This window comes from Bos javanicus, chromosome 15, assembly GCF_032452875.1.
Source record: "Bos javanicus breed banteng chromosome 15, ARS-OSU_banteng_1.0, whole genome shotgun sequence".
Taxonomy (NCBI): domain Eukaryota; kingdom Metazoa; phylum Chordata; class Mammalia; order Artiodactyla; family Bovidae; genus Bos; species Bos javanicus.
In genome coordinates, this window is record NC_083882.1 from 20,627,405 (window position 1) to 20,915,762 (window position 288,358).

General features: G+C 38.6%; 1 protein-coding gene across 6 annotated transcripts; it reads right to left on the bottom strand.

Annotated features, from left to right (window-relative positions):
- Positions 1–9,752: 9,752 nt before the first annotated feature.
- Positions 9,753–226,077, bottom strand: ARHGAP20 (Rho GTPase activating protein 20). Of its 6 annotated transcripts, none has more exons than XM_061440245.1 (15): positions 225,957–226,077; positions 202,409–202,491; positions 108,680–108,844; positions 83,140–83,289; positions 69,435–69,476; positions 68,415–68,499; positions 65,828–65,905; positions 60,593–60,659; positions 58,048–58,236; positions 29,605–29,783; positions 27,671–27,832; positions 22,104–22,213; positions 19,327–19,516; positions 16,352–16,466; positions 9,753–15,273 (listed from the first exon to the last, which is right to left on the bottom strand). In XM_061440245.1, exons 2-15 carry the CDS (start codon positions 202,486–202,488, stop codon positions 13,436–13,438), a joined length of 3,450 nt encoding a protein of 1,149 aa, XP_061296229.1. In that variant the 5' UTR covers positions 202,489–202,491; positions 225,957–226,077; the 3' UTR covers positions 9,753–13,435. The 6 variants fall into 6 exon arrangements, with proteins under 6 accessions (XP_061296229.1, XP_061296225.1, XP_061296228.1 ...); XM_061440241.1 differs by lacking the exon at positions 225,957–226,077 and adding an exon at positions 225,491–225,791; XM_061440244.1 differs by lacking the exon at positions 225,957–226,077 and adding an exon at positions 225,074–225,446.
- Positions 226,078–288,358: the final 62,281 nt, after the last annotated feature.

The window sequence follows — 288,358 nt, forward strand, 5'->3', positions numbered from 1 at the left end:
CCCTGCTGATTCACTGTTGTAGGCGGCTAGGACAGCGCCTGGTGCACAGTGAGTGATCAATTCATGTCTGTTGAATGAGTGAGTAACTGCTTTCTGTCCTTTAAGTAGAGCAGATATCTCCATTTTACAATTGAAGACATGGAGGCAGAGTGCCTCCATTCTCCTGATCCCCAGTGTTGTGAAAAAGAAACATTTCTTAGAAATGCTCCCCTCCTCCCCCCGCCCCATTCCCTGATGCTGAAACTGGGCATGTCTGTTCTATTTGGAAGGCTGGGGTTGGCTGGGGTTGACTATTACCTTTCCTCTCTGTTGGTTCAGTTCAGTTCAGTCACTCAGTCATGTCTGACTCTTTGCGACCCCATGAATTGCAGCATGCCAGGCCTCCCTGTCCATAACCAACTCCTAGAGTTCACCCAAGCTCATGTGCATCGAGTCAGTGATGCCATCCAGCCATCTCATCCTCTGTTGTCCCCTTCTCCTTCTGCCCCCAATCCCTCCCAGCATCAGGGTCTTTTCCAATGAGTCAAGTCTTCGCATGAGGTGGCCAAAGTATTGGAGTTTCAGCTTTAGCATCAGTCCTTCCAAAGAACACCCAGGCTCTGATAAAACCTTGGTAGATTGGGCCTTGGTAAAGTAGTTTTCCTTGAGGGTGTGTGTAACTTACTGTGTCATTTCAGTCATGTCCAACTCTTTGCAACCCTATGGACTGTAGCCCACCAGGCTCCTCTGTCCATGGGAGTCTCCAGGAAAGAATACTGGAGTGGGTTGCCATGCCCTCCTCCAGGGGATTTTCCTGATCCAGGGATGGAACCTGCATCTCATCTCCTGCATTGGCAGGTGGGTTCTTTACCACTAGCGCCACCTGGGAAGCCCTCCCTGAGGGCAGCCTGGTTAAAAAAAAACCAAAAAACAAACAATGCTCTGGGCATATGTCAGAATGGCTACCTTCCTCCTCTCCTTCCTTCCTCTACCTTCCTCTCTCCTCTCCTTGCTGAAAGCTTGAGGAGCTCTCTTCTGATCTTCACCTGGTAGGGCTCCTAGAAGTAAAACTGGCAAAAGTGTGATGTCTCCCAAGTCTGGGCACCCTGGAACTTTTAACTCTCATTTTGCCTGCTCTGAGCTCTCAGCAGTCCATCAACTATAGTTTAAACTTTCCTGTTTCAGATCGACTGCAGCAGAGGCTTCTGCTTTGGTAAGCTGTGATTCTCTGTATCCACCTGTCTGTCCCTCTGATTTTGGGGACAGCTGTTTGCCCTGTAACCATTCTGTTTCACAGAATTTGCCTGTGAAGCATCAGTTCCTAGACTTTTGTTTGTTGGGAGTATTTTTTTTAATTAATTTATTTTTTATTGAAGGATAATTGCTTTATAGAATTTTGCTGTTTTCTGTTAAACCTCAACATGAATCAGCCATAGGTATACATTAACCACAGTTTCAGTTTTAGTGCTTTTGACTGGTGTGTTCATACTTTCTATTTCCTTATGGTTCAGTCTTGAGAGACTGTACCTTTCTAAGAATTTGTCCATTTCTTCCAGGTTGTCCATCTTATTGGCATATAGCTGCTCATAGTAGTCCCTTACGATCCTTGGTATTTATGTGGAGTCAGTTGTAACTTTTCCTTTCTCATTTCTAATTTTACTGATTTGAGTCCTCTTTTTTTTTTCTTGATGAGTCTGGCTAAAGGTTTATCAATTTTGTTTATCTTTTCAAAGAACCTAGCTTTCAGTTTCATATATTTTTCTCTGTTTTATTCATTTCTGCTCTGACTTTATGATTACTTTCCTTCCACTAACTTTAGGTTTTGTTTGTTCTTCTGTAGTTGTTTTAGGTGTATGGTTAGGTTGTTTATTTGACTTTTTTTTTTTTCTTGCGGTGAGATTATATTGCTATAAACTTACCTCTTTGAATGGGTTTTGCTGCATCCCATAGACTTTCTATGGACTTCCCTATAGTTCAAATGGTAAAGAGTCTGCCTGCAATGCAGGAGACTCAGGTTTAATCCCTGGGTCGGGAAGATCCTCTGGAGAAGGAAATGGCAATCCACTCTAGTAGTCTTGCCTGGAGAATCCCATGGACAGAGAAGCCTGGTGGGGTCGCAAACAGTTGAATACGACTCAGTGTTATGTGACAGATGCCATAGGTTTTCTAATATTGTGCTTTCATTTTTATTTGTCTCTAGGTATTTTCTGATTTCTTCAGTGACCCATTGGTTATTTAGTAACATGCTGTTTAACTGTCATGTATTTGTGTTTTTAAGTTTTTGTTTTCCTTGTACTTTATTTCTAACCTTATAGCATTGTGATCAGAAAGATGCTTGAAATGATTTCAACTTTTTAAAATTTACTGAGGTTTGCCTTATGGTCAAGTCTGAAGAATCTTCCATATGCTCTTGAGAAGAATGTGATGTCTTCTGCTTTTTTATATATATATATATTTTAAATTTTATTTTATTTTTTAACTTTACAATATTGTATTGGTTTTGCCATATTATCGAAATGAATCCGCCACAGGTATACATGTGTTCCCCATCCTGAACCCTCCTCCCTTCTCCCTCCCCATACCATCCCTCTGGGTCATCCCAGTGCACCAGCCCCAAGCATCCAGTATCGTGCATTGAACCTGGACTGGCGACTTGTTTCATATATGATATTATACATATTTCAATGCCATTCTTCCAAATCATCCCACCCTCTCCCTCTCCCCCAGAGTCCAAAAGACTGTTCTATACATCAGTGTCTCTTTTGCTGTCTCGTACACAGGGTTATTGTTACCATCTTTCTAAATTCTATATATATGCGTTAGTGTACTGTATTGGTGTTTTTCTTTCTGGCTTACTTCACTCTGTATAATAGGCTCCAGTTTCATCCACCTCATTAGAACTGATTCAAATGTATTCTTTTTAATGGCTGAGTAATACTCCATTGTGTATATGTACCACTGCTTTCTTATCCATTAATCTGCTGATGGACATCTAGATTGTTTTCATGTCCTGGCTATTATAAACAGTGCTGTGATGAACATTGGGGTACATGTGTCTCTTTCAATTCTGGTTTCCTCAGTGTGTATGCCCAGCAGTGGGATTGCTGGATCATAAGGAAGTTCTATTTCCAGTTTTTTAAGGAATCAGTTTGCATTCCCACCAACAGTGTAAGAGGGTTCCCTTTTCTCCACACCCTCTCCAGCATTTATTGCTTGTAGACTTTTGGATAGCAGCCATTCTGACTGGCATGAAATGGTACCTCATTGTGGTTTTGATTTGCATTTCTCTGATAACGAGTGATGTTGAGCATCTTTTCATGTGTTTGTTAGCCACCTGTATATCTTCTTTGGAGAAATGTCTATTTAGTTCTTTGGCCCATTTTTTGATTGGGTCATTTTGTCTGCTGCTTTTGGATGAAATATTCTATAATATCAATTAAGTCCATCTTGCCTAATGTGTCATTGAAGGCCTGTGTTTCCTTATTCTTCTGAATGATCTGACCACTGATGAAGGTGGGGTGTTAAGAGTCCTCCCACTATTTTGTGTTACTGTCTATTTCTTACTTTATGGTTGTTAGTATCTGTCTTGCATATTGAGTTGCTCCTATGTTGGGTGCATATATATATTTATAATTATTATACGTTCCTTTGGATTGATTCTTTGATCATTATGTAGTGTCCTTTGTCCTTGTTTCTCAGTTTTTGTTTTAAAGTCTATTTTGTCTGATAGGAATATTGCTACTCTGGTTTTCTTTTGAATTTCAGTTTGCATGGAATACCTTCTCCCATTCCCTTACTTTCTGTCTGTAAGTGTCCCTAGGTCTGAGGTGGGTCTCTTGTAGCACATATATAGATTGTTTTTGTATCTACCCAGCCAGTTTATGTCTTTTGGTTGGTGCATTTAATTGATTTACATTTAAGGTAATTATTGACATATAGGATACTATCACCATTTTCTGAATTGAGTTTTTTATTTTTGTAAGTCTACTCCTTCTCTTGTGTTTCCTGCCTAGAGAAGTTCCTTTAGCATTTGTTGTTAGACTGGTTTGGTGATGCTGAATTCTCTTAACTTTTGCTTGTCTGTAAAATTTGATTTTTCCATCAAATCTGAATGAAAGCCTTGTTGGGAAGAGTATTCTTGGTTGTAGATTCTTCCCTTTAATCACTTCAGATATATTGTACCACTCCCTTCTGGCTTGTAGAGTTTCTGTTGAGAAATGAACTGATAACCTTACAGAAGTTCCCTCCCCTTTTTGATTTTAATAGTTTATCTTTGTCTTTAACTTTTGTCAGTTTGATTACTATGTGTCTTCCTCCTTGGGTTTATCCTGCCTGGAGCTCTCTGTGCTTCCTGGACTTGGTCGATTATTTCCTTTCCCACGTTATGGAAAATTTCAGCCATTTTCTCTTCAAACATTTCCTCAGGTCCTCTCTCTCTTCTCCTTCTGGGACCCCCGTATTGTGAATGTTGGTGCATTTAATGTTGTCCCAGAGGTCTCTTAGGCTGTTTCCATTTCTTTTCATTCTTTTTTCTATTTTCTGTTTTGCAGCAGTGATTTCCACTATCCTGTCTTCCAGGTCACTTATCCATTCTTCTGCCTCAATTCTTCTGTGACTGATTGCTTCTAGCATACTGTTCATCTGTATTTGTTCTTTAGTTCCTCTAGGCCTTTGTTAAACATTTCTTGCATCTTCTCATTTTTTTCTGAGATTCTGGATTATCTTCATTATCATTGTTTTTAATTCTTTTTCTGGAAGCTGGCCTATCTCCACTTCACTTAGTTGTTTTTCTGGGGTTTTAGCTTTTTCCTTCATCTGGGGCATAATCCTCAGCCTTTTCAATTTGTTCAAGTTTTAGTGACTGTGGTTTTCATTCTGGAGGCTGGTATTGTAGTTCTTCTAGCTTTTCCTCTGTCTGCCCTCTGGTGGATGAGGCTAAGAGGCTCATGCAAACTTCCTGATGGGAGGGACTGGTGGTGGGAAAAACTGGGTCGTGCCCAGGTGGGCAGGGCCATGCTCAGTACAACTTTAATCCAATTGTCTGCAGATGACTAGGGCTATACTCCTTCGCTGTCAGTTTTTTGGCCAGATGTGACCTAGCCCTGGAATCTACAGTCTCTAAGGTAGGGCTAATGGTGCCCTCTAGGAGGGTTCATGCCATTGGGCACTTCCCACAACTGCTACTGTCAACACTCCCATCCCAAAGGTGAGCCACTTCTCACCCACGCCTTCGCAGAAGACCCTCCCGCATGAGTAGGTAGGTCTGGTTCAGTCTTCTCTGTGGTCACTGTCCTTTCCTCTGGGTCCTAGTGAGCACAAGATTTTGTATGTGCCCTCCAAGACTGGAGTCACTGTTTCCCCCAGTCCTGTAGAAGTCCTGCAATCAAATCCCATTGGCCGTCAAAGTCAACTTCCTTGGGGATTCCTAGTCCCTTTACTGGATCCCCAGGCTGAGAAGCCTGAGAAGGGCCTCATAACCTTTAAAATAGTGGGAGAACTACTTTGGTATTATGTTCTCCAGTTTGTGGGTCCCTCATCTGGCAAGTATAAGACTTGATTTTACCATGATTGTGCCCCTCCTACCATCTGATTGTGGCTTCTTCTTTGTCTTTGGACCTGGATATCCTTTTCTGGTGGGTTCCAGCATCTTCCTGTTGATGGTTGTTCAACAGTTAGTTGCAATTTCAGTGCTCTCGCAGGAGGAGATTAGAGCACATCCTTCTACTCAGCCATCTTGAACCAATCGGAAGTGAGTTTCTTATACATAAGATATAGTTAGGTAGTTTTTGTTTTGTTTTTTAATCCACAATGTCAATCTTTGTCTTTTCATTGATATATACAGATCACTTATATTTAAGGTAATACATATTGGAGCTTAAGCATGCCATTTTATTTGTTTTCTGTTTTTTCCTCTACTTTTTGTTCCTCTGTCTACTTTGGCTTCCTGTGTCTTAAACATTTTTTTTTTTTTTTTAAGGATTCCATCCAGCTTTACTTACAGTGTTTTGGAAAGAAATGTTCTCCAAAGATATAGTTTCTGTAGTTGGTTAATTATTACAACATATGGTAAAGAACCTGCCTGCCAGTTCAGGTGACATAAGCAACATGGGTTCAATCCCTGGGTTAGGAAGAGCCCATTGAAGAGGAAATGGCAACCCTCTTCAGGTATTGTTGCCTGGAGAATCCCATGGACAAAGGAGCCTGGTGGGCTATGGTCCATAGGGTTGCAGAGTCAGACATGACTGAAAGGACTTAGCATGTAAATATATTTGTAGCATATTACATTCTGCTGGTATCAACATTTTACCCCTTTGAGTGAAATATGGAAAACTCATTTCTATTCAGTTCAGTTCAGTTCAGTCACTCAGTCACGTCCGACTCTTTGTGACCCCATGGACTGCAGCACAACAGGCCTCCCTGTCCATCACCAACTCCTGGAGTTTACTCAAACTCATGTCCATTGAGTCGGTGATGCCATCCAACCATCTTGTCCTCTGTCATCCCCTTCTCCTCCTGCCCCAAATCCCTCCCAGCATCAGGGTCTGTTCAAATGTCAGTTCTTCACATCAGGTGGCCAAAATATTGGAGTTTCAACTTCAGCATCAGTCCTTCCAATGAATATTTAGGACTGATTTCCTTTATGATGGACTAGCTGGATTTCCTTGAAGTCCAAGGGACTCTCAAGAGTCTTCTCCAACACCACAGTCCAAAAGCATCAATTCTTCGGCATTTAGCTTTCTTTATATCCCAACTCTCATATCCATACGTGACTACTGGAAAAACCATAGCTTTGACTAGATGAACCTTTGTTGGCAAAGTATTGTCTCTGCTTTCTTATATGCCGTCAAGATCAGTCGTAACTTTTATTCCAAGGAGCAAGCGTCTTTAAATTTCATGGCTGCAGCCACCACCTACAGTGATTCTGGAGCCCCCAAAAATAAACTCTGTCACTGTTTCCATTGTTTCCCCATCTATTTGCCATGAAGTGATGGGACCGGATGCCATTATCTTAGTTTTCTGAATGTTGAGTTTTAAGTCAACTTTTTCACTATCCTCTTTCACGTTCATCAAGAGGCTCTTTCATTCTTCTTTGCTTTCTGCCATTTCTATTAGGTCTCTTTTATTTTTCCCACTTTTAAATATCATTTTCTTGAGTATCACACAGTGTTATAATTTTAGTTTCAAGTGCCACATAAAACTTAAAACTCATGAAGACAGTCAATCATTATATACTATTATTTCTGCTTTCTATTGTCCTACCTTCCTGATGTTCCAAATTTCCTTCTTCTACCATTTACTTTCTGTTTTAAAAAATTCCTTTGGCCAGTCTTTAAGAATGTATCTGTTAGTGACAAATTCTTTACCTTTTCCTCCATCTGAGAAGGTCCTTATTTCTCCTTCATTCACAAAGGACAGTTTCACTGGATATGGGATTCTGGGTTGACAGTTTTCTTTTGGCACTTTCAAAATGTGCCATTTTCTTCTGGCCTCTATGGTTTCAGATGATAATTCCTGTCATTTAAATTGGTGTTCCCCTAAAGGTAAGTGTTACTACTTTCAACACTTTTTCCATAGTCAGTCTTCATTTAATTGTGATATGTCTTCCTTCGCATTTATCCAGTTTGGGTGTCACTTAGTTTCCTGAACGTGTATATTTGTATATTTTATCAAATTTGGGGAGTTTTTAGGTATCATTTCTCTGAATACTGTCTCAGCCCTACCCTGCTTCTGAAACTCTGATGGTACAAATGTTGGATCTTTTGTTACTGTTCCACAGATCTCTAAGCCTCTGATTACTTTTCTCCCCTTAAGTCTATTTTCTTTGTTTGGATTGTGTAATTCTGTCCTCATGTTAACTGATTCTATCCTGTCATCTTCACTCTGTTACTAGGTTTACACTGTGAATTTTTAAATGTTATTGTATTTTTTAGATCTACAATTTTCATTTGGCTGTTTTGTACTTCTGTTTCTTTGGTAAGATTTTCTATTTGTTTCCCTTTGTTTCAAGATAATTTGTACTTAGTTGTCCAGACATTTTTAAGATGCTAGCTTGCTTTTAAATTTTCATGTTGGCGTCAACGTCTTCTCACTGAACTTGTGATTTTCCCGGTTCTTGGTATGACAGATGATTTCCATTTGTATGCTGGACACTTCGTCTGTTGTGTTAGGAGACTCTGGGCCCTATTTACTTTCATAGCAGTCACCTTGTTTAGCCTTAACACATAGGCCCTTGGCCTACTGGACATTGTAGGTTCAGTGAGTTTTTCAGTCTTTTTGGTGCTCTTTTGACCTGTTCTCAGTCAGAGAAGCCTATTTGTTCTTTGGCCCTGAGACTCCCCAGGCTGAGTGCTTTCTGGGGTAGAATCCCTCCTGTCCATGGCATCTGATCATAGTGTCTTTGGATGGGTGGGGGAGTCAGGCCTGCTGGAACAGAGATACTTCCCAGGATGAACTGCTTATTGTGACTCTAGTATCTCCAGTGGGGGTGGGAAGTGTCAGGCAGGCCTGGCCGCTCAGTGTGGCTCAACTATCCTTCTTGCTGGTGGTGCTTGGTGTACCCTGGTGTCAGAAGGATGCCATCTGATTCTGGGGAGCAATGCACGGATCTGTGCTGCCTTCTGTTGCTAGGTTGGAAAAGACCAGATCTGGTTCTTCTTCTGTTGGCCGAGGGGATGTAAGATGTCCCGCTACTGTGTTTCCTTTCAGTCCCAGCACTCTGAACCAGTCCACCCGTCTTTGATTGGTCTCTGTGTTGTTTCCGGGATTTATAGATGTACTTAGAAGCAGCAGGGAGGCAGGTCTACACTGTTTGGACCAACTTTCAGCCCAGTTATTTCTACATTTTTCATAGGTTTCTGAATTATTTCTGACACTGAGTGATTTTCTTAGAGATATCTAGCTTATAACTTAGCAAAGTTTGGATGGTCCTCAAGTACCTAACTTTGTGTCTGCTTTACTGTGGAAGAGGTATTATCATCACATCATTTTAAGATGAAAGGATGAAAAAAAGAGCCTGGGGTCAGAATGAGGTTCTAGCTGAATGTACCTACCACAAAGGGCTACAGTGAGCACTAAATGAAATAAAACCAACAATGCACTGGTCACCAGTGCACATAGGCAACAGTGAGCGCCCAATGTTATTGTTCCCCTTCTTCTACACAACCCAATTTCCCTTAGTTGTTTGAAGTCCCTGAGGACACAATATTTTTTCACCTTTATCCTAGGGTCTAGAACAGTACCTACAATAAAACTTAGATAGCCTGACTAGCATTTACATCATTTGTTAACCTCTCTCTCTCCTTAGACAAACTGTTTTTCCCTTTTCTTAACTAAGCTCTTGAGCTCTTTGTGATTCAGTGTCTTGAATTACTTTCCTCCTCTCTAATCATTCACTATATCTTCAAGCAGTGTTTCTCTGTGTTCACGTATTTTGATGATTCTCTGCTTCTCAGTCATCTCATTCTTGGGCAAAGATATAAAATGATTCTTTCTTCTGAAAATTTTAGACAGTAACAATTAATTCCTGTGATCTGGCAGAGACTGGGTATTTCTTTAAGCATCCATTTTACTTGCTCAGAGTAATAGGCCTATGCCACAAGTACATGTTTTTAGCTAGTTTATTCACTCCTCGTGGCAGATCAAGAGGCTGTAAGAAGTTCTAAATTTAATTTCAAGTTACTGTAATCTAAAAATTAAACCTAGAGAAAAATACTAGCATTTAAATCTTAAATGTCTCCCAAATCAGCATCTTCTATTGTTACATAAAATCAAACTCCAGAGAACATATTTACTTTGCCTTAACAAATTAAATAGGTAGAAAAACACTTTGATCTACAAATGCATGTGCACTCTGACAATGCACAATGAGAAAGCATTCCACAAATTAGGAAACAACATGCATCTTCTACCACCCTGTGCATATTTCTTTGGGACTTGGAAACAAAATTTTCCAAATTACACCCCAGAGCCTTCTGCCAATTCTATCACACACCCAGTACTATGTAGAACTGAAGTTTATGAAATTCCACCCCTCCCTTTTAAAAACAAACAAACAATACAAATGAAGGATTTATATTTACAAGTGGCTTAGGAACAGAGTAGATGGCTTAGGAACAAGTAGATTTCTACCCTAATCACACTTAGGGTAGAAAGCACAGAATTCAAGAGTACTCTTCCTTTCAGCAGGAAACTTAGCTTATGCGATATCCTTGTAACCAGAATAGATATTAAAGAAATTAACATTTTACCCAGCTTTATTGTTAAATTTTTTTCTTTGTATTGAAATAAACAGTTTGCAGATACTTCCTCTCAAGTCATTAAAACATGACCAGGTAAAAAAGATTAAAAACTACCATAATTTGGATTAAGATACATAATATTTTTAGTTTCAACAGACAAAATATGCCACTGGTTCGAGGATACATTAGATCCTTTCGATTCAATGCCATTCCATGAAAAGCCGAAAAGCCACAAAACTAAGATAATTTATTGAACTCAATGTTTTTAGTAGATTAAGCTGCTTCTTTAGAAGCAAAAATCATCTTTGCATTTCTTTAACATTTAGGTCTTTACTGCTCAGAATGAATCATTTTTTTTCTGGATTAAGGTCAGGTGTATATTTTTAACCTTTTTGAAATGGTGCATAAACTTACATACAGCGAACCTCCATGAACTTTGAGGAGGCAAAGATACTCATGGGAAATGAGAGAAATGAGAATATTTACTGACTTTATATGACTTTATAACTACTGATGTTTTGTAGTATCTGGATCTAGACATCCTGGGATGTTTGGACATGTCTGGAATCAATTAGATACTCTGGTCAGAAGGGCTCAAATTTAGACAAGAAGATCTCATACATCAATTGAACTGAGTTGATGGTTCTTTGCCATGAGAACACAGATAATATGTATCTGATTCTAGGAGCACAGTGTACATGTAATATCTAAGAAAAACAAAGACTTTATGTCTAAAATGTATCATTTGGTAAACAGTAAGATCAGAAAAATATAAAAGAAATAAAGCCCTCCTTTTCTAGAGAGACTGACCACAGGGCCTATGACTAAAAGCTCAAAGTTCCAATCAACATTAATTACATTTTATGCAATTTCCAATATTAAGCAGAAATTGGGCTCGTTAGCTAAAACAAGTCTACAAAGGGCAATATTGCCCTGGTGGGACTGTTAACTCTGAAGGATGATGTTTTATTTAACAGACAGCATGGACTTCATACATATCCATAATCAGTGCCTTTAAAACCACACAACTTTAAAAGTTAGCAGCAGTTTCTGCAAGTACAAAAATACACATTTATTACATAACATATGGTAGTAAAATTTGTCAAGATATATTATACAAACTCAAAGCATTTTAGATAAAGCATTGGTCTAATATATTATAGATTGATGGAGTATAATAAAATGACATGTAGTCTGTCTTCAAATCATACAATATAATACTTTACAGCAATATTAATTATTCACATTAAATGTTGCAGGAGTATCTAAGGGAACACAGAGAACAGGAATGGTTATGGAAGAACCTCAGCATCTTCTATGCTTCAAACTGAGTAGATGGTTTCCTAACCACCAATGTGAAAGAAAAAAGGATTTTATTTTGTTAAGCAGAGAAGCAATTTCTTCTGGAAAGACACTCCAAGCCATAAGAGCTTCATTCACATCTTGCGGTTCTGCAGTAGTATGCCCTAAGGGTGAGGGGAATCCCTGTTGCCTTTATATATCATACCACAAAAGATGCATATGGACACTGAGGAGTCTAAATATACGAGTGGTTAGTTAAAAGGTAAAATCTACTTCACATCTGTGACTGAGATGGCCAGTGTCATAAAGGAGCTCTTTTGAGAGAGTTCTAAAAGTTAATTACAATGCTTAGGACAAACAGGGCCATGTCCCCTAGAGGTAGGTAGCACCTATAGCTAATACTGAAAGGACTTCTCTCTTACAGAACACATTATTTTTTTATATAAGTGAAAAATGCAACCTTTAGAACAACATTGAGAAAATATTTGACATCAAAGTTTCTGGGTGGCTGAGGAAAATAATTTGAAATAAGTATTGTGGGGGGGAGGTCCATCTGATATTGAACTCAATGGGCTCTAAGCAACTTCTTTTAAGTATTTAAAATGAAGGAAGATGCACATCCATTTCTGATTCTTTTGCATCACTCTGGCTGGCAAGGCCTAATAACCCAAGGAAATAATCCAGGAGATGTACTGGTGTAATCTTTAAGGCAAGAGGAGAAATGTCCATCAATATGGAATAAATCAATGGGGGTATAAACTGAACTATTGGAACAAAAAAGATGTAAAAACTTCTGGAGGTAAGATAATCCCAAGCCAATGACTGTCAAAAAGAAGGCCTGAGAGCCACTCTGACGGCTCCTCCACTCTGTGACTATTTATAACCTGCCAACCTCAAAACTGTTCTCTCAACTGACAAATGACCATCAGTAAAGAGATGACTTATCAGGAATTTTTTCTGGCTGACTAAGAGGTAAGGAACAGAAAAACATTTCAGCAAAGAGGAGTCATGCTTGATCACATGTTTGCAACAGCAACTGGTTAAGAGGGCTGCTCTGGCAGTCTTTCCCTCCACACTAAGACAGTGGATACAATGGGAAGGTCGTCTTATAACAGGACAAGGTTCTGAGCTCAGGCACCTTGAAAGGACACAGAGATGAGCAGTCGTCTCCTTCTTCCTCCTCACTGCAGTGTGCAGTGGAGCCTCTGTGGAGCACGAAACACAGATGGAAAAACTCAACCAATACAAAAAAACAAAACAAACAAAACCACCTACAATATCATGGTACTCATGGCTTTCAAATCACTTCAGTTTTTTTCCTCTCTGGCTGCCACCAATGGGCTGATACCTGAAATGATGCTGTGAGGGTATGTGACTGAATATAAAATGTCACAGAAATGGCCACTGGTTTGGATTTGGGGAAAAATTTCACATAATTTTCTTTATTATCAGATGTGTTACCTCTTTAGCTTTGACTAGTGGCATTATTTTGGCCTACTTATTAAAAACATTCCATGGAATAATGGTTTCTCTGCAGCCCTCCCTCTCTCTCCACACTTCCTGTTTTTCGCTTCTTATCTCCTGGCTTCCTCAGGAACTAATCTCATCATAAACAGCATGTTTCCTCTACAGAAGATGCTTTCTCTAGCTGTCTGCTCATAGCTCTTAAAATGCACGACAGGATCCATCCATGCTTTAATACGGAAAAGCCTCCCAAACACTGAGGTCACAGAATTTTTCAGTCTAAACTTTTGGCCAAATAGTCTCAAGAAAGAGAATTCGTTTGTTGTCCTAAGTATTAGCAATGATTATCTTTATGCTACCCATCCCAGGTATTTTATACAAAGGGGTCATAGTAATTGTTGTCTCATTATCAGCCTGTTTCTGTTCTTGTAGATGTCAGGTTCTCATGGTGGTTACATGTCTTTGGCCAAATGTCTATCCTCAGCATCACACACCACGGGCGGCCCTGAGTCTGGGCTGGACGCATCATCCACAGTCAAAGAGCCGGGGGAGGATCTTCTCTGGGGCAGCATACCAGGAGAGCACTGCCCGCTATCCTTTCCTTCCTCGGGCGACTTCATATGAAGCCCAAGTCTGTCTTCCACGAGGCTGAACAGAGAGCTACAGTATTTCTCTGAGTCCTGGCTGGGGTAGGAACTATACCAGCGGGCCGTCTGAACAGCTCCCAGTCCTTCAGCTGCCCTTTGGGGCACGTCTTTCTGCCTTTCTTGTAGTGTGATGGCTTCCGGAACACCAGAAGCATGTGCAGGAGGATCCGTGGGTCCTTTTAGAGAACCCACTTTATTTTCCTCTGGTCTGGGTGCCCTTGCCTTCTTTTTGAGAGACCAGTTTTTCAAACTGGCTACACCACTCTTCAACCATGTGCTGGGGTGAAGAGTTACAGAATGCATGTGTGAATGCCACTCTACGCTGTCCTTTTTTGTATAGGCCAGGCGGCCGCTGGCCTGCCCTGATGAGGGACCAGGAATTCCAGAAATGAGGCCAGAACTGCTAAAGTCAGAAGAAAGCTCTGCCTGTTTTCTTTGAAAAGTACAATCTATTGGAGAGGATGTTTCAGTGGGTGTAAACACAGAGTGTTCAGAAATCTGAGAAAAAGCACTATCCTGGGAGCTCACTGATGAACCAGATGGGGAAGTGCCTGGGGAGGACAAGCTGGAATAGCTAGTCCTTGAGCAAAGGTTTAAACTTGGGGGTAAAACCTTCTCCACGTTTTGGTTTGTGGCACTACTCTTGCCCACCTCAATCCCCATGACCAAACTCTGATTAATAAGCTTTTGGCCCTCCATTTGTAAAGACTTGTGCCGCTTGAGATAATCTTCCTCTCCATGCAAGAGACTGGCTTCGTAGCTGGCTTTCTGCTGCTTCTTTGGATAAATCCCCCTGAGATAGGTCAGTCTGCAGTGCTGGTCATCAATGCTGGGCTCTGAGCAGCGCCGTTGCCTCCTTGAACTCTTGAGGGTGTCTGCAGTGTGTGGCGGGGAGTATTCGGATGCATCCATGTCAAAGGGCTGGCTCCTGGGATGATCACAGGAGGACATATGACTGTACGATGCCACGGAAATGGCTACTGGCTTGGATTTAGGAAAAAGTTTTACATGACTTCCTTCATTATCAGACAAACTTTTCTTCTTAACATTTTTACTAGCGGCATTTTTCTTGCTATCAATGCCTGTGACTAAACTCTTTTTAAAACATGTCTTACCCCCTTCCTGAAGGGGTTGATTCTGATTCAGATGGCTCTCATCTTTTTTTGAGAGAATGGCATCACAGCTGGACTTGCGTAGCTTTTTCTGATAAAACTCCCTGAGATAGGAAAGCTTTGAATCGAGATAGTCGATGCTGGGCTCCGAGCAGCGGCGGTGTCGCCTCAGGCCTTTTGGAGCATCTGCGGCAGCTGTGGACAGGCGGCTGGGTGTGCTCACGCCAGAGGGGGCCTGGGCGCGTGGGACCTTGGTGTACACTGCAGTGTCCACTGGCTTGGACTCCAGGGGCTGTCCCATTGGAATGTCTTCATCTTTAGAATGGCCTAAGTCAAAGTCACTCAGGGTTAAAAGGCCTTCCACCTCAGGCTGGTCAAGGTCATAGTCACTGAGGGTTAACACGGAGTCCATGCTTCTGCTACCCTGACCAAGTTTCTTTACCAAGTCACGACATGGGGCATCAACATCGTCATTCAGTTCATTTTCCAAGCTGTCATAGGAGGAGTCATTCAGCTGGAAGCAAGAGATATCTGTAGAAAAAGGGAACCATGATTAACATTTTTAATGAACACAAATGCATGCTGCCTTAAAAATAAGAAAAAAAACCTAACTATGATGATATTTGGTGTAATTCTGTTTTTAAATATAGATTGTTCAAATTTTCACTCTAAGGAAAGAAAGAATCTTTCATAATCTCCCCAGATGTAAGTGCAAAATTAAAAATAAACTATTGAGGTATACGAGATTTACCTCAGTTCCTGAAGAAATAGGCTTTCTTTAAGATTTCCTCGATGAGAAGATGGTCATAATACCAAGAAACAGTTAAAAATATAAAGAAATTAATGCCAGATATATCCAGGTTTGGATTAAGACTCTGTCTTTTAAATGGATCTGCTGGTGTATACACATAATTAACTCTAATCTCAAGAGAAACCATTTACCAGCCCTATCAATTTCTCTTTGACAAAGTTCTTTACTATATATTACTTTATCTTTACTACAATCACAACAGTTAGATATGATGGTTATCCATATTTGTAGATGAAAATATTGATGTTCAGTGGCATCGAAGAATTGGCCAAAGACAACATAACTAGTAATTGGTGTTACAAGAATTCATAATTTGGAATATTGAGCGTCTTTACTCGCCATGCACCCCAGCCTGCCCCGTGATGTTACTTGTTTTTAATGTGTTTAGCAGTTCACGAGAATTCTGAGAAGCCTCAGGGACCTCTAAGAGGGAGGCGAGGAGAAAAAACAGGGCTGTCTCTATTGCCTCTGGGCCTTCTCCTCCAGTTTCAACCAGAGCAGTTGTGTTATACATATTGGGGCTCCCTGTATAGTTTATTTTTAAAAAGGTTAAAAACATCATACTATATAATGCTGCCACTAACAATCTGGGACCTTGTCTTATACACTTCTTAACCCTACCACAGTGTTAACATACCCTGACCTTCTAAGGAAGGAGCAGAATCCTAGACCTATTGACCGAGGTGAGAGGCCCTCTTCACCTGAGCTGCTGTGGGCTCCAGGATAACCACTGTCCCAGCTGATTTTCACAGACGTGTGTCTGTTTCCCACAAAAAACAATCCAGTTATTCACAATACCTGAGGCATTCTCTCTGGTATCACATCTCACTGAAACCTCTCCCAAGAGGGAAGTGATTTCTTCTCCAAATATCCGACAGCAGTTTTCAATAAGAAACTGTATAAGCAGAGAAACCTGTACAAAAAACGGACAAAAATGAGCTGCAAACTTCTCATACAGCCTGTCTGTAAATCACATTTCATATATGAATCCTAATTCTAACAAAAAATGCCAAAGAATCCCGAGAAAAATTCAGGTTTGCTTTACAATACAGTTTCCCCTACAAAACTATGATACTTTCAAGAGTAGTTTGAGTATAGACATTAATTTTAATCAGTAGACTAGTTATTACTTGTGGCCTTGGCTTAATACTAACATTTTTATACCAACTGTCTTGTCTTTAAAATTGGAGTAATTTTAAGTATTCTCTATAGGGCACTTGGGGTGAGGAAACACACTTTCTCATTAAAATTCATGAAGTGTCATTAAATGAAGACTTATAAAATGTATTTCTTATGCAAAAGGCAGGTGTCATGAGCTGGGAAGTTGGTAGGTATCTACCTCTGTGGTTCTCTGTGAGGAGGAGAGACAGCTGGAGAAAAAACTTGCACTTTGCTGACTAGTCTCTTCCTATGCATTTCTTTCTCTTAGCCCTGCTAACTGGAGGTGCTTCTGGAAGAGGTAAGATTTTACTAGGGAGCTTTGTGCCTCCATGAGATATACAGAAACCTTTACATAGCTTTTTTTGCCCCAATAGCTGAAGCAAAGCCCCAACTCCTGTACTTATAATCAGGCAATACAGGAGTGTGTGATTTCAAGTAACTATTAGGTTGGGCCAAAAGTAATTGTGGTTTTGCACTGTTGAACTCTGCTGTTTGATGTTGGAATACATTCTTAAATAAATGTGGTTGTGGTATACATCATTTTAATGTGAAATTTTTGCTTTATGTTTTTGGCAAATGACACTACTTTCTGTGTATTTTATATCTATTTTAGACTATGGAAATGAAGTTAGACAAAAAGCAACTTTGAGCAATTTTCTTATTTGAGTTCAAAATGGGTCATAAAGCAGGAGAGACAACTTACAACATCAACAGTGTATTTGGCCCAGAAACTGCTAATAAATAGTGCAGTGCTATTTGTTTTTGCAAAGGAGACAAGAGCCTTGCAGATGAGGGGCTTACTGGCCAGCCACCAGAAGTTGACAGTGACCAACTGAGAGTAAGCAGCGAAGCTGATCCCCTTACAACTAAATGAGGAGTTGCCGAAGAACTTATCTGAAGCAAACTGGAAAGGTGAAAAAACTCGCTAAGTGGGTGCCTCATGAACTGACTGAAAATTAAAAAAAACTGTCATTTAGAAGTGTCGTCTTCTCTTATTCTATGCGACAACAATGAACTATTTCTTGATTGGATTGTGACGTGTGACCAAAAGTGGATTTTACACGACAACTGGTTATGACCAGCTCAGTAGCTGGACCAAGAAGAAGCTCCAAAGCACTTCCCAAAGCCAAACTTGCAGCAAAAAAAGGTCATGGTCACCGTTTGGTGGTCTGCTGCCTGTCTGAATCCCGGTGAAACCATTACATCTGAGACAAACGCTCAGCAAATTGATGAGATGCACCGAAAAGTGCAACGTCTGCAGCTGGCACCGGTCAAAAGAAAGGGCCCATTCTTCTCCACAACAGCACCTGACCACACGTTGCACAAGCAAGGCTTCAGAAGTTGACTGAACTGGGCTGCGAAGTTTTGCCTCATCTGCCATATTCACCTGACTTCTTGAAAACCAACTACCTCTTCTTCAAGCATCTTGACAACTTTCTGCAGGAAAAATGCTTCCACAACCAGGAGGAGGCAGAAAATGCTTCCCAAGAGTTTGTCGAATCCCAAAGCATAGATTTTTATGCTACAGGAATCAACAAACTTATTTCTCATTGGAAAAAATGTGTTGATTGTAATGGTTCCTATTTTGATTAATAAAGATTGTGTTTGAGCCTAGTTATAATGATTTAACATTCGCAGTCCAAAACTGCATTTGCACCAACTTAAATAATGTATGAACTGGGTATTAGCAACATCTCCATTCATTAGATGAGGAAACTGTGGATTAATGTAATTTTGCCCAAGATTGTAAATCTAGCAAGTGTTAGGGCTGAAAATTGAACCTTGACCTGTCTAATTCCAAAGCCCTTATTTATTTATTTTTTAATTAGAGGATAAAAACTTTACAATACAGTGATGGTTTTTGCCATACGTCAACATGAATTGGCCATAGGTATACATATGGCCCCTCCCTTTTGAACCCCACTCCCACCTCCCTCCCCATCCCACTCCTCTAGGTTGTCAGAGGGCACTGGCTCTGGCTTCCCTGCGTCATAGAGCAAACCCCCTAAATAGATAGATGGCTATCTATTTTATACACGGTACTGTATATGTTCCAGTGCTACTCTCTCCAACCATCCTACCCTCTCCTTCCCTGGCTGTGTCCAAAAGTCTGTTCTTTACATGCGTCTCCTTTGCTGTCCTGCAAGTAAGATCAGCAGTACTATCTTTCTAGATTCCATATATATGCATTAATATACGACATTTGTCTTTCTCTTTCTGACTTACTTCACTCTGTATAATAGGCTCGAGGTTCATACACCTCATTAGAACTGAAAGTCCTTATTTATTTTTAAAATCACATCCACTGTTTTTGTATCACTCTAAGGTTTAAGTCAGTCATAGTTGTTTATCCTCCTTAAAGAGAAAAGGGAAGCAATCCAACGTCTATCACTCTTTTGCTCAAGAAATTACCTTTTTTGTCATCTACTAGGATAGGATAAAACACTCAATGAATTCAGATTTACAATGATATGTACTTAGTACATATAGTACTTATTTTCTTAAGTATTTTCACTTAAGAAAATATGTATCTTTCAGAATTCATACCCCAAATTTTAGGTTCAAAATGGGGAATTGGTTCCCCAGAGCAGAAAAAGGAAAAACTTCATTACCTTTTTTGTAAATTCGTTTTCTAGTTCTGGGCTAGAGGAAGTAGGAGGCCAAAGAATGCTTGGGGCGATGCACACTGCTAAATTAAATGCGGTCATCTGATTGGATGAAGAATGTTGCTCAATGTTGTGTAATAACCCAAAAAGATACCTTAGGAGAAGAACATTGGCTCTCGGAAGCTGGTCTAACAGCCTAAAGACAGAAAAATGCACTCTGTAAGCAAACATTTCACAGAAAACCTGCACTGACAGGCAGTCCTCACTTTCACAGTTCAGACGTGCAGGACTGTCTGTTAACACGGCACATGCGAAGGGAGGACTGCCTGTGAAGAGGAGAGAGGGAGCACTGGAGATTTATTATTTATTTTGCAATCCAACGAAAATGTAAAAGAATGCAAAAAAGTAATTCATAAAAAGATGCTGTCTGAAATATTTACCTGAAACTGTTACAAAGTATCTTAAGCAAACCCTATAACATTCCAGAATATTCTCAACCAAAACCCCCAAAAAGCTTTCTAATGAAATTAAACAGTTGCATTTAATATGTAACTCCTTTACTTACTAATAGGTAGCTCCTTTACTTCCAAGAAGCAACACAGGATTCTGTCTCTTGGTAAAAACCTAAACTTCAGCCATGAGACTCCCAGGTCCATTCTGCTCCGGCAGCTCTCAAGGTCAATTTTGCCCTGCATCTTTCTATCTCACTGACATTACTCGCACATATAATACAAGCTTATAATATTTTTTTCTAATGTTCCTATTTTGTAATTGATAAAGGATTTTAAATGATCATTCACTTGAAATGATTTTTATTGTCAGACAGAAAACAGATACAAATGTTGATAGTCATGGTGGTTGCTTTTTTCCAACAAGAATCTGTAACCTGGGGGAGAAAACTGGGTACTTGGACTCCTGTTGTATAACAAGAGAAAGGCGTTTCTTCAGCACTATGGACTGACAATGAGAACAGTTTTGAAGGGACAAATTATGAAAGATATGGAAATGAATCAAAGGATTCCTGGATGTATTCAATGGAAAGTAAGGTACTGTTATCACACTCTGGGGTATCTGGGTCATAGGGGTTGAGTTATTTGACTCTGTAAACTGTAGATTACTGATAGCAGTGCACTTAACACTTGCCTGTAGACTCAAAAATCTTATCTGGTAGAGAGATAAATGGTTTATTTGCACATACAGTGCCCCACTCACCGCGCCCCATGCCCTAGCAGTAAAAGCCAGTTTTGCATCTATTTATAAATTCATTTCAGCATTTCTGATTTAATTATGTAAGTTGTGATAGTTTGAAATCTCTTTTGACTTTGCAGTAATATCTTACTAGTTCTCTAATGTTTTAAATAAAACCTCTCACATGTGTTTATTTTGTATTTGTATGAGAGATATAAGTCTAACCCTCTGTAAAATATCTTTTTTTTTTTTTTTTTACTTTACAATATTGTATTGGTTTTGCCATACATTGACATGAATCTGCCACAGGTGTACATATGTTCCCCATCCTGAACCCCCTCCCACCGCCCTCCCCATCCCATCCCTCTGGGTCATTCCAGTGCACCAGCCCGGAGCACCCTATATCATGCATAGAACCTGGACTGGTGATTCATTTCACATATAATATACAAAAACATCATCTTTTTAACCATTTGTAGAATATAAAGTTTTAGACAATGAGCAACAAAAAACAGGATCTGACATTCACTGCCCCTGAATGATTTCTGCCAAAACAGACACAATTCTGTTACGTGGCTTTGATTCTGGTGTCTTCAACAGTTATATTATGTTTTTCTATTGATAACAGGTGTCTATCAATAGTAGTGTGTAGATAATGACTTGTATTTTAGAGCTGCTCAAGAAAAACTGCACTAAACAAGCATATGCAAATAAATGATTTTAGGATTCATGGGTTTTCACAGGACTGGAAGTATGCTTTTTGTTAACGGACTCTTCTTTCCTATAAGGGATTAGGGTGGCGAGACCTGCCAGCCACTTCTCTTTGCATTGAATACAAACGATGCATTCTTTGTGATTAGACTGAGATTTTGCAACTCCCTTCTTCCTCGACACTTTTCAACAAGTTGACTGTCCCTCTGAAGCATTCCCACATATTCTGCAGGTATCTCACTAGCATCGATTATACTACTTTGTAATTCTTGGTTTTATCTATCTGTTTTACTAGACTGTGAGACCCTTGAGGGGGAAGGAAGTTTCTCTTTATGGATTCAGTTGTTAAATGAAGTACATAAGGAATAGTCTGGTTAAACTAAGATGTAAATTATAGATTGAGTCTACTGTGTTAACTCTTGGTCTAATGGGTTTCAGCTCCTATCAGATTCAGATGTACAGAATGTGTAAAATGGTCAAGTATTCCATGTTAATAGGATTAGGGAAAAGCAATAAGAAAAGTGACAGTAGCTAGCATAAATCTATATTTAAACTGGTCCCCACAGATATGATTTTGATAGTGATTATGGCTCAGTGGGTGAAGAATCCACCTTCAGTGAAAGAGACACAGAAGACGTGGGTTCAATCTCTGGGTTGGGAATATCCCCTGGAGGAGGAAAGGGCAACCCACTCCAGTATTCTTGCTTGAGAAACCCCATGGACAGAGGTTCCTGGCAGGCTACAGCCCAAAGGGTTGCAAAGAATCAGACACAGTTGAGTGACTAAACACAGCAAGCACAAGCATACTACCTTCCTAGACAAGCTTACAAAATATAAGCTTTTTGAAAATCATTTTTGAAAAATGACCAAGTCAGAATAATTACCTTTGAACTGCATTTATTTTCTCTTCATCATTTCCTTGATCCATTACACAGACCCAGTGATCATAGAGATCTGATGAAAAAATACTTCCTGGAATATTTCGTAGAAAATCCTTATATAGAGGGGAAAAATAAATATTTTAAATTGTTATTCTCAGGTTAAATATTTTTAGAGACATTAGAAAGAAGACACTTTATTGAAAAGTACAGTTACGTTCTCTCTTCTTTGGACTACATGGAGCTCAGTGCCAACCCCTCAATGATGTGCACCCATAGAAACATTTGCTTTGATATTTTTCTAACAAAAACCAGAGGGAAACTGGAGTCTGGACTATAGTGGTAAAGATAAAGGACAACCTGCTTAGGCTGAAATCTCCTGTTTGTGCACATTTTAGCAAACTAGTATAACATGGCGGGGTCTGGCAAACCTAAATCCTTTTTATTTCATTAGTTAAAAGAAATGTATGAAGACATTTGTGAGATTCATAATATAGTAATCAGTCATCCAACCACTCAACAAATATTTATGCATATGTGCCAGGTACTGTTTGAGGTGGTAGGGATAGAGTAGCAAATTAAACCAAGTCCCTGTTATATTAGAACTTTATATTCCAGTGGCTTTGGTGAATAATTTCATGCAGAGATGCTTAGAGCTTCTCCTAGTGTTCCCCCTAGAAGGGCTCTCATATATTAGGAGAAGGAAGCATTCCAGACTATGGCTGGGCTCTGGAAGCATGGGGCAGCACCCCACACGTAATGTACATTAAATAACATGTCTCTGGTACATTATCCTTTCTGGTCTTTGAGACTCTTATACTGAGACACTGGCGGGGCTGGGTGTGATGAAACCAGACTACGACACAAGCAGGATACATCCAACAGTTTCCGGTTTGACATATGTTAATAAAAAGTTTAAAAATAAAGAATTCTGGTCCTGGTCCTGTGTTTCCTATTTTGTTCTAGGCCAAAATGGCAACCCACTCCAGTGTTCTTGCCTGGAGAGTCCCAGGGACGGGGGACCCTGGTGGGCTGCCGCCTATGGGGTCGCACAGATTTAGACACGACTGAAGCGACTTAGCAGCAGCAATCTCTTTGTTGCTTTTGGCACTGGTTGACTATCTGCTTATAAGTTCCTGCCTACAATGTGGAGACAGGTGAAAATCTGCAACTGAATAATTTTAATTCTTGTTGGAAAATCAAATCAGCAACTTTACCTTTGTGCCTTAAAAAGGGAATGTACAACTTGTTACTTATATGTCATGTTTATACTGCTAATATGGAAGCTATGACTCCTAAGTGTTGCAGTTAACTAATTAGGTGAGCATGTTTCCTACTAGCTAATCAGCTTCTTCATGGCAGAATCAGACCCTCACCTTCTACTTCATACACCTTAATGCCAAGCACATTCCCAGACAGGCGTGTGTGCGTGCTCATGCTCAGTCGCTCAGTGATGTCTGACTCTCTGCGACTCCATGGACTACAGCCTGTCAGGCTCCTCTGTCCTTGGGATTTCCCAGGCAAGAATACTGGAGTGGGTTGTCATTTCCTTCTCCAAGGGATCTTTCCAACCCAGAGATTGAACCTGCATCTCCTGCGTTGGCAGACCACTGAGCCACCTGGGAAGCCCCAGTCCCAAACACAGTAGAGGTCATTACTGAACTGTGGCTATTTGTCATCTGGTCAAATATTAGTGAAGGACAAGGAAAGGTCAATTAACTATATCTACAGTAATTTTGAAAACCTCTTAGTAGTCATGTCACCTATTATCATACTTTTTTTTTAGAGTAGTTAACAAGTAGGACGATGATTGATACAAAGTCTTTTTCTGTTCTATTTTCCAGTAGTAATATCCATGGATATATGTGAGTCAGATGTGTCATCATAAAAATTACCTCTTTTCTGGGTCAATCTATCAAATTTTCATAATTTCAGACTAATTTTAGTGGCTGCACCTACATTAAAAGTCAGATTCAGAAGAGCAAAAATCTGGTATTTCAAAATGGGGCAGTGACAATACCTCTCTTTTAAAATCTCAGTGGAAAACACAGTTATGATCTGTCTTGAAGAAAAACATCATTAAATCTTAAAACCTACACTTGAAAGATAATAACTTGTAACATCTCAATGAACTCTCCACAGCTGGAATAACAAGTTACGAAATAACAACCACCATTGGATCTGAGAAGGGACAAGAAAGCTGGTTCTGAATTACAATCACCAGCTCTTAGCACTCAACCAAAAGTCTTCTCCCTTCCAAAAACAGAAACCAGGCCATCAGCAGAACTCCCAAATTAATTTGAGATGAGATTCCTACAGGATTAAAAAAGTGCTTTTCCTCAGAGGTCTGATGAATCAAAAATACAGTATCACAGGTAATTTTCTTCCAATTAGAGTTACATTTAAACAAAACCAGTGTAAGTAAAAAATTAAAGGAAAATTTAAGTACTGCTTCCAAATAGTCTTAAAAATAACAAACAAACAAAAGCTCAAAAACTTTTGGCAAAAAGTATCCCTTTCTTTCAACTGCTTGGAAGAAATGAGAGTAAAACACAGCTACATGATTATCACACTTTAGTTAGAACTCATATAACCAGATTTTTCATTTGGATTAATTTTCGTCTTTTGCCTATTCCTCTATAAGTACTATTTCTTCACTGTGAAATATGTTAAACTGTTCTAGAACCATACTTCTTTGTAGCAGCCTCAACAATTTAGAACAAAATTTTAAGAAGTGTAGTGCTGTGACGAATAGCATACTAAGGAAAAATTTCTAAAACATAGGCTTTAACTTATTAAAAAATGGGAGAAAGCCTAATTTTATGACAAAAATCAAAGAAAAATTTATCATGCATATACTTGCATGCCTGCTATGTATCTGGCTAAGCACACTATACATACCTTTTTTGTACTCCAGGACTGAAAGGTAATCACAAACCCTGTGTAAAATAAATTAGATGACCCTAGCTCCAATTTTCCAGTTCTTTTTTAAAAAAATTATTGATTTGTTTAGGCTGTGCTGGGTCTCCCTTGCTGCACAGGCTCTTCTCTAGTTGTGACAAGTAGGGGCTTCTCATTGCAGTGGCTTCTCTTGCTGTGGAACACAGGCTCTTAGGTACACAGGCTTCAGTGGTCGCAGCTCCCACGCTTTAGAGCACGGGCTCAATAGTTTTGCATGGGCTTAGTTGCTCCTTGGCATATGGGATCCTCCTGGAGCAGGGATCAAACCTGTGTCTCCGGCACTGGCAGGCGGATTCTTTACCACTAAGCGACCAGGGAAGCCCCTCTCCAGTTCTTTAGAGTGACACTTTATTGTGAAACTCTATGGTGGGATTGTTTAAGAGCAGACGAGGCTCTTTTATCAAGAGGCATCTGATTATTCACTAAGTCATAAAATATGATTGTGTAAGGAACTGACCAGGAGGAGGCACATGCAGGAGTCTTCTTCATCATGCTTTCCTTAATTTGGTTTTTACGCTCCAGGCCTGGGGATGCGGGCTGGGGCACTGTCTCTACCCCTGGCTCTGGGACATTCCAACCCTGCCCAGAGAGGGAGCCTCCAGCTCCCCCAGAATCCCTTCCAACCCTGATTCTGATCTGCAGAAGCTATTGCTCAGGTCAAAAGCTCTGCAAAAAGCTAGTTTTGACTCTAGATTTTCAAACAATGTGAGTTTTTTTCATGAATGTGAGGAGGAAAACATTTCATAAGATCAACTCAACTATGGATGTGAGTTAAGTAACCATAGGTGGGGGGGTGGTGTCATGATGGGGGGAAGGGGGAGGATCTGGCTTTTTTGCCATAAGTAAGCTTATTTGCCATAGACATTTTTGCCACAAGCATTTCTCCAGCAAATACTTTAATCAAATAATGAACTGGCTATAAGGCAGTTCTGCCATAAAAGATAAAGTAACAAAAAATAAATGAGGGATACTAAGAAGGACATAATAAAACAATTAGAATAACAGAATTAAAGACTTTATTGTGAAATACAAAACACTTGAACACATTTAAAATGTGTGTAACTGCTGTATTTAAAATGGATAACCAACAAGGACCAACTGTATAACACAGGGAACTCTGCTCAATGTTATGTGGCAGCCTGGATGGGAGGGGAGTTTGGGGGAGAATGGACACATGTGTATGAATGGCTGAGTCCCCTTGCTGTTCACCTGAAACTATCACAACATTGCTAGTCTCCCATATTCCAATACAAAATAAAAAGTTAAAAAATAAAATGTGTATAGATTCATGGCAATACTGCACAATTCATATTATTAATTTGATATTTTTTCATGGGTTATACTAAAGCATTTGTCTTCCAAGTCTTTCATTCACAATACACACACACACACGTATATGCGTATATATACAGATTGTTGATTTGTCTCTTGTTCAGCATTGCACTTTTTGATTTTTTGCTCAGATTTCTTAGGAGAGGCATCAAGCTTCAAATACTAGGTACTAGGATACATATTTGTGCCTGAGTTTCTGTGAAAGCCTTGCACATTATTTTTTGTTCTTGGCATATTGCCATTTGTTCTTGATAAACATTTCAGAGTTCTAAGGGAAATGTGGGTTCATGCTATGTCTTCAAGGCCCTTGGTCTCTTTCAACTCCAATGTAGTATATTTCAAAATGTGAAACCAATTCTTGGGACAAATCACTGTCATCTGTCATGCTTTTTATATTGTATAGGTCAAAACAAACTGTCAACCACTTATTTTATTTTTTTAGCAAAATTACCATAAGGTTAATTATATGGTTATATGTCCAAAATGTCTGTAGCAAAAATGCTTGCAGCAAAGAAGCTTATTGTGAAATATCAGATATACATGGGATCAAGGATACCAAATGTGGTAAGAGGTTCATAAAAGAAGGACTAGATGTTGCAATCATTCTTGCTCCACCTTTACTTTTTAAAAAGCATTGAGGGGGGATACTGTATAACTGAAGAGAATTTTCACTACTCTCAGTGAGCAATATTTTAATTATTAGGCAAATGTTTGTTTATTATGGTAAAACTCTGCTTTGAAGTTTAATAAAAGTTTATTTTTGAAAATTTTGTCTTAGGAAGATAGACTGTGAGAAAGTCATCTAATTGGGATGTTTATTTTGGTAAATATACTGTGTGTTATAATTGTTTTTAATTTTCATTTCATCTTTTTTTCTTTTTTGCATGGGGTAGCAGAAGTGAAGATGGGGACAGTGACGTGGGATGAAAAATTTTAAAATGACTATCTGACATGCCACATCATTAGAAGTGGCTTTTAAATGCCAGTGTGATTCTGTGACCACTGGAGGAGGAAATGGCAACCCACTTCAGTATTCTTGCCTGGAGAATCCTGTGGACAAAGAGGAGTCTAGTGGGCTACAGTTCATCAGGTAACAAAGAGTCAGACACAACTGAGCACACACATGGCTGTATGAAGTTTTTTTTTTTTTTTTTTAACACTTTTCAGATTCTATTTTTATCATGGTCTTCTTCAGATGGGAGTAATGTTACAATGAGATAAATCAGTTGTCTTTCTCCAGAGCTATGCTGTGGGGTGGATGAAGGGAGAAACCTTCCTACCTTTAAGACAGATGCTATTACGAAAATAGATTCACAGTCTAGTTGTACTTCAGCTCCAGAATTCAGTTTTTCTTTCAGCTCTCTGCAGGATTTCACATTGGCCGACTGTCTGAAGATGCCTTTTGTGAGAGGTCCTTTCTGATTAAGAAATAAAAGCATATCCTATGGGGAAGCAAAAGAAAAAGAAAATCAAGATGGCACTTCATGCAGAACAAGCAAGGGAACATATATTTGCCCTTTCCAGCTGCTAGAGGCTGGGGTGTACCAGGGGAAAGTCCTGAAGGCCTGGGGCTAGAAGGCCTGCTAGAGGATTAAACTCTACTTGCTTTTTGGCATCTCTAAATTTCTTTCTCCTATTTACGCTTGCTATATTTAACATCTAAAACATTTTAAACACTTGCTTTAATGAGACTTTTTTCAGTGAACCAGCAGTCACTTCAAGGTACCTGTTAACTTGTCTCTCTCCTCCCTAAGTATTCTCCCATTACTCTCCAATATGGATTCTTTTCCCCAAGTATGAAAATGCTCTTCCCAAATTCATTCTCCACTTGCTTATCTTGTTCTTTCTTTTTGGGGGTATTTGTTTCTGGCTGTGTTAGGTCTTAGTTGCTGCATGCAGGCTCTTCATTGAGGTACACGGGCTTAGCTGCCCCATAGCATGTGGGATCTTCGGTCGGTTCCCTGCCCAGGGATAGAACCCATGGTACTGAAAGGCAGATTCTTAACTACTGGTCCACCTGGGAAGTCCCCTTGCTTGTGTTTCTTTTCATGTGGCTTTACACTTTACTTCCTTCTTCTTCTTCTTCTTTTTTTTTTTTTTTTAACAAATATTATGTTTTTGTTGTTTTTTGGTTGTGCTGAGTCTTCATTGTGGTACGCAGGCTTAGCTGCCCTGTGGCATGTGGGATCTTAGTTCCTGACCAGGGATTGAATCCTTGTCCCCTGCATTGAAAGGTGGATTCTTAACCGCTGAACTATCAGGGAAATCACTATTTCCTTCTTTTAAAATCAGCCTCCAAAATCATCTCCTTTAGGAAGCTTTCTCCATTCCATCCATTCAATTCAGTCTTTTATTTCACTTTCTTTATAGTTGTGTGCCCTCTGCTTGCCGTACAGGAAGAGAATGGGTGTTGGAGACAAGCAACCCATGGGATCTGGAACCTAGCTATGACACATATTTATGGCGTGACCTTTGGTAAACTTGGGCGGGGGTTTCCCTTTAATTTGTAGAGTAGGGATGATGGTAATGATGATGATAACTACCTTCTAAATCTGTTGTGAAGGATAAGCAATAAAGTGGCTAGATTAGTACCTGGAGCTTATAGATAGATGCACAACATAGAATAAAGGGCCAGGCACCTAGCATATTGCTTGGGGATACTGGACACTCAATAAATATTCTTTAACACGACCCATTTACTATATTAACTGGAAAAAATATATACTCAGTGGCTTTCATTTGATCTCTTATACATACAAAAGATAACTAAATACCAGAAGATATATCTTTATACTTAAAAGACTTGGAATACAAATAAAATACAAATTAAAAAATGTTAAGATTTAGTCTGTGTTGCTAAAGTGATTAAATGAGACTTTCCGAACAATGCAGGGTTCAAGAAAGGCTGTGAGAAAAATGTCAGGGCTAATGTGGATTCTCTGTCTGCAGTGCAGGTTCTAATTTATCTGAGCAGGTTAATGGGGCTCTTGCCTGAAATCAGTAGGCTAGATTATCCCTCCCTATTATGTCTGCCTTATGACTCTGCAGTAGCTTAATCAGATTTTTTTTTTCTTTGGAGGAATAATAAAGATTCTCAGCCAAAGCAATGGGTATCTATAAATTTCCCATTTTTTTAGGGAAAGATTTACCTCCCAGAGCATTCCTTTCCCAAACTTCCTTTTCTATTAGTGCTATAGGCCAAAATGAGACTTACCAAGACAGCTTTGGGCAGATTGTCATTCTCACAAATATCTGGCAGAGAAACCCCGAAGAGCTGTCCTGGGATAGGAGACGTTGGTGACACAGGCAAGTTATCCAGGTGAATGCTAGAACCCCGCCAAAAGGCCCAGTTTATGATAGATCTTCTCCTTTTAAATGTCTTCTGACCTGAATCTAAGGAAGAAGTGAGATTATTAGGAAAAATAATTCAATTCACTTCATCTTATTTCTACAGTTTTCCTTTTACAGTATGTCCATTATGGCTCAATATTCTATAAGTTAAGGAAGAATCAAACATTTGGATTATTTTCCTACCTATTCTTGGGAACATCACTGGTCTACTTAGTTGAGTTCTGGCACTAAGTCTTCAAAGGTGAAAGAAGGGATCCCTTACTGAACTGTAACAAATTAAAGTAAAACATTTTCATACCAGCACATATCCCATTTTAAAGCTGAGACAAAGCATACAAAAAGTTGAAGATTAAACTAGGCCACAATTAAATAATGAACGTAAGAAAGGAAGAAGGAAAAAAGGTGAAAGGAGAGGAGAAGGGGAAGGAGGAGGAGGAAAAGGGAAGCAAAGGGGAAGAAGAACTAGGGGAAGAAGAGTTATCTCTATTAAAATGTGCTCTAGAAACAATAGAGCATCATTACCTGATGCTCTACTCTACTGAGAACAGAGACAGGAAGGTAATGTTCCACATTTCCCCACATTTTTCCAGCTGCAAAGACTTTCCTGTATCTTTTTAGTCCCGACTTTCAAAAGCATGTTTAAGGCAGCATGGGTGGATATAAACATGAGTGAAACTTGCCCTTGCCACAGTAAAATTTACAACCTAATGGGTAGAACAAGACTGGCGACAGGTGGGTGTAGGGAAAGCAAGTATATTAATAAATAAAATGTCATAAGGGGAGAAGGAAGCACAAAAAACATTCAGAAAACCAATAAATCACATCTATCTACCCAGGTGGTGCTAGTGAAAAAGAACCTGCCTGCTAATGCAGGAGACAAAAGAGATGCAGGTTCAATCCCCAGGTCAGGAAGATCCCCTGGAGCAGGAAATGGCAACCCACTGCAGTATTCTTGCCTGGAAAAGTCTATGGACAGAGGAGCCTGGCAGGCTACAGTCTTTAGGGTTGCACAGAGTCAGACATGGACTGAAGCAACTTAGCACGCACACATCTACACATTACGAGCGCAAGACTGATCTTGGAGGCTTCCGCATTTGATGTGAATTTTGAGTGAACATGATCTCAGTAGGTAGAGGATCTAATTTCATGACTTGTATCTGGTAAGTACTCAATAAGTCATTCTTGGACAGTAACTGAACTGAGGAGACATTCGGGCGATAAAAGACAATGTGAACAAAACAGGCAAAAGTAAGAAAGGTCAACACTGAAACACGATTTTGTGAGATCATAGTTCTAAAGCATTGCTGATGTCATCTGTATCTAACTTTAACATGAAAATTGATGGATTTACACAGAATTTGATACTTAAATGGCTCTTTGAGGTTCCTTTAGGATCTTTCTGCTGCATGCACCTCTGGCCCTCAAAACAAACACACAAGTAACAACTATAAAGGAGAAGAGAGACAGAAAGGACCTGAGAAAATATCTGAAGAGATAATAGCTGAAAAAAATTAAAGACAAAGATAAAATATTAAAAGCAACAAGCAAAAAATGGCAAGTAACATAAAGGGAACTCCCATAAGAAGGAAATCCCAGAAAGGAAAAAACTGAATAGTGGGAGCTCTAAACATCTTGTATTTTCTGCCTAGAGAATTTCCTTTAGCATTTGTTGTAAAACTGGTTTGGTGGTGCTGAGTTCTCTTAACTTTTGATTGCTGGAAAGCTTTTGATTTCTCCATCAAATCTGAAGGACAGTTTCGCTGGGCAGAGTATTCTTGGTTATAGGTTCTTCCTTTCACCACTTTAGACATATCCTGCCATTCCCTCCTGGCTTGTAGACTTTCTGTTGAGAAATCAGCTGACAGCCTGATGGGAGCTCCCTTGTATGTTATTTGTCATTTTTCCCTTGTTGCTTTTAATATTTTATCTTTGTCTTTAATTTTTGTTTGTTTGATTACTATGTGTCTTGGTGTGCTCCTCCTTGGGTTTATCCTGTCTGGGATTTTCTGTGCTTCCTGGACTTGGTTGACTATTTCCTTTCCCATGCTAGGGAAGTTTTTCTGGGGTTCTATCTTGTCCTTTCATCTGGGACATAACTTTCTGCTTTCTCATTGTGATGAACTCTCTGTAATATGGTTTTGTTTTAGCCACTGTGAGACTATGGTTCTTCTTGAAGAACTGTCTGCCCTCTGATGGATGAGGCTAAGAGGCTTGTCTTCCTGGTGGGAAGAACTGGCAATGGGAAAAACTGGATCTTGCTCTGGTGGGCAGGGACTTGCTCAGTATAGCTTTAATCCAATTATCTGCTGATGGGTGGGGCTGCACTCCCTCATAGGTAGTTGGTAGCTGTTTGACCTGAGGTGACTCAGCCCTGGGGTCTCCTGGCTCTATGGCCGGGTTAATGGTGAACTCCAAGAGGGTTTATGCCAAGAGGGACCTTCCTGGCTTGCTTCTGCCAGAGCCCCCGTGCCTGTGGTGAGTTTCTGCGGACCCACGTCTCCACAGGAGGCCCTCCACCACTAGTAGGTACTTTTGGTTTACTTCCCTGTGGGCTCACGGCTCCTTTCCTCTGGGTCTCGGTGCACACAAGATTTTGTTTGTACCCTCCAAGACTGGAGTCTGTTTTCCTCAGTCCCGTGGAAGTCCTATAATCAAATCCTGCCGGCCTTCAAGGTCAGATTCCCTGGTGATTCCCAGTCCCTTTGTCAGATACCTAGGTTGGGAAGCCTGACGTGGGGTTCAGAACCTTCACAACAGTGGGAGAACTTCTTTGGTATTACTGTTCTCTGGTTTGTGAGTCACCCACCCAGTGGGAACGGGATTTGATTTTATCATGATTGTGCTCCTCCTACCATCTCACTGTGGCTTCTTCTTTGGCTTGGGACATGGGGTATCTTTCTTGGAGTGGGTTTCAGTGTCCTCCTGTTGATGGTTGTCCAATAGCTAGTTGCAATTTTGGTCATCTTGCAGGAGGAGATGAGCACATGTCCTTTTACTCCATCATCTTGAACTGGAAGCCCTTTATTTGTTTATTTTTAATTTCTATTGCCATATAGTTACTTTACAATGTTGTGTTAGTTTCTGGGTTTCCCTGGTGGCTCAGATGGTAAAGAATCTGCCTGAAATGCAGGAGACCTGGGTTTGATCCCAGGGTTAGGAAGATCCCCTGAAGAAGGGAATGGCTACTCACTCCAGTATTCTTGCCTGTCAGATTCTGAGGCTGCTGCTAAGTCGCTTCAGTCGTGTCCGACTCTGTGCGACCCCACAGATGGCATCTCACCAGGCTCCCCCATCCCTGGATTCTCCAGGCAAGAACACTGGAGTGGGTTGCCATTTCCTTCTCCAATGCATGCAAGTAAAAAGTGAAAGTGAAGTTGCTCAGTCATGTCCGACTCTTAGCGACCCCATGGACTGCAGCCTACCAGGCTCCTCTGTCCATGGGATTTTCCAGGCAAGATTACTGGAGTGGGGTGCCATTGCCTTCTCCGTGTCAGTTTCTACCATACAGCAAAAAGAATCAGTCATGCATATACATCCTCTCTCTTCTGGACTTCCTTCCATTTGGGTCACCACAGTGCATTAAGTAGAGTTCCCTGTGAGATACAGTATGTTCTCATTAGTTATCTATTTTATACATAATACCAGTAGTTTCCTCCGTGTTTTCTAAATCCTGCTTGAACATCTGGAATTTCATGGTTCACGTACAGTTGAAGCCTGGCTTGGAGAATTTTGAACATTACTTTTCTAGCGTGTGAGATGAGTGCAATTGTGTACTAGTTTGAACATTCTTTGGCACTGCCCTTCTTTGGGATTGGAATGAAAAGGCAGAAGAACCAGAGATCAAATTGCCAATATCCGTTGGACCATAGAAAAAGCAAGAGTACTCCAGAAAAACAACTACTTCTGCTTTACTGACTAGGCCAAAGCCTTTGACTGTGTGGATCATAACAAACTGTGGAAAATTCTTCAAGGGATGGGAATACTAGACAACCTGACCTGCCTCCTGAGAAATCTGTATGCAGGTCAAGAAGCAAAAGTTAGAACTGGATATGGAACAGTGGACTGGTTCCAAATTGGGAAAGGAGTACGTTAAAGCTGTATATTGTCACTCTGCTTATTCAACTTATATGCAGAGTACATCATGCAAAATGCCAGGCGGGATGAAGTACAAGCTGGAATTAAGATTGCCAGGAGAAATATCAATAACCTCAGATATGCAGATAACACCACCCTTATGGCAGAAAATGAAGAGGAACTAAAGAGCCTCTTGATGAAAGTGAAAGAGGAGAGTGAAAAAGCTGGCTTAAAACTCAGCATTCAAAAAACTAAGATTATGGAATCTGGTCCCATCACTTCATGGCAAACAGATGGGGAAACAATGGAAACAGTGACATACTTTATTTTCTTTGGCTCCAAAATCACTGCAGATGATGAAGGCAGCCATGAAATTAAAAGACGTTTGCTCCTTGGAAGAAAAGCTATGACCAACCTAGACAGCATATTCAAAAGCAGAGACATTAATTTGCTGACAAAGGTCCATCTAGTCAAAGCTATGGTTTTTCCTGTCGTCATGTATGGTCGTGAGTGTTGGCCTATAAAGAAAGTTGAGTGTCAAAGAATTGATGCTTTTGAACTATGGTGTTGGAGAAACTCTTGAGAGTCCCTTGGACTGCAAGGAGATCAAACCAGTCAATCGGAAAGGAAATCGGTCCTGAATATTCATTGGAAGGACTCATGCTGCAACTGAAGCTCCAATACTTTGGCTACCTGATGCAAAGAGCCAACTCACTGGAAAAGACCCTGATGCTGGGGAAGACTGAAGGCAGGAGGAGAAGGATGACAGAGAATGAGATGGTTGGAGGCATCACCGACTCGATGGACATGAGTTTGAGCAAACTCTGGGAATTGGTGATGGATAGGGAAGCCTGGTGTGCTGCAGTCCAGGGGGTTGCAAAGAGTCGGACATGACTGAGTGACTGAACTGACTGATCAGTAGTTTAGGAAACTGAACCCGTTCTTAAATTCAGAAAGGGGTTCCTTTGTGGCAGCAATGTCAATCTGTGCAAATGTTTGTTTAATATGTATGTTTATATATGTTGAGTGGAGAAGGCAATGGCACCCCACTCCAGTACTCTTGCCTGGAAAATTCCATGGACGGAGGAGCTTGGTAGGCTTCAGTCCATGGGGTGCTAAGAGTTGGACACAACTAAGCGACTTAACTTTCACTTTTCACTTTCATGCATTGGAGGAGGAAATGGCAACCCCCTCCAGTGTTCTTGCCTGGAGAATCCCAGGGACAGAGGAGCCTGGTGGGCTGCCGTCTATGGGGTCGCACAAAGTCGGACACGACTGAAGTGACTTAGCAGTAGCAGCAGTTATACTCAGTCTAGTTTCCTCACATTTAATATGGTTTCACTATTTTGAAAACTATTAGATTTATTTTATCTTTTCGGTTTCACACACTTCTTAGGAAGAATGTTCTATCATAAAGTTATAAACTCAGCTATCCAATGAGTATAGACAGAGGACAAAGTAGAAATTGAGTCTTGTACTTTATTATAAATGCTTTCAGCTGCACTCTTGCCTTTTATTATATACCACAGTCAATTTTAGAGTTCATGTTCCCTTTGGGACTGAGCGGAAAAAAATTTCATTAAAGTTTACTTTCTTGCAGAGGTTTTAATGCATAGCTCTTACTTTCTAAATGTCAAAGGCTGATGGAAAAACATGCAATTGTTATAAAAAATATTACGATGATGTAAATATAGAGCAAATAAAATTCATGAACATACAACTTTCCTCAACAATCCCAGCAAGAGTCAAGTTAAGAGTCTTTTCATGCTTAAATGAACAAACTGAATATTAAAAATTGTAATTCTTAAAAGTTTGTGCTTATTGATTATTAAATAATGACCACAACAAAAAACTTTTAATAAGAAATTTTAGCAAGATGGATATGTAGGAAGCTCTTGCACTCACCCTCTCCCATGGATACAGTTTATCTAAAACTATACATGGAACAACTTCTTCTGAAAATAATCTGCATATTGGTAAAGAGACCCTGTTACATTGGGCAAATGAGAGGGAAACCACATCCTAGTGGGTCGAAAAGGCTGAAACACAATCTCATTACAAACTCCACCCCCAATACAACAACCTCCAGTCTGGAGGGAACTCAAAACCCAGAGCTTCTCCAGAAGGAGTGAAGGGTTCATACCTCACCCTAACTTTTAAGATCCAGTGTCTGAGAAATAAACCCCCAAAGCATCTCACTTTGAAGACCAACAAGGCTCATGTCCATGAGACATACGGGGCTTTGTGGAACCAAGGAAGGGTTCTTAAAGGGTTTATGCCTAGGCTCACCAAACCCAGAGCTCAGTGCAGAAGCAGCCATTTGCAAAGCATCCAGATGTCATATGAAAGAGATTCATTTACTAATTAAAGCACTGGTACCTGCTTGGTTACTCCCTTGGACAGAGGCTGGTGGACAATATCTTCCTATTCTCTCTCTGTCTTGCTAAAGTCAGCAGCACCATCTTCCTTCCCCAACCCCCTGCACTTCTGTTGGGTATCATCTTTTTATTTTTCCTCTCCCCCTATTTTCTCTTTTTCTTTCCCTTCTTTTCCTTTTCTTTTTCAGTGAATGCCATCTTTTGTACTCCCCATCTGTCCCATGTCAGCCAGTAGCTACCATTTTTGAGCTCTGCTGTACTCCAGAGTGCTTTTATCTTCTGGAGAGGAGGTTCTACACACAACTCTGGTGCTCTGGTTTTTACATTTGGTGACATGGTTCTCACAGCTGCCACCTGGGAAAGACCTGGTCACGGGGGCTTGCATTCCTGGGTCCCACAGGACTGTAACAATTATAGAGACAGTTCTTGGAAGACTACCATTTCCAGGGCGTCACACAGTGTGTGAAACACACGCCCACTTTTTTTGTAAAAGAGGCTATCTGCTTGTCTAGGAACTTCAGCCCTGGGGATAAGCAACAGGTCTGGCACACACCTAGATGGTAAGCAGGTGCTCTCAAAGATGCAGCCAGGGGACACCATCTTTGCACTTCCTCCTGTGTGACTACAGTTCACTAGTGACTCCCAAGAAGGAGCTTATAAACCCACCTGGAGATGCAATTTCTGTGACTGCTGCCAGGGGCCACCTCCAGATAGCCTGGCTCTGGGGGCCAGCAGGGCTTATCCTTGCAGTCCTATAGAACTGCATAATTTGCATTCTTGAAAAGCTGCTGCCTGAGGACTTGGTTTCCAATCAGCCTGAATCAAGGTGCTGACTGAGCTCTCCCCTTTGGGACACTGACTGATCTTGGCACTTCCTTAAGTACCGAGAGCTATTAAATGTAAGATAGGCTTCTTGGATAATTACAAACAGTTGAGAGAAAACCAAGAGCCAGGACAGGGTTGAATGAAAAAGGTTCGTCTCTTACACAAAGCCAGCAGTTCAAGCGGAAGAGGTGGCTCTGTCACCCAGTGCATAGAAACCAGGACGGAATCAAGCAAAACAAAGAAACAGAAATATGTTCCAAAAGAAAGGACAAGATAAAACATCAGAAAAAAAGTTAATGAACTGGAGATAAATAATGTACCTGGTAAAAGGTTCAATAAATGATCATAAAGATGCTCACTAAACTTCGGAGAAGAATGGATAAACACAGTGAGAACTTAAAGATAGAAAATACAAGAAAGTTCCAAACAGAAGTCACAGAGCTGAAGAATACAATAACTGAACTGAAAAATAACCAGTGGGTGTCAAAAGCAGATTTGATGAAGTAGAAGAAAGGATCAGAGAACTTGAGACATGGCAGAGAAACTCACCCAATCAGAACAGCAAAAAGAAAAAAAGAATGCAAAATGGTGAAGACAGATTAAAGGACTTATGGGACAACATCAAGTGCATTAACCATCACATTATAGAGGTCTCAGAAAAAAATAAAAAGGGAAAGAAAACTTATTTGAAAAAATAATGGCTGAAAACTGTCCTAAGCTGGGGAAAGAAACAGACATTCAAATCTAGGAAGCCCAGACAGTTCCAAATAAGATGAACCCAGAGATCTATACCAAGACACATTATATTAAAATGTCAAAAGGTAAAGACAAGGAGAGATCTTAAAACTGCAAGAGAAAAACAACTTTTTATGTACAAAGAAATCCTGTAAGACTATCAGTAGATTTTTTAGCAGAAATTTTAAAGATCAGAAGGAAATAGCACAATATATTCCAAGTGCTAAAAGATAAAAATTTCCAACCAAGAATACTTCACCTACCAAAGTTATCATTCAGAATTGAAGGAGATAGAGGTTTCTAGCAAGCAAAAGATAAAAGAGTTCCTCACCACTAAACCTAAACCATTCTCAGAAGAGATGTCGAAGGTATCTTTTTAAGCTGAACAGAAAGGGTGCTACTGCTGCTGCTGCTAAGTCGCTTCAGTCGTGTCCGACTTTGTGCGACCCCAAAGATGGCAGCCCACCAGGCTCCGCCATCCCTGGGATTCTCCAGGCAAGAACACTGGAGTGGGTTGCCATTTCTTTCTCCAATGCATGAAAATGAAAGGTGAAAGTGAAGTCGCTCAGTCGTGTCCGACTCTTAGCGACCCCATGGACTGCAGCCTATCAGGCTCCAGTAACAAAATATATAAAAGCATAAATCTCACTGGTAAAGGCAAATATATGGTAATGGTGAAAGTGAAAGTGAAGTTGCTCAGTCGTGTCCGACTCTTTGTGACCCCATGGACTGCAGCCTACCAGGCTCCTCCCTCCATGGGATTCTCCAGGCAAGAATACTGGAGTGGGTTGCCATTTCCTTCTCCAGGGGATCTTCCCGACTCAGGGATTGAACCCTGATCTCCTGCATTCCAGGCAGATGCTTTAACCTCTGAGCCACCAGGGAAGCCTGATGGTAATGGTAGTGAATGAATTATTAATGAAAAGGTCAAAAGACAAAAATAGTAAAAATAACTTTAACTACAATATTTAAGCAAGGGATTCACAAGATAAAAAAAGACACAAAATATGATATCAAAAAACAAAATGTTGGGTGAGTAGAGAATAAATAAGTAGAGCTTTCCTAAGTGTTCAAACACTGGTATCAACATAAACACTGTTATAAATACAAGTTGTTATGTGTAAGCCTTGTGGTAACCAACAAGCAAAAACCTAAAGTAGATACACAAAAGATAATGACAGAGAAAGGAACCTGAAAGTCATCAAACCACAAAGGAAGACAGCAGGAGAAGAAATGAACAGAGGAACCACAAAGCAGCCAGAAACAATAGAAATGGCAATAACATACCTATTAACAATTACTTTAAAGACAAGTGGACTAAATTCTTCCATCAAAAGACAGAGAGGGATTGATGGAATAAAAAACAAGACCCACCTACATGCCGCCTACAAGAGACTCACTTCAGGGCTAAGAGGAGCAGTAAATGAAATGGAGACTAAAAGACACTAGAAGAGATCAAGGAAAATAAGAGCTGGTTCTTTGAAAAAATAAACAAAGTTGATAAACCTTTAGCCAGACTCAACAAGAGAGAGAGAACTAAAGTAAAAAAAAAAAAAAATCAGAAATGAAAGAGATGCAACTGACATCACAGAAATATACAGGATCATTAAGAGACTATTATGAACAATTACATGCCAACAAATTGGAAAACCTAGGACAAATGGATAAATTCTTAGAAACATGCAAACTTCCAAGGCTGAATATGAACAGAAAATCTGAATACGCTGATTATTGGTAGGGATACTGAATAAGTAATTTAATAACTCCCTATAAATAAAAGTCCAGGACCTGACAGCTTCATTGGTGAATTCTATCAAAACTTTAAATAAGAATTAATACCAATACTCTCAAACTCTTCCAAAAGGTAGGAAATAAGGGAACACTTCTAAACTCATTTGCCAAAGCCATAATTACTCTGATACCGAAACCAGTCAAGGAAACCACAAGCAAAGAAAATTACAGGCCAACATCTCTGATGAACATATAGGTAAAAATTCTCAAAGAAATCATCAAATTCAATTCAACAATATATTAAAAAAATCAATGCCATAATCAAGTTGGACTTATTAAAGGTATACAAGGATGATTCATATTCCACTAATCAATCAATGTGATACACCGTATTAACAAAACAGAAGAAAAAATTATATGATTTTTCTTTGATCATATCAATAGATTAAAAAAAGCACTTGAAAAAATCCATCCATTTATTAATATGATTAAAATCCTCAACAGAGTGGGAATAGAGGAAATGTACCCCAACATAACAAAGGTCATTTATTAATATGACAGATATCATACTCAATGGTCAAAAGCCAAAAAGATTTTCCTCTAAGATTAGAAACAAGACAAGGATGCCCACTCTCATCATTATTCTTCAACATGATATTGGAAGGCCTAGCCAAACCAAGTAGGCAGGAAAAAAATGAAAGATGTCCAAACTGGAAAAGAAAAAGTAAAAATGCCACTATTTGTAGATTACATAATAATAATATATACAGAAAACTTTAAAGACTCCATCAAAAAACCTTTAGAAATAACAAATGAATTCAGTCAATTTGCAGGATATAAAACCAATATACATCTGCTGTGTTTCTATACACTAATAACAAGCTATCAGAAAGTTAAATTAAGAAAATAATCCCATTTATAACTGCACCAAGAAGAATAAAATACCTAAAAACAAATTTCATCAAGAAAGTGAAAGACCAGTACACTGAAAACTAAGAAAGCACTGATGAAAAAAAAATTGAAGACACAAATAAATGGAAAGATAGCCCATGCTCATGGATTGGCAGAGTTACTATTGCTAAAATCTCCATACTATTCAAAACAGTCTATAGACTCAATGCAGTCCCTATCAAAATTCCAATTGTGGTTTTCACAGTAATAGATCAATTCTAAAATTTATATAGAATGACAAAAGACCCTAAAATAGACAAATCAATCTTGAGAAGGAACAACAAAGCAGGAGGCTTCATGCTTCCTAATTTCAAACTACATTATCAGTTCAGTTCAGTTCATTCGCTCAGTCATGTCCGACTCTTTGCGACGCCATCAACTGCCACACTCCAGGCCTCCCTGTCTATCACCAACTCCCAGAGTCCACCCAAACCCATGTCCATTGAGTCGGTGATGCCATCCAGCCATCTCATTCTCTGTCGTCCCCTTCTCCTCCTGCCCTCAATCTTTCCCAGCATTAGGGGCTTTTCAAATGAGTCAGCTCTTTGCATCAGGTGGCCTAAGTACTGGAGTTTCAGCTTCAACATCAGCCCTTCCAATGAACACCCAGGACTGATTTCCTTTAGGATGGACTGGTTGGATCTCCTTGCAGTCCAAGGGACTCTCAAGAGTCTTCTCCAACACCACAGTTCAAAAGCATCAATTATTCGGTGCTCAGCTTTCTTCACAGTCCAACTCTCACATCCATACATGACCACTGGAAAAATCATAGTCTTGACTAGATGGACCTTTGCTGACAAAGTAATGTCTGTGCTTTTTAATATGCTGTCTAGGTTGGTCATAACTTTCCTTCCAAGGAGTAAGTGTCTTTTAATTCCATGGCTGCAATCACCATCTGCAGTGATTTTGGAGCCCCCAAAATAAAGTCAGCCACTGTTTCCACTGTTTCTCCATCTATTTGCCATGAAGTGATGGGACCGAATGCCATGATCTTAGTTTTCTGAATGTTGAGCTTTAAGTAAACTTTTTCACTCTCCTCTTTCACTTTTATCAAGAGACTCTTTCGTTCTTCTTCACTTTCTGCCATAAGGGTGGTGTCATCTGTGTATCTGAGGTTATTGATATTTCTCCCAGAAATCTTGATTCCAGCTTGTGCTTCCTCCAGCCCAGCGTTTCTCATGATGTACTCTGCATATAAGTTAAATAAGCAGGGTGACAATATATAGCCTCGACGTACTCCTTTTCCTATTTGGAACTGGTCTGTTGTTCCATGTCCAGTTCTAACTGTTGCTTCCTGACCTGCATGTAGGTTTCTCAAGAGGCAGGTCAGGTTGTCTGGTATTCCCTTCTCTTTCAGAATTTTCCACAGTTTATTGTGATCCACACTACATTTTAGAGCTATAGTAATCAAAATAAAATGATACTGGCATAAAAACAGATATACAGATCAATGGAACAGAATAGACAGTCCAGAAATAGACGTGTATACTTATGCTCAATTAATTTAGGACAAAGGAGCCAAGAACATACAATGAGGAAAGGACAGTTTCTTTAGTAAGTCATGTTGGGAAAACTGGACAGCAACATGCAAAAATGTAACTGGACCATACCATATACAGAAATTAACTCAAAATAGATTAAGACAGCATTTGCTCCAGGAGCTGGCAACTGGCTGGGTCAGTGTTGCATCCTGGGAATGTAGCTTACCTGATACCATCCATCAGCAACGTGGTGTCTTGGAAAGAATATGGTTTCTATAGTCAGAGCTGATTTCAGATTCTGGCGCTGCTACTTAGCTGAATAACCTTGGATAAACTATCTTTCTTGATACCATGACCTAGCTCCACCCAACTGCATACATGCTCCAGTGCTGGACACTTAGTACCAAACAAGCAGCAAGAAAGGAACACAGCCCCACCCATCAGCAGACAGGCTGCCTAAAGTTGTACTAAGCTCACAGAAATCCCCAAACACACCACCTGATGTGACTCTGCCCATCAGAGGGAAAAGACTCAGCACTACCCACCAGAGCACAGGCACCAGTCCCTCCCAGCAGGAAGCCTACACAAACCCTTGGAACAACCAACCTCTCCCACTAGGGAAGACATCAGAAGCAAGAGGAACTATGACCCTGTAGCCTGTAAAAAGGAAATCTCAAACACTGTAAGTTAAACAACGAGAAGACAGAGAAATATGTTACAGAGGAAGGAGCACGGTAAAAACCCACAAGTGAAAAGGAAATAGGCAATCTACCTGAAAAATAATTCAGAGTAATGATAGTAAAGATGATTCAAAATCTGGGAAATAGAATGGAGAAAATACAAGAAATGGACCTAGAAACACTAAAGAACAAACAAGCAATGATGAACATCACAATAACTGAAATTAAAAATACACTAGGGGGAATCAATAGCAGAATAACTGAGAGAAGAATGGATAAGTGAGCTAGAAATAAAATGGTGGAAATAACTGCTGTGAAGTAGAATAAAGAAAAAAGAATGAAAAGAATTGAGCACAATCTCAGAGACCTCTGGGACAACATTAAACACACCAACATTTGAATTATATGGGTCCCAGAAGAAGAGAAAGAGAAAGGGTCTGAGAAAATATTTGAAGAGATTATAGTAAAAAACTTCCCTAACATGAGAAAGGAAATAGTCAAGTCCAAGAAGCAGAGAGTTCCATATAAGATAAACACAGGGAGAAATAAGCTGAAACACATATTAATCAAACTGAAAAATTTAAATACAAAAAATTATTAAAAGCAGCAAGGCGAGGGTGGAATAATTTGAGAGAATAGCATTGAAACATGTATATGATCACATGTGAAACAGATCGCCAGTCCAGATTCAATGTATGAGACAGGGTGCTCAGGGCCAGTGCACTTGGATGACCCTGAGAGATGAGATGGGAGGGAGGTGGGAGGGGGGTTCAGGATGGGGGACACATGTACACCCACGGCTGATTCATGTCAATGTATGGCAAAAACCACTATAATATTGTAAAGTAATTAGCTTCCAATTAAAATAAATTAATTAAAAAAGCATATAGGGGAATGTCCATAAGATTATCAGCTGATTTTCTAACAGGAACTCTGCCGGCCAGATAGGATATATTTAAAGTGATAGAAGGGAAAACCTATAAGATTACTCTACCCAGGAAGGCTCAGATTTGATGGAGAAATCAAAAGATTTACAGACAAGTAAAAGCTAAGAGAATTCATTGTCACCAGACCAGCTTTGTTATAAATGTTAAAAGAACTTCTCTAGGCAGGAAGCACAGAGAAGGAAAAAACCTACAAAAACAAATTCAAAACAACTAAGAAAGTGGTAATAGGAATATACATATAAATACTTTAAATGTAAATGGATTAAATGCTCTGATGAAAAGATAAAGACAGGCTGAATGGATACAAAACAAGATCCATATATATGCTGCCCACAAGAGACACACTTCAGATATAGGGAGAAATACAGCCTGAAAAGTTAGGGGATGGAAAAAGATATTCCGTGCAAATGGAAATCAAAACAAAGGTGAAGTAGCAATACTCATGTCACATAAAATAGACTAAAATAAAGACTGTCACAAGAGACAAGGAAGGGACACTACATAATGATAGGGATTAATCCAAGAAGAAAATATAATAATTATAAATATTTAATGCACCTACCATAGGAGCCCTTCAATACATAAGGCAAATGCTAACATCCATAAAAGAGGGAAATCAACAGTAACACACTAATAGTGGGGGACTTAACACTCCCCAGACACCAATGGATAGATCATTCAGACAGGAAATTATTAAGGAAACACAAGCCTTAAAGTACACATTAGACTAGATAGACTTAAATGATGGTTACAGGACATTCTGGCTAAAAGCAGCAGAATATATTTTGTTCTCAAGTGAACATGAAATATTCTCCAGGACAGATCAATCTTGGGTCACAAATCAAGCCTCAATAAATTAAAAAAAACCAAAGCATATCTGAAATTGTAATTGAAACTTCATAGCATATCCAAGCATGATGCTATAACATTAGAAATCATACACACACAAAAAAACTTCAAAAAACACAAACATGTGGAGGCTAGACAATATGCAACTGAAGAGATCACTGAAGAAATCAAAGAGGAAGTTAAAAAATCAGTTCAGTTCAGTCACTCAGTCGTGTCCAACTCTTTGCGACTCCATGGACTGCATGCAGCATGCCAGGTTTCCCTCTCCTTCTCCATTTCCCAGAGCTTGCTCAAACTCATGTCCATTGAGTTGGTGATACCATCCAACCATCTCGTCTTCTGTCGTCCCCTACTTCTCCTGCCTTCAGTTTTGCCCAAGATCAGGGTCTTTTCCAATGAGTCAGTTCTTCACATCAGGCAGCCAAATACTGGAGTTTCAGCTTCAGCAACAGTCCTTCCAATGAATACTCAGGGTTGATTTCCTTTAGGATTGACTGGCTTGATCTCCTTGCTATCCAAGGGACTCTCAAAGTCTTCTCCAGCACCACAGTTCAGAAGCATCAGTTCTTTGGTGCTCAGCTTTCTTTATAGTCCATCTCTCATATCCATACACGACTACTGGAAAAACCATAGCTTTGACTAGACAGACCTTTATTGGCAAAGTAATGTCTTTGCTTTTTAATATGCTGTCTAGGTCTGTCATAGCTTTTCATCCAAGGAGCAAGCATCTTTTAATTTCATGGCTGCAGTCACCATCTGCAGTGATTTTGGAGCCCCCCAAAATAAAGTCTGACACTGTTTCCATTATTTCCCCATCTATTTGCCATGAAATGATGGATGCCACAAACTGGAGAACATTTATACCAAAAAAGTTCTTGTACTATTGCATAAGTTCTAGGGCCCACAACAGACTTCCAAACCTGGGGATCTGGTAAAGGGACTGAGAACCCCAGGGAATTTGACTTTGAAGGCCAGTGGGATTTGATTACAGAACTTCCACAGGACTGGGGAAATAGACCCTTGGAGGGCACAAACAAAACCTTGTACACACCAGGATCCAAGTTGAAAGGAGGAGTGACCCCACAAGAGACTGAGCCAGACATGCTTGTGAGTGTCCAGGAGTCTCTGGCAGAGGTGTGGTTTGACAATGGCCTGCCATGGGTCAGCGGCACTGAATACAACAGTTATGGGAGCGGTGTGCTGGCATAAGCCCTTTTGAAGGAGGTTACCATTACCAACATTACCCCTACCAAACACAGGCCAACAGGGAGGGAACACAGCTCCACCCATCAGCAGGAAATTGGATTAAAGATTTACTGAGCATGGCCTTGCCCATCCAAGTCAGACCCAGATTCCCCCACAGCCAGTCCCTCCCATCAGGAAGCTTCCACAAGTCTCTTATTCTTACCCTTCAGAGGGAAGACAGAATGAAAACCACAATCACAGAAAACTAACCAAACTGACCACATGGATCACAGCCTTGTCTAACCCAATGAAACTATAGCCATGCCATTTAGGGCCACACAAGATGGACGGGTCATGGTGGAGAGTTCTGACAAAACGTGGTCCATTAGAGAAGGGAATGGTAAACCACTCCAGTATTCTTGCCTTGAGAACCTCATGAACAGTATGAAAAGGCAAAAAGATATGACACTGAAAGATGAACTCCTCAGGTGAGTAAGTGCCGAATATGCTACTAGAGAAGAGTGGAGAAATAGTTCAGGAAAGAATAAAGAGGCTGAGCCAAAGCGAAAACAACGCCCAGTTGTGGATGTGACTGGTGACGGAAGTGAAGTCCAATGATGAAAGAACAATATTGCATAGGAACCTGGAATGTTAGGTCCACGAATCAAGGTAAATTGGGAATGGTCAAACAGGAGATGGGGAGAGTGAACTTCGGCATTTTTGGAATCAATGAACTAGACTGGACCGGAATAGGCAAATTTAATTCAGATGTCCATTATATCTACTACTGTTGGCAAGAATCCCTTAGCAGAAATACAGCAGCCCTCATAGTCACAAAAGAGTCTGAAATGCAGTGAAAGTGAAACTTGCTCAGTCGTGTCTGACTCTTTGTGATCCTATGGACTATACTGTCGATGGAATTCTCCACCAAAATACAGGAGTGGGTAGCCATTCCATTCTCCAGGGGATCTCCCAACTCAGGGATTGAACCCAGGTTTTCCTCATTGCAGGCAGATTCTTTACCAGCTGAGCCACAAGGGAAACCCAAAAATACTGAAGTGGGTAGCCCATCCCTTCTCCAGGGAATCTTCCCAACCTAGGAATTGAACCAGGGTCTCCTGCATTGTAGTGAATTCTTTACCACCTGAGCTATCAGGGAAGCCCTAGGAAATGCAGTACTTGGGTGCAGTCTCAATAACAACAGAATGATCTTTGTTCATTTCCAAGGCAAACAATTCAGTATCACAGTAATCCAAGTCTATGCTCCAACCACTAACACTGAAGAAGCTGAAGCATTTGAATGGTTCTATGATGACCTACAAGACCTTCTAGAATGAACACCAAAAAATGATGTACTTTTCATCATAGGTGACTGGAATGCAAAAGTAGGAAGTCAAGAGAGACTTATATACTAACAGGCAGGTTTGGCCTTGGAGTACAAAATGAAGCAGGGCAAACGCTAACAGAGTTTTGCCAAGAGAATGAACAGGTCATAGCTAACACTCTCTTCCACCAACACAAGAGACAACTCTACACATGGACATCAATGTCAAATGACATTGATGGTCAATGTTAAAATCAGACTTATATTCTTTGCAGTTGAAGACAGAGAAGCTCTATACAGTCAGCAAAAATGAGACCAGGAGCTGACTATGCTTCAAATCATGAACTTATTGCCAAATTCTGATTTAAGTTGAAGAAAGTAGGGAAAACCACTAACCATTCAGGTATGCCCTAAATCAAATACTTTACAATTATACAGTGGAAGTGACAAATAGATTTAAAGGATTAGATCTGATAGACAGAGTGCCTGAAGAATTATGGACAGAGGTTCATAACATTGTACAGGAGGTGGTGTGATCAATACCATCCCCAAGAATAAAAAATTACCTAGTAACAAATGACAACAAAAACATGATGACCCAACACCTATGGGATTCAGCAAAAGCAGTTCTAAGAGGGAACTTATATATATATATATATATATATATATATTTAAATTGGAGGGAAATTGCTTTCAAAGTTGTGTTGGTTTCTACTGTACAACAACAGAATTAGCTATAATTATACATTTTCCCCCCTCCCTGTTGAGCCTTCCTCTTCTCCCCCCATCCCACCCCTTTGGCTCATCACAGAGTGCCAGGCTGGGTTCCCTGTTCTATATAGTAACTTACTTTCTAAGAAGGAATTTTATAGCAATACAATCCTACTGCAAGAAACTAGAAAAATCTCAAATAAACAACCTAACCTTACACCTAAAGCAACTAGAAAAAGAACAAACAAAACCCAAAGTTAGTAGAAGGAAAGAAATCATAAAGATCAGAGTAGAAATAAATGACATAAAGAAAACAATAGCACAGATCAATGAAACTAAAAGTTGTTTATTTGAGAAGATACAATACAAAAACCTTTAACCAGACTCATCAAGGAAAAAAGGAAGAGTTCTCAAAAGGCTAATAGAGTTTTGCCAAGAGAATGCACTGGTCATAGCAAACACGCTCTTCCAACAACACAAGAGAAGACTCTACACATGGACAACACCAGATGGTCAACACCAAAATCAGATTGATTATATCCTTTGCAGTCAAAGATGGAGAAGCTCTATACAGTCAGCAAAAACAACACCGGGAGCTGACTGTGGCTCAGATCATGAACTCCTTATTGCCAAATTCAGACTTAAATTGAAGAAAGTAGGGAAAACCACTAGACCATTCAGGTACGACCTAAATCAAACCCCTTATGATTATACAGTGGAAGTGAGAAATAGATTTAAGGGCCTAGATCTGATAGAGTGCCTGATGAACTATGGACGGAGGTTCGTAACACTGTACAGGAGACAGGGATTAAGACCACCCCCATGGAAAAGAAATGAGAAAAAACAAAACAGCTGTCTGGGGAGGCCTTACAAATAGCTGTGAAAAGAAGAGAAGCGAAAAGCAAAAGAGAAAAGGAAAGATATAAGCATCTGAATGCAGAGTTACAAAGAATAGCAAGAAGAGATAAGAAAGCCTACCTCATTGATCAATGCAAAGAAATAGAGGAAAACAACAGAATGGGAAAGACTAGAGATCTCTTCAAGGAAATCAGAGATACCAAAGGAACATTTCATGCAAAGATGGGCTCGATAAAGGACAGAAATGGTATGGACCTAACAGAAGCAGAAGATATTAAGAAGAGGTGGCAAGAATACACAGAAGAACTGTATAAAAAAGATCTTCAAGACCAAGATAATCACAATGGTGTGATCACTCACCTAGAGCCAGACATCCTGGAATGTGAAGTCAAGTGGGCCTTAGAAAGCATCCTATGAACAAAGCTAGTGGAGGTGATGGAATTCCAGTTGAGCTATTCCAAATCCTGAAAGATGATGCTGTGAAAGTGCTACACTCAATATGCCAGCAAATTTGGAAAACTCAGCAGTGGCCACAGGACTGGAAAAGATCAGTTTTCATTCCAATCCCAAAGAAAGGCAATGCCAAAGAATGCTCAAACTACCGCACAATTGCACTCATCTCACACGCTGGTAAAGTAATGCTCAAAATTCTCCAAGCCAGGCTTCAACAATACGTGAACCGTGAACTTCCAGATGTTCAAGCTGGTTTTAGAAAAAGCAGAGGAACCAGAGATCAAATTGCCAACATCCACTGGATCATGGAAAAAGCAAGAGAGTTCCAGAAAAACATCTATTTCTGCTTTATTGACTCTGCCAAAGCCTTTGACTGTGTGGATCACAAGAAACTGTGGAAAATTCTGAAAGAGAAGGGAATACCAGACCACCTGACCTGCCTCTTGAGAAACCTGTATGCAGGTCAGGAAGCAACAGTTAGAACTGGACATGGAACAACAGACTGGTTCCAAATAGGAAATTCATGGGGCCACAAAGAGTCAGACACGACTGAGCAACTGAACTGAACTGAGACATGAATAAGGAGATGGTACAACTGACAATGCAAAAATGCAAAGGATCCTGAGGCTTCTTCAAGCAACTATATGTCAATGAAAAGCACGAACTGGAAGAAATGGACAAATTCTTAGAAAGGTACAGTCTCCGAAGACTGAACCAGGAAGAAACAGAATATATGAACAGACAAGTCCAAGTAAAGAAATTGAATCTGTGATTAAAAATCTTCAAACAAATGAAAGTTTAGGATGAGATAGCTTCATAGGCGAATATTCTACCATTTAGAGAAGAGCTGACACCTATTTTTCTCAAATTCTTCTAAAACATTGCAGAGGGTGGATTATTCCCAAACTCATTGGACAAGGCCACCATTACCATAATACTAAAATCATACAAAGCTATCACAGAAAAAGGAAATTATAGCACAGTATTACTGATGAACACAGATGTAAAATCTTCAACAAAATACTAGTAAATCGTATCCAACAACACATTAAGAGGATCATCAATCATGATCAAGGGTATGATTTATTCCAGGGATATAAGGATTCTTCAATGTATACAAATCAATGTGATACATCACCATCAACAAATTGAAGAATAAAAACCATATGATCATCTCAACAGATGCAAAAAAAGCTTTTGAGAAAATTCAACACCCATTTATGATAAAAACTCTCCAGAAAGTGAAAAGGAACCTATCTCAACATAATAAAGGCCATATATGACAAACCTACAGCAAACATTATTCTCAATGGTGAAAAATTGAAAGCATTTTCTCTAAGATTTGGAACAAGACAAGGATCTCCACTCACCACTATAATTCAACACATTCTTGGAAGACATAGCCATGGCAATCACAGAAGAAAAAGAAAGAGAAGGAATCAAAATTGGAAAAGAAGTAAAACTACCACTGTTTGTAGATGACATGATACTATAAATAGAAAATCCTAAAGATAACACCAGAGAACTACGAGAGTGATTAAAGTTACAGGATACAAAACTAATACACAGAAATCTCTTGCATTTCTATACACTAAAAGATCAGAAAGACAAATTAAGGAACAATCCCACTTATCACTGCAACCAATGAATTAAATACCTAGGAATAAACCTACCTAAGGAAGCAAAACACCTGTATGCATAAAACTATAAGATACTGATGAAAGACATCAAAGATGACACTAACAGATGTAGAGATATACCATGCTCTTGGTTTTGAAGAATCAGTGTTGTGAAAATGACTATATTATCCAAAGGAATATACAAATTCAATGCAATCCCTATCAAATTACCAATGGCATCTTCCACAGAACTAGAACAGAACATTTTACAGTTTGTATGAAAATGTGACCCTCAAAAGCCAAAGCATTCTTGAGAAAGAAAAATGGAGCTGGAGAAATCAGGCGTGCTGACTACAGACTATACTACATGGCTGCAGTCATCAAGACAGTACAGTACTGGCAGAAAACAGAAATATAGACCAGCGGAACAAGACAGAAAGCCCAGAGATAAACCCACACAGCTACGGTCCCCTAATCTATGACAAAGGAGGACAGAACATACAAGGGATAAAAGACAGCTTCTTCGATAAGTGGTGCTGGGGAAACGGGAGAGTTACATGTACAAGAATGAAATTAGAACACTCCTTAAAACCATACACAAAAATAAAATGGATTAAAGACCTGATGTAAGGCCAGACACTATAAAACTCTTAGAGGAAAACAGGCAGAACACCCTTTGACATAAATTACAGCAAAACCTTTTTTGACCCACCTCCTACAGTAATGAAAATAAAAGCAAAAATAAACAAATGTGACCTAGGTATACTGAAAAGAGTTTGCACAGCAAAAGGAACCATAAACAAGACAAAAAGACAACCCTTAGAATGGGAGAAAACATTTGCAAATGGAGAAACTGACAAGGGACTAATCTCCAAAATATACAAGCAGCTCATTCAGCTCAATATAAAAAAACAAACAACCTAGTCAAAACATGGGTACAAGGTCTAAATAGACATTTCTCCAAAGAAGACATACAGATAGCTAACAAACACATGAAAAGATGCTCAACATCACTAATTATTAGAGAAATGCAAATCAAAACTACAAAGAGTCGTCACCTCACACTGGTTAGAATGGCTATCATCACAAAATCTATAAACAATACATGCTGGAGAGGGTATGGAGAAAAGGGAAGCCTCCTGCAATGTTGGTGGAAATGTAAATTGACACAGCCACTATGGAGACTAGTATGGAAGTTCCATAAAACACCAAAAACAGAACTACCATGTGACCTAGCAATTCCACTACTGTGCATATATTTGGAGAAAACCGTAATTCAAAAAGACACATGCACCCCAATGTTCACTGCAGCACTATTTACAATAGCCAGGACATGGAAGAAACCTAAATGTCCACCAAGAGAGGAATGGATAAAGAAGATATGGCACATATGTACACAGGGATATTGCTTAGTGCTTAGTCACTCGGTGTCCGACTCTTTGTGACCCCCAAGACTGCAGCCCACCAGGCTCTTCGGTCCATGGAGATTCTCCAGGCAAGAATATTGGAGTGGGTTGCCATGCCCTTCTCCAGGGGACCTTCCCAACCCAGGGATCAAGCCCAGGTCTCCCACAGTACAGCCGGATTCTTTACTGTCTTGAGTCACCAGGGAAGCCCATGAATACTGGAATGGGTAGCCTATTCCTTTTCCAGGGGATCTTTCCAATCCAGAGATCGAACGGAGGGTCTCCTGCACTGCAGGTGGATTCTTTACCAGCTGAGGTACCAGGGAATGTACTAGCTGAGCTACCAATGGACTCTTTCCAGCTGAGCTACCATTGGAATATTCAGTTCAGTTCAGTTCAGTTCTCAGTCGTGTCTGACTCTTTGTGATCCTATGAATTGCAGCATGCCAGGCCTCCCTGTCCATCACCAACTCCCGGAGTCCACCCAAACCCATGTCCATTGAGTCAGTGATGCCATCCAACCATCTCATCCTCTGTTGTCCCCTTTTCCTCCTGCCCTCAATCCTTCCCAGCATCACGGTCTTTTCAAATGAGTCAGCTCTTTGCATCATGTGGCCAAAGTATTGGAGTTTCAGCTTTAACATCAGTCCTTTCAATGAACACCCAGGACTGATTTCCTTTAGGATGGACTGGTTGGATCTCCTTGCAGTCCAAGGGACTCTCAAGAGTCTTCCTCAACACCACAGTTCAAAAGCATCAATTCTCTGGCACTCAGCTTTCTTTATAGTCCAACTATCACATCCATACATTAATACTGGAAAAACCATAGCCTTGATTAGATGGACCTTTGTTGACAAAGTAATGTCTCTGCTTTTTAATATGCTGTCTAGGTTGGTCATAACTTTCCTTCCAAGGAGTAAGCATCTTTTAATTTCATGGCTGCAATTACCATCTGCAGTGATTTTGGAGCCCAGAAAACTGTTACTCAGGCATAAAATAGGAACACAACTGGGTCATTTGTAGAGATGTGGATAAATCAGAGACTGTCATACAAGATGAGGTATGTCAGAAAGTGTAAAACAAATATTGTATATTAATACATGTAAGTGAGATCTGAAGAAATTGGTATAGATGATCTTATTTAAGCAGAAATAAAAACATAGATGTAGGGCATAAACATATGGATATCAAAGGGGAAGGTTGGTGTGATGAACTGGGAGATTGAGATTGACATATATAAACTATTGATACTGTGTGTAATATAGGTAACTAATGAGAATCTATAACTCTACTCAATGCTCTGTGGTGATGTAAATGGGAAAGAAAAAAGAGAGGGGATATATGTATATGTATATTCATATATATACTTTGTTGTACAGTAATATACAATGGATTAAAGACAATCTCTTTAACAAGTGGTGCTGGGAAAACTGGTCAACCACTTGTAAAAGAATGAAACTAGAACACTTCCTAACACCATACACAAAAATAAACTCAAAATGGATTAAGGATCTCAACGTAAGACCAGAAACTATAAAACTCCTAGAGGAGAACATAGGCAAAACACTCTCTGACATACATCACAGCAGGATCCTCTATGACCCACCTCCCAGAATATTGGAAATAAAAGCAAAAATAAACAAATGGGACCTAATTAAACTTAAAAGCTTCTGCACAACAAAGGAAACTATTATCAAGGTGAAAAGACAGCCTTCAGAATGGGAGAAAATAATAGCAAATGAAGCAACTGACAAAAAACTAATCTCAAAAATATACAAGCAACTCCTACAGTTCAACTCCAGAAAAATAAATGATGCAATCAAAAAATGGGCCAAAGAACTAAATAGACATTTCTCCAAAGAAGACATACAGATGGCTAACAAACACATGAAAAGATGCTCAACATCACTCATTATCAGAGAAATGCAAATCAAAACCACTGTGAGGTACCATTTCACACCAGTCAGAATGGCTGAAATCCAAAAGTCTACAAGCAATAAATGCTGGAGAGGGTGTGGAGAAAAGGGAACCCTCTTACACTGTTGGTGGGAATGCAAACTAGTACAGCCACTATGGAGAACAGTGTGGAGATTCCTTAAAAAACTGGAAATAGAACTGCCTTATGATCCAGCAATCCCACTGCTGGGCATACACACTGAGGAAACCAGAAGGGAAAGAGACACGTGTACCCCAATGTTCATCGCAGCACTGTTTATAATAGCCAGGACATGGAAGCAACCTAGATGTCCATCAGCAGATGAATGGATAAGCAAGCTGTGGTACATATACACAATGGAGTATTACTCAGCCATTAAAAAGAATACATTTGAATCAGTTCTAATGAGGTGGATGAAACTGGAGCCTATTATACAGAGTGAAGTAAGCCAGAAGGAAAAACACCAATACAGTATACTAATGCATATATATGGAATTCAGAAAGATGGTAACAATAACCCTGTGTACGAGACAGCAAAAGAGACACTGATGTATAGATCAGTCTTATGGACTCTGTGGGAGAGGGAAGGGTGGGGAGATTTGGGAGAATGGCATTGAAACATGTATAATATCATGTATGAAACGAGTCGCCAGTCCAGGTTCGATGCACGATACTGGATGCTTGGGGCTAGTGCACTGGGACGACCCAGAGGGAGGGTATGGGGAGGGAGGAGGGTTCAGGATGGGGAGCATGGGTATACCTGTGGCGGATTCATTTCGATGTTTGGCAAAACTAATACAATATTGTAAAGTTTAAAAATAAAATAAAATTAAAAAAAAACAATGCAAAGCAACTATCCTCCAATAAAAATTTAAAAAATTATATATGAAATGAGTTGCCAGTCCAGGTTCGATGCACGATACTGGATGCTTGGGGCTGGTGCACTGGGATGACCCAGAGGGATGGTACAGGGAGGGAAGAGGGAGGAGGGTTCAGGATGGGGAACACATGTATACCTGTGGCGGATTCATGTTGATATGTGGCAAAACCAATACAATATTGTACAGTTAAAATATAAAATAAAAAATAAAAAAATTAAAAAAAATTAAAAAAATAAATTAACAGTGTAATTAAAAAAAAAAATTATATGCTTGTAGAATGATACGTTAGTATTTGGCAATGCAAAGAGCTGACTCATTGGAAAAGACCCTGATGCTGGGAGGGATTGGGGGCAGGAGGAGAAGGGGACGACAGAGGATGAGATGGCTGGATGGCATCACTGACTCGATGGACGTGAGTCTCAGTGAACTCTAGGAGTTGGTGATGGACAGGGAGGCCTGGCGTGCTGCAATTCATGGGGTCGCAAAGAGTCGGACACGACTGAGCAACTGATCTGATCTGATGTGTGTGAAAAGCTATTTTCAAAGATCATTAAATGTATAAAATATCATTACAGATCAGAATATTTTACATTTAATTATGATGTGTGCTGTGCTGTGCTTAGTCACTCAGTCTTGTCTGACTCTTTGTGACCACATGGACTGTAGCCTGCCATGTAAGAATACTGTTTAGACAAGAATACTGGAGTGGGTTGCCATGCCCTTCTCCAGGGGATCTTCCCAACCTGGAATACTAATTTTGAACCCCAATTAAGTGAAATGTTATTTACCCAAAAGAATTATTTTCATTAGTATATCTGTATATTATAAAATTGTACTCAATTATGGGCTTCCTAGGTGGGACAGTGGTAAAGAATGCAGAAAACATGGGTTCAGTTCCTGGGTCAGGAAGATTCCCCTGGAGAAGGAAAATGGCAACCTGCTCCAGTATTCTTGCCTGGAAAATCTCTGGACAGAGGAGAATGGCAGGCTATAGTACATGGGGTTGCAAAGATTGGATATAACTGAGGGAGTGAGCATGCACGTACTCAATTATTACTACATATTGAATATCATCCATAACAATTTTGTGGAAATTTGTTTTCTCTCTTGTTATGTAAGTATCTACATGATATTCTCAGTTTTGTCTGCTGACTTGCAAATCTTAATACCTGGTCCTTTACAGAGAAAGTCTGTTGATCCCTGATCTAAGTTAGTGGTTTCCAAAGTAGTTGTTCTCAAAATCCTCTGTATTAAGAAAACATACAAACTGTTTCACATATTAATTGTTTAACTACACAGGTAGTTGCCACCATTGGTCTACAGTTACTCCATTTATTATGAATCATTTTATAGCTGCAACCATTATTATCTTAACCTTTAACAGGGAGAAACAGAGGATTAATAAGTAAAGGCTGCTTACAATTAATTAATCAAATAGTTGGCAAAAATGAGTAAAACCTTGAGGGTTCTTGACTCCTGATTATTTTGGTCCAATTAGTTAAAATACACTTACTTTATTTTATTAACAAGGTACCCACAGAAACAGTTTTGAAAAACATGGGTAGATAGAAGAGTAAAATAATATTCTCATCTTCGATATAAAGGCAACATTCCTTTTGTAACTTTAATAAGCACTGTTGAAGCTGAAACTACAGTACTTTGGCCACCTCATGCAAAGAGTTGACTCATTGGAAAAGACTCTGATGCTGGGAGAGATTGGGGGCAGGAGGAAAAGGGGATGACAGAGGATGAGATGGCTGGATGGCATCACTGACTCGATGGACGTGAGTCTCAGTGAACTCCGGGAGTTGGTGATGGACAGGGAGTCCTGGCGTGCTGTGATTCATGGGGTCGCGAAGAGTCGGACACGACTGAGAGACTGAACTGAACAACAGACTTATTAATAAATTCATTCAACAAATATTTATTGGACATTTTTTTATGTATGTAGAAACTGTTCCAGGTGCTGGGAATATAGCAATAAACAAAACAGACCAAACTCTCCACCTTCAAGGAGCTCATATTTTAGAGGTTAGGAAACTGTAATATGTCTATAATACCCCTTCAAAATGGCCCAAAGATGTGAGTAAATAGCCTTAGAGTTCAAAACCTCAATTTACCACTGCTGGAGGGAGGAGGACTGGGGCAAATGCAAGATCAGTTTTTATAGCTGCTATCAGCAAGATCAGGGCTTCCCAGGTGGCGCGGTGGTAAACAATCTGCTGCCAGTGCAGGAGACACAAGAGACGCAGGCTGGATCGTTGGGTTGGGAAGATCCCCTGGAGTAGGAAATGGCAACCCACCTCCAATATTCTTACCTAGAAAATTCTATGGACAAAGTAGCCTGGTGGGCTACAGTCCATGGGGTCACAAACCGATGGACACGACTGAGCCTGCCTGCATGCAATGTCAGCAATATTAAGGAGTTCTGGACCAATGACTTCAATGAAGTATAAAATCTAAGGCTAGGTCATCAACTGAAAGGGACAGGGTTGGACATGCATGTGTTGGGGGATGAGTATAAAACAATGGCCACTGTTCACTGGTTTCTCCAGTTTTTTCAAACTGACAAAAGCAGGTACAAAAGTCAGCACCAATTTTCCACTACCCCACTCAACACTTTTTGGCATGATATGTTTTCTTCTTTTTTTTTCCACAATCTTACTTTCAGATTGAGGTGGAAAGCTCAAACTTGAGTTAGAGTAAACTAATGATGGTCCTCCTATGTGGAATATCATTTTTACCATTCTGGAGTCTTTATTATGGGGTGGATAAGGGATGGCTATGTTCAGAGGGATTAGAAGAATACCAAGAGATTTCTGTGGAAATCATTGTAATCTTTACATACCTATCAGTAGCAGGATCCAGGTCCAGCATTAGAGTCTCCTGACACGCATCACTGACAGCCTCCTTTTTACAATGTGACCATTTGGGGAACACACTGTGCAATGTATTACAGTACAAAGAAAGCATTGAAGCACCTGCAGCATTGCCCGGTGCCTTTTGCCTTTGACTCTGCAGTGGACATAAGGTTAAAGGAGAAAGAATAGCGAAGAAAGAAGGAACAGCCTCTACTGCAGTTATTAGCTGCTGATTACAAGTCAGTCAGTCCTACCTCTAATTTCTAAAACTATCTTCTAAAACTCCATCTTTCCTTCAAAACACTTTGCAAATTTAAAAGAAAAAAATATTTCATCTGGCTGAAAGGCAAAGAACTTTTTTTTGCTTTCAGGAATGAAACGTTTTGCTAAAAAAGGCTCTATGAGGGAGGAGAAAACTCACCACTCAGCTGCTGGGTCACAGCCAGGCGGCTGGGCTTCAGGATGAACTGACACTGCATCTCTCGGGGCAGCTGCTCCATGAGGAAGGGCTCTTGGAAGTTGGAAGGTGTGGGGGAGTCCTTTGATCCCTGTGTCAGGAGTGCAGTGTCTCGAAGATGGCTCATTTTAATTCCATAGGGATATTCATGCCCTACACAGAGAAAAAAAAATCTAAATGTAGACTTTAGGCAGACTAACACTGTGACTGTGTGTGCTACATACTGGAATGTACTGCAATTTGCTCCTGGGACTTTTGGTATAAAGAATCCTTTTGTTGACTTAATGATCACCATGCACACTCTTACAGCTGGAGACCAGCGCATAATGCAGGTGGCCCAACCAGAGTAGTTTATTTTTGGAGTGCAGAGGGAAAAAAGCAAAGAGAAAAAAATGTCTTTAAAGAGTATCTTGTTTGGGAATGCACAGATTAGTCTGTGAGTTGCATAATGTTGACTTCTCCTATGCTCACATCTGTGTACATATTTAAAGGCACTCTAGTTTCTCCTTTGACATTAAGTATATTCTGTAAATCTTCAGTCAGTCCTTGACCTCTCTCAGCCTTAAATCCATGACTTAAAATATTTACCCTATCTATCACATAGCATTATAAGGATCAAATAAGTAAACCTTAGAATTAATATTTTTTAAAATAATAAGGGCAAAAACTACATATTTCAGGCATCACTATTATTACTATTATTCAACACAAGACATCTTTCTGAAAAAGACATTTTATACTTTTTATTAGTTATATAATTAGTCACCCAGTAGCGAAAGGACTGGTTTGTTTGATTTATGTTTCCCTCCCCCTACTGCGCTCTGAGGTTGTTATTCAAAGGCAAGAATTTGAAGAAGACTGCAGGGTATTAGAAACACAGAGACAAGATTCAAAAAGTAATTTTCAAACTAGAAAAACTAAACTCCACATCGACTCTGCATCTGACTGCAACATGATTTTTTTGTTCTTTAGTACTTTTAAGCAGCTGCATTTTCTTAATTATTCCTCAAGTACCATTGTGCTGTAGATCTTGTTTACTTTTTAAAAAGAGTAAATTCTCTTGCATCCCTTATTTTTCACTGAATGTAATTCAGTGAACTCCTTCTTTTCCATCTGGCATAGGCAATGTCAGTGCTCCATTAACATCAAGTACCACAGCAACTTTCAGGGATTAAGGCAAAAAAAAAAAGGACTTCTATGATAGCAATAAAGCCAAGTCAATTTATCAAAATAGCCAATGGCTAATATACAATTGAAGTTTGCAAGGCATGTTAAAATATGAAGTGGAGAACTGTTGCTAAGTAACAATCATGTTTCATGTCCCATGGATTTTTTAGTGAGAGTTAGAAATGAAGCTTAAAGCTGTTTTAAGCCTGAGAGTTAGCATCTATACAGTCTTAATTAAATTAATATATTTTATTAAAACAATTATTTAAAGTACTCATTTGGTTTTTAATCCCAGCTTTAATTGTCGCTTACTGACTTTTATAAAAGGTCAACATTAAGAAACTGGAAATGCAAAGAATGTTTTGTCCCCAGCTATGTGCATAACAACTTGTTTTAAGTCTGAGAACATACATTTCATAGAAAAGTTTGATTTTAGATTACTCAGATTGTTTGAAACCTGAATTACACAGTAGTGATCTCCACAGGTAAATGAAAGGAAAACATGAGATAACTCATATGACATGCTTTGCACAATGTCTGGTAGATAGTAAGCATTTAAAAATGATTAACAGAACTCTCATCAACAATGGTTATCATCTCAAGATCTGCTACAGATGCTGTCCCTTAATGTAATTGGTCTTTTTCTGTTAACCACACTGAATGGACTCACTTATCCAGAATATTTTTTTAGTGAAATCAATTTAAATAAGGTGAGGTGATAAATCATTTATCAATGACTCTTCAAAACAAATGCTGGAAAATTTGACTACAGAAACAGCAAAGTAGTTAGTAAACTAGACTGCTAAGTTAGTCAATGAGGATATTTAGGAATCAAAATGGTTTAATTTCATTGTCTTTATGATGCCTAGGAAAATTCCTGGTGCAGGGCAGATGTTAAATACTCACTGACAGATTGAGGCATGATTGGATCATAGATAGTCTTCCACAGAGGCAAGTAGTAGGTAGGAAAGGGAACAGGAAATTAAAAATCTAATCATGAAAAATAAATATATAGGGAAAAGGAGTAACAACAAAAACATGCTTTTTTTCAGAAAAAAGTTTTAAAAAGTTGACAAGATAGTTCTGTTTGTAAAGAAAAAAAAAAAGGAAAATTCACATTTCTCTTTCCAACTATATCATTAGCTGCTCGAATAAGGAGATATCATTTGTCTGGCACATAGGAAATACTTGATAGGCATCTATTAAATTAACACATGAATATTATAGAAGATTTAATATTTAATAGTATTTAATTTTAGGACTATATAGTCAATTTGCTGAGACATTTAGAATTATAATTAATTCATAATCAATTCTATCTTAGATCTTCATAGAAACTTACCAATAAGTGGGTATGGTGCCTCTTCTTTGCCAGAATTGACCCATAACTGGTACTCTTTCTCAGAGCCCTTGGAGATAAAAGAATTAACAATAATTCTTCACATTTGGTAAATGAATGAGAATACATTTTCTGGGCATTTTTATGTTTTGCAAAAAAAAAGGGGGGGCAATATAAATGCTTTTAAGCTTCATAGCGGGTGGATATGGCTTTTGAAGATGGTAGTTCTGATTCTATAACCTCTCTAAACCCTAATAGAGGACTCATTTTTACCTAGGGATGACTAGATCCACCAACTGTAACAGAATCAGGCCCTCACTATTATGGATAGCCCACAGAATATGAAATTATATATATGCTCTTTCACAAAGTAAGAAGAAACTTCTTGTTTTTCTGAAAGGTTAATCGATCTTTTTCAGGGTTCTAACTTCTGCTTCTCTGAACTTCTCAAAGAATATTGGATTTAATCTACAACATGCCCCTGCAAAGACAACTTTGTTATCCAGAAAGCTACAACCCTGCTATGTCTGTGATGAAAAAGTAAAATCTCAAAGGCTGACTTCTGAGTGGAAGTCAGTTTAGCTGCTTCTGAGTAGAAGGAGAAGAATGACCACGGGGCTTTGAGGAGAGAGACAGGTAGCTGGCACGGTCTACACTGGCTTTACTTTGAGCAAGTCCAGGCCTGGGGACAGAAAGGACAAGAATTCTGTCTAGAGAATAGGCCCAGTTATAGGGAACAATGAAACTGTTCACTAGCAGAATCACAACCCAGCAATATTTAAAATCCCACTTGAAAGAAACAATATTAAATTATACAGACTTTGCTGTATCCTTTAAAAGAGGATAAAGCAAAAATGTTTTAAATGAAACTGCAACAGATGGGCAATATTTAATATTCTTACCTTTATCTTCTAATTAAAAATTATGATTCTGACCTTATAATGGAGGGTCCTGGCTAAGAGATTACATCTCCCACTGCCCTCCCCTACTCCATCATGTCCTTCATTGTTTCCTAGTCAAAAAACTTTATTGCAAACAGGAAGAGCAATTTAGTAAAAATCCTATCTTTTTTTATAGTGTTTGAAAACACTTTAATAATCCCTTACAACCTAAAAACCAAACTGCCTCAATTCCTAATTATACTGAACAGAAATATTTTTGGTATGATGAGACTGATCACTTTATCCAGAAGAACACAAATGTCATTAATTAATTAATCTCTCTCCTTCCCCTTTAAACTGTTCATTCTCTTCTAATGTATAAGCTTATATAAGAAATCAATGCAGAGGTGTCTGCTTTATCCAGTGCATATATATTTCATTATATCTTAAATATATTATTAAATTTAACTAAAATAAATCTGATTTATTATCCTCAATTTTGGTTGCCCTGAGTTTTTAAGGACTTACAATTGGAATGTGTAAAAGCAAATTGAAACAGTTAAGACTATGGGATGTCTTTAATACATGTTACATCTTAGTAACACTACATTTTCATACTTATGGAGAATCTCACTCAAGAAATGATGTTGTTCAAGTGTTTCCTTTAGTCCATCCTTCTGAAAGCCATTCCCTTTAACACAAAAACCCATTATGTGATTTTTGTATACTGGTAGGGAGAATACGAGAACTTTCCAACTCTCTTTCCCTACCTCATCTTCAAACATTCCAATCTTCTCTATCAATAAAATTTCAAAAACTCACCATTGCCCCATGAAACAGAAAGAAGCAGAAGCTAAAAGCAAAGCAAGAGAAAATGTGGTGTGCATACTAAAATGCTTTAAAATCCATGATCTAATTCAAAGCTTATTTTTAAATTTACCAGTTCATTTGGAGGTAGAACAACCCCATCTTCTGGACCTGCAGCCACTGAATATGGTTACTAACTATTATGTTCTTTATGTAAAAATTCTATTGTAGGGTAAATCCTTCAGAATCCATCATTCTAAGACTGACTGAGTCTTCGGATAATTGAATAATCAGGTAAGGAAGAAGAACCAGGAGAGGAGATAGGAAAATAAGAGTTACATAGTAACAAGTGAAAAGAGGGGAAAGAGGTTGAAACTTTCTATTAAGAATTTTATATCAAAAAATCCTAACTGTATATGTATAGCATATAATATTAAAATGCATGTTAACATTCTACCATTGTAGTCTAAACTTATTATGCTTTTCAGTTAACACAAGTTATAAATTGGGAATGGAAGAAGAGTACTCAATATTAAGCTAATATTAAAACTTTACTGTTCCAAGTGAAAGACCTATACACTGAAAACTATGTAATATCAATAGAAGAAACTGAAGATGATATAAATAAATGACAAAATAAATATAATCCCTATCAAAATATGGGCTTCCCAGGTGACACTAGTGGTAAGGAAATCCCCTGCCAATGCAGGAGACATGAGAGATGCAGGTTCGGTCCCTGGGTTGGGGAAGATCCCCTGGAGGAGGGCGTGGCAACCCACCCCAGTACCGTTCTGGAGAATCTCATGGACAGAGGAGCCTGGAAGGTTATGGTCCTACACGACTAAAGCGACTTAGCATGCATGCACACGCTATCAAAATATACACATTTTTTCACAGAACTAGAATAAATAATCTTAAAATTTGTATGGAACCACCACAAAAGACCTCGAATAGCCAAAGAAATCTTGGAAAAAAAAATGCTCCTTGGCTTCAAATAATACTAAAAAGCTATAGTTAATCAAGACAGTTATGATACTGGCACAAAAATACACACAAAGATTAATGCAATAGGATAGTGGACCCAGAAATAAACTCATGTGTACATGGTCAATTAATCTACAACAAAGTATGAAAGAATACACAATGGGGAAAATAAAGTCTCTTCAATAAGTGGTATTGGGAAAATAAGACAGCTACATGTGAAAAATAAAATAAGAATATTTTCCCTAACACATACAAAAATAAATTCAAAATGGATTGAAGGCCTAAAGGTTAAGAACTGAAAAACAAACTCCTAGAAGAGAACATAAGCAGAACACTTTTAAAATCATAACAATGTTTTTTTTGGATCTATCTCTTAAGGCAAAATGAATAAGAACAAAAATAAAGAAATATGACCTCATTAAATTAGTAAAAGCTTTTGCATAGCAAAGGAAACCAGTGATAAAACAAAAAGATAACCTACAGGATGGGGGAAGATATTTGGAAATGATATGACCAATAAAGGATTTAAATCCATATTTACACAGCTCATACAAATCAATATCAAAAAACTGATCCAATCCCAAAATGGGCAGAAGACCTGAACAGATATTTTTCCAAAGATGGCTTGCAGGTGGTTAGCTAACAGGCACATGAAAAGATGATCAACATCACTAAGTATCAGAGAAATGCAAATCAAAACAATGAGATATTACCTCACACCTTTAAGAAAGGTTATCATCAGGACTTCCCTGGTGGCCACTGATTAAGAATCCGACTTGCAAATACAGGAGATGTGGGTTTGATCCCTGGTCAGGAAACTAAGATTCCACCTGCCACAAAGAAAGCAGCCTATGCACAGCAACTACTGAAGCCCGCACGCTCTGGAGCCTGTGTAACTCTAGAGAGCCCCTACGCCACAACGAAGACCCAATGCAGCTAAAGAAGTAAATATCAAAAACTGTTATTGGAGTACCTGGACACTCAAATGCAAAAACAAAACAAAAAAAGGCTATCATCAAAACAACCACAAATAACAAAAGTGTTCAAAGATGCAGAGAAAAAAGAATCTTTGTACATGGCCGGTGAAAATGTAAACTGGTGCGGCCCTGGTGGAAAATAGTATGGAGGCTCCTCAAAAAACTACAACTACCATGAGATTCAGTCATCCCACTCCTGTGTATATATCCAAAGAAAACAAAAACACTAATTTGAAAAGATATATGTACCCCAATGTTCACAGTGGCATTGCTTATAATAGCCAAGATATTGAAGCAATCCAAATGTCAAGCAATAGACAAATGGATGAAGAATATGTGGTATTTGTGTGTATAAAAAATGCAGTGCTACTCAGCCATAAGTAAGAATGAAAATTTTGTCATTTGCAACACAACGTGAATAGACCTGGAAGGTATTGTGCTTACTGAAATAAGTTAAGACAGAGGACAAATACTGCATGCACTCATTCATATGTAAAATCCAAAAAACCCCCCCAAGTGAACAGATACAGCAAAAGAGGAACATACATAGAAAGAACAAACTACCATTACCAATGAGGAGTAGGTTAGGAGGAAGGGCAAGGTAGGTGAAGGGGATTATGAGGTATAAAACTACTAGGTATAAAATAAATTAAGATACACAGATGCAATGTATAGCATAGGGAATATAGATAATATTTTACAATAATTATATGCTGAAGAATTGATGCTTTTGAACTGTGGTGTTGGAAAAGACTCTTAAGAGTCCCTTGGACTCCAAGGAGATCCAACCAGTCCATCCTAAAGGAGATCAGTCCTGAGTGTTCATTGGAGGGACTGATGTTGAAGCTGAAACTCCAATACTTTGGTCACCTGATGCAAAGAGCTGACTCATTTGAAAAGACCCTGATGCTGGGAAAGATTGAAGGCAGCAGGAGAAGGGGATGACAGAGGATGAGATGGTTCGACAGCATCACTTACTCAATGGACCTGAGTTTGAGTAAACTCTGGGAGCTGGTGAGGGACAGGGAGGCCTGGCGTGCTGCAGTCCATGGGGTCGCAAAGAGTCAGATGTGACTGAGCGACTGAACTGAACTGATATGGAGTATAATCCATAAAAACATCAAATCACTATGTTGTACACTTGAAACCAATACAATATTATAATTCAACTATAGTTCAATTCAAAAGAAAACAAAACTCTCAAAAAGAATAAAAAACTGTTGTCATTATTTTCCATATTTTTGAGAACAAAATATGACTTTGGTACCTCTAAGAATCAGCTGTCTTATGATGGAAGGGATAGTATTTATAATAATCTAAAGTATCAAATAAAGGGCTTCCCTGGTGGCTCAGATGGTAAAGAATCATCTTCAATGCACGAGACGTGGGTTCAATCCCTGGGTTGGGAAGATCCCTTGGAGGAGGGCATGGCAACCCACTCCAGTATTCTTGCCTGGAGAATCCCCATGGACAGAGGAGCCTGGCGGGCTACAGTCCACGGGGTCACAAAGAGTCGGACATAACTGAGTGGCTAAGCACAAAGCATCAAAGTTTGTTTTTAATTAAGAATATCTAGCAGAGTAACTTACAGTTATCCCTAGCATTGGTAGTGACATGTTGATAACTTCATTTGCTGTATCTGAATTCGTTACTGTTATAGTTTTAGACTGTGGAGAAAAAAAGAAATACAGATATAAATAAAGGATTTTAAACCAGGGGAACAAATAATTACTGTCAAATGATTATCCACAGGCAAATCTTGATTTCAAGTGTTGACAAAGTACCACTTAGGTAGAACACAAACCCTTGATTATAATTTATTTTCATTCAATTTTTATAGTATTCCTTTTAATAAAACATCTCTTCCTCTTAAAATATGACTCAAAATATGAGATCTTCAGCCAGAAAGAAAAAGAATAAATATAGTTCAGAGAGATTACATGGACTACTCTCGAAACCAAACAAAAAGTCAGAAAGGCTGGTCCTCTGCATCATGTCTATGACTATTTCCATAAAGCAACATGTGATAAAAAAGGGAGAACATTAAACTATTTTCCATTTTTTTCTGAGCACTGTTTTCACAGTGTGGGTTTTTATTTCTTTGTATGGTAAAAAATCAGTTTAGACAAAATCAGAATAAGAACTGGTTACAAAATTTAAAGTTTGGAATTAAAAGCACTATTTATTGAGCACTTTCTGTATGTCAGGCACTGTGGCTGCTGAGACTCACTGCTGAAATCTGAAGAGGCCTTAAAACCAAAGAATCTGGCAAATAAACTGAACAGTTTAGAAAACTCAATTCTGTTACCAACTCTGCTACTGAATAGAGTATCTATAATATCCCTGTGTTAAATGCTCAACTACACTGAGAGATTACTGCTTAAAAATCAATAGTTCTCAACAAGAGAAATGGAATTGATGAGATTACCTATAGAGTTCACTGAATTATAAGACATTATTTAAAAATAAGACAATGCTATGCTATCAAAAAAGAAATAAATATTGGGAATTTGGGATTGACACACACACACTGTTATATTTAAAACAGATAACCAACAAGGACCTACTTACTATATAGCACAAGGGACTCTGCTCAATACTCTTTAATAAACCAAGAGGGAGAAGAACTTGAAAAAGTATAGATACATGTGTATGTAAACTGAATCACTTTGCTATACACTTGAAACTAGCACAACATTGTTAAATCAATCAACTATACTCCATTATAAAATAAACATTAAAAAGGAAGTATTTACTATGCACATAGGTAGATTTTACATATTCTAATTATCATATAAATAAGCAATTAGTGCTGTGTCCCTGATAAGGCTTAAATGGCACAAATAAGTAAAATAAATGGAAACAGAATGATCTAAAAATAAAGCTAAGTGAAATCCACTGATAACTCATCACTTATCTATCCTTGTGTTTATTCTCTATAAATACAATAACAAATTGCTTCTGAAATTCATTCACTGATTTCAAACTGCATTCCTTATAGTTTCAAGGATTAAGCAAAAGTATCAGAAATGAATAGGGAAAGCTCAGTGTTTGTCTTCCACCAGAAAGATCTATCCTATAACACTAATAACCACTCCCAAAGTATCTGGTTTCTAAAATAATGATTTTTCTTAATATTAGGTATATATGTTCAAAATAGTAATTATAGGATTTTTTTTTTTTTTTTCTTGCGTGCATCTCTGGTAGAAAAAACAAATGAATTCTTAGCAGATGCATGTTCTTTGGCTAGTAAACAAAAAAAATAGCAATTTAACTAGAGCATGTGGCTATTTTTTCCCACATTAGCAGAATTCACTAACAAGTTGTGCATAACTAAAGGCCAAGGAGAATGAATGCCTCTCATACATGCACTCCTATGTGGGGGGAATCACTCTGGAAGCAGGGCTCCCTGTAAGGAGACTCTTGCCATGGAGCAACTTCAGAGAGCAAAAGACCGTGTGTCACATCATCATGAACTGAAGCAGGATATGAGTGATAAAACAGAGCTGCTGAGAAGTGTGACAATCTATAGTATCATAAAAATGCTCATTTCTATTTTGTGCATTATCGACAACATTTTGGACTATATTTCAGTCATAAGATTGCATATAACACCTAGGGCTAAACAAACTTAATTTTTATTTTGACCAAAATGATAAAATCTGTGCTGATTCATTAAAAATGTTATCTCTCTCGGCTCATCCATTTGTTAAACTGAGGAATTCAATACCTAAAAACTCAAAGAATGAAGAACTTTCCAAAACTTACTCTCAACTTAAGAAGTGACAGGTTGGAAAACTTGCTTAATACTAATAGGAAATATCTCCTTGTGGAAATGTCTTTACTACGAGCCTCTGTGGCTGCTACTGAAAAGATCCAGAGAAGCATTAATGCCAGAGGAAGGACAGAGACATCTGACAGGCAATAATCTTACCAAGTGTAAATGTTAAATACTGAGTTAATATGAATTTCTCTCACTTCATTTTCTCTAGGGTTACTTTTCATATGTACAACACAGATACCCAGGAAAATATACCTTCTCACAATGTATTTTTCTAAATGCCTACCTTCCACAGCACATACCCAGCCTGTCTGCCTGCCTGTCTCTCTCTCTATCCGGGTGTTCTGCCTTAGGCAGGGACTTAGAATTTAATGTTCTGACTTAGAAACACTTACATAGGCACAATTCCCAATGTCCTTGGCGAAGATTTTGAGGGGAATGCTCTTCGGGTAGTCCTTTTCTTTCTCTAGATTGATGTATCTAATCAAACGCAACAACAACCCAAAACAACACTGAGTCAGATGGATTTTGCTAATGGCTTATTTTTAAAGCATTCTATTTTGCTAATATTTTCAATATATTTATGTGCTATTTTTAAAAAGACAGATGGAAAGACTCAGCAAAGTCAGATTACATTATGGGTTGGAAGAGAATTAAAAAAAAAATTTCTCAGGACATTAGGCATAGGCACAAAGAAGAACAGAGGAGATCCATTTTAAAAGAGGTTTGGGAAGCACAGTCCGGTTAAGACATCTTTTGGTGATGCTTTATCCTCAACATTTCCCTACATTTTCTGGACTGTCCACTTAGCACTTATCTTAGCGATAAGTACAGGAGCATATATACTACTTTACTAGACCAAACCAAAACAATGGGCTTTTACTTCTCATTGAGCTATACACCTTGGTTTTCTCCAAGCTTGGGAAGGGAGAGCAGAGAGGAAGGACAGAAGGACTATGGGAATAAGAGATGAGCCTCAATTGATCATTTTAGTCCATATGCTCAAAGGTTGGGATAATAATTGAATTTTGAGGGGCTCAGCAGAAAACCTCCATGAATGGAAACGGAAATAATACATGCTTTGAGGCAACTGTTAGCTCCAAATGGTAGGCTGGGAACACAGAAAGAGATGGGAAAGATTATTGATAAATTTCTGTCTAGAAAGATCTAACCAGACCTCAACATTCTCCTTCCTAGTAAGAAAGAAATACATGTAATCAGAGAACATTACTTACAGTAAGCAGTAGCTAATGTACAGTTTAAACAGCTTATTTTGAGGACAAATGAACAGTTTCTATTAAGGTGAAGGGGGATAGCTTGGGGCACATTCTTGCAGAAAAAACTTTAATTCATTTACTTCATTAAGGTGTAATTATACCTTACAGAATTAGAAAATATATACTAAAAAAAAATACCTTTGAAGGAGAGAGAGCCATTTGTCCTTCTGTTCTGGAGAACTGCAATAAGAAAATGGGAGACAAAATTAAACTACGCAAAATACTTATTTTAACTTTTTAAATTCAGATGGAATAACAACAGCCTGTTACTGATATGGGCCCACATGGCTGCAACCTTGGCATAACTGTGTCCTAAAGAACCCTGAAGTGAAATGGCTATTAGGAAGAACTACACAGTCAAGCATAGTGTTATTAAAACCTCCTGGATGGATCCAAGACAGACCCACTTCTCTACTTCATGGCTCTTTTACAAGTGGTATACTGATAGTGGAAAAGGTAAATGACTGGGAATTCAAAAATTGCATGTATTCAAAAATACATGCAATATGTATCATTATGGACATATCACATAACATCGCTAAGCTTCAACACCCACATCTGTAATTATCTCAGTGTTTTTGTAGTTTTCAGTGGCATGCAAATAAAAACTATGTTTCTTTTGAGATTAAAGAGATTAAGGAGAAATCTGGCATATTGATGGAAATACCTTGGCTCAGAAACCAGTTTATTGTCAGCAAAAGAAACATTTATTTCTCTATACATATGGTAGGACTAAAATTTAGCCAATGAATTAATACAAAATTTATTTTTAATTACTATAATCATCTAAGATCAATTCATTTAAACAAATAACTATTAATTTTCCTGCTGAAGTCACTGCTGCATTTAATTCTTAAAGTTAAAAATAAAGTTTATTTCTATATGGTCTTGTTACTCATTAGCTCTTAAAATCATATTTCTAACCTTCTCAAAGAAGTTGGAAACACTAGTTATTTTCTTCTTCCAGAAAAATACACTTAACAAACATTTGTAATTTGTTTCTTTGTTGCTTAGCAATTTTCCCCATAAGTAATCTCCCAGAATTGGTCATTCCAAAGTGCACTGTATCTCTTTTTGCCACTGACCAATTTTCATCTTTCATAATGCTTATAATCTTTTACGCCTTCTTTCATAAACAGAAGATTTTCTAGGTTCATTAATGTCAAATATTGCATTTATTTAGCAAAAATTTATGTTGAAAAAAAGGGTGTGTTTTCTTTAGACTTTTAAACTTTTTTCAAAGCAATTAAGAAGATCACCCCTTTAAACACATAGTATTTTTTAAAACTTTTTTTGGCATTTTTTAAAACTTCTAATTGACATGTAAGATACACAAACTGTAGAATGCTTAAAAGTACAGTTTGAAAATTTTTCACAAATTGAACATACCCATGTGACTCACACCCATATTCCACAGAAAACCACCTTTTCAGGTGTCCCTGTGTTCATTTTCAGGCACTAGTTCCCACTACCTTGACTTCTAACAAAACAGAACAGTTTTGTTTGTTTGAGCACTTCTTATAAATGTAACCATATAGTATGTGCTATTTTTGTACACGGCTTCTTTCATTTAGCATTATATTTGTGAGACAGCCATATTACTGTATGTGGTTTTAGCTTGTTCATTCTCATTGCTGTACAGCGTTCCATTGTTTGAATATACAGTAATTGTGAGTAATGAGTTAATCAAAAGGAACAAATTTTTAAGTGCATCAGGTCAACTCATTGAAATTGATTTGGTAATCTTGTAGTTCCGCTATCTCTTGCTCTAGGCAAGAATCCAGGACTTCTCTTTCCTTGCTACTGCTGCTGCTAAGTCGCTTCAGTGGTGTCCGACTCTGTGCGACGCCAGAGACGACAGCCCACCAGGCTCCCTCGTCCCTGGGATTCTCCAGGCAAGAACACTGGAGTGGGTTGCCATTTCCTTCTCCAATGTATGAAAGTGAAAAGTGAAAGTGAAGTCGCTCTGTCGTGTCTGACTCCTAGCGACCGTCCATGGGATTTGCCAGGCAAGAGTACTGGAGTGGGTTGCCATTGCCTTCTCCGAGGCACTTTTATAGAACTAAAAACAGAAGTACTCCAAAATCAAGGCTAGCTCTGAGTTTAATAAGCACCTATGATAAGAGCCAGGAGAGAAGAAAGTGGTATATCTTAGTGAAAGAAAAAGGGTGAGACAGACAGGAAAGACTCCCTTAAACCTGGGAGGAGACAGAATCTGTTACCCTTAAGAGTTGGCTGGGAACCATGCACCACGCAGTTGAGGTGCCTAACGAGACAGAAAGCTCCCTGAGGAAATGGTTATAAGGAGTAAGTGGGGAGGCTTGCTCCTAGGAACTAAGGTTTTTATTTTACATCAATAGAGACTTGCAGCCCACAAGTGGCAAGGAATCAGAGCATCTATGGATGCCAAAAACCAACTCTGGGCATAAAAGAGAGAACGTCAGCAGAGATCACAAGAGACTGAAGGTCAGAAGCATTTCATCCGTTTCGAGGACATCACAGAAGTCTCCTGTATTCTGGTTCTACCCTAAGAAAACAGGGGTTCCATTAAAGAAGAAAATTTGATTTCCTAAAAGCCTGGCTAAATAGGGGCTCAAGGTAGATTTTAATTTGATCGATACATAAACAGGCTCTTGTGGCATACCTGAATTTGTAGAATAAGATTCATATTAGGTACCTAAATTAAAATGTTATTCTGATTCCTCTTATAGATAGATCATTGTCAGATTTAAATACTTTCATTATCTTCTGAATAATGTTCCCATTTTATTGCACTGTTCCCACTTTATTATTGTATTTGTCTTAAACCCAAGGAGAAGTTCCTATTTTTCTGACAGAGATAGACCCTAGCGTGAATAGCATCCAAATAGTGAATAAGCATCCACATAGTGATAGAGGTAAGAAATTTCTTTTAGTCTGTTTCAAGATGTGGCATCTACACCACTTCCCAAGGTAAATCATGGAAAATTCACATTTATTGACCACTCTTCCCCCAATTTGACTTAATTGGGAATTTCTTAGAGATTCTGACAGTTGATATCAGCCTTTGATTTCAAAACTATTAGTCTACATTTTTGTTTTCTTATAAATATTAGAGTGACTGGCTATGAAAGACTGCTTCTTGAGCTGCTAGCCCAATAGCATTTTAAAGCGATCATGAACTAGATTTTCTTAATATTTATTTATATAAATGATTTCTGATGTTCTTTACTCTTTGGTAAAGATCCAAGCCACTTTCTTGGATCATTTCACTTCAGGCTAAAAAATTTCTGTCAGCATTTTTGTTTTTGTAGTACAGTTCTGCTGGCAGTAAATTCTTAGAGTTTAAAAAAATTTTATTTCACTTTCATTTTTGAAGGATATTTTTGCTAGATATAATATTCTAGGTTGAAAGGTTTTTCTTTAATTATTTTTTAAATTGAAGTATAGTTGAATTTAAATTGAATTCCATTTAACATGTTATAGAAAAATCCAAATGAACTTTGTGGCCAACCCAGTATTATATCTGCTTTAGGTGTACAACACAATGATTGAATATTTTTCTACATTATATCCCATTAAAAGCTACTATATTAATTATAATCCCCTGTGCTGTACAATATATCCTTGTTTCTTATCTGTTTTATCCATAGCAGTTTGTATCTCTTAATCCCATAGCTGTAATGTGTGCCTCCCCACCTCTCTGTCCCCATGGTAACCACTACTTTATTTTCTGTTATCTTTGAGTCTATTTCTGCTTTTGTATTTCCATTCATTTTAATTTCTTGATTCCATGTATAAGTGATATTATACAACATTTATCTTTTGCTGACATATATCACTAAGCACAATATTCTGAAGGTTCATTCATGTTGCTGCAGATGGCAGAAGTTCATTCTTTTTTACGTCTGAATAATACTCCATCCTGTGTGTGAGTATATAAGCACTGTATCTTTATCCCTCCATTCGTCTGTTCATGGACGCTTGGGTTGCTTCCATATCTTGACTCTTATAATGACACTATGAACATTGGGTACATGAATGTTTTTGAATTAGTGTTTTTGCTTTTTTTCTGAATGTATATCCAGGAGTAGAACCGCTGGATCCTATAGCAATTCTAGTTTTAGTTTTCTTTGAAGAGCCTCCATACTGTTTTCCACAATGGCTGTACCAATTTACATTCCCAACAGAGTACAGGGGTTTCCTTTTATCTACATCCTCAAAAACATTTGTTCTTGTCGATGACAGCCATTCTGAAAAGTGTGAGGTGATATCCCATTATTGTTTTGATTTACATTTCTCTGATAATTAGCAAGGTTGAACATCTTTTCATATGCTGTTAGCTAGCCATCTGTAAGTCATCTTTAGAAAAGTGTCTATTCAGGTCTTCTGCCAATTTTGGACTGTTTGTTTTTTGATACTGAGTTGTATGAACTGTTTAAATAGTTTAGATATCAATCTTTTGTTGAACTCATTATTTGCAAATATCTTCTTGCATTCTGTAGGTTGTCTTTTTGTTTTGTCAATGGTCTCCTTTGCTATGTAAGAGCTTTTTAGTTTAAGGGCATTTCTTTATTTTTGCTTTTCTTTATTTTGCCTTAGGAGACAGATCCAAAAAAATAGTTACTGTTTATGTCAAAGACTGTTCTGCCTATGTTTTCGTCTATGAATTTCATGGTTTCTGGTCTTACATTTAGGCCTTTAATACATTTTGTCTTTATTTTCATTTACAGTATGAAGGGATGTTCTGACCTCACTGTTTCACACATAGATGTACAGTTTTCCTAGTACCATTTGTTGAAGAGACTTTAATCTCTCCATTGTATATTCTTGCCTCCTTTGTAGTAGATTAATTGACCGAAAGTGTGTGGGTTTATTTCTGGGATCACTATTCTATTTCATTGATCTATGTATCTGTTTTTGGGCTAGGCTCATGCTGTTTTGATTACTGTAGCTTTGTAGTATAATTTGCAGTCTGGGAGGGTAACACCTCTAGCTTTGTTCTTTTTTCTCAAGATTTCTTTGGCAATTCAGGGTCTTTTGTACTTCCATATGAATATCAGGATTATTTGTTCAGTTCTGTGAGGCCACTTTAACAATATTAATTCATCTAATCTAAGAGCATGGGAGATCTTTCCATTTCCTTGTATCAGCTTCAGTTTCCTTGAATGTTTTAGTTTTCAGTGTATAGGTCTACGTTAAGTTTATTCCTAGGCATTATATTCTTTTTGCTATGATTTTAGATGGGATTTTTTTTCTTGCTTTCTCTTTCTGTTAGTTTAGTACTTGTATATGGAAAAGCAACAGATTTATGTATATTAATCTCATATCCTGCAACTTCTGAATTCATCTATTAGTTCTAATAATTTTGGGTGGAGACATTAGGGTTTTCTATACATAGTATCTTGTCATCTGCAAATAGTGACAGTTTTACTTCTGCTCTTCCACTTTGGATGCCTTTCTTTTTCTTGTCTGATTGCTGTGAGTTAGACTTCCAATAGCATGTTAAATAGAAATGGTAAGAGTGGGCATCCCTGTCTTTCTTTTTAATTTAGAGGAAAGGCTTTCAGCTTTTCACCATTGAGCATGATATTAGGTCTGGGTTTATCAAAATGTTCTTTATTATGCTGAGATATATTCTCTATAATCCAACTTTGATGAGAGTTTTTATCATGAATGGATGTTGAATTCTGCCAAATACACTTTCTGTGTCTCGACACAGATTTGCAAATACTGAACTGTCCTTGTGCCCCTGGAATAAATCCTACTTCATCATGGTGTATGGTTCTTTCTATATACTGTTGGTTCCATTTGCTAATATGTTGCTAAGGGTTTTTGCATGTCTATCCATCAAAGATATTGACCTCTAATTTTTTTGGAGCATCTTTGTCTGGTTTTGGTATCAGGGTAATGGTGCTCTCAGAGAATGAGTTTGGGAGTGTCTCCTTCAATTTTTTTGGAGAGTTTGAGAGGATTGATATTAGCTTTCCTTTATATGTTTGGTAGAATTTTCCTGCGAAGCCAGAATTTCCCTGTGAATTCCTAGACTTTTGTTTGCTAGCAGTTTTTTAAAAAATAACAAATTCAATGACAGTACTAGTGATCAGTCTGTTCAAATTGTTTGTTTACTCCTAATACAATGTTAGCAGGTTTTGTTGGAAATTTGTCTATTTCTTCTATGTTGTCCAATTTGTTGGCAAACAATTGTTCACAGGATTCACTGATGATTTTTGTATCTCTGTGGCATTGGTTGTTAATTTCTCCTCTTTCATTTATTTTATTTCCTTGGGTCCTCTCCCTTTTCTTCTTGGGGAACCTCATTAAAGGTTTATCAATTCTGTTTATCTTTTCAAAAAACAAGCTCATGGTTTCATTGATCTTTTCTATTTTTTTGGGGGGGGTGGAGGGACTGTATTTTATTTGTTTCTTTTCTGATCCTTACTATTTCTTTCCTTCTGCTGACTTTGGGGCTTTGTTTGTTCTTCTCTTTCTATTCCTTTAGATGGCAGGTTAGGTTGTATTAGAGATTTTTCTTGTTTCTTGAGGAAGGCCTGTATTGCTATAAGCTTTCCTCTTAAGAGCTGCTTTTGCAACATCCTGCTGTGTTTCCACTGTTATTTTTCTCAAGGTATTTTCTCATTTCTTCTTTCATTTTATCATTGACCCACTGGATTTTCAGTAGCATGTTGTTTAGTCGCCAAGTATTTGTGCTTGTCATGCTTTCCCTGCTGTAATTTGCTGTAATTATTTTCCAGTCACTACTGGAAAAGATGCTTGCTATAATTTCTATCCTGTTAAATTTATTTACACTTGTTTTCTGGCCTAGTATGTAATATATCCTGGAGAATGTTCCATGTACACTTGAAAAGAATGTGTATTCTGCTGGTTTTGGTTGGAGTGTGCTGCAGTTATCTAATAAGTCTACCTGGTTTAGTATGCCATTTAAGGTCATTGTTCCTTTAATAATTTTCTGTCTGGATGATCTGTCTGTTGATGTAAGTGGGGTATTAACATCCCTTACTATTATTGTATTAATAATATTATTGTCAGTTTCTCCACTTATGTCTTTTAATATTTGCTTTACATGTTTAGGTGCTCCTGTACTGAGGGCATATATGTTAATGAGTATAGTATGCTCTACTTGTATTGGTTCTTGTTTTATAAAATAATGCTCTTTTTTGGTCTATTGCTATAGCTTTTTAAAAAATCAATTTTGTCTGTTAAAAATATTGCTACTCCAGCTTTCTTGTCTTTTCCATTCATATGAAATACAAAACATCTTTTCCATGTCGTCACTTTCAGTCTGTGTGTCTTTAGTTCTGAAGTGAGTCTCTTACAGGCAGCATATTGGTGTTTTGTTTTTTTTTTTAAATCCAGTCAGCCATCCCATGTCTGTTGATTGGCACATTTAGTCCAGTGACATTTAAGATTATTATTGAAAGGTATGTACTCATTGCCATTTTATTATTCTTTTCTGGTTGTTTTTGTAGTTCTTCTCTTGTCATTTCTTCTTTTTCTGTTTCTTCCCTTGTGGTTTTATGATTATCTTTAGTAGCATGCTTGTGTTCCTTTGTTTTTACTTTTTCAGTTCAGTTCAGTTCGGTCGCTCAGTCGTGTCCGACTCTTCGTGACCCCATGAATCGCAGCACGCCAGGCCTCCCTGTCCATCACCAACTCCCGGAGTTCACTCAAACTCATGTCCATCGAGTCGGTGATGCCATCCAGCCATCTCATCCTCTGTCATCCCCTTTTCCTCCTGTCCCCAATCCCTCCCAGCATCAGAGTCTTTTCCAATGAGTCAACTCTTCGCACGAGGTGGCCAAAATACTGGAGTTTCAGCTTTAGCATCATTCCTTCCAAAGAAATCCCAGGGCTGATCTCCTTCAGAATGGACTGGTTGGATCTCCTTGCAGTCCAAGGGACTCTCAAGAGTCTTCTCCAACACCACAGTTCAAAAGCATCAATTCTTCGGCGCTCAGCTTTCTTCACAGTCCAACTCTAACAGCCATACATGATCACTGGAAAAACCATAGCCTTGACTAGACAGACCTTTGTTGGCAAAGTAATGTCTCTTTTTAAGTACCAATTATAGGTTTTTGATTTGTGGTTATCATGGGGTTCATATACGTTAACCTACAACTACATCTACTTGTTTTAAGCTGTAGTCATTTAAGTGAAACACATTCTAAAAGATTTATATTTTTTATCCCCCTCTCTGACATTTTCTGCTTTTGATGTTATATTTTACATTTTCATGTTATCCCTTAACTATTTATTTGTAGTTATAATAGCTACTTTTATATTTTTTATTCCCCTCTCTGACATTTTCTGCTTTTGATGTCATATTTTACATTTTCATATTATCCCTTAACTATTTATTTGTAGTTATAACAGCTACTTTTAGATATAACTTTTAATATATAACTTTTTAATATACTTTTAATATAGCTTTTTAGTTATAATATCTAGTTTTAGCCCTTTTAGTAATAAAAAGACAATTGTTTGTCTTTTTATTTTCATACTAGCTCACTTAAGTGGTTGATTCTCAGTCCCTACTATTTACTTTCCTAGTGGGATTTTCCCTTTCCTACAGATTCTTATTTTCCACTTAGAGGAAATTCTTTAATTATTTTAGGGCAGGTTTAATATGGATGAACTCTTTCAGTTTTTGCCTTCTGAGAAGTCCTTTACCTCTTCTTTGACTCCAAATGATAATCTTGCTAAGTATCACAGGTTCCCTTTACGCTTTGAATCCATCATGTCATGCTTCCTGTCCTATTTAGGATCCTCCTTGCTTCCTGTACCTGCGTATCTGTTACTCTCTACAAGTTTGGCAAGTTTTCCACCATAATTTCATGAAATATTGAGTTTCAATTTCTCCCTCTCTTTGCCTTTTGGGTTACCTATAATGTGAATGTTGGTAAGCTTAATTAATGTTATTCCAGAGCTGTCTTAAACTCTTTTCATTTAAACACTTTTTCTGTTCTGATCAGGAGTTTATTATTCTGTTTTCCAGATCACACAGTGTACTATCCTTTCTAGTGTATGTTTTATTTTAGTTATTGAATTCTTCATTTCTAACTGGGTCCTCTTTTATTTTCTAGTTTCTTGTTAGAATTTTTCACTGTGTTCATCTATTTTTCCCTAATCAGGTTAATATTTTTACTATAAATGCTTTGAATTCTTTTTCTGATAAACAGTTTATTACATATTTCTCTCGGGTTTTCTCTTACTTCTTCAACTGAAACCAGTTCCTCTGCCTTTTTCATGATGCTTAACATTTTCGGCCTCTGTGTATTTTGGTGAAACACTCACCTATTCCATTCTTGAAATGGTGTACTTAGGTGGGAGCATCCCTATACAGACTGTGTGTGCCCAGTGCCACTGGTGGCAGAGCTGGATCTGATGTAGATGAAAGTCAGACGTTTCCTCAGTGTATGCCAGCAGCAATAGCCTTGGGGGTGGATGTGGCTGGAAATGGATAGGTTAGAGCTGAAGCTACTTGTGAGGCAGGACTTCCTCTCTCTTCAATGGCTCTCAAATTGCTGCAGCAGAAGCCCTGAGATTCAGGCCTCAGCTGGCTCTGTTCCTGTAAGCGTGTGCTTTCATTTCTCTAAGTACTGGAACCTTTGTTGCAGAGTGGGGCCGTGCTGATGCAAGGTGGGGCTCGTGTGGGTTCTTGGTTCATGTCAGCCTCAGACAGACATCTGAGCTGTCTCTAATCTGCTGACTGTGCAAGAATCTGCAATTGTTTCCCTTACTCTGCTCATAGGCAGCTGTGGGTCTGCATCCCCTTTGTCCTTCTCCCTCCTCTGCTGCCTCCACCGTCATGTCCTGTACTGCAGGACAGGCAGGGTTTGTGTGAACTCTCCATATATTGTGGCATGAGCTGTAATGAATCAGGCGTCATCAGAGTTCTGGTCTGCCTCTGATGTACTCCTTAAGTAAGCACCAACGATGGCCACTGCTACCCACCCAAACATCACCTCAGGACCAAGTCACCTTTGGTGGCCCAAGTTCTGTTCCTAGTCACGGCAGCTCTTGGTCCAGTGGGGAGTTGCAACTGGAGGAAGCAGGGCTTGAGCATTTCTCCACCAGGCCCAAATCATGCACCACTGAGGTGCTTAGGGAAAACGCGCAGCCCCTAGAGCAATCCTCTATCAGACTTCTCCACTCTGCCTCAAGGGCAAGCCAGCTTATGAGTGTGTATGTGCGTTTCTGTGTATGAAGGAGTGTGTACATGCATGCAAGCAGAGTCCAGGTTTCCCACAGCCTTCTTGTTAGTTCCAGCAGTTCTCCAATGAGCCAAGAGGGCTGGTCTTCCCTGTGTAGGATGCCAGGAGTGGGATGCCCAATCTGTGGTTTGAACTGCTCACTCCCCAGGGCAGGTCTCTGCCCGTGTAATCTCCCTTTTCCTCTGAGGATACTCCTGGTGGCAAGCTCCCAGCCTGATCACTTTTCTTTTCTTCCTGATTACGTGTGGATCTTTCTTACAGCCTTGGTTGTACAGGAGTCTTTCTGCCAGTTTTCAGTGAGAATCATTCCACATGTAGATGTGGAATAATCTACATGGGGGAAGGCAAGTTCTACATCCTCCTACTCTGCCACTTTGATCAATCTTGAGTCTTTAAACACTCTAAAGATGCTATTTCGGTGATCTCTGAAACAGCCATAATTTCTGATGGGAAAACCACAGTGATGCAAACTGTTGTTCCACTGTTTGCAATGTGTTGTTTTTTTCTGGCTGCTTTCATGATTTTCTCTTATATTTAGTTTATAGCAGTTTGTCTATAAATAAATAGGTGAAGTTTTATTCATACTACTCTCATTTAGGGTTCACAGAGCTCACTGAATCTGTACATATATGTCTTTCACCAAATTTGGGAGATTTTTAAATCACTATTTCTAAAATATTTGTTCTGCCACATTCCTTCTCTCTCTTCTTTCCGGAATTCCCATTACATGTATATTATACATTTTGGTTTTCCTCCAAGTCTGTGATGCATTTTTGATTAAAAAATCTTTTTTCCTCTCTTTCTCAGATTGGATAATCTCTGTTGATATACTTTCAAATTCACTGACTTATTTTTCTTTCATTTCCATTTTGCAACTAAAGCCACAGAGAGAATTTTTTAAAATTTAAGATATTATAATTTTTAGTTCTAGAATTTTCATTTGGCTTTTGAAAAATATTTTCTATGTCTCTGCTAAGATTTCCTATCTTTTCACTCATTTCAATTGGCTTCTTCTTTTTACCTACTGAGCATAGTTTTAAGAGTTGCTTGTAAGTTCTTTTATAGAAATTCTAACTAATAGATCATCTCATGATTGGCTTCTATTTATTATCTTTTTCCTTTCTAGATACTTCATAGATTAAAAAACTTCAGATAACACTCTAGACATTATAAATATCTTATTCTGGAGACTCTGAGTTTTGTTATATTTGCAAAATAATGTTGATGTTTTAACAGACAACTCATTTTATTAGATTCAAGCTGAAAATCCCACCTCTCCTGTGTTCAGCAGAAACTCAGTGCAAGTCTTTCAGCCTTAGCTTGAAGCTGCTTTAAGTCTGTTCCATGCATGTGTGGTTCAGCATTCAGCTGGGCAGAGTCTAAACAGAAAATCTGGAGCTTCCTTTCTCTGATACTCTTCTTTCTGAGATTTCCTTCCTCAAGTTCCTGCAGCTGTGGCTGACCCAAACTCTATACTTCGGTGTTTCAGCCCAGAATGCCTGAGGTTTTGTCAGTTTAGATGCCCTGTACCACGATTTGACTGCAGCCTGCCCTCAGGCTGATGCCTTAAAAGCAGGAAACTCATGCAGTGCTGATGCCTTGTTCCATTTCAATTCTTCTCCCAAATCTGCCAACATTTTGTTCACTTTCCAGAACCTTCAGGAGGTTGTTGTTTGTGTTTTGTTCAGTTTATAGTTGTTATCTGTAGAGTTGTCCGTGTGTTAAGACCTCACTCTGCCATACCAGAGTCTGAACTCTTCCACACTACTTTTTTTTTTTTTTAAAGAGTAATCTTTTAATTTCAAGATAGGTTTAGATTTTCAGGAAAGTTGCAAAGATAGTACAGAGAATCCCTGTATACCTCACACCCAGTTTTTGTTTCTTCTAATGTTATCCTCTCACATTATCAAGGCACATCCATCAAACTAGGAAACCAATATTGGTACATTACCATTAACTACACTACTGACTTCAGATTTCACCAGTGTTTCCATTAATGTCCTTTTCCTATTTTCTATTGTAGGATACCACGTAGTAGATTTAGATATCATGTCTCCTTAGTGACCTTTTCTGGGCCTTTTCATGTTTTTTTTTTTTTTTTTTTGATTGTGACAATTTTGAGGCTTACTGGTCAGGTAACTCTATAGAACATTCCTCAATTTGGGCTTATCTGATATTTTTCTTATGATTAGACTGGGTCTATGGGTATTGGAGACAAATACCACAGTAGCTTCTCATCACACTATCAAAGCATAGATGATGTCCACATGACATCACCAGGGATGTTAACTTAGTCATTCAGTTAAAGTACTATACTTTTTGAGGAATTATTTTATAAATTATTCTATATTTTCCCTTCTACTTAAAAAAGTTTTATGGAAACTCCTTATTTAAAGACATAATGTAGTCTCACCCTTCACTTGAAATCCCTTCCTTTCAGCTGTAAACACCAGGGAGATTAAACAATATGAAATGACAATATTTAGAGAAGCTTGTCATGAAAAAGAAGACACATGGAGAATGATACAAATGTATATTTCTTCTAAATAAATTCTTAAAATCCTGTGGTAGGTCAATAGTGCATAATAGAATTTAATGGCATGCCTTTCCTTTATTAGAAGATTAACAGCTCCAAAAAAGTACTTATTTGGTTTTAAAATGATGCCTGAGGAGTTGGATGGTAATGAGGAAGTAGAAAGAAAATTGTGTGCTTGAAATAAAAACCAGCTCTTTTAAGTGTAAAACAAATACTGAACATGCAATTGTTCAAAATCATAAGTCTGAGTTTTCATATGCTCATTCTGAATAGAAAAGTGTCAGTTTAGTCTGTTCAGATAAGAGCACAAAGATTCTCTCTTCATACATTCTCCAACTCCATCCCAGCCAAGGAATAAGTCTTAGGAAACTGACTTTCCTTCCTTGAATTCATAAATCTGGTTTTTATTGTCACACCTCTGTAGATACCAAGTTAGAACATGATGTGCAGTTAGGAACCACATTATTTCATGACATTAAATTTATTTCTATAATCATAAACTATTTTTAAAGAAAATCTGGGAGTATAAACCAGTTATTCAAGCTTAATCGGAGTCTTTTATGGAATTTGTTTCAGTAAAACATCTGTTTCAGTGGTTTAAAAAGCTAACTTGAAAACTCAATATATAAAACAGTGCCTAAACATGAGGGAAGGGAATACTGGAGAGGGAGGTCCTAGAACTCTGATTACTCTATTCCTCGTCCATGGTGTTCGAGGTGTTTAAGTAGCCCCTTTAAAAAGTCACAGCTCAAACCAAGGTAAATGCTTTCAAGAGTTCTCAATATTTACCATTACCTTTCATATCTTTTAATAAAACACTCTTTGGGGGAAACATAAAGTATACAGGTGTATTTATTGAAGGTGTGCCAAAAGATGAGTTATTGGCTTTAGAATACAAATGAACTTCTCTACAAAACAGAATAGATCAATCAGAATAAAATATTTTTCGTTAAAAAATTATGGGAACAAAAAAAAATTATGGGAACAAAACTGAATTATCTTTTTTTCCTCTCCATTCTAGAAATTACATAGCTGATTGTATTTCATGGTAGCAATCCCAAGTGAATAATATAAGACAAGCTATGGTTCTCACCTGAAAGTGGCCACGAAGTTCACTGTGGGCCAGCCCAAGACAAAGGATTTCATGGCATTGGTGTTGCCTTCTCCCACTTCATCCACACAGCTTGCTGTCCACATGTCACTTAATTTTATTTTATTTTTTATCTTAAAGTTATTGTTATATCTAGAAAGAGAAAAACCAGATAGGATTTCTTATTAATTTGTTTCTTATTTTTCATAAATTTGTTACTTTGTTTCAAATTTCTCATAAATTTGTTTTATGAGAACTTCTGTACTTGTGATAAGAAGACAGTTTTACTAATCATGGGCAAAGAATGTCTTATTCATTGTTTTACCTTCAGTGAATTGTAACATGTTCGGTTACCTTAGCCTAAAAAGGCCTTTGAAACATTTGACATATTGGTCCTAATGCTTGCATTGATGGCAGCAAATAGCCATAAACTGGCAATTTTATTTTCTATATGTTGAACATTGCATTTGGATCAAAAACCCAATTTTAAACTTATTGCTGTTATAAAAAGTTAATTCATTTATTACTTATAACTTATTTATTTCCAAAAATATATAAATGGCTGGGTAAAAACTGAACATAAACATTCTTTATTAAAATATTTATAAAATTTCCACCTTATATGCACTAAAAATATAACCAGGAATTAGAGAAATTTACAATGCATTTCCAACTGAGTGGTTGTATGACTTTTTAGTCTTTACAAGCAAAGATTATTTTAAATTTCCTTTTTAAAGATTTTTTCTTACCACTTCCCTTATATTGTGGCTAAAACTGAAAAAAAACTATAGCCTAAAAATAGACCCTAAACTGGAAAAAAAGAGGCCAGGAAGTATTATACTTAAATTAGAGTTGATATAATTGATATTTATCTCTGGATACCCAGAAAATGATCTACTTTTAAGTTGGCAATGAAATTGCTTTTTGAATTTCTATCTAATCCTCCTTACAACCCTGGTATTGAAACCATCATTCTCTTGACCTACTTTACAGGTTTAATGCTTATAATGGACCTGAAACTTAAACAGTTAGAAGGCACTGGTTAAGGATGAAGAGAATGCCTTAGGAAACCTCACTACTTTCTACCATTCAGAACCAATTATGGAAACACTAAAAGCTAAAATGAAAATCAAAGATACTTCATATTCCTAAAACTCCTCATGGAATATTTAAAGCTAAAATTCTTCAGTAGAATTTATAAACTGAAACAGTGTTTTAGGAGCCTTTACATGAATGACAATCTCGATTCAGAGCCTCATCTATACTTCACACATAAGGCAAACAATGTAAATATAATAGAAAAGTGCCTTGTGGCATAATGGCTTCATTCTTTATTTCAATATTTTCCACCCTATTGCTATAAATCATTAGATTTTTTTTAAAGTAAAATCTTACTTTTTCTCCTAAAAATCTTACTTCTTGATGGCAGCTATTTAAGGTAATATAAAATTGAAACTATGAATCTTTTGGGAGGAACAGTATGTTTCTGTATCCACCTTCATACATTTTGAGTTTGTTTGTTTGTTTGTTTTTTTAAATGCAGGCCTCTCTTTATATTAGAAACGTCAGATACCATGTGGGAACTTGTATATCTATTCATCTGGAAAAACGGCATTCCAATAATGCCTTCCCTAGATCAATAAACTGTCAAGACTGCCTACTCCCTTATATTAATACAAAAAAACAAGGAGCTATCTAAAGTGTAAAAAACACTTTCATTCTAATGGTCAATATGTATTGAGAACTTATCATTTACCAGTAATTGTTAACACGTTACACATATTGGTTTAATCCTGAAACAGTTTTTTTATAGACAAGAAAATGTTGTCACAGGGAGATTAAGTAATTTGCCAAAAGTCCAACAGATTAACTAGCAGAGCTAGAATTTGAACCTGAGCAGGGTTGACTCTTGAGCTTACTTATGCTCATAACCATTATGTATCTATAAAAAGTCCTGTGGACATGGCCATTCTTACAAAGCACCTGGAGGGGTCTGTGTCTCCATGAAGTTTTCTTCAGCTTTATTATCTTAAACCTTCAGGTGAGTTCAGTCACTCAGTCCTGTTTAACTCTGCGACCCCATGGACTGCAGCAAGCCAGGCTTCCCTGTCTATCACCAACTACCGGAGCTTACTCAAACTCATGCCCATCGAGTCAGTGATGCCACCCAACCATTTCATCCTCTCTCATCCCCTTCTCCTCCCACCTTCAATATTTTCCAGCGTGAGGGTCTTTTCCACTGAGTCAGTTCTTCGCATCAGGGGGCCAAAGTATTAGGGTTTCAGCTTCAGCATCAGTGCTTCCAATGAATATTCAGGACTGATTTCCTTTAGAATTGACTGGTTGGATCTCCTTGCTGTCCAAGGGACTCTCAAGAGTCTTCTCCAACACCACAGTTCAAAAGCATCAATTCTTTGGCACTCAGCCTTCTTCAGAGCCCAACTCTCACATCCATACGTGACTACTAGGAAAACCATAGCTTTGACTGGATGGACCTTTGTTGGCAAAGTAATGTCTCTGATTTATAACTGGCTGTCTAGGTTGGTCATAGCTTTTCTTGGAGCAAACGTCTTTTAATTTCATGGCTACCTTCACCATCTGCAGTGATTTTGGAGCCAAAGAAAATAAATTCTGTCACTGTTTCCATTGTTTCCCCATCTACATGCCATGAAGTGACTGAACCACTGGCCATGATGTTAGTTTTCTGAATGTTGAGCTTTAGGCCAACTTTTTCACTCTCCTCTGTAACTTTTCATCAAGAGGCTATTTAGTTCTTCTTCACTTTCTGCCATAAGGGTGGTGTCATCTGCATATCTGAGGTTACTGATATTTCTCCTGGCGATCTTGATTCCAGCTTGTGATTCATCCAGCCCAGCATTTCTTATGATGTACGCTGCATATAAGTTAAATAAGCACAGTGACAACATGCAGCCTGACATACTCCTTTCCCAATTTTGAACCAGTGTGTTGTTCCATGTCCAGTTCTAACTATTGCTTCTTGACCTGCATACAGATTTCTCAGGAGGCAGGTAAGGTGGTCTGGTATTCCCATGTCTTCAAGAATTTTCCACAGTTTGTTGTGATCAAAGGCTTTGGCGTAGTCAATAAAGCAGAAGTAGATGTAGAGGTTTTTCTGGAACTCTGTCGCTTTTTCAATGATCCAATTGATATTGACAATTTGATCTCTGGCTCCCCTGCCTTTTCTAAATTCAGCTTGAACACCTGGAAGTTCATGGTTCACATACTGTTAAAGCCTGGCTTGGAGAATTTTGAGCATTACTTTGCTAGTGTGTGAGATTAGTGCAATTGTGTGGTACTTTGAACGTTCTTTGGCATTGCCTTTCTTTGGAATTAGAATGAAGATTGACCTTTTCCAATCCTGTGGGCACTGCTGAGTTTTCCAAATTTGATGGCATATTGAGTGTAGCACTTTCACAGCATCATCTTTTAGGATTTGAAATAGCTCAAGTGGAATTTCATCACCTCCACTAACTTTGTTCATAGTGATGCTTCCTAAGGCCCACTTGACTTCTTATTCCAGGATGTCTGGCTCTAGATGCATGATCACACCATCGTGGTTATCTGGGTCATGAAGATCTTTTTTGTATAGTTCTTCTGTGTATTCTGGTCACTCTTCTTAATATCTTTTGCTTCTGTTAGGTCCATACCATTTCTGTCCTTTATTGTTCCCATCTTTAATGAAATGTTCCCTTGGTATCTCTGATTTTCTTGAAGAGATCTCTAGTCTTTCCCACTATATTGTTTTCCTCTATTTCTTTGCACTGATTACTGAGGAAGGCTTTCTTATCTCTCCTTGCTATTCTTTGGAACTCTGCATTCAAATGGGTATATCTTTCCTTTTCTCCTTTGCCTTTAGCTTCTCTCCTTTTCTCAGCTATTTGTAAGGCCCCCTCAGACAACTGTTTTGCCTTTTGCATTTCTTTTTCTTTGGAATGGTCTTGATCACTGCCTCCTGTACAATGTCATGAACCTCTGTCCATAGTTCTTCAGGAACTCTGTCTATCAGATATAATCCCTTGATTCTATTTGTCACTTACACTGTATAATCGTAAGGAATTTGATTTAGGTCAAATCCCTTGGAAGAAATGGAGTAGGCACATAGTCAACAAAAGAGTCTGAAAAGCAGTACTTGGATGTAATCTCCAAAATGACAGAATGATCTCTGTTCGTTTCCAAGGCAAACCATTCAATATCACAGTAATCCAAGTCTGTGTCTTGACCAGTAATGCTGAAGAAGCTGAAGTTGAACATTTTTATGAAGATCTACAAGAACTTCTAGAACTAACACCCCAAAAAGATATCCTTTTTGTTATAGGGGACTGGAATGCAAAAGTAGGAAGTCAAGAGATACCTGGAGTAACAGGCAAATTTGGCCTTGGAGTACAAAATGAAGCAGGGCAGAGGCTAACAGAATTTTGCCAAGAGAACGCATTGGTCATAGCAAACAATCTCTTCCAACAACACAAGAGACAACTCTACCCATGGACATCACTAGATGGTCAATACCTATATCAGACTGACTATAGTCTTTGCAGCCAAAGATGGAGAAGCTCTATACAGTTAGCAAAAACAAGACTGGGAGCTGACTGTTGCTCAGATCATGAACTCCTTATTGCCAAATTCAGACTTAAATTGAAGAAAGTAGGGAAAACCACTAGACTATTCAGGTATGACCTAAATTTTAAAACTTACTCTTCTAAATCTCCTTACCTACAAGGCTTTCTGATGGGGACTCTTTTTTTATGGACTTGGGGGACAAATCTCATGAACATTTATGTCCATAAAGCTAGAGGTACTAGTTTAAAAATATTTAAAACTAGCATTTCAATTTATATTCAGATGGAGAACCTTAGGGTCACAGTGTGTTTCTTCAGATTTTTCACTTCAATTTTTAATAGTATTAGATTATTCCAATAGAAATTTAAAAGTATGAATTCTAGATTTCACTCTATTCCAAGATGGATGATGTTCTAGTAAATACATTTTGGGGTAGAGAACATGTTATATTCCATAAGTATCTGATGGTAATCCTATTAGTAATGAATTAATAATTGGAACTTTTCTCCTCATCTTTTTGACCTACAGAGAATTCATCATTACTTCCATATTTCTTTCAGGAAATAGAATATGAGAATAGTGATGGTTTAAGAGAGTATGAAATAACTACTTCCATTTCCTTGTGTATGCTCAGTTGTGCCTGACTTATTGTGACCCCATGGACTGTAACCCATTAGGCTTCTCTGTCCCTGGAATTTCTGCGGCAAGAATACTGGAGCTAGTTGCCATTTCCTTCTGCAGGGGATCTTCCCAACTCAGGGATCAAACACGTGTCTCTTGTGTCTCCTGCATTGGCAGGTGGGTTCTTTACCACTGTGCCACCTGGGAAGCCCTTTTATTTCCTTTTTTGTATATTCCAAATAGGTGCTGTAAGGATATTAACACAGGGGATATATCAGCTTCTTTCTAAATACAGTGATGCTCAAACATTGTTTTAAAAAAATGTAAAGACACAATTCTATAGGAAAATAAATTTTAATTTACCTTTCTAATGAATATCAAAAGTGGTCCTTAAGATTGCATCCAGCTTTAATATTAATAGTTGTTTTAATTCAATATGGAAAAGAATGACAATAAACTCAAAACAATTTTAGGCAAACATTGTCAACATTCTGCATGAAATGGAGTAAATAAAATACCTTATCCAAAGAAAGACTTTTAAATCATCCTGTATTATTGTACTCACTAAAATCCACTTATTTTGACTAAATAAATATGTGGCAGTTGGCCAACTATTTATCCCCCCTGAGTTTATTTCTATAGCATCAACTTAAGGACTGAAAGCACTTTCCAAATGGAGCCTGAAGATAAGCTGAGGCAATACTGAACATAAGGTAGTGGATCTGTTCACTAAGTATATGATTAAGTACTAAATAACTCAGTTATTTATAACTGAGTAATAAATAAATAAATAACCTAGTTTATTCCAAAAAGTAATTGATTCAGGGTTCAACTCAATCCTGCATACAGGGGTGAGAAGTGATAGGGAGGACATAGGTTTAGTGTATCAGGGAACTACTTCTTGGTTGCTATTTCAGAAAGAATAAATTATCTCATATTAAGAAGGATCTGTCAGTATATTAAAATGTTTGATATACATATATATATATATATACATGTATAAATCAGCAATTTCCTGAAAAATTGTGGTAAAAGTTTTGCAAGATGGCAGCTTTTATTTGTTGTTCAATCGCTAAGTCAAGTCCACCTCTTTGCAACCCCATGGACTGCAGCACACCAGGCTTCTTTATCCTCCTCTGTCTCCTGCAGTTTGCTTAAATTTATGCCCATCAAGTCAGTGATCCTATATTGATGTCAGTATTCAACAGTAATGATTCAGTATTCAACAGTAATGATTATCTCCTCAAATATACGTTTTCTTTATGTCAAGGAGAAAGAGTTCATGCCCTCACAAAATTAACTTAGACCACTCATACTCTTTAATATCCCCAACAAATGTAGACAGTACTTAAAAATTCAACAATCCAACTTCTGTATATTTATCAAAGAACTGAAATCAGGATCTAGAAGGGATATTAGCACTTTCACGTTCAATGAAGCACTATTTACAATAGACAAGATGTGGAAATGAATTAAATGTCCACCGACACATACATACAGTGGAACAGTATTCAGCTTTAAGAAATCCTATCATATGCAACAACATGGATGAACCCAGAGGACATGATGCTAAGTAAAATAAGCCAATCAGAGAAGAACAATGATTCTACTTATATGAGGTATCTAAGGGAGTCAAACTCACAGAACCTAAGTGGAATATAGGTGGCAAAGGGCTGGGGAAAGGTGGAATGCGGGGAGCTGCTGACTAATGAATATACATTTTCATTTATGCAAGATGAATAAATTCTAGAGATGCTGCTGTGCAACACTGTGCCTATGAACAATACTGTACTGTACCCTTAATTTGCTTAGAAGGTAGATCTCAGTGTTAAATATTCCCACCATAATAAATTTTTCCTAAGGGAAACACATTCAGAAACAGCTTTGCATTTATTATCTTTGCATATGGTTTTAAAAGATCAACAGTTCATTAAACATTCTATATCATTTCTTAATTAGTTAGATGAGTAATTAGTTAGATCCTTTTACTCATCACAAGAGAAAGACTGATGCAAAAAACAAAACAGAACAAACACTAACTGGTTGAGGAATCTTGTATAACATCCATAAAAAAAAGAGGTAAGTTATAGAGACAGCATGGATGAAATTTTGATCGATTCATATTGATTAAATGCATGGAGTTTGACATATGATAGACCTACATTCAAATGTGGGCTCAACTAATTACTAATTTTGTTATCTTGGGAAAGTCACTTAATTTCTTTAAGAAACAGCTTCTGTAAATGAGAAAAATACTATCTATACAACAGAACAGTTATATGGGTAAAATTTTCTAGAAAAATACTTAACAGGCTTCCAATAAATGTGAGATCTCCATTATTATCAATAATGCTCAGATTAAATATAGTGCTTGCAAAAGCAGTATTAATATTTACTCAAGCCCATGCCTTATTCTTTAATTGAACTATAGTTGACTAACAATATTAAACTAGTTTCATGGGTACAGAATAGTGATTCAACATTTTTATAGACTGTATGCATTTTAAATTATTATAAAACATTGACAATATTCTCTGTGCTATATATCCTTGTAGCTTATTTATTTCTTAAATAATAGTTGGTACCTCTTAAATAATAGTTGGTACCAACGTTGTCATCAGTTCTCTTGTATCTTTGAGTCTGTTTCTGTTTTGTTATATCCATTTTACTTTTTAGATTTCACATGGAAGTGATAACACACAGTATTTGTCCTTATCTAATTTATTTCAGTAAGCACAATACCCTCCAAGTCCATTCATGTTATTGCAAATGAGAAAATGTAATTCTTTTTTATGGCTGAGTAGCATTCCACAGTATATACATACCACATCTTCTTTTTCCATTCATCTGTTAATGAACACTTAGGTAGATCCCATATCATGGCAATTGTAAATAAACCTGCTAATGAATATTGGGGTCAATGTATTACATATTTTCATATGAGTGTTTTCATTTCCCTTGGATATAAACCCAGGTGTGCAATTACTAGATCATATGGAAGTTCAAGTCCTAGTTTTTCTGAGGAATCTTCATACTGTTTCCTTACTGTCAGCACCAGTTTATTCTTACCAACAGTGTACAACAGTTCCCTTTTCTCCATATCCTCTGCAGCATTCGTTATTTGTGTTCTTGCTGATGACAGCTATTCTGACAGATGTGGGCTGCTACCTCATCATGGTTTTAATTTGCATTTCCCTAATAATTAGTGATATTGAGTGCCTATTGGCTATCTATAAGTTTTCTTTGGAAAAATGTCTCTTTTTTGGAATTCTTTTTGAACTATTTTTTTGAATTTTTTTTTTCTTATTTGGTTAATCTTCCAATTTTATAATTGGGTTGTTTGTTTTCCTGATGTTATTTACCTCATCTGGATATTAACCTGTCAGTTATATCACTTGCAAATAATTTCTTCCATTCAGTAGATTATCTTTTTATTATGTCAATGGCTTCCTTTGCTATGCAAAAGCTTTTAAGTTTAATTAGGTCCCACTTGTTTATTTTTTTGCTTTTGTTTCTTTTGCCTGAGGAGAGAGTTCCAAAAAAATACTGCTATGATTTACGTCGAAGGGTGTTCTGTGAATTTTCTTTTTTTATGGTTTTTTTATAGAATTTTTTTTATAGATTTTTGTGATTTCCAGTCTTACACTAAGGTCTTTATTCCATTTTGAGTTTGTTTTTATATATGTTGTGAAGGAATATTCTAATTTCATTCTTTTATATCCTGCTCTCAGGTTTTCCTAGTAACACTTTTCCTCACTGTTTATATACAGAGTAACAGAGTAGTCACAATAGTATTGTACTGTTTTGAAGTTTAGTCTGACAGGGAGCATGATACCCCTATCATGTTGTCCTCTCAAGACTGCTTTGGCTATGTTATCTCTTGTCATTCCGTATCAATTTTAGGATTATTTGCTTGGTTCTGTTAAAATTGTCACGTGTATTTTGACAGGGACTACATTAAATCTGTAGACTGTTTTGAGCACTATAGACACTTTCAGTTCAGTTCAGTCGCTTAGTCGTGTCCAACTCTTTGCGACCCCATGAATCACAGCACGCCAGGCCTCCCTGTCCATCACCAACTCCCAGAGTTGACTCAGACTCACGTCCATCGAGTCAGTGATGCCATCCAGCCATATCATCCATCTTCAATAGGTTCAAAATGGGCAAGTAAATCATTGCAATACACCACATTAACAAAGTATGGAAATCACATGATCACCTCAGTAGATACAGAAGAAGCATTTGACAAAATTCAGCATCAATGTATGATAAAAAAAAAAAAAAAAACAACTCATCAAAGTTTTCCTCATATCTGGAGAGAACATATCTCAACATAATAAATACTGTTTATGACAGACCAATACCTAACACCATAAATACTCTGAAAAGCTGAAAGCTTTTTCTTTTAAATCAGTAACAAGACAAAGACACCCACTCTAACCACTTCTATTTAACATAGTATTGGAAGTCCTAGCCACACAATTATAAAAGAAATAACAAGGATCCATGTTGGAAATGAAGAAGTAAAATTATCGCTATTTGCAGATGACCTGACACTATGTATCAGTTCAGTTCTGTTCAGTTGCTCAGTCTGTTTATCTCTTTGCAACCCGAAGGACTGCAGCATCTGCAGTGATTTTGGAGCCCAAAACAGGTTAGGTTGTTTATTTGAGATTTTACTTGTTTCCTGAGGAAGGCCTGTACTGATGTCAACTCCCCATACAACTCTGTGTGTTAGTTACTCAGTCGTGTGTGACTCTTTGCAACCCCACGGACTGTGGCCCGACAGGCTTCTCTGTCCATGGGATTCTCCAGGCAAGAATACTGGAGTGGATTGCCATTCCTTTCTTCAGAGGAACTTCCCAAACCAGGGATCAAACTCTGGACTCCTGCATTGCAGGCAGGTTCTTTACCATTTGAGCTACAGGGAAGTTACATACAACTACTCTGCTGCATATCATAAATTCTGAAGCATTCTGTTTCCATTTTTATTTATCTCAAGACACTTTCTGATTTCTTCATCAGCCCATTGGTTTTCTGTTGCACACTGTTTACTCTCCACATGTCTGTGATTTTCCCATTTTTCTTTTTGTAATTGATTTCAAGTTTCATATAGTTGTGATTGGAAGATGATTGATATAACTTCTCTCCTGTTAAATCTGTTGACACTTGTATTTTGGCCTAGAATGTGAACTATCCTGGAGAATGTTTTACGTGTACATCAAAAGGTGTATTCTGCTGGTGTTTCGTTTGGAGGATGCTGTTGTTGTTCAGTCGCTCAGTCCTGTCTGACTCTTTGTGACCCCATGGACTGCAGCACACGAGGCTTCCCTGTCCATCACCATCTCCCGGAACTTGCTCAAACTCCTGTTCATTCAGTTGGTGATGTCATCCAACCATCTCATCCTCTGTTGTCCCATTCTCCTCCTGCCTTCAATCTTTCCCAGCATCAGGGTCTTTTCTAATGAGTTGGCTTTTTGCATTAAGTGGCCAAAGTATTGGCACTTAGCTTTAGCATCAGCCCTTCCAATGAATATTCAAGACTGATGTCCTTTGGGATTGACTGGTTTGATCTCCTCACAGTCCAAGGGACTCTCAAGAGTCTTCTCCAACACCACAGTTCGTAAGAATTAATTCTTTGGCACTCAACCTTCGTTATGGTCCAACTCTAACATCTACACGTGACTACTGGAAAAACCATGACTTTGACTGTATGGACCTTTGTTGGCAAAGGAATGTCTCAATTTTCAATATGCTATCTAGGTTTGTCATAGCTTTTCTTCCAAGGAGCAAGAGTCTTTTAATTTCATGGCTGCAGTCACCATCTGCAGGGATTTTTGAGTGTGTTGTGGCTATCTATTAAGCCCACCTGGTATATTATACCATTTAAACCACTGTTGCCTTAATAATTTTGTCTGAATGATCTATCCTTCGAGGTAAGTGGAGTGTTAATATCTCCAACTGTTATTGTAGTATTGTCAGTTTCTCCCTTATGTCTTTTAATAGTTGCTTGATATATTTAGGTGCTTCTGTATTGGGTCCATGTATGTCAATCATTATAATATCTTCTTCTTGTATTGATCCCTTTATTATAAAATAATGCCTGTCTTTGTCTTTTGTTAAATAGCTTTGTTTTAAAGTCTACTTGATCTATATGAGTACTGCTACTCCAACTTTCTTTTTTTCCCATTTGCATGAAATATCTATTTCCATCCCCTCACTTTCAGGCTGTTTGTGTCTTTAGCTCTGAAGTGAGTCTCATGCAGGTTCACATAGATGGATCTTGGATTTTGAATCCCATCAGTCAGTCTACTTTTTTGATGTATTTTTTCCAATCACATTTAAAGTCATTATTGATAACAAAAATGCCTTTTTGTTACTTGTTTTCTGGTTGTTTTGTAGTTCCCTGTTCCTTTTTTTCTTCTCTTTGCTTTTTTTCTTGTGGTGTGATGACTTTCTTCAGTGGAATGTATTACTTTTTTTGTTTTTAGTGTTTTTTATCTATTGTAGGTGTTTGGTTTGTGATTACCATGGTGCTCATATACTGACTTGTACCTACTTATTTTATTTTTTAAAAATAAATTTATTTTAATTGGAGGCTAATTACTTTACAATATTGTATTGGTTTTGCCATACATCAACATGAATCCACCGCGGGTGTACACGTGTTCCCCATCCTGAACCTCCCTCCTACCTCCCTCCCCATACCATCCCACTGGGTTATTGCAGTGGACCAGCCCCAAGCATCCTGTATCATGCATCAAACCTGGACTGGCAATTCATTTCACCTATGATATTATACATGTTTCAATGCCATTCTCCCAAATCATCCCACCTTTGCCCTCTCCCACAGAGTCCAAAAGACTGTTCTATACATCTGTGTCTCTTTTGCTGTCTCACATACAGGGTTATCGTTACCATCTTTCTAAATTCCATATATATGCGTTAGTATACTGTATTGGTGTTTTTCTTTATGGCTTACTTCACTCTGTATAATAGGCTCCAGTTTCATCCACCTCATTAGAACTGATTCAAATGTATTCTTTTTAATAGCTGAGTAATACACCATTGTGTAGATGTACCACTGCTTTCTTATCCATTCATCTGCTGATGGACATCTAGGTTGTTTGCATGTCCTGGCTATTATAAACAGCACTGCAATGAACATTGGGGTACACGTGTCTCTTTCAATTCTGGTTTCCTCGATGTGTATGCCCAGCTGTGGGATTGCTGGGTCATATGGCAGTTCTATTTCCAGTTTTTTAAGGAATCTCCACACTGTTCTCCATAGTGGCTGTACTAGTTTGCATTCCCACCAACAGTGTAAGAGGGTTCCCTTTTCTCCACACCCTCTCCAGCATTTATTGCTTGTAGACTTTTGGATCGCAGCCATTCTGACTGGCATGAAATGGTACCTCACTGTGGTGTTGATTTGCATTTCCCTGATAATGAGTGATGTTGAGCATTTTTTCATGTGTTTGTTAGCCATCTGTATGTTTTCTTTGGAGAAAAGTCTGTTTAGTTCTTTGGCCCATTTTTTGATTGGGTTGTTTATTTTTCTGGAATTGAGCTGTAGGAGTTGCTTATATATTTTTGAGATTAGTTCTTTGTCAGTTGCTTCATTTGCTATTATTTTCTCCGGTTCTAAAGGCTGTCTTTTCACCTTGCTTATAGTTTCCTTTGTTGTGCAGAAGATTTTAATTTTAATTAGGTCTCATTTGTTTATTTTTGCTTTTATTTCCAATATTCTGGGAGGTGGGTCATAGAGGATCCTGCTGTGATGTATGTCTGAGAGTGTTTTGCCTATGTTCTCCTCTAGGAGTTTTATAGTTTCTGGTCTTACATGTAGATCTTTAATCCATTTTGAGTTTATTTTTGTGTATGGTGTTAGAAAGTGTTCTAGTTTCATTCTTTTACAAGTGTGGTTGACCAGTTTTCCCAACACCAGTTGTTAAAGAGATTGTCTTTTCTCCATTGTATGTTCTTGCCTCCTTTGTTAAAGATAAGGTGTCCACAGGTGTGTGGATTTATCTCTGGGCTTTCTATTTTGTTCCATTGATCAATATTTCTGTCTTTGTGCCAGTACCATACTGTCTTGATGACTGTGGCTTTGTAGTAGAGCCTGAAGTCAGGCAGGTTGATTCCTCCAGTTCCATTCTTCTTTCTCAAGATTGCTTTGGCTTTTCAAGGTTTTCTGTATTTCCATACAAATTGTGAAATTATTTGTTCTAGCTCTGTGAAAAATACCGTTGGTAGCTTGATAGGGATTGCATTGAATCAATAGATTGCCTTGGGTAGTATACTCATTTTCACTATATTGATTCTTCCAATCCTTGAACACAGTATATTTCTCCATCTATTAGTGTCCTCTTATATTTCTTTCTCCAGTGTTTTATAGTTTTCTATATATATGTCTTTTGTTTCTTTAGGTAGATATATTCCTAAGTATTTTATTCTTTTTATTGCAATGGTGAATGGAATTGTTTCCTTAATTTCTTTATATTTTCTCACTATTAGTGTATAGGAATGCAAGGGATTTCTGTGTGCTGATTTTATATCCTACAACTTTACTGTATTCATTGATTAGCTCTAGTAATTTTCTGGTAGAGTCTTTAGGGTTTTCTATGTAGAGGATCATGTCATTTACAAACAGTGAGAGTTTTACTTCTTCTTTTCCAATTTGGATTCCTTTTATTTCTTTTTATGCTCTGATTGCTGTGGCCAAAACTTCCAAAACTATGTTGAATAGTAGTGGTGAAAGTGGGCACCCTTGTCTTGTTCCTGACTTTAGGGGAAATGCTTTCAATTTTTCACCATTGAGGATAATGTTTGCTGTGGGTTTGTCATATATAGCTTATATTATGTTGAGGTATGTTCCTTCTATTCCTGTTTTCTGGAGAGTTTTTGTCATAAATGGATGTTGAATTTTGTCAAAGGCTTTCTCTGCATCTATTGAGATAATCATATGGCTTTTATTTTTCAATTTGTTAATGTGGTGTATTACACTGATTGATTTGAGGATATTGAAGAATCCTTGCATCCCTGGGATAAAGCCCACTTGGTCATGGTGTATGATCTTTTTAATGTGTTGTTGGATTCTGATTGCTAGAATTTTGTTAAGGATTTTTGCATCTATGTTCATCAGTGATATTGGCCTGTAATTTTCTTTTTTTGTGGGATCTTTGTCAGGTTTTGGTATTAGGGTGATGGTGGCCTCATAGAATGAGTTTGGAAGTTTACCTTCCTCTGCAATTTTCTGGGAGAGTTTGAGCAGGATAGGTGTTAGCTCTTCCCTAAATTTTTGGTAGAATTCAGCTGTGAAGCCGTCTGGACCTGGGCTTTTGTTTGCTGGAAGATTTTTGATTAAGTTTCAATTTCCGTGCTTGTGATGGGTCTGTTAAGATTTTCTATTTCTTCCTGGTCGAGTTTTGGAAAGTTGTACTTTTCTAAGAATTTGTCCATTTCTTCCACGTTGTCCATTTTATTGGCATATAATTGTTGATAGTAGTCTCTTATGATCGTTTGTATTTCTGTGTTGTCTGTTGTGATCTCTCCATTTTCATTTCTAATTTTATTGATTTGATTTTTCTCCCTTTGTTTCTTGATGAGTCTGGCTAATGGTCTGTCAATTTTATTTATCCTTTCAAAGAACCAGCTTTTGGCTTTGTTGATTTTTGCTATGGTCTCTTTTGTTTCTTTTGCATTTATTTCTGCCCTAATTTTTAAGATTTCTTTCCTTCTACTAACCCTGGGGTTCTTCATTTCTTCCTTTTCTAGTTGCTTTAGGTGTAGGGTTAGGTTATTTATTTGACTTTTTTCTTGTTTCTTGAGGTATGCCTGTATTGCTATGAACCTTCTCCTTAGCACTGCTTTTACAGTGTCCCACAGGTTGTTGTGTTTTCATTTTTCATTCGTTTCTATGCATATTTTGATTTCTTCTGTGATTTGCTGGTTTTTCAGCAGCATGTTGTTCAGCCTCCATATGCTGGAATTTTTAATAGTTTTTACCCTGTAATTGAAATCTAACCTTACTGCATTGTGGTCAGAAAAGATGCTTGGAATGATTTCAATTTTTTTGAATTTACCAAGTTTAGAATTTACGGCCCAGGATGTGATCTATCCTGGAGAGTGTTCCTTGTGCACCTGAGAAAAAGGTGAAATTCATTGTTTTCGGGTGAAATGTCCTATAGATATCAATTAGGTCTAACTGGTCTACTGTATCATTTAAAGTTTGTATTTCCTTGTTAATTTTCTGATTAATTGATATATCCATAGGTGTGAGTGGGATATTAAAGTCTCCCACTATTATTGTGTTATTGTTAATTTCCCCTTTCATACTTGTTAGCATTTGTCTTATGCGGTGCTCCTATATTGGGTGCATATATATTTATAATTGTTATATCTTCTTCTTGGATTGATCCTTTGATGATTATGTAGTGTCTTTCTTTGTCTCTTTTCACAGCCTTTGTTTTAAAGCCTATTTTATCTGATATTAGTATTGCTACCCCTGCTTTCTTTTGGTCTCTGTTTGCATGGAATATGTTTTTCCAGCCCTTCACTTTAAGTCTGTATGTGTCCCTTGTTCTGAGGTGGGTCTCTTGTAGACAACATATATAGGTAGTGGTCTTGTTTTTGTATCCATTCGGCCAGTCTTTGTCTTATGGTTGGGGCATTCAACCCATTTACGTTTAAGGTAGTTATTGATAAGTATGATTCCATTGCCATTTATTTTATTGTTTTGGGTTCGAGGTTATACACCCTTTCTTATTTTCCTGTCTAGAGAAGATCCTTTAGCATTTGTTGGAGAGCCGGTTTGGTGGTGCTGAATTCTCTCAGCTTTTGCTTGTCTGTAAAGCTTTTGATATCTCCTTCATATTTGAATGAGATCCTTGCTGGGTACAGTAATCTGGGCTGTAGGTTATTTTCTTTCATCACTTTAAGTATGTCCTGCCATTCCCTTCTTGCTTGAAGAATTTCGATTGAAGAATCAGCTGTTATCCTTATGGGAATCCCCTTGTGTGTTATTTGTTGTTTTTCCCTTGCTTCTTTGTGCTTGATCTTTGTTAATTTGATTAATATGTGTCTTGGGGTGTTTTGCCTTAGGTTTATCCTGTTTGGGACTCTCTGGGATTCTTGGACTTGGGTGATTATTTCCTTCCCCATTTTAGGGAAGTTTTCAACTATTATCTCCTCAAGTATTTTCTCATGGTCTTTCTTTTTGTGTTCTTCTTCTGGGACTCCTATGATTCGAATGTTGGGGCATTTAACATTGTCCCAGAGGTCTCTGAGATTGTCCTCATTGCTTTTAATTCGTTTTTCTTTTTTCCTCTCTGATTCATTTATTTCTACCATTCTATCTTCTACCTCACTAATCCTATCTTCTGCCTCTGTTATTCTACTGTTGGTTCCCTCCAGAGTGTTTTTGATCTCATTTATTGCATTATTCATTATATATTGACTCTTTTTTATTTCTTCTAGGTCCTTGTTAAACCTTTCTTGCATCTTCTCAACCCTTGTCTCCAGGCTATTTATCTGTGATTCCATTTTGATTTCAAGATTTTGGATCCATTTTCACTATCATTATTCGGAATTCTTTATCAGGTGGGTTCCCAATCTCTTCCTCTTTGGTTTGGTTTGGTGGGCATTTATACTGTTCCTTTACCTGCTGGGTATTCCTCTGTCTCTTCATCTTGTTTATATTGCTGAGTTTGGGGTGGCCTTTCTGTATTCTGGCAGTTTGTGGGGTTCTCTTTATTGTGGAGTTTCCTTGCTGTGGGTGGGGTTGTATGGGTGGCTTGTCAAGGTTTCCTGGTTAGGGAAGCTTGTGTAGGTGTTCTGGTGGGTGGAGCTGGATTTCTTCTCTCTGGAGTGCAATTAAGTGTCCAGTAATGAGTTATGAGATGTCAATGGGTTTGGAGTGACTTTGGGAAGCCTGAATATTGAAGCTCAGGGCTATGTTCCTGTGCTGCTGGAGAATTTGTGTGGTATGTCTTACTTTGGAACTTGTTGGCCCTTGGGTGGTGCTTTGTTTCAGTGTAGGTATGGAGGCGTTTGATGAGCTCCTGTCGATTAATGTTCCCTGGAGTCAGGAGTTCTCTGGTGTTCTCAGGATTTGGACTTAAGCCTCCTGCTTCTGGTTTTCAGTCTTAGTTTTACAGTAGCCTCAAGACTTCTCCATTTATATAACACCATTGATAAAACATCTCCTTTCGAAGACAATGGGCTGCTTTTCCGGGTGCCTAATGTCCTCTGTCGGCATTTAGAAGTTGTTCTGTGGTATTTACTCAGTGTTCAAATGTTCTTTTGATGAATTTGTGGGGGAGCAAGTGGTCTCCCTGTCCTATTCCTCCTCCATCTTAGGACCGCCCCCTGTACCTACTTATTTTAATCTATAGTCATTTAAGTGTAAACACAGTATAAAAAAATCTATATTTTTCTTCTTTCCCCACACTTTGTTTTTTGTCATCTTTTACAAGCTCATCAGTTCAGTTCAGTTGCTCAGTCGTGTCCGACTCCTTGCGACCCCATGAATCGCAGCACGCCAGGCCTCCCTGTCCATCACCAACTCCCAGAGTTCACCCAGACTCACGTGCATTGAGTCAGTGATGCCATCCAGCCATCTCATCCTCTGTCATCCCCTTCTCCTCCTGCCCCCAATCCCTCCCAGCATCAGAGTCTTTTCCAATGAGTCAACTCTTCGCATGAGGTGGCCAAAGTACTGGAGTCTCAGCTTTAGCAACATTCCTTCCAAAAAACACCCAGGGCTGATCTCCTTTATAATGGACTGGTTGGATCTCCTTGCAGTCCAAGGGACTCTCAGGAGTCTTCTCCAACATACTTATCCCTTAATTGTTTATTTAAAAAAATTAATTTACTTTGAGGCTAATTATTTTATAATATTGTGGATTTTGCTATACATCGACAGGAACCAGCCACGGATGCACATGTTTCCCCCATCCCTCTGGGTTGTCCCAGAGCACCAGCTTTAAGTGCCCTGTTTCATGCATCGAACTTGCACTGGTCCTCTATTTTACATATGGTGATATACATGTTTCAATGCTATTCTCTCAAATCATCCCACCCTCGCCTTCTCCCACATAGTCCAAAATGTGTTCTTTACATCTGTGTCTCTTTTGCTGTCTTGCATATGAGTTGTCATTAGCATATTTCTAAATTCCATATATATGTGTCAATATACTGCATTGGCGTTTCTCTTTCTGACTTACTTCACTCTGTATAATAAGCTCCAATTTTGTCTCTCTCATTTGAACTGATTCAAATGTGTGTGTGTTTTTTAATAGCTGAGTAATATTCCATTGTGTATATGTACCACTTCTTTATCCAGTCATCTGTCGATGGACATCTAGGTTGTTTCCATGTCCTAGCTATTGTAAACAGTGCTGCAATGAACATTGGGATACATGTATCTCTTTCAATTCCAGTTTCCTCAATGTGTATGCCTAGCGGTGGGATTGCTGGGTTATATGGCAGTTCTATTTCCCGTTTTTTCACCTTAACTGTTTATTTCAGTTATACTTGATTTTTATGATTTTTGTCCTTTAAACTTAGTACTATCTAAGTCACTGATCCACAGCCTTTACTGTATATTTTCTTTCACTCATTGTATATTTCCTTTTCCATAATTTGTTACATCTTACTATGGTACTTTCTTTTCTACTAAGAGAAGACTCTTTAACACGTTTCAGAGTCAAGTTAGTATTGGTGAACTCTTAGTTTTTGCTTGCCTGAGTTCTTTGTCTTTTCTTCAATTCTGAATGACCATCTGATGGGTAGTATTCTAGGCTGCAGGTTTTTCCCTCTGAGCACTTTAACTGTATCATGCCACTCTATTCTGGCCTGCAAAATTTCTGTAGAAAAGAATCAGGTGATAGCCTTATGGGGGTCCCCTTGTATGTGACACTTTGTTTTTCTCTTGATGCCTTATTTTTGCCATTTTAATGTAACATGTCTTAGTGTGAGTCTCTTTGGTTTCATCTGATTTGGGACTCTGCTTCTTGAACCTGGTTATTTGTTTCCTCCTTCGGGTTTGGGAAGTGTTCAGCCATAATTTCCACAAATACATTTTTGTCCCCTTTCTGTCTTTTCCTTGGAACCACCATAATGCAAATGTTATTATGCTTGCTGTTTTCCCACAGTTTCTTTTAAATGCCATTATTTTCTAATTTTTTTTCTTTTTGATTGATGATTTTTGTTATTCTATTTTCAAGATCAGTAATGCCTTCTTTTTCATAGTCTGCTGTTAATTCCTTCTAGTCTGCTTTTCATTTCAGTTATTGTATTCTTGAACTCTGACCAGTATTGTTTACATTTCCCACTTCCTTGTCAAAAGTCTCACTGTGTTCATCTATCCTCTAGTTGTTTTTTAAAAGTTTTTTCTTGTTCTTTTGTTTGAAACAAATTCTTCTTTTCATTTTGGTTAACTTTCTGTCTCTATGAAATGTGGTGAATAATTACCTATCCCAGTCTTGAAGATGTGTCCTTGTGTGGGAGCATCACTATTCAAGCCTATTCAAGTCTGTGTATTCCCAATGGCTTTGGTGGGAGAGCTGGATCTCAACTGAGCACAGGTTGTATCATCCCCCTGGGTGCTGGCATCTATCACCTTGGTAAAAGGTAGGGGTAGAAATTGAGGGGCTAAAGCCAGAGCCAAGTGTGAATTGGGGCTTTTACTCTGTTCAGTGGCCATCACCATCTTACTGGTGGCAGGGTCAGGTCCAAAGTGTTCGGGCAGAAACCCTGAAGGTCAGATATGAGCTTGTTCTGGTCCCTCTAAGTATGTATTCTCCCCTCTCCTAGCCATAGTACCTTCACTGCAGAGGGGAGTAGGAACGCAGAAAGAGGGGTTAGAGCAGGCAGCTGGTGCAACTAGGGCATGCACTGGGATGGCTCCAGCATGCCAGTCAGATCTGCAGACAGCTCCTGATCCACTGCCTTCCGTGAGTGCCAGCAATAAACGTCCCTGCCACATTTAACTGCAGTGCTGGGTCTGAGTTGGCTCTGTCCCTCAAAAGTGCACACTTGCTTTGGCAATATTAGCCTATATCCTAGTTGGTATTTGCACAAGAGCTAGAGGCAATGCCGAGGTGTCCATTACTGTCAGAGCACTAGGTAGTTTTAACCTGCTTCCTTTGCCTTGTTCTGAGAGTAAACAAGAGCGTGTCCATGTTCTTCAAAGATGGGAGTCTTAGTCTCTTACACCCTCCTGTCAGTCAGTGGTTTTCAAACCAGCTAAGGGGACTTATCTTCCCAGTGCTGGCTGGTGTGCCCAGTATGTGGTTCACACTCCTAAACCCCCAGGAAGGATATGCAAGCTCATGATTTACCCCTCCTCTTCTCTGTACATTCTTAGGGATGTGTGTCCTGACCTCATTGTTTCCCTCCCTTCCTTTATGACTTCTGTGGATCTTTCTTCACAGCCTTGGTTGCCAAAGGGTCTTTCTGCTGGTCTCTAGGTACTTTTCAGTGAGAAGTCCTTCACATTAAGATGTACTTTTCATGTGTTGATGGGGGCAGGTGAGCTCAGCATCTTTCTAACCCACAGTCTTGATTACCTCCCCATTCACTTCTTATTTATCACATAGCATAACTTAAATGTGAGGGTACAGATAGTAGAAAAAAGCAAACTCTTCTCCAGTGACCAAAGTCTCTTTGATGAGATACTGAATTTGATAAACTACTATTTTATGATATTTCATAAAACAATGAGAAAGGGATTAGAGCAAGGTATAGCTTTCATGTTCAAGGTTGGATGTTAATTGCACTGGCATTTAATGTTGAGTAAAAATGAATTCTTTTGGGTACCTCTTTCTGCTTTATTGACTATGCCAAAGCTTTTGACTGTGTGGATCACAAGAAACTGTGGAAAATTCTGAACGAGATGGGAATACCAGACCACCTGACCTGCCTCTTGAGAAATTTGTATGCAGGTCAGGAAGCAACAGTTAGAACTGGACATGGAACAACAGACTAGTTCCAAATAGGAAAAGGAGTACGTCAAGGCTGTATATTGTCACCCTGCTTATTTAACTTATATGCAGAGTACATCATGAGAAATGCTGGACAGGAAGAAGCACAAGCTGGAATCAAGATTGCTGGGGGAAATATCAATAACCTCAGATACGCATATAACACCACCCTTATGGCAGAAAGTGAATAGGAACTAAAAAGCCTCTTGCTGAAAGTGAAAGTGGAGAGTGAAAAAGTTGGCTTAAAGCTCAACATTCAGAAAATGAAGATCATGGCATCCGGTCCCACCACTTCATGGGAAATAGATGGGGAAACAGTGTCAGACTTTATTTTTTGGGCTCCAAAATCACTGCAGATGGTGACTGCAGCCATGAAATTAAAAGACACTTACTCCTTGGAAGGAAAGTTATGACCAACCTAGATAGCATATTCAAAAGCAGAGACATTACTTTGCCAACAAAGGTCCTTCTAGTCAAGGCTATGGTTTTTCCAGTGGTCATGTATGGATGTGAGAGTTGGACTGTGAAGAAGGCTGAGTGCTGAAGAATTGATGCTTTTGAACTGTGGTGTTGGAGAAGACTCTTGAGAGTCCCTTGGACTGCAAGGAGATCCAACCAGTCCATTCTGAAGGAGATCAACCCTGGGATTTCTTTGGAAGGAATGATGCTAAAGCTGAAACTCCAGCACTTTGGCCACCTCATGCGAAAAGTTGACTCACTGGAAAAGACTCTGATGCTGGGAGGGATTGGGGGCAGGAGGAGAAGGGGACGACAGAGGATGAGATGGCTGGATGGCATCACTGACTCGATGCACTTGAGTCTGGGTGAACTCCGGGAGTTGGTGATGGACAGGGAGGCCTGGCGTGCTGCGATTCATGGGGTCGCAAGGAGTCGGACACGACTGAGTGACTGAACTGAACTGAAAGTATATGAGAAGAGAAGCAAAAGGCAAAGGAGAAAAGGAAAGATATGTCCCTCTAGATGCAGAGTTCCAAAGAATAGCTAGGAGAGATAAGAAAGCCTTCTTAAATCATAAATGCAAAGAAATACAGGAAAACAACACAATGGGAAAGACTAGAGTTATCTTCAAAAAAATTAGAGACACTAAGGGAACATTTCCTGCAAAGATGGGCACAATAAAGGACAGAGATTATATGGACCTAACAGAAGAGGAAGATATTAAGAAGAGGTGGCAAGAATACACAGAAGAACTATACAAAAAGATCTTCACGACCCAGATAATCATGATGATGTGATCACTGACCTAGAGCCAGACATCCTGGATGCAAAGTTAAGTGGGCCTTAGGAAGTATCCTTACAAACAAAGCTAGTGGAGGTGATGGAATTCTAGTTGAGCTATTTCAAATCTTGAATGATGATGCTGTGAAAGTGCTGCACTCAATATGCCAGCAAATTTGGAAAACTCAGCAGTGGCCACAGGACTGGAAAAGGTCAGTTTTCATTCCAATCCCAAAGAAAGGCAATGCCAAAGAATTCTCAAACTACCACACAATTGCACTCATCTCACATGCTAGCAAAGTAATGCTGAAAATTCTCGAAGCTACGCTTCAACAGTATGTGAATTGAGAACTTCCTGATGTTCAGGCTGGATTTAGAAAAGGCAGAGGAACCAGAGATCAAATTGCCAACATCTGCTGGATCATTTAAAAAGCAAGAGAGTTCCAGAAAAACATCTACTTCTGCTTTATTGACTATGCCAGAGCCTTTGACTGTGTGGATCACAACAAACTGTGAAAAATTCTTCAAGAGATGGGAGTACCAGACCACCTTACCTGCCTCCTGAGAAATCTGTATGCAGGTCAAGAAGCAAATTAGAACTGGACATGGAACAATAGACTGGTTCCAAATTGGGAAAAGGGTACACCAAGGCTATATATTGTCACCTTGCTTATTTAAGTCATATGCAGATTACATCATGCGAAATGCGAGGCTGGATGAAGCACAAGCTGGAATCAAGATTGCTGGGAGAAATATCAATAACCTCAGACATGCAGATCACACTACCCTTATGGAAGAAAGTGAAGAGGAACTAAAGAGCCTCTTAATCAAAGTGAAAGAGGAGAGTGAAATAATTGACTTAAAACTCAACATTAAAAAAACGAAGATCATGGCATCTGATCCCATCAATCACTTCATGGAAAATAGATGGGGAAACAATGGAAACAGTACAGACTTTATTACTGGGGGCTCCAAAATCACTGCAGATAGTGATGGCAGTCATGAAATTAAAAGATGCTTGCTCCTTGGAAGGAAAGCTGCAGCAAATCTAGACAGCCTATTAGAAAGCAGAGACATTACTTTGCCAACAAAGGTCCGTCTAGTCAAGGTTATGGTTTTTCCAGTAGTCATGTATGGATGTGAGAGTTGGAGTATAAAGAATGCTGAGTGTCAAAGAACTGATACTTTTGAACTGTGCTGTTGGAGAAGACTCTTGGAGAGTCCCTTAGACTGCAAGGGGATCAAACCAGTCCATCCTAAAGGAAATCAATCCTGAGTATTCATTGGAAGGACTGATGTTGACTCTGAAGCTCCAATACTTTGGCCACCTGATGCAAAAAACTGACTCATTAGAAAAGACCCTGATGCTGTGAAAGATTGAAGGCAGAAGGAGAAGGGGACAACAGAGGATGAGATGGTTAGATGGAATCGCTGACTAAATGGACATGAATTTGAGCGAGATCTGGGAGTTGGTGATAGACAGGGAAGCCTGGCATGCTGCAGTCCATGGGTCATAAAGAGTTGGATACAAGTGAGCAACTGAACTGAACTGAAAGTATATTCAAATATGTCTGCATCCTTTTTTTAACTGGCATTTTTTAAGATAAAGCCTCCATTATCTCTCATCAGGACTCCAGTCCAGTCTCCTTGTTTCTACTTCTGTCTACCCTCTAATCCATTATCTACTATAGCCAGAAGAGTATTTAAAAAGTGTTAAAAAAAAAATGTACCCCTTTATGCTACTCCCCTAATTAAAACCATTGGAATAAAATGTAAACTTCTACCATGGCCTACCAAGATAGCCCCCAAAGATACTGGCTTCCCAGTATTCTGTGTGGCCAATAGCCTACATTAGAAATGATTTTTAAAATTAGGTTATAAAGGACTGCAGCTTCTATTTTAAGCATTCTCTCCCTTCAACAGGGCTTTCTCAATGGCTCAGAATGTAAAAAATCCACCTGCAATGCAGGAGATGTAGGAGACACAGGTTCGATCCTTGGGTTGGGAAGATCCCCTGGAGGAGGGCATGGCAACCCACTTCAATATTTTTGGTGGGAAATCCCATGGACAGAAGTGCCTGGTGTCTATGGTCCTTGGGGTCGCAAAGGACCAAAGGACCCTGAAGCGACTGAACACACACACTCCCTTCAACACTCTCTTCTTCACTCCCTTGGATCTTTCACTTTAAAGGAAACAATTCCATGTTAAGAGCAGCTCTGTGGAGAGACCTCCATGGAAAAGAACTATAGCCTCTGGCCAGGAGCCACTGTGGAACTGAGGATGGCCAGAATCCACATGAGTGATCTAGGAGGTTTGAAGACTATTCATTCAAGCTCTGAGATGACTATAAACCTGGTCAACAGCTCTACTGTAACCTCATTAGGGCCCTTGAGCCAGAAACACCTGGCTAAACAATTCCCAGATTCTTGACTCGGAGAAAATATGTAAGACGTTTGTAGTCATAAACTGTTACCTTTTGGGATACTTTGTTATATGGCAATAGATAATTCATGCAGCCAACAAAGGTCCTGATAACTCGATCCTTGTCTATTTCTCCAATATCAATTTATATTACTCTCTTCCTGCTTATTATGCTCCAGTGACATAGGCCTTCTTTCAACTCCAAAGGGCCAAACTTTCCCCGCCTGCTTTGTACCTGCTATTACTTCTACTTAGAATACCCACCCTCCTAATATCCGAATGGCTAGTCATTTTTCATTCTTTATTGATTTTATTCTTCCTACCTAACATATATCCCATATTTCACTTCACCCTATTTTCTTCATGGCACTAAGCACAATTTGTAATTTCCACCCCCCATCCACATTATAAATGAAAGCATCAGGAAAGCAGGGACCATATCCATCACCTTCTTCACTGTTTCCCCTATATTTATTCAGAGCATGGCACAGAGCGGGACTTAAATGAACACTTGTTAGATGAGTAAACTATTGAAACATTTTTTCAAAAACAAAACAAACATAAAACTCACTTCAGACATTAGTTATGGTAATAGAGGCCACATATTCTTATAGTGATATGGAAAAGAAAGGTTATCTTTGTTAGTGGAAATGCAATTTTATAATGATAAACCAGGAGAGAGTATCCAGTATACTTACTTGATTTTGGCCACAACAAACAGATCATTGAACAGGAAAAGATGCCGCTCCTGCCTCTGCAGGCCTCTCTTGAGTTCTACACGGCCATCAATAAGCAGAGTCCTACTGGAGCACACAAATGATGACAGAAATGCACATGTGTCCAGGCTAGCAGAAGGACTTTCTCTGTAAAAGAGCAAACACCACACATCTTCAGTCAAATGATCAAACATAGGATTGTTTCTACAGAGATTGTATTTTAAAATTGGTCAAGAAATACAAAGCTCTCTCTCTATTTTTTAATGCAATGGCATAGTTTCCTAACAGGTCCCTTTTCATAGTAATGAAAACTTACACATACTCCTTTGTGTAAGATATTTTTTTACTCAGTACTTCTTGTTATGTTTAGTCTATCTCGACCTGGTAGGCCTCAATATCTCATTATAAACTTTTTTAAACAAAAAGCAAAAAATTTTTATAATAAACATATATATATCCCAACCTAGATTCTACTATTAAAATTTTACTATACTTGCTTTATCACATATCTATCCAACTATCTATTAACCCATTTGATTTTTGGTGTTTCAGTACAAACTGATACAGCAGTACATTTCACCCTGAGTATTTTAGCATGCATATCATGTACAATGAAATGTAAAATTCTAGGTATATATTTCATGAGTGTTGACAAATGTATTCACTTGTGTGATTTAAACCCTTATCAAGATGTAGAACATTATCATCACTCCAAAAATTTTTCCTCTTATTCCTTTTCAGTTGTTATATTAGATAAAGATGGCTTCTCTGTATTGGCCTGAGTTATTTCTTCATTGAAGGCTGAGATCCATTAGCTCCAACTAAATGTTGTATAAACCAACATTTTTATACACTCAATTATTAAAAAAAAATGACCCCAAACAAGCAGACTTTTATTTATTTATTTTTAATTTAATTTTATTTTTAAACTTCACATAATTGTATTAGTTTTGCCAAATATCAAAATGAATCCACCACAGGTATACATGTGTTCCCCATCCTGAACCCTCCTCCCTCCTCCCTCCCCATACCATCCCTCTGGGTCGTCCCAGTGCACTAGCCCCAAGCATCCAGTATCGTGCATCGAACCTGGACTATAGCTTGCCTGCTTTGTATATTCCACAAAACAACACTGAACATCTTCTAGCCATTGATAAGATAGAGATTGGGGTTTTAAGACCTGAAGTCACTACTATAGTAGTGACTATCAGAGATAGTAGCAACATCACTTAGACATGTAACTTCCAGAGACAGTCACTGCAGTCTCCTTCACCTCAGGACTCCTTTGCCCTCCTTCTCTTTTGGCCAGAAGCCTCTAGCTAGTCTCATGCTGTGAGGACTTTTCTTATGCAAACCTGTCCAATGATAATAGCTTTTTCATTCATCAACCCCCAGATCCCTCAAACTCCTTACAACAGTTAATCCTTACTCCATCAGTCCTAAGGCAACCATTATTATGATTTTTTTCCCCTCTGAAATTTTGCCTATTCTAGCATTTCATATTAATGGAAACTTATATATACTCTTTTGTGTAAGATATTTTTTAACTCAGTATTTTTTGTTACATTTATTAGCAATTCATTCCTTTATATTGATGAATAGTATTCCACTGTTTAAATACATGTTTGCTTATTTATTCTATTGATGGACAGCTGGGCTCTTTTCAGTTTTTAGCTATTATGAGTAAAACTGCTATTAAACTTCTACTAGTCTTTTTTTATAACCTATGTTTACATTTTTCTTCAATAAAGAACTCACAGTGGGTCACAGAATAGCTGTATGCTATTTTTAGGAAAAAAAAAAGAAACTACCAGTAAGTATTCCAAAATGGTTATGTTAATTTATATTTTCAACAATATTCCAGGATAATTCCAGTTACTTCACAACCATGTCAACATTTGTAAACGTTTTATATTTTGGCCATTCTAATGGATATATAGCATGTCGCATTAAGATTTTATTTTGCACTCCTGATGGCTAATAATGTTGAATACCCATGCTCTTACTGGTTATTTACATATACTAATTTGTGAATTGCTCCAAATCATATTTATTTATTATTGAAATCAGGAATTTTTCATATATCCTGGATCTATCTCCTGGATATACATATACTGCTGCTGCTGCTGCTAAATCACTTCAGTCGTATCTGACTCAGTCTGTGCGACCCCATAGACGGCAGCCTACCAGGCTCCTCTGTCCCTGGGATTCTCCAGGCAAGAATCCTGAAGTGGGTTGCCATTTCCTTCTCCAAGGCATGCATGCATGCTAAGTCACTTCAGTCATATCTGACTCTGTGCAACCCTGTGGAGAGCAGCCCACCAGGCCCCTCTGTCCACAGGATTCTCTAGGCAAGAATATTGGAGTGGGTTGCCATATATGCATATATACACACACATACATATACACATGCATATATGCATATATAAATATATATTTATCTTTTGTCAAATTTTGCAAGTATTTTCTTCTAGTCTGTGATTTGCTTGTATATATATATTTTATTTATTGAAGTATAGTTGATTTACAATGTTGTGCTAACTTCAGCTGTATAGCAAAAAGAATCAGTTACACATATACATATATCCACTCTTTTTTAGATTCTTTCTCATATAAACCATTACAGAGGAGTGAATAGAATTTCCTGGCCTACTCAGAATACTGAGTACTTATCAGTTATCTATTTATATTTAGCAGTGTGTATATGACAAGTCCAATCTCCCAATTTATCCCTCTCCCTGCTTTTTCTTGTTAACTTACATCTGTAACTCTATTTCTGTTTTGTAGATAACTGTTTTTAACATTCCACATATAAGTGATATCACATATTTGTCCTTGATTCATGTCACTCAGTATGACACTCTCTAGGTCCTTCCATGTTGCTGCAAATGGCATTATTTAATTCTTTCTATGGTTGAGTAATGCTCCATTGTACATATGTACCACATCTTCTTTACCCATTCCTCTGTTGATGGACATTTAGTCCGCTTCTGTATCCTGGCTAATGTAAATAGTGCTTCAGTGAACAATGGGGTGCATGTATCTGTTTGAATCATGGTTTTCTCTGGATAGATGCCCAGGAGTGGGATTGCTGGATCACATGGCAACTCTGCCTTTACTTTTTAAAGAAACCTCCATACTGTTCACCACAGTAGCTTTACTAATTTACATTCCCACCAATGGTTTAGGAGAGTCACGCTTTTCTCCATACCTTTGCCAGCATTTATTGCCTGTAGATTTTTTGAGATGGTCATTCTTATTGGTGTGAGGTAATACCTCATTGTAGCTGTAATTTGCATTTACTTAATGAAAAAGTGATGCTGAGCCATCTTTTGATATGTTTGTTGGCCATCTGTAAGTTTTCTTTGGAGAAATGTCTGTTTAGATCTTCTGCCCATTTTCTGATGGGGTTGTTTGCTTTTTATGTAGAGTTCCATAAAGTATTTGTATATTTTGGAGATTAATCTCATCAGTTGTTTCACTTGCAATTATTTCCTCCCATTCTGAGGGTCGTCTTTTCATTTTGTTTATGGTTTCTTTTGCTGTGTAAAAGCTTTCAAGTCCCACTTGTTTATTTTTGTTTTTATTTTCTTTACTCTAGGAGGTGGACTGAAAAAGATCTTGCTGTGATCCATGCCAAAGAGTGTTCTGCCTAAGTTTTCCTTCTAACAGTTTTATAGTGTCTGGCCTATCATTTATGTCTTTAATCTACTGTGAGTTTATTTTTGTGTATGGTGTTAGGGAATGTTCTAATTTCATTCTTTTTACATGTAGCTGTCCAGTTTTCCCAGCACCATATTTTGAAAAAACTGTCTTTTGTCCATTGCATCTTCTTTCCTCCTTTGTTATAGACTAAGTGGCCCTAAGTGTGTGGGTTTATTTTACCTCTGGACTTTCTACCCTGTTCCATTGATTCATATTTCTTTTTTTTCTGCCAGTACCATATTGTCTTGATGACTGTAGCTTTGTAATACAGTCTAAAGTCAGAAAGGTTGATTCCCTCAGCTCCATTTTTCTTTCTCAAGACTGTTTTGGTTATTTGCAAAATTTTTTGTTCTAATGTAATGGAAGATGATCTTAGTAATATGATAGGACTTACATTAAATCTGTAGATTGCTTTGGGTACTATAGTCATTTTCACAATATTGATTCTTCCAATCAATAGACATGGTCTATCTCTCCATCTGTTTACATCATCTTCAATTCTTTCAGCAGTATCTTACAGTTTTCTGAGTAGACGTCTTGCATCATTAGGTAGTTTTATTCCTAGGCATTTTATTCTTTTTAATATGATGGTGAGTGGGGTTGTTTCTCTGATTTTCTGATCTTTCATTGTTAGTGTATAAGAATGCAAGAGATTTCTGTGTGTTAATTTTATATCCTGCAACTTTGTAAATTCATCAATGAGCTCTAGTTGTTTTCTGGTAGCATCTTCAGAATTTTCTATGTATAGTATCATGTTATCTCCAAACAGTGACAGTTTAACTTTTCCAATACGGATTCCTTTCTTTTTCTCCTCTGATTGCTGTCACTATGACTTCCAAAATTATATTGAATAATAGTGGGGAGAGTGGACATCCTTGTCTTGTTCCTAATCTTAAGAATGCTCTCAGTTTTTCACCAGTAAGAATGATGCTTGCTGTGGGTTTGTTGTATATGGCCCTTATTATGTCGAGGTAAGTTACATTTGGCTTTCCTGGTGGCTCAGCAGTAAAGAATCCACCTGCCAATGGAGGAGACAGGAGTCCTATTCATGGGTTGGGAAGATTCCCTGAGAGGGATATGGCAACCCACTCCAGTATGGTTGCCTGGGAAATATGGACAGAGGAGCCTGGGAAGCTACAGTCCATGGGGTCACAAAGAGCTGGACATGATTTAGTGACTATACAGCAACACAAGTTCCCTTTGCACACTTTCTGAAGAGTTTTTCAATCATAAACAGGCATTGAATTTTGTCAATAATTTTTCTGTGTCTATTGAAATGATTATATGGTTTTTATCCTTCACTTTATTCATGTGGTGTTTCATAATGATTTGTAGATATTGAAAAAAAATCTTTGTATTCTTAAATTCCACTTGACCATGATGTATGATTCTTTTAATGAGTTGCTGGATTCAGTTTAGTACTTTCTTGAGGATTTCTCTGTTTACATTCTTCAGTAATACTGATCTGTAGTTTCCTTTTTGTGTGTGATATCTTTGTCTGGTTTTGGTATCAGGGTGATGGTGGCCTCACAGAATGAGTTCAAAAGTGTTCCTTCCTCTGCAATTTTTAAACTTAATATTGCAGGATAATTCTAGTTACTTCACAACCATATCAACATTTGGCATTGTTAATCTTTAAAATTTTGGTCATTCTAGTGGATATATAGTAGCATCTCAATAAGATTTTAATTTGCATTTCTCTGATGACTAATAATGTTGAACATTCATGTTCTTATTGGTCATTCATATATATTAATTTGTGAATTGTCTCCAAGTCTTTTTAAAGTTTTTTCTTTCTCTGTTTCCCCCAGTCCTGTGGAAGTCCTGTAATCAAATTCTGTTAGCCTTCAAAGTCAGGTTTCCTGGGGATTCCTAGTCTCTTTGCCAGATCCCCAGACTAAAAAGCCTGTGATGGGGGTCAGAACCTTCACAATAGTGGGAGAATTTCTTTGGTATTATTGTTCTCCAGTTTGTGGGCTGCCTACCCAGCAGGTATGGGACTTGATTTTATTATGACTGTGTCTCTCCTACTGTCTCACTGTAGCTTCTCCTTTGTCTTTGGATGTGGGGAATCATTTTTTTGGTGGGTTCCAGAGTCTTCCTGTTGATAGCTGCAATTTTGGTGCTCTCACAGGAGGAGATGAGCGCACGTCCTTCTACTCTACCATCTTGAACCACACTCCCTTGTCTTCAAATCTTAAAAATATTGTGTTACATATTCTTTTTATTATTGAGTTGTGGAAATTTTTTATATATCCTGGATGTATGTGCATATGTATCTATTTTCTGAGTATAGATATATACATACATACATACATGCACCTATGCACTATTACACATAAATATATATGTATATCCTCTGTTAAATGTTTGCAAATATTTTCTCTCGTCTATGATTTGCCTGTACATTTTCTTAAAACTTAAAAGAGTTTTAATTTTGATGAAGCCTACTTTATTATTTTTATAATGATTTTTTGTGTCCTTTTAAAGAAATATTTGCCTATTCCCAAGTCATGAAGATACTCTCCTATGTTTTTCACTAAAGTATGTATGAGTTTAGTTTTTACAACTAAGTTTACAATTTACATTAAATTAATTTTGGTTTATGGTATAAGGTAGGGGCTTAGCTTCATTTTGTTTTTTTATATGATCACCTTTTCCTTTCCTCAGGATTGCTTTGGTACCTTTGTTGAAAAATCACATGACTACAGAGAACAGGTCTATTTTTGGGCTTTCTATTTTTTTTCTTTAAAGTTTATCAACAAACTTCATTATAGAATATAGAATATCTTGAAAATTCTATGTTAGGATGAACTTATACTTTTTTCCTTCCCTTTTTTTTCAATTGGAGGCTAAGTGCTTTACAATGTCGTGGTGGTCTCTGCTACACATCAATGCAAATGGGTCATAATTGTATTTATAACCCTTCCCTCCTGAACCTTCCCCGCCATACCCATTCCACTCCTCTAGGTCATCAGAGCATCAGGTTCAGTTCCCTGTGTTACAGAGCAGCCTCCTGCTAGTTATCTATTTTATACATGATAAGAGTGTATATGTCAATGCTACTTTCTCACGTTGTCCTACCCTCTCCTCTTTCCCCTGCTCTGTCCACCAGACCATTTTCTATGTCTCCATCTACACTTCTTCTCTGTAAATAGGTTCAACAGATTCACTGATCATTTTAAAGATTAATCTATGTCACATTGCCTTATTATTCTATCTTTACAGAGCAAATCACAAAATTAGGCAGTATAAGTCTACGAACTTTTTTTTGTTTTAAAACTGCTTTGGATAATCTGGGCTTCCCCGGTGGCTCAGTGGTAAAGAATCTGCCTTCAAAGCAGGAGCTGCAGGAGACTCGGGTTTGATCCCTGGGTCAGGAAGATACCCTGGAGAAAGGCATGACAATCCACTGCAGTATTCTTGCCTAGAGAATCCCATGGACAGAGGGGCCTGGTGGGCTACAGTCCATGGGATCCCAAAGAGTTGGATACGACTGAAGTGACTTAGCAGCAGCAGCAGCTTTGGGTAATCTGCTATTATTCAAATCCTCTGTAATTATTTTAATTACACTGTATTAAATAACACATTGCATTAACACATATAATCCTCTGTATTAATTTATACATTTTTGAGATTAAAAAACATGAAGAACACAGGAAAGAAAACCTATTGTGGTGAAGGAAGAGGCAATGAACACAGCTTCAGTTATACTGAGTGTAAAATTAGCAGTGAACTTTTGATATGCGAATACAAGGAAGGCAGCTACCACTTAAAAGAGATGTCATATTTGTAATCATACAAAGACAGCTACACAAATAATACTATGGGAATGACTAGAACTGCCCATAGATACGAGTGAATACTTATTAAAAGCAACAAGGGAAAAGCAATAACATATCTACAAAGGAACTCTCTTAAGGCAATCAGCTTGACTTTTCAGCAGAGAGTCTGCAAACCAGAAGGGAGTGACATGATATATTTTCAATGATGAAAGAGAAAAACCTACAACCACAGAATTACCCAGCAAAGCTTTCCTTCAGATTTGGAAGACAGATCAAAAAGTCTTACAGAGAAGTAAAAGCTGAAAGAGTTCAGCATCACAAACCAACTTTATAAGCAATGTTAAAGGGATTTCTCTAAGTAGACAAGGCCATAACTAGAAATATGAAAATTATGAAAGGAAAAATTTCACTGGTAAAGGCAAATATTCAGTAAGGGTAGTAGGCCAATCACATTTAAAGACAGTAGGAAGGTTAAAGAAAAAAGTAGCAAAATCATCTATACACACGTTAAGTAGTTAAGGTGCACACAAAAGGTTGTAAAATATAATGTCCCAATCAGTAAACATGTGTGCTCAGTCGCTTCAGTCGTGTCTGACTCTTTGAAACCTCATGACCATAGCCAGGCAGGCTCCTCTGTCCATGGGATTTTCCCAGCCAGAATACTGGAGTGGGTTGCCATGCCCTCTTCTAGTGGATCTTCCCCTTCCCAACCCAGAGACTGAATCCATGTCTCCTGTGTCTCCTGCAATGCAAGCAGATTCCTCACCACTGGGCCCCTGGGGAAGCCGATCATAAACATGGGGCACAGGTAAAAATGCAGCATTGTTAAATTGTTTTCAAACTTAAGAGATCAGTAACTTCTGCTGTTGTTCAGTCATCCAGTTGTGTCTGACTGTTTGCAACCCCATGGAGTGCCGCATGCCAGGCCTCCCTGTCCCTTACCATTTCCTGAAACTTGCCCAAGTTCATGTCCACCGCATCGGTGATGCCACCCAGCTATCTTATCCTCTGACACCCTTTCCTCCTTCTGCCTTCAATCCTTCCCAGCACTAGGGGCTTTTCCAAAGAGTCAGCTGTTAACACCAGATGACTGAAATACTGGAGTTTCAGCTTCAGTATCAGTCCTTTCAACAAGCAGTCAGGGTTGATTTCCCTTAAGAATGATTGGTTTGATCTCCTTGCTCTCCAAGGAACTCTCAGGAATCTTTTCCAGCACCACAGTTTGAAGGCACTCCACCTTCTTTACAGTCCAGCCCTCACAACTGTACATGACCACTGGGAAGAACATAGCCTAGACTGTATGGACCGTTGTTGGCAGAGTAATGTCTCTGCTTTTCAAAACACTTCTAGGTTTGTCAAAGCTTTCCTGCCAAGAAGTAAATGTCTTCTGGTTTCACAGCTGCAGTTACCATCCACACTGATTTTACAGCCCAAGAAGAGGAAACCTGTTACTACTTCCATCTTTTTCTCCTCTATTTGCCGAAGTAATGGGGTGCAATGCCCTGATCTTAGTCTTTTAATATTTAGTTTTATGCAAGCTCTTTCACTCTCCTCCTTCACCCTCATCAAGAGCCTCTTTAGTTCCTCTTCGCTTTCTGCCATTAGAGTGGTATAATCTGCATATCTGAGGTGGTTGATGCTTCTCCTGTGTATCTTGATTGTAGCTTGTAACCCATCCAGCCTGGTATTTCTCATGATGTGCTCAGTGTACAGATTAGACAAACAGGGTGACAGAAGACAGCCTTGTTATACTCTTTTCTCAATCTTGAACCAATCAGTTACTTTAAATAATCAAATATATATATAGCTATATAAAAACCACATGGTAACCATAAACCAACAATCTGTAATAGACATATACCCTAAGAAGAAAAAGGAATCCTAACATAACATTAAAGAGTCATCAAGTCACAAGAGAAGACAATAAAAGAAGACCTAGACTAACAGCTCCAAAACAACTAACAAAATGGCAGTAAGAAAATATATATCAATATTTACCTTAAATGTAAATGGACTAAACTCTCCAATCAAAAGACAGAGTGGCTGAATAAATACAAAATCCAGACATAAATATATGCTGCTGACAAGAGATTCACTTCATATCTGAAGACACACACAGAGTGAATGTGAGCATATGAAAAAAGAAAGTCCAAGGAAATGGAAATCAAAAGAAACCCATGGTCACAGGTCTTAGTGAAGTGGAAGTCGCTCAGTTGTATCCAACTCTTTGCAACCCCATAGACTGTCCATGGAGTTCTCCAGGCCAGAATACTGGAGTGGGTAGCCTATCCCTTCTCCAGGGGATCTTCCCAACCCAGGAATTGAACTGGGGTCTCCTGCATTGCAGGCGGATTCTTTACCAACTGAGCTATCAGGGAAGCCCCAGCATGTTTTATATCAGATAAAATAGACTATATGGTAAAGACCACTGAAGATGGATACTACATAATAATCAAAGTATCAATCCAGGAAAAATATAGAACAACTGTAAATATATATGCACCCAACATTGGAGCACCTAAGTACATAAAACAAATACTAACTGGCATAAATGGAGAAATTGACAGTCACACAATAATAATAGGGGACTCTAACACACCACTTCTATCAATGTACAGATCATCCAGAAAGAAAATCAATAAGGAAACACTGGGCTTAAATGAAATATTAGAACAGAAGAACTTAAGTGGTATATGTAAAGCATTCTATCTGAAGACAGCAGAATACATGTTCTTTACAAGTGCACATAGAACATTGTCTGGGATAAATCACATGTGAGGCTAAAAATAAGCCTTGTAAATTTAAGAAAACGGAAATCAGATCAAGCATCTTTTTTGACCACAACACTATGATACTGAAAGCAGCTACAAGAAAAAAATGAAAAAAAAAAACAAACCCACAAACATGTGCAGACCAGACAATATACTACTAGACAATCAATGAATCACTGAAGAAATCGAAGAAAAATTAAAAAAAAAATTCTATAGACAAGTGAAAACAAAAGAACAAAGATCCAAAAACCAATGGAAAGCAACAAAAGCAATTCTAAGTGGGAATTTTATAGCAATACAAGCTCACCTCAGCAAACAAGAAAACTTTCAAATAAACAACCTAACCTTACACCTAGAAGTAGAGGAACAAAAAACATCCCAAAGTTAGTAAAAGGGAAGAAATTATAAACATCAGAACTGAAATAAGTAATAGAAAAAACAATAATAGAAAAGCTCAAAGACACTAAAAGCTGGTTCTTAGTAAAGATAAACAAAATTGATAAACATTTAGCCAGACACTTAAGAAAAAAGGGAGAGGGTCCAAATCAATAAAATCAGAAATGAAAAAGGAGAAGTTAAAACTGACACCACAGAAATTCAGAGAATCATAAGACACAACTACTACAAACAACTATATGTTGAAAATGGACAACCTAGATGATATGGACAGATTCCTAGAAAAGCAAATCTCCTAAGACTGAACAAAGAAGAAATACAAAATTCGAACAGACCAATTACCAGTACTCATCTCACATGCTAGCAAGTAATGCTCAAAATTCTCCAAGCAAGGCTTCAACAGTACATGAACTGAGAACTTCCAGATGTACAAGCTAGATTTAGAAAAGGCATAGGAACCAGAGATCAAACTGCCAACATCCACTGGATCATAGAAAAAGCAAGAGAATTCCAGGAAAACCTCTACTTCTGCTTTATTGACTACACCAAAACCTTTGAATGTGTGGTTCATAACAAACTGTGGAAAATTTTTTAAGAGATGGGAATACCAGACCACCTTGCTTACCTCCTGAGAAATCTATATGCAGGTCAAGAAGCAACAGTTAGAACTGGACTGGAACAATGGACGGGTTCAAAACTGGGAAAGGAGTATGTCAAGGCTGTATAATGTAACCTTGCTTATTTAACTTATATGCAGAGTACACCATGTGAAATGCCAGGCTGGATGAAGCACAAGCTGGAATCAAGATTGCCAGGAGAAATATCAGTAACCTCAGATATGCAGATGACACCACCCTTATGGCAGAAAGCAAAGAAGCACTAAAGAGACTCTTGCTGAAAGTGAAAGAGGAGAGTGAAAAAGCTGGCTTAAAACTAAACATTTGTAAAATTAAGATCACGGCATCCAGTCCCATCACTTCATGGCAAATAGATGCAAAAACAATGGAAACAGTGAGAGACTTTATCTTCTTGGGGTCCAAAATCACTGCAGATGGTGACTATAGCCATGAAATTAAAAAAGACGCTGGCTCCTTGAGAAAACAGCTATGACAAACCTAGACAGCATGTTAAAAAGCAGAGACATTACTTTGTTGACAAAGGTCAGTCTAATCAAATCTATGGCTTTTCCAGTAGTCATGTATGGATGTGAGAGTTGGACCATAAAGAAAGCTGAGCATGCCATAAAAAGGAAAGCATTTGAGTCAGTTCTAATGAGGTGGATGAACCTAGAGCCTATTATACAGAGCTTACAGTGAAGTCAGTCAGAAAGTGAAAGAGAAATATCATATACTAACACATATATATGGAATCTAGAAAGATGGTACCAAAGAATTTACTTGCAGGGCAGCAATGGAGAAACAGGCATAGAGAACAGACTTATGGACATGGGGAGAGGGAAGGAGAGGGTGAAATATATGGAGAAAGTAACATGGAAACTTACATTACCATATGTAAAATAGATAACCAATGGGAATTTGCTATATGTCTCAGGGAACCCAAACAGGGGCTCTGTATCAACCTAGAGGTGTGGGATGGGAAGGGAGATGGGAGGGAGGTTCAAGAGGGACGGGTCATATGTATACCTATGGCTGATTCATGTTGAGGTTTTACAGAAAACAACAGAATTCTATAAAGCAATTATCCTTCAATTAAATAATAAATTAAATTTAAAAAAGAAAGTTGAGTGCTGAGGAAGTAGTGCTTTGAACCGTGGTGTTTGAGAAGACTCTTGAGAGTCCCTCAGAGAGCAAGGAGATCAAACCAGTCAATCCTAGAGGAAATCAGTCCTGAATATTCATTGGAAGGACTGATACTGAAGCTGAAGCTGAAGCACCAATACTTTGGCCACCTGATGTGAAGAACTGACTCACTGGAAAAGACCCTGATGCTGGGAAAGATTGAAAGCAGGAGGAGAAGGGAATGACAGAGAATGAGATGGTGGATGGCATCATTGACTCGATGGACATGAGTCTGAGCAAGCTCCAGGAGTTGGTGATGGAAAGGAAAAGTCTGGCGTCCTGTAGTCCAGGGGGTGGCAAAGAGTCAGACACAACAGAGTGACTGAACTGAACTGAATTACCAGTAATTAAATTAAATCAGCAATTTTTCTAAATTGCCTAATTTTTTAAATGACTATATCAGCATATACATACTCAAAATTTACACAGCTTATTATACCCATGAGAAACCAGTATATCACATGCAGAACAGCTTAGCAGTCTGCACAAAATGTTAAAAATGATCCCCAATAAAACTCTTTTTAAAAGGACATGGTTCTATTATGCATAATCTGTACTGAAGTCATAAGCAACATCTTCCTCTTCAACCATTTTAAAACTCCCAACAAACAAAAGTCCAGGACTAGATGGCTTCATAGGTGAATTCTACCAAACATTTAGAGAATAATCCTTCTCAAAATATTCCAAAATACTGCAGAGCAAGGAATACTCCTGAGACCATTCTATGAGGTTTGCTGCTACTGCTAAGTCACTTCAGTCGTGTCCGACTCTGTGTGATCCCATAGACAGCAGCCCACCAGGTTCCCCCGTCCCCGGGATTCTCCAGGCAAGAACACTGGAGTGGGTTGCCATTTCCTTCTCCAATGCATGAAGGTAAAAAGTGAAAGTGAAGTTGCTCAGTCATATCTGACCCTCAGCGACCCCATGGACTGCACCCTACCAGGGTCCTCCATCCATGGGATTTTCCAGGCAAGAGTACTGCAGTGGGTTGCCACTGCCTTCTCCATCTGTGAGGTTTGCATCACCCTAATACCAAAACCAGATAAAAACATCACACACAAAAAGAAAATTATCAACCACTATCACTGGGGCTTTCCTTGGCTCAGATGGTAAGGAATCTGCTTGTAGAGAGGGAGACCTGGGTTCGATCCCTGTGTCAGGAAGATACTCTGGAGAAGGGAATGGTTACCCACTTCAGTATTCTTGCCTGGAGAATTCCATGAACAGAGGAGCCTGGTGGGCTACAGTCCATGGGGACACAAAGAGTCAGACACGACTGAGTGATTAACATTTTCACTTCACATCACTGATGAATACAGACACAAAAATCCTCAGCAAAATATTAGCAAAATGAATCCTACAAAACATTAAAATAATCATACACCAGGATCAAGTGGGACTTATTCCAGAGATGAGGAGAATTTTTATTATCTGTAAACCAATAAATGTTAGATACCACATTAACAAACTGAGAATGAAAAACTGATACAGGATCCTTGGGGCTGGTGCACTGGGATGACCCGGAGGGATGGTACGGGGAGGGAGGTGGGAGGCGGGGTTCAGGATGGGGAACACGTGTACGCCCATGACGGATTCATGTTGATGTGTGGCAGAACCAATACAATATTGTAAAGTAATTAGCCTCCAATTAAAATAAATACATTTAAATTAAAAAAAGAAAAGAAAAACTATATGGTTAATAACCATATAGTTATTTCAATAGATACAGAAAAAGCTTTTGAAAAATTCAGCATCTATTTATGATAAAAATTAAAAAAAGAAAAGAAAAACTATATGGTTAATAACCATATAGTTATTTCAATAGATGCAGAAAAAGCTTTTGAAAAATTCAGCATCTATTTATGATAAAAATTCAGCAGCTATTTCAATAGATGCAGAAAAAGCTTTTGAAAAATTCAGCATCTATTTATGATAAAAACTCTCCAGAAAGTGTGCATAGAGAGAATAAATCTCAGCATAATAAAAACCCTATATGACAAACCACAGCTAACCCCATGCTGGAATGTGAAAAGCTAAAAGCATTTCCTCTAAGATCAGGAATGAGACAGAGATGCCCACTTTTGACATTTTTATTCAACACAGTATTTGAAATTCTGGCCACAGCCATCAGAGAAGAAGAAATAAAAGATATCCATCTTGGAAGGGAAGAAGTAAGACTGTCACAGATTGCAGGTGACATAACAACACACATAGAAAATCCTAAAGGCACAAGAGAAAACTACTAGAGATCAATGAATCTGGTAAAGTTGTAGGATACAAAATTAACACACAGAAATCCACTGCATTTCTGTACACCAACAATGGAGTATCAGAGAGAAATTAAGACAAATTTTACCATTTCATCAAAAAGAATACAATACTTAGGAATAAATCTACCTAATGAGGCAAAAGACATATACTCTGAAAACTGTAAGACACTGATGAAAGAAATAGAAGATGAGACAAACAGGTGGAAAGATAGACCATGTTCATGGATTGGAAGAATCAGTATTATCAAAATGATCTATACTATCCAAGGCAATCAACAGATTCAATGCAATACTTATCATTACCAATGGCATTTTTCACAGAACTAGAATGAAAAATTTAAAAATTTGTGTGCAAAGACAAAAGACTTCATGTAAACAAAGGAATCTTGAGAAAGAAGAACAGAGTTGGAGGAATCAGGCTCCCTGACTTCAGATTATACTACAAAGTTGCAGTAATCAAAACAGTATGGTAAAGTCATTAAAAGGGAAACACAGGTGAACAGAACTGGAGAGCCCAGAAATAATTACTTAATAATTAATTCATAATTTATTAGTCAACGGTAATTTGGTCAATTAGTCCATGACAAAGGAGGCAAGAATATACAATGGGCAAAAGATAGTCTCTTTCATAAGTGGAGTTGAGAAAACTTGATAGGTACATACAAAAGAATGAACTTAGAATTCTATCTAACATTCATGTACAAAAATAAATTTAAAATGAATTAAAGACCTAGATGTAAGACTGGAAATCATAAAACTCCTAGAAGAAAATCTTTTGTACAGCAAAGGAAATCACTGACAAAATGAAAAGACAACCTACTGAATGGGAGAAAATGTTTGAAAATTATATGACTAATAAGGGGTTTAATATCCAAGTGAAGAAGAAGAGAAGTCGCTCAGTTGTGTCTGACTCTTTGCGACTCCATGGACTGTAGCCCACCAGGCTCCTTGGTCCACAGCTCATACATCAAAAAACAAGTAACCTAATTTTTAAAATGAGCAGAAGACTTGAACAGACATTTCTCCAAAAAGGACATACAAACACACGAAAAGATGCTCAACATAGCTCATTATCGGGTAAATGCAAATCAGAACCACAATGAGATATCACCTCACACCTATCAGAATGGCTGTCATCAACAAGAACACAGATAACAAATGTTGGCAATGATGTGGAGAAAAGGAAGCCCTCATATACTGTTGGTGGGAATGTAAATTGGTGCAGTCACTGTGGAAAACAGTATGGATTCTTGCAAAAAAGCTAAAAAATAGAACTACTATTTGACCAACCAATTATACTCCTGAGTATATGTCCAAAAAAACCAAAAAAACACCACACTAATTTGAAAGATACACGCACCCCAATGTTCATAGCAGCATTATTTACAATAGCTAAGATATGGTAGCGACTTAAGTGTTTGTCACTAGGTGAATGGATAAAGAAGATGGAACCTAAAAAATACAAAAAACTAGTGAATATAATAAGGAAGTATATTCACAGATATAGAGAACAAACTAGTGGTTACCAGTGGGGAGAAGAAAGGTGGGAGGGGCAACACAGGCACAGGAAATTAAGAGGCATATGGTATTATGTATGAAATACGATAAAAGGATATACTACTAAATAAAGGAATATAGTCTTTTATAATAACTTTAAATTGATTATAACCTGTAAAAATTATGAATCACTGTATTTTACACCTGCAACTTATATTAGTATCATACATCAACCATGCCTCAATTAAAAATGAAAAAAGAAATAGTAAGATTACTGATAAGAGGGAAATAGATAATGTATGCAGTTAGCTACCTCTGTGAAAGCAACCCTATCCTAAAGTATAGTTTATAAATGTGAGGATAAGCATTAATGAAAGTCTCCTAAAGGAAACAAGCCAGAGTTGAAATAAAATCCAAGCAACATTAATAACGGTAACAACAAAAACAAAGAGATACTTATTAGTCTACTTTTTAAAGGAGCTCAAAGAGCAAGAACTTGCATTGTCAGGGTGTCCATCAAAATAATATAGGATATAAGAGACCATGCTCTATCATTCCAAGTATCTGGTTCACATAGTAGCTGCAATAAATGGAGATTCTGGCTTATCTATGTTTCTTGGATTTGAACAGTATGGGTCACAGTGTCAGATCTCTTCTAAGTATACAACAGGGCTGAGTTATTGCTGTGTTGTTCAGTTGTTAAGTCATGACCAACTATTTGTGACCCCATAGACTGCAGCACGCCAGGCTTCCCTGTCTTTCACTATCTCCCTGAGTTTGCTCACACTCATGTTCATAGAGTTGATGATGCTATCTAACTATCTCATTCTCTGCCACCCTCTTCTTCTTTTGCCTTCAGCCCTTTCCAGTATCAGGGTCTTTTCCAGTGAGTTGGCTCTTTGCATCAGGTGGCCAAAGTACTGGAGCTTCAGCTTCAGCATCAGTCCTACCAATGAATATCCATGGTGGATTTCCTTTTAGGATTGACTGGTTTGATTTCCTTGCAGTCCAAGGGACTCTCAAGAGTTTTCTCCAGCACCACAATTCAAAGGTATCAGTTCTTCAGTGCTCAGCCTTCTTTATGATCCAAGCCTAACATTTATACAGGCCTACTGGCTGAGAACACACACTATCCTGATAACTCTCTGAGGTAATGTCTGAGTGGTCAGCCATTCCTTCCTTATTACAGTTCTTAAAGTGCAGTTTCCCCAGGAGCAGCATCAGCATCAAATGGGAACTTCTTAAAAATGTAAATTCTCAGGCCCACCTCAGACTTATTGAATCAGAAACTCTAGAGAGTTGGTTCCAAATTTTGTATTTTAACAAGCTATTCAGATGATTCTAATGCACATTGAAGTTTGAAAACTACTGTTCTCTGCTGACTCTCTCAACATACATCCTAACATTCTAAAATTCTACAACTATCTTTTTAAAGTAAGTATTAGTAACATATATTTCTACTTAAGATAAAGTGAACTTTCAGGATTTGTTTTATCATTTTATGGAATTTTTGAACTATAGTTCCCATCCCTAATAAGTGAATTCTGTTACATTCACCAATTACTAATTACGTATGGTTCAGACAGTAGAGTCTGCCTACAAGGCGGGAGACCTGGGTTCAATCCCTGGATCGGGAAGATCTCCTGGAGAAGGAAATGGCAACCCACTCCAGTATTCTTGCCTGGAAAATCCCATGGACGGAGGAGCCTGGTGGGCTACAGTGCATGGGGTCGCAGAGTCAGACACGACTGAGCGATTTCATATCAGATGTGTAATTTGCAGAGATGTAGTAGTGAATGATAAGGCAAATAAATCAGCTGAAGTATTTATAAACAGAAGAGAAATGGATTTTGTTAATTAATAATTATGTTTAGCATAATTATATTAAATACAATTAATATCATGCTTAATATTATAAATTGGAATTATACAGACAGAAAAGACCCAGATTCATCATCACAGAGAAGAATCCTTTCTATTTCAAAATCTTCTTGGGTGGGGGAATAGGAGGAGGCATAAGAGCACCTGGTATTAAGTAGTGACTTTCAAATTTATAGAAAACAAGAATGAAATTTCACTTGATCTTATGAAAACTGAGCAATGAATGACAAGACTAGTAAGCAAGCAATGAATAAAGAAATGACTAATAGCATTTTACATCTATTTTCTTAACTGTCAGGAAAATTTTGCAAGGGGAAAAAATCACCTTTGCATTTTGGCTTTAGATATTCAATAAATAAAAATTTCTGATTACAATGATAAACCATTGGATAGCAGTATTATTTAAACTAGGGATCTTCAAACTATTACTCAGAGGGTCTGATAATAAATTGTCTAGGCTTTGTAGGCCATTCATATGGTGATCTTCATTGTCAAATATCCAACTAGCCATTGTGTGGAAAAATCAGCCATAAATAATACTTAATGGAACAGATGTGGCTGTGATCCAATAAAACTTTTTTTTTAATTTTTAAACTTTACAGTATGTATTAATTTTGCCAAATATCGAAATGAATCCGCCACAGGTATACCCGCGTTCCCCATCCTGAACCCTCCACCCTCCTCCCTCCCCTCCCCTCCCTCTGGGTCGTCCCAGTGCACCAGCCCCAAGCATCCAGTACTGTGCATCGAACCTGGACTGGCGACTCGTTTCCTACATGATATTATACATGTTTCAATGCTATTCTCCCAAATCTCCCCACCCTCTCCCTCTCCAACAGAGTCCATAAGACTGTTCTATACATCGGTGTCTCTTTTGCTGTCTTGTACACAGGGTTATTGTTACCATCTTTCTAAATTCCATATATATGCGTTAGTATACTGTATTGGTGTTTTTCTTTCTGGCTTACTTCACTCTGTATAATAGGCTCCAGTTTCATCCATCTCATTAGAACTGATTCAAATGTATTCTTTTTAATGGTTGAGTAATACTCCGTTGTGTATATGTACCACAGCTTGCTTATCCATTCATCTGCTGATGGGCATCTAGGTTGCTTCCATGTCCTGGCTATTACAAACAGTGCTGCGATGAACATTGGGGTACACGTGTCTCTTTCCCTTCTGGTTTCCTCAGTGTGTATGCCCAGCAGTGGGATTGCTGGATCATAAGGCAGTTCTATTTCCAGTTTTTTAAGGAATCTCCACACTGTTCTCCATAGTGGCTGTACTAGTTTGCATTCCCACCAACAGTGTAAGAGGGTTCCCTTTTCTCCACACCCTCTCCAGCATTTATTGCTTGTAGACTTGTGGATCGCAGCCATTCTGACTGGCGTGAAATGGTACCTCATAGTGGTTTTGATTTGCATTTCTCTGATAATGAGTGATGTTGAGCATCTTTTCATGTGTTTGTTAGCCATCTGTATGTCTTCTTTGGAGAAATGTCTATTTAGTTCTTTGGCCCATTTTTTGATTGGGTCATTTATTTTTCTAGAGTTGAGCTGTAGGAGTTCCTTGTATATTTTTGAGATTAGTTGTTTGTCAGTTGCTTCATTTGTTATTATTTTCTCCCATTATGAAGGCTGCCTTTTCACCTTGCTAATAGTTTCCTTTGTTGTGCAGAAGCTTTTAAGTTTTATTAGGTCCCGTTTGTTTATTTTTGCTTTTATTTCCAATATTCTGGGAGGTGGGTCATAGAGGATCCTGCTGTGATGTACGTTGGAGAGTGTTTTGCCTATGTTCTCCTCTAGGAGTTTTATAGTTTCTGGTCTTATGTTGAGATCTTTAATCCATTTTGAGTTTATTTTTGTGTATGGTGTTAGAAAGTGTTCTAGTTTCATTCTTTTACAAGTGGTTGACCAGTTTTCCCAGCACCACTTGTTAAAGAGATTGTCTTTAATCCATTGTATATTCTTGCCTCCTTTGTCAAAGATAAGGTGTCCATATGTGTGTGGATTTATCTCTGGGCTTTCTATTTTGTTCCATTGATCAATATTTCTGTTTTTGTGCCAGTACCATACTGTCTTGATAACTGTGGCTTTGTAATAGAGCCTAGGGGTCCCAGAAGAAGAAGACAAAAAGAAAGACCATGAGAAAATACTTGAGGAGATAATAGTTGAAAACTTCCCTAAAATGGGGAAGGAAATAATCACCCAAGTCCAAGAAACCCAGAGAGTCCCAAACAGGATAAACCCAAGGCAAAACACCCCAAGACACATATTAATCAAATTAACAAAGATCAAACACAAAGAACAAATATTAAAAGCAGCAAGGGAAAAACAACAAATAACACACAAGGGAATTCCCATTAGGATAACAGCTGATCTTTCAATAGAAACTCTTCAAGCCAGGAGGGAATGGCAAGACATACTTAAAGTGATGAAAGAAAATAACCTACAGCCCAGATTATTGTACCCAGCAAGGGTCTCATTCAAATATGAAGGAGAAATCAAAAGCTTCTCAGACAAGCAAAAGCTGAGAGAATTCAGCACCACCAAACCAGCTCTCCAACAAATACTAAAGGATATTCTCTAGACAGGAAATACAAAAACAGTGTATAAACTCGAACCCAAAACAATAAAGTAAATGGCAATGGGATCATACTTATCAGTAATTACCTTAAATGTAAATGGGTTGAATGCCCCAACCAAAAGACAAAGACTGGCTGAATGGATACAAAAACAAGACCCCTACATATGTTGTCTACAAGAGACCCACCTCAAAACAGGGGACACATACAGACTGAAAGTGAAGGGCTGGAAAAAGATTTTTCATGCAAATAGGGACCAAAAGAAAACAGGAGTAGCAATACTTATATCAGATAAAATAGACTTTAAAACAAAGGCTATGAGAAGAGACAAAGATGGTCACTACATAATGATCAAAGGATCAATCCAAGAAGAAGATATAACAATTATAAATATATATGCACCCAACACGGGAGCGCCGCAATATGTAAGACAAATGCTAAGAAGTATGAAAGGAGAAATTAACAATAACACAATAATAGTGGGAGACTTTAATACCCCACTCACACCTATGGATAGATCAACTAAACAGAAAATTAACAAGGAAACACAAACGTTAAACGATACAATAGACCAGTTAGACCTAATTGATATCTATAGGACATTTCATCCCCAAACAATGAATTTCACCTTTTTCTCAAGTGCACATGGAACCTTCTCCAGGATAGATCACATCCTGGGCCATAAATCTAGCCTTGGTAAATTCAAAAAAATAGAAATCATTCCAAGCATCTTTTCTGACCACAATGCAGTAAGATTAGATCTCAATTACAGGAGAAAAACTATTAAAAATTCCAACATATGGAGGATGAACAACACCCTGCTGAATAACCAACAAATCACAGAAGAAATCAAAAAAGAAATCAAAATTTGCATAGAAACTAATGAAAATGAAAACACAACAACTCAAAACCTGTGGGACACTTTAAAAGCAGTCCTAAGGGGAAAGTTCATAGCAATACAGGCATACCTCAAGAAACAAGAAAAAAGTCAAATAAATAACCTAACCCTACACCTAAAGCAACTAGAAAAGGAAGAAATGAAGAACCCCAGGGTTAGTAGAAGGAAAGAAATCTTAAAAATTAGGGCAGAAATAAATGCAAAAGAAACAAAAGAGACCATAGCAAAAATCAACAAAGCCAAAAGCTGGTTCTTTGAAAGGATAAATAAAATTGACAAACCATTAGCCAGACTCATCAAGAAACAAAGGGAGAAAAATCAAATCAATAAAATTAGAAATGAAAATGGAGAGATCACAACAGACAACACAGAAATACAAACGATCATAAGAGACTACTATCAACAATTATATGCCAATAAAATGGACAACGTGGAAGAAATGGACAAATTCTTAGAAAAGTACAACTTTCCAAAACTCGACCAGGAAGAAATAGAAAATCTTAACAGACCCATCACAAGCATGGAAATTGAAACTGTAATCAAAAATCTTCCAGCAAACAAAAACCCAGGTCCAGACGGCTTCACAGCTGAATTCTACCAAAAATTTAGAGAAGAGCTAACACCTATCCTGCTCAAACTCTTCCAGAAAATTGCAGAGGAAGGTAAACTTCCAAACTCATTCTATGAGGCCACCATCACCCTAATACCAAAACCCGACAAAGATCCCACAAAAAAAGAAAATTACAGGCCAATATCACTGATGAACATAGATGCAAAAATCCTTAACAAAATTCTAGCAATCAGAATCCAACAACACATTAAAAAGATCATACACCATGACCAAGTGGGCTTTATCCCAGGGATGCAAGGATTCTTCAATATCCGCAAATCAATCAATGTTATACACCACATTAACAAATTGAAAAACAAAAACCATATGATTATCTCAATAAATGCAGAGAAAGCCTTTGACAAAATTCAACATCCATTTATGATAAGAACTCTCCAGAAAGCAGGAATAGAAGGAACATACCTCAGCATAATAAAAGCTATATATGACAAACCCACAGCAAACATTATCCTCAATGGTGAAAACTTTTTTTTTATAAAAAACAGGCTGCCTATCTGGGCCAGAGTTTGCTGTCCCCTAGTTGAAATAATACTACTTATAAAACATTATTATGCATATAAATAAAGGCTAAACTGAAGTAATCAGAAAATTAAAAAGAATTTTTTTTTTTTTTTTTTTGCTTGGAGCTAATTGGGTTCTTTCAAAAATGGTTTGTGTTTTAAAACAATACCAAAGGATTTTAGTACATAATAATTCATTTTCCATCTCACAGTAATACTTTCAAATAAGTAGATTTGATGGTGGTGGGGGTGATAATTCATAATAAAGTTAAAAATCTTTTTTTTTTCAGTGTAGATTTATCAATGTACATGTGTATAGTCTTTCATTTTAAAGATTTACATATAAAGCTTTACATTATGGCAAGAGATGCCTTGTGATTTTAGCAAGCTAAGCACTGTTGTTTTTTTTTTTAAACCCAAACATTCAGACAACACTCTACAGTAAAAATAAACATCTCAGCACTCACATAACTTAAGAAGAAAAATTCTTTTGTATAAGGAAATAAAAACACAAGTAGCTTTTGTGTTTTTTAAAACTACAGTCTTAATCAGTGTTCCCTACTTAAAAATGTATTTCTCAGTAATTACTCTGAACTGTTTATTTTTATTCTGAGTGTAATGTAGATGTGTTTATTTTAGTCTCAGAGTATGGAAATGGGAAGAAGAGTAAGATGATAACCTTCCATTTAGCCTCTTAATGTAGCCTGATTAGGATTTACAAGTTATAATTAACAAAGCTCTAAAATGATTTAATACAAGCAGAGTCTCAGAATTAACCTGTTGCCTGTATCTTATGTATTAACATTCCATTTTCAAATTAAGTTTATGAAGCCACTTCTGAAAGGCAAAAAAAAGGAGTTTTAGGACCTTAGTCATTTTTCTCTAAAACCAGATAATAGCTTTCATGAAACTGGGCCACAGTGATACCCCTTAATATTACTATGGTTCAATGTAAAAGTGAGTCCACTTTTATGTAAAATTTTAAAGGTAGTGTTACTTCATCTTAAATTACAAAAGAAAATGAACTAAAATTCAGAACGCTTCTTGGAAATGTCTATAAGTGGTAATCCATCAGTGATTATGGTGACAAGTACTAGACAGGACCTTGATAATCTCAAAGCCTAGCACATGATCACTGCTTATTCCAAATACCATCTCTTCTATGAAAATTTCCTCTCAATTGAATCCTTGATTGGCAGGTATCTCATATATCTAACACTTATATCCTGCCTTGTACCTCTTAAATATCCTCTATTAACATATACTGAGTATATGATCACCATATAATAAATTAGTTATTTGTAGTAGTGATAAGGGTTGCCTTTGTTGGGTGGCTGCCTTGTGCAAGGAACTAGAGACAGATGTGGTCTTTAGTTTCAAGGAGCTAGCAATGGGATACTAAACACAATAATAAACTAGTGAGGTTAAGTGCAATAAAAGAAATATAATGTATTGAAGGCACAAGGAGGGACAAAAATAGGAGGTGCTATCTGAGACTGAATTGGCTAGGAAAGTTTCCTGGAGGAACCAAAGTCTTAAAGGATGAACAGAAAAATGAAGGCTGAAAGGCATTCTCTTCAGAAAGAAGAGCACACCAAATGTAACATACATGGTGTGCTTCAGGAACTGTGTGAAGTTCAGCAAGGCTGGAGTGAGAAGGCCTGAAGAAGAGCCACAGCAGATGAGGAAGGGGCCATATTACAGATGTCTTCCTAGCACATTTAGACTTCAGCCGAGAGCACCAAAAGATTTAAAGTAGGACACTCTTTTGCAAAATGCTAAAGAGACTAGAGGCAGGCAAACTTAGAGGAAGGGAGGTCTTAAGGAATTGATTGCAGTAACCTAAGGCAAGAAATGTCATGGACCTGAGTTGGCAGTGAGAAAACGATAGTAAATATAGGGAAAAACATATTCATGAGATATGACAAGTCAAAGTGTTAGTCGCTCAGTCGTGTCCAACTCTTTGAAACCCCATGGACTGTAGCCCACCAGCCTCCTCTATCCATGGAATTCTCCAGGCAACAATACTGTGGTGAGTAGCCATTCCCTTATCTAGAGGATCTTCCCAAGCCAGGGATCGAACCCGGGTCTCCTGCACTGCAGGCAGATTCTTTATTGTCTGAGGCACCAGAGAAACACTGGTATTTGAAAACACATATTCAATAAAAATGTTTGAAAATATGTATTCAATATAAATATGTTTGAAAACACATATTCAATATGAGTGTCTGAAAACATGTATGCAATATGAAGATGTATGAAAATACATATTCAAGAGATATTACAAATATTGATTGTTAAAATCTGCAATTTGATTAGCTGTGGCAGGGGCAGATAGAGATAGAATTGACTAAGAAAAGGAATACAGAGGTACTGCCCAAACTTTATTTACTTATTTTTAGTTTATTTTTCATCCAACAAATTCCTGGTGAGCATCTACATGTGTTGGCATTGCATCACATTAAATGGTGAATTTATGGGATAAACAATTCAGATTTCTCCTCTTCCCTAATCTTTAAGGAATCATGAGTCTAGTTCTACTGTCAGCTATTTGCTTGATATAACCCATCATTGTTGCTCAGTTCAATCTGTAACAGAGGTTGAAAAACCATAACCCACAATCGTGTTTTATGTGGCCTGATCAGAGGTTCCAAAAATGTGATTTTGATTGTTCAGTTCACCACATTCCCTCTCTTGAACTTCTTTGCCCCATTTCCTGAACTTCCCAGGGACCTGAAAGCATTTAAGCCAGTGATTCTTGCTTTCAGTTCAGTTCAGTTCAGTCGCTCAGTCGTGTCCAACTCTTTGCCACCCCATGAATCGCAGCACGCCAGGCCTCCCTGTCCATCACCAACTCCCGGGGTTCACTCAGACTCACGTCCATCAAGTCGGTGATACCATCCAGTCATCTCATCCTCTGTCGCCCCCTTCTCCTCCTGCCCCCAATCCCTCCCAGCATCAGAGTCTTTTCCAATAAGTCAACCCTTCGTATGAGGTGGCCAAAGTACTGGAGTTTCAGCTTTAGCATCATTCCTTCCAATGAACGCCCAGGGCTGATCTCCTTCAGAATGGACTGGTTGGATCTCCTTGCAGTCCAAGGGACTCTCAAGAGTCTTCTCCAACACCACGGTTCAAAAGCATCAATTCTTTGGTGCTCAGCTTTCTTCACAGTCCAACTCTCACATCCATACATGACCACTGGAAAAATCATAGTCTTGACTAGACGGACCTTTGTTGGCAAAGTAATGTCTCTGCTTTTGAATATGCTATCTAGGTTGGTCATAACTTTCCTTCCAAGGAGTAAGTGTCTTTTAATTTCATGGCTGCAATCACCATCTGCAGTGATTTTGGAGCCCCCCAAAAATAAAGTCTGACACTGTTTCCACTGTTTCCCCATCTATTTCCCATGAAGTGATGGGACCGGATGCCATGATCTTCGTTTTCTGAATGTTGAGCTTTAAGCCAACTTTTTCACTCTCCTCTTTCACTTTCAGCAAGAGGCTTTTTAGTTCCTCTTCACTTTCTGCCATAAGAGTGGTGTCATCTGCATATCTGAGGTTATCGATATTTCTCCCGGCAGTCTTGATTCTAGCCTGTGCTTCTTCCAGCCCGGCGTTTCTCATGATGTACTCTGCATAGAAGTTAAATAAGCAGGGTGACAATATACAGCCTTGACGTACTCCTTTTCCTATTTGGAACCAGTCTGTTGTTCCATGTCCAGTTCTAACTGTTGCTTCCTGATCTGCAATATAGGTTTCTCAAGAGGCAGGTCAGGTGGTCTTTAGTGTTATTTAAAAAAAAAAAAAAACTAGCTTAATTTTGTTATTTTTAAAAATTATGGTAAAATACATATAACATTTTATCATTTTAACCATTTAAAAATGTGTAATTCAGTTGCATGTGGTATATTTACAATGTTGTATAACTATCACGACTACCTAGTTCCTGAATATTTTCATCATCCCTAAAGAAAAACCTGTACCTATTAAACAATCACTCCCCTACTCCATCCTGTCTCTGGCAACTACTAACTGCATTGTCTTTCTATAGATGTTCCTTTTCTGGACATTTCACACCAGATAGTATGTGGACTTTTATGTCTGGTTTCTTTCACTTAACAACGTTTTCAAGGTTCATCCATATTGTAGTGTGAAATTAGTACTTCATTCCTTTTTATTGATGAATAATATCCCATTGTATGAATATACCATATTTGCTTATCCATTCATTAGCTGATGGATATTTGGACAGTTTCCAGCTTATGGCTATAGTGAACAGTGCTATTAAAGAATTCATGTGCATATTTTTGTTTGAATATTTTTATTTTTTTGAGTATATACCCAGGAGTGGAATTGCTGGATCATATGGTAATTCTATGTTTGAGTTACTGCTGCTGCTAAGTCGCTTCAGTCATGTCTGACTCTGTGCAATCCCACAGACGGCAGCCCACCAGGCTCCCCTGTCCCTGGGATTCTCCAGGCAAGAACACTGGAGTGGGTTGCCATTTCCTTCTCCAATGCATGAAAGTGAAAAGGGAAAGTGAAGTCACTCAGTAGTGTCTGACTCTTAGCAACCCCATGGACTGCAGCCTACCAGGCTCCTCCAAATATGGGATTTTCCAGGCAAGAGTACTGGAGTACGGTTTGAGTTATTGAGAAACCATCAAACATATTTTCACAGTGATTGCACTATTTTATAGTCCCACTAGCAATGTATAAGGGTCCTATTGAGAGTAAGTACAACTCATTAACCTAGCATTGAAGAGGTGGCTCAGTGGTAAACACAGGAGTTTCAGGAGATACTGGTTCAATCCCTGGGTTGGGAAGATCCCTTGGAAGAAGAAATGGCAACTCACTCCAGTATTCTTGCCAGGATAATCCCATGGACAGAGGAGCCTGCAGGCTACAGTCTATGGGATCATAAAGAGTTGGAGATAACTGAGCATCTATTTATCCTACCTGGTTATAACGATGTGTCAGGGTAGAATTCTCTATACTGCCTGTACAAATGTAACCCTGGTGAGTATTAGAGAATATATTAGTCCAGAAGAACATAAAGAGATAACTACTGGAATAAGGCTACAAAAAACCACTACCAGGGGAATTTCCTGGTAGTTCAGTGGTAAGGCCTTTGAGCTTCCAATGTAGGGGCCCAGGTTCAAACCATGGTCTAGGAACTAAGATTTTGCAAGCTGTGCAGCCAAAAAAAAACTATTAATACCAAATTTCTATCTTATTCAACAATATATGTCTGTTCATCAGATAGTCATGACTATCTCAAATGTCTCAGATATTAAAACATTTTTAGGAAATGTTTTACATTTTCTCACATTTTCAGGAAATCTAGTCTAAAGCAATTATCTGTCTTACTGATGAGATAAAACACGAAAAAGTACTATTACATTTCAATAGTCATCACTGAAGTAAAATCACATTCAAACTACCAAAGAAAATTATATACAGAGATTATAACACGATGTGACTATATACAATATGTGCTATTATTTCCATTTCCAAATTAACAACAAAATGACACATCATGTAGCTCATATTACACAGCTGGAATTCTGATGATATTAGAACAGAATCTAGTCATAGTGATAATGCCAAGATAAAAATTAAACTAAGCTAGGATAAGGGCTTTTAGGATACATCAAACAAGTTTATGGTTGGATAAACTGAGTGAAGCTAAGTGAAGTGAGTGAAGTCACTCAGTCGTGTCCAACTCTTTGCAACCCCATGGACTGTAGCCTACCAGGCTCATCTGTCCATGGGATTTTCCAGGCAATAGTCCTGGAGTGGATTGCTATTTCCTTCTCCAGGGGATCTTCCCAATACAAAGGAGAACTTTTAACTTATCATAAAAATGCTGATTAAAACAGACAGTGAAATGATATAACGAGGATAACAACTTTATATCAATGATGCTAATATTTGAAGAGCAAGGAAAACATAAACACTAAGCAAAGACAGAACAGTAATATGGAAGGAGAGAGTGAAGGACAGTTCAGTTCAGTTCAGTTGCTCAGCTGTGTCTGACTCTTCACGACCCCATGGACTGCAGCACACCAGGCCTCCCTGTCCATCACCAAGTCCCGGAGCCTACTCAAACTCATGTCCATCATCGGTGATGTCATCACCATCTCATCCTCTGTTGTCCCCATCTTCTCCCACCTTCAATCTTTCCCAGCATCAGGGTCTTTTCCAATGAGTTGGTTCTTTGCATCAGGTGGCCAAAGTATTGGAGTTTCAGCTTTAGCATCAGTCCTTCCAATGAATATTCAGGACTGATTTCCTTTAGGATTGACTGGTTGGATCTTCTTGGAGTCCAAGGGACTCTCAAAAGTCTTCTCCAACACCATAGTTCAAAAGCATCAATTCTTCAGCTCTCATCTTTCTTTATAGTCCAACTCTCATCCATACATGACTACTGGAAAAACCATAGCTTTGACTAGAAGGACCTTTGTTGGTAAAGTAATGTCTCTGCTTCTTAATATGCTGTCAGAGAAGGACACTAATGAACAGTTACACTAACAAAGCAAGATCCATACACAAAGGGATATTAACTCCAAAGAAGGGAGTAAAGTACGTAACTTCTTCAGAGCCCTGACACAGAAGTTGCTCAGCAACATTTATTATTAATTTACTTAGTACAAAACACCTGTCAAGACATCATAAGAAGAAAGAAGAGAATAGGATCTTAGGAGCATTGTTTCTGAGAACTTAAAAAAATATGTACAAATTATATTAAACAATGTAATCCACTTAGACAAAAACCTGAGTTTTAGAACTTCAAACACTCCAGTGAAAATGACACCTCTTCATGAAGAACAGGTCTACTTCATTCTGAAAGAATGAGTAGGAAAAGACAGACTGCATATAAGCATCTGAGAAGCCTCCAAACCAATGCAGTCACTTGTGTGGTTTGCTGTCTTAAAAATACTGTTTACCTTGCTGCTGCTGCTAAGTTGTTTCAGTCATGTCCGACTCTGTGCGACCCCATAGACGGCAGCCCACCAGGCTCCACTGTCCCTGGGATTCTCCAGGCAAGAACACTGGAGTGGGTTGCCATTTCCTTCTCCAATGCATGAAAATGAAAACTGAAAGGGAAGTCACTCAGTCGTGTCCAACTCTTCGTGATCCCATGGACTGCAGCCCACCAGGCTCCACCATCCATGGGATTTTCCAGGCAAGAGTGCTGGAGTGGGGTGCCAAACTTGTTTGGGTCATCTTCTTGAACTAGATAAGAATGTCAAATATATTTGTTACTCAAGGAGATTTATGTATAGTGATAACAGTGTAATATGGTAATATGTATATTTACTGATTCTCCAGGCAAGAACACTGGAGAAGGCAATGGCACCCCACTCCAGTACTCTTGCCTAGAAAATCCCATGTTTGGAGGAGCCTGGTAGGCTGCAGTCCATGGGGTGGCGAAGAGTTGGACACAACTGAGCGACTTCACTTTCCCTTTTCACTTTTATGCATTGGAGAAGGAAATGGCAACCCACTCCAGTGTTCTTGCCTGGAGAATCCCAGGGACGGGGGAGCCTGGTGGGCTGCCGTCTATGGGGTCGCACAGAGTCGGACATGACTGAAGTGACTTAGCAGCAGCAGGCAAGAACACAGGAGTCCCTGGGATTCTCCAGGCAAGAACACAGTAGTGGGCTGCCATTTCCTTCTCCAGTGAATGAAAGTGAAAAGTGAAAGGGAAGTCGCTCAGTCGTGTCCAACTCTTGGCGACCCCATGGACTGCAGCCTATGAGGCTCCTCCGTTCATGGGATTTTCCATGTAAGAGTACTAGAATGAGGTGCCATTGCCTTCTCCAATATTTATTGATTCAACAGTGAATCAAATCACCAGTATGCCACCCTGGCACTCCTGTAGTTTGAATAGTTTGATTCAGGTAATAATTATGTAATGATAGTAGACTGGAAACAACAAAAGGATCCTATCTGATTAAAGGTAGCTCTATCTACAATTTCTTATGAAAAGTCATTGACCTTAAGCCCCTTGCCTTGTTCAAGGGTCTACTGTACAATTTTAACAAACTATCTACATAAGATATTTCAGAGCAAGGAAAAAGAACATAATACTTGCTTGGAACTATTTTTAAAAGAAAATCATAGCAATGAGTTGTTGAAGGCTCTTAAAAAACTCATTAGAGGCTTTGAAATATATTTTAAAGCACATTCTTCGTTTTGACAAATTTATTTCAGTGTATATAATTTGGGAAATAAAAAATAAATTTTTTAGTGAATGCTGAATATGAAGTTGAATATTAAAGGGATATTTTAATTCAATGTTTTGGTTTTCTGTATTGAGACAGATAAACTATGTGAGACACAAAAGAGACACAGATGTATAAAACAGTCTTTTGGACTCTGTGGGAGAGGGAAGGGGGATGATTTGGGAGAATGGCATTAAAATATGTATAATATCATATAAGAAACGAATCGCCAGTCCAGGTTTGATGCAGGAAGCTTGGGGCTGGTGCACTGGGATGACCCACAGGGATGGTATGGGGAGGGAGGTGGGAGGGGGGTTCAAGATGGGGAACATGTGTACACCCATGGCAGATGCATGTTGATGTATGGCAAAAGCAATACAATATTGTAAAGTAAAAAAAATAATAATAAAAAATAACTAAATAAAAATAAATTAAAAAAAAGAAGTTTAACTTTTATTTTTTAAATCCTAATCATACTGCAGAAACAGTGGCTGACTATTTTTCTGGGCTCCAAAATCACTGCAGATGGCAATTGCAGCAATGGAATTAAAAGATGCTTACTCCTTGGAAGGAAAGTTATGAGCAACCTAGACAGCATATTAAAAAGCAGAGACATTACTTTGCCAACAAAGTTCTGTCTAGTCAAGGCTATGGTTTTTCCAGTGGTCATATATGGATGTGAGAGTTGAACTATACAGAAAGCTGAGCACCGAAGAATTGATGCTTTTGAACTGTGGTGTTGGAGAAGACTCTTGAGAGTCCCTTAGACTGTAAGGAGATCCAACCAGTCCATCCTAAAGGAGATCAGTCCTGGGTGTTCATTGGAAGGACTGATGTTGAGGCTGAAACGCCAATACTTTGGCCACCTGATGAGAAGAGCTGATTCATTGGAAAAGACCCTCATGCTGGGAAAGATTGAGGGCAGGAGGGGAAGGGGACAAGAGAGGATGAGATGGTTGGATGGCATCATCAACTCGATGGACATGGGTTTGGGTGGACTCTGGGAGTTGGTGCTGGACAGGGAGGCCTGGCGTTCTGTGGTTCATGGGGTTGCAAAGAGTGGGACACGACTGAACGACTGAACTGAACTGAACTGAATCATACTGCAGATTTACAAACAACTTGCTCAGTCACTTATATATCACTGATTACCTACAAAGCATTAAGCACTATTCAAGGCACTAGGGATACAGCAGTTTATGAAGTAGCTAGGGGCCATGCAAAGAATTTCACCTTTTTTATTTTGAATAAGATAAGAAGGAGGGGTGGTTTGGACAGAGAAGTGACAGATACGACACACAGAAGACAGAAGTGACACACAGATATGGTGACTAGAATGTAAGGAAGCAAAAGTTAACCATGTAAAAAATACTTGCTTAAGGAAAATTTAAAGGAGAATCACAGTACGGAGTTGGCTGAAATTTCTTAAGCAAAAACGTTTTGAAATACAGTAACTTAGAGGAGAGAAATAATCGTGGTTTGGGAGCTGCGGAGGTGGTAAGAAATAGTTCTATTCTGGGTATATTTCAGGGTAGAATTGAATAGAATCTGATGATAGACTGATTTCTGGCATGGGAAACTGGGGTAGGGGTGAGGATAAGAAATTCATTTTTAGACATATAAATTTGAAAAACAATTAGACATAAAATGGAGATGCTAAAGCTATGAATTAGATCAGCTCATGTAGCACGTCAGTATAGATGGGGAACAGGTTCAAGCACTGTGCAAAGTTGGAAAAGGAGGAGAAACCTGGCTGTCAGTACACAGACTTGGCATTACGGCAGTCACCAGTAACCCTGTCAAGAAAAATTCTGGTGGGTATTCATGAAGAAATGATCCCAACTTGGTTAACATCAAATTTTAGGTACTGTATATGGTTTCTCTAAAACAATGTATAATTTTTGGAAGAAAATGTTTAAAAGATACCAAATATAATTGGAAACATACAAAAGAAGACTCTAAATCCAAGGAGGTGCTAATAAAAGGGTCTTGGCCATCGTTTGCTAGATATCTTACAAAGTTCTAACAGTATTCTCTCACTAAAACAGGTAAAAACCAACCTGAATAGAACATAAAAGTTATCATGATTAGAGCAGATATTTTCATATACTCCAGAAAATTCTCCCCACAGTGCTAAGAAAGTACCTTTGCTCTGAGGATGCAAAGCATATTTTCTTACACTCAGCAGCAGTAATTCTTATCAAGTGTTGGCAGCTTTTCATAAAATCGATGCTGAAGTCAAGAATCAGTTAATACGTTACAGGGAACAGATGTCAGAACATTTCTTTGACAGACAGTCTATTTCAGTCATACACTGTAGGTGAAAGCATTGAATAAACTACCAAAAGCCCAGGATGCTCTTTGATCCAACCTTTGAGACTGAACAACCATCTTGTCTACCAAACTCAGTACCACAGGTAGACATATACAAGTAAATCCATGATGATAGGATCCAGCAGTTGCTACGGACACCAGTAATCATGATTCCAAAGAAATAGGCTCTTAAGCCCCATACCACAACACAAAATGCTTCTTAAACAAGTAAATCTATGCTGTTAGTCTGCAATATTCTCATTTATCTCTTTTTTTATAAAATTGGCCCAAATTCATGTGACTGAGCTTTCCAGATAAACTGGCTGCTTGTTTTACTATGCTAATATTCACTTATTGTAGGCAGAATAAAAACAATAACATAGTAAAAAGATGTTAGGCTGACAATATATCTCAAGTGTTTCAAGCAAGCCTATGCTGAGAAATCTAATCCTGACGTTAACTTGTGAAAACGTGAAAATCTAATATACTTTTCAATTTCAAACTAAACCCGAGCCCTAATATAAAAACTTTACATGGAACACATACAATATACACTGTCAACAAATGTAATAAAGATTTCTAAGAGACACAATTTTCATATTTACTAATACATAAGAAACTGATTTCCAATTATTTATCCTTTTCACTTGGGGCTATCACCACTGATGCAAATATCTGAATGAACTATCACATGGCACTTATCAGGTCTGGCATTTTAAGTAACTCTCTTCACCTTGTGAAACCTTGTCACTAAAACCTCTGTCACTAAAGCAAAAAACAAACATAAAATTATTTAAGTTCATAGGAATCATTAAGCCATTCAGATGCATTGAAGGTAGTGAAATAGATGTAAATAGTAGATCTAATAGGTGTAAATAATAGATGTAAATAAATAGATAGATGTAATAATGATGCAATATAAGGAAGGCGCTGGGTGGTAAGTACCACAGAAAAGAGGTGTAACTCAGGTGTTAAGGGAATTTAGGAGTCAGAAAGTGTTCTCCAAACAAGTATGTGGTCAAATGGGAAGAAGAAGGTGGGCAAAGATAGAAGATCAGAAAAAACTTCACAGAAGAGTCAGCATTTGATCTTTCAGAGTTAGGTTTTGGACAAAAGAGAAAAACTTTAGCATAAAAAAAATCAGGTGATGTGCCAAAGGTCACGAAATTACTTACTGAAAGTCAGGCCTGGAACAATGGTTTACTGATGTCTAAAAGCAAGTAGGGCTTGGATTAGGCATTGAATTTGGCACAGAAGTGGCGGTTTTGGCTGTTCTTTTCATCTAGTTTTTCCTCACACTACATGATCTTTGTCTATTTTTTCCATTTCTCTGGTTGAAACTGGTCACAATGAAAACACTATCTGCTAAAAAGACACTGAGAACAGGAAAAATTTCACAGTTTATATTTAAAGTACCTATATTACTTGACAGAAACTATACAAAACAAACAAACAAAAATCTGTATCTTGGTGTACCAGCAGTATCTGACTTATGACAGGTGTTATTATTATTTTTTGACTAAATGTATTACAAATGTGCTCCTTAGCACTTCCTTACTTATTATTCTTCATGTTCTCTACTTATTTTGTATCTGTATGCCATGTTTCCCCAACTGGATGGAGCTCCAGTGAGCACTTTACATTGTGCAGCAAGTTAGGATCCGTATCTTGTTTCTGATTCTCTATTTCTAGAACCATGCCTGGTACACACGGTTGAATGTCTGCAGAATGAAGAGTTAAACAAACAAAACAGTGTCTTTGGTTTCTTTTCCACCCACAAAAATAAAGTAGAGAAATCACTGTATTTATTTGGATCATTCAGAAACCAAAATCAAACTTTCTAGCTGGAGTCGGGGAGGAGTGGGAAACAGGTTCTCCTCTCCTGTGGCTGATTATTACCACAGTTCTAGTAACACAGTGGAGCACTGCAGAAGGTAACTAACCTTCCCCAGGGAAGGCAGACCTATTTGCTTGTTTGTTCTTATTCCCCACCTACTTTATGACTGAAGTCTCACTTTTACATCCATGTCACTCTATTTCTGGAATTCTTTTCCATCAATGTTCCTAAATAAAAATAAAAGAAGAAGGGAGAAGAATTCCAGAAGGATGAGTATTTGACTTCACACAATTTCATTCACAGTGGCTTCAAGCGATCAAAGCATTCTAAAAAGTGAGAAAATGCTAAAAGATACTAGGGAAAACACCTCAACCAACTGTTTCTCTTGCCACAAATTAGCAGACTCTAACTCATAATTGAAAACCCTGGCTATGTGTACATTTACAAAAGCATGTGCTAAGATGCCTAGCGCGGTTTTGGAACTCGAACCCCTCATGCAAGGGTGAAACTTTAAATTTTGTTCCTTACAAAATACAAAGTCTAGCATATGCTCAACAAATGTTTATGAATTTAAGTCCAAATTGAACTAATGAAAAACAAGAAACATTAAAGTACTCACCAACTGGACACCAGTCATGAAGAACAATCATTAAAATCATATTAAAAATCTTTCGTCATTCTCAAATTTTTTTGTCATATTCAAATCATGAAGAGACTAATCACAATGATCATAAATTAATGCTAAACAACAAATGTCTTAATCTCTACTTTATTCAAAGTCTTTAAAATGTTAGTAATAAATGTAATACTTACAAATAATTGCTGGTGTACATTCAAGTGTGAAACCCATGTATTAAAAGCCAGACAAAATAAAAATTGACAGCTCAACTAAAACCAAACCACATTTTAAAGTCATTTTTCACATAGCTAAAATGACATCATTGCCTTAACAAAGCAGAAAGCACGCACTGCATCTGTGTTGGTGGAGTTGAGCAAATACACATGTGGCCTGATTTATTTCCAGACTGTGAAAATTTTAGTGCACTGCTAAAGATGCTTTCTCTGACCATTTAGCACAAGTGCTAAAGCAATATTCCCTGTCAAAGGGGCCTCACTGAAAGAGAGGTTACCGGGCAAGTGTTCTACTGTTTCTACCATTCCCAATAAAATTATATGGGAAATAAATTCCAGAGGTTTCTGTCTATAGGGGTTCAGAGAAGGTTTAAGAATAAAGCTTTAACCAGAACACAAATTCCAATGGAAGTTTCATTTTTCTCATTCTTCAAAAAAGGCTTCTCCATTGACCTCAACTCTGGATATCCATAGGGAGTGTCAGTATTCCATAAAAACAGAGTTGAATTAATTACATTTGAGCTGTCTATACTCTGTTCTCCTTTTTATAACCAAGAGGCTAAGTAGACAGACTTTGGAAAGAGAAGAAAACAAAAGGAGAGATGAGGAAGGGAACAAGCCTCCTTCTCTTCTATTTGGGCCTTAAAGTGCTCCAAATATTAAGAACAAAATCAGGGTCCCTGCCCTCCATGAGAGCTCTGGGTTTTGTTTTATTCACTGCTGTGTTCCTAGCAGTGTCTGGCCATCAGAAACTCAATGAATATTTGCTGAATGAATTATGATGGTGAATATCTATTTTGTTATTGTCTTATAAAGCTCCTTATGGACAGTCATGGGTCTTCCCTGAAGGTGGCGGATACTGTCAGGGCTAGTGACATGGGAAGGCACAGGTCTCTAAAGTGGATGAGAATTCCTGACTCTGAATTCTCATTCTTTGATCTTGTGCCTTGTAAAAATGTGGAGCTCTTTGGGATTGGCACTGAGATGACCAGGAGAAAGGGAGGAAAGAAAAAGGTCTTATTCAGGAATGATATTTTCTAATGTTACGTTATTTCCCTTAGAGTCCAGCATCCATGGGATGTTAACAGGTGTTCAGCTCAGGGAGGTCTACCCTGCGACCCTACCTAGTCACTATAACTGCCCTTTTTTTCCCCATACAAGGTACTACTTTCTACACTCTAATTTATTTGTATGTTTTGCTATCCACATTTCCTTACTAGAATATAAATTCCATGAAAGTAAGGATCATACAACTGTATAACCAAAGGCCTAGAAAAGAAAACATAATAGCTGTCACTTAAATATTAGCTGAATAAATTAATAGTTGCCAAGCATCATTCTAAAAGGTGAATGAGACCAAAACATATCCCTATTTCTTCTAGAGTTTACATTCTATGAAGACCAGAAAAAAGGAACACGAGGGAAATATGAGATTGAAGAGCTTTCTTTACTTATTTTCCAGAGTACTGACTAAGTACATGTACAGCGAAAACTGATGAAAAGCCTTTCTTCTCCTCAAACTGAAACATGTGACAGCAGCAATGTTTGCCATTTACATTGAACAGACTGAGAAACACACTCCTGTGTCCTGCTTAGGTAATGCCATTGAGTCTGCCCTTGCTGTGATGCTGGCAGTAAAAGAGGACTTCCAAATGTACACATAGTTCAGTTCAGTTCACTTCAGTCGCTCAGTCGTGTCCAACTCTTTGCGACCCCATGAAACACAGCACGCCAGGCCTCCCTGTCCATCACCAGTTCCTGGAGTCCACCCAAACCAGTACTTGGATGCAATCTCAAAAATGACAGAATGATCTCTGTCTGTTTCCAAGGCAAATCATTCAATATCACGGTAATCCAAGTCTATGCCCCGACCAGTAACGCTGAAGAAGCTTAAGTTGAACAGTTCTATGAAGACCTACAAGACCTTCTAGAACTAACACCCAAAAGAGATGTCCTTTTCATTATAGAGGACTGGGATGCAAAAGTAGGAAGTCAAGAAACACCTGGAGTAACAGGCAAATTTGGCCTTGGAGTACAGAATGAAGCAGGGCAAATGCTAATAGAGTTCTGTCAAGAGAATGCACTGGTCATAGCAAACACCCTCTTCCAACAACACAAGAGAAGACTCTACACATGGACATCAGCAGATGGTCAACACCGAAATCAGACTGATTATATTCTTTGCAGCCAAAGATGGAGAAGCTCTATACAGGCAGCAAAAACAAGACCGGGAGCTGACTGTGGCTCAGATCATGAACTCCTTATTGCCAAATTCAGACTTAAATTGAAGAAAGTGGAGAAAACCACTAGACCATTCAGGTACGACCTAAATCAAATCCCGTACGACTATACAGTGGAAATGAGAAATAGATTCAAGGGACTAGATCTGACAGAGTGCCTGATGAACTATGGATGGAGGTTCGTGACATTGTACAGGAGACAGGAATTAAGTACATCCCCATGAAAAAGAAATGCAAAAAAGCAAAACGGCTGTCTGAGGAGGCCTTACAAATAGCTGTGAAAAGAAGGGAAGTGAAAAGCAAAGGAGAAAAGGAAAGATATACCCATTTGAATGCAGAGTTCCAAAGAATAGCAAGGAGAGATAAGAAAGCCTTCCTCAGTGATGAATTCAAAGAAATAGAGAAAAACAAGAGAATAGGAAAGACTAGAGATCTCTTCAAGAAAATCAGAGATACCAAGGGAACATTTCATGCAAAGATGGGCTCAATAAAGGACAGAAATGGTAGGGACCTAACAGAAGCAGAAGATATTAAGAAGAGATGGCAAGAATGCACAGAAGAACTGTACAAAAAGATCTTCACGACCCAGATAATCACAATGGTGTGATCACTGACCTAGAGCCAGACATCCTGGAATGTGAAGTCAAGTGGGCCTTAGAAAGCATCACTACGAACAAAGCTAGTGGAGGTGATGGAATTCCAGTTGAGCTATTTCAAATCCTGAAAGATGATGCTGTGAAAATGCTGCACTCAATATGCCAGCAAATTTGGAAAATTCAGCAGTGGCTACAGGACTGGAAAAGGTCAGTTTTCATTCCAATCCCAAAGAAAGGCAATGCCAAAGAATGCTCAAACTACCGCACAACTGCAATCACCTCACACGCTAGTAAAGTATTTCTCAAAATTCTCCAAGCCAGGCTTCAGCAATACGTACACATAGTTAAGAGTGTTAAACTGCCAGTGTGAAGATAGCAGTGATAACTAGAAAGAGATCCTCACTGGTTTATGGAGATAAAGGGATAAGACACTGAACTGAGAATTCCAGCCATCCCTCCCTGCCTGGATAGTCTCCCTTAACTACCAGTGTAGAAGGATTTGAGTTTATTTATTCAGCTTCAGAGTTTCTGAGATTCTTTAATTTGTAAAATTCTTGGCCATTTGAATCTTCAAATTTACTTCTGCCCTATTTCCTCTCTCTTCAGGGACCAACTACATGGGTATTATGCTGTGATATTATCCCACAGCTCCTGGATGCTTTATATTTTTTCTTTGGGTTTAACTTTTGAAAATTTTTATTAATCCACTTTCAGGTTTACTGATTCTTTCTTTAACCATGTCAAGTGTGTGGATAAACCTTGATATCATGTGGGTGGCGGCAGTGGTAAAGAACCTGCCTGCCAATGCAAGAGATGTAAAGAGACACAGGTTCGATCCCTGGGTCAGGAGGATCCCCTGGAGGAGGGCATGGCAACCCACTCCAGTATCTTTGCCTGGAGAATCTCATGGACAGAGGAGCCTGGCCAGCTATAGTCCATAGGGTTACAAAGAGTCGGACATGACTGAAGCAACTTAGCACACATGTACGTTTATCTTTTAAGATTGCCACTTGATTCTTTTTCAGTTTCCATTTCTCTGCTAAAATTTCATGAACACTGTCCACCTTTTCCACTAGATCCTATACATATCAATCATTTTAAACATCCCTATATGATGGTTCCAACATCTGGTTCATCTTTAAGTCTGGTTGACTGCTTTATCTTTCAATAGGTCTTTTTTTTTTTTTTTAATTCTTGCTACTTAATATGTTGTTACATTTTTGACTGAATATTCGACACTGTGACAGAACAACAGAGACTAAGGAAACCAGTATTTTCTCATGGAAATGGGAGGTTGGATCAACTGAGTCAGTCATGAGCTAGATTTGCATTCTGTTGTTGCTATCCTAAACCTCAATGCACCACAGGCTTCAGACTCCTCCAGTGAAGGACTACTCCTGTCTTGCACTTAGTGTGAGGCCTGGAACTCTGGGGTGTCATCATCTTTCAGCAGTCCCTGATGCCTGCAGTGCTTAGGTGGGCTGGGTTCTTGCCAGCTCTTGCTCTTGTCTGAGCAGTAGACTCCTACTGCTGCTGTTACTCAGCATCAGGCTCTTGGTCGGATTCTTAGCCCTCCTGATCTGTCTCAGTTTTGCTTAGTCGCTCAGTCATGTCTGACTCTCTGTGACCCCATGGACTGCAACCTGCCAGGCTCCTCTGTCCCTGAGGATTTTCAAGGCAAGAATACTGGAGTGGGTTGCCATGCCCTTCTCCAGGGGATCTTCATAACCCAGGTCTCCTGCACTGCAGGTGGATTCTTTACCATCTGAGCCACCAAGGAAGCCCAAGTCTCAGTTTTAGGCAGAAGTCTATGCACCTGAGCCTCTGAGGTAGGCTATTCTCATATTCCTGTCCCTCTTCAATCCCCATGGCTGCCAAATTCTACCTTGAATCTGTGATAGCTTTTGAACAAGTTTCCAGTTTCTCTCTCATTGGTAGCAGACTTCTGGTTTGTACTGGTGCAGAATCCTGGAATCAAGAGGTTTTTCTGCCTTTTTCATAGGGGTGGATGATTGAGAAACAGTGGATATTTGCCTGAGTCATGTGGGATTCCTTGATAGTTCAGGTGGCAAAGAATCAGCCTGCAATGCAGGAGACTCCAGTTTGATTCCTGGGTCAGGAAGATCTGCTGGAGAAGGGATAGGCTACCCACACCAGTGTTCTTGAATTTCCCTTGTGATTCAGCTGGTAAAGAATCTGCCTGCAATGCGGGAGACCAGGGTTGGGAAGATTTCCCAGAGAAGGGAAAGGCTACCCACTCCAGTATTCTGGCCTGGAGAACTCCATGGATGGTACAGTCCATGGGGTCACAAAGAGTCGGACATGACTGAGTGACTTTCACTTCACTTTCACTATAGGTGAAGGAAAAGTTCAATTCTGAGAGGCCGATGGGTTTTGCTTATACCTCTCCCCAGGAAGCAATGGAATTTCATCTGGGCCCTGAGGGTGAGAGGATTTTCTGTCTTTCCCTTAGTGCTTTAAGGCTTCTGCTTAATATAAAAAGAAATTCCAAGGAAGAAAGCAGTATTTCATGCCTGACCCCTAGAGGAAACCAATGAACTTTTGTATACCTATGTTAATAAGGTGGGCTCTTTTCTATCTTCTGACCTACCTCTAATGGCCAGGTAGTCACTGCTCACTGAGTGGAGGTCCATTAAAAAGAGCCTACAAGTGAATGTTAAAGTCCTCTGTGTTCTGGGGCTCCCAATAACTTTAAACTGATACTTTATCCCACACTTGGCATTTAAGAAATGCATTAAACTTTTAGTAGATTTTTTCTTTCCCAGGTCAGCATCTTTATGTTATGCTCTTTTAAAAGTGAAACAATTTGTGAGTTCTCTTTTCACAGTTCACTTGGTTTTCCTTAGAAACTCAGTTAACTAACGAGTTCAAGAAAAATTATAACTTTGAATATGATATGGATTTTATATGTTGTTATAATGGGAATGATAATCTTTTGAGGATTTATTTTATTAGGCAAAGCATGAGTTATCAGCCATGTAATATTTTTTCAACCTTTTGTCCTCAAAAAGGGCTTCCCTGGTGGCTTAGAGGGTAAAGCATCCGCCTGCAAGGCGGGAGACCTCGGTTCAATCCCTGGGTCGGGAAGATCCCCTGGAGAAGGAAATGGCAACCCACTCCAGTACTCTTGCCTGGAGAATCCCGTGAATGGAGGAGTCTGGTGGGCTATAGCCCAGGGGGTCGCAAAGAGTCGGACATGACTGAGCGATTTCACTTTCACTTTTGTCCTCAAAGATGTGAGTTAAATTGCTTTTTGTTGGGTTTTTTTTTTTTTTTTTGGTCTGTTTCTAAGTTTGTCACAGTTTTAAGTTTCTAAGATTTTGAGAATATCATAGAAGGGAAATATGTGCAGGCTGGAGCTATGGAGAAAAATAATAGGAAATTAAATTTGTCTGTGAGGTAGTCACTGGCCATTGAGACAGACAGATAAAATATGATTATATTACAATGGGTGGTGAGAGAGGTGTAACATAGCTTAAATGAAAAATCATGATGGGAATTTAGTGTGAGGAGTTGGGGGAGCTTGGAGAAGGAAGATAAGAAAATCTTGCCAGGAAAATTATCAAAAAGCACAAGTTCAACTTAGCCCTGAAGCAGCTTTCTAAGTGGAGAAGCAGGTGAGTATATTTAAGGCAAAGAGAGGTAAATAAACCATAGAAGTGTTTAGGGCTGAGGATGCAGGGAGCGGTGCCAAGAGACAAGGATTAAGGGCATAAATTCTGGAGTCAGACAGATCTGAATTTAAACCCGGTATGCTGCTTCAACACCAGGTGGCTTTGACCAGTTGGTTAAGCTCATTAAGCTGCATTTTGTATTCAGTCGCTCAGTCATGTCCAACTCTCTGCGACCCCGTGGACTATAGCTTAACCGCCAGGCTCCACTGTCTATGGAATTTTCCAGGCAAGAATACTGGAATGGGTTGCCATTTCCTACTCCAGGGGATCCTCCCTAACCCAGGGATTGAATCCATGTCTCCTGTATCTCTTGCACAGACAGATTCTTCACCACTCTGCCATCTAGGAAGGTGACAAGAATACACAGAAGAACTATACAAAAAAGGTCTTAATGACTTGGATAACCATGAAGGTGTGGTCATTCATCTAGAATCGGATATCCTGGAGGTGGAAGTCAAGTGGGCCTTAGGAAGCATTACTACAAACAAAGTTAGTGGAGGTGACGGAATTCCAGACAAACTTTTTAAAATCCTAAAGGATGATGTTGTTAAAGTGCTGTACTCATTGTTAGTAAATTTGGAAAACTCAACAGTGGCCACAGGACTGGAAAAGCTCAGTCTTCATTTCAATCCCAAATGAGGGCAATACCAAAGAATATTCAAACTATCCCACAATTGCACTTATTTCACATGCTAGCAAGATTATGCTCAAAATTCTTTAAGCTAGGCTTCAGCAGTATGTGAACCAAGAACTTGCAGAAGTACAAGCTCAGCTTAGAAAAGGCATAGGAATCAGAGATCAAATCGCCAACATTTGCTGGATGATAGAGAAAGCAAAGGAATCCCAGAACATCTTTGACTTCTGGTTCATTGACTAGGCCAAGCCTTTGACTCTGTAGATCACAACAAACTGTGGGAAATTCTTAAAGAGATGGGACTCCCAGACCACCTTTTGGAGCCCAAGAAAAGTTTTCTACCTCTTGAGAAAACTGTATGTGGTTAGAGAAGCAACAGTTAGAACTGGACATGGAAAAACTGACTGCCTCAAAATTGGGAAAAGAGTATTACAAGGCTGTATATTGTCACCCTGTTTATTTAATTTCTATGCAGAGTACATCATGTGAAATACCAGGCTGGATGAACCACAAGCTGGAATCAAGACTGCTGGGAGAAATATCAATTACTCCAGATTTGCATATGATTTCACTCAAATGGAAGAAAATGAAAAGGAAGTAAAAAGCCTCTTGATGAGGGTAAAAGAAGGTGAAAAAGCTGGCTTAAAACTCAACATTCAAAAAACTAAAATCACGGCATCTGGTCCCACCATTTCACAGCAAATAGAATGGGATAAAGTGGAAGCAGTGACAGATGTTATTTTCTTGGGCTCCAAAATCACTGCAGACAGTGACTAAAGCTATGAAATTAAAAGAAACTTTTTCATTGGAAGAAAAGCTATGGTAAATCTAAACAGCATATTAAAAGGCAGAGACATCACTGGGCCAATAAAGGTCCATGTATTCAAAGCTATGGTTTTACCAGTAGTCATGTATGGATGTGTGAGTTGGACTATAACGATGGCAGAGTGCTGGAGAATTGATGCTTTCAAAGAAGCGTCTTTGAGGGAAGGTCTGCTGGAGAAGACTCTTGAGAGTCCCTTGGACAACAAGGAGATCAAACCAGTCAATCCTAAAGGAAATCAACCCTGAATATTCATTGGAAGTACTGACGCTGAAGTTCCAATACTTTGGCCACCTGATGCGGTGTCAACTCATTAGAAAAGATCCTGATGTTTGAAGGATTGAAGGCACAAGGAGAAGTGGGTGGCAGAGGATGAGATGTTTAGATAGCATCACAGACTCAATGGACATGAATCTGAGCAAACTCTGGGAGATAGTGAAGACCAGGGAAGTCTGATATTCTGCAGACCATAGGGTCTCAAAGAGTTAGATAAGACTTAGCCACTGAGCAACAACAACACCTGGGAAGCTGAAACTGCATTTCACCAGTTCACCAGTTTGTTAAATAGAAGTATTTATACTTACCTCTCAGGTTTGTTGTTAAGATTAAATTAGACAATCCGCCTTAAGTACTAAGCTAAGCACAACTGGAATCAGATCAGATCAGATCAGTCGCTCAGTGGTGTCCGACTCTTTGCGACCCCATGAACCGCAGCACGCCAGGCCTCCCTGTCCATCACCAACTCCCGGAGTTCACCCAGACTCACGTCCATCGAGTCAGTCATGCCATCCAGCCATCTCATCCTCTGTCATCCCCTTCTCCTCCTGCCCCCAATCCCTCCCAGCATCAGAGTCTTTTCCGATGAGTCAACTCTTCGCATGAGGTGGCCAAAGTACTGGAGTTTCAGCTTTAGCATCATTCCTTCCAAAGAAATCCCAGGGCCGATCTCCTTCAGAATGGACTGGTCCAAGGGACTCTAAAGAGTCTTCTCCAACACCACAGTTCAAAAGCATCAATTCTTTGGCACTCAGCCTTCTTCACAGTCCAACTCTCACATCCATACATGACCACAGGAAAAACCATAGCCTTGACTAGATGAACCTTTGTTGGCAAAGTAATGTCTCTGCTTTTGAATATGCTATCTAGGTTGGTCATAACTTTCCTTCCAAGGAGTAAGCGTCTTTTAATTTCATGGCTGCAGTCACCATCTGCAGTGACATGCTCAATACAATAATGTCTCTTACTACTGTTAGTAATGGTTCTCCAACACAGTGCTGAGGCACCAAGATCCTCTGTAACAATACTCTTTTGGGACTTCTCTAGAAATCTCAAGAAGTCTAAATGGTCATTTGCTTTAGGAAAATAATTGTCTCCTTGTAGCCTTTGTATAATCATCTTCTTCCTTAAGATACTTAAGTTCCTATCTTCTCCTTGGCACAAAAACTAGAAAACATTTAAAAGTAGCTCAAGGAGAAAGTCCCTCCTACTGGAAATAGCAAGTAACAACTTATGCCTCGCAAGTAAGAAGAGTTACTAACTTCCTCTGTTTTACTGTGCCTATGTGTGAGGAAAAGCAGTTTGAAAAAAAAAAAAAGTATGTGCTGAAAAAAAAATTCTTATTTACAAGGCAGAGTTAAACTCCAGTTCATGTAATGCAAATATAGTGAAACATGGATTATATGTTCAGTAGTGGCTCCACTTCTGTTGGAGGACTCAGGTTTGGCCCATGTTTACAACATCATAGACTCAGGATGTTGTCATTTATTGTTTGCTTTTGCTTTCACTATCAGAGACTGAAGCATGTCTATCCAGACATTCAGTAATCCTGAAGAGGTCTGGAAATTGACCTCCTAGTACTGCTGAAGGATTAACTCGTTGCTGTTGTTCAGTCGCACAGTCCAGTCCGACTCTTTGTGATCCCATTGACTGCAGCACACTAAGCTTCCATGTCCTTCACCATCTCCTGGAGTTTGCACAAACTCATGTCCATTGAGCCTGTGATGCCTCCAACCATCTCATTCTCTGTCATCCTTCTCCTCCTGGCCTTCAATACTTCCCAACATCAGGGTCTTTTCCTGTGAGTCGGCTTTCGCATAAGGTGGCCAAAAAAATTGGAGCTTCAGTTTCAGCATTACTCCTTCCAATGAATCAGTTCAGCTCAGTCGCTCAGCTGTGTCTGACTCTTTGTGACCCCATGGACTGCAGCACGTCAGGCTTCCCTGTCCATTACCAACTCTTGGAGCTTACTCAAACTCATGTCCATCAAGGCAGTGATGCCATCCAACCATCTCATCCTCTGTCATCCCCTTCTCCTCCTGCCTTCAGTTTTTCCCAGTATCAGGGTTTTTCCAGTGAGTCAGCTCTTTGCATCAGGTGGCAAAAGTATTGGAGTTTCAGCTTCAGCATCAGTCCTTCCAATGAACACTCAGGACTGATCTCCTTTAGGATGGACTGGTTGGATCTCCTTGAAGTCCAAGGGACTCTCAAGAGTCCTCTCCAACACCACAGTTCAAAAGCATCAAATTTTTGGCACACATCTTTATTTATAGTCCAACTCTCATATCCATACATGACTACTGAACTTGATGGACTAGATGGACCTTTGTTGGCAAAGTAATGTCTCTGCTTTTTAATATGCTATCTAGGTTGGTCATAGCTTTTCTTCCAAGGAGCAATCGTCTTTTAATTTCGTGGCTGTAGTCACCATCTGCAGTGATTTTGGAGCCCAAGAAAATGAAGTTTCTCACTGTTTCCATTATATGCCCATCTATTTGCCATGAAATGATGGGACCAGATGCCATGATCTTAGTTTTCTGAATGTTGACTTTTAAGCCAACGTTTTCATTCTCCTCTTTCACTTTCATCAAGAAGTTCTTTAGTTCTTCTTTGCTTTCTGCCATAAGGGTGGTGTCATTTGCATATCTGAGGTTATTGATATTTCTCCCAGCAATATTGATTCCATCTTGTGCTTCATCCAGCCCAGCATATCACATGGTATATTCTGCACATAATTTAAATAGGCAGTGTGACAATATACAGAACTGACATACTCCTTTCCCGATTTGGAACCAGTCATTTCATATTTTGTGCTAACTGTTGCTGCTTGACCTGCATACAGATTTCTCAGGAGGCATGTAAGGTGGTCTGGTATTCCTGTCTCTTGAAGAATTTTCCAGTTTATTGTGATCCACACAGTCAAAGGCTTTGGCATAGTCAATAAAGCAGAAATAGATGTTTTTCTGGAACTCTCCTACTTTTTCAATGATCCAACAGATGTTGGCAATTTGATCTCTGGTTCTTCTGCCTTCAATCCAGCTTGAACATCTGGAATTTCATGGTTCACATATTTTGAAGCCTGGCTTGGAGAATTTTGAGCATTACTTTGCTAACGTGTGAGATGAGTACAATTGTGCAGGAGTTTGAACATTCTTTGGCATTGCCTTTCTTTAGGATTGGAATGAAAACTGATCTTTTCCAGTCCTGGGGCCACGCTGAGTTTTCCAAATTTGCTGGCATACTGAGTGTAGCACTTTCACAGCATTATCTTTTAGTATTTGAAATAGCTCAACTGGAATTCTATCACCTCCACTAGTTGAAGAAAGTAGGGAAAACAACTAGACCATCCAGGTATGACCTAAATCAAATCCCTTTGAATTATACAGTGGAAATGACAAATAGATTCAAGGGATTAGATCTGATAGATGGAACCATGCCCGAAGGACTATGGACAGAGGTTTGTGACACTGTACAGGAGGTAGTCATCAAGACCATCCCCAAGAAAAAGTAATGTAAAAAGGCAAAATGGTTGTCTGAAGAGGCCTTATAAATATCTGAGAAAAGAAGAGAAGGTAAAGGCAAAGGAGAAAAGGAAAGATATACCTATTTGAATGCAGAGTTCCAAAGAATAGCAAGGAGAGATAAGAAAGACTTCCTCAGTGATCAATGCAAAGAAACAGAGGAAAACAATATACTGGGAAAGACTAGAGATCTCTTCAAGAAAATTAGAGATACCATGGGAACATTTCATGCAAAGATGGGCACAATAAAGGACAGAAATGGTACAGACCTAACAGAAGTAGAAGATATTAAGAAGAGGTGGCAAGAATACACAGAAAAACTGTACAAAAAGGTCTTCATGATCCAGATAACCACAATGGTGTGATCATGCACCTAGAGCCAGACATCCTGGAATGAGAATTCAAGTGGGCCTTAGGAAGTATCACTATGAATAAAGCAAGTAGAAGTGATGGAATTCCAGTTGGGCTATTTGGAACCATGCCCAGTTCTGTTGCTTCTTGACCTGTACACAGGTTTCCTAGGAGGCAGGTAAGGTGGTCAGGCATTCTGATCTCTTTCCTAAGAATTTTATACAGTTTGCTGTGATCCACAAAGTCAGAAATTTGCACAATTCCAAACCAAATATATCAGAGGACCACTGTTAAACCAGTATGCATGCATATGGAGTCACTCAGTCTTGTCCGACTCTTTGTGATCCCATGGACCATAGTCCACCAGGCTCCTCTGTCAATGGAATTTTCCAGGCAAGAATACTGGAGTGGTTTACCATTTCCTACTCTGGGGTATCTTCCAGACCCAAGGGTTAAACTCACATCTCCCACTTTGGCGGAGGAGGATTAGTTACCACTGCACCACAAGGGAAGTCCTGTGAAACCATTAGTTCAACTAAAAATTTATCCTATTCATCCAATGTTTGTGGATTGTTAAAAAAAAGTTGATACTGATTCCTTTGTCTGCTTTTCCTGCATTCATCTTATTTTCTTCTTCATAAAAAGCAGTCACTTACTAAGTTCAAGAGGAAAAAGTTCATTTCAGTATCCAGGTGCACAAACATAACCATAAGCTCATTTTTATGTAATAAATAAACGTGTTTGTTTATACAGAACATGGGAGGAAAAACACATTGGGGATAAAAACAACAGCAGGAGGATAAAGAATTCACATCCAGAAGTTAACTGAAAAAGCTCCTTTAAAACCAATGTGTTAATGTGAGAGTTTAGCAAAATTACACTTCAAATGGCATAAATGAAATAATAATTTAGCATTTATTTTTATGCAAAGAACATTTTATATTTATACATTGTACTGATGAGATTTTGGTTTTTGTCATGCATTTCTGATGATGTTTTCAGAACAGTGTACGGCTTTTAAAGTATAGTTTACATTTATTTAGTATAGCATATAATTTAAAATACAAGTTTTACTTCACACCAGTAGAAATTTAAATTGAAAGTACCCTGATATATCATATCAACATAATTTTGTAGTGAGGCTGTGGCAGAGACCAGAACTCCTCTACATGAGTGGTGAGAATGGAAATGGCACAAATATAAAGTGAAAATGTATCAATATCTAGCAAAATTATATACAGCCATCCCATTTCTGAAAAGTACAAGTTTATCACTGGAGTATCATTTATAGCAAAAGACTGAGAACAAAGTAATCATACATTTGTCAGTAAGGGACTGTCTGAATAAACTATGGAACATGTAAGCAATGGATTACCAGGAAGATTAAAAAGGGAAGAAAAATCTCTCTATATACTAGTATGAGGCAACCACACAGATGCAGTGTTACATAAAAAAGTGGGGTGGGAAGTATATTTTATTTTTTAAGAAAGAGGATATATAGATACACATATTCATACTTGCTTATATAAAAAGTTGAACATTTTAAAAGTTACCAATGGCAAAGGGAAGAGAAAAACCAATGTTGAGAGACAGAAACTAAGCTTCTTTGAATGTATCTTCTTTTAAAGAGACTCAACTTATACTATGTAAATATTTACATAGATATAATAAATTTATTTAAAAATTCACAAAAGTATAAACTATAAAATTATAAATTATAAACAACAAAACTTTTGTAAATTTTTTTAATACTATAAAACTAAAAAAGTAAGATTAAAAAAATGAGCCAAAATGACCACTTAGAGAAAAACTACTGTAAGTGACTTTAAAAAACAGTATTACTGTATGTCACTACTGGGATATGCCATAAAGGTAAAGATAATTGACCTAAAAATACAACTGTTTCCAGTAATCATATTGCTGGTAGTAGTGTTGATAATGTTATTCTGAGACAGTTGTATATATAAGGTGATATGATTGTATGATATTCCAATTCATACATTCCCAGAGTCACTGCAAGTGGTATTCTCAGCATGAAAGGAAATCTAGATATCAACAAAGACTAGCTTAAGTAAAAAACCTGTAGTCCTAAATCTGAGTTGAAAATAAATTTGTATTCAGTTATGACTCTACTTTTGTCATATTTTATCTCTAAAGAAGATACATTCTCCTTATGTTATCCGATAGAAAAGACCTAGAAAAGATGCTTAACATAGTAGCAGGCCCTTAGTGCCTAGATTATGGTCTTGGGGTAATACCTGATTCCAGGTCTGAGGAAGGAAGTATATAAGTTAAACCAAGAACACCATGTCACACTAAAAATTATATATTTAAGCCACCCATATATCAAAGAATAAATCAAAAGGGAAATTTCAAAGTATTTTTAGATTAAAAAGAAAACACTACCAACCAGAGTATCATACATGCCTTCTGAGAAACCTGTATACAGGTCAAGAAGCAACTGTTAGAACCAGACATGGAAGAGCAAACTATTCCAATGGGGAAAAGAATATGTAAAGGATGTATACTGTCACCCTGCTTATTTAACTTATATGCAGAGTACATCATGCAAAATGCCAGGCTGGATAAAGCTCAAACTGGAATAAAGATTGCCTGGAGAAATATCAATAACCTCAGATATGCAGATGACACCACCCTAATGGCGAAAGCAAAGAGGAACTAAAGAGCCTCTTGATGAAGGTGAAAGAGGAGACTGAAGCAGCTGGCTTAAAACTCAGCATTCAGCAAACTAAGATCATGGCATCCAGTTCCATCACTTCCTGGCAAATAGATGGGGAAAAAATGGAAACAGTGACAGACTATATTTTTCTGGGCTCAAATCACTGGTGATAGTGACTGTAGCCATAAAATTAAAAGACGCATGCTCCTTGGGAAAAAAGCTATGACAAACCTAGAGAGCATATCAAAATGCAGACATATCACTTTACTGAAATATGGCAAAACCAATACAATTCTGTAAAGTTTAAAAAAAAGTTCACATAGTCAAAGCCACAGCTTTTCCAGTAGTCATGTATAGATGTGAGAGCTGGATCACAAAGAAGACTGAGCACCCAAGAACTGATTTCAAACTGTAGTGCTGGAGGAGACTCTTGAGAGTACCCTGGACTACAAGAAGAACAAACCAGCCATCAATCCTAAAGGAAATGAACCCTGAATATTCAGTGGAAGGACTGATACTGAAGCTGAAGCTCCAATACTTTGGCCACCTGATGTGAAGGGCCAACTTATTGGAAAAGACCCTGATTCTGGGAAAGATTGAAGGCAGGAGGAGAAGGGGATGACAGAGGATGAGATGGCTGGATGGCATCACCAATTCAATGGACATGATTTTAAGCAAACTCCAGGCAATGGTGAAGGACAGGGAAGCCTGGTGTGCTGCAGTCCATGGGGTCGCAAAGAGTCAGACACAACTAAGTAACTGAACAACAACAATAACCTAAGAGAATTCATGGGATATGCCACTAAAATAGAACTTAAGAGATTTATGGTATTCAACGCTTATACTAGAAAAAGAAGAAAGACCTTAAAATAGCAAATTAAACTCAAAATAAGCAGGAGAAAGTCATACTCAAGACCAAAGTATTTAGGTCTCATTGAAACAGAAAACAGAAAAGCCATAGGAGAAATTAATGAAACCAAAAACTGATTTTTTGAGAATATTGATAAAAATTATTAAACTTTCTATGAAGACTAAGAATAAAGGAGAAAAGACATTAATATGCCTATTATATACTGCACTAATATTGGGATTACTAGTATCAGGAATTCTAGAGGAAATATTTATTACTACAGACTACAGATGTTAACAGGATAATAAAGGAATGCTATGAAAAATAGTATGGCTATACATTTGACAACTTAATTGAATTGGGAAAAAAAAAATCCCTGGACTACATAATCGACCACAATTTACTAAAAAAGAAATAAATAACTGATTAGTCCTATTAAAGAAATTGAGTATGTAGTTAAAGCCCTCCCATAAAATGAAACAAAACTCCAGGCCTAGACAGAGGTAAATTCCACCAAAATTTTAGAGAGAAAGAATACTAATACTACATAAACTCTTCCAGAAAACTGAAGGGGAAAATCTTCCAAACTCATTCATGGAGACTAGCATTGCTCTAATGCCAGTCACTACCTCAGGTAGAAAGATGGGAGGGTCCATGCATGTGCTGCCAGGTAAGGAAGCTGAGCCTCAGAAAGCTCAGAAAAGTGAAGGGATTTACATATAGTGGTGGACCTGATGGGGCAATTCCTGCAGAACATCTTCTGAATCCTCGCAGAGGACCCAGACTTCCAGAAAAGCAAACCAATCTCCTTGGAATGAGGGGTTTTGTCATTGGTGCTGTGTGGCCTGATAAAATTTGATGCTACTGAAAGGGGTCAGGCCTGAAGCCCAGAAGAAGGAGATTTAACCCCAGGACTTGGGACCATCAGAGAACTCCTGACCCCATGGAACATTAATAGATGAGAGGCCGTCAAAAGGCCTCCATCTCAGCAGTGAGACCAAGCTCCACATAAGAGCTAGCAAGCTCCAGTGCAGGATGCTCCACATCAAACCTTCAGCAGAACAGGAGCACAACTCTCCACATTAACAGGCAGGCTAATCAAAGCCATACTGAACACACGGACACTCCCAAAACAGTACAGGACATGGCACTGCCCTCCAGAGAGACAAGATTCAGCTCCATCCATGAGAACATAGGCACAAGTCCCCTCAATCAGGAAACCTTTCCAAGACACTGTCCAACCCCACCCAATGGAGACAGACTGCACAATTAAGAGGAACTATGACCTCTAGTCTGCAGAAAGGAGACCCCAGACACAGCAAATTAAACAAAATGAAAAGACAGAGAAATATACAGCAGATAAAGGAACATGGTAAAAACCCAGAAGACTAAAGAAGAGAGGAGGAAATATGTAGTCTACCTGAAAGAGAAATCAGAATAATGACAGTAAAGATGATCCAAAATCTTGAAAACAAAATGGATTCACAGATAAATAGACTGGAGGCATGGATCAAGAAGATGAAAGAAATGTTTGACAAGGCCATAGACCTAGAATCAATGATTCTGAATTGTGGTGCTGGACAAGACTCTTGAAAGTCCCTTGGACAGCACAAGATCAAACCAGTCAATCCTAAAGGAAATCAATCCTGAATATTCATTGGAAGGACTAATGTTGAAGCTCCAATACTTTGGTCATCCGATATGAAGAGCTGACTCATCGGAAAAGACCCTGATGCTGGGAAAAGGTTGAGGGCAACAGGAGAAGGGGACAACAGGGGATGAGATGGTTGGATGGCATCACTGACTTGATGGACATGAGTTTGAGCAAACTCTGGGAGACAGTGAGGGACAGGGAAGCCTGGCATGCTGCAGGTCATGGGGTGACAGAATCAAACATGACTTAGTGACTGAACAACAACAACAAAGAAGAATTAAAGGATGAAAATCAACAATGGATAACATAATAACTAAGATTAAAAACACACTGGAGGAAACCAACAGTAGAGTAATTGAGGAAGATGCACAGATAAGTGAGCTGGAAGATGAGACAGTGGAAATAACTGAAGCAGAGCAGAATAAAGAATAAAAAGAAATGAAGACAGCCTCAGAGACCTCTGGGACAACATTAAGTGCCCCAACATTTGATTCATAGGCATGCCAGAAGAAGAAGACAAAAGGAAAGGGCATGAGAAAATATTTGAAGAGATTATAGTTGAAAACGTCTCTAAAATGGGAAAGGAAATAACCATCCAAGTCCAGGAAGCCCAGAGAGTCCCATATAGGACAAAGCCAAGAAGAAACATGCCAAGACACATGTTAATCAAACTAACAAAAATTAAACACAAAGAAAAATATTAAAAGCAGCAAGGGAAAAGCAACTAGGAGAAATCCATAAGACTAGTATCTTGTCTTTCAACAAAAGCTCTGTAGGCCAGAAAAGAATGGCAGAATATAGTCAAAGTGATGAAAGGGAAAAAACCTGCAACCAGGATTACTCTATACAGCAAGGATCACACTCAGATTCAAAGGAGAAATCAAAAGCTTTACAGACAAACAAATGTTAAAAAGAATACAGCACCACCAAATCAGCTCTTCAACAAATGCTAAAAGAACTTCTCTAGACAGGAAACACAAAAACAAATGGTCTATAAGAACAAACCAAAGACAATAAAGTAAATGGTAACAGGGTATACTTACCAATAATTACCTTAAATGTAAATGGGCTAAATGCTCCAACCAAAAGACATACTGGCTGAATGGATACAAAAAGAAGACCCTTAAAAAAGATATATACAAGACACCCATCTGAGACCCAGGGACACAGACAGACTGAAAGTGAGGAGCTGGAAAAAGATATCCCATGCAAATGGAAATCAAAAGATAAAATAAGACTTTAAAGACCGTTAAAAAGGCAAAAAAAAAAAAAAAAGACACTTCATAATGATCAATCCAAGAAGAAGATGTAACAATTATATATATATACCCAACATAGGAGCACCCCAACACATAAGGTGAATGCTGACAAATATTAAAGGGGAAACTGACCAGACCACAATAATGGGGGACTTTAATACACTCAAAGCAATGGACAGATCATCCAGACAGAAAATTAATAGGGAAACACAAGATTTAAATAATCCTTTGGAACAGTTGGACCTAGTTGATACCAACAGCATTTCATCCAAACACAACAGATTTCACTTTTTTCTTAAGTGCACATGGAACATTTTCTAGGACAGATCTTGGGCCATAAGTCAAATCGTGGTAAAATTTAAAAAAACTGAAATTATTTCAAGCATCCTTTATGATCACAATGCTGTAAGATTATATATCAACCTCAGGAAAAAAAAAAAAAACTATAAAAAACACAAACATATGGAGCCTACACAACACGCTTCTGAATAACCAAAAGATCACTTCAGAAACCAAAAAGGAAATAAAAATATGCCTAGAAACAAGTGACAATGAAAAACCTATGGGATGCAGTAAAAGCAATGCTAAGAGGGAAATTTATAGCAATACAAGCCTACTTTGAGAAGCAAGAGAGACACTGAGAAAACAACATAACCTTCCATACCTAAAGCAACAAGAAAAAGAAGAACAAAAAAATCTCAAAGTTAGTAGACAGAAAGAAATCATAAAGATCAGAGCAGAAAATTAGTTGAAAAAGAATGAAAAAGACTATAGCAAATATCAATAAAACTAAAAGGTGGTTCTTTGAGAAGATAATCAAAATTGACAAACCATTAGCCAGAAATTCATCAAGAAAAAAATGGAAGACTCAAATCAATAAAATTAGAAATGAAAAAGGAGGCAAAAACCATTACAATATTGTAATTATCCTCCATTTAAAATAAATAATAAATTTTAGAAAAGAAAAAGAAGTTACAACAGACAACACAGAAAAATAAAGGATCTTAAGAGACTACTATGAGCAACTAAATGCCAAAAACATGGACAACCTGGGAGAAATGGAAAAATTCTTAGAGAAATATAACCTTCCAAGACTGAACCAGGAAGAAACAGAAGATATGAACAGACCAATCACATACACAAAAATTGAAACTGTAACCAAAAATCTTCAAACAAACAAAAGCCCAGGGCCCGGATGGCTTCACAGGTGAATTCTACCAAAAGTTTAGAGAACTAATACTTATCCTTCTCAACCTCTTTCAAAATATTGCAGAGGAAGGAAAATGCCCAAACTCATTGTAGGAGATTAGCATCACCCTAATACCAAAACCAGACAAAGATCCCACAAAAATAGAAAACTACAGGTCAATATCACTGATGAACATACAAAAATCCTCAACAAGTTTCTAGCCAACAACATATTAAAAAGATCGTGTATCATGATCAAGTGGGCTTTATCCCAGAGATGCAAGGATTCTTTAATATACTCAAATCAATCAATGTGATACACAATATTAACAAATTGAAAGATAAAAATCATATGATCATCTCAATAGATGCAGACAAAGCTTCTGACAAAATTTAGCACCCATTTATGATAAAAACTCTCCAGAAATTAGGCACAGAAGGAACATATTTCAATTTAATAAAGGCCACATATGACAAATGTACAGCAAGTATTACTCTCACAGGTGAAAAACTGAAAGCATTTCCTCTAAAATCAGGAACAAGACAAGGGGGCCCACTCTCACCCACTATTATTCAACATAGTTTTGGAGGTCCTAGTCATATTAGTCAGAGAAGAAAAATAAATAAAAGAAATCAAGATTGGAAAAGAAGAAGTAAAACTCTCACTGTCTGCAGATGACATCATTCTTTACACAAAAAACACTCAAGATGCCACCAGAAAATTATTAGTGCTAATCAGTGAATATCGTAAAGTTGCAGGATATAAAATTACTACACAGAAATCCCTTGCATTCCTATACACAAACTATGAAAAATCAGAGCAATTAAGGAAAGAATCCCATTCACCACTGCAACAAAAAGAATAAAATACTCAGGAATAAGTTTACCTTAAGAGACAAAATACCTATATGCAGAAAATTAAAAGACACTGATAAAAGAAATTAAAGATGACACAAAAGATAGATAGATATACCAGGTTTTTGGACTGGAAGAATCAATACTGTGAAAATGACTGTACTACCCAAAGCAATCTACAGATGCAATGCAATCCCTATCTAACTACCAATGGTAATTTTCACAGAACTAGAACAAGTAATTTCACAATTTGTATGGAAACATAAAAGATCCCAAATAGCCAAAGCCAATCTTGAGAAAGAAGAAGAGAACTGGAGGAATCAACTTTTCTGACTTCAGACTAAATTACAAAGCTACAATCATCAAGACAGTATGGTACTGACACAAAAAAAGAAATATAGATGGGACAAGACAGAAAGCTCGGAGATCTACGCACCTATGGACACCTTATCTTTGACAAAGGAGGCAAAAATATACAATGGAGAAAAAACAGTCTCTTCAAATAACTGGTGCCGGGGAAACTGGGCAGCTACGTGTAAAAGAATGAAATTAAAACATTTCCTAACACTATACAGAACTTACAAACATATGAAAATATGCACAGCCACACTCATTATTAGAGAAATGCAAATAAAAACTACAATGAGGTATCACCTTGCACCAGTCAGAATAGTTACCATCAAAAAATCTACAAATAATAAATGCTGGAGAGGGTATGGAGAAGTGAGAATGCTGGTGGGAATGTAAGTTGATACAACTACTATGGAGAACAGTATGGAGATTCCTTAAAAAATATGAATAAAACTTTCATATGACCCTGCAATCCCACTACAGGGCATACACCCACAGGAAACCACAACTGAAAAACACACATGCACACCAATGTTCATCACAACACTATTTTATGTGCTTCTCTCATAGCTCAGTCGGTAAAGAATCTGCCTGCAATGCAAGAGACCTGGATTCGATTCCTGGGTCAGGAGGATTCCCTGGAGAAGGAAATGGTAGCCCACTGCAGTATTCTTGCCTGGAGAATCTCATGGACAGAGGAGCCTGGCGGGCTAGTACACGGGGTTGCAAGAATCTGACACGACTTAGTGACTAAACCAAACCAACCAGGACATGGAAACAATCTAGATGTCCATCAAGAGATGAATGGATAAAGAAACTGTAGTACCTATACAGAATGGAATATTACTCAGCTATTAAAAGGAATGCATTTGAATGAGTTTCAATCAGGGAGATGAACCTAGAACCTATTATACAGAGTGAAGTAAGTCAGAAAGAGAAAGACAAATACCATTTATAGATGCATATATATGGAATCTAGAAAGATGGTACTGATGATCTTATATGCAAGGCAGCAAAGGAGATGCAGACATAAAGAACAGATTTCATTCAGGTCACAGTCGGGGAAGGGAGAAGTTGGGATGACTTGAGAGAGTAGTATTGAAACATATACATTACCATATGTAAAATAGATAGTCAGTGGGAATTTGCTGTATGATGCAGAAAGCCCAAAGAAAGTGCTCTATGACAGCCTAGAGGGGTAGAATGGGGAGGGAGGTAAAAGAGAAGGGACATATGCATACCTATGGTTGATTCATGTTGATGTATGCCAGAACCATCACAATATTTAAACAATATTTAAAGTAATTATACTCCAATTAAAAATAAAATAAAATTTAAAAAAGACATTACAAGTAAAGGAAACTACAGACCAGTATTTCTCATGAACACAGACATAAAACTTCTAAAAATACTCTTCAGCAAATTTGAATTCAGCAATACATACAAAGGATACTATATCGTGACAAAGTGGGGTTTATCCTGAGAATGCAGAGTTGCTTTAACATTTTGAAATCAATCAATACAACTTCACATATTAAGAAACTAAAATCAAGAAATCATATGACCATCACAATAGATGATGAAAAGGCATCTGACAAAATTCAACACTCACAATAAAAAGTCAGCAATCTTGGAAAAGAGGATAATTTCCTTTCTCCTCCTATTATCAGAAATAAGACAAAGATGTCCACCATCACTACTTCTCTTCAACACTGTACTGCAAGTTTGGGCCAGAAAAATAATCCAAGAAAAAGAAATAAAAGACATCTAGACTGGAAGGAAGAAGTACAACTATCTTGTTCACAGACAACATGACAGTCTATGTGGAAAGCTCAAAAGAATCAATAAAAATCTACTAAAACTGATAAGGAGTTTAGCAAGGCTGCAGAGTAGACAATGCACAATCTATAAAGATCAGTTGTATTTCTACACACAGGCAACAAACACTTGACAAAAGAAATTAAAAATACTCTTTACAAATAGCATTAAAATACAAAATATTTAAGGACAAACATGACAAAATACTTCATTGTCAAGGCTGTATATTGTCACCCTGCTTACTTAAATGCAGAGTATATCATGTGAAATGCTGGACTGGATCAAGCACAAGCTGGAATCAAGATTGCTAGGAGATATATCGATAACCTCAGATATGCAGATGACACCACCACCCTTATGGCAGACAGTGAATAGCAACTAAACAGCCTCTTGATGAAAGTGAAAGAGGAGAGTGAAAAAGCTGGCTTAAAACTCAACATTCAAAAAACTAAGATCATGGCATCTGGTCCCATCACTTCCTGGCAAACAGATGGGGAAAAATGGAGAGTGACAGACTTTATTTTCTTGGGCTCCAAAATCACTGCACATGACTACACATGACTATAGCCACAAAATTAAGAGATGCTTGCTCCTTGGAAGAAAAGCTATGACAAGCTTAGGCAGTGTATTAAAAAGCAGAGACATTACTTTGGCAACAAAGGTCTGTCTAGTCAAAGCTATGATTTTTCCAGTAGTCATGTATGGACGTGAAAGCTGAACCATAAAGAAAGCTGAGTACCGAAGAACTGATGCTTTTGAACTATGGTGTTAGAGAAGACTCTTGAGAGTCCCTTGGACTGCAAGGAGATCAAACCAGTCACTCCTAAAGGAAATTGGTTCTGAATATTCATTGGAAGGACTGATGCTGAAGCTGAAGCTCCATTACTTTGGCCACCTGATGCAAAAGGCTGACTCATTTGAAAAGACCCTGATGCTGGGAAAGATTGAAGGCAGGAGGAGAAGGGGATGACAGAGGATGAGATGGTTGGATGGCATCACCTCCTCAATAGACATGAGTTTGAGTAAGCTCCAAGCACTGGTGATGGACAGGGAAGCCTGATGTGCTACATCCATGGGGTTGCAAAGAGTCAGACATGTCTGAGCAACTGAACTGAACTGAACTGATGGCAAAATATGTAAAATATTAGCACACTGAAAACTATAAAACACTGCTGATAGATTTACAGAAGATATAAATAAATGGATCACTATATCTTGTTCATGTGTTGTAAGACACAATATTGTTAAGATATAAATTCCATCCTGATTGATCTATAGATCCTGTGCAATACCATTTAAAATTCTAATAGATAATTTGTAGAAATCATTAAAAGTATATTTTCCAATTACAACAGAATTAAATCAGGATCAATAACAGAAAGACATCAGGAAAGTCCCAGAATATTTGGAAATTAACACAAAAAATAACCATGAGTATAAGAAGAAATCACAGGGAAGTCAGAAAACCATTTTGAACTAAATGAGAATGAAAACACAACATGTCCAAATTTGAGGAACACAGCTAATCCAGTACTTAGAAAGAATTTCTCATTTTAGAAAAGATGAAACATTTAAAATTAATTATTTGAGCTTCCATTTTAAGAAATTAGGAAAAGAATAAATAAAATCCAAAATAAGTGAAAGAAAATAATAAAAGCAAAAGTCATTAAAACAGAGATCTCTGATCTCAATCATAATTTAAATTAAAACTATAGAAGAAGAAAAGAGAAGGGAAGAGAAGATCAGAGAAGAGTAAAGATAAAGAAAAAAAGCAATCAACTATTTCAGACACTGGAAAACAGGAACACAAAACAGAGATTCCCTAAAATAAGGGAAACAAATGAGGTGAGCCCTGAGATTGTCCCAGACTGCAGCTAAGAGATTCCACTCTAAATGCAAAAAGAAAGCCAAATGGAGCCCCGCTTGAGGAGAAAGAGTTGAGAATTCAAAGAGGCCAGAGTGGTTAGAATTCAGAGTACCATGAAGAAAAAGAGCTTAAGAGATCTGCAAAGGGTTTCATCTGAGAATGATTGATGGATAGGTGTGAGGAAATTACCCAGCTGGGCAAAGTCACCAGGAAAAATCAGATAGAGCAATATCTTGATGTCACAGAGGAGCAAACAGTTCATGTTTCCAACAGCCAAACTGGAGAAACCTCATTAACATAAAGGGCACTGAATGAAAGATGATATGATTATTTATGCAGGAAATTCTAATGAAGCTACCAAAAAAAAAAATACTACTAGCACTAATAGACAGTTTAATAAGGTTGCTAGATATAATCTCTCTCATTATATATATGTATATATTGGAATGGCCAGAAAGTTCAGGTTTTCCCACAACAGTATACCAAAAAACTTGAATGAACTTTTTGGCCAACCCAATATATATATACCTACATATACACTCACACATATGATTTTTTTCTATATATTAGCAATATATAGAAAATTAGGAGTTGAAATTCAAAAACTGTACCACTCACCATACCATCAACCAATATAAAATACCTTGGCATAAACTTGACAAAATATGTGCAAGACACTGAAAATTGTAAAATATTGTTGAGGGAAATAAATACAGATTGAAATATATGAAGAGACACCATGTTCATGGATGGGAAGACTCAACATTTCTAAAATGTCTATCTTCTCCCCACTGATATCAATGAAATGCAATTATCAGGAAGTTTCCAGCAGTGTTCTGGTAGAAATTGTTAAACTGATTAAAAAATTCATATGGAAGCTTACAAGACCTAGTGCCCAAATAATTTTGAAAACCAAGGAAAATATTGAAGGATTTGCAAAGCTTGACTTAAAAACATATTTAAAACTACAATAATCAAGACAGTGTTATACTATCATGAAGAACAGAACAGAATCCAGAAGTAGACACACATTTACATAACCAAATGATTATTTGATACAATTGCAAAGAGGATAAATGGGGAAAGGATAATCTTTTCAAAATGGTGCTGAAACAACTGGAGGCCATATGCAATAAAAATGAATATCAACCCTGATCTCATATGATATACAAAAATTAACTCCAAGTGGATCACAGCCTTAAATGTAAAATCTGGAACTACAAAAATTCTAAAGTAATACATAGGATAAAATCTTGACCTCTGATCTAAAGAGAAAACATTTTAATAAAACATAAAACGCACAAATGTATAAAAGGAAAAGAATGATAGATTTCATCCGAATTTAAAATTTGCTCTTTGCAAGACACTGTTATTACAATGAAAAGCCATGCTACATATTTAGGAGAAGATATTCACAAAACATGCTCAAAAAAGAACTTACATATAGAACTACACTGCAAAGAGATATTTCTGACATTATGAAATTATTTTATATCTGCATTGTCCACTAGGTAACAATTATTCATATGCTATTAAATGAGCCCTTGAAATTGGCTAGTTTGACTAGGGAATCAAATTTATTTTATTATTTAATTATTTTGTTTAACATAAATAAAAATAAACTAAGTATTTAATTGTAATTAATTTAAACTTAAATTTCCAGTGGTTACTGACTACCATACTGAGCAGCACAGATCTTGAATTTATAAAAAAAATACTTTAAACACAACAGTGAGGATAACAACCCAATACAAAACAAACAAGAGATCTGAACTGACACTTTACCAAACATCACACATGGATGCCAAATAAGCCCACGAACTCTGGGCTTCTCTGATTATTATGATAAGGGAAATACAAATTAAAACTACAAAGAGATATGACACACATACAAAAGTAGATGTAAATTTTAAAAATGACCATACTAAATATTGGTGAAGATATAGAACAATGATAACTTTCATAACCTAGTGGGAATATAAAATGGTACAACCACTTTGGAAAATAACTCAGCAGTTCCTTAAAACACTTACAATCAAGTTATTCTACTTCTTGGTACTTACCAAGAAATTTTAAAAAATTGAAATAGGAGTATACATAAATACTTGTAACATGGATTATAAAGCACATTGGCATTTCATTACAAAACTGGAGAAAACCCTACCAGCACATAAAAGGGATATACAAATTGTGGTATGCCCACATACTGCAATATTGCTGCTGCTGAATGACTTTAGTCGTGTCCAACTCTGTGCGACCCTATAGATGGCAACCCACCAGGCTCCCCCGTCACTGGGATTCTCCAGGCAAGAACACTGGAGTGGGCTGCCATTTCCTTCTCCAATGCATGAAAGTGAAAAGTGAAAGTGAAGTCGCTCAGTTGTGTCCGACTTTTAGCGACCCCATGGACTGCAGCCTACCAGGCTCCATGGGATTTTCCAGGCAAGAGTACTGGAGTGGGGTGCCATTGCCTTCTTCGAATGCAATACTAGTCAGCAAATAAAAAACAATATAGCATTTAATAAAATTCTCAGAAATACAAACTAACCTAATAGTGACACCAAGTAGATCACTGATTGACTAAGGATAGGTTGGTAGGGTAGCAGGAAATAAATTAAATACAAAGGCACACAAGGAAACTTTTGGAGGGTATGGAAATGTCCGCTATCTTGATTGTAGTGATGGGTTAATGGGTACATGCTATGTCAAAATTCATCAAATTGCACTGTAAATATAGGTACATTATTATACATACCTATACTCCAATAAACCTTTAAAAGTAAGAACAAAGTTAGTGAAATAAAAGTGGACATACAATACAGAAAAACAATAAACCAAAAGCTGCATTTTTGAAAAGACAGATAAAATTGATTGCTTCTAGTTAGATTAATCTAGGAGAAAAAAAGTCAAAAAATTACAAATACCAAGAAAGAAAGAAAGAATATCATTACAGTACTCAGAGACATTAAAAACATAAAAGACTATTATATATAACTTTGTTGTGATGTTGAAAACTGGGACGAAATGGACATATTCCTTGAATGAAACAAATTATGAAAACCGACTCAAGGAGAAATAATATAACCAAACAGTTCTATATCTATTTAAAAATTAAAATCATAATTTCAAACTTGGAAAGAAAACAAATATTAGATTAACTTTACTGGTAAATTCTACTCCAAGCATGCTAGGAAGAAACAATGACATTCTTTTACATGTTCTTTCAAAGGAGGAGGTAATATTTCTCAATTCAGTTTATGAGGTCATCATTATCTTGGTGCTAAAACCAGACATAGTAAGTACAGAAAAAATGCAGACCCTATCCCTCATGCACACAAACAAAATATTTTACAAACCCATAATCTTTCTAATCATAAAAAAAATCAGACAAACCCAAACTAAAGAACATTCTACCAAATATCTCAAAACTGTCTACCAATACTCCTCAAAATTGTCATCAAAACCAAAAAAAGTATTAGAAAGTGTCACAGTCTAGAGTGGCCTAAGGAAGATATAATAACTAAATCTAATGTGGTGTCTGGGATGAAATCCTGGAATAGGAAAAGGACATTAGGTAAAACTAAGTAAATCTGATTAAGTATGGCTGTTAGTTAATAATTAATAGAGGCATGAATTGCAGCTCATTAGTTGTGACAAATGCACTACAGTACTGTAAAATGTTAACAATAGGGTATACTGGTTGAGGGATATGCAGAAATCCTATAATGTTTTTATAACTTTTCAGTAAATCTAAATGTATTCTAAAATTTAAAATTTGTTTAAAAAATCAATGTAGTTCACCATATTAAGACTAAACAAAAATCATAACATATGATCATTTCAAAGTAGCAAGAAAAGCATTTGACAAAATTCAACACTCACTCATGAAATACATCCGGAAATGAAAAAACTAGGAATCTTCCTCCATTTAATAAAGGACATCTACAAAAAGACCCTGTAGCTAGCTAATATCATAGTTAATGATGAAAGACTTAGTATTTTCCTTGCTTAGGAGAGGAACAAAAAAAAAAAAAAAAAGTCTGTTCTTACTACCTCTGTCCAGCAATATACCAGAGGTTTTAGCCAGTACATTGGGGCAAGAAAAGGAAGTTTTTCTTTTTTTTTTTTTTTAAATCAAAAAGACTGTAATAAAAGAAGTAAAAATGTCTTTGCAGAAAATCCTGAGAAATCTACATTAAAGTTAATAGAATTTTTTTTAAAAAGCTAATAGACCTAATAAGTAAATTTAGTAGTATCAAAGGATCAAAAGTCAATTAAAAAATCAACTGTATTTCTATATATTATCAGTGACCAAATGGAACATGTAATAAAATGTATTAAAATATCAATAAAAAACCATAAAAGACCTGTTAGAAAGCTCAGGAATCAAGTACTATAATACTGGTAAGGACATAAATATAGATCAACAGAACAAAATTGAGTCTAGAAGTAGACCTAGACATATATGGGTAATTTATTTTTGACAAAGGTTCCAGAATGAAAACAGGTGTCCTTTCTCTCAATCTAATCGTCAAAAGAAACTCTTCAATCATGGTACTTCAACAACTGGATATCCATTAGGAAAAATAATAAACCTCTACCCTTACTTTATACAATATACAGAAATTAAATCAAACTTGATCACAGGTCTCATGGAAGAAAATATAGGATACTATCTTTGAGACTTCCAAGTATTCAAAAATATTTTTTAGATAAGACACACAATGTATAAACTATAGAAGAAGAAGTTGATAAAATTAGACTTCATCATAACAAAAAACTTGTTCCTCAAAAAGCAATGTTAAGAAAATGAAAAGCTAGATTCAGAGGAAATATTTTCACTACATATATCTGACAAAACACTTACCCAGAATGTATAAAGAACTCTTGCAACTTCCTAGGTTTATAAATAAAGAAATGAGCAAATGGTTTAAACAGATCAGTTTACAAATAAAAATATGTGAATGGACAATGATTCCATGGAATGATGCACAATATTAATCTTCAGGAAATGCAAATGACAACCACAATGAGATACCAAAAACACACCCACTAGAAAGACTAAAGATATTTTTAACTGTCATTTAATAAGTTTTGGCAAAGATGTGGAGCAACTCAAACTCCCATACATTACTGACAGGTATATAAAATGGTACAACCACTATAGAAAACCATCTGGCAATTTATTTATTTATTTATTTTTTGAATTTAGATATTTTATTTTATTATTTTTTTAATTTATTTATTTTAATTGGAAGCTAATTACTTTACAATATTGTATTGGTTTTGCCACACATCAACATGAATCCAGCATGGGTGTACACGTGTTCCCCATCCTGAACCCTCCTCCCTCCTTCCTCCCCATACCATCCCTCTGGATCATCCCAGTGCACCAGCCCCAAGCATCCTGTATCCTGCATCGAACCTGGACTGGAGATTCGTTTCTTATATGATATTACACATGTTTCAATGCCATTCTCCCAAATCTTCCCACCCTCTCCCTCTCCCACAGAGTCCAAAAGACTGTTCTATACATCTGTGTCTTTTTTGCTGTCTTGCATACAGGGTTATCTTTACCATCTTTCTAAATTCCATATATTTGCGTTAGTATACTGTATTGGTGTTTTTTTTTCTGGCTTACTTCACTCTGTATAATCGGCTCCAGTTTCATCCACCTTATTAGAACTGATTCAAATGTATTCTTTTTAATGGCTGAGTAATATGGCAATTTATTTTAAAGTTAAACACGGTATGATTCAGTAATCATTTCTTAGGTATTTACCCACAGAATAAAAACATATGCCCATATAAAGATCTACACACACAAATGTTCATAGAAGCTTTCTCCATAATGGCTTCAAACTACAAACAACTCAAATGTTTATTAACACATGAATAAATAAGCTAACTATGGCATATCCATACAATGGAATGCTACTTGAAAATGGAACAAACTTCTGATAAATGCAACAAAAATGAATCTCAAAATCATTTCACTTAGTGAAAGGGTACAGATATAAAAGAAAAAGAGAAGAAAACATGTATTTCCATTTGATAAAAGGTATAATACCAAAAAGATATTAACTGTCCTGAGCTTTACGGAACTCACAATACAGGCTCCAAATATATAAAGCAAGAAACTAATAGAATAACAAGAAGAAATCTGTAAGTTCACAACTGAAGTAGAAAACATTTCACAGCTCTTTTAGCAAGTGACAGAAGCATACTTTTCAACATGCATCTAACACTTCTAAAAATCTATGTGTCAAATCATAAAGAAAACTTAAAAATCGGATACAACCATATTCTTTGACACTGGACATAAAAAAGCTAACATTAAAAATTAGACTCGAAAACAAAAACAAGTAATACACATTAAAATATGTAGTATTTCAACTCCCTGATTTACAATAGAAAATATCCAATATTAAGTACAAAAAAAAAAAAAAGAATAACATTATGCAATGCAACTTTATTACTTTGGAATAAAAGCAATAAAAAAGAATTTTGTCAGTTTGGATAAAATTCAATATGGATAAAATTCAATAAGTGGCAGAATAATTTCAGAACCATTCTATCAGTTTCAGTTAAAATGATTATCTCTGATCTGCCCACTTGGTGCCACAAAAGACAGAATCTAATAGTTGTAATGAGATTATAATAGTTACAATGAAGTTTATAAACTTAGCTTCTAGAAATATTCTTTATATATCTTAAGATACACAAAATTCTCAAAATTGAATTGATTTTATTGAGGCAGTATACTATGTTGGGTAAGGTCATGAATTTAAAGTCAGAGAGAAGTAGATTTAAATTTAAACTCCATTACTTAGCAGTTGTGAGATCTAAGGTAAGTTATTTAAAATTTCTAAGATTAAATATCCTTATTTGTAAAGGGAAAAAATTATCCAAAAACATATACACAAAATACTGAACTAAGAACCTGGTACATGGTAAGCAGTCAGTTTAAATTATAGCTTTTATTAATATTGCTAGTACTAAACTTTGTCATACACCTCAAAATTTACCGTGTTTGAAACCTGCTCATGTTCTCAATTAGCAGTCTTTTAATGTCATCACCATCTATCCAGTATTCAAAAGCTAGAAAGTTCATTCTTGATTCCTTTCATTTCCCTACACCCAAATCTTATTCTTACTCTTAAATGTCTCTAAAAATTTCCCCTTCACTGTATAAGTTCTTCATTATCATTTACCTGACTTTCAATTGTCTCTTAAATGTTTTACCTGCTTTGCCAAGACATAGCTCTCTTCCAATCAATTATTTAATAGAACTTTCTTTCAAAAACACAAGTTAAATCACATCACAAACTTTGACTTTTTTTTTTTTTAGATTATTTCCTTTAGCGTTCGGTTCAGTTGCTCAGTCATATCTGACTCTTTGCGACCCAATGAACTGCAGCACGCCAGGCTTCCCTGTCCATCACCAACTCCCAGAGCTTGTTCAAACTCATGTCCATCGAGTAGGTGATGCCATCCAATCATCTCATCCTCTGTCGTCCCCTTCTTCTCCTGCCTTCAATCTTTCCCAGGATCAGGGTATTTTCACATCAGGTGGCCAAAGTATTTGATTTTCAGCTTCAGCATCAGTCCTTCCAATGAATATTCAGGACTGATGTTCTTTAGTATTGACTGGTTTGATCTCCTTGCAGTCCAAGGGATTCTCAAGAGTCTTCTCCAACACCACAGTTCAAAAGCATCAATTTTTTGGCGCTCAGCTTTCTTTATAGTTCAACTCTCACATCCATACATGAGTACTGGAAAAACCATAGCTTTGACTAGATGGACCTTTGTCAGCAAAGCCATGCCTCTGCTTTTTAATATGCTGTCTAGGTTTGTCATAGCTTTTCTTCCAAGGAGCAAGCATCTTTTAATTTCATGGTTGCAGTCGCCAACTGCAGTGATTTTGGAGCCCAAGAAAATAAAGTTTGTCACTGTTTCCATTGTTTCCCCATCTATTTGCCATAAAGTGATGGGAATGGATGCCATAATCTTTGATTTCTGAATGTTTAATTTTAATCCTTACTATCCAGATATCTAAAGTCTTTAGCGTGACAAAGGCTGCCCTCTGTCTGGTCCTTACTTACTGTACTAGCCTCATCTCTACTCCTTTATACAAACTTTTAACTCTAACTTAGAGTTTACTACTAGGACATTATGTCACTGTTTCCTATGCTAAAGAACTCCTACTTATCCACTAAAACGTAGCATATACTGTATCACTTCTTTGAAGCATTCGCTCATGCCTTAAGACAGTTGTTTTGTTCTCCTATTTTTATTCTCCTATTTAATAATAGACCTTATAATATTAATTCATCATGTATTTTTCTCCTCTATAAAGTTATGAGCTCCTTGAAGGTGAGTACAGAAAAGTAGGCCTTATTTAATCAGTGTCTACTTCATTCAAATAAAAGACATTTTTGTAAGGAAAGACATGAAGTACATGTTAGAAGTTTAAGCAAATCCACAGAATTTTATTTTCAATTTTTACATATATAATACAAATACAGTAAATATGGAATGTTTCTGTCATATACAGCATTATACATGGTCATGTTGATGATTCAGTCATAAAATACATACAATTGAAGCAAATGAGAGAAAACTTTATTTGTACCTCCCCGCATTTTCCAAGTTTTCTAACATGTACCTATAATAACTTTTTAAATTATAAAAAGTGTTTTAGAAAATAAACAAAAAGGTATTCTAGAAAATCATAACTATTAAATAAGGATTATTAAAGCTCCTAACTTAGAGATAATTTAGAGAGTGTGCATCATAGAACCTGTCCACACGATCATTTTGGATTCATTTTGTAGAAATTATTTTTTCCCCCAAACTGAAGGGTTAATCTCAATGGAAAAGAAAGACCAAACCAAAGTTATATAAATACTACTAAGTTAATTAGACAACTGAAGCCTGGTTGATCTTCATTATCAAGCTGCTTCACGCTTACATGCTTTGGGAGCCTTGGAAACTTCAAAGTAGTCCTGTGCTGTGCATATACACATGTAATATTAAGAATATTGTTTGGCAACATATAAAGAGCTCTTTCAACTCATTAATAAAGAGATAAGTAACTCAACTAAAAATGTTCTAATTTTTAAATAGAAAATTCTGCCCCCCAGAAGATATACAAATGGCAAATAAACACATGAAAGATGCTCGTCATAATAAGGGAAATATAAATGAAAACCACAAGTGATATCTCGTCACACTCACCAAGATGACTATAGTTGAAAAGATGGAAAATAACAAGGATTGGTAAAGATGTGGAGAAGTCAGACTCATCATGTATTATTGGTAGAAATGTAGTATGTGCAGCTTTCTTGGATAATATTTGGTTTCTCCAAAGCTAGACATAGAGTATCACATGATACAACAACTCCACTCCTGGATATATACAAGAGAAATGAAACATACATCCACATAAAATCTTGTACATGAGTGATCACAGTAGTGTTATTCACAATGGCCAACAGGTGAAGATAACTCAAATGTCCATTAACTCATGACCAAATAAATGAAACTGGTATATCTATATAATGAAATATTATCAACAAAGAAAAGTAATGAAGTATTGACACAAGCTACAACATGGATGAACCCTGAAAATATCATGCTAACTCAAAGAAGCCTGTTTCAAAGACCACATAGGACATGATCCAGCTGCATGAAATGTCCAGAGTAGGCAAAGCTATAGAAACAGAAAGGAAATGAGTGGCTGCTTACAGACAGAGATAAGGGAAGAAGGGACAAGGGAGAGAACAAAGAATAACAACTAATGGCTATGGGTTTTCTTTCAGGCAGGATGAAAATGGTTTAAGATTTTTATCTGGTTAGTATAGTCACAGACTAAAATACTAAACAGAGTTGCTGTACGACTCTGAGAATACACTAAAAGCCATTGAAGTGCACATGAACTAAATGGTATGAACTGTATCTCAGTGCTGCTAAGTCACTTCAGTCGTGTCCGACTCTGTGTGATCCCACAGACGGCAGCCACCAGGCTCCCCGTCCCTGGGACTCTCCAGGCAAGAACACTGGAGTGGGTTGCCATTTCCTTCTCCAATGCATGAAAGTGAAAAGTGAAAGTGAAGTTGCTCAGTCGTGTCTGACTCTTAGCAACCCCATGGACTGCAGCCTACCAGGCTCCTCCATCCATGGGATTTTCCAGGCAAAGTACTGGAGTGGGGTGCCATTGCCTTCTCCAGTATCTCAATAGAGCCGTTTAAAGAAAGAACGTCATCTGGCTCCTTTTCTAACAAATTACATGATTTGGGGAATGAGAGTTTTAATTTATAAATGGGAACAGGATCTGTATCCATCCTTCCACTTCTAGCTGTAAGAATATATAAAAGGGAAATATAAGAAACACTCTAGAAAGCTACTTTCATGACTTGAAGATAATTGTATTGGTTATCAGTTGCTACATAACAAATTACTACAAACCATAGTCACTTAAAACAACAAACATTACCTCACACAGTTTAAGTGTCAGGAACCAGGAAGTAATTTAGCTGGGTGAGTCTGGCTCAGGTTTCTTATGAGGCTGCAGTCAAGCTAGGGCTGCAATCTCTAAAAGACTTGACTGGGGTTTGAAAATCCACTTACAAGGTCACTCACGTAGCTATGGGGTGGAGGCTTCAGCTCCTTCCATTGAGGCCTCTTTGCAGGGCTGCTTAGGAGACTGCTTCCCCCAGAGCAAATGATTACAGAGATGGAGAAAAGCATGAGAGCAATTGAGACAGAAGTTTGGTATCTAATAACCAAATCTCAGAAGTGATCAATCATCACTTTAACAATATCCAATTGGTTACAGAGATCAATTCTGATACATTGTATGGGGGGAATTGGACAAATGTGTGAATTCCAGGAGGTAGAAATCATTGGGGCTATTGTGGAGACTGGCTACCAAAATGACATAATGACAGTAAAAAGACCAAAGATCCCACATGAGCAAATGCTTGACCTCTGCACTGAAAGTGGATAAGGAGGATACTCATTTCTCAGTAGTGTGACATACACATGCTTAGAGATGTTTTAAGAGCTGTGATAAAAAGGATTTGTAAGAAGCGTTCATACCATTTTCCATTCTCCTTGTGACTGAGTTATGGTTATCATAAAGAAACACAAAATGGTAAAGCTGGGGGCTGGTGAAGGAAGTATGTAAAGGATTTAGTCAACTTCACTCTCCCCCTGCTCCATGCCTGACAGGTAAGAAAAGAGTTCTGGTTGAAAAAAAAGCTACGTGACTCTACCAGGGTCATTAACGATAGAGCAGAAACTAGAACTCACTCCCGTCTTCTCATTACTCCAGAAACTATGCATCAGAAATCAACACAGACTCATAACACAGCTGATGCATTAAACATGTGAGCAGTAAATCAACAAACATTAGACTGCTGGTCATTCCGTAACTGGCAATTCTTTGTGTGGCTTTTTGGCAATGACTGTATCATGTTCTCAGACAGCAGTGGACTCTCAGATCCTTTTTCTATTCCAGTTGAGGGTTGACCTACTTAGCTGGGGGAAGAAAGGAATCACTAATTTAGCTCAGCTAATATTTATAGAGTATCTTTTCTATACCTATCACTAAACACGGAGAAGGCGATGGCACCCCACTCTAGTACTCTTGCCTGGAAAATCCCATGGACAGAGGAGCCTGGTAGGCTGCTGTCCACGGGGTTGCAAAGAGTCGGACATAACTAAGCGACTTCACTTTCACTTTTCACTTTCATGAATTGGAGGAGGAAATGGCAACCCACTTCAGTGTTCTTGCTTGGAGACTCCTAGGGATGGGGGAGCCTGGTGGGCTGCCACCTATAGGGTCACATAGAGTCAGATATGACTGATGTGACTTAGTAGCAGCACTAAACATGTAGATTTTAAGCACAGAAAACGGTCCCTACACTTGAAATAGAAATAGATGGGGAAACAGTGGAAACAGTGTCAGACTATTTTTTTGGGCTCCAAAATCACCGCAGATGGTAACTGCAGCCATGAAACTGAAAGACGCTTACTCCTTGGAAGGAAAGTTATGACCAACTTAGATAGCATATTCAAAAGCAGAGACATTACTTTGCCAACAAAGGTCCGTCTAGTTAAGGCTATGGTTTTTCCAGTGGTCATGTATGGATGTGAGAGTTGGACTGTGAAGAAGGCTGAGCACCAAAGAATTGATGCTTTTGAACTGTGGTGTTGGAGAAGACTCTTGAGAGTCCCTTGGACTGCAAGGAGATCCAACCAGTCCATTCTGAAGGAGATCAGCCCTGGGTGTTCATTGGAAGGAACAATGCTAAAGCTGAAACTCCAGTACTTTGGCCACCTCATACGAAGAGTTGACTCATTGGAAAAGACTGATGCTGGGAGGGATTGGGGGCAGGAGGAGAAGGGGATGACAGAGGATGAGATGGCTGGATGGCATCACCGACTCGATGGACGTGAGTTTGAGTAAACTCCGGGAGTTGGTGATGGACAGGGAGGCCTGGCGTGCTGCAATTCATGGGGTCACAAAGAGTCGGACACGACTGAGCGACTGAACTGAACTGAACTGACACTCGAAATGCAGATAGGCTGAAAAAAACCTACACCTGGAACACTAAGAAGATTAGACATTATGTGACATGGCAGCACAAGGATTTATGTATTTTTAATTATTTTAACAGAAAACATATCTAATACTTAAAATGTGCCAGATACAATTTAACTCTTTTAATCCCCTAGGAGATTGTCCTCATGCTACGGATGAGAAAAGTGAGGCCTGAAGAGGTTATGAATCTTGTCAAAGTTCTCACATCTGACAAGAAGCAGGGCCAGATCCAAACCCAGGAAGGATGGCTCCACAGTCCATACTTTCTAAACCATAATAGTATGAAGGTTTTCAATTATTCTTCTGCTTTGTAAAGGGTTTTGAAGGAAGCCGATCATGAGATTCCAAAGTACCTCTGAGAAATCTTTCAAGCTGTACAGGGTATGGCAGTATTTAGCCCTACACAGCAAGGATGTCTTAGGATAGCCTGATAACTCATAGAGAGAGGTGAGGAAAGGTGAATAAACATTCACTAATGAGACAGTGTTTTCCTGGTGCCAAAATTAAATATAAAATTGAATTTTAACTGCAATTAGGAAATTAGTTTATAGTTGGAATGAGGAAATTAAATGGATGTACTGTTTTGCAAGTGCAAAAATAAATTAATTTGACCCTGTCAAGCTCACCAGCATGTGAAGAGATTTACATCTTCTATAGATTTCCTCCCAGAATCATACCATAGGGAAACAGCATACTCCATCAGGAACAGATGTATTTGATCATTTTTAAAGAATATGAAAAGTAGTTTGAAGAGAATAAAGTGATATGTGGATCTGCGAAGTCTTTGGCTTAAGAAAGCAATGAATTTCATTTTGGCAAAAATCCAACAACTTTGCCACTTTATAAAGCAACTGCTCTCTCTTTCCTTTACATCTGAGTTTTACTACTTTGGAAAACGTTCCTTGCAAGGAAAGTAGGTATCTTGTAGAGTGCTAGTGATAGTGATCTTCACGTATTAAATTTCTACTTTGTGTTCTTCTCATCACATACCTTGAACAATCTATGCAGTTTAAAACTTTACAACACATTATTCAAAACTGTAGGAATAGGCCTTATTTAGAGCCAACTGGAATATAACATGGGCTTCCCTAGTGGCTCAGAGGGTAAAGAATCTGCCTGCAATGCAGATAGAATGGGTTCTATCCCTGAGTTGTGAAGATCCCCTGGAGAAGGGTGGTAACCCATTCCAGTATTCCTGCCTGGAGAATCCCCATGGAGAGAGGAGCCTGGTGGGCTATAGTCCATGGGGTCACAAAGAGTCAGACATGACTGAGCAACTAAGCACAGGGCATGTAATACAAGGCAGCACGATGAAAAGCATTTTTTGTTTTGTTTTGTTTCTATAAGAAAAGGAAAGAATACAGATTTTTTGTAAGATAGTATATCAGTATAGTTTATTAAAATTTTGAAAAGGTCTTAAAAGATTTTTTAAAATTCTTAAAAAAATTATTTTATAATTCTTCAAAATTTTATTTTATTTTAAAGTCTTGTTATCAAGAAATTGCATCTAGGTACAGAAGGTTTATAGAATTTCTTCCAAAAGAAAGTCTAGTAACTTTCCTTTTAAATTGACTTTTCCTTTAAATTCTATCAGACAGTTACCATAACTAACCTAGAGTCTCAGTGTGAGAGAGGCCTTCACGAGGTCATTCAGTTCATTTCAACAACATATTTGTCAAGTTTATACTTATCACAGGTAGAAGCAGTTTTTCATTCTCTTATGAGAGGAGATTTGACCACAATTCTCAGTAAACTATTCCAGATAGCATAAATGTTCTGCTTGCCTTAGAAAGTATGGTAAGTTATCATCCACTTTAGACTAGTTAGATGTTAGATGCCAACATGACAGAGAAAAAGGAAATGAAATGATGAGGAATTTGCAGAACACAATGTGGGAACTTCTGAGTAAAAGAAGATTAGCATGTTTGTGAGCACACATTTGTGTACAGCCACGCACAACAGGAATGAACTGACCAAAAGGAAGAGGAGAGTCAGCAGAGAGCTGCTTTCCTGGTCTCCACTGCCTTTTGCTTTGGGTCTCTTACCCTCTCATCCTTACCCCAAACCAGCCAATTGTGTATGTGTTTAATCTTGATTCACAGCTCTGCTACATATGAAGCTCTTGGAGCCCCTTCATCTCAAGTGGCTGAGCAAACCAGGTCAATCCTCCATGTGGCAACCAGGTCAATCCATCATGTGGCAAGCTCTTGTTTCCAAGAATCATTCTAGGTATACTTTGAGCTTCTGTCTAGGGATACCTCAAGAATTTTCAGGGTCCACCAGAAATGAATTCCAAACAGTCAAAGCTGATCTTGTTTCAGGCCAGACCTGGAAATACAACTGTTTTTGCTAAAACGAATTTAACATTATAGTCTAGCTGGCTTCCAGACTGCATTTCATCTTTTAAAAATTCTCACCTACTATTGTCCTCAGAGAGTCTCTGAACCAGGATAATGTGTCCTTCCATTTCTGTTATTGCTGCTGCTGCCACCACCACCACTACTACTTACTACTACATAGTCCTCAAACATAAAAGCACTGACTATGTGCTAGATACTACATTAAGGGCTTGACATATACTCATTTAGTTTCTCTTACAGCCTTTTGTTGTTGTTCAGTCACTCAGTCACATCCGACTGTTTATGACTCCATGGACTGCAGCACGTCAGGCTTCCCTGTCCATCACCATCTCCTGGATCTTGCCCAAACTCACGTCCATCGAGTCAGTGATGACATCTCATCCTCTGTTGTTCCCTTCCCCTCCTGCCTTCAATCTTTCCCAGCATCAGCATGTTTTCCAATGAGTCAGTTCTTTGCATCAGGTGGCCAAAGTATTGGAAGTAGTGACAGATTTTATTTTCTTAGGCTCCAAAATCATCGTGGACAGTGACTGCAGCCATAAAAGTAAAAGATGCCTGCTCCTTGGCAGAAAAGCTACAAGAAACCTAAACAGTGTACTCAAAAGCAGAGACGTCACTTTGCCAACAAAGGTCCACATAGTCAAAGCTATGGTTTTTCCAATAGTCATGTATGGATGTGAGAGTTGGACCATAGGCTGAGCACCAAAGAATTGGTGCTTTCAAAATGTGGTGATGGAGAAGACTCTCGAGAGCCCCTTGGACTGCAAGGAGATCAAAACAGTCAATCTTAAAGGAAATCAACTCTGAATATTTATTGGAAGGACTGTTGCTAAAGCTCCAATACTTTGGTTACCTGATGCAAAGAGCTGACTTATTGGAAAAGACCCTGATGCTGGGAAAGACTGAAGGCAAAAGGAGAAGGTGGCAGCAGAGGATGAGATGGTTAGCATCACTAGTTCAATGGACAGGAAACTGAGCAAACTCTGGGAGATAGTGGAGGATGGAGAAGCCTGGGATCCCACTCCATGGGATCAAAGAGCTGGATACAACTTAACTGAACAGCAACAACAACAAAATCTTATTAACAAACTTGACTTTATTGGATATTTCAAGAGGTTTAAAACTTGAAAATGAAATATATACAAGGGAAAGAAAGAGGCAACTAATAATAACGAAGTCAATCTAAACATTTCCCTTATTTTCTCATTTCATATTCTAAGCATTAGATTCATATTTTACAGAGGAAGACATTGAAACTCAGAGATTAGGTAATTTATTTGAGGTCACACAGACAATCAGGATGGAAAGTCAGCATTTGAATGTAGCAAAGCCCAAGCACTTTCTGCTGCACCGTAACATTTCCTTGGCATTACCTTTCTCTCCAATCAGCAGCAGTAAGCAGAGATTCGAAAGGTAATACATGTAAAGTACCCAGTACCAAGTCTCACAAACAGTACACACACAATGAATTGATTTGGAGGTAAGAAGCATTCTACATGCTTAGTTGCTCAGTCGTGTCCAACTCTTTGCAACCCTTTGGACTGTAGTCTACCAGGGTCCTTTCTCCATGGGAGTTTTCAGGCAAGAAAAAATTTTCATGCAAAAAATTCTTCATGCTATTTCCTTTTCCAGGGGTTCTTTCCAACTCAGGGATCAAACCTAAGTCTCCTGCATTGTAGGCAGATTCTTTACCTGCTGAGCCATCAGGAAGCTGGAGGTAAGGATAGATATAGGTGAATACTAACTTGAAGGTACAAACAGACTGTAACTTAAAAGAAAAGTGGGTATATTTTCATGCAATTTCTATAAGGAGGGCTGAATACCATGTCAAAACAAATGAATTTCTGAAAGAAAAGTTTGTATGATATGAATTTATGCCTAAGTAAATACAGTATCTCACAGAGTACTAGCTGAGAGCTGACAAGAGTCCCTGACCACAGGAAAACCCAGTAGGATGAAGGAAGGGAGGGAAAAAGAGGAGGAAAGTAAATGGGACAGAAGAGCAGGGGAGAGATCCCCGCATCAGAGCAATAGTTCAGGACAGAGGGGAGGCATTTGATGCTGCTGGAGGTGGCAGCTGATCTATGGCAGTCTGAAGGGACTGAGAACCACACAGACTATCTGCACCATAGCCCAAAGCAGCCTGGAGAGGGACACAGATCCTCCAGTACATGTGGTGGCAGGGAGCTGGAGCACAGTGGTTGCGGAGCACTCTCAGAGCAAGAACTGCTGTTGACTGCAGGGAGAAGGCCTGCAGGAACATGAGGGAGAAGACTGTGGCAGGGAGTGCCTTTCAAGGAAAGCTGGACAGCCAAGGAGGCACGGTGGTACTTCTGAGTTGTGCACAGGGCCTAAGGCCATCACTGTAACCTCTCGCTCTCTCCCCACTCACACACTGGGCAGCTGATCAATAGAGAAAAACCCCACAGAAAGTGGTCCTTTGAGTGCCTGACGTGCCGAGCAATAAAGACCCTGGCCAGAAGGGCCCTTTGAGTGCCTGCTGCACTGAGCAATAGAGAAGGACCCCAGCCAGTAGGGTCTTTGAGCACCTGCTGTGCCAAGCGCCAGAAAAGGACCAACCAGGGAAACCCTTTGAACGCTAGCTGCCAGAGGCTAGAAGAAGTCTCTAAGTGCCTTATCTCCTGTGCCTGTGGCTGCTGGCTTCCCCGAACATCTGGCACCACCAGGTATCCTGTGATCCAAGCAGCTGCACCACCTCCATGCCTGGTCCTCACTAGGGGAGAGTTTCCAGAGGCTAAAAACCTCCTAATAGTGCCATATTGCCTCTGTCTGTCGCCGCTGGCTCCCCCATGTATCTGGTGCTGCCAGGATCCCTGTGATCCAAGCAGCTGCACTACCTCCATGCCTGATCCTCATTAGGGCAGAATTGAGTCCTCCCAGGCAGCCCAAGGAGCAAACTCCTGTGAATGACCACATGCAGAGGTGAGGATAAAACCACGACTGAGCTCTACGGCAGAGAGGCTAAAGAAGAGAATCTAAAACCTTTCCACCAGCTGCACAAGCTGCGGAGTAAATCCACAAAACCAACTAAGTAGACTCTGTGTCTATGGAATATATAAAAGGACAATGAGTGTCCACACAGAAGAGAAAGCCCTCGCTCTGGCAACTGAGGACAATGGATGAGGCAAGTACACACATGAGTAGGGTCAGATCAGAGTCTGAGCTGTTCCCATGGCAGGTCCAGAGAACAGCTCAATACTAGAGAGCCTCCTGGGAGGTGGAGGTGGAACTACAACTCTGCATACATTTTTCTCTAATTTTTCTTTCATTTTCCCCCCTTTTTTCTTCCTTCTTTTCTTTTTCATATTGTTCTCATGTAATTTCTTTATTATTCCTTTAATTTTTATTTTTTTATAACTTAACTTTTTCCACTTTTAAAACATCTTATTTTTAAATAAGTTCATTTTATTTTTTCCTAATTTTACAGTCTTCATTGCTCTCTTCTCTTTGACTCTTGTTTTTATTCTTTTTTTCTTTCCTCTCTCTACTTTTCCCTTTTTAAGTGTGTGAATTTCTTTGGGTACTCTTAAGTGTTGCTCTCACTATCAGTCTTGGGGTTTTGTCTTCTGTGCTGTGAGGCCCGTGAGGTTTTGGTGCTGCAGGCAGGACAGGGTCTAACCGGCACTCAGCCTAGAAGTTCAGAATCACTCCAACCTAGGCTTGGACAAGTAGTGAATGACCTTTTGCTTTTCCTGGGCCTTCCCTACCCCTGATGTAGGAGACCTGAGTCCAGGACTTTGGACCACCAGAGAATTTCCAATCCCATGGAACATTAGTCAACAAAAGCTCTCCCAAAGGTCTCCCACAACACTAACAGCAAAGCCCACCCAAAGGCCAGCAAGCTCCAGTGCTGGAGGCCTCATGCCAAAATATTAGCAAGACAGAAACACAACACTGTCCATTAGTAGAAAGGCTGCCAAAAGCCATACGAAGCCCAAAGATACCCCAAAACATACTATCGGACATGGCATTGCACTTCAGAGACAAGGCATGAGACCATAGGCACAAAGTCCTCCCAACCATGACACTGGTCCAACCCCACCCACAGGGGATAGACTCCAGAATTAAGAGGAACTACAACCCTCCAGGCTACAGAAAGGAGATTTCAAACACAGTAAATTAAACAAAATGAAAAGACAGAGAAACATGCAGTGGACGAAAAACATTGTAAAACCCGAGAAGACCAAACAAATGAAGAGGAAATAAGCACTCTACCTGACAAAGAAATAAGAGTAACTATAGTAAAGATGAACCAAAATCTTGGAAATAAAATGGAGGCACAGATAAATAGACTGGAAGCACAAGCCAAAAAGTTACAACAAATGTTTAACAAGGGACTAGAAGAATTAAAGAACAGACCATCAACAATGAACAACACAATAACTGAGATTAAAAAGTACACCAGAGGGAACCAATGGGCAGAGAGAACCAATAGGAATCTATCTGAGGCAGAAGAATGGTAAGTGTAAGAAATAACTGGAGCAGAGCAGAATAAAGAAAAGAGAATAAAAAGAAATGAGGGCAGTCTCAGGGAACTCTGGGACAACATTAAACATAACAACATTTGAATCATAGGGGCCCCAGAAGAAGAAGACAAAATGAAAGGGCATAAAAAAATATTTGAGGAGATTATAGAAGCAAACTTTTCTAAAATGGGAAAGCTAACAGACAACTAAGTCCAGGGAGCACAAAGAGTCCCACTCAGGATAGACCAAAGAGAAACACACCAAGACACATATTAATCAAACTAACAAAAATTAAGCACAAGCAACAAATATTAAAAGCAGCAAGGGAAAAGCAACAAATAACATATAAGGGGATTGCCATGAGGCCAACAGCTGATCTTTCAACAGAAACTGTGCAGGCTGGAAGGAAGTGGCAGGATATGCTTAAAGCGATGAAAAAAACTTACAGCCAAGATTACTCGAACACAGCAAGGATCTGCTTCAGATTTGAAGGAGAAATCAAAAGCTTTATAGACAAGCAAAAGCTAAAGAGAATTCAGCATCACCAAACTAGTTTTATAACAAATGTTAAAGGAACTCCTTTAGACAGGGGAACACAAAAGAAAGAAAAGGCCTACAAAAAACAAACCCAAAACAATCAAGTAAATGGCAATAGCATCATAACATATCAATATTTACCTTAAATGTAATTGGACTAAATGCTCCATCCAAAAGACACGGGTTGGCTGAATGGATACAAAAACAAGACCCCTATATATTCTGTCTACAAGAGACTCACCTCAGACCTAGGGACACACACAGACTGAAAGTGAGGGACTAGAAAAATGTATACCATGCAAATGGAAATAAAAAAAAAAGTGGGAGTAGCAAGACTCAGATAAAATAGATTTTAAATAAGGACTGTTACAAGAGACAAGGAAGGACTCAGAAGATGATATAACAATTATAAATATATTTGCACCTAACATAGGAGCACCTCAATACTAAGACAAATGCTAACAACTCTGAAAGGGGAAATGGACAATAACATGATAATAGTGGGGACTTTAACACACCACTGACACTAATGGACAGTCCTCCAGACAGAAAATTAATAAGGAAACACAAGCTTTAAAGGACATACTGGACCAGTTGGACCTAACTGATATCTACAGGGTATTTCATCCAAAAACAAAAGATTTTTCACTTTTTTCTCAAGTGCACATGGAACTTTCACTAGGATATATCACATCTTAGCTCATAAATAAAGCCTTATGAAATTAAAACAAACAAACAAACAAACCTGAAATCATTTCAAGCATCTTTTCCGACCACAACACTAAGAGACTAGATATCAACTACAGGAAAAAAAGCAGGGAATAAAAACCCATGGAGGTTGAGCAATTCAATTCTGAATACCAACAGATCACTAAAGAATTCAAAAAAGAAATCAAAATATACTTTGAAACAAGTGACAATGAAAGCACAACTCAAAACCTATCAGACGCATTAAATGCAGTGCTAAGAGGGAAGTTTATAGCAATACAAGCCTAGCTCAAGAAACAAGAAAAACATTGAACAATCTAACCTTACACCAAAAGCAACTAGATAAGGAAGAATAAAACCCCCAAAGTTAGTAGAAGGAAAGAAATCATAAAGATCAGAGCAAAAATAAAAAAGAAATCAAAGACACAACAGCAAAGATCAATAAAACTAAAAGGTGGTTCTTTGAGAAGATGAACAAAATGGACAAACTGTTAGCCAGATTCATCAAGGAAAAAAAGGCAGAAGACTCAAATCAATAAAATTAGAAATGAAAAAAGAAAAGTTACATCAAACACAGAAATACAAAGGATAAGAGACTACTATGAGCAACTATGTACCAATAAAATGGATCACCTGGAAGAAATGGACAAATTCTTAGAAAAGCATAACCTTCTAAAATTGAAACAGAAGAAACAAAATATGAACAAACCAATCACAGACACAGAAATTGAAAGTGTTAAAAAAAAAAAAACAACAACCTTACAACAAGCCCAGGATTAGATGGCTTCCCAGATGAATTCTACCAAAAGTTGAGAGAAGAGCTAATACCTATCCTACTCAAACTCTTTCAGAAAACTGCAGTGAAAGGAAAGTTCCCAAACTCAGTCTATGTGGTCACCATCACTCTGATACCAAAACCAGACATAAATGACACAAAAAGGAAAATTACAGGTCAATATCACTGATGAGCACAGATGCAAAAAATCCTCAACAAGCTTCTAGCAAACAGAATCCAACAACACGTTAAAAACATCATATATCATCTTCAAGCAGGCTTTATCCCAGGGATGCAAGGATTATTCAATTTACAAAGATTAATAACTATGATATACCATATTAACAAATTAAAGATAAAAATCATATGATCATCTCAACAGATGCAGAGAAAGCGTTTGACAAAATTCAACACTCATTTATGACAAAAACTCTCCGGAGAGTAGGCATAGAAGGAACATACCTCAACATAATAAAGGCCATATATGACAAACCCATAGCAAATATTATTCTCAATAGTGAAAAACGGAAAGTATTTCCTCTAAAATCAGAAACAAGACAAGGGTGCCTACGCTCACCACTATTATTCAACATAGATTTGGAAGTCCTAGCCACAGCAATTGAGAAGAAAAAGAAACAAAAGGAATTTAGATTGGAAAAGAAATAAAAGTCTCACTGTTTCAGATGACATCATTCTTTACACATAAAATGCTCAAGATGCCACCAGAAAATTACTAGCACTAATCAATGAATATATTAAAGTTTCAGGATATAAAATTAATATACAGAAATCCCTTGCACTCCTATACACTGACAATGAAAAATAAGAAAGAGAAATTAAGGAAAGAATCCCATTCACCATTGCAACAACAATAATAAAATACTTAGGAATAAGTTTTCTAAACTGTGGAAAATTCTGAGAGGTGGGAATATATGACCACCTGATCTGCCTCTTGAGAAACCTGTATGCAGGTCAGGAAGCAACAGTTAGAACTGGACATGGAACAACAGACTGGTTCCAAATAGGAAAAGGAGTATGTCAAGGCTGTATATTGTCACCCTGCTTATTTAACTTATATGCAGAGTACATCATGAGAAACGTTGGACTGGAAGAAGCACAAGCTAGAATCAAGATTGCCAGGAGAAATATCAATAACCTCAGATATACAGATGACAACCACCCTTATGGCAGAAAGTGAAGAGGAACTAAAGAGCCTCTTGATGAAAGTGAAAGAGGAGAGTGAAAAAGTTGGCTTAAAGCTCAACATTCAGAAAACTAGGATCATGGCATCTGGTCCCATCACTTTATGGCAAATAGATGGGGAAACAGTGGAAACAGTGGCTAACTTTATTTTTCTGGGCTCCAAAATCACTGCAGATGGTGATTGCAGCCATGAAATTAAAAGACGCTTACTCCTTGGAAGGAAAGCTATGATCAACCTAGATAGCATATTAAAAAGCAGAGACATTACTTTGTCAACGAAGGTCCATCTAGTCAAGGCTATGGTTTTTCCATTGGTCATGTATGATGTGAGAGTTGGACCATAAGAAAAGCTGAGCGTCGAAGAATTGATGCTTTGGAACTGTGGTGTTGGAGAAGATTGTTGAGAGTCCCTTCGACTTCAAGGAGATTCACCAGTCCATTCTAAAGGAGATCAGCCCTGGGTTCATGGGAAGGACTGATGTTGAAGCTGAAACTCCAATCCTTTGGTCACCTGATGCGAAAAGCTGACTCATTGGAAAAGACCCTGATGCTGGGAAAGACTGAGGGCAGGAGGAGAAGGGGACGACAGAGGATGAGGTGGTTGGATGGCATCACCGAGTCAATGGACATGGGTTTGGGTGGACTCTGGGAGTTGGTGATGGACAGGGAGGCCTGGCGTGCTGCGGTTCATTGGGTTGCAGAGTTGGACACGGCTGAGCGACTGAACTGAACTGAAACTTAAAAGCTTTTGCACAATGAAGGAAATTATAAGCAAAGTAAATAACAACTCTCAGAATGGGAGGAAATAATAGCAAATGAAACAACTAACAAAGGATTAATGTCAAAAATATACAAGGAGCTCATGAAGCTCGATACCAGAAAAACAAACAGCAACATCAAGAAGTGGGCAGAAGACCTAAAAAGATATTTCTCCAAAGAAGACATAAAGATGACTAACAAACACATGAAGATTCTCAACACCACTAGTAGAGAAATACATATCAAAACCACAATGAGGTATCATCTCACACTGGTCAGAACAGCCATCATCAAAAAGTTTACAAACATAAATGCTGGAGAGGGTGTGGAGAATAGGGAACGCTTTTGCACTGTTGGTAGGAATGCAAATCGATACAGCCACTATAGAGAATAGTATGCTGCTAAGTCACTTCAGTTGTGTCCAACTCTGTGCAACCCCACAGACAGCAACCCACCAAGCTCCCCCGTCCCTGGGATCCTCCAGGCAAGAATAGTGGAGTGGGTTGCCATTTCCTTCTCCAAAGAGAGAAGAGAACAGTATAGACAATCCTTAAAAAAAAAGATATATTAATAAAAAAAATCCTATGACCCAACAATCCCACTACTCGGAAACCATAATTGAAAAGACACATGCACCCCAATGTTCATCGCAGCACTATTTACAATAGCCAGGACATGGAAACAACCTAGATGTCCATCAGCAGATGAGTGGACAAAGAATTTGTGGTACATATACACAATGGAACATTACTCAGCCATAAGAAGGAATGCACTTGACTCAGTTCTAATGAGGTGGATGAACCTAGAGCCTATTATACAGAGTGAAATAACTCAAAAGAGGACAAATATTGTATATTATTGGAATCATATATTATTGGAATGCACACACATATACATATACGGAATCTAGAAAGATGGTACTGATGTACCTATCCCAGGGCAGCGATGGTGATGCAGACATTGAGAACAGACTTTGGACACAAGGGGAAAGGAGAGGGTGGAATGAACTGAGAGAGTAGCACTGAAACATATACCATGCTGCTAAGTCGCTTCAGTCGTGTCCGACCCTGTGCGACCTCATAGACGGCAGCCCACTAGGCTCCCCCATCCCTGGGATTCTCCAGGCAAGAACATTGGAGTGGGTTGCCATTTCCTTCTCCAATGCATGGAAGTGAAAAGTGAAAGTGAAGTCGCTCAGTCGTGTCCAACTCTTAGCGACCTCATGGACTGCAGCCTACCAGGCTCCTCCGTCCATGGGGTTTTCCAGGCAAGAGTACTGGAGTGGGGTGCCTTTGCCTTCTCCAAACATATACCATACCATATGTAAAATTAAGATAGTCAGTGGAAATTTACTGTATGACATAGGGAGCTCAAATCTGGTGCTCTGTGATAATCCAGAGGGGTAGGATGGGTTAAGAGGTGGGAGGGAGGTTCAAGAGGGAGGCAACACGCATATACCTATGGCTGATTCATGCTGATATACAGCATAAACCAATACAATATTGTAAAGCGATCATCCTCCAATTAAAAACAAGTAAGTTCACTGAGGAAACCAGAAGGGAAAGAGACATGTGTACCCCAATGTTCATCACAGCACTGTTTATAATAGCCAGGACATGGAAGCAACCTAGATGTCCATCAGCAGATGAATGGATAAGAAAGCTGTGGTACATATACACAATGGAGTATTACTCAGCCATTAAAAAGAATACATTTTTATCAGTTCTAATGAGGTGGATGAATCTGGAGCCTATTATACAGAGTGAAGTAAGCCAGAAGGACAAACACCAATACAGTATACTAACGCATATATATGGAATTTAGAAAGATGGTAACGATAACCCTGTATACGAGACAGCAAAAGAGACACTGATGTATAGAACAGGCTTATGGACTCTGTGGGAGAGGGAGAGGGAGAGGGAGAGGATGGGAAGATTTGGGAGAATGGCATTGAAACATGTGAAATGTCATGTATGAAACGAGATGCCAGTCCAGGTTCAATGCACGATGCTGGATGCTTGGGACTGGTGCACTGGGATGACCCAGAGGGATGGTATGGGGAGGGAGGAGGGAGGAGGGTTCAGGATGGATTTTCTTTTAAAAATTTAGAAAAAAATAATTAATAAAAAAAATAAATAAATAAAAAAATAAAAACAAGTAAGTTAAAAAATTAAGGTGCAACAGCTGTTAAGTGAAATAATTCCAATAAATCCTCTGTGAGTTATTGCTTAACTCTGGATAAAAACTTTATCACTTATAAGTCATTAATTATTAAAATAACACCATAATTAGAAGAAAACAGTAGAAACAGTAATGTTATACTGGAAAAGCAAAATCAAATATAGGTTTAAAGAAATATGAAGTGCTATGATGGATCTATCTATTTCAAGAAATATACAATGCTAATAAATAAAACATTCAATATCTTTGCTATCTATCCCCACAATGTATACCAGTATTTTATAGATTAATTCCCATAATGTTACATGCAAAGAGATTGTAAAGATTCTTTTTAGGTAGTAGAATTTCGTTGCATAAAATTTTACTTGAAGTAGGTGTGTGCTCAGAATAGACTTTAGAAATTTTCCTTGTTTCCTGGGTATAAATCATGGAAAAGTAAAATTCTAGTCATGAAAATTTGAGTTATTCTTAACAACTGTGAAAAGAGAAGTGATCTATTTTATAAACCAAGTCACTATAAACTTTCTTTAAAATAGAAAATTCATCAATAATTAGTAAAATCTGATTGATAAAACTTTTCAAGAGTGTACATTATATAAAGGACAAATTCTAAGGCTTTCTTGAATGGTTACTATAATAGGATTTGATCTTTTAAAAAGAATGCAAGACTTGAAAAATGCAAAGAACTAATTTATCTATATTAAAGTGAGAATTTAAACATTATAGAAAGTAAATACAAATTTTAATTACACTTGCATAGACAAATGTTTAGAAGTACATACAAATGATTAATTTGGGCTTCCTGTTTTCTATAAGCACTGCTTTACAATGCTTGACTTTAAAGTGAAAGCCACTCAGTCGTGTCTGACTCCTTGCGACCCCCATGGACTATACAGTCCATGGAATTCTCCTGGTCAGATTACTGGAGTGGGTAGCCTTTTCCTTCTCCAGAGGATCTTCCCAACCCAGGGATCAAGCCCAGGTCTCCCGCATTGCAGGCGGATTCTTTACCAGCTGAACCACAAGGGAAGCCCAAGAATACTGGAGTGGGTAGCCTATCCCTTCTCCAGCGGATCTTCCAGACCCAGGAATTGAACCAGGGTCTCCTGCATTACAAGTGGATTCTTTACCTACTGAGATATTCCTGAGGGTAAACACAATTAATCATTTGTATGCACTTCTAAACCTTTGCCCTGGGAATAGGTACATTGCTACCCAAGGCAGCAATGGTGGCGTAGACACTGAGAACAGACTTTGGACACATGGGGGAAAGAGAGGGTGGAGTGAGTTGAGAGAGTCACATGCATACTGTTGTATATTCTCACCCTGGGTTAGAGGGGAGGTGTGCCACTATTTGACCCCTGATTTAGAGCTAAACCTTCTCTGACATAAATAAGGGCTATTTTTTAATTGAAAAACCTAGCACACATCCATTGCAGGAACTTCCAACAAAAATTTTACCTGAAACTGTTTATTTTTTAAAAAGTGGTTAAATAAAGCTAGATTCAATGCAATCCCTATCAAGCTACCAACGGTATTTTTCACAGAGCTAGAACAAATAATTTCACAATTTATATGGAAATACAAAAATCTCGTATAGCCAAAGCAATCTTGAGAAAGAAGAATGGAACTGGAGGAATCAGCCTGCCTGACTTCAGGCTCTACTACAAAGCCACCATCAAGACAGTATGGTACTGGCACGAAGACAAAATATAGATCAATGGAACAAAATAGAAAGCCCAGAGATAAATCCACGCACCTATGGACACCTTATTTTTGACAAAGGAGGCAAGAATGTACAATGGTGAAAAGACAATCTCTTTAACAAGTGGTGCTGGGAAAACTGGTCAACCACACTTGTAAAAGAATGCAACTAGAACATTTTCTAACACCATACACAAAAATAAACTCAAAATGGATTAAAGATCTACACATAAGACCAGAAACTATAAAACTCCTAGAGGAGAACACAGGCAAAACACTCTCCGACATACATCACAGCAGGATCCTCTATGACCCACCTCCCAGAATATTGGAAATAAAACCAAAAATAAACAAATGGGACCTAATTAAAATTAAAAGCTTTTGCACAACAAAGGAAACTCTAAGCAAGGTGAAAAGACAGCCTTCAGAATGGGAGAAAATAATAGCAAATGAAGCAACTGACAAACACCTAATCTCAAAAATATACAAGCAACTCCTACAGCTCAATTCCAGAAAAATAAACGACCCAATCAAAAAATGGGCCAAAGAACTAAATAGACATTTCTCCAAAGAAGACATACAGATGGCTAACAAACACATGAAAAGATGCTCAACATCACTCATTATCAGAGAAATGCAAATCAAAACCACAATGAGGTACCATTTCACGCCAATCAGAATGGCTGCTATCAAAAAGTCTACAAGCAGTAAATGCTGGAGAGGGTGTGGAGAAAACCCTCTTATACTGCTGGTGGGAATGCAAACTAGTACAGCCACTATGGAGAACAGTGTGGAGATTCCTTAAAAAACTGGAAATAGAACTGCCTTACGATCCAGCAATCCCACTGCTGGGCATACACACCTAGGAAACCAGAATTGAAAGAGACACATGTACCCCAATGTTCATCGCAGCACTGTTTATAATAGCCAGGATATGGAAGCAACCTAGATGTCCATCAGCAGATGAATGGATAAGAAAGCAGTGGTACATATACACAATGGAGTATTACTCAGCCATTAAAAAGAATACATTTGAATCAGTTCTAATGAGGTGGATGAAACTGGAGCCTATTATACAGAGTGAAGTAAGCCAGAAAGAAAAACACCAATATAGTATACTATCGCATATATACAGAATTTAGAAAGATGGTAAAGATAACCCTGTATGCAAGACAGCAAAAGAGACACAGATGTATAGAACAGTCTTTTGGACTCTGTGGGAGAGGGAGAGTGTGGGATGATTGGGGGGAATGCCATGGAAACATGTATAATATCATATAAGAAACGAATCACCAGTCCAGTTTCAATACAGGATCCTTGGGGCTGGTGCACTGGGGTGACCCAGAGAGATGGTATGGGGAGGGACGTGGGAGGGGGTTTCAGGATGGGGAACATGTGTATGCCCGTGGCAGATTCATGTTGATGTGTGGCAGAACCAATATAATATTGTAAAGTATTTAGCCTCCAATTAAAATAAATAAATTTAAATTAAAAAAAATATAGCAGAATTAAAGACAATTTTTGCCTTCTCTCTCTACTTCCCCTAAAAAATAATTTCTCTTGAATTTTATAGATAATCAAGGTCAAACTGTGAAGACACAACCATTCTTTATTTAATCCACCACTAATGCAAAGATAAAAGTGAAAAGTCTCTCAGTCCTGTCTTTGTGACCCCATGGACTATACAGTCCATGGAATTCTCCAGGTCAGAATACTGGAGTGGGTAGCCTTTCCCTTCCCCATGGGATCTTCCCAACCCAAGGATCGAACCCACATCTCCCGCATTGCAGGTGGATTCTTTAGCAGCTGAGCCACAAGAGAAGCCCAAGAATACTAGAGTGGGTAGCCTATCCCTTTTCCAGGGGATCTTCCTGACCCAGGAATCCAACTGGGGTCTCCTGCATTGCAGGCAGATTCTTTACCAACTGAGCTATCAGAGAAGCCCCAATCCAAAGATATAACATTGCAAACAATCCAAAAGCCATTTTCATATGGCACAAAAGTGTATTTCTATACTATTCATTGGCAGAATATTTTCATAAGTAAATTTTGATTAGGCATCTATTGAAAGTAATTTACATTTTCTGATCAACCCAATGACTAAAGAGTGTGTCATCTGGGGGCAGCCAGGGATGCTGCTTGAGTCTGACAACTTGCTGAGTACAAAGAGGAGACTGGGGCTTCCCTGGTAGCTCACACAGTAAAGGATCTGTCTGCAATGTGGGAGACCTGGGTTTGATCCCTAGGTCAGAAAGATTGCCTGGAGAAGGGAATGGCTACCCACTCCAGTATTCTTGCCTGGAGAATTCCATGGACAGAGGAGACTGGTGGGTTACAGTCCAGGGGTTGGAAAGAGTCAGACAGGATTGAGCGACTAATTTAAAAAAAAAAAAAAAAAGAGGAGACTGAGCTAAGTATTTTGAAAGTTTCACTTGTTGGGATTTGGCTATATAATTTATTTTAGACCATAAAAAATGCCGTGCAATTCTTCAACATAGGCAAATCAAACAATCTGATACACCATATTAACAAATTGAAAGATAAAAACCATATGATAATCTCAATAGATGCAGAAAAAGCCTTCGACAAAATTCAGCACTCATTTCTGATTAAAACTCCTCAAAAAATGGGCACAGAAGGAACCTACTTCAACATAGTAAAGGCCATATACGATAAGCCCAAAGCAAACATTCTTCTCAATGGTGAAAAATTGAAAGCATTCCCCCTAAGACCAGGAAAAACACAAGGGGGTCCACTCTCACCAGTATTATTCAACATAATTTTGGCAGTCCTAGCTACAGCAATCAGAGAAGAAAAACAAATGAAGAAATCCAGATCAGAAAAGAAAAGGTAAAGCTCTGTTTACAGATGACATGATACAATATGTAGAAAACCCTACAGATACTATCAGAAAATTACTAGAGCTAATCAGTGAATTTAGCAAAGTCACAGGATATAAAATCAATACACAGAAATCACTTGCATTCCTATATACTAACAATGAAAAATCAGAAAGATAAATTAAGGAATCAATCCCATTCACCATTTTAATAAAAGGAATAAAATATCTAGGAATAAACCTACCTAAGGGACAAAAGAACTATATACAGAAAATTATAAGACACTGATGAAAGAAATCAAAGATGACATAAACAAATGGAGAGATATTCCATGTTCCTGGGTAGGAAGAATCACTATTGTGAAAATGACTATACTACCAAATGCAATCTAGAGATTCAATGCGATCCCTACCAAATTACCAATGGCATTTTTCACAGAACTAGAACAAAAAATTGCACAATTCATATGGAAACACAAAAGACCCCAAATAGCCAAAGCAGTCTTGAGAAAGAATGGAGCTGGAGCAATCAACCTTCCTGACTTCAGGTTATATTACAAAGCTACAGTCTTCAAGACAGTATGACACTGGCACAAAACAGAAATATAGACCAAAGGAACAAGATAGAAAGCCCAGAAATAAATCCATAAACCTATGGGTACCTTGTATTTGACAAAGGAGGCAAAAATACAGAATGGGGCAAAGACAGCCTCTTCAATAAGTGGTGCTGGGGAAACTGTAGTTACATAAAAAAGTATGAAATTAGAACACCTCCTAAGACCATTCACAAAGATAAACTCAAAATGGAAGACCAAATGGTCAAATGTAAGACCAGAAACTTTAAAACTCTTAGAGGAAAGTATAGGCAGAACACTGGATGACATAAATCAAAGCAAGATCCTTTATGACCCACCTCCTAGAGTAACGGAAAAAAAAAGCAAAAGTAAACAAGTGGGGCCTAATTAAACTTAAAAGCTTTTGCACAGGAAAGAAAACTATAAACAAGGTGAAAAGACAACCCTCAGAATGGGAGAAAATAATAGCAAATCAAAGAACTGACAAAGGACAAATTTCCAAAATATACAAGCAGCTCATATAACTCAATACCAGGAAAACAAACGACCCAATCAAAAAGTGTGACAAAGACCTAAACAGACATTTCTCCAAAGAAGACATACAGATGGCTAACAAACACATTGAAAAGATGCTCAACATCACTCATTACTACAGAAATGCAAATCAAAACTACAATGATATATCACCTCACACCGGTAGGAATGACCATCATCAAAAAGTCTACAGACAATAAATGCTGGAGAGAGTGTGGAGAAAAGGGAACACTCTTGCACTGTTGGTGGGAATGTAAATTGATACAGCCACTATGGAAGATGGTATGGAGATTCCTTAAAAAACTAGGAATAAAACCACCCTATTATCCAAAGAAATCCCACTCTTAGGTATATACCCTGAGGAAAGCAAAACTGAAACAGACACATGTAACCCAATGTTCATTTGAGCACTATTTACAATAGCTAGAACATGGAAGCAACCTAGATGTCCATCAACAGATGAATGGATAAAGAGTGTAAGTGGTACATACACACAAAGGAATATTACTCAGCCATAAAAAGGAACACACGAGTCAGTTCAAGTGAGGTGGATGAACCTAGAGCCTATAATACAGAGTGAAGTAAGTCAGAAAGAGAAATATAAATATCGTATACTAACAAATATATATGGAATCTAGAAAGATAGTACTGATGAATTTATTTGCAAGGCAGCAATGGAGAAAACAGACCTAGAGAACAGACTTATGGACATGGAGAGAGGGGAGGAGATGGTGAGATGTGTGCAGAGAGTAACAAGGAAACTTACATCATCATATGTAAAATATATAGCCAATGGGAATTTGCTGTATGTTTCAGGGAACCCAAATAGGGGCTCTGTATCAAGTAGAGGGGTGGGATAGGGAGGGAGATGGAGGGAGGTTCAAGAGGGAGGGGACATATGTATACCTATGGCTGATTCATGTTGATGTTTGACAGAAAACAACAAAATTCTGTAAAGCAATTATCCTTCAATTAAAAATAAATAAATTTAAAAAATGAAAAAAATGCAATGCCTTCACATAGATTTCATGTTAAATCAGTACACCATTCATAGAACTATCAGATATATCCTCACCTTTAAAAATGTGGTAAAGACCACACCTTACATAAAAGGATTCACGTATTAGTGGAAAAGCATTGCTGCATTCCTTTGAACATAAAAAGGCTCTGAATTAAAATGCCATTAAAAATTATTGAATAAATTAGTGAAAAACCATCCAATTTTGACATATTACGAAAAACTCTTACGATGCCATAGAAATAGTATTTAGCTTCAGTAGGCAAAATGGTCATTTCAATAGATATTTAGCCCGTTTTTCCACTTCAAATTTCACTAATTAATCACTAATTACTCTAACCTATAATGTCTAAAAGCAATCAGAACTCAATCTTTTATTAATCTTTATCTTTATTCATATCTAAAGTCGCTAAAAATCTGCCTTTTACCTTTGCATGGGGATCACTTTATGATAAAAAGTAAGCAAAAGTTTATGCATAACCAAACATGTACAGTGGTTAAAATAACTCATCTTTAGTATTCTGATTTCTAATTGTTTCAAAAAATAAAACTTTTACAATATGTGGAACATGCATGTTTGTGTACCACTGGATGTAAGATTCACTTTTGAATCAATTTTAAAGCAACAGATCACCAGCTCTCAAAAGGCTTTACGTTTCTCATAAAGAATAGGTCTTATCAAATAAACTCAGAACAGAAGTCATGCTTTCTATTATTTAACAGAGAATTCTGGTCCTGATAAAAAGCAAATAAACGATACACATAGAAGAAATCCAGCAGGTCCCAAATGAGTAGTACAAAGCTTCCCACTTACTTGGTACTGGGCCGCTTTTGCAGGGCTTTATCCAGGATAAGAGATGGAGCACTCCTCCTCCTTTCTGCTAATGTTTTCATTTTCTGTTGAGGGGGAAAAGACACACAATGAAGATCACATGGCTTGTAAAGCCAGTAAATAACAACTTTCAATCCAACTCAGCAAGTTTTGTATGCCTATGCCTGCCTATCAAGAAGTGTGCAATCTTATTATGGAAATAAAATGGTAACATCTAAACCAAGATAGTTAAGTGTTAAAAAGTGGTATAGGCAGTTAAGCATTTCTTATGGTCAGAGAATAAGGAGATAAAATATTGACTAGAGTATTTGAGAAAACAGCATCACAACCATTATCATCAATTGCAGTTTTATTGCTTATTACATGCCAGGCCCCATGCCAAAGACAGGACTGGATTAATTTATACTCCAAAATAGCATCAGAGTAGCTGATAGCTCTATCTCATTTGCAGGGTCGGCCCCAAAACTGGGCTTTAGGGAAAGATAGAATTTGAAAAGACCAAGTAAAGGGAGAAGGTAAGTTGCTAAAGCACAAGATGGAGACTATTTACACAATAGACATTTAAAGTTAAATATTTACACATTTAGGAATCTGTTCTTCAAAACAGTTTTTTTGTTTATTGTAACTTAGAAAAAAGATTTTTTTTTTTTTTCTAAGTGGTATGTAAATATAGGATTAATTGGATAATTCGGTACTGTGTTCTACAGGACCTAAACTTTGTGGTGAGGTTATATTCAATTTGATTTATCCAGATAATTACTCTCTAAATTTTCAGTCTTATAGATTTAACACCTCAAGAAAGAGTCCAAGGGTGAGCCACTGGATATAAATGTGTAAAATTTACCATCTAGTCACAGACAGCCATGAATGAAGTTCAGGCTGCATTACCAAAGCATCCCTCCTGCTCTGCCCTCTCACCCTTTCTTGGCCAGGAGTCTCACCCACTACCTGAGTAGACCTAGGCCAGCCATGTTTGGGGCTGGGTACTACTCTAAGAAAAAACACATAAAACCAAGTAGCTCAGCGTCTCATTACATGATTCACAAAGGAACAGCTTCTTAATTAATAAAATGTAGACCATCCCAAGGAAGAGAAAAGAAATCATCCCATGACAAGGGGACACTAGACTTCTTTGGCACAATTCTTTCCCCCTCAATTCACCATGCCCCCACAGATCTCTCCCAAATCACTGCTGTCAGCAGGGTCATGGCCTCAGTGTTGCTGTTCCCTCCATTAATCCTTTGGCTCACATGTGAAGACAAAATGCCCTAATCTCCTTGGTATAGCTCAGACAACTGAAACAATCGTATAAAACATTAATAAAGAACAGGAAACAAACGGGTAAGAAATACAGAATACCTTACTTATCAATCAGGAGACTGAATCAGTCTCAGGGCAGGTTAAACTGCATAAAGTTTTTAACATGATATATATGTGGTGCCCTCCTTCTGAAGAGAAAGCCCACAGTTTTCATCAGATTCCCAGAAGAATCCATAATCCCTCTGAACCCCAGTGATTTTGATAAACTATTTTATATGTTATAGCTTGTAAGCTGTATCTTAACTGTTTCCACTGGTCACATCTCCTGGGGACACAACTCTCAGGAATCTAGCACTCTGAGGCCAGTGTAAATGTAGAGGTTGCAGGGTGAAGGGAAGTCTGGGAGACAAGTATTACCAGTGGGCTGTTCCCATATGAAGAGTCTCAATTCTGGAAGACTGGGTTGACTTTACTTAGAAAGGTGATGGTTCCTTACTATGTAGATTTTCTGCAGGATTCTGTTTCACCTTCAGGTCTAGATTTGATTCCTATTTCATTTCTGGAATTTGAATCCTTTTATTCAGGATATAGGTACTATGCTTTGAACTCTGAAATACGCCCAATCCTTTAAGCTTGACCTGGGCCCCTTACCCTTGGTCTGTTTTGACCTTGAGTTTCTGCCTAGCCTTTCTGAGTGAGGGGCTGGGGGGTGTGTGGAGGGGTGACATTCCTGCACCTATCTCAGCAGTCTTCCTTCTGCTGCTCCTAATCCTCTGACACCACTTTCAGCAGATCCAAGTGCCTAAACAAGATCTTCATTAACATATGATTTCTAATTCTGAGCTCCTTGGCTTTCAAGCTTACAAAGAATTTGGAAAGGATTCAAAAGACAGCCATAAAAATGATTTAAAATGTGGAAAAAAGAAAGAAATTTAAGTTAAAATGATCTGACAAGTTAAAATGATTCTTCATTTGGAAACAGTAAGTCTCCAAGGTAATGCAGAGTTATTATACAGAGGATACCAAGTGTCTTCCAAAGAAGATAAGGTGAAAAGAAATGTGGCTATACTGTAGACTGAGAATCCAGGTTGATCCTGGGCAGTGGGTTTATCAAGAAATTTATAAAAGCTGTGAAAGAAATCATGCACTAACTTCAAGGGATTCAGAAACCCCCTAATATGGATTCTTTAGGGATCCATGGACTCCAGATTCAAAACTTTTTGATATAAAGAAATATTTCTGAGTGATGGCTATTAAACATGAGCATGGATAATTAAAGAAGAGTGACAAATTTTCTTTGTAAAGATGCTTTTAAAATAGTTTTTCATAGAGGTCTAATATAGCAGACTATTTGTACCTATTTGTATGCAGTAATTAGACTGTTTTCTTAGTTATGGGCTTCCCTGGTGGCTCAGCTGGTGAAGAATCCACCTGCAATGCAGGAGACCTGGGTTCGATCCCTGGGTTGGGAAGAACCTGGAGAAGGGAATGGCTACTCCAGTATTGTGGTCTGGAGGATTCCACGGACTGCACAGTCCATGGGGTCGCAAGGAGTCGGACTGAACTGAGCGACTTTCACTTTTCTTAGTTATAAATTGGTAGACGTGTGACAAATCAAATGTGGGGTGAATCTACCTCATTTGGTGGACTCATATTCAGATATTGCAGTCAAACTACAGGCAAAATAATATTTGAAGTCCTATTGTTTGTACTGAGACTCACTTCACTACTAATCAGATACGCAGCCTAAGGTAATTCACACACTCCTCTGGGTCTCCATTTCCTTATACAGAAAGTGAGAAAATTTGGACTACATAGTCTCTTAGGTGACTTCTATTTCTGATATTCTCATGGTAAATGTCTACCAAAGATTCACCCTGGATATGCAAGAAAATAAACGTTATATACACAATGAATTTAGAATTCATAGGATTCACTTCTCTAAGTAATAAAAAGTCTTAAGAGTTGTCAATATAATGGGAATCTAGGTATTAATTAATTCAAAGTACACTTTTTTTTTTTTTTTTGCTCAAAAGTGTAGCAAAATAAAGAACCGATGGTGACTTCAAAAAAAAATTCACTCATCTGGCAAAGAATCTGTTCTCAGGCAATAAAGACTTAGATTTTTTTGGTTTATTAACAACTGTGAAATAAAAGACACAAAAATAGAAGGAGACTACTGATTCCTTTCTAAATCTATAATAATACAAACTTGTCAGGACAGGTTGAAGCTATGGTCATATCAGCACCAACAAATTTCCCAGTTGCTCAGTGACAGAGAAAACTACGATACTTTGCCTCACAGGAAATGAGCAGATAGGTTTAAAACAGTGTATGTTTTCTTTGTGAGGTTAAAATCACAATCCACCGTGTGGCTTTTCAGAATGCCCAAATGCTTGATATCTATATTGAGATTACCTCACAAATATTAGATGCCATTCTGAAACTGAGTAGTTTTTAAAAGATAATCTTGTAAATCGATAAACATTAGGCAAAAAATCAACTGCATTAATCTTTAGAAGTGATTTTCTTGACTTTGTACCAATTAATTAAGCCAAGGCTTAAGAAACCCCAAAAAACTAAACAAGACTTTTATATAAGCTGAAAAACAAATTATAAAGTAGGATTTATTTACTCCTCTGCTAGCAAATGGGAACAATGAGGAGAGGCTTGGACAGAGTTGTAAAAGGGAATTGTGATTAAATTTTAAAAACTGACATCTTTAAAAACTGCTGCTGCTGCTGCTGCTGCTGCTAAGTTGCTTCAGTCATGTCCGACTCTGTGCGACCCCATAGACAGCAGCCCACCAGGCTCCCTGTCCCTGGGATTCTCCAGGCAAGAACACTGGAGTGGGTTGCCATTTCCTTCTCCAATGCATGAAAGTGAAAAGTGAAAGTGAAGTCGCTCAGTCGTGTCCGACTCTTAGCGACCCCATGGACCGCAGCCCACCAGGCTTCTCCATCCATGGGATTTTCCAGGCAAGAGTACTGGAGTGGGGTGCCTTTGCCTTCTCTGATCTTTATACTAGTAGCCATTTATTAGGAAAGTATAACATGAACACTGCTGTTGCTGCTGCTAAGTCGCCTCAGTTGTGTCCGACTCTGTGCGACCCCAGAGATGGCAGCTCACTAGGCCCTGCTGTCCTTGGGATTCTCCAGGCAAGAACACTGGAGTGGTTTGCCATTTCCTCCTCCAATGCATGAAAGTGAAAAGTGAAAGTGAAGTCGCTCAGTCGTGTCCGACTCTTAGCGATCCCATGGACTGCAGCCTACCAGGCTCCTCTGTCCATGGGATTTTCCAGGCAAGAGTACTGGAGTGGGGTGCCATTGCCTTCTCTAACATGAACACTAGACAGAAATTAAATCTTTGGTTTCCTAAGCTGCCCCCTCTGCAGCTATATTCAGTATTAGAGGCAAAAAACCTATTCTGCAAAAGAATAAATGAATAGAGGTAAATGAAGATAAAAACCAAATGCCTATAATTATTCTTTTATGTTTCAATAATAATACAAAACTATAGCAACATTACCAGCTAATCTGGAAGGTGCTTTCCACTTCAATTCTTTTTTTAATTGGTTAGATGAACTAAATGTTGAATTCCTGTGTTCCTAACTAACTTTATAGTTATGCCTCAGTTAAAGCATTTCACATTATAATTATCTATCTCTTTCTTGAGAGCAAGGGCTATGTCCAAATGTTCTCCCATCTTTTCAAACTTTATCCTATCTTTCAACAATTACTGAAATTCTCCTCTGCGGCAGGCCTATCCTTGTATTACTAGAGCCTAGTATAATACCTGGTACAAACTATATACTTAATAAATGAAGGTTTTCAGTGAATTTTAAAATGTACTCATTCTCCACATCTATGCTACTGTTTCCAACACGCACACACAGAAAGGCAAACAGACTTACTTAAAGGGTTCTGTTGGAACACTGTCACTAAGGAAATGTAAGCATCTGCTATGGAACCGGATGGTGAGAGTCATCCTCGTACATTGCAAACTACAGCTTTTGACACAGTGTTGACATTTACATTGGGCTTCCCTGATAGCTCAGTTGGTAAAGAATCCGCCTGCAAAGCAGGAGATTCCGGTTCAATTCCTGATTGGGAAGTTCCCCGGGAGAAGGGTTAGGCTACCCCCTCCAGTATTCTTGGGCTTCCTTGGTGGCTCAGCTGGTAAGGAATCCGCCCACAATGCGGGAGACCTGGGTTCGATCCCTGGGTTGGGAAGATTCCCCTGGAGAAGGGAAAGGCTACCCACTCCAATATTCTGGCCTGGAGAATTCCATGGACTGTATAGTCTATGGGGTCACAAAGAATGGATATGAATGAGCAACTTTCACTGACATTTACGTTATCATGGAGTTTCATGGTAAACATCTGTTGTATTATAAAAGTTAATCATTTGCCAACAAATGGTGCTGGGACAACTGGATATACATGCAAAAGAATGAAGTTGGATTCATATCTTATACCATATACAAAGATTAACTCAAAATGGATCAACAATCTAAAAGAGCTGAAGCTATAAAAAATGCTAGAAGAAAACATAGGAATAAATAGCTGTGACCATGGACTAGGTAATGGTTTCTTAGATATGACCCCAAAAGCACAAACAACAACAAAAATTAAATTGAACACCATCAAGGTTAAAATTTCTGTGCTTCAAAGGACATTATTAAGAAACTGAAAAGAAAGCCCACACAATCGGAGGACATTTTTGCAAATCATATATCTGATAAGGGGCTTGTATCCAGAATATTTAAAGAACTGTTACAATTCAATAAAGTAGGCTAATTTAAAAATGGATCTGAATAGGAAGTTCTTTTAAGAAGATATAAACGGCCAAAAAGCACAAGAAAAGATGCTCAACATTGTCAGCCACCAGGAAAGCACAAATTAAAACTATGAAATTCCACTTTATACTCATCAAGATGAGTTAATATCTTATTATCAAGATAATCAATTACTATCAAGATAATAAAAAGACAACAAGTGTAAGGATGTGGAGAAATTAAACTTATTCACGGCTGGTAGGAATGTAAAATGGTGATGCCACTTCAGAAGTTCTGCAAATGGTGAAACACTGAGTTACCATACAATCTTGCAATTCCTCTTGGGTATGTAACCAAGAGAAATGAGAACATATGTTCACACAAAAACATGTGCATGAATGTTCATAGCAACATTATTCATAATAGTCAAAAAGTAGAAAAAATACCAATGTCCATCAACTGAAGACTGCATAAACAAAATATGATACATTCATAAAACAGAATATTCAGTTCAGTTAGGTTCAGTTCAGTCGCTCAGTCGTGTTCCACTCTTTGCGACCCCATGAATTGCAGCACGCCAGGCCTCCCTGTCCATCACCAACTCCCGGAGTTCACTCAGACTCACGTCCATCGAGTCAGTGATGCCATCCAGCCATCTCATCCTTTGTCATCGCCTTCTTCTCCTGCCCCCAATCCCTCCCAGCATCAGAGTCTTTTCCAAGGAGTCAACTCTGCATGAGGTGGCCAAAGTACTGGAGTTTCAGCTTTAGCATTGTTCCTTCCAAAGAAATCCCAGGGCTGATCTCCTTCAGAATGGACTGGTTGGATCTCCTTGCAGTCCAAGGGACTCTCAGGAATCTTCTCCAACACCACAGTTCAAAAGCATCAATTCTTTGGCGCTCAGCCTTCTTCACAGTCCAACTCTCACATCCATACATAACCACAGGAAAAACCATAGCCTTGACTAGACGGACCTTTGTTGGCAAAGTAATGTCTCTGCTTTTGAATATGCTATCTAGGTTGGTCATAACTTTCCTTCCAAGAGTAAGCATCTTTTAATTTCATGGCTGCAGTCACCATCTGCAGTGATTTTGGAGCCCAGAAAATAAAGTCTGACACTGTTTCCACTGTTTCTCCATTTCCCATGAAGCGATGGGACCAGATGCCATGATCTTCATTTTCTGAATGTTGAGCTTTAAGCCAACTTTTTCACTCTCCTCTTTCACTTTCATCAAGAGGCTCTTTAGTTCCTCTTCACTTTCTGCCATAAGGGTGGTGTTATCTGCATATCTGAGGTTATTGACATTTCTCCTGGCAATCTTGATTCCAGCTTGTGTTTCTTCCAGTCCAGCATTTCTCATGATGTACTCTGCATATAAGTTAAATAAGCAGGGTGACAATATACTGCCTTGACGTACTCCTTTTCCTATTTGGAACCAGTCTGTTGTTCCATGTCCAGTTCTAACTGTTACTTCCTGACCTGCATACAGATTTCTCAAGAGGCAGGCCAGGTGGTCTGGTATTCCCATCTCTTTCAGAATTTTCCACAGTTTATTGTGATCCACACAGTCAAAGGCAAAAAATAATAGAATATTACTTTCCAATAAAAGAAGCAACAAAAGTGCAACAACATAGATGAATCTTGAAAACATTATGATAATTAAAATAATTCCGTCCCAAAGGATCACATACTATATGACTCCATTTAAGTGGAATATTCAGAATAAACAAATCCATAGGAACTAAAAGTAGATTAGTGCTTGCCTGGGGTTTGGGGGGATGAGAAAATTGGGGTGTAACGGCTAAGGGGTGCAGTATTTCTTTTTGTGGTAATGAAAATGTTCTAAAATTGTGATGGATGCACTGAATATACACTTTTAACTGACTGAACTGTATGCTATATAAACTATATCTCACCAAAGCTCTTAAAATGAGTAAAACAAAAACTAACCACCAAACTACTAAACTACTGAGCTCTAGCTCAGCAAACTGGTTCACAGCCAGAAGCTATATTTTTCCTTGTTCATACAACAACCATCTGAAGTATAATACATGAAAATGAAAATTACTTATTTTTTTTATCCAATACATTTTTGTACAAAATGTCTGAGTGGCCCTTCATTTGAACTCATGAGAGATCTGAGGAATATGCCGACCTGCATACTGTGGTTTGCCACGGTTCTTCCCCTACTTCTCCAGTATTTTCCTAGTAAATTCTCACCTTTATCTGAGAGTTTAAGGTGGTAAAGCAAGTGTGCCTGCGTAGGAATCTAAAGTTGTAAGCAGGTTATGGAAGAAAAAAGTTTTGTTCTTTTACTTTCAACAAGGCATAAAACACTGTTTATATAAAAACCTGTATGTAGTCTCTCAGTGGAATTTTAACTTTGTATCAACCAGGAGACAAAGAACTATTTTTGAAACCTTGAAGTATCATGCAGGAGACAAAAAACTATTTTTGGAATGGCGAAATCACTCTGAATCTGGTCATTCTTAGTTCTCAAAGAGATGTAAAGGGGAAAAAGCCTATCAAAAGAAAGAACCAGGATGAAAGAGTCAAGTCAGGTGAACTGCAATTTTTCATACTTTGTTTTGTTCCAGCTACTTTATGAAGGAAAAAATTCAAGCAGTTCAGTCGAATTTAAGTCAAATTTGCTGCTGCTGCTGCTAAGTCGCTTCCGTCGTGTCCGACTCTGTGTGACCCCATAGACGGCAGCCCACCAGGCTCCCCCGTCCCTGGGATTCTCCAGGCAAGAACACTGGAGCGGGTTGCCATTTCCTTCTCCAATGCGTGAAATTTGCTGCTGCTGCTGCTGCTGCTAGGTCGCTTCAGTTGTGTCTGACTCTGTGCGACCCCATAGATGGGCTCACCAGGCTCCCCCATCCCTGGGATTCTCCAGTCAAATATTTAAAATTAGCACAGTATTAAATTAAGGGCTTTGAGGAAAGCTTTTAAGACTCTAAAGTTTCAAAGACAGAAAAAATGCTTAATCAAATTTACAACTTAGTTTACTCAAATTCGACTCAATCCTTTGTGGGTGATCTGAACAATTCAGTGAGCAATGAACTGTTTCTTGTCTTCCCTACACACCTGAACCACTAACTTGTGGAGACATACCCCAAAGGCAGTGGCCCTTCAAGGCAAAAAGGAAATTATTTCTACCCCTGCCCCTTGCATCTACATCCTATTATCACAAGGTTTCGACCACTGGACGAGCTAAAGCTTCCCACTATCGTCGCTTTGGCCAGTGATGAGTATGATCTTCTATTTACTCATAATAATCCCAGCCAGAATCAGTTTGGGCATTTATTTAAAGCAAATGTCATCACAGAACAGACTACTATAAAGGGATATAATTTCTTTCTGAGATTAAGAAACGTTTTACTTTCGGCCATATTTCCTGTTTCTGTGAGATAAGCACTTGGAAATAAAATAAATAGGAGATCTATGTAATGGAGAAGAATGGGCACTTGGCATTGAACCTAAACTCTGGATGCTGGTTCTGTCACTTCTCAGAGTCTTCTCTGCAAAATGACAAAAACTGTTTGACCTACCACAAAGAATAAGATTTTACATGTGAAAGCCCTTTGACAGGGAACGCACCATGACAGTATAACATACAGAGGAAAGCTTTAGAGTGTGTAAGTACCATATATAATAAATATGAGGATAGTAGAACTCCCCTTCTACATTTTTATTTGTTCCTCTCATATAGATATCTAAAGTACCACTATGGGCCTTCAAATTGACTGGACTTTCTTCTTTGATGAAGCCACCAGTTTCAAACTCGAGTCATGATTCCCTTTCAGCATCACCCTGGAGTATGCAAGTTCAATCACTGATGCTCTCTCCCTAGTAATCCTATTATAGGGCAGGGCTTCACTAAAATATCACATCACAGTCCACAGGAAGTGCTGCTATTTGTACACCCATGCCACACTCTAACAGAGGGGCTCTCTGGTTGCTCCAGCGCCCATCCACCTGCATGAAGGCTCAGGGGCTGAATGTATCAGATGCTGTTGGAAAACTCTTCCTTGCAGCAATCTCTCACTTTACTCTTGCAGAAGGGAAGAGTACAGTGATCAAATCCAACATCATAATGGTAAAACAAACAAACAAAAAAAAAAAAACCACAGCGTATCAAATAAGAATAAAAACCAGGCCAAGGTCTGACCAGATTTATATATACTATAACATATTAAAGTCTACTATGGAAGCTGAGGTTCAAGACATTGACTGTAGGCATAGAAGAGGAAATACAGAAACTCTCCTAGGTATAAATTAGGACCCAGGTAAATGGGAAAAGCAAAAGGCCACAGAGCAGCTGAGCTGTCCAGACCCTTGAAACATGAGCTGATGTGGGCACGCACAGATTTCATTTTCAGAGTCCACACACACGTGACCAGACACCCAGAAACAGGTTTTACCTTTCAGTTGTTCCATGTGACAGCTGTCTGTCAAAACTAGGTCAAGGCTGCTCAGCCCAGCACGGACATACTGATAGGGCTTTTCTGCTGTCAGCTGGATATTTCTAATCTAAACCTGTCCTGGAGAAAGAAAATCATACTGATACAAAATTATAACACACACTGGGCCGTGATACCTACAAGACCCATTCTTGGTGGCTGACAAAAGGGATTTTCCTCTAACTCTTTCCAATCTCCCACATTGTGGCCAAGTCTTCAGTACGTAAACAAAAGCGAAGCATCACCCCACCCCAGGCTGCTTCAGTGTCTACCACCAAACTAAGCATTCACCTCGAAGGCTTTCTGTACACAATAGGACCTTAGAGTTCCTAGAATACTTAGGCACGAGTGATCTAGAACACTTGAGATAGCAACAGAATGGGAAAGCAAACTCACTTCGATGAAAGTACATTTTAAAGATATTCAGTAAGTTCAAGCTACTTAATATAACAAAATAACACAGATTGGGTGATTTACATGGCACACACTTATTTTTCATAGTTCTAGAGGTTAAGAAGTCCAAGGTCAAGGGGGTCAGCAGATTTAGTTCTTGGTGATAGCTCTCTTCCCAGTTTGCAGACAGCTGCCTTTCTGTTGGAGCCTCACACGGGGGACACAGAGAAGAAGCTTTCTGGTCTCTTGTATGGGCGGTAATCCCAACATGGGGATTCTGCCCTCATGATCTCATCTAAGCTAACTATTTTCCAAAGGCCCCTATCTCCAAATACAGTTGACCCTTGAGGGACACAGATCTGAACTGCACAGGTCCATTTCCACACGAATTTATTTCAATAAATATGTACTACAGTACTATACCATATGAGGTTGGCTGAATATGTAGATGTAGAACCATGGATAGAGAGTGTCCAATGTCAAGTTCTAAGTGGATTTTTTGACTGCATGGAGGGTGACAATGTCTAACCTCCACATTGTTTAAGGGTCAACTGTATTATCATACTGGGGGTTATGACCTCAACCTTTGAGTTTCAGGAGACACGAACATTCAGTCTGTAACAGAGGTTTTTGTCAAATACTCAGGAGACTGAGGGATATGAGTCACGAAACTCCAAACTCCATCAAATCACACTAATAAAATGTACATATATATCTTCAAAGCACTGTGTATATGACTCTATGTACATATAAGTATGCATAACCCCCTTTGCGGAGAAGGCAATGGCAACCCACTCCAGTACTCTTTCCTGGAGAATCCCAGGTATGGTGGAGCCTGGTGGGCTGCCGTCTATGGGGTTGTAGAGAGTTGGACAGGACTGAAGTGACTTAGCAGCAGCAGCAGCAGCCCCCTTTGCAGCAATGTCTCTTTGGGCTTCCCTGGTGGCTCAGATAGTAAAGAATCCTCTTGCAATATGGGGAAGACCGGGGTTCTATCCTGGGTTGGGAAGATCCCTGGAGAGAGAATGGCTACCCACTCCAGTATCCCTTGCCTGGAGAATGCCATGGACAGAGGAGCCGGGTGGGCTGCAGTCCATGGGGTCGCTGAGGGTTGGACGAAACCGAGCGACTTCACTTTCACTTTCACACATTGGAGAAATGGCAACCCACTCCAGTGTTCTTGCCTGGAGAATCCCAGGGACGGGGGAGCCTGGTGGCCTGCCGTGTATGGAGTTGCACAGAGTTGGACACGACTGAAGTGACTTAGCAGCAGCAGTATGTTCATTAAGTGGTATGTGGCCCTATAAGGCACAAGACCACTTTATGTCCAAAGGAACAGCCATCAAGTCCTGGATGGCAGCATGAGGAGAGGGAAAGGATTCAGAACCCAGATTATCCAAGTTCAAGGTTTCCTTTTCTGAAGGTGCCATCAGCTGTCTCACTTCTCCCAGGCTACTAAACATATTCCACCTCTTGCCCTGCAGACCTTCCACCAAATCCTAAAATTAGAACAGTGAAGGGACGGAGAGTGATAAAGTGCTTCATAACAACCTTCACTTCAGAACCAAAAAGCAACAACTGCACTGCTTAGGAATCTGTGACTTGTGAATTTCTGGTCAATAAGCTACAACTCTCTGTGAGGACTCAATCTTCAAAGTTGACAAGTATTTTTTACATAGATGTATAGAAATAAAATATAATTTTCATTTTATAAAAAACAATGTATTCTCTTCTAATACATGAATGTTAGAGTCACAAAATAATAAGTTTTCTTTTGCTATGTTAAAATGCACTATTGTGTTCACATCGTAAGTGAAAATTTACTATGGAAGCAAGCTTTTTCTTACACTCAAGATTTATCGTATTAAAATGTTTACTGAATTGAGAGTTTCAGCTACATTTCCCACACCCAATTTTCCATGGTGGAAACATCTAAGACACAGGATTCAGTGCACCCACACATAACTTGAAATATAGTTCTTTGAGTTTGGAGAACATGCCAAAATTTCCAACAGCAAGCAGGACTGAGATATCAGCACGGAAAGAAGGTCTCCTGAAGAGCTCCTCAAATATGCTGCTGCTGCTGCTGCTAAGTCACTTCAGTCATATCCAACTCTGTGTGACCCCATAGACGGCAGGCCACCAGGCTCCCCCATCCCTGGGATTCTCCAGGCAAGAACACTGGAGTGGGTTGCCATTTCCTTCTCCAATGCATGAAAGTGAAAAGTCAAAGTGAAGTCGCTCAGTTGTGTCTGACTCTTAGCAACCCCATGGACTGCAGCCCACCAGGCTCCTCCGTCCATGGATTTTCCAGGCAAGAGTACTGGAGTGGGGTGCCATTGCCTTCTCTGCCTGAAATATGAGCGCCTTATATAAAATACCTGAAAATGACAGATAGCAAAGCAAAATGACCACAAATTTCCAAAGAGATTATCAATGACTGTGTCCCTGATTGTCACTATTAGTCCATATTTACTATGAAGGTTAATATTGTGTCAACTTATTATTATTATTATTGACATGTGTCCACATGTCCACAGCCATGCCCAGGTTACGTATTATCTCTGGGTGTGTCTGTTGAGGGTATTTTCAAGATGACATTAGCATTTGAATAAGCAGTCAGTAAAGCAGGTTTCCTCCCCATCATTCAATCATTCATCATTCGCCTTTACAGAACAAGAAGTGGAGGAAAGAGGAATTTGCCCCCTTTTTCCGCCCTCACTGTCCAGCTAGAGTATCTCATTTCCTCTGGTTCTCAGGAAAGACTACACCACCTTCCTCCCTGTGGATGGCAATCAAGGGACTCCTACCCCTGTCTGTTTCTCTGAAGAACCCTGACTGGTACCTTTATCTAATGGCGGTACTGGACGTAATATTCAGTGGTACACAGAGAAGGTAGAGACTCTGCTCTCCGAAGGGCAAAATTACCTCTCAGGAGAAAAACTTCTCAGATCTGCTTTGCTCCACTGGTTATGTAAAATTCAAATCTACTCTCTCCTACATCTTATGTTGCAATTAATAGAAAATGCATCTGTAGTCTAGCTGGAAAGAGAAACAGAGTCGGAAAATCTGGGTTCAAATTTTCAGCTCTGCTGCTTGCCACACACAGCCCTGGAGGGCTCCCTGCCTTTCCTCTAAGAGTGCATTATTAACAACGCCTACCATGCAGCTTACGTATGTTATGTATAGTGAGGCATTTACTCAAAGAAGTTTATAAAACTTTTCCTTTCCTCTTCCATATATTACAAACAGTAAACTCTTACCTTTTTTCCTCAAGCTTCTACCTTAGAATATTTGATATTTATGACCTTCAAGGGTGACTGCTTTGATGATGCATGTTATGGATCTAATTATTATACTTGTGCCCCATAAATCCATATGATGAGGTGCTGACCCCCAATGGAACGCTACTACGAGGCAGGGGTCTCTGGGAAGTAATTAGGTTTAGATGAAGTCTTGAGAGTGGGGCTGCTCTGACAAAGTTAGTGCCTTTGTAAGAAGAAACCAAAGATATCCAACTCCATCTCCATCTCTCCCTCCCCGTCTTTCCCTCATCTCCCTCACTGCTTTTCTTCTCACTCAATCTCGCATGTGAGGACACGACAATAATTGGAAGCCAAGAAGAAGACTCTCACCAGCAACTGAACTGGCTGGCACCCAGATCATGGGAATTCACAACCTCCACAACTGCAGGGAATAACTGTCTGTTGTTTAAGCCTCCAGTTGACTGTATTTTGTTACAGCAACCTGAGCTGAATAAGACAAATAGCATTCACTCATTTGCATGTAAATGTTCTTGTATTAAATCCAAGGAAATAAAACTCTTTTTATTGCTTTATAGGTACTTTCACCTGGTACTTGTGAAAAATTCCTGATGGCTTCTGCATTTTTTCGAAAGTGTTTTTATATATTTTCTCCTTTGACCCATAAAAAACAACCTTGTGAGATATACAGGATATGGATTATTATCCCCATTTTACAAACAAAGAAACAAAAACAAAACACAGAAGTTCAGAAGTCACACCAGTTTAACAGAGGATGTTTCTGATTAGAAACAAAATCTATTTCAGTTTTTGGTATTTCCAGACTGCTCTTAGCCAAAACAATCTCTCAGGTACCTGATTTTATGCCACTCACTTTGTGAATAACATCACAAAGTGTTCAGTAGGATACGGGCTTAACTATGGGCATAATATTTTTCTCAGTTCCAAAGAATTAGAAGTCTTACTCACCAAGATGTTTCATTCAAACCCCAGGGCAAGACACACACATGGTTTAAAATTGGCTCTCAGGGGTGTTCTACCATGAATTGCTATAAACACATTTGGACACAGAGAATGTAGAAATAAAAGCCAGAATGAAGTGTATAATGGCAGTACTCTTGCCTGCAAAATCCCATGGATGGAGGAGCCTGGTAGGCTGCAGTCCATGGGGTCGATAGGAGTCAGACACGACTGAGTGACTTCACTTTCACTTTTCACTTTCATGCATTGGAGAAGGAAATGGCAACCCACTCCAGTATTCTTGCCTGGAGAATCCCAGGGACGGGGAGCCTGGTGGGCTGCCGTCTCTGGGGTCACACAGAATCAGACACAACTGAAGCGACTTAGCAGCAGCAGCAGCAGTTATACTTTTTAATGTTGGAGCTATTTTTAAATCCTTTTGCTTTGATTTTCTGTGCCTACAAGTCTCTCTTCCCTCCTCAAAACCTATCTTATTTAAAGACTTTTCAATTAGTGTGTGAAACCAACGGGTCTGGGGGCTTGAAAATTATAAAAATCATCATCCCTAACTAAAATCATTCTAATAAGTGCTGCCATTTCATTTCACAAAAACTGTTCTATTCAAACAGGGACGCGCTCAAGGATATGTTATCCAGGATTCTATCCATAATGCATTATCTATTGCTGATATTAATATTGTACTCTAGAATCACACTTTTAGAAAATACCATACAAATCTACTGTCTATTCTTTTCAAGAGCCTCAATTACGGAAAACTTTCTATTTTTGGAAACAGTCAAATCATCCCACTAACAAAGAAAGGTGGGTGAACCAGCTAGGTGATCCCCCTTGAGGTTAAAATAATAAATGTAGCTATTAAGTGACTGACTTCTTTTACAGCATTTACAAACTAGGTCCTAAAACATATTATGTGCTTTGCTACCTCAGGACCTTTGAACAACTGCTCCCATTTCCTGGAATCTTTTTATTGCATGATCTTTTTCATCAGTAAAAGAGTTAGTTCAGTTCAGTTCACTTGCTCATTTGTGTCCGACTCTGCGACCCCATGAATCGCAGCACGCCAGGCCTCCCTGTCCATCACCAACTCCTGGAGTTCACCCAAACTCATGTCCATTGAGTTGGTGATGCCATCCAGCCATCTCATCCTCTGTCGCCCCCTTCTCCTCCTGCCCCCAATCCCTCCCAGCATCAGGGTGTTTTCCAATGAGTCAACTCTTCACATGAGGTGGCCAAAGTATTGGAGTTTCAGTCTCAGCATCAGTCCTTCCAATGAACACCCAGGACTGATCTCCTTTAGAATAGACTGGTTGGATCTCCTTGCAGTCCAAGGGACTCTCAAGAGTCTTCTCCAACACCACAGCTCAAAAGCATCAATTCTTCGGCACTCAGCTTTCTTCACAGTCCAACTCTCACATCCATACATGACCATTGGAAAAACCATAGCCTTGACTAGACAGATCTTTGTTGACAAAGAAATGTCTCTGCTTTTTAATATGCTGTTTAGGTTGGTCATAACTTTCCTTCCAAGGAGTAAGCGTCTTTTAATTTCATGGCTGCAATCACCATCTGCAGTGATTTTGGAGCCCCCTAAAATAAAATCAGCCACTGTTTCCACTGTTTACCCATCTATTTCCCATGAAGTGATGGGAACAGATGCCTCTAGGGAAATGTAAATCAAATCCAAAATGAAATACAACTTTCTACCCTCTGTTGTTATTTAGTCACTAAGTTGGGTCTGACCCCTTTGCGACCCCATGGACTGCTGTCTACCAGGCTCCTCTGTCCATTGGATTTCCCAGGCAGGGATACTAGAGTAGGTTGCCATTTTCTTCTCCAGGGGATCTTCCTAACTCAGGGATCGAAACAGCATCTCTGGTATCTCTGCGTTGGCAGATGGATTTTTTACCACTGAGCCACCAGGGAAGACCTTCTATCCTCTAGGATGATCAAAATTAAAAAGACAGATAATAAGTGTTGGTGAAGATGTAGAGAAATTGGACTTTTACGCACTGTTAATGGGAATGTAAAACCACTTTGGAAAATAATTTGACAGTTTATTAAAACGTTAAACATACACTTAAATTATGACCCAGGCTCAACATTTAAGTATTTTTCCAAAAGAAGTGAAAGCACAAGTCCATATAAAGACTTGTACATGAATGTTCAGAGCAGCTTTGTTCATAGTATCCCAAACCAGGAAAAAAACAAAATAGCCATAAACAGGTGAATGGATAAACAAACTGTGCTTTATCCACATGATAGAATACTACTGAGTACTGATCTGCACACAAATAAAATGGGTGAATCTCAAAATAATTAAACTGAATTAAAGAAGACAGACAAAAAGAATACATAGTATGATTCCATTTACATAAAATTCTTTAAAATGCAAATTAACCAACAGCGACAGAAAGCAGACCAGTGGTTGCCTAGAAATTGGGAGGGGACAAAGGGATTAGAAAGGGACATGAGGAGACTTTAAGGAATGATAAATATGTTCATCATCTTGGCTGTGGTCATGGTATCAGAGTTGTATAATGTGCCAAAATCTATTGATTTATGTACTTTAAACATGTACAGCTTATTGTATGCCAAGTATACCTCAAAAATCTGTTAAAATTTTTTAATTGCTCAGTTGTACCAGCCACACATCAAGAGCTCAATAGCTACGTAACAGCTGCTGCTGCTGCTGCTGCTGCCAGGTCACTTCAGTCATGTCCGACTCTGTGCGACCCCATAGACGGCAGCCCACCAGGCTCCCCCATCCCTGGGATTCTCCAGGCAAGAACACTGGAGTGGGTTGCCATTTCCTTCTCCAATGCATGAAAGTGAAAAGTGAAAGGGAAGTCACTCAGTCCTGTCCGACTCTTTGCAACCCCATGGACTGCAGCCTACCAGGCTCCTCCATCCATGGGATTCTCCAGGCAGGAGTAATGGAGTGGGGTGCCATCGCCTTCTCCAATGTAACAGCTAGTGTCCATTAAATTGGACATTGTAAATAAAGACTGGTTTTGCCATTGTCGAAAGTTCCAGTTAACAGTCATGCTCCAGGCGTCAGCAAACTACACAACAGATTTACCTCTTATTTTTCTAAATAAAGTTTTATTGGAATATAGTTATGCCCACTTATTTATACATTGTCTATGGATGCTTTAGCATGACAGTGGCATAGTAGGTAGCTGCAACAGAGACCTTATGGTCTACAAACCTAAATTATTCACTATCTGGCTCTCTGAAAAGATTTGCTGATCTTGCTATAAATCATAAACCCTGAACAAGAGGGTCATATCTATTCCTGCTGACTGCTGTACATAACCCAGCTTATATTTAATAAGTACCTAATATATAGCTTCCCTGGTGGCTTAGATGGTAGAGTTTGCCTGCAATGTGGGAGACCTGGGTTCGATCCCTGGGTTGGGAAGATCTCCTGGAGAAGGAAATAGCAACTTATTCTTGCCTGGAAAATCCCATGGACAGAGGAGCCTGGAGGGATACAGTCTGTGGGGTCACAAAGAGTTGGACACGACTGAGCGACTGACACACACATAATATGGAGCACTGTCCTAGGAATTGAGGCAGCAGCCTTGAACAACACAGAAAACATCCCTAGTCTCATGGTGTTCACAATCTGGTGAGCGGTTCAGGTAACACAACCAAGAAGGAAATAAGAATATACAAGGCAAGACTGAATACTGAGATAAGAACAAAACAAAAGGCACAGGGCATGACTGAGGGGCAACTTCCACTTGGGTAATCAGAACAGGCCTCTGGGAGAACCTAAGATGGGAACGACATGAAAGAATCAACACTGCAAAGATCTGCGGCAAAAAAAAAGACAATAGCAACACCAAAGCCTCAGAACAGAATGGATTTGATGACTCGATGTGTGAAAAAGAAGGCCCATGTGGCTGGAGAATACACAAACAAGGCAGGAAAGGCAGATGAGGTGAGAGGAGTAGGGAGGGCTAAAAAGAGGAGTTTCAATTTTATTCTAAATATGACAGAAAGCCACAACACGATTTTACACAGTTAGAAACATGATCAATTTACATTTTTGAAGATCACTCTGGAGCTTCTAAATGGTGACTGGGTCAGGTAAAAACCAAAAAGGTGTTAGACAAGTTAGTGGATTTCTACAAAGGTTTAAGTGAGAGATGATAGTGGTTTGGCTTGGACTACAATGACAGCAGTGGAGATGAAGTGAAGAAATTCAAGATATGTTTTGAAGTGACAGTGGACTAGCATTTCCGATGGTTGTTGTAGACTGAGGACATAAATACCAGATTTTTGGCTTAAACAACTGGGACAAAGTAGTGTGAATTACAAACACGGTGGGAAGTACAAACATAAGAGCTAACATATGCTAATATTCACTCCATTTCACATTAAATTTTTCTATCTTGAGAGTTACATACTATTGTTATTTTCATTTTACAAATAGGAAACTGGAAAGGTTAAGTAACTGACCTAGATTTGAAGGCTAGTACAAACACAATGTAGACTTGAACCAGGTCAGTTCAGTTCAGTTGCTCAGTCATGTCCGCCTCTTTGCCCACTGTGAACCATAGCATGCCAGGCCTCCCTGTCCATCACCAACTCCTGGAGTCCACCTAAACCCATGTCCATCGAGTCGGTGATGCCGTCCAACCATCTCATCCTCTGCCATCCCCTTCTCCTCCTGCCCTCAATCTTTCCCAGTATCAGGGTCTTTTCCAATGAGTCAGCTCTTTGCATCAGGTGGCCAAAGTATCGGAGTTTCAGCTTCAGCATCAGTCCTTCCAATGAACACCCAGGACTGATCTCCTTTAGGATGGACTGGTTGGATCTCCTTGCAGTCCAAGGGACTCTCAAGAGTCTTCTCCAACACCACTGTTCAAAAGCATCAGTTCTTCGGCACTCAGCTTTCTTTATAGTCCAACTCTCACATTCATACATGACTACTGGAAAAACCATAGCTTTGACTAGACAGATCTTTGTTGACAAAGTAATATCTCTGCTTTTTAATATGCTGTCTAGGTTGGTCATAACTTTCCTTCCAAGGGGTAAGCGTCTTTTAATTTCATGGCTGCAATCACCATCTGCAGTGATTTTGGAGCCCCCAAAAATAAAGTCTGACACTGTTTCCACTGTTTCCCCATCTATTTACCAGGTCATCAAACTCCAAATTTCACCACACTGTGCAAAACTGCCTTTTCAATAGTAGTTCCTAGGAATATGAACCATATTCTAGACAATGGCAGTACCACTGGATTTTAATTTTCAGGATGACTAGTTTGAAAGATGCTACAGTTTTGCTTGTCCTTCAGGGACTATTAATTAAGATCAACTTGTTTTCATAAAGTAAAAGATGTAATAGTCTGCTATATACACTTTTCAAAGCACTTTCACCACTATCTTCTCTTTGATACTCCTTTTACGAATGAGGAAACTAAAGCAAGTGATTTCCTCAACATCACTCAGATAGTAACAGAGATAGGACTAAAAGCCAAGTGAACCCATTCCATACAGTAGTCTGGCCAATAACATTGTCTTTAAAAAATGCTGAATATTCAGTAAGAAACACATTTTTCTCCACTACCCCAAATGCACATACATATACATAAATAAAACAGAGCAAAAAGTCATACAAAGCAATCTTTACCCCTACTACTGTGCCAATACTTTCTGTTCTATTTCATTTTTTAAAATGCTGACTGCAACTGACAATTTCAACAACACTGATCCAAGTCTCAGTAATTAACAGCAGTAGTACAACAGCATAGTAGACATTTTAAGAAATAAGTCTCATGATTCACTAGGACTACCAAGCACTAAAAAGGTAAGAGGAAACATAAAAAAGATCAATCTGCTGAGTATTTGGGATACAAGAAGATTGTAGTCCATGAGAGTGTAAATGGCAATGATTCTGAGTTACAATTTGGAAATTTTATTATAATTAATTACTATTGCTATGGAGGTCTCAAATCAAACAGATACACCTACTCACATTTAAAACAGGCAGAGATGCACATTTCTGGAAAAATATTAAAAGAAAATATATAATATATGTTAAAATATTAAAAGTAAAAATATAAAAAGCAGTTCGTCAATAAACACAAGTCTTCAATTTTGCTTTTGCCCTAAAGGGAGTAAAAAGCTGTAGAAAGACCAAGCAGGCAAAACCTATTTCCTTTTTTAAAAAAGAAAAAGAAAAAGACTGGATTGATAGTGTGACAAATCATTACGTTTTATAATGCAGGACAAAAATGGCTTAAGATGCACAACAATCTTTCATTTATTGAAGAAATACTTCTTGATTGGCCAAGCTACTCTCATGCTTTCTTGCTTAATTACCATTAGCCAAAAAAAAAAAAAAAAAAAAAAAGATGAGATGTGTTCTGGCATACAAATACTTTATTTTCCCCTATTTCTTAAGTTTACAAGAATAAAATTTGCTTTTAAACTATGTTGATTACTGAATAGTCATACAATGCCAACCTAGCAAATTCTCTCTCTCTCTCTCTCTCTCTCTCTCTGCATATCTGAAGGGGAAAAGCGACAAGGACAAACCGCAGCCTCCATATATCAAAGACAGAGCCAGCACTACAGCAGATACATCATCAAGTTCACTGACACTCCTAGATGGCTCTGCAACAGGGTCAAGGTCCCTGGGTGCTCACAGAAACTTCTACACTCCGCACCAACCTCACTTCTTTTCTACTGACCTCCAGCCAACCCAGGATTCTGCTGGGCAAAATCATGAAAGGCAGTAAGATCCGGACAACGAGGGAGCCTGCGTAGCCCCTTAAGGTTCCAATGATACAAACGTATTGAAGCATTCCTCAAGATGTTTTTTAAGGATGACTTAGATTATCCCGCTAGTCCCATTTTTCTTTTGTTTTCCCCCAACAGAAGCTGGAAGGTCACCACCAGGACACAGAGCAAAAACGGCCAAATATCAGAAGGGGGAGGGGAGGAGCGAGAGCAGAAAAGGCTAGAAGCACCCAAATCAATTCCTCCGAGAGCCAAGCCGCAGAGGCCGGCAGCTCGCGACCGCTTGCACTTGCTGAGGGAACCATTCCAAAGAAACCTGACCCGATTGGAGTCAGCACGCCGCTCGGCGGCCGCGTTTATCCTAAAGGAACGCTACAAGTTGTTGCCCGCATCCTTGCTCCCGGCTCTGACGGGGGCCGCGCGCACCTCCCGCAACCCGGCCCCGCGGAGCCCCGGGGGCCAGCGGACGAGCGCAGGTTGCGGGCCCCACCGCCGCCGCCCACCTGCCCCTCCAGTCCGGTTCCCAGCCGAACTGGCCCTCCGCGTCCCCGGGCGTCAACCGTTAGCATCCCCAGCACAGCTGCAAAGGCTGACCACCGCCTTGCAGTGACCCGGGGTCATTCCGGGTCTCGTTCCCCCGCCTGCAAGCACCCCACCCGGCCGCCCCTCGCCCTGCAAAACCCCGCGGAGCGGCCGCGGGGCCGCGTCCAGGTGAGGGGCTGAGAGCCCCACGGGCGCTGCTCTCCGGCCGCCTACCTTCCCAACGCGCGGTCGCCGCGCCAGGGCGGATCGCCTCGGCCCTGGCGATCTCGGAGCTGACCCCGTCAGGTGCCGATGAGCGCCTGAGGGACCTCGGGGAACCCCGGGGCCGGGCACCCGGCGGGGCTGGGGAGGGCGATGGCGCAAAAGCGGCCCGCGAGCCCCGCCTGAGGGAGGAGGGCGGCGGATGAGGACGGAGAGGGCGGCCGCCCGGCTCACTAGGAGAGCGACACTGACTCTAGACACGACGAGCCCGGGGGTGCCGGGGTGACCTGGGGAGACGGGAAGGCAGGCATGGCCTCGTACAGACGCGGCGGGTCTCGAGCCTCGAGCGTTAAATACCCGCGGCGTCCGACCCGCGCAGCGGCGAAGGGCGCGCGCGGGCGGCGGCGGGGCCCCGCTCGGCGTCCTCACCTTCTTCGTGCCGGGGCCGCCGGCGATCCGAGACACTCCTGTCAGGGAAGAGGAGCGCCCCGGCTGTCCCCCTAGAGTCTCCTGCTGGGGGGACATCGCTTCCATGAAGAGCGCTTGAGAGCAAATCCCAGCCCAGGAGGAGGTTAGGCTGGCATGTCCGCGGGACGGCGGCCGGACAGGCGAGGGCGCGCGGGACCGAGACGGGCGGCCGCGCTCAAGCGGCGAGCCGGGCTCCGGGGGCGAGCCGCGCGCCTCCCGTCGGGGCCATGTACCGCCGCCGCAGGGTTTGCCGCGGCGACGGCCCGTCAGCTCCGCGGCCGCCCCGCCTCGGGCCCGCCCCTCGGCGCCTGGCGCCCAGCGCCGGGCCCGCCCCCGGCCGCGGCCCACACAGCGCCGACCCTTACCGCGGCGTGCCACGGCGCGCGCCTTCCTAGATATTATATTAGGGAACGGGCGACCGACTGACCTCGGTCCGCGCCTCCGAGTGCGGTCAGCTCACCCAGCGGTATCACGAACGCGGGCCTCTAGCGCGGACGCGCGCCTCTGCAGGCGCTCGAGCCACTTGCACCCGGCTCCATCCCTTCCCGCCCCGCGGCACCGCGTGCGGCGGCGCGGCTGTGGCCACCTCAGCCTGAACGGAGGAGTGGCGGCTATTCCCGCCTCGCTCTCGGCCGACAGCGGCGGGGTCCCCCGCCCCTCCCCCGGCGGGGAGGCCGGGGATGGAGGCGCACGTCGCTGAGGGCCGCACAGTGGAAGCCCGCGGTCCCGCACGCTAGCCTGCTCCCGGACCGGCGCGGGCTCTGCAGCCCACGCACGATTTGCACCCCGGCGGCAGCCCCCGCACGATTTGCACCGGCGGTTTCCGCTGTCTGCAGGCTGCAGAAACCCGGGCATTCCAAGCGTGTAAGCTCAATTAAGGAAAATGCGGCAGAGAGAGGGCTCTGAAATTTGGCTTAGCTGTTGAGAAGGCTACAATATGTGGAAGTGTTTATCAGATATCTGCGCTGAGAGCATAACTTCCTGTCAGCCCAAATAGTGGCAAATTTTTTAAAGGCCAGAGAATAATCAGAGGGAAGGGATTTGGAGCTTACTCGGGCTGAGTTGAGCACCGCCGTACTTTGCAGGACTGGCTGACTAGGGAGGCTGGTTCGGTAGGTGGCATTCTTCCCTTGGAGTCAGGACTCCATAAAGGATGGTTTGGTGATGAAGGACGCAGCTCGAGGATACTAGCTTGTGGAAGAGGTTTGTTTTTGTGGTAAGAAAAAACAGCGGTTCCTGCCGGATTGGGCTGTTATCGAGTCAGATTATAGAAGAATAGGGTTCTGGCCAGCACTGTTCCAAAGCAAAAGTTGCTGTCCAAAACACACCCACACACTACCATCACCACTAACCCCACAATTGTTATTGTGGAAATAAGGGGAGAAAATAGTCCAGTCCATTTTATGCCTTGCACATATCACATTGTTTAAAGTAGGCTTGTTACATCGGCTTTGTAAATCACACACACACACACAGATATATATATATATATATATATATATATATATATATGTAAATTATATACACCCACACAGACACAGATTTTCAGGGTGACTCTGCTGCTTAGAGCCATGTCCAGACAGGGCTTTGCATTCACCCTTGAGGTTTCTTGGAATTTTACACTTTACACTGCAGAGGGTTTTGCAGCTCTTTTCATTCCTTGTTGAAACCATGCTATTATGATTCCTATCTTGCATGGGTGATTTCAGTTTTTCTTACTGTTTCGTTTTTTAATTTCAAGAATTAAAAAATATTTAATGTAATTTACATGTTATGTTTAAGGCTTATTGTCTTCTAGAGACGAGAACTCTTTGTTGTTGTTGTTCATCCCAAGTGCCTATAGCCGTGTCTGGCACATTAAATGTTGATTCAATAAATGAATGAGACACAAAAGGGATATAAAATAGATCCAGAAGAGCCAGGCTAGACTTGATTATTTCACTGAGTGTGTGCTCATTGGCTAAGTCATATCTGACTCTTTGCAACCCCAGGGACTGTAGCCCGCCAGGCTCCTCTGTCCATGGAATTTTCCCAGGCAAGAATACTAGAGTGGGTTGCTATATCCTTGAAACGATCTTTCCGACCCAGGGATCTAACCCATGTCTCCTGCTTGGCAGTCAGACTCTTTACTACTGAGCCAGGAGGGAAGCCTCATTGCATTGAGAGCCTTGTGTATTATCAGGTGTTTATTTTGAGGTATATACCTCATGCTCCAAATCAAAGTAGTATTTATATTGCATATAAGTAAGTAAGTAAGTTAAATCGTTCAGTCGTGTCTGACTCTTTGCGACTCTATAGACTGTAGCCTACCAGGCTACTCTGTCCATGGGATTTTCCAGGCAAGAGTACTGGAGTGGGTTGTCATATCCTTCTACAGGGGATCTTCCCAACCCAGGGATAGAACCCAGATCTCCCGCATTGTAGGCAGACGCTTTACCGTCTGAGCCACGAGGGAAGTCCTTATAGTGCATATATGGGACACCTACTTTTACTTCTTACTTTCTGAGTGCTTTTATTTCAAAATCCATTGGTTTTGATTTGCATAGAAAACCATCCTACCCCTCTCCTGTAAGGAGTTTGGAGGGAGGTCTCACTTCCTAAATAAAATTGAGTTTGCTCAGATTAATATGATCACCAGTGTATTGACTGAAGAACACAAATCAGATAATATCACTTCTCTGCTAAAACTTTCTTTGGCCTGCTGTGTCTATGGAATGAATTTCAAAAGTTGTACTACAGATGTCAGTACAGTTTGAAACCCTTGTCCTCAGTAGTTTCTTTTCTCATTTCTTACGCCTTTTCACCTCTCACCCTTTTCTCCCTCTCACTGAACTTATCTTGACCTCTCACATCTTCATGACTTTGAACGGGCTGTTCCCATTGCCTGGGAAATTTTATTTCCATATTTTCCAACCTCTTGCTTTAAACTTACTTATCTAGTGCAGGGTGCATAGTAAATAACCAATGAATATTTGTTACAGAAATAAATCTTCAACACTTAGGTTAATAATTAAATCAGGGAAATCTTCCTGACTTTAGTCCTCTTTAACCTCCACACACCAATCACCACACACACGGGGTTAAGCACACATTCTGCAGTAGTAACAGATAATGTTTATTGAGCACTTACTTTATACCACACTGTGCTAAGCATTCTACACATACTAAGTTACATAAATCTTCATAAAAATCCTACAGGGTAGATTCCTCACACCTTACTTTGCAAATGGAGAAACCAAGCCACAGAGACCTTAAATAACTTGTTAAACAGATGGTAAGTAGTGAAGCCAAACTTGGAAAAGCTGGGGAATTTGCTTCAGAACCACTTAACCATTTCCCTTAACCACTTGGCTATACTGCCTCTCCTGTGTATGGTTTCTTCTCTTTCTAGCACACAATACACTTTTCTCTTATCATCTATTTTACTTGCCTGTAAGCTCTGTGAAATTGAAGGTAAGATTTATTTGCCTTTTCTTCTCTGTGCCAGGCACACAATTATACTTTCAATGACTTTTTTGATGATTTACCTTTGAATGAATGAAGAATTGGAAACAACCATCCTACAAGGAAGATGCTCTGGTGGGGAGGAAACAATCCTAGGCTAGTCCTGTCATTCCTTAGACAGTAAAAACCATTTCCCCTGTCCTGGGAATGTTATGTTGTAGAAAAGGGTGATGCCAAAAAACAAAAGTGATGACAGGGCAGTTGAAGGAGTGTGATGACAATGCCTTGACACAAGCAGGATGTATCCAGAATATTTTGAAACCAACCATAAAGCAAAGTACTAAAAATAGCAACATGTAACAGCTGGAAAATACCAATAGCAGACCTTTAACAGGAACCAATCTAAGAATGAAAGCAAAAGGTTTTGCCAACTATTAGATTGACTAACAGTGAGTAAGTTTAGCTATAAAGGGAGACATCCGTGCAACTTGTTCATTCAATGTGTATTTATTATGTGCCTGCTATGTGCCAGACACTGTGCCAGGTACATAGAATATGGTCAAGATGAGTTCACAGGTGTAGTCCTTGTAAGCCTCAACATGCACACAAGAATCATAAGCAGTGTTATCCAAATATCCTAGAGCTGGGTTGTAAACGATGGCCCACAGAGTGAATTCAGGCATTTTTCAACATAAACACCTTTTTTTTTTTTTTTTTAAACTTGTTGGCAACCTTAAAAATCAAGATAATTTACATAAAAATCTAGGTGCTCTTGAAAAAATTCAGAAAATATTAGCAACACTCAGCTCATGTTCTGCAAGGCAACAATCAGCTAAAACTGAGTTCTGTTAATTACATTTCATGTTCACAACAACCCTGTGATTGTCATGGGCTTCCCAGGTGGCGCTAGTAGTAAAGAACCTGCCTGCCAATGCAACGCAGGAGACATAAGAGTCGCAGGTTTGATGCCTGGGTTGGGACGACCCCCTGGAGAAGGGCACAGCAACCCACTCCAGTATTCTTGCCTGGAGCATGCCATGGACAGAGGAGTCTGGCAGGCTGTGGTCCACAGGGTCGCAAACAGTCGGACATGACTGAAGCGACTTAGCACGTGCGCACCCATGATTGTCAAGTCATCACTGTCCCTGTGTTGGGGAACCACTAAAAGGTAAGACAATGGAAGAGGAAAAACTGGCAAGAGAGGGAGAGAACAGGGAAGAAAAGAATGAGAAACACCATGTGTATGTGTGTGTGTGTGTTTAAAGCCAAAGTAATAAGACTTTTTCAACAAGGGAGGTTGACAGTGTCTAGTGTTGCAAGAGATCAAGCCCTCTCCAAGGTGACTAGGAATCTTGATAGAAGAGAGCTTTTGACTTTAATTATCAAGATCAGATGTGGCGCTTTCTTTATCATCCTCGGTTAGAATCTCAAATGGGGCTGTTTCTTTACAGAACAAATCCCGGTTCTAAGAGTGGAAGCTTATGAAGTGGGAGGCATAGGAGTTAGAGAGAGGAGGAAGGAAAAGAGAAAAAGCTCAGACTAGGAAAAGAGCTAGGGGCCAGACCATGAAGGGCCTTGGACTGCATGATAAAAATTTGGTTATTTTCCAGGGAAAGTGGTAAAAAGGGAACCAGCATTATTTCATTTAACCTTGACCATCACAAAGATGTGGCAATTATTATGGTGGTGTGGTGGTTTAGTCGCTAAGTTATGTCCGACTGTGTTGCAACCCCAAGGTCTGTAGCCCACCACGCTCCTCTTTCAGGGGATTTCCCAGGCAAGAATATTTGAGTGGGTTGTCATTCCTTCTTCAGGGGATCTTCCTGACCCAAGGGTCGAACTTGTGTCTCCTGTTTGGCAGGCAGATTCTTTACTGAGCCACCTAGGAAGCCCCAGATATTGTTATAGTTACTTTAAATATGAAGATGAGACTCAGGATATTGTTAAGCAACTTTCTGAGATCACATAACCAAAAAGTGATGGAGCCAGAATTTAAACCTAGATCTGATTGAATCCAAAGACCATACACTTTGGATGGGAACAATATTATAATATTATTAGCAATAGATACCATTCACTGAAAATTAGCTTTGTATAAATATGGATTAGGTGAACAAGCACTATGCTAAGTGTTTTATGCACTATCAAAATATTCAAAAGAAAATTAAGAGCTTGTATTTTTTACGCCCATCATAGAAATGATGAGCCTGATACTCAGAGATATCAAGCTACTTGTCAAAGATTATATGACTACTGAGTTCAAGAGCCAGAATCAAACACAGGATCTCCAAACCTATGGTGCTAAATGCTTCTCTAAATAGTATTGTCTTAGTTTTGTTCCTTATGAATGAAGAGCATCCTATTGTGTTACATCCTTTTCATGTGAGATAAAACAGATATGACCCTAAACCCTTCTGCTTAGTTCATGGTAAGCTTACTTGCTGATCAGAGGCTTAAGTTAATCATTTAAAAAATGTACTTTACAAAGCAACTTGATATTTTACTAAGAAGCAGCAAAAAGGAGAAATGTCGGTTTCCATAGAAGTTTAGGTTGCTCTATGAGCCAGACCAAGTTAATTAACTAATTATCATTTGTTGTCTTCTACACGCCTTGTGCTCCTGCCCACCCTCAAGGATAAGCACAATCTGTGACACCTCTCTCCCCAACAAATCACTTTGGGCTTAAAATTTTTTTTCTCTTTGTTGTTCCTAGGCATTTCAATTGACTGCATGCTTTTTAGCTCATTCTACATGTTTATGTTATAATCCTCCAGCGATTTGTGGAGACTAGCTCTTTTAATTATACTGCTATTTCTCTGCTGGATCTGCTACACAGTTGATTATTGTCTCACTGATGAGGTAGAGTAAGGGAGCTCAACAGATTCAGTAAGCTGTGCAAGATTGTTTGGCTAATATGTGGTGGAACAGCATTCTAGTCCAGTTGTTACTCTCAGAACTATAAGGCTTAAATTCTTTCCCTTAAATCCTATTTAAATTATAAATTAAAATCACCTGTTGCATATTTGCAGTATAAACAGAAAGTGGTAATTAAACAAAAATATGGCTTATCTTTTAATAGAGCTTATGTCAAATAAAAAGAACTTAGACATGAACATTCTCAAAGAATTTTTACTTTAAAGCATATTTTCCAAAGCACCTTATGGGCAACACTAGTCCCTTAAGATGTTCTTAGGTAAAAAAGGGTTCCATAATGAAGGGTTTCATTGGAAATACTGCTAATGTGTATTAGCACTTATTACTGTCCCTTAACCAACCCCCCACCCCCCCAAACTTTCTTTTTTTCTTCATTGCTAACTTTTGGAGAAGGGAATCCATGTAAACTGCCTCCACTTTTTCATTGCCTTCCCATGTAAATATGAGATGCCTTCCGCGTTTCCCCAGTGATCAAATGAAAATAGATTTTACAATCAATTCAAGAACGACTCTTGGTGGCATATGAGCAGCCACTCTTCTCTTGGCAATCATGAAATAGTACTTCTTTTTCATCCATCCATCCAACCATTCATTCATTTCACAAATCTATATAAATTACTCAGTTGTGCTTGCCACCATTTTAAGCACTGAAGGTACAAAATGAACCATTTAGACACACTTCCTACTCTTCTGAAGCTTACATTACAATTGCCCTCCTATTTCTCTGAATTCTCTAAGTAGCCTTCACTGGATTCTCTTTTCCTACTTGGTAAAGAACCTGCCTGGCAATGCAGGGGACATAAGAGATGCAGGTTTGATCCCTGGGTCAGGAAGATCCCCTGGAGGAGGAAATCACAACCCACTCCAGTATTCTTGCCTGGAGAATCCCAAGGACAGAGGAGTCTGGCAGGCTACAGTCAAAGGGTCACAAAGAGTCAGACATAACGGAAGCGACTTAGCACGCACATACTAATATGTTTATGCATCTCCCAAGCCCCCTATTATTTCCTTTTCTAACACACTTATATGTGTAGTCTCCTTCCCTCCTCCTGTTGAGGAGAATCATGACTTTTGATCCCACAAATGACTTTTGACCCTTTCGAATGTTTGTTGAATAAGTGAATTTATGATTTTCCTCAGAGAAGGCAATGGCACCCCACTCCAGTACTCTTGCTTGGAAAATCCCATTGACAGAGGAGCCTGTTAGGCTGCAATCCATGGGGTCGCTAAGAGTCGGACACGACTGAGCGACTTCACTTTCACTTTTCACTTCAATGCATTGGAGAAGGAAATGGCAACCCACTCCAGTGTTCTTGCCTGGAGAATCCCAGGGATGGGGGAGCCTGGTGGGCTGCCGTCTATGGGGTCGCACAGAGTCGGACACGACTGAAGTGACTTAGCATAGCATGATTTTCCTAATCCTGAATCTAACTGCAGCACTTATACTGTTATTTTTATTCAAAGTTAACATTGTTATATGACCCACAAATGGAATATGGGGGGTTATCCCCCATAATAAATAGTCCTGTATTGAGTGAGGGAAAGGCAGAAGTGGATTTTGCAGGACTATATCATACATATGAAAAAACATGTAAGCAAAAATTAGTTATTGCGAGCTTTCAATTTCCTGTTAAGAAGTTATTATGAAGATGGCTAAAATATTACCATAGAATTTCTGCCCCAAAGCATATCACAAAATAAGCAAAAAGGGTTGTTGTTGTTTTTTTTTTTAAATCACCTACTGTCACTGAAGAAGGAAAGAAGCATAACCTAAGCCTGTGGTTCTTAAGCTTGGATCTCAAGCAATGAAAACAATTTGGGAGTTTTTTAAAATTATACTTGGATTTTGTTTCCAACGATTTTAATTTAACTGTTCTGTGATGCAGTCTGAATGTCAGGATTTTTAAACCTTCATAGCTACATCCATGGTTAGAAAACATTGACTTAATTAAAACATTTCAAACCTGGTTATTGAGGGGGGTGAAAAAGATTCTGGAGAGTAGTAAAAAAGGAGTAATATTTCTTACTTCACTCCAAATCCTAGAGGATGAACTTCCAAACTGGCCAAATGGAACTCTCCCTAACCTCTCTAAATCTAGGAAGAAGCAACATGGGTGAAGTCGCCTTATTTTTTTCTTCCTTCCTCTGATCATTGATTAACAGGCACTACTGCTGGAAAGAAACAGGTGATAATGCCTTTTCCTTATGGAAAGAGGGCTGCAGAACCACAAATCAAAAAATGATCTAAAGATTGAAGATCTTCCCCCAGTGGGAGGGTGTCCTACCTTCCACCCTAACTAGAAGCAGAGAATCCTAGTATAGAATATATAACAAAATGTTAAAAGAGGTAAGAGAATGAACAAGATGAAACAAGCAAATGACACGAAATACTGCAGCACAACATGGAATTATGCATTAGATGCAAAAGAGTCCAACCTAAATGAAAATACAAAATAAAAGACAGATAATTCATAAATGTTGCATTCTATTGAACAACTTAATAAGAACCAGTGTTCAATGAACAAGAGGCCAAAGATGAAGTGAAAATAGAGGGTGTGTGCTTAAGAAAATAAAATGAGGACTCAAACCAATGTCATTACAGAAAAGTTAAATAGACACAAAAATTTAATTTTAATATCAAAAGAACATATTGTGCTCTTGGCAAATTTAAAATCCTTAACACCAAGATATATTCTTATTATTAAGCTATTAAACTTATAAGATTCCACTATCATACAAATTCCATGAAAGCATGAGTTTGTTTTGTTCATTGTTATAATACCAGTGCTTAGAACGAGTCTGGGAAGTTGTAAGTGAAAGTGCTAGTTGCTCAATCCTGTCTTTGTGACCCCATGGAAGGGAAGCCATTCCTTTCTCCAGGGGATCATCCTGAATCAGGGACCGAATCCTGGAAAGCCTTGCAGGCAGATTGGTGTAGGTGCCCGACAAATATTTGTCAAATGAATGAAAGGATAAAGAAAAATTTTGTCACTTATTTAGGAATAAAAAGAAAATTATTGAATTTCTGGTTCTGCTTAGGAGTCACCTGGAGAAGGAAATGGCAACCCACTCCAGTATTCTTGCCTGGAGAACCCCATGGACAGAGGAACCTGGAGGGCTACAGTCTGTGGGGTCGCAAAGAGTCGGACACAACTGAGCGACTAACACTAGGAGTCACCACTAGCTGTTAACAAGTAAAAAGCTGAATGGACTTAAAAATCAACCAACCTTCTTGGATCCATAATAAGGGAGGACACAAGGCAAATGCCTCCCCCCAAGACTGAGAGACAGGATGGCAAACACAAGGAGCTACAGCTTTCTGCAGCAAAGACTCACCAGCAGAAGCTGCCACTGGAACCACTGCCAGGGTAGGAGAACCTGAACTGTAACTGATAATTTTCTGGAGGCTCCATGTGGATAAGTCTGGAAATTAAAAACTTTAGGGATCTCAAACATGGAGGGGGGGTCCCACATATTGTGATATTTGCTCCCAGGAGCTCAACCAGGTTCCCATACTTAGTATTGGAGTAAAATCCCTGAGGGTTTTCATCAGGGACAAGTGTAAAGGGATCATTTTGAAATATGCCATAACATTCTGTTCTTAATAGGCCTGCCCTCAGGGGAAACTTGTTAACCAGAGCCTTGCCTGGTGGGGTGTTATTGTGGCCTGAGTGACCAGGGAAAGTAAACACATAATTTTAGCCAGTTCTAATCTTCCTATTACATGTAAGTGGAGAGAAAAAAAATCCTGAGGAATGCTTGTGAAGTTCACTGTCCAGAAGTGTGGACTAAGATACTGAGATCTAATCATAAGATTACAGAACAACCCTCCTCTCCACATACCTCATCACCACATTTTGTTTATTGTTTAGTCGCTAAGTCATGTCCAACTCTTTTGCAACCCCATGGACTGTAGCCAGCCAGGTTCCTCTGTCCATGGGATTTCCCAGGCAAGAATACTGGAGTGGGTTGCCATTTCCTTATCCACGGGAATCTTCCGGACTCAGGGACTGAACCTATATCTCCTGTATTGGCAGGCAGTTTCTTTACCACTGAGCTACCAGGGAAGCCCAGCATGGTCTTACTACAATTTAAAATACCATTTAACAAAGTTAGTAGGCAATGTATTGAAAACTTGAACTAGTGAGTCGTAGTGAGTTGTCTGGGTTGAAGTTGGTTCCATAATTTACTATCTGTGACTACTGAAGCCTATTTACAGCAGTTCCTTTTACCCAGAGCAGCATGTCTGGCTATCAAGATAAAGTTATGAGGCATAACAAAAGTCAAAAAATCCAATTGGAAGAGGCAGATCAAGCATCAGATCCAGACAATGCAGGATGTTGGAATTAATCAGACCAGGAACTTGAAACTACTCTGACTAAGATACTAAGGTCTCTAACGATAAAGTAGCATGCAAGGACAGATGGGCAGTGTAAGCAGAGAGGTAGGTAATCCCAAGAAAGAACCAAAAAGAAATGCTACAGATTAAAAAAAAAAAAAGCACCACCATAACAGAAATGATATCTTTGATGGGCCCAATAGATTAGACGTTGCTGGGGAAGGAATCTCTGCACTAGATGATGTATCAACAGAATCCTTAAAAACTGAAAAGGAAAGAAAATAAAGTCTGGAAAAAAAAAAAAAAAAGAAACCCAGAAGATCCAAGGACTGTAGGACAACTACAAAAGGTGTAATGTACACATAATGGAAGAAAGAAAGGAATAGAAAAAATATTTGAAACAATTGTGCCTGAGAATTTCCCCAAATTAATGTCAAACACCAAACCACCAGCCCAGGAAGCTTGAGAAGACCAAGCAGAATAAATGCCAACAAATGATACCTATGCATATTATTTTCAAATTACAGAAAATCAATGATGAAGAAAAAGAATCCCAAAAGAAGTCAGAGGGAAAAAACTTAGCTATAGTGGAACAAAGATAACAATTACATCTGACTTGTCAGAAACCATGGTAACAAGAAGAGGGTGGAGGGAAATATTTATAGTATTGAGAGGAAAAAAACACACAACACCAACCTAGAATGCTGTACCCTGTAAAATATCATCATTGAAAAGTGAAGGATGAATAAAAACTTTCTCAGAGAAACAAAAATTGAGAGAATATGTTGCCAGTGAACCTTCACTGTATGAAATATTAAAAGAAGTTCTTGAGAGGCAGGGAAAATAGTATAGATCAGAAATTCAGTTCTAAAATTTTTAAAAATGAAGACCATCAAAGAAGGAATAAGTGAAGATAAAATAAAACATTTTTTATTATTCTTCTTTTATAAAAAAATTATTGGAGTATAGCTGATATATAGTGTGTTAGTTTCAGGTGTACAGAAAAATGAATCAGTTATATCCACATATGTCCATCATAAATCTGTAAATTTTTAGATTTTTTTTCCATATAGGCCATTAAAGAGTATTGAGTAGACTTCCCTGTGCAGGTTCTTACTAGTTATCTATTTTATATATAGTGATGTTGATCTAACAGATAGCAGTTTATTAAAAATAATAATAGCAATGTATTTGGTTATATATTCTCATGTGTATATCCCTATACTTTACATATTCTCATGTGTATATCCCTATACTTATGTATACAAGTGAAATAAATGATAGGAGAAAGGAATTAGGATTATTTTGTTACTTTAAGGTACTCACATTACCAATGAAGTGGTTTGGTGTTGTTTGAATGTAGTTATCAATGTATACTGCAAATTCTAGGACACCCACTAAAAATAGCTTTTAAAAAATATAAATTATGTGCTAAGAGAAAAAAGTAAATTTGAACATAAAGAGTGGTCAGGTAAAACTACAAAAAGCAGAAAAAAAGTGGAAGACAAAGGCAGGAACAAAGAACAAAGGCAAATACAATACAGTAACAATGATGGTAGACATTAAGCGAGCTATGTCAACAATCACTTTGTATGGCAATGGTCTAAATGCACCAATTAAAAGAAAAAGATTTTCATATTGTATTATATCCCTTAAAGGAGGGATCTAAAAATAAATTATATAAATGAACTTATTTACAAACAGAAACAGACTCACAGACTTAGAGAATGAGCTTATGGTTGCCAGAGGGGAAAGATGGAGGGAAGGAATAGTTAGGGAGTTTGGAATCAACATATACACATTGCTATATTCAAAATAGATAACCAACCAGATCCTACTGTATAGCACAGAGAACTCTGCTCATTGCTCTGTAGCAGCCTGGATGGGAGGGGAATTTGGGGGAGAATGGATACATGTATATATGGTGGAGACCCTTCATTGTCCACCTGAAACTATCACAACATCGCTAATTAGCTATGTGTGTGTGCATGCTAAGTCGCCTCATTCGTGTCTGACTCTGCAACCCTATGGACTGTAGCCTGCCAGGCTCGTCTGTCCATGGGTTTCTCCAGGCAAGAATAATAAAGTGGGTTGCCATTTCCTACTTCAGGGGATCTTCCCCACACAGGGATTGAACCCAGGTCTCCCACATTGCAGACAGATTCTTTACCGTCTGAGCCAGCAGGGAAGAAATAATAAGGAACATTTCATAATGATTGAAGGTTCAGCTCATCAAGAAGATATAATAATAATGATAATAAAAAATCTATGTGCTCAATAACACACTCAAAATAATATATAGAGAAAAATGACATAATTAAAGGATGAAATAAATAATTCCACAGTCACAAAAAAGCAAAATGATGCAGAAAATTATACATGCTGACACTAATCAAAGTAAGGTAGGAGTAGCTATATTAATTTCAGATACAGCAGACTTCAAAATAAGGACAGTTATTATGGCTAAAGAAGGGCATTACGTATAAAAGATCCAGTCCTCAAGAAGCCTTTATAATTATTAATGTGCATGTGCCTAACAGCAGAATGTCAAACTATCTGAGGCAAAAATGATAGAACTTCGAGGAGAAATAGATTAATTCATTATCATGTTAGAGACTTCAGCACTCGGACAAATCCAGCATGCACAGAAAATCAGTGACATAGTTGATCTTAGCAACATCATCAATCAATGGGATAAAATTTTCTTCTATAGGCTACTTTATCCAACAACAGAAGAATGTATATTTTCCTCAAGCTCACATGGAAAAATCACCAAGATAGACCACATTCTTGGCTATAAAACACACCTTAACAAACTAGGAATAGAGAGGAACTTTCTTCACTTGATAAAGTCTGTGAAAAACCTACAGCTAACTTCTCTAATGGCAGAATGTGAAGAAGAAATAAACAGCCTCTTGATGAGGGTGAAAGAGGAAAGTGAAAAAGCTGGCTTAAAACTCAACATTCAAAAAACTAAGATCATGACATCTGGTCCCGTCACTTCATGGCAAATAGCAAGGGAAAAAGTGGAAGCAGTGACAGATCTTATTTTCTTGGATTTTGAAACCACTGTGGATGGTGACTGCGGCCATGAAATTCAAAAACGCTTGCTCCTTGGAAGGAAAGCTGTGACAAACCTGGACAGCGTATTAAAAAGCAAATACACCACTTTGCCTACAAATGTCCATATAGTCAAAGCTATGAATTTTTCCAGTAGTCATGTATGGATGTGAGAGTTGGACCATAAAGAAGGCTGAGTGCCAAAGAATTGATACTTTCGAACTGTGGTGCTGGTGAAGACGCTTGAGAGTCCCTTGGACAGCAAGATCAACACCAGTCCAGGTTCGATGCACGATGCTGGATGCTTGGAGCTGGTGCACTGGGATGACCCAGAGGGATGGTATGGGGAGGGAAGAGGGAGGAGGGTTCAGGATGGGGAACACATGTATACCCGTGGCGGATTCATTTTGATATATGGCAAAACCAATACAATATTGTAAAGTTAAAAAAAAAAAAAAAAGCAGTACATCCTAAAGAAAATCAACCCTGAGTATTCATTGGAAAGACCGATGCTGAAGCTGAAGCTCCAATACTTTGGCCATCTGATGTGAAGAGCCAACTCACTGGAAAAGATCCTGATGCTGGAAAAGATTGAATGCAAAAGGAAAAGGAGGTGGCAGAGTATGAAATGGTTAGATAATATCACTGACTCAGTGAACATGTATTTGAGCAAACTCCGAGAGATAGTGAAGGGCAAAAGAGCCTGGCGTGCAGTAGTCCATGGGGTTGCAAAGAGTTGGACATGACTTCACAACTGTAAAACAACAACTTCATTGTAAGTAGTGAGAAACCCAAAGCTTTTCCACTAGGACAGCTTTAAAACACTTAGTGTCCCTTCTCACCCACTCCTTTTCAACATCATACTGGAATTTCTTGCTAATTCAATAAGGCAAGAAAAGGATATAAAAATGTATACATATTGGGAAGAAAGATTGAAAACTGTGTCTTTTTTTGTTTTTGCAGATGACCTGACCATCCATCTGTGTAAAATATCAAAAGAATCAGTAAAGTAACTCCTTGACTTAATAGGTGACATAGCAAGTTTGCAGAATACAAGGTTAATGTTCCAAAGTCAATTGCTTTCCTATGTACTGATAATGAACAAGTGGAATTTGAAATTAAAAACACAATAATATTTACATTAGCATCCCCAAAATGAAACACTTAGGCATAAATCTAACAAAACATATGTAAGATTTGTATAAGGAAAACTGTAAAACTGTGATGAATGATATTTAAAAAGAATTGAATAAGTGGAGGTATTTCCATGATCATGGATAGGAAGACAATATTAGGATATCAGTTATCTCCCAACATGCTCTATGGATTCAGTGTAATCCCAATCAAAATCCCAGCAGGTGATTTTATAGATTTCATTAAATTTATTACACAGTTTATATGGAGAGGCAAAAGACTCAGAATAGCCAATACAATATTTGAAGAAGGACAAAGTTGGAGAACTGATGCTATACAACTTCAAGACGGACCATAATGATATAATAATTAAGACAGTATAGTATTGGTGAAGTGTTAGTGTTAGTCGCTCAGTCATGCCTGACTCTTTGCAACCCCATGGACTGCAGCCCACCAGGCTCCTCTGTTCACGAGATTTTCCAGGTAAGGATACTGGAGTGGGTTGCCATTTCCTTCTCCAAGTATTGGTGAACAAATAGGTAAATAGATCAATGAAACAGAACAGAGGGCCAAGAAATAGACCCCCATACATATAGCTAATTGATCTTTGAAAAAGGGGCAAAGGCAATATGACGGAGCAAATGTAGTATCTTCAACAAATGGTACTGGAGCACTCCTTATACCCTTCACAAAAATTAACTCTTAAGTGGATTATAGACCTAAATGTAAAATGCAAAACTATAGGAGAAAATCTAGATGTTGATGTGTTTTTAGATAATGCACCAAAGACATAACTGATAAAAGAAACAATAAATTATAAACATCTGCACTTCAAAAAACAGTATCACGAGAATTGTGTTCTGACAAGCCACAGATGGGTAGAAAACATTCATAAAAGATATATTTGATACCTGTCAACCAAAATACGAAATTGCCTCAAAACCCAACAGTAAGAAAACAGGCAGCCTTTGGGAGAATGGCATTGAAACATGTATAATATCAGATAAGAAACAAATCGCCAGTCCAGGTTTGATGCAGGATACAGGATGCTTGGGACTGGTGCATAGGGATGACCCAGAGGGATGGTATGGGGAGGGAGGTGGGAGGGGGATTCAGAATTGGGAACACGTGTACACCCGTGGCAGATTCATGTTTCTGTATGGCAAAACTAATACAATATTGTAAAGTAATTAGCCTCTAATTAAAATAAATTTAAATTAAAAAAAAAAAAAGAAAACAGGCAGCCTGATTGAAAATTGAGCCAAAGATCTTAACAGACATCTCACCAAAGAAGATGTACAGAGGGCATATAAACATACGAAAGGCATAAGAAAAGATGCTCCACAAGATGTGTCATCAATACAATATAAATTAAAAGAACAACCATGAGATACCACTACATATCTATTAGAATGGCCAAAATCCATAAAAGTGACAGCACCAAATGCTGGTGAGGCTATACAACAACCATTCTCATTCGTCGCTGGTGGTACAGTCACTTTGGAAGACATTTTAGCCATTTCTTACAAAACTAAATATACTCTTACCACATCATCCAGTATGTCCTCTTGAGTATTTACCCAAAGGAGCTGAAAATTTATGTCCACACAAAAACCTGCACATTGATGTTTACAGCAACTTTATTCATAATAACTGAAACTTGGAAGTAACCAGGATGTCCTTCAGTAGATGAATGGATAACTGAACTGTTGTATATCAGACAGTGGAATAGTATTCAATATTAAAAAGAGATATCAAGACATGGAAAGACATAGAGGAATTTAAATGCAAATTACTAAATGAAAGAAGCCAGCCTGAGAAGGCTACATACTGTATGATTCCAAATATATGACCTTCTGGAAAATACAAAACTATGGAGACAAGGGAAAAATAAGTGGTTGCCAGTGGTGGGGGAGGAGAGGAGTTGAATCAGCAGAACACAGAGGACTTTCAGAGCAGTGAAAATAAGTTGTGATATTATAAAGAAGTGCTGTGCTTAGTCGCTCAGTCGTATCCGACTCTTTGTCACCTCATGGGCTGTAGCCCACGAGACTGCTGCTCTGTCCATGGGAATTCTGCAGACTAGAATACTGGAGTGGGTTGCATGCCTTCTTCATTATAAAGATAGATGTATGTCATAATCGGAGAAGGCAATGGCAACCCACTCCAGTACTCTTGCCTGGAAAATCCCATGGACGGAGGAGCCTGGTAGCCTGCGTTCCATGGGGTCGCTAAGAGTTGGACATGACTAAGTGACTTCACTTTCCCTTTTCACTTTCATTCTTTGGAGAAGGAAATGGCAACCCACTCCAGTGTTCTTGCCAGGAGAATCCCAGGGACAGGGGAGCCTGGTGGGCTGCCGTCTATGGGGTCGCACAGAGTCAGACACGACTGAAGCGACTTAGCAGCCGCATATGTCATAATACATCTGTCCAAATCTTTTCAATGTACAACACCAAGCGGGAACCTTTAGGTAACTATGGACTACATGTGATTACACTTGTCAATGTAGGTTCATCCTTGGTAAAAAAATGCACCATTCTGATGAGTGATGTTCATAAAGGGGGAGATTATGCATGTGCTGGGGCAGAGGGTATATGGGAAATCTCTGTACCCTCCTCTCAGTTTTAAGGAAACCTAAAACTGTTTCATTGCAGAAGGAAATGGCAACCCACTCCAGTGTTCTTGCCCGGAGAATCCCAGGGACAGGGGAGCCTGGTGGGCTGCTGTCTATGGGGTTGCACAGAGTCGGACATGACTGAAGTGACTTAGCATTAGCAAAACTGTTCCAAAACTTGTCTTAAAATGCAAATTACTTACAAGGGGAAAAGAGTTGATTGAGGCTGGCTTCATCCTTATTCACAGTGAGTCAAGAAATGTATCTAGTCAAAATGGCATTATGATATAAAGGCAGCAAATAGGCATTCTCCAACAATTGGAGAGCCCAGCATTACTGACAGAATATTTTGACATTAATCTAGCCATTTAAGAAATGAATCAAAAAGAATTCAGGAATATAGAAATCATAGTAAAAGACTGGTGGGTGAGCACTGGGTCAGTTTAAGTATTGATATAAAACCAGTATGAATTAATTATGGGATATGATAACAGGGGGCTTCCTAGGTGGTGCTGCTGGTGAAGAACCCGCCTGCCAATGCAGGAGATGTAAGAAACACAGGTTTGATCACTGGGTCGGGAAGATCTCCTGGAGGAAGGCATGGCAAACCACTCCAGTATCCTTGCTTGGAGAATCCCATGGACAGAGAAGCTTGGTGGTCTACAGTCCATAGGGTTGCAAAGAGTCAGACAAAACTGAAGTGATTTAGCACAGCACAGCACATGGTAACAGGACAAGAAATGAGCATGGTTAAATACTGACAATACAGAGATAAAAAAATAAATAAAAATTTTTAAGAGATCAAAGGAAGAGACTAGGAAAAAAGATCACTACTGTCTTTTAAATTTGGCATCAATGGGTATTATTGACTAAAATTGATAATCTTAGATTTCTTAAAATGACAAGTCTATTAATACTTTATAGTCTCTTTGTCTCCCTCAGTCCATCCCTACATTACTTCAGTTTATTTAAATTTTCTATAAAATTCAAGGGAAATAAAATGTAATTATTTTTCTATTCACCATTCCCATAAACACATACGTGAATTCATCTATCATGTTGTGCAGGAAATAACTTGAATTATTTTCTTCTAATATTAATAACTAATTTATGGGTAGTGTGGTTAAAGTAATTTTAAACTTTGTTTTCTGGATTGCTGGATCCTTTTTAATTAGCATGTGTTATTTTTACAAAAGCAATAGAGCAGTTTTTCTATAAAACAAACAAAAAAGCTAATTTGCTAAGATGTTAACAGTAATTGATTCTGGGTGCAGATATCCTTCCATTTTCTTTTGTTTCTAAAAAGCATAAGCAAAAGAGTTCTAAAATAAAACATCTTTAGAAGTTTCTTTAATCAACAGAATATTTGCAAACAGGCACATTTACTAAGTGCCATTTTGAGATGAAATTTAAGATGAATCTTTCCCTAGATTCCTAAATTTTAATAGTGAAGAGTTTGATAGAAGATAAGTTGTTAAAATGCTTAATAAAAATAATTACAAGGAAGAAAGTTACATTTGAGAACTAATGGGAAGGGGAAAAGAGAATGACCATTTCATGAATATGTAATGTGTGCTTTGTACTGGGCTAAGTCTTTTATATATTATCTCATTCAGTCTTTACAATAAACCTATGAGAAAGGTTATTATTCCTGCTTTCAAAAATGAGGAGTCTGAAGTCATACAGCATAAGTTTCTTGCCAGGACTGTGTGAGCCAAGAATCTAACCCAGGTGTATAACTTCAAAACCCTTTATATTCATTCTTTCATTTAATGACAATCATTCTGTGGATGATTTTTTCCCCTCATATAGGAAAACTGAAGTATTAAAAGGTGAAATAAATTTTCCCAACATATGATAGGCCTATATGATTTAATCAATCATAGACTTTCTGGTGGAACAACATTTAATATTGTGTGTGTGTGCTTAGTAATAATTTGATTTGACTTTCATCCATTCTCCTCCCCTATTCACCTTTTCTTGGAAAACATGTTATTCAGAGAACGATAGCATGATTGATTCCTATGTCTTTAACTTAACAAACCAATTTTTTGATCTAGTAAACATGCCCTAGGCAATTTTCATTCAAGATCAGAACTGAACTTTGTGGCAAGAGAGATTTGGTTCTTGATGTGTGTCAGAAACCAGAGAAATTGGAGAAGGGCAGAGAGTGGTGAGATTCTCACAATATAACTAAACACTGCTGTTCTATTTTAATCCCTTAGCAATTTTTCCTGTGGAAAGCAAAACAAACCTAATAATCTCTGGTTTCTCTGCCTGTTCAGAGGTGTCTTAACTGGTCCTTTCTTTTGTTTTTGAGAAAAAAATAAGTATATTTTAATATTTAAAATAAAAGACTTCTAGTTACTGTACAGTGCCAAGTCGAGGTATTTTACTGTATGAAGCAGTAGCTAAATCCTTGTGTTCGTGAATTAGAAAACTGAAAATCTTGGAGGAGTGACTGTGTTGGGATGAGTTATATGCACAGAAGTATATAATACATACAGTTAAATTGCCTCAGGGATGAGCAAATCAACAAATACAGGTTTTACTTTTGTGTAAGAGACCAACATATCAGTTGCTAATACTACATCCTCTGATTGTATTTTAGTATTATGAACCCAGTTTCTAAGGTAATGGGCCGTAGAAAAAGATTCTCACCATGCTTTGAAATGAGTCATTAGTTTCTTGAGGGCATAATATGCTCTGTAAGAATTATAGAGTCGCTGATGATAAAAAGCTTAGATGATCTTCTGACATTTTAAAAACAAAAGACATTTTTTAAAAAGTTCTTCAAGCAAAATAGTAAATGTTAGATTATCCAGTATTGGATCCAAAGTGTAGATAGTCCCAAACCACAATAAGCCAAAAAAATGTGCTCAATTTGCTTGGAAATTCTTATGGTTTTTGATTGTATTTGTTAATTGTACCATATTTACATTAATATTAAAATTGATTTCCTAGAATAGTAAATGTTGAGTAGTCATTTCAGGGAGACAACTGGTCTGGGGTTATAACCTTGCAAAAAAATCTGTCTCTGATAAGGAACACTTAAATAGCAACTAACCTTGAATCTGTTCACTTCATTCTTTTTATACCTGGGTTGGGATAACAAAACCATTTTATGAAATGGTCATTTTCAGGGAGATTTTACAGTTGATTTAAAGTATGAATCCTAAAACTGTTTTACTCCAAAACAATCAAGAAGATGACCTGCAATGTTTATTCCAAGGAAGAAGTAGCTAGTACAAGTAGTTTTAAATCTCCACAGCATATTTACATTAGTTTATTTTGGCAGTCATTGTATATTCCTGGCATTCTCATGTACCATGTTAATATCCAATAACTTGAACACTTAGTGTTTTATTTAAATTGAAAACCTATTTATCCGTAAAAAAATTAAAAATTTTAAAAAACACCTAAGATGGATAAAGGGCATCAAAAGTACAAACTTCTAGTTATAAAAGAAATAAGTCCTGGGGAGGTAATGTACAGCGTGGTGACTGTGGTCAGTAGTACGGTAATGTATATTTGAAAGTTGCTAAGAGGTTAGATCTTAACGGCCTTCCCTGGTAGCTCACATGGTAAAGCATCTGCCTGCAATGTGAGAGAGCTGGGTTTGATCCCTGGGTTGAGAGGATCCTGTGGAGAAGGAAATGGCAACTCACTCCAGTACTCTTTCCTGGAAAATTCCATGGGTGGAGGAGCCTGGTAGGCTACAGTCCATGGGGTTGCAAAGAGTCGGACAGGACTGAGCAACTTCACTGGTTCACTGGTAGATCTTAAAGGATCTCATCATGAGAAAAAAAAAATAGTAGGTGGTGATGGATGTAAACTGGATTTACTGTGGTGATCATTTTGCAATAAATCCATATACTGAGTCATTGTGTTGTACACCTGAAACTAATATAATATTATATATCAATTATATCTCGACCACCACAAAGTTTATGGATTTGCTGCTGATACTTTCCTTTAAGAATCATTAACACAAATGTGATTTAGAATTAAGCGGAGAAAGTCCACTTGGAATCAGGGATCTAAGTTTGCTTCCTGGGTGCACTTCCCAGGAACAAACACAGGCAAATTGCTTAACTTCTCTGAACTTCAGTTCAGATAGATTTAACACTTACCTCAATGGTTTTCTGGCTTGACATATATGAGACGTAGGTAAAAGCATGTTGAATAATGTAAAGCACAGCACAAATGGTATTTACTGTTATCTTCACTTTAATACAGACAAGAATTTCCCTGAACCGTAGCTCTGGGGTGGGAGAATCAAGTTAATTTTGCAGTTTCTTGTAATAAGCTCTGGTTATAGTCTGGGAGGAGATGGTGAGGTGGGAAGGAAAGAACTGATCCTCCTTTCAGCTTTCCTATGCGTGGGTGCTTAGTCGCTCAGTCGCGTCTGACTCTTTGCAGCCCTTGGACTGTAGCCAGCCAGGCTCCCTTGTTCCTGGGATTTTTCAGGCAAGAATATTGGAGTGGGTAGCCATTTCCTCCTCAAGGGGATCTTCCTGACGCAGGGCTCAACTCGTGTTTCTCCTGCATTGCAGGCAGATTCTTTACCCACTGAGCCATCAAAACCAGAGAGTATGCAATTAAGAGGGAAACAATGGGAATTCACTCTCCTGTAAATTAAACTTAAGAAGACTTCTCTCTTATGTGAGCTAACCATTAAGGCACTTAAAACTCTCTCCACATTTCCAGTGATAAAATACTTCAATGTTAAATTACTGAATGACACCATAACTCAAAGAACAGAGCAGGAAGAGGAGAGCAATGAGAAAAGAAAATGCTTATGTTGACAAATAGAAATGCTTTAGTAATCAGCAAAGAATGGAAGGAAACAAAGTATACATGAATGTTTAATGAGGTTTTTAGCAAATTAAATTTTGCAGAAATGTGCTTAAGCATGTGGCATTGCTTAAGGGCTAGTCCCATCAGGTCAGGCGATCAGACAGTCATTTGTTTTCATACCGTGTGTGGTAGGGAAGGCAGAGAAATATACATTCATTTTCCTAGGAACATTTGGTGTTTAAGTAAGAGCAGTAATACATCTTAGTCTTTTGGTTAGGAGGAAACATTAGGCACCATCTACATTGAATCAGAGGATGAGGTAAGAAAATGATGCTTTCTAGAAAGAAAACACCAAGTGAAGATATCTTCATTGTATCACAGACTGTGTTGCTAAAGGCATACTGTTGCTCTGTAGGGGGATATTAGGAGGGGAAAAGATAAAGTTACAGCTGATAATGCACTTCTATGTTATCTTGACAAGAACAGCAGCAGGACTTAGCTTAACCAAACATTAACACTCGTCCCAAACGTTAATGTAATACAAATAGAGAAATTAGGGGGTTTCCCAATTTAAGTATTTTATTGGCTGGTGCTTTGCACATTTATCATGTGTCTTGTTTACATAGGCATCAACTCAGAACTGGACACATGTGTTTGTCCCCCACCTGTAGAATCACATTCCATAAACTGTCATAGTCAACTTGCTGACCTTCAAGTATAAAGGTGGAAAGGAAATAAAAAAGAAAAGAGCTAGTATGCAAACAAGCATTAGTTTGCCAAAGCTCTAAGAGGTATGTGAAGGACTGACCTATGATTGGAAGGAAGAAAAAGATTAGGCCTAACTGCATTCATTAGAGAAGAAGGCAATGGCCACCCACTCCAGTACTCTTGCCTGGAAAATCCCATGGACGGAGAAGCCTGGTAGGCTGTAGTCCATGGGGTCGCTAGGAGTCGCACACAACTGAGCGACTTCACTTTCACTTTCATGCATTGGAGAAGGAAATGGCAACCTACTCCAGTATTCTTGCCTGGAGAATCCCAGGGATGGGGGAGCCTGGTGGGCTGCTGTCTATGGGGTCACACAGAGTCAGACACGACTGAAGCGACTTAGCAGCAGCAGCAGCAGCATTCATTAGAAATAGCCTAAGGTGGAGAAGAAGCACACCCAAGCACTTACATCCTCCTCCGCAATACACTGTGCAAATTGATTAGAGTATCCTTTGTCACTACTGTGGCTGCCTTTCCTAAGGAAGGAAATATATTTCAGATGAATAGTTTAGTGACTTAAAAGATAATATGAGAGAGGGGCTCTGCATAATTAAATTAAAAAAAAAAGACACTGATGAAAGAAATCAAAGATGACATAAACAGATGGAGAGATATCCCATGTTCTTGGGCAGGAAGAATCAATATTGTGAAAATGACTATACTACCAAAAACAATCTACAGATTCAGTGCAATCCCTATCAAATTACCAATGGCATTTTTCAAAGAACTAGAACAAAAAATTGCATAATTCGTATGAAAACACAAAAGACCCCAAATAGCCAAAGCAGTATTGAGAAAGAAGAATAGAGCTGGAGGAATCAACCTTCCTGACTTCAGATTATACTACAAAGAAACAGTCATCAAGACAGTATGGTCCTGGCTCAAAAACAAAAATATAGACCAAAGGAACAAGATAGATAGCCCAGAAATAAACCCATGCACCTATGGGTAACTTGTTTTTGACAAAGGAGGCAAAAATATAGAATGGGGCAGACAGCCTCTTCAATAAGTGGTACTGGGAAAACTGGACAGTTACATGTAAAAGAATGATATTAAAACACTTCCTAACACCATACACAAAGATAAACTCAAAATGGATTAAAAACCTAAATGTAAGACTAAAAACTATAAAACTCTTAGAGGAAAACATAAGCCGAATACTCAATGACATAAATCAAAGCAAGATCCTCTATCACCCACCTCCTAGAGTAATGGAAATTAAAACAAAGTAAACAAGTGGGACCTGATTAAACTTCAAAGCTTTTGCACAGCAGAGGAAACTATAAACAAGGTGAAAAGACAACCCCCAGAATGGGAGAAAATAATAGCAAATGAAACAACTGACAAAGGATTAATTTTCAAAATATACAAGCAGCTCATACAACTCAATACCAGAAAAACAAACAACTCAGTCAAAAGGTGGGAAACAGACTTAAACAGACATTTCTCCAGAGAAGACATACAGATAGCTAACAGGCACGTGAAAAGATGCTCAACATCACTCATTATTAGAGAGATACAAATAAAAACTGTAATGAGATATCACCTTACACTGGTCAGAATGGCCATCATTACAAAGTCTACAAACAATAAATGCTAGAGAAAAGGGAACCCTCTTGCACTGTTGGTGGGAATGTAAATTGATACAGCCACTATGGAAGATGGTATGGAGATTCCTTAAAAAAACTAGGAATGAAACCATCATATGACCCAGCAATCCCAGTCCTAGGCATATATCCTGAGGAAATCAGGGTTGGAAAAGACACACGTATCCTTTTGTTCACTGCAGCACTATTTACAATAGCTAGAAGATGGAAGCAACCTAGATGTCCATTGACAGATGATTGGATAAAGAAGTTGTGGTGCATATACACAATGGAATATTACTCAGCCATGAAATGGAACACATTTGAGTCAGTTCTGATGAAGTAGATGAACCTAGAACCCATTATACAGAGCGAAGGGAGTGAGAAAGAGAAAGATAAATATCATATTCTAACGCACAATACAGAATCTAGGAAAATGGTTCTGAAGAATTTATTTACAGGGAAGCAATGGAATCGATGCTTTTGAACTGTGGTGTTGGAGAATACTCCTGAGAGTCCCTTGGACCTCAAGGAGATCCAACCAGTCCATCCTAAAGGACATCAGTCCTGGGTGTTCTTTGGAAGGAATGATGCTAAAGCTGAAACTCCAGTACTTTGGCCACCTCATGCGAAGAGTTGACTCATTGGAAAAGACTCTGATGCTGGGAGGGATTGGGGGCAGGAGGAGAAGGGGACGACAGAGGATGAGATGGCTGGATGGCATCACTGACTCGATGGATGTGAGTTTTTTGTTTGTTTGTTTGTTTTTAAGTCTTGATTCTTTTATTCTTTTCCTTTTTTAATATATATTTTATTTATTTATTTTTTTACTTTACAATATTGTATTGGACGTGAGTTTGAGCGAACTCCGGGAGTTGGTGATGGACAGGGAGGCCTGGCCTGCTGCAATTCATGGGGTCGCGAAGAGTCGGACACAACTGAGTGACTGAACTAACTAACTAACTAATGGAGAAACAGACATAGAGAATAGACTTATGGACATTGGGAGAGCGAAGGGGAGGGTGAGATGTATGGAAAGTGTAACATGGAAACATATTATATGTAAAATAAATAGTCAACAGAAATTTGCTGTATGGCTCAGGAAACTCAAACAGGAGCTCTGAATCAACCTAGAGGGGTGGAATGGGGAGGGAGATGGGAGGGAGTTTTTTTTTTTTTTCCTAATTTTATTTTATTTTTAAACTTTACATAATTGTATTAGTTTTGCCAAATATCAAAATGAATCCGCCACAGGTATACATGTGTTCCCCATCCTGAACCCTCCTCCCTCCTCCCTCCCCATACCATCCCTCTGGGTCGTCCCAGTGCACTAGCCCCAAGCATCCAGTATCGTGCATCGAACCTGGACTGGCAACTCGTTTCTTACATGATATTTTACATGTTTCAATGCCATTCTCCCAAATCTTCCCACCCTCTCCCTCTCCCACAGAGTCCATAAGACTGTTCTATACATCAGTGTCTCTTTTGCTGTCTCGTACACCGGGTTATTGTTACCATCTTTCTAAATTCCATATATATGCGTTAGTATACTGTATTGGTGTTTTTCCTTCTGGCTTACTTCACTCTGTATAATAGGCTCCAGTTTCATCCACCTCATTAGAACTGATTCAAATGTATTCTTTTTAATGGCTGAGTAATACTCCATTGTGTATATGTACCACTGCTTTCTTATCCATTCATCTGCTGATGGACATCTAGGTTGCTTCCATGTCCTGGCTATTATAAACAGTGCTGTGATGAACATTGGGGTACACGTGTCTCTTTCCCTTCTGGTTTCCTCAGTGTGTATGCCCAGCAGTGGGATTGCTGGATCATAAGGCAGTTCTATTTCCAGTTTTTGAAGGAATCTCCACACTGTTGTCCATAGTGGCTGTACTAGTTTGCATTCCCACCAACAGTGTAAGAGGGTTCCCTTTTCTCCACACCCTCTCCAGCATTTATTATTTGTAGACTTTTGGATCGCAGCCATTCTGACTGGTGTGAAATGGTACCTCATAGTGGTTTTGATTTGCATTTCTCTGATAATGAGTGATGTTGAGCATCTTTTCATGTGTTTGTTAGCCATCTGTATGTCTTCTTTGGAGAAATGTCTATTTAGTTCTTTGGCCCATTTTTTGATTGGGTCGTTTATTTTTCTGGAGTTGAGCTGTAGGAGTTGCTTGTAGGGAGGGGATATATGTATATCTATGGCTAATTCATGTTGAGGTTTGACAGAAAGCAGCAAAATTCTGTAAAGCAATTATCCTTCAATAAAAAAATAAATTAAAATAATAAAATTAAAAAAAAACAGTGTTTTCCCAAACCGTGCATGGATCCAGGAAAGTAATATATAACAGGATAGGCTGACATGATTAAGAGTCTTTTGCATTTAGACTGATACAGTTTGTATGCTCCTGACAGTTCTCAACAAAATATAAAGACATTCTACTTTGACTTCAAGAGAAATATTTTTAGGTATCTCTCAATTGAAGATATGGTGTGGTATGTCAAAGATTTTCCTATTTATTTTACAAATCTCTTCACCTGATAGATTATACGGTTATGTTCTAGCCCATTTGATTTTTGAAAGAAAATAATTTTATAAAGAGCAATGGTCTCTTAAAGCATTCCTGCTGGCAGACCTCAAGTCTGGAGGTGGGAGCAATAAAAAGAGGAACCTCTAGCATTGGGTTGTCCTTTCAGTTTTAGTCTAGTGAAGCTCACCCTTATGAGCTGTTAAAAGACAAATTAGAACTGAGTATATTTGAGGATCCAGTTGGGTTTATTCAACTATTCATGAACCAGGCAGCATCCCATCTAGCAACTAGCAGGTACTCTGAGGAAGGAGCTACAAAAGGGGAGGTTTTTATAGAGGGGAGGGTGGGCCAAGGATGTCTTAGGGAAAGAGAGGAAAGGGCTACTTTAGGCCAGGTCATCTTCTTTTGGTGGGAAGAAGAGAGGGAGCAAGGCTTTTATCCTGCAGTTTACCTAGCGTGGATCGGGAAATTTCAGATTAATTGTTTTAAAGGTCACATTTCTAGGAGGGTTGAAACTGCAATCAAATCTTGATTTGCTCTTGGAGGGGCAATGACTTCGTTTTGGGCTTTAATTTATTTTTAATTAGTTCTTGTATAGGAAAAAGTCTATTCACAAGGATAGCTGAAGAGAAAACTGCTAATTCAATGGTTTCCATTACATGTATTAAAGTTACGGCATTTCCTTCAGGTGTACACTTAAATGCAACACATCTAGGTGGATGCTTCTTCATCACCATTACACTGGTTTCTCTTCTTTTCTCTCAATTTTATTACCTTTCTGTCAATTCCCAAAGGTAAAAATTTAACTCGTACTTTCCCCTCATTCTTCATGTTTAATCAGTATGGAATAGTCAAACATGCATCTTCTTCCAACCTCAACACACACACACACACACACACACACACACTCTTCTTCCTCATTCAAGCCTTTATTACCTGGTGCTTGGATGCTTACAAGCTGGTCTTCATACCTCCATTGTCTTCATGTTCAACCATCCCACAAATGATTTAAAATCACATTATTGCTGCAGGTTCCCATTCCAAGGAAGTAAACTCTCAAATACTCCAATTCATCTGTAGGAGGGTTATCAGAAAGTGTTCACAGAAACATCTGTGTGGGAGCAGATGAAGCAGGATTGTGCAGATGGAATGTAAAACATAGTTGCAACAGAGGCTCAACCAACTTCACAGGGAACTCTGCAGAGCTGGACCTTCAGAGATATCCACAGTCGAGGCAAGGTGGCCGGGCCCTTGTAATCCTACAGAGATCTGTCATTAGCTGTGGGCTGCCTATGGAGAAGCAGGCATAGTCTTGGGAAAGGTGACTCTATTTAGCCACCATACTCTCCTCTGGGTATGGCTCTAGCACTCATCCATTTATCATCAAAATTATGCATTAAGAGTACCAAGAAATGCCCCGGTTGGTCATCTGGGGTCCTAAATAGAGTGCATACCAGCCTAGAGAATGACACTTAATCCTTGTAGGGTGCTGTCTCTGAAAGTCCTCAGTTGGTGATACTGGCTAAGGCCTTGTGGGCAGGAAAGGCAAATCCTACTTGGAATGTGTGGCAATTCTAGTTGAGATAAATCTTCCTTTCCACTGTGGAAGAAATCCACTATAATAAACATGCTAAGAGGCTAATTGGTCTCTTCAAGAGATTGTGCCGTAACAGGGACTCAGCGTGGGTTTCTGTTACAGGCAGGGGGAGAGTAGTAGTAATTGAATCAACCCTGTGATCAACAGCCTACAAATTGAGCCCATAAATATATTTGATAATTTTATTTAAGTCAATTGTACTAGTGCTTATTTTTCCAGTGGCAAGGGTAGGCTGACATCAAACAGCTAGGCCATTCTGTCCACCTGGGGGTTAAGTGCCTCTTCTGTGGTGTATACCATCTAGTGAGCAATAACATGTGACTTAGAGATCTACACTCTTTCCCATTTGTCTGTCCACATACCTCCTTCCCAGACTTGTAAACAATCCTCCAATCTTATCCCTTCAGGCCCCTGGTCAACCAGTCAAATCAATCACCACTGCCGTAAGTTTATATTCTTTCCCTGGCCTACCTCTCTCCTCATACAAAATACAAAACCAGTACACCACCCAAAGATTCCCCATTACTAACTTGCTTATGTTCTCTGGTTCTTCTTATGTTCAACTGCAGATGTACCCTTTGCATATAAGATGGATTGATGCTGGGAAAGCCCAATCAATCTTGGTGGGTCTGACAGAATGATGGACTGTTTTGATCTCCTAGTCACCTGATGTTTCATAGTTCAATCTACAGCTCTACTAGGGCCCTCTAGTGCATGGGGAACTGTTTGTTGAATGGTGTGTACTTTTGTGCTATAGATGGCATGACCTTAGGACCTACCTGTGATTCTCCTATGGCTGCTTTCCATAAGCTCTACATCAGATGTACAGAAGGATCTGTTGGGTTGTATGAGTCATATGGACCTAGTGGCAAGGCTGTTACACCACAGCCTGGACCTGTGCAAGTCTCACTTAGCTGGCAGCCTTATGCGTCAGTCAGTAAATGGTCAGAGTGGTATTCCCAGTTGGGGAATGTGCTGCCTCCAGAATTCAATAAAGAAGATTTGTGTTTCTTTTTTCATGGTCAGAGAGACAAGATGTAATAATTTGTACTTTACTTTGATAAGCAATCTTAGGTCCCTCCACTAGTTTCCTGAACATTTCACTGATTTGGCAAGTCTTTGAATATTAATAGGGCATCTTTAGAGTTCACATGTCTTACCAAGGCTTCCAAAGTACTTACCAAGGTTCTTGTGTATTTTGTTCAATTAGTGTGAGCTCTTCTGCCCACTGAAATAATTCTGCAGTGTCTAGATGGTCTTGTTTCCTTTGGATAATATTAAGACAGAGAATAGGGTAATTGACATCACTGGGGCATGACTATAACTTTGTACTGATGTTTGTCCCACATGAATGTGAATTGCTTCTAGCTCTCCTTCTAGGTAGGGTAAAAAAAACTTATCCCTCAGATTAGTTGCATTATATTAGGTACCCAAGGCCATGATATTCAGTTTTAGCTACATCTTGCATAGCAGCTGCAAATGGGTCCTCTACTTGGTTGATTTTGCATTGTTCCACTTTCATTCTGCAGGATCCATCTAGTTTTTGTAGGACCCAGACTAGTGAATTAATGGAGACTTAATGTGGAGCATCATTTCTGTTTCCTTTAGATTTTTAAGGTTGTCAATAGTCCCTTCCATTTTGGGGAAGCAATTTTATTTTCTTGACTGATATTAGGGGAAATTTCAGAGGTTTCCACTTGGCCTTCTCTAGTGTCATCATTCTTGCTTCGTAGGCCAAGAGACCAACGTTGAAGAAATGACTAGATAAGTCCAAGGACCAAGTAGATGCACTCTGAGTCAAACCTGTTTATTATCTGGCTGCCATAAGCCTCACTCTAAAAAGTAAGTCTGGGATGGATAATCAGCCTGTTAGCCTCCTGATTTTCCATTCATGAGTTCTTTTGATTAAAAAAATTTAATAATATCCTTATTGGCTATCCATTTATTTTACCCATAGGGGTGCCATGTTCTACTAACCTAGTGATTATCAAGGTGTAATTTCATTAGTATTACCATGTATCAAGGTGTAATTGCATTAGTATCACCAGAGAGCTTATTTACAATGCAGTTTATCAAATTCCACCACCCTACTGAATCAGAAATTTGGAGGGTGGTGAGGTCCAGAAAGTTTTGTTTTAGAAACTTTCCAGATGATTTTGGTGCAGGCTCAAGTTTGACAATAATTACATTAACCATTACCCTCATTTCTTTGGGTCAAATCTCTCTGGTATCTACTGTCAACTTGTGAGTTGTAGGAGTTATTTTTATATTTTGGATATTCACCCCTTATTGATACATCATTTATAAATATCTTCTCTCATGCAGTGGGAAGCCATTTTGTTTCATTAATAATTTCCTTTGCTGTGGACAAGCTTTTTAGTTTGATGTAGTTCCATTTCTCTATTTTTTATCTTGCCTAAGGAGACATACCCAAAAAATTACTACTAACATCCATGTCAAAGAGCTTACTGCCATGGTTTCTTCTCGAAATTTTCTCGTTTCAGGTCTTACATTTAAGTCTGTAATCCACTTTGAGTTTATTTTTGTATATGGTATGAGAAAGTATTCCAGTTTGATTCTTAAAAGCATGTAGCTGTCTGGTTTTCCCAAGACTTCTTATTGAAGAAGTCGTCTTTTCCCCATTGTATACTCTTGCCTCCTTTGTCGTAGATTGCATGTGTGTGTGCTAAGTCACTTCAGTCATGTCTGACTCTGTGCAACTCTGTGAACTGCAGCCAGTCAGACTCCTCTGTTTACGTGATTCTCCAAGCAAGAATACTGGAATGAGTTGCTATGACCTCCTCCAGGGTATCTTCCCAACTCAGGAATTGAACCCAACTCTCTTATGTCTACCTGCGTTTGCAGGCAGGTTCTTTACCACTGCTGCTGCTGCTGCTGCTGCTAAGTTGCTTCAGTCCTGTCCAACTCTGCGACCCCACAGACGGCAGCCCACCAGGGTCCGCAGTCCCTGGGATTCTCCAGACAAGAACACTCGAGTGGGTTGCCATTTCCTTCTCCAATGCATGAAACTGAAAAGTGAAAGTGAAGTCGTGTCCAACTCTTAGTGACCCCCTGGACTGCAGCCTACCAGGCTCCTCCGTCCATGGGATTTTCAAGGCAAAGTACTGCTAGTGCTTCCTAGTTGACCACAAAATGTGGGTTTATCTGGGGGCTCTCTACTCTGTTTCATTGATCTATATGTCTGTTTGGGGACCAGTACTATAGCTGTTTTGATTACGGTAGATTTGTAGTGCAGGTTGAAATCAGCAAGTGCGATACTTCCAGCTTTCTTCTATTTTCTCAAGGTTGCTTTGGCTATTTGGGGTCGTCTGTGATTCCATATTTTAATATATTTGTTCTAGTTCTGTAGAAAATGTCATCAGTATTTAGATAGGGATTACAATGAATCTGTAGAGTGGCTTGAGTGGTATGGTCAGTTTTTACATTATTCAGTTCAGTTCAGTTCAGTCGCTCAGTCCTGTCTGACTCTTTGCAACCCCATGAATCGCAACACGCCAGGCTTCCCTGTCCATCAACAACTCCTGGAGTTCACTCAAACTCATGTCCATTGAGTTGGTGATGCCATGTAGCCATCTCATCCTCTGTTTTCCTCTTCTCCTCCTGCCCCCAATCCCTCCCCCTGCCCCCAATCCCTCCCAGCATCAGAGTCTTTTCCAATGAGTAACTCTTCACATGAGGTGGCCAAAGAATTTGTTTCAGCCTCAGCATCAGTCCTTCCAATGAACACCCAAAACTAATCTCCTTTAGGATGGACTGGTTGGATCTCCTTGCAGTCCAAGGGACTGTCAAGAGTCTTCTCCAACACCACAGCTCAAAAGCATCAATTCTTCAGCACTCAACCTTCTTCACATTCCAACTCTCACATCCATACTTGATCACTGGAAAAACCATAACCTTAACTAGAAGGATCTTTGCTGGCAAAGTAATGTCTCTGCTTTTGCTTTTGAACATGCTATCTAGGTTGGTCATAACTTTCCTTCCAAGGAGTAAGCTTCTTTTAATTTCATGGCTGCAATCACCATCTGCAGTGATTTTGGAGCCCCCAAAATAAAGTCTGTCATTGTTTCCACTGTTTCCCCATCTATTTCCCATGAAGTGATGGGAACAGATGCCATGATCTTAATTTTCAGAATGTTGAGCTTTAAGCCAACTTTTTCACTCTCCTCGTTCACTTTCATCAAGAGGATTTTTAGTTCCTCTTCACTTTCTGCCATAAAGGTGGTGTCATCTGCATATCTGAGGTTATTGATATTTCTCCCGGCAATCTTGATTCCAACTTGTGCTTCTTCCAGCCCAGCATTTCTCATGATGTACTCTGCATAGAAGTTAAATAAGCAGGGTGACAATATACAGCCTTGAAGGACTCCTTTTCCTATTTGGAACCAGTCTGTTGTTCCATGTCCAGTTCTAACTGTTGCTTCCTGACCTGCATATAGGTTTCTCAAGAGGCAGGTCAGGTGGTCTGGTATTGCCATCTCTTTAAGAATTTCCCACAGTTTATTGTGATCCACACAGTCAAAGGCTTTGGCAGAGTCAACAAAGCAGAAATAGATGTTTTTCTGGAACTCTCTTACTTTTTTGATGATCCAGCAGATGTTGGCAATTTAATCTCTGGTTACTCTGCCTTTTCTATATCCATCTTGAAGTTCTCTATATCCATCTGGAAGTTCACGGTTCATGTATTGCTGAAGCCTGGCTTGGAGAATTTTGAGCTTTACTTTACTAGCGTGTGAGATGAGTGCAATTGCAGTAATTTGAGCATTCTTTGGCATTGCCTTTCTTTGGGATTGGAATGAAAACTGACCTTTTCCAGTCCTGTGGCCACTGCTGAGTTTTCCAAATTTGCTAGCATATTGAGTGCAGCACTTTCACAGCATCATCTTTCAGGATTTGAAAGAGCTCAACTGGAATTCCATCACCTCCACTAGCTTTGTTCGTAGTGATGCTTTCTAAGGCCCGCTTGACTTCACATTCCAGGATGTCTGGCTCTAGGTGAGTGATCACACCATCATGATTATCTTGGTCATGAAGATCTTTTTTGAAGAGTTCCTCTGTGTATTCTTGCCACCTCTTCTTAGTATCTTCTGCTTCTGTTAGGTCCGTACCATCTCTGTCCTTTATCGAGCCCATCTTTGCATGAAATGTTCCCTTGGTATCTCTGATTTTCTTGAAGAGATCTCTAGTCTTTCCCATTCTGTTGTTTTCCTCTATTTCTTTGCATTGATTGCTGAGGAAGGCTTTCTTATCTCTTCTTGCTGTTCTTTGGAACTCTGCATTCAGGTGCTTATATCTTTCATTTTCTCCTTTGCTTTTCGCTTCTCTTCTTTTCACAGCTATTTGTAAGGCCTCCCCAGACACCCATTTTGCTTTTTTGCATTTCTTTTCCAAGGGGATGGTCTTGATCCCTGTCTCCTGTACAATGTCACGAACCTCCATCCATAGTTTATCAGGCACTCTGTCTATCAGATCTAGGCCCTTAAATCTATTTCTCACTTCCACTGTATAGTCATAAGGGATTTGATTTAGGTCATACCTGAATGCTCTAGTGATTTTCCCTACTTTCTTCAATTTATGTCTGAATTTAGCAATAAGGAGTTCATGGTCTGAGCCACAGTCAGCTCCTGGTCTTGTTTTTGTTGACTGTATAGAGCTTCTCCATCTTTGGCTGCAAAGAATATAATCAATCTGATTTTGGTGTTGACCATCTGGTGATGTCCATGTGTAGAGTCTTCTCTTGTGTTGTTGGAAAAGGGTGTTTTCTATGACCAGTGCATTCTCTTGACAGAACTCTATTAGCCTTTGCCCTGCTTCATTCTGTACTCCAAGGCCAAATTTGCCTGTTACTCCAGGTGTTTCTTGACTTCCTACTTCTGCATTCCAGTCCCCTATAATGAAAAGGACATCTATTTTGGGTGTTAGTTCTAAAAGGTCTTGTAGGTCTTCATAGAACCATTCAACTTCAGCTTCTTCAGCGTTACTGGTTGGGGCATAGGCTTGGGTTACTGTGATATTGGATGGTTTGCCTTGGAAACAAACAGAGATCCATCTGTCGTTTTTGAGATTGCATCCAAGTACTGCATTTCAGACTCTTTTGTTGACCATGATGGCTACTCCATTTCTCCTAAGGGATTCCTGCCCACAGTAGTAGATATAATGGTCATCTGAGTTAAATTCAGCCATTCCAGTCCATTTTAGTTTGTTGATTCCTAGAATGTTGACGTTCACTCTTGCCATCTCCTGTTTGACCACTTCCAATTTGCCTTGATTCATGGACCTAACATTCCAGGTTCATATGCAATACTGCTCTTTACAGCATCAGACCTTGCTTCTATCACCAGCCACATCCACAACTGGGTATTGTTTTTGCTTTGGCTCCATCCCTTCATTCTTTCTGGAGTTATTTCTCCACTGATCTCCAGTAGCATTTTGGGCATTTACTGACCTGGGGAGTTCCTCTTCCAGTGTCCTATCATTTTGCCTTTTCATACTGTTCATGGGGTTCTCAAGGCAAGAATACTGAAGTGGTTTGCCATTCCCTTCTCCAGTGGACCACATTCTATCAGTGGTATGGTCAATTTTAACAATATTAGTTCTTTCAATTCATGAGCTTGGTATATCTTTCCATCTATTTGTGTCATTTCCAATTTCTTTCATCAGTGTCATATTTTTCTGAGTACCTCCTTGGTTAGATTACTCCTAGCTATTTTATTATTTTTTATGCAATTGTAATGATGTTGTTTTTTTAAAAAAATTCTCTTTCTGATAGTTTGTTGTTAGTGTATTTATACAAAAACAGATTTCTGCATATTAATTTTGTGTCCTGCAACTTCACTAAACTCATTGATGAGTTCTAATTGTCTTTAGGATTTCCTATATATGGTATCATGTCATCTACAAACAGTGATGCTTTTACTTTTTCCTTTCCAATTTAGGTTCCTTTTATGTTTTTCTCTTGTTTGATTGCTGTGGCTAGGACTCCCAATACTGTGATAAATAAAAGTAGTGAGAGTTAGCATCTTTGTCTTGTTCCAGATTTTAGAAGAAATGCTTTCAGCTTTTCACCATCAAGTATCATGTTGGCTGTAGTTTGTCATATTTAGCCTTTATTACATTGAGAATTTATATCTCTGTACCCAATCATTAGGAATTTTTTTATTAATATAAATATTGAATGTTATCAAAACTTTTTTCTGCATCTATTGAAATGATTATATGATTTTTATTTTTCAATTGATAATGTGGTGTATCACATTGATTGATTTGTGAATGATGAAATATTCTTGCATCCCTAGGATGCAAGTGACCATAATATATGATCCTTTTAATGTATTTCTGAACTTATTTGCTAATACTTTGTTGGGAATTTTTGCATCAGTGTTCATCAGTCATATTGGCCTGTAATTATTATTATTTTCTTTGTGTGTTGTCTGATATTGGTATCAGAGTGATGCTGGCTTGGTAGAATTAATTTGGAATCATTATTTCCACTTCAACTTTTTGGTGTAATTAAAGAAGGATAAGCATTAACTCCTCTTTAAGTGTTTGGTAGAATTTGACTATGAAGCAATCTCATTTTGGACATTTTTAAAGGATTATTGCTGATTCAATTTAACTGTTGGTAATCCATCTTTTTATATTTTCTGTTTCTTCCTGATTCTGTCTTGGAAGAGTGTACATTTCTAAGAATTTATCTCCTTCTGTCCTTTGTTGGCACATATTTTTTTGCAGTAATCTCTTATGATCTTTTGTGTTTCTGTAGTGTTTGTTCAAATAGCTCCTCTGATTTTATTTATTTGGGCTCTCTCTCTTATGAGTCTGGCTAAAAGTTTATCAATTTTGAGTATCTTTTCAAAGAACCAGTTCTAGAACCAGTTTCAGTGATCTTTTCTATTGTTTATTTTTTAGTTTGTTTCATTTATTTCTGCTCCAATCTTTGTTATTTTTTCCTTTTACTAACATTGGTTTTTCTTTTTCTTCTTTTTCTAATTCCATTGATTGTAAAGTTAGACTATTTATTTGAGATGTTTCTTATTTTTCTGTGGCAGACTGGTATCACTACAATCATTCCTCCTAGAGCAACTTTTACTGGATTCCATAGATTTTGAATCACTGTGTTTTATTGTCTTTTGTCTCCAAGTATGCTTTAAAAATTTTTTTAATTGAAGGGTAATTGCTGTATAATGTTGTGTTTATTTCTGCTGTACAACAATACAAGTCACTGATAACTATATATATCCTTTCCCTCTTGAGTCTCCCTCCCACCCCCCATCCCATTCCCCACCCTACCTATTTAGGTGGTCACAGACCAACAGGCTGGGCTCCCTGTGTTATATGGCAGCTTCCCACTAGCTATTTATTTTACACACGGTAGTGCATATATGCCAATGTTACTTTCTCAGTTCATTCCACCCTCTCCACTTGTGTCCACAAGTCCATTCTCTCTACATCTGAGTCTCCATCCCTTCCCTGCAGATAGGGTCATCCGAATATTTTTTTATTTCCTCTGATTTTTTTCAGTGATTCATTATTTGTTTAGTAGCTTACAGCTTAGCCTCTACATATTCTCGTGTGTGTGTGTGTGTGTTTTGTAGTTTTTTTCTTTTTTCTTGTCCTTGATGTAGTCTCATACAGTGGTGGTTGGAAAAGATGCTTGATATGATTTCAGTCTTTTAAAATTTATTGTGACTTATTTTGTGGTCTAGCATGTGATATATCCCAGAGAATGTTGCATGTGCACATGAAAGGAATGTGCATTCTGCTATTTTTGGATGGAACGTCCTGTAGATACCTACCAAATCCACTTGTGTTATTTAAGACCACATTGCCTTATTGATTTTCTGTCTGAATGGTCTGTCCATAATGTAAATAGAATGTTAAAATCTTCTACTATTATTCTATTATTGTCAATCTCTCCCTTTATGTCTGTTAACATTTGCTCTATATATTTAAGTGCTCCTGTATTGGGTGCATATATGTTAATTCATGTACTGTCCTTTTATTTTATTGATCTCTTTATCATTATATAATACACTTTGTTTTTGTTGTACACTTTGTTTTAAAGTCTACTTTGTCTAATATGAATGTTACTACTCCAGATTTCTTGTCTTTTCCATTTGCATGAAATATCTTTTTCTATCCCCTCACTTTCAGTCTCTGTGTGTCTTTAGCTCTGAAGTGAGTCTTTCACAGGCAACAAACAATAGTCTTGATTTTTTAAATCCATTTAAGCACTCTATGTCTTTGGGTTGAAGTATTTAGTTCATTTAAGTTAAAAAAATTATTAATACTTATGTATTTATTGCCATTTTGTTAATGTTGGGGGGGCTGTTTTATAGTTCCTTTTTCTTTCTTTCTTTTTTTGTTCTCTTCCCTTGTGCTTTGATGACTATCTTTAGTGTTATGTTTGATCTTCTTTGTTTGATTTGTATCTATTATACATTTTTGGTTTTTAGTTACAAATCTATGATTTTTTAAGTTGATACTCTATTAAATGCATGCTAAGAAACTTGCACTTTTACTTGCTCTGCTACATTTAATATTTCTGATATCACATTTTATGTTTTTGTTTTGTGCATCCCTTAACTACTTATTGTTGATATAGATGAGTTTACTACTTTTTAAAAAACCTTTCTAAGTGTTTGATCTAATACCTTTATTGTATGTTTGTCTTTACCACTTAGATTTTTTTTTTCAGAATTTTCATATTTATAGTTGTGCCCTTTTCTTGCTGCTTAAGAGTAATCCCTTTTAAGATTTCATGGAAAGTCAGTTTAGTGGTACTAAATTCTTTTAGCTTTTGCTTGTCTCTAAAACTCTGTATCTTTTCTTCAAATCTGAATGATAGCATTGCTAAGTAGAACATTCTTGATTGTAGGTTTTCCCCTTCCTCATTTTAAATACCACTCACTTCTGGCCTGCCAAGTTCCTGAAGGAAAGTCAGTTGATAATCTTACGGGAGTTCCCTGTTTTTACCTAGTTGTTTTTCTCTTGATGGTTTTAAGATGCTCTCTTTATTCTTTTAAATTTGTTGACATTTTAATTGTGATGTGTCAATGTGGACCTCTTTGGTTTCCTATTGTTTGGGATTCTCTGTGCTTCCTGCACCTGGAATTCTCTTTCTTCTCCCAGATTGGGAAGTTTTTAGCATTCTGTTTTCAAATAAGTTCTCTGTTCCTTTCTATCCATGTTCTTCTTCTGGGACCTCTATAATGGGGATGTTAGCATGCCTGATGTTGTCCCAAAGGTATCTTAAATTATCATAATTGTATCTTAAATTACCATCCTTTTAAAAAATTCTTTTTTCTCTTCAGCTTAGGTGATTTCCACTACTTTGTTTTCCAGTTTTCCATGTTTTTTTTTTTTTTCTGTATCATCTAATCTATTCTTGATTCTTTATAGTGTATTTTAATTTTAGATATTGTACTCTTTAATTCTTAAAGGTTCTTCATTATATTTTCTAACTATGTTAAATTTCTCACTGTATTCCTCCATTCTTCTCATGAGTTCATTGAGTATCTTTTTAATCATTTCCTTGAACTCTTAATCAGATAGAATTCTTGTCCCCATTGATACCCCACGTCCAAGGTAAGAGAAACCCAAGTAAGATGGTAGGTGTTGCAAGAGGCCATTAGAGGGCAGACACACTGAAACCATAATCACAGAAAACTAGTCAATCTAATCACACTAGGACCACAGCCTTGTCTAACTCAATGAAACTAAGCCATGCCCTGTGGGGCCACCTAAGATGGAGGGGTCATGGTGGAGAGGTCTGACAGAATGTGGTCCATTGGAGAAGGGAATAGCAAACCACTTCAGTATTCTTGCCTTGAGAACCCCATGAACAGTATGAAAGGCAAAATGATAGGATACTGGAAGAGGAACTCCCTAGGTCAGTAGGTGTCCAATATGCTACTGGAGATCAGTGGACAAATAACTCCAGAAAGAATGAAGGGATGGAGCCAAAGAAAAAAGAATACTGAGTCGTGGATGTGACTGGTGATAGAAGCAAGGTCTGATGCTGTGAAGAGCAATATTGCATATGAACCTGGAATGTTAGGTCCATGAATCAAGGCAAATTGGAGTGGTCAAACAAGAGATGGCAAGAGTGAACATCGATATTCTAGGAATCAGTGAACTAAAATGGACTGGAATGGGTGAATTTAACTCAGATGACCATTATATCTACTACTGCAGGCAGGAATCCCTCAGAAGAAATGGAGTAGCCATCATGGTCAACAAAGGAGTCTGAAATGCAGTACTTGGATGCAATCTCAAAAACAACAGAATGATCTCTGTTCATTTCCAAGGCAAACCATTCAATATCATGGTAACCCAAGCCTATGCCCCAACCAGTAATACTGAAGAAGCTGAAGTTGAATGGTTCTATGAAGACCTACAAGACCTTTTAGAAATAACACCCAAAAAGATGCCCTTTTCATTATAGGGGACTGGAGTGCAAAAGTAGGAAGTCAAGAAACACCTGGAGTAACAGGCAAATTTGACCTTGGAATACGGAATGAAGCATGGCAAAGGCTAATAGAGTTTTGCCAAGAGAATGCACTACTCATAGCAAACACCCTCTTCCAACAACACAAGAGAAGACTCTACATATGGACATCACCAGATGGTCAACACCAAAATCAGATTGATTATATTCTTTGCAGCCAAAGATGGAGAAGCTCTATACAGTCAGCGAAAACAAGACCAGGAGCTGACTGTGGCTCAGATCATGAACTCCTTATTGCCAAATTCAGACATAAATTGAAGAAAGTAGGGAAAACCACTAGAGCATTCAGGTATGACCTAAATCAAATCCCTTATGATTATACAGTGGAAGTGAGAAATAGATTTGAGGGCCTACATCTGATAGATAGAGTGCCTGATGAACTATGGACTGAGGTTCATGACATTGTACAGGAGACAGGGATCAAGACCATCCCCAAGAAAAAGAAATGCAAAAAAGCAAAATGGGTGTCTGGGGAGGCCTTACAAACAGCTGTGAAAAGAAGAGAAGTGAAAAGCAAAGGAGAAAATGAAAGATATAAGCATCTGAATGCAGAGTTCCAAAGAATAGCAAGGAGAGATAATAAAGTCTTCCTGAGTGATCAATGCAAAGAAATAGAGGAAAACAACAGAATGGGAAAAACTAGAGATCTCTTCAAGAAAATTAGAGATACCAAGGGAACATTTCATGCAAAGATGGGCTCGATGAAGGACAGAGATGGTATGGACCTAACAGAAGTAGAAGATATTAAGAAAAGGTGGCAAAAATACACAGAAGAAATATACAAAAAAGATCTTCATGACCAAGATAATCATGATGGTGTGATCACTCACCTAGAGCCAGACATCCTGGAATGTGAAGTCAAGTGGGCCTCAGAAAGCATCACTACGAACAAAGCTAGAGGAGGTGATGGAATTCCAGTTGAGCTCTTTCAAATCCTGAAAGATGATGCTGTGAAAGTGCTGCACTCAATATGCCAGCAAATTTGGAAAACTCAGCAGTGGCCACAGGACTGGAAAAGGTCAGTTTTCATTCCAATCCCAAAGAAAGGCAATGCCAAAGAATGTTCAAACTACCGCACAATTGCACTCATCTCACACGCTAGTAAAGTAAAGCTCAAAATTCTCCAAGCCAGGCTTCAGCAATACGTGAACCGTGAACTTCCTGATGTTCAAGCTGGTTTTAGAAAAGGCAGAGGAACCAGAGATCAAATTGCCAACATCCGCTGGATCATAGAAAAAGCAAGAGAATTCCAGAAAACATCTATTTCTGCTTTATTGACTCTGCCAAAGCCTTTGACTGTGTGGATCACAATAAACTGTGGAAAATTCTGAAAGAGATGGGAATACCAGACCACCTGACCTGCCTCTTGAGAAATTTGTATGCAGGTCAGGAAGCAACAGTTAGAACTGGACATGGAACAACAGACTGGTTCCAAATAGGAAAAGGAGTATGTCAAGGCTGTATATTGTCACCCTGTTTATTTAACTTCTATGCAGAGTACATTATGAGAAATGCTGGGCTGGAAGAAGCACAAGTTGGAATCAAGATTGCCGGGAGAAATATCAATAACCTCAGATATGCAGATGACACCACCTTTATGGCAGAAAGTGAAGAGGAACTAAAAAGCCAATTGATGAAAGTGAAAGAGGAGAGTGAAAAAGTTGGCTTAAAGCTCAACATTCAGAAAACTAAGATCATGGCATGTGGTCCCATCACTTCATGGCAAATAGATGGGGAAACAGTGGAAACAGTGTCAGACTTTATTTTTTTGGGCTCTAAAATCACTGCAGATGGTGACTGCAGCCATGAAATTAAAAGACACTTACTCCTTGGAAGGAAAGTTATGACCAACCTAGATAGCATATTCAAAAGCAGAGACATTACTTTGCCAACAAAGGTCCATCAAGTCATGGCTATGGTTTTTCCAGTAGTCATGTACGAATGTGAGAGTTGGATTGTGAAGAAAGCTGAGCACTGAAGAATTGATGCTTTTGAACTGTGGTGTTGGAGAAGACTCTTGAGAGTCCCTTGGACTGCAAGGAGATCCAACCAGTCCATTCTAAAGGACATCAGTCCTGGGTGTTCTTTGGAAGGAATGATGCTAAAACTGAAACTCCTGTACTTTGGCCACCTCATGTGAAGAGTTGACTCATGGAAAAGACTCTGATGCTGGGAGGGATTGGGGGCAGGAGGAGAAGGGGACGACAGAGGATGAGACAGCTGGATGGCATCACCGACTCGATGGACATGAGTTTGAGTGAACTCCAGGAGTTGGTGATGGACAGGGAGGCCTGGTGTGCTGTAATTCATGGGGTCTCAAAGATTCGGATATGCCTGAGCAACTGAACTTAACTGAACTCTCTCTCTCCATATTTAGTCTAATCTTCTGTATTTATAGCTATGTATTATGTAGGTCAGTTACATTTCCCAATCTTGGGTAAATGACCTTACGTAGAAGATATTCTATAGAACCCAGAAGCATACTCATTTGTGGCCACCAGACCTATATGCTTTAAGGGTGTCCCATCTGGGTTTCATGGGCCCTTGCTGTTGTGAAGATAATCACTATGGGCCTACTGGTGGGTAGAGTGGCCCCTGGTCTTGTTAGTTGCTAGGCCTTGCCTTCTTTAGTGTCTGATGCTCTGTTGGTAGGTGGGCCTGTGTCTCTGTGGGGATGACTGGTTCCAGCCTGCTAGCAGACAAGGCTGGGTCCTTTTATGACTGCCTACCCTGCCTAGATGTGTCCCAGGACTGGTGCCTGTTCACTCGTAGGTGGGTAAGTTCCTGGTGCTAATAGTCTGGAGAAAGAACTCCGAAATGGTGCTGGATAGCACTAGATTCCTGGTGGTAGAGCAAGGTCTCCAAATTGGCTGCCACCAGTATATCTGTCCCCAAGGGGTGTTCCAGTTGCCTCTTGCCTCTCCAAGAGACTATCCAAGATCTGCAAGAGGGCTGACCATGGTTCCTTTCAAATGATCACCTCTGCACTGGGTTGGAACATGAGATTTTGCATATACCCTTCAAGTGCAAAGTCTCTGTTTCCTACAGTCCTCTGACTCTCCCATACACAGGACCCACTGGCTTTCAGAACCAGACTTTATGGGGGTTTATATTCCCAGTGTAGGACCTCTAAGCTGGGGAGGCTAATGTGAATCTCAGACTCCTTGCTCCTTGGGGAGAAACTTTGCAAATGTTGTGAATTATTCTTCCTTTTGTGGGTTAGCTATTTGAGAGTGTGGGTCTTGACTATTCTGCATCTCTGCTCCTCCTATTGATTTCACTATAGCTCCTTCTTTATTTCTTTAATTGTGGAAAATATTTTCTGCAAGTCTTCAGTTCATTATCATAGATAGTTGCTCTGTGAACAGTTGGAATTTTTGTGTGGATCTGATGCGAAGAGCTGAGTCATTGGAAAGACCCTGTTGCTGGGAAAGATTGAGGGCAGGAGGGAAACGGGACGACAGAGGATGAGATGGTTGGATGGTATCACTGACTCAATGGACATGGGTCTGGGTGGACTCCAGGAGTTGGTGATGGACAGGGAGGCCTGGCATGCTGTGGTTCATGGGGTCGCAAAGAGTCGGACATGACTGAGTGACTGAACTGAACTGATGGGAGAAGGTGAGCTCAGGGTCTTCCTATTCTGCCATCTTGCCCATGCCCCTCTAGCAAAGGTGATAAATTTTCATGAATTTTGTGGTGGTTAGTGCTTTTGCATTTTGTCTAAGAACTCTATCTATATAAAGGTTGCAAAGATAATCTCCTGTGTTTTTGTTTAGAAGCTTTGTAGTTTGTAAATTGATCCATCTCAAATTAATTTGGGTATGATGTTAGGCAGAGAAGTAGAGGTTCCAGGTATGTGTTTAAAAAAAACAATATGATTATCCAATTGTGTCAAAGACCTTCCACATTTATTTATTTATTTTTTTCCTTCCACATTTAAATTGCATTGATAAATTTGTTAAAAATCCTTTGATCATATATATATATATATGAATGTGTATACATATATACATATGTATATATATGTATTATTTTACTTAATTTTGGATTCTGTAATTTGTTACATTGGTCTATTTGCCTATCTTCATGCCAGTTGGACTAAAGTTTTGAAATCCTATAGAGAAACCTTCTAAATTTTTTCATTTTCAAGGCTGTTTTGGCTCTTCTAAGTCTTTTATATTTAGATAAAATTTTAATATTAGTGTCTAATTTTCTAAAAATATAAAACATTTAAAGGAAGCCCTGCTTGAATTTTAATTCAAATGGCCTCGAACCTATAAGTCAATTAAGGCTGCTGCTGCTGCTGCTGCTAAGCTGCTTCAGTTGTGTCCGACTCTGTGCGACTCCATAGACGGCAGCCCACCAGGCTCCCCCGTCCCTAGGATTCTCCAGGCAAGAACAATGGAGTGGGTTGCCATTTCCTTCTCCAATGCATGAAAGTGAAAAGTGAAAGTGAAGTCTCTCAGTCATGTCTGACTCTTAGTGACCCCATGGACTGCAGCCTACCAGGCTCCCCCGTCCATGGGATTTTCCAGGCAAGAATACTGGAGTGGGTTGCCAATGCCTTCTCCATAGTCAATTAAGGAGACTAGAATTGATCTTTTAATAATCTCAATTCTTTCAATTCATGAACATGATGTTGCTTTACCTTTATTTAGGTCTTATTTAACTTCCTCAGAACATTTTAATTTTTTTATTCTATAAATCTTGTACATATTTTGTTAAATTTATCCTTAAGTATTTAATATTTTGTGCTATTTTAAATGGTATAATTCTTAAATTTTTTAAAAGAGTTGTTGCATTCAGTATATAGAAATGCAATTAATTTTTGTGTGTTTTTACTTTGTGTACTATGACCTCACTAAACATACTTATCAGTTTTGGTAGATATTTTATAGATTTCTTTGAATTTTCTATATACATCAATCATTTGTTAATTAAAACAACGATATTCCTTCATTTCTGACATTTATTTCTGCCTTTTATTTATTTTTATTCACTATTTCACTTGCTAGGATCTCCAAAATAACATTGAGTAAAAGTGATGCCAGCAAACACTCTTTTCTCTACTCTGGTCAGGAAACTGTTCAGTATTTCACCATTTTGTATATTTTCAGATTGAGAAAATTTCCTTCTATTCTTAGTTTGATGTTGTGGAGCTAGAGTAATGTGGGATCAAGGTAGTCCAGTTTACTTTTTTTTTTTCTTTAATAGGACACATTAATTAAGACATGTTTGTCTGTCAGTGACAATGATCCATTAGAAAGGGGGAAATTTATCTACAAGGGCAAAGGATGAAGGTGTAAGGAGATTGGCAGAAGGATCATTAGGTAATGAGGTGGTTCTTTTTCTACTGGATTTATATTTTTCTATTAAAATCCTTAATTTTTTTAGAAAAAAGATCCTAAATTTTTCTATGAGGTGAAATCCTTAGGTATACAGAGGAAGAGGAGGAGAAATTAGAGACTTGAAGAGAGAAGAGAAGAGAATATTTGAAAATAGATGCCTGGAGGAATAGAAAGTTGTATTTCCTAGGGAAATATCACAGGATAGATTTCACAATAAGTGATATATTTAACCACTTGTTCTGACACTTGCTAAATAACTCTTAATAAGTATTAGGACTGTCTTCAGCCACTCTTGTCAAGATAAATGTTATAAATTTATTTTATAGGCAAAACACAGTCCTGGAATGCTTTCTAGTTTTTCCCATGTTGGGGATTGTGTGACTGTTTAGGGGAAAGCACAGGGGCAAACTGTACCACAGCTGATGATAAATAGCCCTCTTCTAATCCTACAAAGTCCGAATCTGTAGGCAAGAGCTTTGTCATCCAGATTATTTAAAGGTACTAGAAAGTTTCAAATGCTTAACACAAGTCTGGTTTCATATCTCTAAACCAAATTCCATCGTGCCCTGTTTGCACCACTTACCCATATGTTGGTTACTTAATCTTTTGGCAGAAGTTTCCATTCATACCTGGCTATTTAACACCAGCCAATTTCAGTGTGTGGATCATCACTCCCATGTAATGGACTGAAATGTCATGAACACTAACTTTTGACAGTTCTAAAACAACAAGAAGATGAAAGGAACTTCTGATTACTGAGCCAATTTTTAGAAAAAATGTATCTTGCTTGTTGGAAGTTAGGCGAAAGGAAATTACTAGAAAAGCACATGATGACTTAATTATGTTTTAGGAAAAGAAGTCAGTCTGTCTGTGGTAGCAGTACTTCCAGGGAAGGGCTGATTAGGCTTTGGTTGGCCCTACCTAAATTTTTGGAGAAGGAAATGGCAACCCACTCCAGTATTCTTGCCTGGAGAATACCATAGACAGAGGAGCTTGGTGGGCTACAGTCCACAGGTCGCAAAGAGTCGGACACGACTGAGCGACTTCACTTTCACTTTCACCTAAATTTTACTTTTGGAAAACAAAACTAACTGAACAGCTTATTGCAGTCAGCTGGAGCATTTACTTTATCAACGTGCCTGTTATCTCAGGCCCCCATATACTCCCATCCCTAGGTCATCATTGAAATGCAATCTTCTGGTAAGGACTGGGCTTGGGTTTAACGTCATGAGTGAGTTTCCAAAAAAATCTATCACAGGCCTGAAATCTTTATCTAAGGGCTAACCTAAGATTACTAGAAGTTGGTGATATGAGTTTGGGGAGTCATTTCTCAGTTTTCTAAAGTGGGCCTATATGTGTGGTTAGATGCTTTATCTATAGGATGCAGTTTAAGTATCACAGTCAGAATATTAGGGTTGAAATACCTCAGTTTTCATCTGTTTCTGGGCTTTTGGTCTCACTGATTAGTAAAATTTTTTTAAATGTTTGAGAGGTGGAGAACAGAAAAAGTTGGCAATTATTTTATTTATTTATTTATTTTTCTTTTTTCCCTTATTTTTATTTATTTATTTATTTATTTTTACTTTACAATATTGTATTGGTTTTGCCATACATCAACATGAATCCACCACAGGTGTACACATGTTCCCAATCCTGAACCCCCCTCCCACCTTCCTCCCCATAATCCCTCTGGGTCATCCCAGTGCACCAGCCTCAAGCATCCTGTATCCTGCATCAAACCTGGACTGGCGATTCGTTTCTTATATGATAGTATACATGTTTCAATGCCATTCTCCCAAATCATCCCCGTTTTATTTTATTTTGCTAATTAAAAGTAGTAAATTAAACAAGTAATCCCCACAATATTCATCTACTATCAACCTCTTTTCACTTTTTAAAAGAAGATAATTTAACGCAAAAGAGCCTAATAATGTAGTCTCAAGATAGTAGTAGTAGTAGTAGACAATATTAGTAGTCTAGAAATGTAGTCTCCAGAAAGAATGGAAAATTTATGCTCTACCTTGCCTGATGCACCCTCACATACTTGGCAACCATGAATGTAATCCAACCATGAAGATAATATTCTGCAGGATCTCATCCCAAAGGCCTAAGAGTTTAGGTATAAAATTTTTCAAAGACACAGAGCCACTTTTTTCTATAAATAATCCTGAAGATTATATTAGGTCTTTTAGTGGCTATATCATATTGTTCTTTATGATTATGTAACAAGTGCTACTAAATGCTTGGGATATTAAAATACAAGACAGTTTCTATTTTCAGAGAGTTTACAATCCAGTGTGAGAGATACATACATAATTAAAATGCATGTGGTAGGAACAATTATGGAACTCAGCATGCCCAGGCTTCACTAGAAATTGGACTATGGGATGTCTGGGTCAGTAAGGCTCTCTGGATGTAGCTTTCTAAGCCAGAGTAAAGTAGGCAGGAGTGTGGAAACTTTCTGGATACGAAGAACAGCATGTGCAAATAATAACATTATCCATGGAGATTACTATGGGCCAGGCACTTCATATACACTCTCTCAACTAATCCCAAGAAGTAGATATTAAATGCCTGTAACTTTCCAAAACTCCAGGAACTAAAAAAACTGCCCCCAAAGCCACTCAGCTGGGCTTAGCTAGTAGCTCAGCTGGTAAAGAATCGACCTGCATTGCAGGAGACCCTGGTTCAGTTCCTGGGTCAGGAAAATCTGTTCCTGGAGAACAGAGGCTACCCACTCCAGAATTCTTGGGCTTCCCTGGTGGTTTCAGACAATGAAGAATCTGCCTGCAATGCGGGAGACCTGGATTCGATCCCTGGGTTGGGAAGATCCCCTGGAGGATGGCATGGCAACCCACTCCAGTATTCTTGCCTGGAGAATCCCCATGGACAGAGGAGCCTGGCGACTTATAGTCCATGGGGTTGCAAAGAGTAGGACATGACTGAGCAACTAAGTACAGCACAGCAAAGCTGCTCAGCTAGGGACGGGTAAGAGTCTAGGTGGGAAAGTAAGCCAGCCTGACTTATCCAAAGTTCATGGTTTTAGTAACTACATTAACAGTCCAAAGGGTGGCAAAGAGTCAGACATGACTGAATGACTAAGCACACACAGCACATGTATGGTCTAAGCACAGTGTACTAAGGTTTTATGGAATTTATGAAACCCCTCAGTTCAGTTTAGTTCAGTTCAGTCGTTCAGTTGTGTCCGACTCTTTGTGATTCCATGGACTGCCTAATGCCAGACCTCCCTGTCCATCACCAACTCCCAGAGTTTACTCAAACTCATGTCCATCGAGTCAGCGATGCCTTCCAGCCATCTCATCCTCTGTCATCCCCTTCTTCTCCTACCTTCAATCTTTCACAGCCTCAGGGTCTTTTCAAATGAGTCAGCTATTCGCATGAGGTGGCCAAAGTATTGGAGTTTCAGCTTCAGCATCAGTCCTTCCAATGAACACTCAGGACTGATCTCCTTTAGGGTGGACTGGTTGGATCTCCTTGCAGTCCAAGGGACTCTCAAGAGTCTTCTCCAACACCACAGTTCAAAAGCATCAATTCTTTGGCGCTCAGCCTTCTTTATAGTACAACTCTCACATCCATACATGACCACTGGAAAAACCATAGCCTTGATTAGATGGACCTTTGTTGGCAAAGTAATGTCTCTGCTATTTAATATGCTGTCTAAGTTGGTCATAACTTTCCTTCCAAGAAGTAAGCATCTTTTAATTTCATGGCTGCAATCACCATCCGCAGTGATTTTGGAACCCAGAAAAATAAAGTCTGTCATTGTTTCCACGGTTTCCCCATCTATTTCCCATGAAATGATGGGACTGGATGCCATGATCTTCGTTTTCTGAATGTTGAGCTTTAAGCCAACTTTTTCACTCCTCTTTTTCATCAAGAGGCTCTTTAATTCTTCTTCACTTTCTGTCATAAGGGTGGTTTTATTTGCATATCTGAGGTTATTGATATTTCTCCAGGAAATCTTGATTTCAGCTTGTGCTTCCTCTATATATGCATATAACTCTGCATATAAGTTAAATAAGCAGGGTGACAATATACAGCCTTGATGTACTCCTTTTCCTATTTGGAACCAATCTGTTCCATGTCCTGTTCTAACTGTTGCTTCCTGACCTTGCATATAGATTTCTCAAGAGGCAGGTCAGGTGGTCTGGTATTCCCATCTCTTTTAGAATGAAACTGGTAAGGCTGCTAATTTAAATTTACTCTCCCTTAAAGGTTGTTGGTTTTCAGTCTGAAAAGTAGGACTCTGTGTTAATCACCATCAAATGCATGTTGTTAGTAGAGGTCTTGGTAACCATTATCAAAGTAGATGACCCAGTAGAAATGAAATTTCAAAATCATATATTTGCCTTATCTTTAACATGGGCACTGTTTTCTTCATTTTCACTTTTTAAAAAATTGCAGGGGAATACACATAACATAAAATTTACCATCTTAACTATTTTTAGTGTGTAGTTCAGTGGTATTAAGTGCATTCATATCATAGTGCAGCTATTACCATTACTGATCTCCAGAACTCTTTTCAACTTCAAAACTGACAAACTATATCCATTAAGCAATAATTACCATTCCTTCCTCTCCCAGTCCCTGGTATAGTTTTCAAGTAATGAATTATTTCTAAAAATCAACAAACCAAAAACTAGTATAAAGGTGACAAAATCAACTAATAACCACTTTTACCCTTGCCTGTGGGCACCTGGCTACACTGCTTTGTTATATTTGAATTTTGGGTCTGGATTCCAACTTTTTCACTTTGTATATTTGCTTTCTCTTCCAATTTGAAGTCATCTACAGATTGTCATTGTTGATGGTGGTAATGGTGGCGGCAGTGGTGTGTGTGTGTATTTTGGTCACCTATGGGGTCACTAAGAGTCAGACACAACTGAGCGACTTCACTTTGACTTCTCACTTTCATGCATTGGAGAAGGAAATGGCAACCCACTCCAGTATTCTTGCCTAGAGAATCCCAGGGACTGGGGAGCCTGGTGGGCTGCCATCTATGGGGTCGCACAGAGTCGGACACGACTGAAGTGACTTAGCAGCAGCAGCAGCATACATTGGGAAGTAGCACTGAAGCTGCTGCTAAGTCGCTTCAGTCGTGTCCGACTTTGTGCGACCCCATAGATGGAAGCCCACTAGGCTCCCCCGTCCTTGGGACTCTCCAGGCAAGAACACTGGAGTGGGTTGCCATTTCCTTCTCCAGTGCATGAAAGTGAAAAGTGAAAGGGAAGTCGCTCAGTCCTGTCCGACTCTTAGTGATCCCATGGACTACAGTCTACCAGGCTCCTCCATCCATGGGATTTTCCAGGCAAGAGTACTGGAGTGGGGCGCCATTGCCTTCTCCAGGAATGCCCCCAAAATGCTCCCTCACTAAACTGAGATCCTTTGCAGCAAGAATCGTGCAAGCCTGAGGACCTCAGAAGAGCCAGCACGCATAAACTGGCTGTGGGAGGGGGTGCCTCCAGGATTGCTGACCTCCCTGCAGGCATCACAGGCTATGATGAAGGAAGAAGCATCAGTTGACTTGAAGGCAGGGTATCGTTTTATTCTCCTCATGTCCCTGGAGGCACTTTGCACACTGCCTGCTTACACTAGATGTTCATAAGCATGCTTATTAAATCAAAATTAACTAGAAAAAAACTAGGGGCCATAATGATTAGCTCTTGGGGAAAGCGTGGTAATGTTCCCAGGTTCATCTTATGACTATTTCCTTGTATTGATAATACCTCAGTCTCTTAAAACAAGAGGACCTGTGTACTGGTCCTTAGGAATAGAAGAGAACAGGCAAAACTGCATTTCACTCTATAGCCAGTCTAGAATGAGGAAGTGTATCAAGGAGAAAAGTCAACAGTTTCAATATGTAGGCCAAGAATAAGAAACCTCTAGGAAACTAGTAGGAGTAGAAAAATTGCTATGAGAGCTTGTCCTCTGATTGTTCTTATTCATATCATGATAAATATGTTAAAGGGGCAGGGCTAAGGGCAAAGCTCTAGAGCAGCCACTAGAAATCTCCCTCTAAGTGAGATGTGGATGTATCAATCAGTCCCTTTTGAATAGGGTTTTTGAAAGGTTACCTATGAGCCTCCTTAATCTTGTTCCTAAATTGATAAGAAATTTTGTAAAAATAACTTGCTCTTGTTAGATTCACCATGTTTTTGACATTATGGCCATGTCTTCCTTTTAGAAAATTTAATATGTATATTTAGAAATATTTATCCAACAATTATCATGTATATATGGTTGATTCTTATTATTCATGGCAGTTGTGTTCTATATAGTCCCAGAAACACACTGGTCCTAGGAGAAATATAAAGTTCCAAGAACCTCTGATCATGACATTTTCATCTACTGATCAGTAATATATAACCTTGTTTTATGTGTATTTCTGTTTAAAGACACCTTATTTAAACTGTTGATTCATTAACACTGAACTTTATGCCAAAAGCACTATAACTCACATCTGAACAAAACTTAATCTAACACACATGTTTTCTCCATAAGGCACATCACAGCTTTCTTGTCCTTAGGAACAGCAGACAGCATTTTAGCACTATGCTTGGAGACTTATTTTATTTAGAAAAATCACCACCAAAAAGTTCTAAAATGTAAAAAAGTGACACTAAGTATACAGTGAAAGGACAATTGTTTAGATGATGGGAGCTGAAGCAAGAAAGCAGAGTGTCACCTAGTCTGACCTCACCTGTTGGGTGGGGTGGGGGGGAATGTACACATTGTAGGTTTCAAAGTTTTCACTGCTCTGTGCATGTCCACAAATGGCTACAAAACCACCATAGATATTGATCTTGGCTGTACAAATACATTTTAGTGAGCAGGTGAATTCAAAAGTATGGAATCTGCACATAAAGATCAACTTTCTTAAGCACACATCGAACATTTACATATATTGGCTGTACTTTAGACAACTTCCCCAAACCCCCTCAACTATCAAAGAATCAATATTATACAAATTATGTGCCTACAGTGTAATTAAAGTATAAACTTATCTTACCCCTCAAACAGAAAATTCTTAGAGATGAATAATAGTAAAAATAATATAAAAAATGTTGGATACAGCTAAAATGACAGGCATAGAAATTCTTATAGCTTTAAATACGTTCATTTAAAAAAGTGAGAATGTAACAGCTTAAGGTAAAACATTAGAAAACAAACAGCAGAGCTAATTTAAAGAAAGAGACTAGGAAATAGAAAAAATATAGTAATTTAGATCAATATAACCAAACACTGATAAACACGCACATGTTGAAACATCATGAAAAAAAGATAAACAAAACCTTAGGAATAAAAAGTGGTTATAATACAATATATTAATACCAAATTTAGTGACAGAATGATATGTTTACATTTTGCCTATAAAATACAAACATATACAAAATGACCATATTTCTTGAGTAAAAATTGAAAACCTAAATAGACCTTAACTTATAGAACTTAACTTATCAGTAATCAACAACTTCCCTAGATTAAGAACATCTTACCAGATGACTTTATGAGTTTTACAGAACTCTAATGAACAGATCATTTCAATCTTATACAAAATCTTCAAGATGATAGAAAAAAAGAGAAAATTTCTCAAGTCATTTTATGAGATTAAATAACCTTGATATCAAATTTGGACAAAGAAAGAATAAATTAGAAATAAATAAAATACCAATCTACTTTCTTTCCTCTTTATAAAACTATAATGCTAGTTCCCTTTACTCATTATGTCTTTTAAGATTCCTCTACTTCTCTTTAGAGCTCACTGGTACAATTTTACTTGCAAGGTTTCAGAGTTGCCTGTCTTTAACCCACTGATGAATTTGAACTGATTGGGACCAGACATGTGATTTCTCAGAAACTCTGTATCTAACTCACACATTTTATTCTATCTTTTTCATGATGGAGATAATTTTCCTTGAAATGGCAGAAGCAAAACAGAAAATAAGCTCTGTTTTCTATTTGTTATCCATGAACACTACACTAGCATTCTTAAGTTAATGGCTAAAATTATTATTATAAATAATAACAACCCATAACTTAATGTTTTCCAAAGGGTGATCACATACTTGGCATGGAATAGTTACTACAATTTAGCAAAGGAATGTCCTAGATGAAACTTGAACCCAAACCAAATAGAATAGATGATTTCATTCATTCATTCAACAACTATTTATTGATTGTCTGCTATATATCAGGAATTATGCTAGGCCCTATGGACAAAGAGTTCTGTGTTCCTGACCTGGAGGTGCTAACAATTTAGGAGCTGGATAGGGGATGGGATGGGAAATTAGAGAGGTGGGATAATCACGAGGCAGGTAAATACTAGCAAAGAAGGTAATATTTGTCAAGAGTCAGAATGAATCATAAAAAAGATTTATTTTCCTTCTTCGATAGGGTTATTGGACTAGTGGACCAGGGAGTATTATACAGGAATATATCTTGGTTTTATCGAGACACCATAGTTTCTTATTACCTCACATGGCACCTCAGTAAAATACTCTTGTGGTCCTACTAGAACTAATCAATGATTACAGTAAAGTTGCAGGATATAAAATCAACACACAGAAATCCCTTGCATTCCTATACACTAATAATGAGAAAACAGAAAAAGAAATTATGGAAACAATTCCATTCACCATTGCAACAAAAAGAATAAAATACTTAGGAATATATCTACCTAAAGAAACTAAAGACCTATATATAGAAAACTATAAAACACTGGTGAAAGAAATCAAAGAGGACACTAATAGATGGAGAAATATACCATGTTCATGGATTGGAAGAATCAATATAGTGAAAATGAGTATACTACCCAAAGCAATTTATAGATTCAATGCAATCCCTATCAAGCTACCAATGGTATTCTTCACAGAGCTAGAACAAAGAATTTCACAATTTGTATGGAAATACAAAAAACCTCGAATAGCCAAAGCAATCTTGAGAAAGAAGAATGGAACTGTAGGAATCAACCTGCCTGACTTCAGGCTCTACTACAAAGCCACAGTCATCAAGACAGTATGGTACTGGCACAAAGACAGAAATACAGATCAATGGAACAAAATAGAAAGCCCAGAGATAAACCCATGCACCTATGGACACCTTATCTTTGTCAAAGGAGGCAAGAATATACATTGGATTAAAGACAATCTCTTTAAGAAGTGGTGCTGGGAAAACTGGTCAACCACTTGTAAAAGAATGAAACTAGAACACTTTCTGACACCATACACAAAAATAAACTCAAATAGGATTAAAGATCTAAACGTAAGACCAGAAACTATAAAACTCCTAGAGGAGAACATAGGCAAAACACTCTCTGACATACATCACAGCAGGATCCTCTATGACCCACCTCCCAGAATATTGGAAATAAAAGCAAAAATAAAGAAATGGGACCTAATTAAAATTAAAAAGCTTCTGCACAACAAAGGAAACTATAAGCAAGGTGAAAAGACAGCCTTCAGAATGGGAGAAAATAATAGCAAATGAAGCATCTGACAAACAACTAATCTCAAAAATATACAAGCAACTCCTACAGCTCAATTCCAGAAAAACAAACGACCCAATCAAAAAATGGGCCAAAGAACAAAATAGACGTTTCTCCAGAGAAGACATACAGATGCCTAACAAACACATGAATAGATGCTCAACATCACTCATTATCAGATCAGATCAGATCAGTCGCTCAGTCATGTCCAACTATTTGCGACCCCATGAATCGCAGCCTGCCAGGCCTCCCTGTCCATCACCAACTCCTGGAGTTCATTCAGACTCACGTCCATCGTGTCAGTGATGCCATCCAGCCTCTCATCTTCTGTCATCCCCTTCTCTTCCTGCCCCCAGTCCCTCCCAGCATCAGAGTCTTTTCCAATGAGTCAACTCTTCGCATGAGGTGGCCAAAGTACTGGAGTTTCAGCTTTAGCATCATTCCTTCCAAAGAAATCCCAGGGCTGATCTCCTTCAGAATGGACTGGTTGGATCTCCTTGCAGTCCAAGGGACTCTCAAGAGTCTTCTCCAATATCACAGTTCAAAAGCATCGATTCTTCGGCTTTCAGCCTTCTTCACAGTCCAACTCTCACATCCATACATGACCACAGGAAAAACCATAGCCTTGACTAGACGGACCTTTGTTGGCAAAGTAATGTCTCTGCTTTTCAATATGCTATCTAGGTTGCTCATAACTTTCCCTCCAAGGAGTAAGCGTCTTTTAATTTCATGGCTGCAGTCACCATCTGTAGTGATTTTGGAGCCTAGAAAAATAAAGTCTGACACTGTTTCCACTGTTTCCCCATCTATTTCCCATGAAGTGGTGGGACCAGATGCCATGATCTTCGTTTTCTGAATGTTGAGCTTTAAGCCAACTTTTGCACTCTCCGCTTTCACTTTCATCAATTGGCTTTTTAGTTCCTCTTCACTTTCTGCCAAAAGGGTGGTGTCATCTGCATATGTGAGGTTATTGATATTTCTCCCGACAATCTTGATTCCAGCTTTTTTTCTTCCAGTCCAGCGTTTCTCATGATGTACTCTGCATATAAGTTAAATAAACAGGGTGACAATATACAGCCTTGACGAACTCCCTTTACTATTTGGAACCAGTCTGTTGTTCCATGTCCAGTTCTAACTGTTGCTTCCTGACCTGCATACAAATTTCTCAAGAGGCAGGTCAGGTGGTCTGGTATTCCCATCTCTTTCAGAATTTTCCAGTTTATTGTCATCCACACAGTCAAAGGCTTTGGCACAGTCAGTAAAGCAGAAATAGATGTTTTTCTGGAACTCTCTTGCTTTTTCCATGATCCAGCGGATGTTGGCAATTTGATCTCTGGTTACTCTGCCTTTTCTAAAACCAGCTTGAACAACTGGAAGCTCACGGTTCACATGTTGCTGAAGCCTGGCTTGGAGAATTTTGAGCATCACTTTACTAGTGTGTGAGATGACTGCAATTGTGTGGTAGTTTGAGCATTCTTTGGCATTGCCTTTTTTTGGGATTGGAATGAAAACTGACCTTTTCCAGTCCTGTGGCCACTGCTGAGTTTTCCAAATTTGGCATATTGAGTGCAGCACTTTCACAGCATCATCTTTCAGGATTTGGAATAGCTCAGCTGGAATTCCATCACCTCCACTAGCTTTGTTCGTTGTGATGCTTTCTAAGGCCTGCTTGACTTCACATTCCAGGATGTCCGGCTCTAGGTCAGTGATCACACCATCGTGATTATCTGGTCGTGAAGATCTTTTTTGTACAGTTCTTCTGTGTTTTCTTGCCACCTCTTTTTAATATCTTCTGCTTCTGTTAGGTCCATACCGTTTCTGTCCTTTATCGAGCTCATCTTTGCATGAAATGTTCCTTTGGTATCTCTGATTTTCTTGAAGAGATCTCTAGTTTTTCCCATTCTGTTGTTTTCCTCTATTTCTTTGCATTGATTGCTGAAGAAGGCTTTCTTATCTCTTCTTGCTATTCTTTGGAACTCTGCATTCAGATTCTTATATCTTTCCTTTTCTCCTTTGCTTTTCGCTTCTCTTCTTTTCACAGCTATTTGTAAGGCCTCCCCAGACAGCCATTTTGCTTTTTTGCATTTCTTTTCCATGGGGATGGTCTTGATCCCTGTCTCCTGAACAATGTCACGAACCTCATTCCATAGTTCATCAGGCACTCTATCTATCAGATCTAGGCCCTTAAATCTATTTCTCACTTCCACTGTATAATCATAAGGGATTTGATTTAGATCATACCTGAATGCTCTAGTGGTTCTCCCTACTTTCTTCAATTTAAGTCTGAATTTGGCAATAAGGAGTTCATAATCTGAGCCACAGTCAGCTCCTGGTCTTGTTTTTGCTGACTGTATAGAGCTTCTCCATCTTTGGCTGCAAAGAATATAATCAATCTGATTTTGGTGTTGACCATCTGCTGATGTCCATGTATAGAGTCTTCTCTTGTGTTGTTGGAAGAGGGTGTTTGTTATGACCAGTGCATTTTCTTGGCAAAACTCGATTAGTCTTTGCCCTGCTTCATTCCGTATTCCAAGGCCAAATCTGCCTGTTACTCCAGGTGTTTCTTGACTTCCTACTTTTGCATTCCAGTCCCCTATAATGAAAAGGACATCTTTTTTGGGTGTTAGTTCTAAAAGGTCTTGTAGGTCTTCATAGAACCGTTCAACTTCAGCTTCTTCAGTGTTACTGGTTGGGGCATAGACTTGGATTACTGTGATATTGAATGGTTTGCCTTGGAAACGAACAGAGAATATTCTGTTGTTTTTGAGATTGCATCCAAGTACTGCATTTCGGACTCTTTTGTTGACCATGATGGCCACTCCATTTCTTCTAAGGGATTCCTGCCCGCAGTAGTAGATATAATGGCCATCTGAATTAAATTCACCCATTCCAGTCCATTTCAGTTCGCTGATTCCTAGAACGTTGACATTCACTCTTGCCATCTCCTGTTTGACCACTTCCAATTTGCCTTGATTCATGGACCTGACATTCCAGGTTCTTATGTAATATTGCTCTTTACAGCATCAGACCTTGCTTCTATCACCAGTCACATCCACAGCTGGGTATTGTTTTTGCTTTGGCTCCATCCCTTCATTCTTTCTGGAGTTATTTCTCCACTGATCTCCAGTAGCTTATTGGGCACCTACTGACCTGGGAAGTTTCTCTTTCAGTATCCTATAATTTTGCCTTTTCATACTGTTCATGGGGTTCTGAAGGCAAGAATACTGAAGTGGTTTGCCATTCCCTTCTCCAGTGGACCACATTCTGTCAAATCTCTCCACCATGACCCGTTTGTCTTGGGTTGCCCCACGGGCGTGGCTTAGTTTCATTGAGTTAGACAAGGCTGTGGTTCTAGTGTGATTAGATTGACTAGTTTTCTGTGAGTATGGTTTCAGTGTGTTTGCCCTCTGATGCCCTCTTGCAACACCTACCATCTTACTTGGGTTTCTCTTACCTTGGGCGTGGGGTATCTCTTCACAGCTGCTCCAGCAAAGTGCAGCCATTGCTCCTTACCTTGGACGAGGAGTATCTCCTCACCGCCACCCTTCCTGACCTTCAACGTGGCATAGCTCCTCTAGGCCCTCCTGCGCCCGCACAGCCATGGCTCCTTGGACGTGGGGTTGCTCCTCCCCACCGCCGCCCTTGGCCTCGGGCTTAGGGGCATGGGGTTGCTCCTCCCACCCGTTGCCCCTGTCCTTGGGCTTAGGGGCATGGGGTATCTCCTCTCGTCACCGCCCCTGACCTCGGACGCTGGGTATCTCCTCTCGGCTGCCCCCCATGACCTCGGATGCAGGGTAGCTCCTCTCAGCTGTTCCTGCGCCATCACAGTCTGGTACTCTTGGCTGCTGCCCCTGACCTCGGACGTAGGGTAACTCTTCTTGGCCGCCGCCCTTTGGGCATGGGGTCCTCCCGGCTTCTGCCCCTGACATCGGACGTGGGGTGGCTCCTCTCGGCCATGCTTGGCACACCTGTCACAGCTGCCTGCGCTTTGGCGCGCCCGTCAAATGCAAATCAAAACCACTATAATGTACCATTTCACACCAGTCAGAATGGCTGCGACCCAAAAGTCTACAAGCAATAAATGCTGGAGAGGGTGTGGAGAAAAAGGAACCCTCTTACACTGTTGGTGGGAATGCAAACTAGTACAGCCACTATGGAGAGCAGTGTGGAGATTCCTTAAAAAACTGGAAATAGAACTGCCTTATGATCCAGCAATCCCACTGCTGGGCATACACACTGAGGAAATCAGAATTGAAAGAGACATGTGTACCCCAATGTTCATCATAGCACTGTTTATAATAGCCAGAACATGGAAGCAACCTAGATGTCCATCAGCAAATGAATGGATAAGAAAGCAGTGGTACATATACACAATGGAGTATTACTCAGCCATTAAAAAGAATACATTTGAATCAGTTCTAATGAGGTGGATGAAACTGGAGCCTATTATACAGAGTGAAGTAACCCAGAAAGAAAAACACCAATACAGTATACTAATGCATATATATGGAATTTAGAAAGATGATAACAATAACCCTGTATACGAGACAGCAAAAGAGACACTGATGTATAGAACAGTCTTTTGGACTCTGTGGGAGAGGGAGAGGGTGGGATGATTTGGGAGAATGGCATTGAAATATGTGTAATATCGTATATGAAATGAGTCGCCAGTCCAAGTTCGATGCAGGATACAGGATTCTTGGGGCTGGTGCACTGGGACGACCCAGAGGGAGGGTATGGGGAGGGAGGAGGGAGGAGGGTTCAGGATGGGGAACACATGTATACCTGTGGTGGGTTCATTTCGATATATGGCAAAACCAATACAATATTGTAAAGTTAAAAAATAAAATTAAATTAAAAAAAATAAATAAAATACTCTGGTGAGCAAACTGAAAAACATTAACTGAATGATGATAACACAGTAGCTAAAATTTACAGTTGGTTGTATATCAAAAAGATGATTAACTAGGTATTAATATGAAAGGAAGTATTTCATGGTGCTGTGGGATTCTGTCCATGACTGTTCTGTTCCACAAACCTACTGATGATGTAGCAGGCATACTCGTCAAATCTACAGATAACACAAACTTAGAAGGGAGAATTAGGGCAGGGTGGCACTGAGATTTAAACCATTCCTAATGAGTTGAAATTATAGGCTTAAAGCAGATAAAATGTGATACAAAAATATATATATGTATATAAAATTTTTGATTGCATAGTACTGGAAGGAAAAGACTTGAATAAGAAATACTTCTTATACAAAATCCAGAGGTTTTCATTGAGCATAAGCTCAATTTTGACTGGTAAAAAGGTAATGCATTTTATGCCACATCAGCAAAAGGAAAATATAAAGATATGCTTGTGCATGCTGCTAATTTAGCAAATTTCAAGCTCTATTAAAAATTATCTCTTTATGACATATTTAATAAATGTTTAATTTATTTATTTATCTTTTATTTATTTATCTTTCCTTTACACTCACTTATGTATGTGTATATGCATATATATGTGCAGCTACACAAATACATGCATATATACATAATCTATTTAATTTTTATACATGTATATATTAATATATTGGGACTTCCCAGGTGGTGCTAGTGGTAAAAAACCCGCCTGCCAATGCAGGACATGTAAGAGATGCTAATTCAATCCCTGGGTTGGGCAGATCCCCTGGAGGAGAGCATGGCAATCTACTCCAGTATTCTTGCCTGGAAAACCCCATGAACAGAGGAGCCTGGTGGGCTACAGTCCATTAAGTCACAAAGAATCGGACACGACTGAAGCGACTTAGCACACATGCACTCATATTAATATATTATATAACATTTATTTATGTATACATGTCTATATGTGTTATACATATAAATAAATTCTCTAAGAATTGTGTACTTGCTATGAAAAATGCACAAACTCAGCTAAACAATTCAAATACTAAAAAAAGGATATTAATTCTATCTTTCAACCATCGCATGTTGAAGCAGGACCTTGATCTATAATATTTTTCTTCTGGGTATACTTTTGGGTATATTTCTGGATTGTTGTCTGTTCTACTGATTGGTCTGTGTCCAGTACCAAACTATGTAAAATATTATAGTATTATAATAAAGTTGTTATCCGGGTGGAGTGTGTCCCCAATCCCATATTACTTTTTATAATTCCCTACCTATTCTTGGAGAACATTATAATTTTTAATATACATTTAAAAATAAATTGTCATGATTTTTAAAGTTACAGTTTGAGGTTTATTAATATTAAGTTGAATTTATAGGTTAATTTAGAAATAATTAGCATTAGAATATTGAATCACCTCTCAATGTTGAAAAGTATTTTTATATGTTGCCTGCATATTTCTTGATTATTCTAGGTTATTTTATTTTCTCATTTCTATCTTTAACCATATTTTTTCTTCCATTGTATTTTCTGACTTTTTGGAAATATATACAGTATTTCATAAACTACTTATAATTAATATCTTATATGCATGATTATGATGCAAGGAAGTAAATGAATTAAAATTCTGACTTTGGTTGCTTTTATATGTGTCTTTGTTACCACAAAATCTAAAATATTACATGTTGCAAACATTCTAAATGTTAACTATTATGTACTTTTCAGCTGAATAAATGGCTTCTTTAAAACAAAAGTTGTTTGTTTAGTGTTCCTACCATTAGATTGTGAAATCCTTGAGTACAGGACTGTAAATTGTTTATTTGCTGCTGCTGCTAAATCGATTCAGTCATGTCTGACTCTGTGCGACCCCACAGACAGCAGCCCACCAGGCTCCCCTGTCCCTGGGATTCTCCAGGCAAGAGCACTGGAGTGGGTTGCCATTTCCTTCTCCAATGTATGAAAGTGAAAAGTGAAAGTGAAGTCACTCAGTCATGTCCGACTCCTAGCGACCCCATGGACTGCAGCCTACCAGGCTCCTCCATCCATGGGATTTTCCAGGCAAGAATACTGGAGTGGGTTGCCATTGCCTTCTCTGAAATTGTTTATTTACATATTCCCAATATGTAGTTCAATTCTTGTAATATAGTAAATGTTCAGGAAATAATTGTTGACTGACTACTGAATACTACCTTTGTGTAGAGGCTGCTCTAAGCTCATTAATGTAATTAACTCAGTTAATCTTCCCAATATACCTGTTGAGGAAAGTACTATTACTATTTACACTTTATATATAAAGAAACTGAGCCTCAATATGTGGTTTATGAAATAAAGGGCACAGATAATCAAAATACACAAAACTTGCAAAATTTAAATATAGAAAATGTTTCCATTTCTCTCTTCAAGACTTTTTCAAGACAAAATAACTTGTCCAAGATGACACACCTGTAAGTGGCAGAGTTGAGAGCTGAACCCCTGAAGTTAAGCTCTTAAGATTAGGTTCTTATTCACTTTGCTTTACTATAGTGTTTACATAATAACATGCTCTCGGACTACACAGCTCAGAGCATCATAAGAATCAAAAGCTAATGGAGATACTTTTGCTTTTCTTCTTCCTTCTCTCCCTCTTTCTCTTTTCCTTTCTTATCCGTTGGTGGGAATGCAAACTGGTACAGCCACTATGGAGAACAGTGTGGAGATTCCTTAAAAATCTTGGAATAGAACTGCCATACAACCCAGC

Bases quoted from the DNA above. Each gene is read 5' to 3' on its own strand.
- ARHGAP20 (XM_061440241.1), bottom strand. From the start codon at position 225,595: ATGGAAGCGATGTCCCCCCAGCAGGAGACTCTAGGGGGACAGCCGGGG. The intron at 202,492-225,490 runs GTGAGGACGCCG...CCCCCTCAACAG, and splicing joins GCGGCCCCGGCACGAAGAAG to AAAATGAAAACATTAGCAGA. The intron at 108,845-202,408 runs GTAAGTGGGAAG...GCTCTTTTACAG, and splicing joins CAAAAGCGGCCCAGTACCAA to AGAAAGTCCTTCTGCTAGCC.